At 34.2% G+C, this 288,358-nt stretch overlaps 1 protein-coding gene and 1 pseudogene across 1 annotated transcript; both read left to right on the top strand.

Annotated features, from left to right (window-relative positions):
* Window positions 1–88,020: 88,020 nt before the first annotated feature.
* Window positions 88,021–277,358, top strand: HMGA2 (high mobility group AT-hook 2). The gene is made up of 5 exons (XM_074269719.1): window positions 88,021–88,516; window positions 91,543–91,629; window positions 103,581–103,631; window positions 254,388–254,420; window positions 274,326–277,358. Exons 1-5 carry the CDS (start codon window positions 88,406–88,408, stop codon window positions 274,371–274,373), a joined length of 330 nt encoding a protein of 109 aa, XP_074125820.1. The 5' UTR covers window positions 88,021–88,405; the 3' UTR covers window positions 274,374–277,358.
* Window positions 142,443–158,961, top strand: LOC141542709 (peroxisomal trans-2-enoyl-CoA reductase pseudogene; annotated as a pseudogene).
* Window positions 277,359–288,358: the final 11,000 nt, after the last annotated feature.

Here is a 288,358-nt window from a genome sequence, read left to right as displayed (position 1 = left end):
GACCTGGAGAGACTTACAAGACCTGATACTAAGTGAAATGAGCAGAATCAGGAGATCATTCTACACAGCAACAACAACATTATATGACAATCAACTCTGATGAATGTGGCTCTTTCCAACAATGAGATGATTGAAGGCAGTTTCGATAATCTCCTGATGAAGAGAGCCATCAACACTCAGAGAGAAGACTGTGGGTACTGAGTGTGGATCACAAGATAACATTCCCACTCTTTTTGTTGTTTGTTTGCATTTTGCTTTCTTATTCATTTTCTTTCCTTTTTGATCTGATCTTTCTTGTACAGCAAGATCATTGTACAAATATGTTTACATATATAGCATTTACCATATATTTTAACATGCATAACATATTGGATTACTTGCCACCCAGAGGAGAGGGTGGAGGGAAGGAGGGGAAAATTTGGAATACAAGACTATGTAAGGATCAATATTAAAAAAAAATTATCAATCCATATGTTTTGAAAATAAAAAGCTTTAATAATTTTTTTTTAAAAAGAACTGTGGTTGATATTTCAGAAGACCCTTTGCTATCAGATGATAACGTGGGGATGAGTATATGTGCTTTTCATTAATATGGACCATCTTTTTCTTCTTTTTAATTTAGCATTGTGCCTTGCACATGTTGTTTGGGGGCAGCGAGGTGGGACAGTGGATAGAGTTCCGAGCCTGGAGTCAGGAGGACCCAAGTTCAAATCTGAACATATATTAGCCAGTTGTATGACCCTGGGCAAAACACTTAATCCTGTTTATTTCACTTTCTTCATCTGTAAAATGCACTGGAGAAAGAAATGACAAATCATTTCAATGTCTTTGTCAAGAAAACTCCAAATAGGGTTACAAGGAGTTGGACATACTGAAATGACTGAACGTTTTCAAACCTCTAAAGTTCAGTACGGTGCCTACCATGTAGTAGCAGTTAAAAGTGTTTATTGCCCAACTAATTGATTTGTTATTCAGATAACTGAATACTTCTAGGTATTGCTCCATAGCACCCCCTGGCTTTAATGTAACACTTTGCTTTATCTTCTCCTTTCTCCAACACTTAAGTTGCCATATATGATTGCAATGAAATACTATTGTATTATAAGAATGATAAGTAGGTTGATTTCAGAAAAACCTGGGAAGACTTGCATGAACTAATGCAGGGTGAAAGTGAGCAGAACTAGGAGAACATTATGTACAGTAATGGCAATTTTGTATAATGATCAACAACGATTGACATACCTATTTGCAGATATACAATGATTCTAGACAATTCCAAAGCACTTATGATTAAAAATGTTACCCACCTCTGGAGAAAGAACTGATAGAGGTTGAATATAGATTGAAGCATATTATTTTTCATTTTATTTTTTCATGTTTTTGTTGGGGGGGGTTGGTTAATGTTTTCATTCACAATGGGATTAATATGGAAACATGTTTATATTTGTGTTTAATAAATAAATACAATATAATATATATATTATTTTTATACATCAAATTGCTTATCATCTCAGGAAGGGGGAAGGGGAGAGAACGGGGAGAAAATATAGAACTCAAAATTTTTAAAAACAAATTTTAAAAATTATTTTTATAGGCAATTAGGAAAAATAAAATACTATTTTAAAAAAAGAATATGAGTTCTTGAGAACAGACACTATATTATATCTATTTCTTTATTCCAAGTGCCTCACATAGTACCTATATATAGTAGATCCTTTAAAAAAGTTTGTTCAATCAAACTAAGGATTATATCAAATATGAAAATGATAATTTGCCCAATATTTACGTTATATGAGAAGCAGTACGTATAATGGATATAGAGTTGGCTTTAGAGGTAGAGAGATTTGGTATCTCTTCAAGTTTGGTATCTGATACACACTAGTTATGTAACCATACACAAATCACTTAATCTCTTAATCTCCCATTGCTCTAGATAGTTCTCTTAAGTTTCAAGAAGGTGCCATCCCTGTATTATAACTAAATGGAAATGTAGTTTTTTCACTTGAGAGATATAACAATGAAAATACAGGTCAAGTCCTTGTCTCACTCAGGTGTCTCTTCTCTCTGATCTATCTTCTACTCACCTGTCACACTGATTTTCCTAAATTATGATCAGGTATGACCATATCACACCTCTATTCAATACACACTGATGGTTCTCCATTACCTTTAGGATCAAATATCTAATCCTCTAGGCTTTTAGGCTTTTAAACGTTTTATAATTTAGCCCTCTATGACTTTCTAATTCTATACCTTTTTCCCTTGTACACACTCTACAAGCTAAGGACACTGACCTTGCTTTCCTTCACACAAGGTATATAACTCCATTTTCACTGATTGTTCTCCATGTCTGGGATTTTCTTCCTCCTCATTTCTTTTTCCTTGGCTACCTTCAAATTTTAGCTAAGATTTTAGCTAAGATCCCGTCTCTCTCTCTCTCTCTCTCTCTCTCTCTCTCTCTCTCTCTCTCTCTCTCTGTCTGTTTCTCTTTGTCTCTCTCTCTCTCTCTGAGTCCCTTTTTTGTTGGCCTTTTTTCAGTATCCTCAGCATTGAATATGTAGTAGACAAAATAAATGCTTGTTGATTTAATTTTACTTGAGTCTTTTTCCATCATGTAAAACATCCAGAACTGATTAATAAAGGTGGCAGTGTTGGTCACATGGCACTAAATATCAGGTCCAGCTATTACCAGTTTTCCTGTTTTGTTCATTTATTCCTCTCATGTTTTTAATCTATGTTTTCTTAACAGGAACTCTCCCCTTTCCTGGTATGTTGATGTACATGTTGAAATGATTGATGATATTGCCTAACATTTTACCAAAATTGCCAGGTAGCCAAATCTTTATCAACTCATCATCACTGCAATGTTATCTTGAAGATAATCTAGTGAACCTCTTACTCTTCAATAAATATATGAAACATTGTCTGAGATAAGAGAGAAATGAAGGCTAGGTTCACTTATAGTCTTTGAATCAAGCTAAAATTTTCAGTTAGCCACATTCCTACTTCATATAGAGTTTTCCTTATCACAAATAATTCCAGATTAGTTTTTGGTTTGTGTTGGTGTTACAGCTATGAAGATATTAGTTTGTGTTGATTGAGACTTAGACAAGATCACATGGCTTACCAATTTAAAGTATTCTCAAATCTAAGTATGGATAGACTCAGATGTTTTTTATTATTCAGTCATTTTAGTTATATCAGATTCTTCATGACCTTGTTTGATTTTTTTCTTAGCAAAAACTATTGGACTAGCTTTCCATTCCCTTCTTCAGTTCATTTGACAGATAAGGAAAAGAGGAAAACAGGGTTAAATGACTTGACTGGGTTCACACAGCTAGTACCTGGGGTCAGATTTGAATTCAGGTCTTGCTAATCCTAGACATAACTGCTATATCTACAACTTAGTTATCCTGACTCAGATGTAGAAAAAGCAAATACCCTATAGTAGTAGGACCCAACCTGTTGGAAATAAAAATAAGGAGAAATAAGAAATGGAATGTTTTAAAATTTAAAATGAGAAAGATGAGGTGTAATAAGAAATGGTAAATTTCCTTATGAATGTTAGACTCATTACATTACGTACTAAGATTTTTCCTATTGAAAAAGAAAAAGAATCATTTAATTCTACTTCCAGAGCTACCATTTCATCTCCTTCATCTTTCATGTTTATATTCTTAGAAACAATGACCTACAGTTCCTACTTTCTTTTCATCATCACTATTAAAATTAATCTTTCAAAGATTTCTAATGACCTATTAATTAATAGTATTATTAATAAATTAATCAAATTAATTAATAGTAATATCTAACATTTACATACTGCTTTAAATTTTACAAACTGATTTACATATCTTATCAACAAATCTAATAGCATTTTCTTAGTCCTTATCTTCCTCCAACTCTTGGCAGCATTTGACATTATCCTGCTTCTTGATAATATCTTCTCTGTTGTATCTTCAAACTAATGTCTCTAACAGATTACTGGACTGCTGCCCTGTTTCTCAATCTGTGAACATATATTGTCTCCCTCAATTAGAATATAAGCTCCTTTAGAAAATGTCTCTCCCACACACATTTACAAGCATATTAATATTCTCTATACATCACACAGTACTTGCATTATAAGAATTTAATAAATGATTTTTCATTCACGAATTACATATGCCAGTCTTGTAAATATTCTGTTTTCCAGTTTTCTTCTTTTTTGGCTTTCTAGATACTACCTAATAAATATAGATATATGGACAGCCAGGTTAAGAATTGACTTTATATTGCCCAGAAATGATTTATTGTTTTGGGCATCAAATTACAACCTTATAGGCTAGACTTGACATGTTATTTTCTTCCCAGAAGTTAATTAGTAATATTGAAGACTATAGACCCCCAAGTGCTTCATGTGCTCTGGGCATTTCTTAAGTCTTAACTAAATGTCCAACCCTTTGTTTCAATTATGCAAACTCTTGGATAATTTCAAGTCTACCATCAAAGGAAACAAGTTAGACTTTTTTTTTCTGAGACTTAGTCATTTGGAAGCCTACTTTGCATATAGAAATTTCCATATTGTATAATATTGGCACCCCAAATCATGAATTATATGAATATCCATCAACATTCCCTAAGCAATTTGAACTTCTCTATCCCTCCCATGACTATTCTCTCATGACAATTCACTTAAGCTACAGGTATCTATTTTTACATCTTTCTTTTTCCCCACCATAACTCAACTTCTTTTGTTTAAAAAAAAAAGAAAGAAAGAAAGAGAAAGGAAGGAAGGAAGGAAAAAGGAATAGATTTGATCATTCTCCCCCTTCACTCAAATATGTTTATGGCTCTTCTTTGACTACTGAGTGAATTTCAAACTTTTAAACATGATATTTAAAGTCCTCCACCACCTAGTACCAATTTTAACTTATGTTATTGTTCTTTGTTTGCTGCTATCAGACTATAATGGATGCTTTCCAAATCCAAATACTACATTCCTATAATACTATAATATATTTTCTACACATTCCTCCAACCTATTATATTTTTTCATCCTGTAAACTGAACATTAATAGCACTTCCTCCATAAAGCCTTTCCTAATCAGTTGTAGTCCTTCTGTGCTCCATAGTGATCTTCTTACTAGACACCAAGATATCATGTCCTCAATACATAACTCTTTTAGCCTTGGAATTTCTACTCTGAGAACCTTGATATGCTGATTAGTGAATACCTCAGATAGCCCACCATATTTGGATACTTTGACTACTTCTTTCTGACTACTTTGTTGCCCTGACAAGAAATTTTGTTTTGATTTAGTATGGCTGAATGAATAAATAAACAAGTGAACAAATGAACAAATAAACAAATGAATGAATGAAATTACTTAGTGCTAGTTTGTGCTAGCACTTATTAAATACACTTTCATTCATTCATGCTAACCTATGATCCCTCTTTATATATACTATTGTTCATCATGGCTATCTAGAAAAATAAAAACAACTAAACCATATTAGGAAGACTTTTTTCATGACGTTTAGTTTTTTGTTTCATGGGTTTTTAAAACGAAATTTCATTGAACATTTTCTAAAAAGCTATCATTATGCTGAATTTAAAATAAATGATACTCAGAAGTATACTAACCTTATGTTCTTAAATTAGCCTTACAAGTGCTTTTTTATCTGGCATTTAACTACTTTGTCTTAAATGAGGTCTGGACATTCCATTGCCCTGATACTTCTTCCAGTCACTTCTTTGTACTATAATGTGGAGGAACAGTACTAACCAATCAGCAAGCATATATTGAGTACGAAAGTTGAGAGGAGGCATGTTCTTGCTTGTTCCCATTGTCAGAATCCAAACATACAGGGCAGCTAAGTGATGTGAATTCAAATCTGGCCTCAGACACTTACTAGCTTTGTGATCCTGGGGAATCTTTTTGCCTCAATTTCCTTATCTGTATAATGAACTGGAGAAGAACATGACAAAGTACTACAGCATGTCTGCCAAGAAAACCCCAAATGAGGTCACAGAGAGAGAGAAATGACTGAAATATTTTCCAAATAACAGTGAACATATTAAATTATTTTATATATATGATTCTTTAGGCACCTTCTCTCTTCTCTTTACTTCAGTTACATGGAAGTTATCTTAAGATGAAAATACAAAATAAAAATGATTAGAAATTAGAAAAGCTTTTTTTCCCCTTTTCCTCCATCTTTTTAAATTTTCATATCACATTCTCCTATACACTAAAATATAATAAAAAGAAAAACTGTTGAGAAAAGTCAATCAAAACAGTGCCCAGAGTATATATAATATTTTGTGCCCATAGTTGTTGTTCATCCTTTGTTCTAAAAGGGAATGTGACAACCCGAGAGTGATATCTGGATTTGCAAGTGAATTGAATTTAAGTGAAGCAGAGCTGTGCAAAATCAGCAACCTCACTCTTCTACCTAGAATCATCTGAATCCAGTGGCAAGATGTAAGTTCCTATAATTATCTCACCAAGGAAAGGAGGGAGGCATATTTTCTCTTTTTTTTTTTTTTTTTTTTTTTTTTTTTGCTCTAGAACTAATATTGATCAAAATAATTAAATGGTATCTAATTTTGCTTTAGCTGTCTTTTCATTTATATTCTTCCAGTTGTTGTCTACATTCCGATTACTTCACTCTGCATCAGTTTTTGCTGATGCAGAGAAATATCTCCCCATGTTTCTCTGAATTCATCCTATCTGTAATTACTGCAATAATATTCAAATATACAAAGTGTCCCAAAATTCTTACTGTAGTTTTAAGCTTAAGTTGTGCTAAGAAGTTTGGAATAACCTCTAGTCATATAATTCAGTTTTATCAGTCATTCCCCAATTAATAATCACATATTTTGAAAAATGAGTTTGGCTTTAATCAAAAGTTTTTGTTATCTGAATTTAAAAGTCAATACTGTATGACTGTTTAACATGATAATTGTAGTTACTAAATATATTATGAATACATATAATAATTAATGTATTTTATTTTTCAAAAGCAAAATATGCTTGGTAGGTAAACTATATGGAGATATGTTTTGGGGACTGTAATGATTATGTTAAAAACAGACTTTTCTTTCTTTTCTCTGATGAGTATTGTTGGTGAATTCTTATAGTAACAATTCTCAAATCTAGGAAATGGTATACAGACTAGTTAAAACACAGATTATTTCTAAAGAGAAATAAGGTTGGATTCATGGAAGTAGGCCATGTCTGATTAATTACCATCAATTTAGAGTTGAGAGGAATCTATATACATAATTATACCCTTTCACTTGTCAAAGTTCATAAAATCTTATTCCCATATTATCTGAAAAGTCCCTCTAGTCATGGATACTGGTAATAAACAGAACCTTTCATTAATTATTTATCAATCAGTAATATACTCCATACTATTTGAGAAAATAGAGGAAACTTGGCCACCAATCTAGAGAACTGTTCAATATTTTTTTTCCCAGGGACCTCTTCTCATACTTTGGATTCCATGTCTTGGTTTCTTTTATTTCCCTAAGTACTACTAAATAATTAAGATGTTCTTTAAAAAATAAGGCATGGTAGAATAGAGAAAGCACTCAGTTGAGCTTTCTCAACATTCCTCTTCATAAAATTTTTAAAATAACATCTTAGATCAAATTCTGGAGTGGCAGAGCCAACAAAAAGTTAGAGTGAGATATATTTCCAGCTTAAGAGAACTTAGGAGTTTGGAAGAGGGATGGAAGATAGAAGGTGGCTTGAAGCTCGCATGAATGAAACACCAATGGAAGCACAAAGTTGCGGTGACAGAAGCAGCAGCAGTTTTAGGAGCTTTCTTGACAGAGACAATAAGGTAACCTGACAATTGGTTAGAAAAAGACTATAGCAGATACATATGCTAGCATCCACCAGCAACTCCATTTCCTATACCCACTTCTGAGTCATAGTTCAGGACCAGGAGGACTACTTTTGGTCAAGTGAGAATAGGAGCCCTAAGTGGAAACTGTTTGACAACTCCATTGTCTATACCCATCTCTGAGTAATAGTTCAAGGGCAGAGAGAACTTTTTATCAAGAGGGAATAGAAGTGGAGCAGCTAGGTAGCACAGTGGCTAAATCATCAGTCTTGGAATCAAGAGAGCCTGAGCTCAAATCCAGCCTCCAACACTTAAAACTTACTAGCTGTGTGAACTTGGGCAAGTCACTTGAGCCCAACTGCTTCACATACACATACAAAAAAAAAAAAAGAAAAAAGAAAAATAGAGATAATAGAAGCTCTGAGGCACAGTATTAGTTCCAATTTTAAAGGATCAGGAACCCTGAGGAACAATATTGATTGCAATCCCAAACCCTTCCTGGATATGGACCAGAATGCAGACCAAAATGCAGAATGCAAGATCAGTGACCATAACTAATCTCACATCACATCACCTTAGAAGCACCAAAAACTTCTAGCTCCCAAAACTAGCTCTGAAAAGAGCCACGAAAAAAAGCCTGAAGCTTGAAACAGAGTCCCTCCATTCCTCATTCAAAGAATAGATATTAAGATAAAGTTCCAAATCAAGAAATAAGGTGGAAAATGAACAAACAACAAAAGGAAACCTCATTCACATCTAAATTGATCCAAATTATACTACACAATTGATTCAGCTTATATATACATATATATGTTTATATATGTAGTCTATTGTTCATAGAAATCTACTATAATCAACAGAAGAGTAGGAGGGAAAGAGGAAAGAAAAGGCACATAAAAGAAATCATTGGTCAGAAGCAAAACTGACTTTAGAGAAATGAAAAGATAAAAATAAAGTGAGAAGGATAAACAGAAGAAAACAGAATGAAGGAAATGGACAGTTAATTATCATCACTGTGAATGTAAATGGTATAAACTCACCCAAACAACAGAAGCAGATAGGGGAACAGATTAGAAATCAGAATCCAACAAAATATTTATTCCTTTCATATCACAAGGGTTAAGGGGATAGTGGAAATCTGGAAAATCCAAATAAAATGTCTAGCTTTGTATCAGAGAAGCCAATTTTTTTTCTTTTTTCTTTTTTAGGATATTTACAATATTAAAAGATAAAATTCATTGATATTATATAATACTGTACATATATTTTGTGCATTCCTATCTAAACTTTTTATGTGTCTTCCGCTGATTTTCATGCGTTGTCTATGACTTACACAAAACTCCCCCCAATTTTCCATTTAATTTCTTATGCCAATATGCAATGTATAAAAACTGCAATGGAGAGAGTCATGCAAGTGATTACTATAGATTGTTTACAAGAAATGTACTTGAAACAGACACACTTAAAATTAAAATAAGGGGCTGGAACAGAAACTATTATGCTTCAGCAGAAGTTAAAAAAACCTTTTAGATAACATATATAATCTCAGAAATAGACTTATTGTGTGAAACCTAAATCAAATAGGGCCAAAACTGAGAAATAAAATTATAGACCAATATCCCTAATGAATACTGATGCAAAAATCTTAAATAAAATAATAGCAAAGAGATTACAGCAAATTATCATCCGGATAATACACCATAAACAAGTAGGATTTATATCAGGAATGCAGGATTAGTTCTATATTAGGAAAATTATTAGCATATCAATAACCAAATTAAAATAAATCATGTGATTATATCAATAAATGCAGAAAAGGCATTTAACAAAAATACAACACCCATTCCTATTAAAAACACTAGAGAGCATAGAAATAAATGGAGTTTTCCTTAAAATAATCAGTAGTATCTATCTAAAACCATCAGCAATCATCTTATGTAATGGGGATAAATTAGAAGTATTTTCAATAGGATCAAGGGTGAAACAACGTTGCCCATGATGACCATTGCTATTCAATATTGTATTAGAAATGTTAGCTTTTAGCACTAAGGAAAGAAAAAGAAATTAAAAGAATTAGAATAGGTAATGAGGAAACAAAATTATCACTTCACTCTTCACTATATGAACACAATTATAAAACACTTTCCATACAAATAAAGTCAGATCTAAACAATTGAAAGAATATCAGGTTCTCATGCTGAAGCCAAGCTAATATAACAAAAATGACAATTCTACCTAAATTAATCTACTTATTCAATTTATGGCTCAAACTGTCAAGAAATTATAGAGCTAGAAAAAATAACAAAATTCATCCGGAAGAACACAATTCCAAAGGAATTAATGAAAAAATGCAAATGAAGATAGCCTAGTTGTACAAGATCTAAAACTATATTATTAAACAGAGGTCATCAAAACCATTTGGTACTGAGTAGGAAATAGAGTAGTTGATCAATGGAATAGGATAGGTTCACAAGTCACAATAATCAGTGACTATAGTAATCTAGTTCTTGATAAACTCAAAGATTCCAGCTTCTGGGATAAGAACTCATTATTTGACAAAAATTGCTGGGAAAATTAGAAAATAGTATGGCAGAAACTAGGCATTGACCAACACCTAATATTCTATACCAAGATAAGATTGAAATGGGTTTAAGATTTAAGCATAGTGATACTATAAGCAAATTAGAACAAGGGATATTCCATCTCTTAGATTTGTGGAGAAGGAAGGAATTTATGGCCAAAGAAGAACTAGAGAATATTTATGAAATGTAAAAAGAATAATTTTGATTATATTTAATTTAAAAAGTTTTATATAAACAAAACCAATGCAGCCAATATTAGAAACAAAGCAGAAAACTGGGGTGGGGGTGGATTTACATCCAAGAGTTCTGATAAAGGCCTAATTTCTAAAATATGTAGAGAATTGATTCAAATTTATAATAATTCAAGCCATTCTACAATTGATAAATGGTCAAAGTATGTGAATTGACAATTTTTAGATGAAGAAATTAAAGCCATTTCTAGTCATATGAAAAAACATGGTCTAAATCACTATTGATTAGAGAAATAAAAATTAAGACAAGTTTGAGGTACTACTATATACCTCTCAGATAAGTTAAGATGACAGGAAAAGATAGTGATTAATGTTGGAGCGGATGTGGAAAAATTGGGACATTAATACATTGTTGGTGGAGTGGTGAACTGATCTGACCATTCTGGAGAGCAATTTGGAACTATATAATTAGCAAATAGTGCATACACTTTGATCCATCAGTATCTCCATTGGGTCTGTATCCCAAAGAGATCATAAAAAAAGAGAAAAGTACACATTTGCAAAAATCTTTATAGCAGACCTTTTTCTTGTGGCAAGGAACTGGAAACTTAGTAGATGCCATCAGTTGTGGAATGGCTGAATAAATTATGGTATATGTATGTTATGCAATATTATTGTTCTATTAGAAATGATAACCAGGATGATCTCAGAAAAGCCTGAAGAGATTTACATGAATTGATGCTAAGTGAAGTGAAGTAGAATGAAAAGAATATTGTACAAAGCAGCAACAAGATGATCAAATTTGCCAAATGCAACTCTTTTCAACAATGAGGTGATTCAGGGCAATTTTAATAGCCTTTTGATGGAGAGAGACATATGCATCCAGGAAGAAGACTATGGGAACTGAATGTGGATCACAAAATAATATTTTCATTTTTTGTTTTTTTGCTTGATTTTTTCTTTCTCATTTTTTTCCTTTTTGATCTGATTTTTCTTGTGCAATATGATAAATGTGGAAATACATATAGAAAAATTGCATATGTTTAATATATATTGGATTGTTGCTTCTAGGGGAAGGGAATGGGGGGGGGAAGGGAGAAGTGAAGAATTTATGAGATATAAATTGTTGATTTCCATTACAGAATATTTAAAAGCTTTTACACAAAATTAATGCAGCCAAAATTAGAAAGAAAACAAGAAAATGGTGGGTGGGGATTTTACAGCAAATTTCTCTGGTAAAAATCTCATTTCTCAAATATACAAGCAACTGAGCCAATTTGATAGAACCATTTTCCCTCCACTGATAAATTACCAAAACATGAACTGGCAGTTTTCAGAAGAAAAAAATTAAAGATATTTATAGTCACATGAAAAAATGTTCTAAATCACTACTAATTAAAGAATTGCAAATTAAAACAGCTTTGAGATACCACCTCAGATTGTCTAACAAGACTCAAATGGAAAAAAATGACACATACTTGGGATGAAGTAGAAATATTAGGACACTAATCCACTGCTGATAGAACTGTAAATTAGCCCATCATTTCAAAGAACAATTTGATACTATGCCCAAAGAACTACAAAACTCTGTATAACCTTTGATCTAGCAATACCACTCGTAGGTCTATATCAACAAGAGATAAATGAAAAGGGGGGGAAAGACCTATTTGTACAAAAATACTTTATAGCAGCTCTTTTTGTGATGGCAAATAATTGAACATTGAAGGGATGGCCATTAATTGAGAAATGGTTGAATACATTGTGTTATTTGATTGTGATGGATAACTACTATTGTGCTGTAAGAAATGATAAGCGCATTTCAGAAAAACTTTGGGAAGCCTATATTAACTTATGTAAAGTAAAGTGAGCAAAGTCAAGAAAACATCATATACAGTAATAGCAATATTACAAGGCTGCTCAACTGTGAAAGACTTAGCTATTCTGATCAAGACAATTATGTAAATCAATTCCAAAGAATTCTTCCTCTAGAAAGTGAACTGATGAACTCTGAAAACAGAGTAAAACCTATTTTTTCATTTTCTTTACTTTATTGTTTTATTTTGTTTGTGTGCTCTTTTGTAATATGATTAAGACTGAAACATGTTTTGCATGGCTTTACATATAAAACTGATATAAAAATATTTGCCTTCTCAAAAGGTGGGGGGAGAAGGGAGGAAAAAGATTTGAAAATCAAGTTTTCAAAAATCTTGTTAATATTCTTTACACATAATTGAGAAACATAAACAAAACAAAAATAAATTATTAAAATAAATGTTTTATGTTAAAGGCCCAAATAGGAATTATGTGTGGATCACAACATAGCATTTTCACTTTTTTTGTTGTTGTTTGTTTAAATTTTATTTTCTTTCTCATTTTTCCTTTTTGATTTGATTTTACTTGTGCAGCAAGATAATTGTATAAATATGTATGCATATATTGAATTTAACATATATTTCTACTATGTTTAACATATATTGGATTACTTGCCTTCTAGAGGGAGAAAATTAGAACACAAGATTTTCAAGGGTTAATGTTGAAAAATTATCCATGCATATGTTTTGAAATTTTAAAAGCTTTAATTTAAAAAAAAGAAAATAAAAAGTAATTTTTAAAAAAAGTATCATCAACAATTATGGTGTCCTGGGCAAGAATTTGACAACCATAGGGGCACAAGTTATGTTTTCCTTATAGTTACTTAATGAAGATCAGATATTCAGATGAGCAAAATTAACTCAAGGAGCAAAAGGCTGACTAATAAGGTGTTGGCTGAGAATACAGTTTGGACTTATGGATAACAGCTTCCAATGAAGAGATGACAGATTCTGGAGCAGAGATAGAATGCATCTAATAGTGACTGGTAAGAATATATTTGCCACATGTCTTATAAATTTAATTCAAAGGGCTTCAAACAAAACTAAGGGTCAGAAGGAGAGAACTTTTTATGTATGTCTTCCATTCAATATGGTAAAACCATATTTTTTTTTCATGGAGCTCATGGACTCCATCTCTATCATTTTGCTCAAAGTTACTCAAAGCCTTGAAAATAAATAAGATGAATAAGAAGTCCTAACACAAAAAACAAATCACATCTCATAGTTTTCTCTCTAACTTGGTGTGGAAAAAAAATCCATGCCTGAATTATGATTCTGGAGGAAGAAAGAGAAATAATTTTGTCATTGGAATATACTATAGATTGCTGGCACAGAAAAAGAAAATAGATGGGCAGTTTGGGGAATAGAATTCAGGCCTGACCCAGAGAAATGATGTAGTAATGATGGGGGACTTCAATTATCTAGATATCTCCTGGAGATGCTCAAAAATTACATTCTAAAGACAATGAAAAAAACAATTCCAATGAGGAGGAAAAATGGAATTTGCATGAAGAGGCCAATGTAAATATGTAGAGAATTCAACAACAAACATAAATTTTAAAAAATAAATGTTCAGAATATTGAAGCAAGACCAGATAACAGAAGATGACCATAAGAGCGTAGCATGTTCCTATCATGTCAAGAATGATAAAGCTCAAAAATATATTAAAGCAGGTAAGGGGAGCTAAAAATACTAAAAGTAGTTGGGATTTTTTTTTTGTTTATTTTATAGCAATGCCACTATTAGGTCTGTATCCCAAAAGAGATTTTAAAAAAGAAAAAGGACCTTTATGTACCAAAAAAAACGCTATAGAAACTTTTTTGGGAGAGCAAAGAATTGAAAATTGAGGGGATACCCATCAACTGGGGAGTGACTGACATAGTTATCCACTTTAGCATGGTGCTTAATAGTTCTCTAAATTCAATATGATTGATTTAATTTTACAACAATGGTTTCCTAGTGATATAATGATTGGTTTATACTCAGTTAGAGCATGTAAGCTGGGACAAATTCAGCCAGGGGCAGAGCCAGATTCATTCCTCTTCATCTCACACCACCCTTGTGGCTGGCCTCCTGAACTTCCCCCACTGAGACCAAGGCCGGTCTGGAAGGCTCTCCAGAAAGCTGCCCAGACCCAGGCAAGGAAACTAGATTGTGAAGGAGATAATAAAGGATTTGGACTTTAACATCTGGCTATTCTTGTGGTAATTACTCAATTGAAAAGAAGGCTGCTCCCAAGACCTCCAGAAAATCAACCAGAACACTAAAATTATTCTCTATGAAAAATGATGACCAAGATGCTGTCACCAAAACCTAGAAAAACTTCCACAAACTGATGCAAAGTGAAATATACTGTGTACAAAGCATCAGCAATATTTTAAGATGATCATTTATGAATAGCATAACTATTCTCAGCAACACAATGATCCAAGAAAAGTCTGAAGACCTTATGATGAATATATGTATATGTATATACACACCCAGAGAAAGAACTGATGGGCTCTAAATGCAGATTGATGCATACTTTATTTTATTTTATTTTTTTTTTTATGCACAGTTGATGAAATCCTTTATTAGAGCTTGAGCCAGTAAGGATGATTGTATACCATTGATCAGGCTTCTTCTTATCGGATTCCAATGAGGTTTTCATTTCTTTTTTTTTTTTTTTTTTAATTTTTTATTTTATTTTATAATTATAACATTTTTTGACAGTACATATGCATGGGTAATTTTTTACAACATTATCCCTTGCACTTACTTCTATTCAGATTTTTTCCCTTCCTCCCCCAACCCCCTCCCCCAGATGGCAAGCAGTCTTATATATGTTAAATATATTACAGTATAATTTAGATACAATATATGTGTGTAGAACCGAATTTTTTGTTGCACAGGAAGAATTGGATTCAGAAGGTAAAAATAGCAGTTTACATTCATTTCCCAGTGTTCCTTTTCTGGATGTAGCTGGTTCTGTCCATCATTAATCAATTGGAATTGGATTAGTTCTTCTCTATGTTGAAGAAATCCACTTCCATCAGCATACATCCTCGTACAGTATCATTGTTGAAGTGTATAATGATCTTCTGGTTCTGCTCGTTTCACTCAGCATCAATTGATGTAAGTCTCTCCAAGCCTCTCTGTATTTCTCCTGTTGGTCATTTCTTATAGAACAATAATATTCCATAACATTCATATACCATAGTTTACCCAACCATTCTCCAATTGATGGACATCCATTCATCTTCCAGCTTCTAGCCACTATGAAAAGGGCTGCCACAAACATTTTGGCACATACAGGACCCTTTCCCTTCTCTAGTAGTTCCTTGGGGTATAAGCCCAGTAGTAGTATGGCTGGGTCAAAGGGTATGCACATTTTGATAACTTTTTGGGCATAATTCCAGATTGCTCTCCAGAATGGTTGGATTCTTTCACAACTCCACCAACAATGCATCAGTGTCCCAGTTTTCCCACAGCCCCTCCAACATTCATCGTTATTTGTTCCTGTCATCTTAGCCAATCTGACAGGTGTGTAATGATACCTCAGAGTTGTCTTAATTTGCATTTCTCTGATCAATAGTGATTTGGAACACTCTTTCATATGAGTGGAAATAGTTTTAATTTCATCATCTGAAAATTGTCTGTTCATATCCTTTGACCATTTATCAATTGGAGAATGGCTTGATTTCTTATAAATTAAAGTCAATTCTCTGTATATTTTGGAGATGAGGCCTTTATCAGAACCTTTAACTGTAAAAATTTTTTCCCAATTTGTTACTTCCCTTCTAATCTTGTTTGCATTAGTTTTGTTTGTGCAGAAACTTTTTAATTTGGTGTAATCAAAATGTTCTATTTTGTGATCAATAATGGTCTCTAGTTCTCCCTTGGACACAAACTCCTTCCTCCTCCACAAGTCTGAGAGGTAAACCATCCCATGTTCCTCCAATTTATTTATGATTTCGTTCTTTATGCCTAAATCTTGGACCCATTTTGATCTTATCTTAGTATGTGGTGTTAAATCTGGGTCCATGCCTAGTTTCTGCCATACTAATTTCCAGTTTTCCCAGCAGTTTTTGTCAAATAATGAATTCTTATCCCAAAATTTGGGATCTTTGGGTTTGTCAAAGATTAGATTGCTATTTTTATTCACTATCTTGTCCTGTGAACCTAACCTATGCCACTGATCAACTAGTCTATTTCTTAGCCAATACCAAATGGTTTTGGTGACTGTTGCTTTATAATATAGCTTTAAATCAGGTACACTTAGACCACCTTCCTCTGAGTTTTTTTTCATTAGTTCCCTTGCAATTCTTGACCTTTTATTCTTCCATATGAATTTTGTTGTTATTTTTTCTAGGTCATTAAAATAGTTTCTTGGGAGTCTGATTGGTATAGCACTAAATAAATAGATTAGTTTGGGGAGTATTGTCATCTTTATTATATTCGCTCGGCCTATCCAAGAACACTGAATGTCTTTCCAATTATATAAATCTGACTTTATTTTTGTGGCAAGTGTTTTGTAATTTTGCTCATATAATTCCTGACTCTCCTTTGGTAGATATATTCCCAAATATTTGATACTATCGACTGTTATTTTGAATGGAATTTCTCTTTGTATCTCTTGCTGTTGGATTGTGTTGGTAATGTATAAAAATCCTGAGGATTTATGTGGATTTATTTTGTATCCTGCGACTTTGCTAAAATTCTGAATTATTTCTAATAGCTTTTTAGCAGAGTCTTTGGGGTTCTCTAAGTATACCATCATGTCATCTGCGAAAAGTGACAATTTGATTTCTTCATTTCCTACTCTAATTCCTTGGATCTCTTTCTCGGCTCTTATTGCCAAGGCTAGAGTTTCTAGTACTATATTGAATAGTAATGGTGATAGTGGGCAACCTTGTTTCACTCCTGATCTTACAGGGAAAGGTTCTAGTTTATCACCATTACATATGATGTTTACTGAAGGTTTTAAATATATGCTCCTTATTATTTTAAGGAATAGTCCATTTATTCCTATACTCTCAAGCGTTTTTAGTAGGAATGGATGTTGGATTTTATCAAATGCCTTTTCTGCATCTATTGAGATGATCATATGGTTTTTATTAATTTGATTATTAATATGGTCAATTATACTAATAGTTTTCCTAATATTAAACCAGCCCTGCATTCCTGGTATAAATCCCACTTGGTCATAGTGTATTATCCTGGGGATGATTTTCTGAAGTCTATTTGCTAATATCTTATTTAAGATTTTAGCATCAATATTCATTAAGGAAATTGGTCTATAGTTTTCTTTCTCAGTTTTCGATCTACCTGGTTTAGGTATCAGTACCATGTCTGTGTCATAGAAGGAATTTGGTAGGACTCCATCAATCCCTACTTTTTCAAATAGTTTATATAGCATTGGAGTTAGTTGTTCTTTAAATGTTTGGTAGAATTCACCTGTAAATCCATCTGGTCCTGGGGACTTTTTCTTAGGAAGTTGGTTAATAGCTTGGTCTATTTCTTTTTCTGAGATGGGACTATTTAGACTACTTACTTCTTCCTCTGTTAATCTGGGCAAGCTATATTTTTGAAGGTATTCTTCCATTTCATTTAAGTTATCGAATTTATCGGCATAAAGTTGAGCAAAGTAGCTCCTAACTATTGTTCTAATTTCCTCTTCATTAGTGGTGAGTTCACCCTTTTCATTTTCAAGACTATCAATTTGCTTTTTCTCTTTCCTTTTTTTAATCAGGTTTACTAAGGGTTTGTCTATTTTGTTGGTTTTTTCATAAAACCAACTCTTAGTTTTATTAATTAATTCAATAGTTTTTTTACTTTCAATTTTATTAATCTCACCTTTTATTTTTTGAATTTCAAGTTTTGTGTTTGTCTGGGGGTTTTTAATTTGTTCCTTTTCTAGCAATTTTAGTTGTAAACCCAATTCGTTGGCCCTCTCTTTCTCTATTTTATGCAGGTAGGCCTGTAGAGATATAAAACTTCCCCTAATTACTGCTTTGGCTGTATCCCACACATTTTGGTATGATGTCTCATTATTGTCATTTTCTTGGGTGAAGTTATTAATTATGTCTGTGATTTGCTGTTTTACCCAATCATTCTTTAGTATAAGATTATTTAGTTTCCAATTATTTTTTGGTCTATTTTCCCCTGGCTTTTTATTAAATGTTATTTTGATTGCATTATGGTCTGAAAAGGATGCATTTACTATTTCTGCCTTACTGCATTTGATTTTGAGGTTTTTATGCCCTAGTATATGATCATTTTTTGTATAGGTTCCATGAACTGCTGAGAAGAAAGTATATTCCTTTCTGTCTCCATTTAGCTTTCGCCAAAGATCTATCATATCAAACTTTTCTAGTATTCTATTTACCTCTTTGACTTCTTTCTTATTTATTTTGTGGTTTGATTTATCTAATTCTGAGAGTGCAAGGTTGAGATCTCCCGCTATTATAGTTTTGCTATCTATTTCCTCTTGCAGCTCTCTTAATTTCTCTTTTAAGAATTTAGATGCTGCACCACTTGGTGCATACATGTTTAATATTGATACTGCTTCACTATTGATGCTTCCCTTTAGCAGGATATAATGCCCTTCCTTATCTCTTTTAATTAGATCAATTTTTGTTTTTGCTTGATCTGAGATGAGGATGGCTACTCCTGCTTTTTTGGTTTTGCCTGAAGCATAATAGATTCTGCTCCACCCTTTTACTTTTAGTTTGAATGTCTCATCCTGTTTCAGGTGTGTTTCCTGTAAACAACATATAGTAGGATTCTGACTTTTAATCCAGTCTGCTAACTGCTTCCTCTTTATGAGGCAGTTTGCCCCATTCACATTTATGGTTAGAAGGACTAATTCTATATTGCTTGCCATCCTATTAATCCCTGCTTATGCTTTTCCCCTTTCCTTCCCTTTTACCCTCCTATCCAGTATTAAACTGGTAAACACCACTTGCTTTTCACAGCCCTCCCTTTTTAGGATCCCTCCCCCACCTTAAAGATCCTCCCCTTATTTTACCCCTTTTCCTCGAAATTACTGTATTCCCTTCCCCTTAGCTTACTCCTTCCCTTTCACTTTTCAATGAAGTGGAAGAAGTTTCACCATAAATCGAATATGTCTATTGATACACGCTATATGTTCATCTCCCTCCTTTCTTTCTCTCAGATATAATAGGTTACCTTTGCCTCTTCATGAGATGTAGTACCACCACTTTACACTTTTTTATGATATAATCTCCTTTCCACCTCTAGTTTCTAAGACAAATTGTACATATGTTCTTTACATATTTTTTTGACAGAAGTATAGTTCTCAAGATTTCTTTTTACCTTTTTTAGAAGTCTCTTGAGTTCTGTATTTGAAGATCAAACCTCTTATGTAGGTCTGGTTTTTTCATCAAAAATAGATGGAATTCATTTATTTCGTTAAATGTCCATCTTCTTCCCTGGAAAACGATGCTCATTCTTGCTGGGTAAGTTATTCTTGGCTGCATACCAAGTTCCTTAGCCTTTCGGAATATCATGTTCCAGGCCCTGCGTTCTTTTAATGTGGATGCTGCTAGATCCTGTGTTATCCTTATCGTGGATCCTCCATATCTGAATTGTTTTTTTCTAGCAGCTTCCAATATCTTTTCCTTTGTCTGATGGTTCTTGAACTTGGCCACTATATTTCTTGGCGTTTTGATTTTAGGGTCCCTTTCAGTAGGTGATTGATGAATTTTCTCAATGTCTATTTTACCCTCTGTTTCCAAAACGTCTGGGCAGTTCTCTTTGATAATTTCCTCGAAAATGGTGTCCAAGCTCTTTTTTTCCTCCCATTTTTCAGGGAGTCCGATTATTCTCAAATTGTCTCTCCTGGATCTGTTTTCCAGGTCTGTTGTCTTTCTGGTAAGGTACTTGACAGTCTTTTCAATTGTTTCATTTCTCTGGTTTTGCTTGACTCCCTCTTGGTTTCTCCTTGAGTCATTCATTTCTACTTGTTCCAGTCTAATTTTCAATGATGTATTTTCTTCACTCACTTTTTTTATATCTCTTTGTAATTGTCCAATTGAGTTTTTATCCTCTATGGAATTTTTTTCCATTTTATCCATTTTATTTTTTAGAGAGCTGATTTCTTTTTCCAGCTCTCTAATCCTGTTTTCCTTGGAGTTGTTTATCTTTTCCAGCTCACTAATCCTGTTTTCCTTGGAGTTGTTTACTTTTTCCAGCTCACTAATCTTGTTTCTCAATGATTTGATTTCTTTATCCATTCTGTCTTTGAATGCATGGGATGACTTCTCCAGGCTCTCTTGCCAAGCTTCCCTTTCCTTTTCCCATTTCTCTTCCAGCTCTCTTGTGAGAGCCTTTTTGATTTCCTCTATGAGGTTCTTTTGTATTGAGGAGCAGCTTATATCCCTCCCAGGGGATACATCTGGGGACATTCTGTTCCTAGTCTCCTCAGCATTTGAAGTCTGCTCCCTCTCCACACAGAAGCTGTCAATGGTTAGAGCCCTTTTGAATTTTTTGTTCATTTTGTCAGAGTAGGAATCAAAGAAAACAAACTGACAAGAGAAACAATTGGTCTGTTTTGCGGGGGATAGGGCTGGATGGTATTAATGGGCTTCCTCTACAGACTGGGGGTAGGGCAGCAGAGAGCCACTAACAGAACAGCAATGACTGTACTGAGTCTGCACTCTGAGGCTCTGAGAATGCACTGAGTCAGTCCAGGTGGGGGTTGGGGGTGGCCGGGCTCTGAGAGACGGTGGCTTTCTGGGGTTTTAATCTTCACCTCCGGTGTTTACACCCTCTCCACCGCTCCTGGCTTGCTGCCAAGACGGAGTATCCACACTGGGGCAAAAGCCCTTTCACAGAAACGGCAGAGATCACACCCCTCCCCCTCCGGTCTGAGCTGTGTGAGCTGCCTGTCTTGCTCTGGCTGTCTGCCCTCAGTCTGCGCCCAGTCTGATTGACCCTCCCCCGAGCAAACACAGACCTTTTCTGGTGACTTTCAAGGATGTCTTCTCTTGGTGATAATTTGTGGATTTCTTTCTGGGTCAAGCATTAAGTCAGAGGCTTGTCATGAAGTAAGTTCTGAGAGAAAACGAGGAGCTCAAGCAGCTGTCTGCCTCCATGCCGCCATCTTGGCCGGAAGTCTCAGATTGATGCATACTTTAAAAAAAAGAACAAAAAACACTTTATTTTTCTTGAGGAGTTTTTTGAACTATGCTTTTTTTTTTCCCCCCACAACATGATTACACATGTATAACCTATATTGAATAGTTTGCATTCTCAATGAGTGGGGTGGAGAGGGAGAAAGGAACAGAATGTAGACTTAAAATTTTTAAAATGAATGATAAGAATTGTTTTTATATATAATTGAGGGAATAAAATATTAAGAGTATATCCTAATTTTAAAAGGTATTTTTTTTTATTCTAGTAATCATAGTAACCCAAGTGAGAAGTAAGAAAAGTCTGGAATAAGTGAGTGAGTTGAGAAAATGGAATGTTTGCAAAATATGTCTTGAAGATAGAAATGACAAGATTTGGCAATTGATTTAATGTTCTGAGTGACTAATTAAGGATGACACTGAGATTTGGAGTCAGTAAATGATAGTACTTTTTTTTTCCTTTTTTTTTTTTTTTTTCTGAGGCTGGGGTTAAGTGATTTGCCCAGGGTCACACAGCTAGGAAGTGTTAAGTGTCTGAGACCAGATTTGAACTCGGGTCCTCCTGAATTCAAGGCTGGTGCTGTATCCACTGCGCCAACTAGCTGCCCTAATGATGGTACTTTTAGCAGTTACAGGAAAGTTTAAAAGAGGGGAATTTGGAAGGAAAGATAAAAGAGCTCTGTTTTGGGCATATTGAATTTGAAATGCTTAGGCATCATGTAGTCAAAATGTCTATTAGGTTACTGATTATGTGGTGAAAAGACAAGAGCCTAAATATATAAATCTGAAAATTATCTATATAAATATGGTCATTGAACACAGTAGAGCAGATGAGATACAAGTGAAAGAATATAGAGGGAAAATTTAAGGGGGTTCAAAGTCTTTAAAAACCTTTATAATTAGTGAGCATTGTCTGGATGGAAAAAGAAAACAAACAAACAAACAAACAAACAAAAGCATGGGATGATCGGTGGGAGGAGTGCAAGAGTGTGTAGTATGTGATCAATATTGAATGCTGTTGAGAGGTCAAGAATGAGGATTAAATAAGGGTCATTAGGATTTGATGATTTAAAAATAACTTTGGAGAAAGTAGTTTCAGATGAATAAAAATGTTAGACTTCAGATTTCAAGAGATTAAGGAGAATAGTTAAGAAAAGAGAAAGCATCTAATTTAGATAGCTTTTTTTTTTTTTTTTTTTTTTTTTTTTTTTTTTTTTTAACTCCCAGAAAGGGAGGAAAGATATAGAACAATAGTTAGTGGGGCTAATTGGATAAGTAAGGATTTTTTTAAGAATAGGGGACACATGGGCATGATTTATGTAGCAGGGAGTTATTAGATAGGGAAAACACAAAGATTATAAAGAGAGTGGGCGTGATGAAGAAGGCAAACTTCTGGGGAAAAGTGAGATGGGATGGAATAAAGGGTACATGTAGAGGAGTTGGCCTTGGCAAGAATAACATCCTTTTTATCCTATATTAGAGTGAGGGAGGAAATAGTGGAGTAAGATATCTGAATGATGTGAGATGAAGAGGAAAAAAAGAAAGAACTTTTGGCTAATGGCCTCATATTTTTCAGTGAACTATGCAGTTAGGTCTCTGCAGAGAAGATAAGAAGAGGGTGTTTGAGAAGAGATAAGAAAGTTTGGAACAGCCACTGTGGAGGATAGGATAGCAAATCAATTAGGGAGGAATAAAATTATTATCTTGCTGTACTGTGAGCTCATTTCCATTAGAGAACATAAATTTTTAGTGGACATAATCAGTACAGTTTTGTGTTTTTTTCCAACTCTGTTCAACAGCATGTGGATAGAAGTAAAGGAAGTAGGTGGTAGGAGTAATCCAGGGTTAAAATTTGAGAATATGTGATCAACAATTAAAAAGAGGGTAAAGGATTTGAGAATAGATGACAGTGTGGAGTTGAAGTGATTCAGCAGAAACAATGTAAGACAATGAAAAGAGTGTATAACCAGTGCAGAAATGATAGCCAAGGGGAAAAAATGAATGAAAAAATAATGAGGGCTCTTAAGAAATGTGAAAAGTTGGAAGGACACAGAATTATAATCAGACAAAGGAATTTTGTGGTTCATGAACTCCAAGTGGAAAATTTGTAAAGATTCGATTAAAAATATGGCCATCTCTATGTATATTTGTGACTGAATGTAAAGGTAGATCATGGAAATTGAATAGCCTGGGTACCTGGGAAGTTATGGCATTTTTAGGGATTTGGGTACTTAAGTCTCCGTGTCCGCCTAGAAGTTGAGAGAAATAAGTAATTAGGCTGTTCAAGATCCTCCCATATGGTCCAACTCCATGGTAGGTAGAGATTGTGTCTTCTGTAAGGACTTAGGAGTCCAGGAGCTGTGTCAAGAATCGGGAGTGGAAATACAAGATAGACTGGATTGGATAAGTGTTCACAGGTTTAAACTCAAACTAAAAGGTAGGTGATAAAACCTTGTCCTATCTTAAGGTATGAACCTGGCTGGAAAAATCTCTGAGAGCTTACAGGAAACCTAGAGCTGATCCATAAAATAGGCCAGTTGGATTGGCTGGAGGAGTTCCTGAGGATGAAGATTGAAATAGTGGGATATGGCAGGTGTGGGATATAGTTTTTCCCTAAAACAGTCTTCTGAGGGCTAAGGACTCAGAAATAGCTACCTTGACACTCCTAAACAAAAAATCATTTTTCTCCATCTAATTGTTATTGGATATCTGATCAATTGATAGCTTCTAGAGTTTTTATTCTATCAATCTTTGGAAGACAAATAGCTTCTTCAATAGTGAGTTGCTTATGAAACTGCTGAGTTACTTTTGAATAGATCACTTAGTTCCATAATGACAGTTTTGGGTCATTTTTGTCACTTGGTTTGCAAAATATGATTATTCAGAGATGAAAGGCAATTGGTCCTAAGGACAGAGTCCTGCCCTAGACAATTCCTTCAACTTGCATACTACATTTACATATATATACACAAACACATATGAATAAAAATTGATCTCCAATTATTTGTGCACTATGTTCTTCTCCTTTAATAGAATTTTAACTGTATTTTATTTTTCCTAATTACATGCAAAGAAAAGTTTTACTATTCATTTCCTAAAAATTCTGAGTTTCAAATTTTCATACTTATTTCATCTCCTCCATTCCTAAAACAGTAAACAATTTGATATAGATTATATATGTGAAATCATGTAAAACATTTCCATATTAGTTAACATTGTGAAAGAAATAGACCAAATAATTTTAAAATACACACAGAAAGTGACAAATAATATTCTTTGATCTTCATTCAGATTCCATCAGTTTTTTCTCTGGAAGTGGATAGCATTTTTCATCAGGAGTCCATTGTAATTGTCTTGAATCACTGTATTGGTGAGAATAGCTAAATCATTCATAGATCATTGCACAAGGCTGAAGTGCAATGTACTCCCGGTTTTACTCACTTCACTTTGCATCATCTCATATAAGTCTTTCCAAGTTTTTTTTGAAATTCATCTGCATATCATTTCTTGTAGCACGATAGTAACCTATAACATTCATATACCATCATTTAACCATTCCCCAATTGATGGCTATCTCCTAAATTTCTAATTCTTTGCCACCACAAAAAAAAAAAAAAAAAGAGCTGCTATAAATATTTTTTGTACACATAATCCTTTTCTTTTATTGTTTTTTTTTTAAATCTCTTTGGGATACAGATTTTGGAGGATAGATATTTTGGGATACAAATTGCAGTATCAAAAGGGATACACAGTTTAATTGCCCTTTGGGCACAGTTTCAAATTGCTCTCCAGAATATTGGATCAGTTCTCAACTCCATCAACAGTGCCTCAGTGTCCAATTTTTTTCACATTGCCTCCAACATTTATCATTTTTTTTCTGTCATATTAGCTAATGTTATCTCAGAGTTGTTTCATTATGCATTTCTCAAATCAGTAATTATTTAGAACATTTTTCATGTGATTACAAATAGCTTTGATTACTTTATCTGAAAACTGCTTTTTCATATTCTTTGCTTAACAATTGGAAAATGATTAATGTTCTTATGACTTAATTGTGTATCTATTTGAGAAATGATGCCTTTATCAGAAAAGCTTGATGTAAAAATTGTTTCCAGCATTCTCCTTTTATTCTGATTTTGGTTACGTTGGTTTTCTTTACACAAAATCTTTTCAATTTAGCATAATCAAAATTATCCATTTTAAATCTCATAATATTCTCTTTCTCTTGTTTGGAAATAAATTCTTTCCTTCTCCATGGATTTGATAGGTAAACTATTCCTCACCCTCCTGATTTGCTTATGGTTGTCATCTTTTATGTCTAAATCACATACCCATTTGACCTATTTGGTATAGGGTGTAAGGTATTGGTCTAGATCTAGATTCTGCCATATTGTTTTCCAGTTTTCCCAGAAGTTTTTGTCAAATAGTGAGTCCTTGTCCCAGAAACTGGGGTCATTGGGTTTATTAAACATTTAATTAATATGGTGATTTACCACAGTGTCTCTTGTACATAATCTATTCCATTGATCTACCACTCTATTTCTTAGCCAGTACCAGGTAGTTCTGATCATTAGTGGCTTGTAATATAGTTTCAAATCTTACGTATCTAGATTGCTGTCTTTTGCATTTTTATTGAATCCTGTGATATTCTTGATCTTTTATTCTTCCAGATGAATTTTGTTAATGTTTTCCCTAGTTCTATAAGATGATTTTTTTGTAGTTTGATTGCTATTGCCCTGAATAAATAGATTAATTTAGCCTATCCATGAGCAAAATTTTCTTTCAAACTTTTAGATTTGACTTTATTTATGTGAAAAGTATTTTGTCATGGTGTTTATATAGTCCCTGGATTTATCTTGGCAGGTAGACTCACAAATATTTTATATTATCTCATTATATCAATTGAAATTTCTCTTTTTAACTTTTGCTGGTGGGCTTTGTTAGCAATATATAGAAATACTAATATATGTTTATTTTATATCCTGCAACTTTACTAAACTTGTTAATTATTGCATTTAGTTTTTTAATTACCTGTAATTTTCTAAATTTATCATCATCATATGCATTTATTTCCTCATTGTCTATTCTAATTCCTTCAAATTTTTTTCTTTGCCTTTTGCTATGGCTAACATTTCTAGTACAATATTCAGTAATATTAGTGATAATGGGTCTTCTTGTTTCAGCCCTGTTTTGGTTTTTTTTGGAAAGGCTTCCAACTTATTCCTATTACATATAAAGCTACTAGTTAACATTTTAAGGAAAGCTCCATTTATTCCTATGCTCTCTAATACTTTAAGTAGGAATAGGTATTTTATTTTGTCCAAAACTTTCTCTGCACCTCTTGAGATGATCATATGATTTCTACTAGCTTTGTTATTGATTCTGATCCATTATACTGATAGTTGTCCTAATACTGAAGCAGCCTTACATTTCTGGTATAAATCACACCTAGTCATAATATATGATCCTGGTGATATATTGCTTTAATCTCCTTGCTAGTATTCTATTCAAAATTTTTACATCAATATTCATTAGGGAAATTGGCATGTAGTTTTCTTTCTCTGTTTTAGTTCTTTCTGGTTCAAATGTCAGCGTTATATCTATGTCATAAAAGGAATTTGGTAGGATTCTTTCTTTGCCTGTTTATCTGAATAGGTTATATAGTATTATCCTTTAAATGTTTAGTGGATTCTACTAAATCCCATGATTTAGTGATGTGAACCCTTGTGGCCCTCAGGATTTTTTTTCCTTAGGAAGTTTATACATGGCTTGTTCAATTTCTTTTTCCCTACAGGGTTACTTAAGTATTCTATTTCCTCTTTCATTAATTTGGAATATTTATACTTTTGCAAAAATTCATCAATTTTACTTGTCAGAATTATTGGCATATAATTGGGGAAAACATCTCCCAAAATTCCTTTTATTTCCTCTTCATTAGTAGCAATTTCACTCTCTTCACTTTTGATACTGGTAATTTTGTTTTTCTTCTCTCTTTTTAAAATGAAATTAACAAATAGCTTATCTATTTTATTGGGGCTTTTCCATAAAAAACTAGCTCTTGGTTTTATGTTAGTTCAATAGTTTTCTTGCTTTTAATTTTATTAATATCCTCCTTTGGTTTTTAGAATATCCAATTTGGTGTTTAATTGGGAATCTTTAATTTGTTCTTTTCCTAGTTTTTGTATTTTTTTTAATTGCATGCCCCATTCAATAATATACTCTTTTTCTATTTTATTGCTTTAAGAATTTAGAGACATAAAATTTCTCGTAAGTATAGTTTGTAGCACTCAGGATTTTAATCCATTCTGTTATCTGCTTCCATTTTATGGAGGAGTTTATCCCATTCACATTCACAGTTATGATTTATGCATTTTTCCCATCCTATTTTTCCACATGTTTATTCTTCTCTCTCTGTTTCTGTCTCTCTTTGTGTCTCTATCTCTCTGTCTGTCTCTTCCTCTCTCCTTTAACCCTGTCACCCTTCACCAGTTTTTTGCTTCTGACCACTATTTCTTATCTAGTAATAGGACTTTTTTTGACTTTCCCTATTTCTCTATATAATAATATAGCTTTTGATCCTCAACTGATTGTGCATTTTTTTCCTATTTGAACCAATTTAATGAGAATCAGGTTCAAATGATGCCTCCTACTCACCATATTTCCCATCATTGTAATGTCTTTTGCATTTTTTCATATAGGATAATATAATCCATTCTACCACTCCCTTTGGTCTGTTCCAGTATAATTCTCCCTCACTATTTTTTCATATTATCCCAAACAAGTCACTTTATACCATGTTCTCTATGCATCCAACTGCCCTAATAGTGATACAGTTCACAGGAGTTACAAGTATCATCTTCCCATGTAAAAATATAAAGTTTGCCCTAATTGAATTTCTTGTTTTCTCTTTGCTGTTAGCCTTTTTTAATGCTTCTCTTGAGGCTTATATTTAAAAATAAATTTTTGTTTATCTCTGGCCTTTGTATTAGGAATGCTTAAAAGTTCCCTATTTCATTAAGCAACTATTTTCCACACTTAAAAGTTTTACTGGTAGGTGATTCTTGGTTGTAATACTAAATCTTTTGTCTTCTGGAATATCATATTCCAAGTCCTCCTGTTATTTAAGGGTTTGGAGGTCTTTAGAAGCTGTCAAATTCTGTGCAATCTTGACTATGACTCCATGATACTTGAATTGAATTCTTTCTGACTGCTCACGGTATTTTCCCCTTGACCTGGGAGTGTAGAATTGAGTTTTAATATTTCTGAAGTTTCATTTGGGGAACCTTATCCTTGTTTTTTTCAGTATCTATTTTACCCTCTGATTCTAATTTATCAAGGAAATTTTCCTTAATAATTTAAAAGTGTGATTACCTGGTTCTTTTTATTTTCATAGTTTTCAGGTAATCAAATAAATTTTAAGTTATCTCCTCTGGATCTATTTGTCAGTGGTTTTGCTAATGCAAAATTTCACATTTTCTTCTTTTTTTCATTATTTTGATTTTGTTTGATTTATTCTTGATTTTTCATGGAGTCATTAGCTTCCACTTGTCTAATTCTACTTTTTTTTTTTTTTTTTTTTTTTTTTTTTTTGCTAAGGCAATTGGGGTTAAGTGACTTGTCCAGGGTCACACAGCTAGGAAGTGTTAAGTGTCTGAGACCACATTTGAACTCGGGTCCTCCTGAGTTCTATCCACTGCGCCACCTAGCTGCCCCAATGCATTCTATTTTTAAAGGAGTTCATTTTTTCAGTGAATTTTTATATCTTTTTCCATTTTTTGAGCTTTTGTTTCCTAAATATTGATCTTTTTTTTTTCATGATTCTCTTGCATTATTCTAATTTCTCTCCCCAATATTTCTTTTCTCTCTCTTATTTAGCTTTTAAAATCATTTTTGTACTCTTCCAAGAGTTTTAAATGGGGGTTTGGCCTGAGACCCCTTCACATTTTTCTCTGAGGTGTTGCATGTAGGTGTTTTGACATTGTTGTTCTCTTCTGAGTTTGTCTTTTATTTTCCTTGTCACAATAATGACTTTCTATGATTAGGTTCTTTTGTTGTTGTTGTTTGCTCATTTTCCAGCTTATTCTATAACTTTTTTAAAATTGAGCTCTGTTGTGGAGGGATGGAGGGGCAGTGTTCCAAGCTTCTTGTATCAGGGACTATAGGTTCTGGCCTCTTTCCTGTCTTCTATGCCAGGATTATAGGGGACCTGATTATTTGCCTGGTGCAAGAGTTGTGGGAGTCCTGGCCTCTCACTGTTGTTGCACCAGTGCCACAGGAGTGCTAATGCTATGCAGAAGTATAGGAAGGAAGTGTGGTTGCTCACTTACTTCTGCACCAAGTTGTGAGGCTTCAGTCTCTGTTGTTTTCTCGGGCTCAAAACATCCTGCTAGTTTGCTGGGTCATAGTCTGCTGCTAGCTTCTCTGGATACAACCTACCGTGGACTATACTCCTCTTTTACTTGAGTGAGACAGATCTTTACTTCTGATCTTCTAAAACGTCTTAGGCTGGAAACTTGCTTCATCCTATTTTTATGTTGGTTTTGCCATTCCAGAATTTATTTTATATCTTTTACAGGTGAATTTGGGAGAGTTCAAACAATTTCCTGCCTTCTCCCACCATCTTGGCTCCCAGAATGGAACTTTATATTTTTAAAAGTGTATTTGCTCTCCCACCCTTCATGCCAGATGAGAGTCTTAATACCATTACAATAATAAAGAGCAAAACCTGAGTTTTTCTGAAATACTACTAGCTATAATCCTTGGTCTTCTCATTAATTTTTTTTCCTTTTGTCTTCTCATTTCACTAAATTCAGCCTCAGGTCTGTTTTCACTAAGAAAGGAACTTAGACCAAGTACAGAGAATTATAGAGAAGTTTTTTAAGATCCTTGGATGAGGCAGCAGCAAAGACATCTGGCAGCAAGAAGTATAGCAAATCCTTTCTTCATTCTTTTCTTTCACTCTTTCTTTTTTCTGTATTTTTTTCTTTCTTTCTTTTTTCTTTCTTCCTTTCATTCTTTCTTTCTTCCTTCCTTTGTTCTTTCACTCTCTCTTCCCTTTCCTTCTTTTCTTCCTTCTTTCTTTTTTTTATTCCTTCCTTTTCCCCATCCTTTTTTCTCTTTCTTCCTCTTTCTCCTCTTTAGTTTCTTTTTTTATCTCTGCTTTTCTCGATCTTTCTCTCTCCCTTTCTAAGAGTGTCGTTATTTCAGGTAGACATTCCTGTGGGCATTAGAATCTTTTGAGACCTCCATTGGTGATCAAGCCAGATATTTAAAAAGACATGCCTATAAACAAATGCATAGTCTGCATTCACAAACTATTTTCAATAAGGTCTCTTTTCAGCCATAGCTCCAACCATCTGCTTGCCATCTTATATTTTTTAATATTCTTGTGTCAAATATACACTCTGTCAAAGCAGGTCAAGGAATACTCCCAGAATCTGAACATACACAAATCAGTGAGTCCAGATGATATGCATGCTAAGGTCTGGAGGGAATTAGCTAATGTAGTCTTACAATAAAGTAGTGCAAACAGAGCAGCTCACAACAGTATTGTACTAACCTGTCCTCCTTCCAGGAACTATACAGATAATAAAGTCAATAAAATCAGCTTTTTTTTTTTCAACTCTCTTGATATAAACTGTTATTACAAAGAAGTTATCAATGATAAGATTTAGCTTGGGAACTTCACCACTTTCTTTTTCTTTCTTAAATAACTCTCTATAAGGAATTTTTAAAAAATTAAAGAGAAAAGACCACATTTAAGAACTGAAGGAGAGGGAATCTGTAAATCATTGTCTGTTCAAGCAAGCATCTAAAAGGCAAGAGGCTCTTGGTTCAACAGAAGTACACTAAATTTCAAATTTGGGTGGCCTGAATTCATGTAACTCAAGTTCCCAGTAGTAGGAAGAAAAGATGATGGTGTACAATGTATCAAGGGTGTTAGAAAAGTAGTTTTTGATAAGGAAGGCACTAAACTCCTCGAAAAGGGAAAAAGACCATATAAGAAGGTTAGTAAAGACTAACTTTACCTACTGTCTAATTTGCCTAGGGTTGATCTTACATACTCCTAACTTCACTGTTTTTCACTTTCTTTGCAAGTAAAATGTAAATGCATTTATCATTTTCATAACACCTGGGAATTCTCCACTAAATTCTGCCCTTGAGCTAGAAGGAAAGATGAGAAACTTTTTTTTTCTATCATGGGTCATTGAACCACAGGTGGGGAAAGTTTTTTTTTTTTTTTTTTAAGCTAGAAACAAAGCTAAAACAACATACTTTAGTTTTTGTCGTTTTTATTTTTCTTTAGTGAGAAGACAAATTCCAGCCAATTTTTAAAATTAAAAATGGGGTCAAATTTTAATTTAATTAAAATGTATAGCTCAGTCCCACATAATGGATAGATAAGGAAGAGTTCTATATATTGAATAAATGAAGAGGGGAAAGCAAGAAGAGGAGCATAGGAAGAGAAAAAAGAAAGGAAAAAAAAAAAGGTAAATAAGGCAGGAGGAAAGAAGAGTCATGCAAATTTACTGGGAAGTCTGAAAAAGAATGAACAAGAATATAATTTCCATGAAGTTCCCTATGAACTTAACAGGTTCAATCTCAATTACTGCTTCCTTCTTCATATCACTCCCCTCCAAGTTTCTATTCTTTTAAACTTTTACAGCCAAGATTTTCTCTATCTCACTGCCTATACTATATCTTCTTGCTTATATTAATTCCAGTTGTCTCCTAGTCTTTCTCCATTGACCTTATCTTTTTTTAATATAATAGCTGTTTATTTTTCAAAATACAGACTAAGATAGTTTTCAATATCCACCCTTGCAAAACCATGTATTCCAAATTTTTCTCCCTCCCTCCCCCATCCCCTAGACAGCAAGTAATCCAATAAAAGTAAGACGTTCAATTCTTCTAAATATCTTTCCTCATGTATCATGCTGCCCAAGAAAAATCAGATCCAAAAGGGAAAAATTAGAAGAAGAAAAAAAGAAAAACAAGCAAGCAAACAACAATAGCAGAAAAAGTTAAAATACTATGCTGTGATTAACATTTAGTCTCGATAGTCCTCTCTCTGGAACTGGATGGCTCTTTGCATCACAAATCTATTGAAGTGCCTTAAATCATTTCGTTGTTGAAAAGAGCAAAGTCCATCACAGTTAATTATCAAATAATTTGTTGCCATGTGCAATATTCTCTTGATTCTACTCACTCCACTTAGCATCAGTATGTGTAAGTCTTTTCTGAAATCAACCTGGCTCCCTTTGATAATGAGATGATTCAAACCAGTTCTAATTGTTCAGTGATGAAGAGAGCCATCTACACCTAGAGAGAGGACTGTGGAAACTGAGTGTGGATCACCACATAACATTTTCACTTTTTCTATTGTTGTTTGCTTGCATTTTGTTTTCTTTTTCAGTTTTTTTTCCTTCTTGATCCAGTTTTTCTTGTGCAGTAAGGTAACTGAATAATATGTATCCATATATTAGATTTAACATATATTTTAACATATTTAACATGTATTGGACTACTTGCTATCTAGAGAAGGGAGTGGAGGGAAGGAGGGAAAAATTTTGGAGCAGAAGGTTTTGTAAGGGCCAATATTGAAAAATTTTCCCATGCATATGTTTTGTAAGTAAAAAGCTATAATAATAATAATAATAATATAATGACTACAACTTGGGCTACAAACTCAAAAAATAAATAAATAAAATTCAGAACCACATACCAACTAGTCATGTAATCCTGAGAAAGTCAGTTCATCACTGCTTCAATTTTTTCATTTGCATTAGGAAGGTAACGATAGTGCCTGCCTCTCAAGATTGTTGTGAGGATAAAACAATATTTGTAAAGAACTTTGCAAATTTTAAAGCACTATATATTTTAATAACATTTTATTTTTCCAAATCTGTGAAAGATAGTTTCCAACACTAATTTTTATAAAACTTTGTTCTCCATAAAAGGTTATGCAAAGATGAATGTTGAAAACTATCTTCACATATATTTAAAAAAATAAAGGATAACCCCCTCCCAAAAAAATGAAAAATAGAAAAGAATACTACCAGAAGCTGTAATGCTTATGTTTTTAAATGCTTTATGTTTTATGTTTCTACAGAAAATGTGCTCAGTAGCTTTTTACATCCATCTAAAATAAAGACCAACATAAAAAAAGACTGTGTTCCAAATTTTTCCTCCTCCTTCCCTTTCATCCCTCCTCCCCAAGACAATGACCAATCTAAGTTAAATATGTGTGATCCTTTTCAAAGCACTGTATTAATGCCATCTATTAGAGGAGGGGTAACTAATTTGGGATATTCATGTTTGCAGATAGGTTTGAGGAGTCCATGAACTTGGATGAAAAAAAATCATACTTATTTCAACATAATTTATTTTCTCCCTAAGTCTATATTTTATTTTATGTAATAATAATATAAGTTCCACTAGATTATCCATGGGGTCCATAACCAAAAAATTCATTAAGAAATCCTATTCTAAAGCAACAATACAGAGAACATCATCCTTCAGCAGCTCCTGAAGCAAAAGAAATTATTGTTCTGTCAAGTTCTCATAAAGGTTTGAATCTGGGATAAGATATATTGCTAATTAACTGTGTCACCTTAGGTACATCAATTAAACCTTCTGAGTATCAATTACCTCACCTGTAAAATGAGTAGGTTGAGCACAGCACTTGGATAGACTTCTGGGTCTAAAGACAGGAAGAGTCACTTTTCAGAATTCAAATCTGGTCTCAGACACTTAATAGCTATGTGACCCTACTGGGTCACCTAACTGTCTCAATTTTCTCTTCAATAAAGAAAACTGAAAAAGAAATGGCAAAGAACTCTAGTATGTCTGCCAAAAAAACAAAAACAAAAACAAACAAACAAAAACTCAAATGAAGTCATAGTCAAACATTATCGAACAGCAATGACAAAAATTCCTTCTAATTCCTTCTAACTCTATTCTTTAATATCTAGAAACTAGTGAAGAATATCTTTTTTGCAGATTTGTATAGCCAAAATTCTTAACTTCAGATCAGATTTCAAAAAATCAATCTGATTTTCTCATGGGCTATAAAGAATGGTCATTCTCCTATGAGCAAACAAACAACAACAGTAAAAAAACAAAACAAAACAAACAAACAAACAAAAGCTACAACTCTCTCCCTCAAAAAACAAACAAAAAAAATATTTTCTTTTATTGTCCTAGATTCTGTCTTGAAGTTAAGAAGACTCTAAAAATGTTGATATCAATTAAAATTTAAGAACAAATTTATATAACCATAAACAATAATGGGATGAACTCACATATAAAACAGAAGAAGGTAGCAAAGTGAATTAAAAAGCAGAATCCAGTTTTTCTATTTATAAGATACATTATTAGAAGTAAAAAAATATCACTTATGTTATTCAGAAAGGATTATGATATTGATAGCAAGAATGTGACTCTTACCAATCTTTGAGGAAAGTAGTCAAGAAAAAAAAAGAATAAGTCAAATTAAAGAGTGAGTGATTATTATTTAGTAATAATTCAGGATTCCTAGAAATATTTCCTTAAATCATCTTGGGGTATAAAAACATATCCAAGAGTATACCAGGGGTGGGATGAAGTGGAATAGCAAGACAGGAGCTATGCCACTTACTTCCTTTTTTTTTTTTTTTTTTTTAAACCCCCAGGCTGGGGTTAAGTGACTTGCCCAAGGTCACACAACTAGGAAGTGTTAAGTGTCTGAGACCAAATTTGAACTCTGGTCCTCCTGAATTCAAGGCTGGTACTCTATCCACTGCACCACCTAGCTGCCCCTATGCCACTTACTTCCTCCCTCCTTCTTATTTCTCTCTCTCTCTCTCTCTCTCTCTCTCTCTCTCTCTCTCTCTCTCTCTCTCTCTCTCCTCTCTCTCTCTCTCTCTCTCTCTCTCTCTCTCTCTCTCTCTCTCTCTCTCTCTTCTCTCTCTCTCTCTCTCTCTCTCTTTTCTCTCTCTCTCTCTCTCTCTCTCTCTCTCTCTCTCTCTCTCTCTCTCTCTCTCTCTCTCTTCTCTCAGAAATACTTAGATATTTAGAATAATGTTTGATTAAATGAAATTATTTCTGGCAAATTTATGCCTGAAATGCAGAGTGCACTATTAGTATAGTTTCTTTAACACTTAAATAGTGCAGTTTCAATTCAGAATCTGATGCTTAAGAGGAAGCTAGAATGACCCCAGGATGCATTTCTCAAAAAAAAAAAGTTATCTGGACAACTAATAGAGATAAGACACTTTTTTGACTGATATAAGAAGTTTGATAGATTAAACTTGCCTAGCCTTGATGAATCCTTATTAGTCACAGAATTTGACCCTTTTTGAGAAAGAGTTTGTTATATTCACAATTAATGGTGTATCTATGTTTGCAATGCTGTTGTATTAGCAACTGAGTGACATGATGGATAAAGTTCTATTCCTGGAATCAGAAAGACTTGAGTTCAAATCTAGTATTAGACACATACTAGTTGTGTCATCTTGGGCAAATCACTTTTGCTTCAGTTTTCTCAACCACAAAATGGGGATAATAATACCATCCACTTCCCTGGGTTGTTGTAAAGGTCAAATGAAATAATATTTGTAAAGTACTTAGCATAGTTCCTGGCATGTAGTGGCCTCTGTGTCAATACTAGCTATTATTATTTTGTAGGCTTGAATTATGCCAGTGTATAAAATACAGCAGCAATAAGTTACCTACCACTTTTGGGATTAAGGCAATTTCAGCCAAAAGGATTGCTTGCAACCCCTTGATAAAAATGCTTTCCTTACCTTCTTAATATCAGACAGCAAATTTACATCTAACTAGCAGCTCAGTTTGTGAGCAGGAGCATGATTGCTTCCAGATGAGCTGGGAATTCCATAGACTTGTGGCTTTCTAGATAAAAGTGATAAGTGTGGTTCTTTCTTTACTACTTGTTGGTGGCTTGTTTAGGGTCTGAATCTGTTCTGTATTTAGATATGTAAAGGTCTAAGGAGTGACTAATCTTAAAATAAGCAGATCCTGTATAATAAAGGGGTGAGTGACCACAAGAACACAAGCATACTACCAAGAAGTGCTTTCCTGATCACCCAACAGAAATGTCTGATCATTTTGTTGATCAATGGACCTTCCCTTTCTGAAAATAGCTAATCTCAAGATATATCCTTATATCCTTAGCAATGGCAAATGAAACAAGTGCCTCTAGATCCAGGAAAAAAAAAAAGATCAGGTTTCTTGTTAAAGGGATGGAACTGCATTGCTTTGGGTCAATGGACATTGATGACAGATACCTTGTGCAGTTGAAGTCAATACTGAGTTTCCAACTTGGAAAAAGTAGAGAAAACTTCAAGATGAAGAGCAGACGACATTAAAATGCTTCTGTCCCTAGGAAAAAAATTTTTTATCTTATTCACTATATAAATGAGCAGATTATTTTCAAAAAGCTGTTTTATCTTAATTAGGCATGTACTCGATGAGTTTGTGACAATAAATTGATTGCTAACAATAGGAATGTTTATTTCTCTTTTCCGTATATCTGTTTTGATATTTCTTCAGTGAAAAGATAAGTCCTTAACATAACTGAAAAGTTTAAATTTTTTTCTGTTTCTCTAGAGACTCTGAAAAACAAAGAAAAAAGTTTTCAATATTGTTTTTAATTTATCTAATATTTAAAAACCCAACTTAGAAAGAAGGAGGTTTGTTTTAGCTTTGAGGTGGGAAATTGCCTCAGAAAATATCAAATTGAAATACCCTTGAGAAAATAAAAAGTTAAATTTCATTTTATGTGCAGTTTACCTTCTATGAACTTCTATGAATGATTTGATAAAATATGATTCACTGTTATATTAGAGACAAAGTTATCCAAAAGGGAATTGAAATAAATTGTATATTTTGTGATCTTAAGAAACCAAATTGAAAACATTATAAGTGACAAAATGAAAAACTGCCTATAAAGCCGGAAGTTTCATCCCTAATCAACTAAAAATCTAGCAGATAAAATTTAAAAAAAAGAAAAAATGTTCTGAAAACAATTTCAAAGTGGAGAAATAGAAATTTAAGAAATGAACAATATTAGAAAATGAAATACCAAATTGTTGTAAAGAGAAATGCAAATGCTATTATTTATCAGGATCAGGCTGGTTTAATCAGTTAGTAACTATAAATTTTTTTTCAAAATTTGTATAGTATAAGACTTGAAACTCAATTAAATACCAAGTAATATGTAGAGATAGATGTTCATGAAAGTAGAAATTTTTTTTAAATGTGAGGTATTAATTAATCTAAAGCTCAAACAATTAGCTACAATTTCTCTTTTCCCAACAGCTAGTGTTTTGGGGTTTTTTCCCCACTTAAACAAGGACCATACAAGATCTACATTTTCTCTGAATTTGTAACATGGAACAATTCTTTAAAAATACAGAAAACAAAATCCTAGGATTGTAGGGGGGGAAAAAACATAGTTTTAAGGATTTTTAAAGATCTCATTGAGGTGAGGTGACTATAAACAAAGGTTGTACTTAAAATCTAGGAACACCACTTGAATGGATACTTATTTGTTTCTTTGAGATTTAAAGTTATAATTTCTAATTATTTCTATTTTTTTCTTTTTTCCAATTTTAAAATTTTTATTTAAAGTTTGAATTTCAAATTTTATTCTTCCCTCCTGCATTTCCCCCTCTTCCTGAGACAGTATCAATCAGATATGTTATTTAAGTGCAATTATGTAAAACACATCCATATTAGTACTTTTGTACAACAAAAGAAAAAAAATGGAAAAAAAAAAGTGAAACAGTATGCTTCAGTCTATATTCAATCAATATAAGTTCTTTCTCTGGATGCAGATAGTATGCTTTATCATTAGTCATTAGTTCTCTGGGATTCCCTTAGATAAATGTATTGCTGAGAAAAGCTAAGTTATTCCCAATTCTTCACTAAAGAATATTACTTTTACTATGGGCCATGTTCACCTTGCTCTGTTCACTTCATGGTGCATCAGTTTATATAAATCTTTCCAGATTTTTCTGAAATCTTCCTGTTTGTCATTTCTAATAGTACAATAATATTTCATTACAATCATATATCAATGCTTGCTTAGCCATTCTCTCAAATGATCATTCCTTTGATTTTCAGTTTTTAGATAGGTCCTTTTTCCTTTTCTGGAAGTTTTTGAGATGCAGATCTAGAAGTAGTATTGCTGAAGCAAAGGATATGCATAGTTTCATAGACCTTTGCACATGGTTCCAAATTGTTCTCCAGAATTACTGAATCAGATCATAACTCCACCAACAGAACATTTGTGTCTCAATTTTCCCAAATCCTCTCTAACATTTATCATTTTCTTTTCTTTTCTTTTCTTTTTCTTTTTTCTTTCTTTCTTTCTTTCTTTTTTTTTTTTTTTTTTTTTTTTTTTTTTTTTTTTTTTTGTCATATTAGCCAATCTGATAGATGTGGGGTGATACCTCAGAATTGTTTTAACTTGCATTTCTCATTCAACAGTGATCAGTGCCATTATAGATAGCTTTGATTACTTTATCTGAAAACTTCCTGTTCACATCCTTTGACCATTTATCAGTTGTGGAACAATTTGCATTCTTATAAATTTGACCCAGTTCTCTCTATATTTAAGAAATGAGGCTTTTATCAGAGAAATTTGCTATAATTTTTTTAGTTATTATTACTGTGCATTTCCCTCAATCTTATCTCCTTCCCCTTATTTATCCTAGTCTCTTTCTCTCTGTCCATCCTCAAAAATGTTTTGCCCTCTCTACTGCATCTCCTAATCTACCTTCCATTCTCTTCTTTTATATCTCTCTTCTCTTATACATTCTCTCTTGGGATGCAGATCTAGAAGTAGTATTGCTGAAGCAAAGGATATGCATAGTTTCATAGACCTTTGCACATGGTTCCAAATTGTTCTCCAGAATTACTGAATCAGATCATAACTCCACCAACAGAACATTTGTGTCTCAATTTTCCCAAATCCTCTCTAACATTTATCATTTTCTTTTCTTTTCTTTTCTTTTTCTTTTTTCTTTCTTTCTTTCTTTCTTTTTTTTTTTTTTTTTTTTTTTTTTTTTTTTTGTCATATTAGCCAATCTGATAGATGTGGGGTGATACCTCAGAATTGTTTTAACTTGCATTTCTCATTCAACAGTGATCAGTGCCATTATAGATAGCTTTGATTACTTTATCTGAAAACTTCCTGTTCACATCCTTTGACCATTTATCAGTTGTGGAACAATTTGCATTCTTATAAATTTGACCCAGTTCTCTCTATATTTAAGAAATGAGGCTTTTATCAGAGAAATTTGCTATAATTTTTTTAGTTATTATTACTGTGCATTTCCCTCAATCTTATCTCCTTCCCCTTATTTATCCTAGTCTCTTTCTCTCTGTCCATCCTCAAAAATGTTTTGCCCTCTCTACTGCATCTCCTAATCTACCTTCCATTCTCTTCTTTTATATCTCTCTTCTCTTATACATTCTCTCTTGGGATGCAGATCTAGAAGTGGTATTGCTGAAGCAAAGAATATGCATAGTTTCATAGCCCTTTGGACATGCTTCCAAAATTGGGTTAAGATAGATTTCTATATCCATTTGACTGTGTATTTTATTCCCTCTGTGAACTAATTCCATTAGTGTAAGGTTCAAGTGCTCTTTCCATCTTTTCTTCAACTGTTAAAGCTCTTCTTTGTGTGCCTCTTTTGTGTGGAATAATTTACATCATTCTATCTCTCCCTTTCCCCTTCTTCCAGTGCATTTCTCTTTTTCATCCAGTAAATTTGTTTTTTAAGATATCATCCCATTGTATTCAACTCGAGCCTCCTATGTATATCATTTTTAACTGACCTAATAATAAAAAAGTTCTTAGGAGTTACAAGTATTATCTTCCCAAATAAAAATATAAACAGTTTAACCTTGTTGAATTCCTTAAGATTTCTCTTTACAATTTATTTCTTTATTATTCTCTTGAGTTTTGAAAGTATTTGAGAGTATTTGAAAGTCAAATTTTCTATTCAGTTCTGGTCTTTTCATCAGGAATATTTGAAAGGCCTCTATTTCACAGAATATACATTTTCCCCCCTGAAGGATTATAATCCTTTTTGTTGGGCAGGTAATTCTTAATTCTCATCCTAGCTTATTTGCCCTCTGGAAAATCATATTCAGAATCCTCCAGTTCTTTAATGTAGAAGCTCTATAATATATGCATGGTTTCTTTCTGGCTGTTAGCAATATTTTCTGCTAGATCTGGGAACTCTGGAATTTGGCTATAATATTCTGGAACTTTCATTTTTAAGATCTTTTCCAAGCAGTGATTAGTGGATTTTTTTTCAATTTCTGTTTTACTATTTGGATTTAACATTTCAAGGTAACTTTCCTTAGTATTTCTTGAAAGATGATCTTTAGGCTCTTTTTTTTTTTTTTTTTTTTTGGTCATGGCTTTAAAGTAGTCCAATAAATTTTAAGTTATCTCATTTGCATCTATTTGGCAGTTAGTTGTTTTTGGCTTTTTTTTTTCAATGAGATATTTCACATTTTCTTCTATTTTTTCTTTCTTGATTTTATTTTTATTACTTCTTGATGTTTCCTGTAGTCTTTAGCTTCTTACTTGCCCAGATCTAATTTTTGAGAATTATTTTCTTCAGTGAATTTTTTACCTTTTTTCCCATTTAATTAAGTCTGCTTTTTAAGGAGTTATTTTTTGTGAATTTTTGTACAATTTTTTCACATGACTCTTTGCTTTTTAAGGAGCTCTTCTCTTCCAAGGATTTTTGTGTCTCTTTTACCATTTGGCCTATTCTGTGTTTTTTAAGTGCTATTTTCTCTAGCATTTTTGGCACCTTTTATATCAGGCTATTTATTCTTTCATGATTTTCTTGTCTCACTATCATTTCTTTCTTTAATTTTTCTTTTACCTCTCTTATTTTATTTTAAAAATCTTTTTTGGACTCTTTCAGGAATTCTTTTGGGATCTGAAAACAACTTACCTTTTTTTTTTTTTTTTTTTTTTTTTTTTTTTTGAGACTAGATATAGTAGTTTAGACTTTGCTGTTTTCTTCTTAGTGTGTGTTTTGATTTTCCACATTACCACATTACTCTGTCAATGGTCAGGTCCTTTTTGTTGTTGTTGTTGTTGCTTGCTTGTTGTTATACATATTTCTTGACTTTTAACTTTAAAGTTGGGCTCTGCTTCCGGAGTGGAGGAGGCACTGTCCCAAGCTTCAGGTTTTTGTGCAGGTGTTTTGAAAATTAGTTTGTGCAGTGCAGGGGAATCGAGTCTGTAAGTTTTCCATGCTTTCAAGGTGGCAAGATCTAAGAAGAGATATGTTTACTGCTCTCCGGGCCTATGCTCTGGCTAATGAGCAACAATAGATACTCTTTTCCTCCATGGAACTATGACCAGAATTCCTATTTTTTTGTGTCTGCAAGATTTGATATGCTCCTCCTCACTGTAGGACTACAACTCAGTACTGAAACTTGGTTCTGAGTATGGGCAATTCAGAGAGTCCTGAACCCAGTGCCAGTAAAGGGATCCCTGTAATCTCCTTCTGAGAAGTTGTTTCACCTTTTACCATAATGTGAATAAAGTTGCAGCAGGCTCTGCTGCCAATTCAGTGCCCCCAAGACTTGCTCTTGGCTTGCCAAGGCAGAGCCTTCTGTTGGCTTGTTGGGACATTGTCTTAGACTGTGCTCCACTCTTACCTTGGCAGGACAGATATTTCTTGCAATCCTTTTAGGTTGTCTTGACATGAAAAATTGCTTTCTTCCATCTTTTTCTGAATTCCACATCTTCAGAACTCATTTTGAGGCATTATTTTATATTTATTTGATGAGAAATTTAGGAGAGCCCAGGTGAATCTCCACCTTTTCTCTGCCATCTTGGCTCCACCTCTCCTCAGTTGCATATTGTACCAAATGGCTTCTCAGAGCCCTTTCAAATGTTAAAATTAGTGACTGACTCCAGAGAGTTTCATAATCTAAACAAAGAAAGTTCAAACTCTGTATTGATAAAGTCTTCCCACACCCACCCCCCTTTGAGGCAGAAATGTAACTATAGCAAGATAAGATGAGTGACTCCAGGTACCAAATCCATCTGCTTATACCCATATTATTCTCTCATGATTTTGGAAAGTGACTAAACAGAAATGAATGTCATTTCCCTAAGTCAACAGAAGCAAAGAAAAACAAAGTAAAAGCAATCAACCAGATAATTGAAATTTGTATGAAGAAAGAGCGGAGGAGTATTTGGGGATATTAAATTATATAAATCATCTATTTTCCCAGGTATTTGTCCACTTTGCTTATTGGAGACAGCTTTTGAAGTCCTGATAATTCATCTTTTCCTATTGCTTGGCTTTTCTCTGGAATGCAATATTCCTTGGAATCCTGCTTTTGAAAGTATTTCAGCAATGGTAGTGGTCTAGGAGTGCAAGTGGCATATTTAAAAGTCATTATTTCAACCCACTATTAAAATAGCCCCATTCAATAGAACTGCATGAGACATTTTTGCAAAAATGTTTAATAGCATAGCATAGACTGCCAGAGAATGTATAGTGAACAGATGGATGAACTCCTTCCACTTAATCTCAGACTTTTACTTGAAAAATTATTAGAGTTTTATAAACATAAAAGTGAATGAATTTTATCTAATCAAGAGCTTTGAATGTTTGGGTGTGAACAACATTTTATAGAGACCTCTTGTTTTAAATATTTTGATCTGAAAAAAATTTTGTATTAATCAATTCACTTTTTTAACATTAAAGGATCTATCTTGATCCTATTACATTTGCTATAACTGAAAGTGCTTAGTGATTTCTGAATTTATGAGCCTTCTAAAACCTAAAGCAAATGTCCTTGCAATGAGAGAAGTTGCATTAGTTAACATGTAACTTGAGGACAGAACCTCATTAACAATGATAAGATGATAGATGTAGAGCTAGAAAGACATTAGAGATCTTCTTATCCAATAATTTAATTTTATATAAAAGGAAACTGAGGCACAGAGTGTCCCAAGGTCTTAAGTGACAGAAACACATTTCAACGCAGATCATCTTTGACTACTTATTTGGAACTTGGTCCATTATAACACTGTATCCCATTGAGTTAGAGGAAAGGGTTTTTATGTTTTATTTTGTTTTGTTTTGTTGTTTTTTGAGAAAGATATGATTGAAGATTTATATACCCATCAAATGGAAAACAAGTCAAATTTATAATTCTTGAAATGATCAAAAGAATAATAATAGATACATATCTCCCTTCTCTTTGTAGACAAGTAGGAGACTAAGGTTGCAGAATGTTTCCTTTGCTCTGTTTTAAGTTCTTTGTTGGCTGATATTGTTTAACTTTTTTCTATTATGAAGCGAGTTCAGGGAGGAAGGCCTATCAGGGAATGGTGGTGGTATAAACAACAGGCATAAATAAAATAAACCTCAAACCTTCTAACTGCTAAATTATAAACCCATGAAAATAATAACTGGTTTATAAAACCAGAATTTAAAATAATTTCTCTTATAAATGGCTTAAAACATCATCACAATTATAATTGAAAAGTGGAAAATTCAGACAATTATTTTTAATTACACAGCACCACATAGTAATAACCCACATTTCCATAAAGTTGAATTTAGGACAGGCAGCATTAGAGAACAAATAGAGGACAACCTCAAAGCCAGGAAGACCTTGGGTTCAAGTCTCATTATTGATTGATTGACCCTGAGCAAGTTCTTATACTTTCAATGTTCTAGTCAACTCTCTAATTATACAATTTTTAAAGAAGGTGGCAATATGAATTTATATAGATATTTCCCCACCTGGGAATTCCTTTATACCAATGAAATCACAGATCCACTCCCTATCCTTATCTTGCATTTACAGAATACTTTCCTCTCAACAACCCATGGGGAAAATATATGTTATTATCTCCAATTTAAAGATGAGGAAATTGGAGCTCAAAGAGATGTCAAGAGTCACACAACTAGAAAGGATAGAAATCAGAATATTAGCAAACCCTTAGACCACTGTTCTGTCTGCCATAGCAGGGCTTCTTAAACTTTTTCCTCTTGTGACTTGTTTTCATCCATGAAATTTTTACACAACTCCAGGTATATAGGAATATAAAATAAGTATACAAATCAAACATCTGTTGGTAATAAATCATAAAGAAATTTATTTTAAAACAATTCTTTGGTAAAATTTTAATTGTACTATTTATCAAAAATGAAAGAAAATTTGCATAGTAAGGAGATGGATGTGTTTATTTTTACACAAATAATTAAATACTGCTGAAATATTTGATATTTTTTACTACTGCCTAATTTGTCACCACTCCCACATTCAGTTATATGGCCCCTTATGGGGTCACAATCCACAATATAAGTTCTATGTTATAGCATAGATTACACCAAACCACTTCTCTTTTTTTGTTTATGAATTTATTTTAAACTTAAACACAAAATAAAAAAAGAAAAAAAGTTGCCACATACACAGCAGAACATGAGAGGATTCAATATAAAGCAATGAATTTTTACTTCAAGAAAACCTCCATAAAATCTATATATAATTACACAATGTTTTCAAATATATCTAGCTTTTCTTTTTTCCTTATAGGTTTTCTTTTGTTCTCTGCTGTGCACATTTTACTTAATTTTTACAATTAAGCATGGATATATCTATATATATACATACATACACATATACATATATGTGAATATAGATATATACATTGGTATCTATAAACATACATATATATATATGCTAATACACTTATATACTTATACACATATATCTAAGATTTATTATGTTTATTTCCACTTGTCATCTATTTCTCTGAAGGTAGCTAGCATCTTTTTTCATATGTCCAAGTCTTTCCTAATCATAATTATCCATTTATACTTCAACAATGCTTTTACCTTATAATATGGTTTAAGGTCTAATATTATTGAATGTGCTTCCTTTACATCTTTTTTCCCCTCACCAAGCAACTTTTTGACCATCAAGCTAATTGATTTTCCCCACTGAGTTAATGAAATAATTTGGTTATTTTGATATTGGATATAGCACATTGTCATATAATCTTCCCCAAAGGGACTTCAAATTGTCACTCCTTACCTCTCAGCTATCCATCAGCTTGGCTCAGCTACCCCAGGCTAGGGAGTCAGGTTAAAGAGAGCGACTTGCTGTCTGCAGTGGGCTTATAAAGGGCCTGTGAGGTCACACACACAGCCAGCCAGCGAGAGAGCCGTCACCCATTACAAAGCTATCTCAATATGGCCAGGATCCCACACACAGGGCAGTCCTATATCCACAGAGATTACTTCTGGGCCATTCAATCTCCTGTTGCGCTGTGGTGCCGCCCATTTAAAAGATCCTTACAATTACCTTCTCCTGTTTTGTTTTGTTTTTTCTCTTTGTTTATTTTAGAAGAAATTGTGGGTTGCCAAAATTGGTTATGTGAAATGCTGGTATCTCACAACATCAAGAAATCAGAAGGAAAGCTCATTCTGACTGGATCATCTATGTCAAATCTATGGGAGGACATAGAAAAGAAAGAGTCACAACACTTAGAAAAACATATCCAGGATGTGAGTTGTCTTACTGGAGGAAATAATCACCAAAGATCTATTAGAGTACTGGGGTATTGGAGATAAGATCTTAGAAGCTAATTAATCCAAATTCCTCAAAAAAGGATTTTTGTTTCATTTTTAATAGACGCTTCCCTAGATTTAATCAAAAGGGTCTTTAACATGGGTCTTGTGTTTTGTCCATATAATCTCATAATCTATTTACCTAAAAATCAGATTGGAAGTAATTTATAACATCTTTGAACTCAAAATGAAGGAAAGAACAATATTGCATTTATAAAATACTTTAAGTTTTATAAGAACCAAGAGTCCAGTTTATGTCTCCATTGACTTTTGAACCAGGGCTCTTCCTACTATCCTATAATACTTCCAGGCAAGACCTCTGTGTAGCTCACAAAAGAACTTTCACAAAGACCCAGTCATAACAAGTAAGCACTTTGAACATGCAACAAAGAAAGGCACATTCATCAAGTTTTCAAGATACATTCAGTTGAATAAGACCTGGAACACAGATCCCAAAACCTCAGTAACAATAGTTAAAGACATTAGGACACCATGTGGCTATAGCTGGGAAGGCAAAAGAAGTTGGAGAAAGGAAGCACTGGCTCAAGATGTGACTCTAGAAGAAGAAAGTATTATATAGCAATCTCCTATTTAAGTTATTCTTCTTGTTATGTAATAGCTAAAATTGTGTATGTCTATATTTTGAAAGCAATACCCTTATTTGTGGGAACTGATTCAGAACAAAACAAGCAAGATCAGAAGAGCAATATACATGATAACAAAATTGTAAAGATAAAAATCTTTAAAAGATTTAAGAACTCTATTCAACACAAAGACCCAACCACAATTTCAGAGGAACTATTGTTCTTCTGATAAAGCATGTTTGATGGAGGATTGGAAAGGAGTGAAATGATATACTTCATTATCCCACGAGGCTGCTTTCTAAGCTTCTCCATAGTACCTTCCAAACCTCTTCATCCTGGAACATCATTTCAGCCCTAGAATTTTAATCTCAGAATTGTCTCTGTCTGTCTCTGTCCATCTCTCTCTCCTCTCCCACCCTCTCTCTCTCTCTCTCTCTCTCTCTCTCTCTCTCTCTCTCTCTCTCTCTCTCTCTCTCTCTCCCACTCTTGAAAGGAGCTGCATCGGAGGAATACAGAGAGGCTTGGAGAGACTTACATCAACTGATGCTGAGTGAAATGAACAGAACCAGAAGATCTCTGTACACTTCAATGCTATATGAAGATATATTCTGATGGAAGTGGATATCTTCAACATAAAGAAGATCCAACTCACTTCCAGTTGATCAATGATGGACAGAAATAACTATACCCAGAGAAGGAACACTGGGAAGTGAATGTAAATTGTTAGCACTACTGTCTATCTACCCAGGTTACTTATACCTTCGGAATCTAATACTTAAGGTGCAACAAGAAAATGGTATTTACACACATATATTGTATCTAGGTTTTATTGTAACACATGTAAAATGTATGGGATTGCCTGTCATTGGGGTGAGGGAATAGAGGGAGGGGGGGATAATTTGGAAAAATGAATACAAGGGATAATATTATAAAAAAAAAAAAAGGTTACTCATGCATATATACTGTGAAAAAAATTCTAAATAAAAAAAAAAGAAAGTATCTGCATCACTAGAGGAAATAATCATCAAAGATACTAGAATACTGGATATAAGATCTTAAAAACTAATTAGTCAAAATTCCTCTCTATAGAATCCTCTGATTATATAAACATTCTCCCAAGATCTCCATTTAAGAAGGATCCCTAGTTCCACCATCTCTTTAGTTCTAACCAGACAGCAATCCCAGACTTTTCCATTATGTTATGTATACTTCCTTTCTCTCTTCCTTTAGTTTCTAGCTTCCTTTTGTGTACTTTTTCCCCATTAGAATGTTAATTACTAACATTAGTTACTAGTTAGTAACTAAGGCAGAGACTCTTTCTTTTGGCTTGTGTTTATATTCTTTGCACTTAGCATAAAACCCAATACATGGTTATTACTTAATAAATGCTTTTTTAAAATGACAAATGTCTCAGTTAAAAATACATATTAATGGTGAAAAATTAAAAGAAAGTGTACTGAACTTTTATTTATAGGAATTTATTTTGAATCCCAATTCTTCCCCTTTTCACTACCTATGTAATCTGAAACAACTGACTTAATCTTCTCTGGCTTTAAGTTTTCTCATTTTTAAAGGAAGTCTAGACCAAATGATCTTCCAAGACATAAGCACCTGCTAAATTCTAGTGCCCTGGAACAAAGTCCTGGTTCTCTCGTTCTAATTATGGCACTGCAAAAACACTTTTCTCCATGAGACAGTTGTGGAGTCATCTTTGGCCCTTCAGTCAGAAACTTATGTTGTAAAATAGCACAGAAGAAAAGAAATAGAAAGGACATAAAATATCCAGGAGTACATAGAATTTATATAAATACAACTATGAAACACTCTTTGCAGAAATAAAAGAAGATAATTATATAGACATAAATTGCTTATGTTTGGGTTATACTAGCAGAATAAAACTAATGGTATTATCTAAATTAATTTATACTTCTAGTTCAAAGTCATTCAAATGACCAAAGAATTACTTTATAAAACTATGAAGCAATGTGGTACAATGGAAAGAATACTCAATTTTGGAGTCAGAGAATTCAGATTTCAAATTTCACCTCTGTCACTAATTATTTGGGCAATGCTAGGAGAGTCATATAAATTGAACTAGAAGTAAAATCTCATCCTTGTCACTAAAGTAATGCATGATCTGGGGCAAACCCCAAGATTTCATTTTCCTCATTTGCAAAATGAGAAATTAGGATTAGATCTAAAATCCTTTACATCTTTGAATCTCCTATACTATAATTGTATGAATTGGGCAAAATAATGACAAAATTAATCTGGAGAAATGACAGGGCATGGACCTTAAGCTGAATGACAGAAAATAGAATAAAGTGGGGGGCTAGTAGCATAGATTTCAGACTCATTATGATGCAGTAATGATTATTCAAGAAAAACAGATCAGTGGGAAAGATTAGGTACCCCAAATTCAAAAGTAATGAAATAGCATAAAGTTTGACAATCTCAAGGACAAACTATTAGGACAAGGATTTCCTATCCAAGAATAAAAAATTTGTGGGAAAATAATAAAACAGTCTAGATGAAAGTTGATTTAGATCACTGTTCCAAGCTGTATGACACAATAAGCTATATCACTCAAACATGAAAGGTCATATTGTAAACAATTAAAGAGGCAGGGCAGAAGATAATTTTCATAATTATGGACACAAGAAAATTCTTGATCCAACAAGGGGAGAGGTTATAGGACACAAAATAGAAAACATTGATCACATGTATTTAAGATATATAGAAAATTTATACAAATATGTAGAACTAAGAGTCATTCTCTAATAGAACAAAAAAAGTGAAATTAGTCCTCAAAAGAGAGATATCAATAATTGTGTGGGGGAAATGCTCCAAATAATCAGTAATAAAAGAAGTACATATTAAGATAATTTGAGGTTTCATTTTCACTGATCAGATTCCCAAAGATGAAAAAAATGTTGGAGATATATAGTTTATATTTTAAACAATTTAGAGAAGCAAAGAAAAAGATGGCTTTTACAATTATGGACAGAGGAAACATTGTTGACCAAACAAGACATACTTTATGCACTATTGGTATTCTTTTAATTGTTCTAATTGGTTGGTTTTTTTTTTTAAATTAATTTAGAATCATACCCCAAGTTACTAAATTGCACATTTCCTTTGACCCAGAAATATGTTTACTAAATATTTTGCCTAAAGAAGTATAAAAACAAACAAAGGGGAAATATATAGAAATAAATATATTTATAGGAGTGCTTTTGTTGTAGCAAAAAAGTGGAGTCATCATTTGGAAAATGATTTTAATGACTGTAATACAGTATTTTTGTAATATACAAAATGAGTCAGAGAATTCTAACAAGTCTCCATTGACTGATACCTACTTAAATAAGTAGAAGTAGATCAATTTACAATGATCACAATAATATGAAAGAAATCATCTCTGAAAGACTTTAGAGCTGGTGTCTAATCAAAACAATGACCTTTAGTAATTTCAGAAGAGTAATGATGAAATAAAGTTCCCTCATCTTAGTAGAGGGTTGATGGGTGATTAAAAAACTAATTTTTTATGGAAACAATGTAGGTTTTTTTGTTTCTTTAATTATATTTTAATTATAAAGAGAAGTACTGACAGAGTAATTGGGTTATGAGTGGGATGCAGAAAAAATGAAAAAAAGAAACAAACAAAAAAAAAAACCATGGATACATTTTTGAAAATACCTGGAATCAAACAGAAGGCAATTTAGCAGGGGATAAACAGGGCATTTGGAGGATTATTTTTATGCGAAATTTAAGATAGATAAAAACAAATGGTATATAACAAGGTTACAATTTCTTATACAATTACCTTTTCTATTCTTTGTTTATTGAAATATTCTTATTTGTTAAGTTAGAAATGAAAAGAAAATAAATTTTAAAACATTAAGGACACTCTGAGAGCAATATTAAGTAACAACTGAGAGTAGAGAAAGGAAATAGCTCTAAAAACTCAGAAATCTGGGACCATTTAGTATAGTTACAAAGAACTTTAACATCCCAGTGGCCCCTGAGAGTCCTGTATACACACAGGTTTACAACTAATGTTTATATGACAAATCAAAGAATATTAGTCTCATAGCTCTAACTTCCTATTGGTCATTTCCATTTAGATGTCTCTCTCCTCCCTCAAACATAATAGATCTAAAACCAAGAAAAAAGCCATCAAATCTATTACTCAATAGCTCACTATAGAGTTTGTATCCTAAGAAGTTCAAAGACAGAAAAAAGGCTTCATATATGTTTTAATATTTATAGCAACATTCTTTGTGATAACAAACAAAAACTAGAAACAAAAATTGGAGGAATGAATCATTTGTAATTTATGAATGTAATTTAATATTACTGTGCTGTAAAGACACAACAACTGTGAATAATTCAAAGAACGATGGCTTACTTTTATCTCTATAACTTCATTCAGCTTGTCACTTTGTTGCCTGGAATACTCTGTGCCTATTCAAATCCTACTATGCTTTGAAATCCAAGTGAAATTCTCTCTCTTCCATAAAGTCATCCTTAAGTATCCACTCTAGCTTTCTCTTCTTCAAACTACTATGGACAAAAAAAAAATGTACAATATTATTTAGAATTTATTTGTATTTGTGGTATATCATAAGAAAAATGTATGAATAGAAAAGAATGTGAATTGGTTATGTGGCCAGATGTAGAGATGACTAATTAGTAGCCCATATGCTCCATTGGTCAAGAAATCTAGAAAAAGCCAATTGACATTTTGGTTAGGAGGATATGGACAAGACATGCAGAAGAACGCATTGGTCTGAAATCTGCTTTGTAGAAAAAAAAAAAAACTCAATATATTGATGAGAGTACAGATTCATTGAATATTCATGTGCATTGAGTTACCATAACTATATTTCTCACTCTTGGAGAAGGGGACCACATCACAAAATTATGTGTTCTCCATGTGCTTCATAAAATCAGGACCACATAGTAGGTACTCAGTATATATTGTTGGATATAGAATTGAACTCTGTTTAATAAGTCAAGGAAATTCTGAACATATTTTTAAAAGATCTCTATTTAATGTCATTAAAATAAAAAAAAATTGGGCATTTGAAACATTTCAGACATCTGCTATTCACTGATGACACACATTATTCTTGGATGTGCCCCCCTCCCAAAAAAAAAAAAAAAAAAAAAACAAAAAACCATGAACTGTTGCTCTGATTGGATGGTAGTTCCTATCATAATGACTACTAAAAGTAAGCTTTAATTTTTAATGTCTTTGTTTTTTTATTGGTTCATTGTGTACTTGTCCCTAATTGGCAAATATATGCATTTTGTAGGTATTCATCAAAACAGTCTATTTTCCTATGATGAGAAAGCAATTAAAATAAATACCCACCTTCATAGTGCATCCACCAGGTGGCGTTATCTGGCAAAGTTAAAATGGTTATGTGAGGGAATAATACCCCACCCTTTAGAAAAATTTAGGTTTGCTTCTGGGGCATAATCACTCATGGTATACCACACCTTTCTCTTTCCACTGAGAGTTGGGAAAGAACATGACCTTTCCTTGGTCCATGTTTCTATTCTACCCTCTCCTTTTCCAGAGGTTAGAAACTTTAAACTACCTGATTCCTATTTTTATGCGTGACTCTAAAGTAAATGGTTCCATGTTACATGGTTTGTCTAATATTTGAGAGCATGTAAATTTATTGATCAAATCAAAACCATAAGATTTTCCTTCATTCTGTTCCATCCCTAATCAGGATGGGAGAGGGAGGACAGAGAAATTACTCCTTTCCCTATTCTTTACTGTCTTGTTCTACATACCATATTTTCTTCACCAGCTTTCACCATTGCAATCCCTTCCTACACAATTAATGTATAGACACATATGCATTACAGTTCAGTTATGATCTATCATAGTTTTACTTGAAAACAAATCAGGCATTATGAGTAACTTAAATAAAGGAATCAAATCAATAATATCAATAATTGCAGACAAGGGAAAATCAAGAGAGGAGATAAACTTCATTCTCATTTTGCTGATTTCACAGGACTGAAAACAATTAGCTCCTATAGATTTTAGCAATGCCCAGAAGTTGTTTTGTTTTGTTGTTTTTTCCTAATAACCAAAGTGAAGGCCACTGGAGGAAAGCCTGCAGAAACTCTGATCTCTGAACTCACATTTTAAAAACTTCAGAAATTTTTCTGTCTTCTTGACTGCTATTTCTTTACCACCAACAATGCTCACTCTCCTCCATACAGAATGCAGTCAGCTTCTTTGACTCTGTCTCTTTCCAACCTTGTGCAGAAATTCCAGTGAGATCTTCCTTACTGGGGAGAAATAATAATGTCTGTCTTGGACTACCACTCCTAGAATTCACACAATTAAGTTTCAGAAACTTTTCTTCACTGTAAATAAAGTCCGAGTATAGAATTATAATATAAATCTCAGAGAGTTGCTAACAACTCTCTGATGATTTTTTGGCACTTTATATGTATTATAAATATTCAAAATGAGCAATTGTTAAATTGTTTTAAATCCATATTTTGTTGCTTGTCTTTAAAGATCACACTGATGGGGACTTCCGGCCAAGATGGCGGCGTGGAGGCAGACAGCTGCTTGAGCTCCTCGTTTTCTCTCAGAACTTACTTCATGACAAGCCTCAGACTTAATGCTTGACCCAGAAAGAAAACCACAAATAATCACCAAGAGAAGACATCCCTGAAAGTCGCCAGAAAAGGTCTGTGTTTGCTCGGGGGAGGGTCAATCAGACTGGGCGCAGACTGAGGGCAGGCAGCCAGAGCAAGACAGGCAGCTCACACAGCTCAGACCTGGGGGGGGGGAGGGGTGTGATCTCTGCCGATTCTGTGGAGGGGCTTTTGCCCCAGTGTGGATGCTCCGTCTTGGCAGCAAGCCAGGAGCAGTGGAGAGGGTGTAAACACCGGAGGTGAAGATTGGAGCCCCAGAAAGCCAGCGTCTCTCAGAGCCCGGCCACCCCCAACCCCCACCTGGACTGACTCGGTGCTTTCTCGGAGCCTCAGAGCGCAGACTCAGTACAGTCGTTGCTGTTCTGTTGGTGGCTCTCTGCTGCCCTACCCCCAGTCTGTAGAGGTAGCCCATTAATACCATCCAGCCCCATCCCCCCGCAAAACAGACCAATTGTTTCTCTTCTCAGTTTGTTTTCTTTGATTCCTACTCTGACAAAATGAACAAAAAATTCAAAAGGGCTCTAACCATTGACAGCTTCTGTGTGGAGAGGGAGCAGACTTCAAATGCTGAGGAGACTAGGAACAGACTGTCCCCAGATGTATCCCCTGGGAGGGAGATAAGCTGCTCCTCAATACAAAAGAACCTCATAGAGGAAATCAAAAAGGCTCTCACAAGAGAGCTGGAAGAGAAATGGGAAAAGGAAAGGGAAGCTTGGCAAGAGAGCCTGGAGAAGTCATCCCATGCATTCAAAGACAGAGTGGATAAAGAAATCAAATCATTGAGAAACAAGATTAGTGAGCTGGAAAAGGTAAACAACTCCAAGGAAAACAGGATTAGTGAGCTGGAAAAGGTAAACAACTCCAAGGAAAACAGGATTAGTGAGCTGGAAAAAGAAATCAGCTCTCTAAAAAATAAAATGGATAAAATGGAAAAAAATTCCATAGAAGATAAAAACTCAATTGGACAATTACAAAGAGATATAAAAAAGTAAGTGAAGAAAATACATCATTGAAAATTAGACTGGAACAAGTAGAAATGAATGACTCAAGGAGAAACCAAGAGGTAGTCAAGCAAAACCAGAGAAATGAAACAATTGAAAAGAATGTCAAGTACCTTACCAGAAAGACAACAGACCTGGAAAACAGATCCAGGAGAGACAATTTGAGAATAATCGGACTCCCTGAAAAATGCGAGGAAAAAAAGAGCTTGGACACCATTTTCGAGGAAATTATCAAAGAGAACTGCCCAGACATTCTGGAAACAGAGGGTAAAATAGACATTGAAAAAATTCATCAATCACCTACTGAAAGGGACCCTAAAATCAAAACGCCAAGAAATATAGTGGCCAAGTTCAAGAACCAGCAAACAAAGGAAAAGATATTGGAAGCTGCTAGAAAAAAGCAATTCAGATATGGAGGATCCACAATAAGGATAACCCAGGATCTAGCAGCATCCACATTAAAAGAACGCAGGGCCTGGAACATGATATTCCGAAAGGCTAAGGAACTTGGTATGCAGCCAAGAATAACTTACCCAGCAAGAATGAGCATCGTTTTCCAGGGAAGAAGATGGACATTTAACGAAATAAATGAATTCCATCTATTTTTGATGAAAAAACCAGACCTACATAAAAGGTTTGATCTTCAAATACAGAACTCAAGAGATTTCTAAAAAGGTAAAAAGAAATCTTGAGAACTATACTTCTGTCAAAAAATATGTAAAGAACATATGTACAATTTGTCTTAGAAACTAGAGGTGGAAAGGAGATTATATCATAAAAAAGTGTAAAGTGGTGGTACTACAACTCATGAAGAGGCAAAGGTAACCTATTATATCTGAGAGAAAGAAAGGAGGGAGATGAACATAGCGTGTATCAATAGACATATTCGATTTATAGTGAAACTTCTTCCACTTCATTGAAAAGTGAAAGGGAAGGAGTAAGCTAAGGGGAAGGGAATACAGTAATTTCGAGGAAAAGGGGTAAAATAAGGGGAGGATCTTTAAGGTGGGGGAGGGATCCTAAAAAGGGAGGGCTGTGAAAAGCAAGTGGTGTTCACCAGTTTAATACTGGATAGGAGGGTAAAAGGGAAGGAAAGGGGAAAAGCATAAGTAGGGGTTAATAGGATGGCAAGCAATATAGAATTAGTCCTTCTAACCATAAATGTAAATGGGGCAAACTGCCTCATAAAGAGGAAGCAGTTAGCAGACTGGATTAAAAGTCAGAATCCTACTATATGTTGTTTACAGGAAACACACCTGAAACAGGGTGAGACATTCAAACTAAAAGTAAAAGGGTGGAGCAGAATCTATTATGCTTCAGGCAAAACCAAAAAAGCAGGAGTAGCCATCCTCATCTCAGATCAAGCAAAAACAAAATTTGATCTAATTAAAAGAGATAAGGAAGGGCATTATATCCTGCTAAAGGGCAGCATCAATAATGAAGCAGTATCAATATTAAACATATATGCACCAAGTGGTGCAGCATCTAAATTCTTAAAAGAGAAATTAAGAGAGCTGCAAGAGGAAATAGATAGCAAAACTATAATAGCGGGAGATCTCAACCTTGCACTCTCAGAATTAGATAAATCAAACCACAAAATAAATAAAAAAGAAGTCAAAGAGGTAAATAGAATACTAGAAAAGTTTGATATGATAGATCTTTGGCGAAAGCTAAATGGAGACAGAAAGGAATATACTTTCTTCTCAGCAGTTCATGGAACCTATACAAAAATTGATCATATACTAGGGCATAAAAACCTCAAAATCAAATGCAGTAAGGCAGAAATAGTAAATGCATCCTTTTCAGACCATAATGCAATCAAAATAACATTTAATAAAAAGCCAGGGGAAAATAGACCAAAAAATAATTGGAAACCAAATAATCTTATACTAAAGAATGATTGGGTAAAACAGCAAATCATAGACATAATTAATAACTTCACCCAAGAAAATGACAATAATGAGACATCATACCAAAATGTGTGGGATACAGCCAAAGCAGTAATTAGGGGAAGTTTTATATCTCTACAGGCCTACTTGCATAAAATAGAGAAAGAGAGGGCCAACGAATTGGGCTTACAACTCAACTTGCTAGAAAAGGAATAAATTAAAAACCCCCAGACAAACACAAAACTTGAAATTCAAAAAATAAAAGGTGAGATTAATAAAATTGAAAGTAAAAAAACTATTGAATTAATTAATAAAACTAAGAGTTGGTTTTATGAAAAAACCAACAAAATAGACAAACCCTTAGTAAACCTGATTAAAAAAAGGAAAGAGAAAAAGCAAATTGATAGTCTTGAAAATGAAAAGGGTGAACTCACCACTAATGAAGAGGAAATTAGAACAATAGTTAGGAGCTACTTTGCTCGACTTTATGCCGATAAATTCGATAACTTAAATGAAATGGAAGAATACCTTCAAAAATATAGCTTGCCCAGATTAACAGAGGAAGAAGTAAGTAGTCTAAATAGTCCCATCTCAGAAAAAGAAATAGACCAAGCTATTAACCAACTTCCTAAGAAAAAGTCCCCAGGACCAGATGGATTTACAGGTGAATTCTACCAAACATTTAAAGAACAACTAACTCCAATGCTATGTAAACTATTTGAAAAAATAGGGATTGAAGGAGTCCTACCAAATTCCTTCTATGACACAGACATGGTACTGATACCTAAACCAGGTAGATCGAAAACTGAGAAAGAAAACTATAGACCAATTTCCTTAATGAATATTGATGCTAAAATCTTAAATAAGATATTAGCAAATATACTTCAGAAAATCATCCCCAGGATAATACACTATGACCAAGTGGGATTTATACCAGGAATGCAGGGCTGGTTTAATATTAGGAAAACTATTAGTATACTTGACCATATTAATAATCAAATTAATAAAAACCATATGATCATCTCAATAGATGCAGAAAAACCATTTGATAAAATCCAACATCCATTCCTACTAAAAACGCTTGAGAGTATAGGAATAAATGGACTATTCCTTAAAATAATAAGGAGCATATATTTAAAACCTTCAGTAAACATCATATGTAATAGTGATAAACTAGAACCTTTCCCTGTAAGATCAGGAGTGAAACAACGTTGCCCACTATCACCATTACTATTCAGTATAGTACTAGAAACTCTAGCCTCGGCAATAAGAGCCGAGAAAGAGATTCAAGGAATTAGAGTAGGAAATGAAGAAATCAAATTATCACTTTTCGCAGATGACATGATGGTATACTTAGAGAACCCCAAAGACTCTGCTAAAAAGCTATTAGAAATAATTCAGAATTTTAGCAAAGTCGCAGGATACAAAATAAATCCACATAAATCCTCAGGATTTTTATACATTACCAACACAATCCAACAGCAAGAGATACAAAGAGAAATTCCATTCAAAATAACAGTCGATAGTATAAAATATTTGGGAATATATCTACCAAAGGAGAGTCAGGAATTATATGAGCAAAATTACAAAACACTTGCCACAAAAATAAAGTCAGATTTAAATAATTGGAAAGACATTCAGTGTTCTTGGATAGGCCGAGCGAATATAATAAAGATGACAATACTCCCCAAACTAATCTATTTATTTAGTGCTATACCAATCAGACTCCCAAGAAACTATTTTAATGACCTAGAAAAAATAACAACAAAATTCATATGGAAGAATAAAAGGTCGAGAATTGCAAGGGAACTAATGAAAAAAAGTCAGAGGAAGGTGGTCTAAGTGTACCTGATTTAAAGGTATATTATAAAGCAACAGTCACCAAAACCATTTGGTATTGGCTAAGAAATAGACTAGTTGATCAGTGGCATAGGTTAGGTTCACAGGGCAAGATAGTGAATAAAAATAGCAATCTAATCTTTGACAAACCCAAAGATCCCAAATTTTGAGATAAGAATTCATTATTTGACAAAAACTGCTGGGAAAACTGGAAATTAGTATGGCAGAAACTAGGCATGGACCCACATTTAACACCACATACTAAGATTAGATCAAAATGGGTCCAAGATTTAGGCATAAAGAACGAAATCATAAATAAATTGGAGGAACATGGGATGGTTTACCTCTCAGACTTGTGGAGGAGGAAGGAGTTTGTGTCCAAGGGAGAACTAGAGACCATTATTGATCACAAAATAGAACATTTTGATTACACCAAATTAAAAAGTTTCTGCACAAACAAAACTAATGCAAACAAGATTAGAAGGGAAGTAACAAATTGGGAAAAAATTTTTACAGTTAAAGGTTCTGATAAAGGCCTCATCTCCAAAATATACAGAGAATTGACTTTAATTTATAAGAAATCAAGGCATTCTCCAATTGATAAATGGTCAAAGGATATGAACAGATAATTTTCAGATGATGAAATTAAAACTATTTCCACTCATATGAAAGTGTTCCAAATCACTATTGATCAGAGAAATGCAAATTAAGACAACTCTGAGGTATCATTACACAGCTGTCAGATTGGCTAAGATGACAGGAACAAATAACGATGAATGTTGGAGGGGCTGTGGGAAAACTGGGACACTGATGCATTGTTGGTGGAGTTGTGAAAGAATCCAACCATTCTGGAGAGCAATCTGGAATTAAGCCCAAAAAGTTATCAAAATGTGCATACCCTTTGACCCAGCCATACTACTACTGGGCTTATACCCCAAGGAACTACTAAAGAAGGGAAAGGGACCTGTATGTGCCAAAATGTTTGTGGCAGCCCTTTTCATAGTGGCTAGAAGCTGGAAGATGAATGGATGTCCATCAATTGGAGAATGGTTGGGTAAACTATGGTATATGAATGTTATGGAATATTATTGTTCTATAAGAAATGACCAACAGGAGAAATACAGAGAGGCCTGGAGAGACTTACATCAACTGATGCTGAGTGAAACAAGCAGAACCAGAAGATCATTATACACTTCAACAATGATACTGTACGAGGATGTATGCTGATGGAAGTGGATTTCTTCAACATAGAGAAGAGCTAATCCAATTCCAATTGATTAATGATGGACAGAACCAGCTACATCCAGAAAAGGAACACTGGGAAATGAATGTAAACTGTTATTTTTACCTTCTGAATCCAATTCTTCCTGTGCAACAAAAAATTCGGTTCTACACACATATATTGTATCTAGAATATACTGTAATATATTTAACATATATAAGACTGCTTGCCATCTGGGGGAGGGGGTTGGGGGAGGAAGGGAAAAAATCTGAATAGAAGTAAGTGCAAGGGATAATGTTGTAAAAAATTACCCATGCATATGTACTGTCAAAAAAAATGTTATAATTATAAAATAAAATAAAAATTAAAAAAAAAAGATCACACTGATGATATTTAAAAATTCATAGCTCATTATAGAAGGAAGATAGCAGAAGAGATCAATGTGGTCTGACTATTTTTTATTCATTGAATGCACTTTTGATTAATGTGGGCAGATAATAGAATAATATTCTGTGTATTTTAGTTTACAAAGTGCTTACCTGTCCACTATCTCATTTGAACTTCACAACAGTTATGTTGTAAGCATGTATTATCTCCAGGAAGCTAACAAAGAAGATTAAGTGACTTTCCAAACATCACATGGTTAGCAAAGGATGGACTTGGGATTAGAATCCCCACATGTACTCCTTATCTAATGGTTTTTGCTTTATATCAGTTGGATAAATTTTGTCCAAACATCTAAATTTTGCATATGATATATATTTAATATATAAAAATAATTTTATATATTAATATGCAATATAAAGAATTTTCTATATCAGTGTATGGTATACATTTAATATGTAAAATAATTTTATATATTAATAAACAGTATACATAAGATCATAGCAAGTAGATCATGTTCATATAATTGTCGTGCTATAACAAGGTATAAGGGAAAGTGGTATCTTCTGTCAATATAGGTTATGTATGAACACATAAGTCTGTCTAAATGTGGTTCAAAGAGAGGTATAAATAGGTAATCTCTATAGTCTCCTCCACCCAACCTTCTCTATGTGAGACTTTTATTCCTCCCAGGAGAGAAATATCCTATCTACTACTCTATTCTCCTTGGAGAGAGGCGATCCCAAGCTAAAATTTTATTCACACATTTATATGTACATATTCTCCTCCTTCCCTAATATTGGGAAATAATTTTTAGATACAAACTGAGCTCCTATTAGTACTTCTTAATGAGAAAAAAATTTCCCAAGCTATATACAAGGTTTGACTCTCTTAATGTTAGTTGTGCAGTGAACACATGTAGAAAATAGCAGATAAATCCATTTATCCAACCCATTATCAAGCAGAAATCAGAAAAGGTATAGAGATAAGAATATTTAAATATAAATAACCAGAATAAATGAGCACAACCACTTGGGAACTTAATTCGATTCAACCAAGAGAGTCCCAGATCTTACCCAAGATTAAATTCCCTGTCTCTTCAAGAAGTAAATTAGTGATAGAGGTATATGAATGTTTATGTATATATGTATATTATGCATATATGTGTGTCTATATACATACATGCATATATATATGTATACATATTAACACATAAAGATATTTTAATTAGATTAATATTAAGAAATTTACTCATAACTAATTAATGAATCTTTATCTGAATATACTTTATCAATTCTTAGTTTTTAGAAAAATGAACTCATCAGAGACTACTGGAAGTTTAATATCTGAGACTTGAAAGTCAGGAAATATCATTGCAACAAACAATATAACAGAATATTAGAAAAAAAAGAATTAGTTATTAGATCTCCTCTTATAAAGCTACTGTGGATGGGAATTCATACTTTAAATAGATGTTGGGCTTGTTAACCTCTGAGGTACTCTAGATCCAAGTTAGGGAAGCCTACAATCAGATTGTAATAGCATCCTATAATAGTCTGCTATACAGGGAAGAGTTGAACTGGAAGGCAGAAAAACTGGACAATTTTCCCATCTCCTCCTAAGCTGAGTTTCCACAATATGGTTTCATCATTTTATTAGAAGTGAATTTTCCAGAACTTCAGCCACACCCATTTTCAAATCTAAGTACCAAACACATTTTAAAGCCAAATGGAAATGATTTGGAGATTATTAGCTGTTTTACATTATCTGTAACTCTAGTTTTCTCAAAAATTGGGAATAATTGATTTGACTGTCAGTCTCATTAAGTGAATAATATAACCTTATGTTGATTGTATAAATGTAGTTTTTTTTTAATTTTTCACAACTTTACAAAGTTAAAATAAAACAGTACAATAACATGCAATAGTTCTATTATGTATTATTGCACCTACATTTTAAAATTAAAGGGGATTCTAAAGTATAACTGGAAATAATCTCTATTGAATTCTACTTAGCAGTTTGTCTTTATTTTACCATATAACACCTTATATCATTTTTCACATAATATCTTATAACTTCATTTGTGTAATTGCATCTCATTCCTCAGTAGATTATAAACTTCTTGAGGTCTAAGCATATGGCTTATTCAATTCATACACCTTACAACATTTTCCACAGTATCTTACAGAATATCAGATGATCAAATGACAGCTGTTCATCTTTCTGCCCAGAATTTCTTGTTGTTCAAACATCAAACCTCCCAATTGTCAAGAATGTACTTTAAACCTCCTAATTTGAATTTAGGTGCATTCATAGCCATATATTTAGAGAAATATCAAAGAGATTTTTGTGCATTTGGCACACCTTCTAATCCTGTAGATACTGTAACTACCACAACAGCTAAAGTCCTATACATTTTCCAATGCTTAAATCACAAATTCATAATAACATCTTCATAAGCTCAGAAGGAAAGAATCTTTATAAGTAACGTTGTTCAGGTTAGTAATTTTTTAAAGGAATTATATAGGATGATTATTCAGCCTATTAGAAGAAAGTTGTGTATCAATTCTATTACAATTATCTTTTTTAGTCACTTGGAAATTTTCAAAAACTCTCCTTGCAAGTGAAATTGCCCTTGATAGCCTCTCCCAAATATGAGAGATTTGTTTTTTTCCTTAAACTATAAGGAAAAACTCCCTTTCAAGCATGACTCAATTTTCTTGAAGAAGAGAAACCTTTAAAAATGTAAATATTAAAAGCCCTTTTAAGATTTCACATTTAAAGTAAAATTAGATAATCTTTTGTTAGGGAAAGAAAATATTCTAGATCTAAGAATTTATCATCAATTAGGAATGTCATTTGGGGACAAGGTGTTTCAAAATGTTTAAATGATTGTACATTTCTTTATCTGTAAAATTAGGATAATATCTGCCTCTGTTGTTTAACATCACAGAGTGGTCATCATGATCTCAGTCAAAGAAAAAGCAAAAATAGATTAGGGAAAATATTTTTTGCTTAAAGATACTATAGACAAAACATTTTAAATTTAATTTAATCAAACCTCCCCATTTTATTTCTCATCATCATCTCTATCTCGTTTAGTCATAAATTCTTCCCTTCTTCATAGATCTGACAGGTTAAAATTATCCATATTTTCCTAATTTTCCTATGCTATTACCTTTTATATCTAAATCATGTGCCCTTTTTGACCTTATTTTGGTACATGGTGTGAAATATTAGTCTATATTTAGTTTTTGCCAAAGAGGCAAAAGTCAGTTCCTATCCTTAAGGAGCTTACAATTGAGGAGAAAATATGCAAACAAAAAGATTTCTGCAAATGTTTGCAAAAAAATAAAATGAAACCCATTTTTGATGTGGGTTTCTATTAAGCTGATTGATTTCTTTTTTATGTTGAACATATGAGATAAATTGAAATAATATTATGTTTATAATTTTTTGTGGTTGATCAGTGATTTTCAGTTCTATCTGGCCATTACGACCCCATTTGGGATTTTCTTGGCAAAGATACTGGAGTGATTTGCCATTTCCTTCTCCAGATCATCTTACGGATGAGTAAACTGGACCAAATGAACTCAGGTAGATGATGAGTCTTTCCAACTCCAGAGCAGATAACTCTGTGCACTATGGCGCCACCTACTTGCTCAAATTTTATGGTGTTATATAAATTCTCATTAGTAGGACTATTTAGTATTTTTAAATCACTACAATTGATTCTATTCATAAAACCCTCAACCTGCTCAAGACATGGCTCTTGCTAGAGTCTTGGCTGATATACATAACCCTACATATGTGTTTTAATATTAATTGTAATAATACTTCTAAAAATTTCCATTTATTCCACATTTGATTCTCACAATAGCAGTATGAAGTCAATAGTTTAAGTATCATTATATTCATTTTGGAGATGAGGAAACTAAAGTTCAGATAGATTCATAAAAGCTAGAGTTACAAGACATTAGAAATCATCAGATCAAACTATGTGCTTTTAATAGTTGAGGAAACTGAAAACTTTTCTTCTTCCTTACTATTTTTGGAACAGAAACTTACCATTAGACAAAAATTGCTAGAAAACAATTTGCAGAAACTAGGAATAAACCAACATTTCGCACCATACACTAAAATAAGGTCAAAATGGCTACATGATTTAAACATAAAAGGTGATAGCATAATCAAATTTAAAAAGCATGGAAAATTTTGCCTGTCAGATCTATGAGTAAGGAAAGAATTTATGACTAAACAAGTGATAGAGAGGATCATGGGAAGTGAAATGGATAAGTTTGAGTAAATTTAATTTAAAATATCTTATCTCTGGTACCTTTAAGCAAAATACAATTTTCCTGTTTCTCTTTTAATTAGATCTATTTTTGTTTTTGCTTTCACTAAGATCACGATTGCAACCTGATTCCTGTAAATCAAATCAAGTGTTCTTTCTACTAAACCATAAAAAAGTCATTTGCCTAAGACTGCATATCTAATAAGTGGTGGAGACACAAGTAACATGATTTAATGGAAAAACCACTGTCAATAAGGCTAGATTTGGATTCTACCTATAATATTTATATAGCAATCCCTCTGGGCCACTCCTTTAAGTAATAGTACCTGTATAGGCTAGGTTCGCAAAAGATATATTATACCTAGGACAAACCTGATGGGTTATAACTTCTAATAATAATAGTGAGTGCTTCTAACCCCTCATCTTTTGTGCTACCCCCATCAGTAATTATTTAACCAAATGACAGTTGGATCCTCTCATTGGATCATCTGATTGGAGGACAGACATATAAGCTCTAAAATCTCATTTTAAGGAGGGGAACTAGGACAGTTAATGTCTCATTTCCTACCAGTTGCATTGTTTTGGGAATATTTTGGATTTCTTGATTATACCCTCAATTCATGTACCTTCTTTCTCTCTATCTTCCCCCTTATAGCTTTCTTTTATGTGTTGTCTTCCCTCATTAGATTGTTTTGGGGGATTTTGTTTGTTTTTGCAAGGCAATTAGAGTTGTAACTTACCCAGAGTTCCACAGCTAGAAAGTGTTAATTATCTATGGTCACATTTGAACTCAGGTCCTCCTGACTTCAGGGCCAGTATTCTGTCTTCTGCACCATCTCTCTGGCCCCCTTCATTAGACTATAAGCTCCTTGAGGGCAGGGTTTTTCTTTCTTTTTATTTGTGTTTCTTCAACAATTAACACAGTGCCTGGGACATGATAAGGGTTTAATAAGTGACATAAAATTAGGGCAGCTAGATAGTACAATGGATTGAGTGCTGAGCCTAGTACCAGGAAGACTCAACCTCATGAATTCACATCTGACTTTGGATACTCACTAGCTGCATGCCTGGGAAAGTCATTTAACCCTCTTTTGTCTCAGTTTCCTCATCTGTAAAATGAACTGGAGAAGGAAATGGCAAACTGTTCCAATATCTTTGTTAAGAAAATCCCAAATGGAGGTACGAAGAGTTGGACATGGCTGAACAACAATAGTGATATTGTTAATTCATGGAAAAGAACTTTCCTATTTGGCATAGCAACATTCCCCCTATCCAAAAACATACTCTCCTCTTACAAACACAAGCTTCCCAGGAGAAATGTTCCAAAACTTAAGATACTGCTATAAGGAGGCACTTTTGGTCAAGGGGTAACTCCTGATTTAGCTCCGGAGTGTTTTCTCCATTTTTAGCATCTTCCTGAGGTTTCCAATAGATGTGGCTCTTTACTCCGTTCTGAGAATGGGTGGTTTCTAGAGTTCATAGCTAGCATTTCTCTCTGTCACAAAGAATGTTGGTTCTAGAAGCTACTACTGTCCTCAGGGGACTATTTTTCTCTTCCATCTGAAGGTGTTTTCTCTTTTATTTGTCACTACCATTCTGGCATATTCCACTATGTTAGTTTCTGCAGGACCTCCAATGGCTTTAGAGCTCTCTCAAACTCATCCAGCAGTCACTAAAGCATCACCTCTCTCAGAGAATTCTCATTCCCATAAGGTCAGGAGAAAAAAAAAAAAAAAACAAAGGTACCTTTGCCAGGAGTGGGAGGGGATTTGCCAAATACCAAATATCAGATAAGTCAGAGCCTTCAAAAACCTCCAGGGAAATCATAAAAAAGTATTTATTGAATGCCTACTCTGTGTCAAGCAATACATTAGGCATTATGAATCTAAAGAAAGTCTAAAACAGGGAAGAGAGAAAAAGAACAGCTACTCACATCATTTGGATGCACATTCAATTCTGGCTCAGAGTGTGCCCTATCATTAAAACTCAGTTCCTCAACCAATCAGAAATTTCTTCATCTTCACTCATTACTAGAAACTGGCTCCCCAATGTTCATTTAACAACAGGAAAGAAAAATGTATGTGTGTTCTGTATAACCCACCAGGAAGGGGAAATTGGAGCAAGCTCTGAAGATAATATCCTTGCCAGTTTCCCCATAATGTCCTACCTGTGTGATCTTGTGCTAGTCATATAACCTCCCTAGACTTCAGTTCCCACATCTGTGAAATGAGAGAGTTGGACTAGACAATCCCTGACATTTCTTCCAACTCTAAGTCTAGTTGCTATGATCTTAACTCCTAGGAATGTGCTCTTTTCACCACATCACCTGGCTTTTCCCTTAAAGTCTCTCTCTCTCTGTTTCTCTCTGTGACTCTCTCTCTGCCTGTCTCTCTGTCTCTCTGTCTCTCTCTCTCTCTCTCTCTCTCTCTCTCTCTCTCTCTCTCTGTATCTCTCTCTCTCTCTCTCTCTCTTCTACCTTATTTTTCTTCTTTCTCTCTCCCTCTCTCCCTCTTTCTCTCTGTCTTCTTCCCTCTCCCTCTTTTTATCTTTCTCTTTTGTGTCTCTCGTCTCTTGTTTTTTGTTTCTTCTCCCCTCCACTGCTCCCTGCTTCTTCCTTTCCCCCCTCTTCTTTTTCTCTCCTCTCTCTTTTCTTGTCTCTCTGTGTGTTTTCTCTCTCTCTCTCTCTCTCTCTCTCTCTCTCTCTCTCTCTCTCTCTCTCTCTCTCTCTCTCTCTCTGACTCTCTCTGTGTGTCTCTCTGCCTCTCTCCTTGAACATAGCTTATTCCTTTTAAATAAAAGAAAAGGTGGCATCAGGACTGGATGACAAGCTCCCTGTACACTTGGCAGGCAACAGCCCACCAAGAAGCACTGTTGCCAGCCTAGGTCTGCATTCATTAGGCAGGAAGTCCCAGACCACCCCCTGTGCCCCTGAGGTTACTTTTCCCCTGGCTTAAAACTTGGTTTTCTTTTGAAACAGTCCTGGAAAATGTATCAACTCTGAGGCTTGGTTTTGTTTTTTAAAGACAGGACAGGAGCAAGCATTCACTGGTTCAGGAATGGGCAAAGATGCTTTTGTCCCAGATTCAGTTTGCTTGGTGAATGGATTGAAGTTTGGGCCCCAAAAGGCAGTGTTGCCCAAACTTCTGAGCATCAACAGGTCGCAGCATGCAGAGAGAGCCACCCACACCGTGCTTTATTCACACTGAGGGTGGCTATGTAGAAGGAAGATTTAAAAAAAAAAAAAAAGTAGCAACAGAAATGTATGTTTCTCTTGCCAACAGTTGTATCCTAGATAAACAGCTCAGGTCCAGGTCCTAGTGAAGGCCAGATTCCTTTAAATTCCTGTCAAAGAAAATCCTTAACAACTGTTATTGATGTTGCTACAAGCCACTGATACATTGTGTATTGACTTCTCAATGATTATAATTTTTTCAAACCAGGATATTTTTGAGAACAATACAGGGCAATGGCTCACATAGTTAAGACTTAGGTAGATCTAGTCCCACTAACCCCATTTTTCAGATGAGAAAATGAGTCTCAGAGAGGTCACAAAGGTTATTCAATACCAGATCCTGTGATTTCAAAACCAGAGCTCTTTCTACTTTCCACTAACTATACCATGCTGCCTTTAGTTTACAAGGGCTTATATATCGATATAAATTCCTTTCCAAATAGAGACAAACTCACTTCCAATAGTTTTATTTATATACATATATACATACATATATATGTATATATATACATATATATATGTATATATGTATGTATGTATGTATTCTTGCTTGTATCTCCTATTGGATTGTAAATTCCTTGAGGACAGAGATTATTTTTTGCCTTTTTGTATATCCATGGTGCTTAATACAGTGCCTGATACATAGTAGGCACTTAACAAATTGATTGAATAAACATTTATTAAGCATTGCTCTATGTACAGGAGAGATAAAATTAAAACATAGAAACAAAAATATGTGTAAATTATTTTTATTCTTATTCATATCATTATTTATTGATTGTGGAATTGATTGACTCTCCCTCAGCTCATAAAAGTCCTTTCAAATTTCTCTGAAATTATCTCTCACTGTATTGATGTACTATAATTTTTTTTAGTAATTTCCCACCTGTTGAACAGTATCTTGATTTCCAATTCTTTATTGCCACAATTCCTTTCGCTGCAATTATGTTTGCATACATGATTATTTTTTCTCTTTCTTTGAATTCTTTGGACTAGAGGCCCAGTAATGAATGGTATTGCTGTGTTAAAGTAAATCCAAAATTTCTAATGAGCAAATTTATCAGCCTTATTAGGGACAAGAAATTATGATTCAGTACTTTAGTTCTTTTTTTTTTTTTTGGACTTTATTGTGGTATGTTTCAGACACTGTGGATCAGTTTTTAGAGATTGAGACATATCCTTTGAAAGAGCTTGCCATCTCCCTTCATTTTCATGGACAATATCTGTGCATCGAGTCTTGGTCTTAATTGTGACCAAAACTGTGTTAGCTCCTTGAGCATTCTACCAACCTGCCTGCTAGGAATTACTTGTATTATAAGTAAATAGTATCCCAAGAAGAAGAAATTTGGGAACAGCACACAATGAACATTCCCTCAAATGGGAAGAAGATCTCTGCCAATGCCATCATACCTACCTTTGGATTTAAGGTCAGGGCAGGATGATAACTGAGGCCTTGGACTTAACTACTGGGAAGTGCTGTGATGGGTAGAGTCACTTCACCATGTCACTGAATGGTAGAAAAAGAAAGATACATACACACACACACACACACACACACACACACACACACACACACACTACACATACCATCACTATAAGAGGCCAAAACTTTTGAGGGGAAGTTGAATCAACTCCAATATTCTCTTTACTTTTAAAATTATTTTTAATTATTGACATTTATTTTCTCTCCTTTCCACCTTCTCCCTTACTGAAAAAAAGAAAAGAAAAGAAAAGAAAATTCTTATAAGAAATATGGATACTCAAGTAAAAGATATTCCATACTGGCCAGGCCCAAAAGTATGTCTCATTCTATATATTTAGTCCATCAGTAAACCTCTGTCAGGAGGCAGATATTGTCCTTCATCATTGGTCCTCTGGAATCATGGTTGATCATGTGGAGATTATATCTTTGCTCCCAAGGCTATGATTAACTTCTCTATTTCAACTTTCTATTCCTGCATCTAAGTTTCTCTTATCTTAGATCCTTGGATTTTGGAAATCAAGAAAATCTAAGGATCTCAACTCAATTTTTGGTTTATGCTCACTTTGATCATATTGTGCTTCCCTTTCCTAAGAGCAGATTATTTTCCTCATGTCTCTTAAACATTGCACAATCAATGAAAAATATCAGTTTGTTCATCCAATAGATATTTATAGAGCATTTAGTATATACGGATCATGTACCAAACACTAAGGTGATGCTAGCTTTAGATAATGGTTATTCCTTGACCTCAAGAAGCTTCTAGACTAGTAAAAAGAGAAAACAAATACTGTAACATTTAGTAGATTGAGAACTGTATTTCGAATTCAAAAAGCAAAAATGTGGAGGGAAGGGATTAAAGGAGTCTGGAATTAGTAAAGGCACAAAAGCCAGAGAGCATATATCAAGTTTGGGTGACAGAGTGGACTGTTTTTCCTAGAGTATAGACTAATTTATTGGATAGCTGAATGATGTCACTCCCATCTTGGGCAGAGGTAAAATGACACTTCTGTTCTCTATCTATGAGCAAAGAAGGGACTTTATGAGCTCCCTCCCCAGGTATCTCACATCTTTGTATATCTTTTATTCCCTTAGATTCTGTTTTGTATTTTAGTTATTACTTTTCCTGCCTTATCTTTTCAGCTACATTATAAGTTCCTTGAGAGTGAAGATCATGTATTCTTCTTTATTTCTTCATTAACACTTGAGAAATAGATTTGATTATATTAGACACTGGCTATTGACAGTCACTTGTATATCAGGATTCAACTTATAAATCCACTATGGGACAAATACTTTAAAATGGAAAACAAAATGCTGTCTATTGACAGTTTTAATGTCAAACAAAATCAGATTAGTGTACAGACTGTCATATTAGTGTAAAAAAGGCAGTCTGCCACATGACATGGAATGTTATTTATGGTTCACAGAGAAGTCTCTCTAATGTCTCTCCACCCCCATCTTTTTTCAAGTTCCTGCCAGGAAGGGAAGCAGGAGAATGGGACCAGAGGCTACTCTCCTCTCCTCTCCTTATATATAGAGAAGGTGCCAGGCTAGTTTATATTTATCTGCTCTCTTAAATATTATTAGTCTCAGGGAGATAGTTTTCAGGTTCAGGCTAAATTTATGATCATTGTTCCCTAATGAGGAAAGGACTCCAAGTTTTATATCCAAGACTTAACTCCCCACCAAATATTAGTTCCACAATAAACACACACATAGCAAATAGTAAATAACTCATTTGTCTAAGTCAATAACAAAATAGAAATCAGAGAAATTTATAGAAGAATATATATTATGTGACTTAGAGTAAATTCACTTATAAAATGAAAATGGATAGCAGAATAGATCAGAAACCCAAAAATATGCTATAAGAGACATACTTGAAACAGAAAGACACATAGACTTAAAATAAATGGCTGGATTAGAATTTCTTATGGTTCAGGGGAAGTAAAAAAAAAAAAGCCTCAGATAGCAATCCTGATATCAGTCAAAGGAAAAGCAAAAGTAGAACTAATTAAAAGAGATAATCAGGGAAACCATATTTTGGTAAAGATACCATAAATAATGAAGTAGCATAAACAATTTTTAGAGTAAGGTTCTATGATAAAGATCTCATTTCTCACATATTTAGGGAGCTGAATCAATTCGTAAAAATAGAACCATTCCCCAATTATTAAATGATAACATTTATTTTTCATTTTTATTTTAGTTTTCAGAAAAAGAAATCAAAGATACTTACAATCACATAAAAAGTGCTCCAGGTCTAAATTATAGAAATGCAAAATAAAACAACTTTGAGGTACCACTCACATGCTCAGAAATGACAAATGCTGGAGGACAGGAAGGAAAATAGGAACACCAACAAAATGCTGGTAGAATAGTGAAATAGTCCAACCATTCTGTAGAACAATTTGGAATTATGCCCAAAGGGCTATAAAACTATGAGTAACCTTTGACCCACTATTAAGTCTATATCCCAAAGAGATAAAAAAAAAAGAAAAAGAAAAAAAACTTTATATATATATATATATATATATATATATATATATATATATATATCTTTGCAGCAGCTCTTTTTGTGATGGCAAAGAACTGGAAATTGAGAAAACTCTCATCAATTGGAGAATGGCTTATAAATTGTGGCATATGAATGTGAGGGACACTTTTATGCTGGAAGAATTAATGAGGCAGTGGTTTCAGGGGGAAAAAAACACATGCTAAGATCATTGTGCACATTAATAATGATGGTATAACAATGATCAAATGTGAAGGAACTACTATTCTGATCAATTCAGTGATTTAAGACAATTTCAAAAGATTCATGAAGAAAGAATATTCTCCACCCTCAAAGAGAGACCTGATGAACTCTGAGTGTAAATTGAAGCATACTTTTCTTGCTGTATTTTGTGGGGTTGTGTGTGAGTGTGAGTGTGACAATATGGCTAAAATGGAAATATGTTTTGCATGATTTCATATGTATGATTGATATCATTTTCCTTGCTTTCACAATATGTGGAGAACAGGTAGGAAGAAGGGAAATTGTAACTCAAACTTTAAAAAGAAAAAAATGTTAAAAATAAAAAGATTGCAAAAAATTTCATATTCTGCTGAATATTATATATTTTATGCAATATTCTCCATTTCTTAGGAATTCTCAAATTTGTTTACAGACAATTGTGTAAAACCAGTTCTGGGCATTGTTTTTATTTCTTCTAATCTGTTATTTCAACTTGTTCATTTTTAAATTTTAATAGTTTGATTTTCCTCTGTCTTTCTTGATCAGATTCATTAAAAGTTTGCTTATTTTCTTTTCAAAGAAGCAGCATTGTGCTTTATGATTTCAATAGTATTTTGCTTTTTATTTTGTACATTTTCCTAATTTTTAAGGTTTTTGTGCTTCTTTTTAATTGGCTTATTTTATTTTTAATTCTATGTAATTAATTCTTTCTTTTTATCATTTTGTTAATTTTCATTGTTCATTGATCATTGCTTTACTGACATTTTAGATATTCTGGCATGCCTTATCATCACAACCATTCTTTTCTTCATTGTTATTAGCTCTTTCTATGATTTAAACTTCTACCTACTTATTTTTCAAGATGTCATTATTATTAATTTTCCATTTAGGTCTGAATTTTTACTTCTGTTCTCTGTATCACTTGCCATTTAATTGCATTATATACTATAAATGTTGTGTTCAGTATTTATGTCTTTTTACATTTATTTATAATTTTAATAAGCTCTAGCATAGTAAATAAAAGCAATTACTTTCAAGGTGCCTAGTAATGTTGAAGGATATGTATATATACTTTTAATGTTCATATTCAGAAGATATCATGAGTCGTTCAGATCTAACTTCTCCAACAGTAGTTTCAATTCTAGATATTCTTTTAAAAAAAATCTTTCAGTTGGATATTTCTAAATTTGATAGAGCTATATGAAAGTCCTCTATAATTTTTAATGTGATTATTTTCAGCTTTTTGCAATTCAGTCAACTTTTTTTCATAAACTTATGTTTTGCAATTTAGTATGTGTGTGTGTGTGTGTGTATATATATATATATATATAAAATTTTCTGTGTTATCTTTTACTATACTTTGGTTTCTGTGTCCTCTCTCAATAATTAAAAAAAAAATTTATCTGATAGCATGATTTCACCTCCCTTTTTTTTCAAATTAACTGATATATTATAGATTTTTTCAAGTTTCTCATTTTTATTTCTTATGTTATAAGTGTATTTTTTGCACATAGTAAATCAAGATCCTCCTTTATCATTTCATTTATTGGAATGTTTAATTCACTCACATTTGCACTTCTGACAATTATTCTTGTAATTGCTTCCATGTACTATGTTAGTAATAATTTTTAGGAGCAAAGGGAAAAAATTCCCCATCTTTTTTAAAACAGCATTTTGCCTATGATTAGTTTTGTTGCTAATCTATCCTACAACCTCTTCATTCCAACTCTTTAGCTGCTCTTTTTTATCTAACCTATCCTAAGTTCCCTGCTTTTATTTAAAATGTTTACACATCTTTCCCCCTTTCATTTATTTGTTTATTCACTCACTCATTTTTCTTCTTCAGACTTTTTTAAAAATTTCCTTAACCAGTTAAATGTGTAACATTAAGAGAAAACTAACTGTAGTTCAAAAATCTTCTCCCTCCTGCTTCAAAATCTTGAATTACATTTCTTTGCTATACCCTCTTCAAAAAAAGATTTTTATTTCTTTGTCCTCTGTATTTCCTTCTAGTCTATTCTAAATTCTACTCTCCAATTTGTAGGCTATATCCTTGCTTGTCTATTTTATTTTATCTGTTTCTCATGATCATAGAGTTTCTGGAATATCATATTTGTTGATTACTATCTTTTTCCCCTTTGTACTTCACTCTAAAAATATTAATTCATAATGGAAGCAGTGGGAAATGGAAGTAATGCTTTGTGGTAGGACTCAGTTTCTATTCCAAGCGATGAAGTCCAACACTAAAACCTGGCTTTACCATCATCACTAACCACTTCTAAGTTTAGGTTATCTTATCTCTGGATCTGTCTCCTGTACCACACAGTCCTGGCTTACCTTGGAGACTCATATATTACTTCTCCCAAATAGAATGCAATATGGTGAAATTGAACCCTTTTTTTGTAAAAGGTGGTGTAAAAATTGGAAAATTCCTTAAAATTAAATCTATTATAAGTCAAGCCCAGTCTTTTACCACATACACAGGACTCCCCCTCTTCGCACCCCCCCCCCATGGAAATGTTAATTAGCATAAACCTTTCCTTTCTCATCTGTAGAGGACATTTCTACCTTCTCATCTCTTTCCCAGTTCCTCCCCTCCACTGGTTTTATCTTTTCTCCCACAGTCTCCACTCTTGTTGAGAGAATGGAAAAATTGTTATGAATTCCATATTTACCCATGGATTATGATAAGAGTGAATTTTCATTCTTTTATATCCTTTTATATCCTCCCTTCACATTTGTGCATCTTCCCCCGATTCTTCCCACAAAGCTATTGATTTACTTATAGGTATCACAGAATTTACTCCAGGAAGCAGGCATCTCTTTCCTTTTCTCTTCTAATTCTTTAAGATGTTCTTCAATCTTTGAGCTTATAAGTCTTTTTTATCCCTAGTCCATCCTTCTTTACTTTATCTTTTAATCCTAAAATTAAGCCTTTAAAAATCATCTTTAAACATGTGAGTGTATTTCATTAATCTTCCCTTGATAATCATGTTTATTTGCATATCCTATGCTTCTTCTATTTAAAATATTTGCAAGTCAAATAATTTTGCTTTCCTCTGCTTGGTTTTTTCAAAGGGATGCTTCAAATGCCTCTTTATTGATGAACATCTATATTTTTCATTGATGATTAGTTTCACTCTTTCTATGTTATTTTAAGTTGGGGCTAAAACTTCTTTGCTTTTTGGAAAATTCCATTCTCTTCTTTAAATTTGCATAATTACAAACTTGAAAAATTTGAGCACTTCCTATTTGAATTCCTTTCTTTTATTTTTGAAGATCTTTTGATTGTTTGAAAAACGTATTGTTTGTTATTGAAATTATGAAATTTAACCATAATATGTTTTGAATTTTCATACTCCCCAAGGGTTGTCTCTGGTGATGATCTATAGATTGGATCAATAAGTGTTTTGTTATACGTATTCAAAAGCTCTGGACAGTTTTCTTTTTAATACTTGTTGCCTGCAGTATGTTAGTCAAATTTGCTTATTTGTCATGTTATTCTTGGAAAACCATAATCTTCCATTATAACTAAATTAACATGTGTGTTTCCTGTCTTCAGGATAGGTTTCATCTACTTCTATGAAATTCATGTGTTATTTTTAAAGTTGTGTCTTCTTAATCAGGAACATCAGAGTTTGAGAACTGTAATGTTCTGTTGTCTCCAGAAACTGCCCATCACTCTCTAGGAGGAGATCTGCAGTCTCAACTCAATCTCCCGGCCAGACTCTTCTTCCTGTAAAGAGCCATCCCAACCCTGACCTAGAGCAGACTCACTTCTCCTGGTCCAATGTTGTCTCTTATCCTTCCAGAGAAGGGGTTTGTGAGAACTCACGGGCTTATGGGAAAATTACTTCAACCAATGAACTTGCTCCTTTTAAAGGTTGTATAAACTCCTTTTCATATGTAAACTCCTCCTCAGAAGTTCAAAAGGGTAAACTCCCCTAAAAGGCCGGAACCAAAGGTGTGAATTAGAGAATTGTTAAGTACTGACTTAGCACTTAGTAAGAACTTAACAGAGAACATCTTTTGGCATATACTAGCTATCTGATTTTGAATGAGTCAACTTCTTTGTGACCCTAATTACCTCTAGACTCTTAAGTTGAAAAACTTACAGATCTTTGTGAATAAAGGGAAGTTTCCTCACCAGTTGATTGAAAAGCATTCATTAAAAGCTTATTATCTGCAAAATGCTAAGAATACAAAGAAAGATAAAAATAGCATTTGCCTTCAAGGAATTCATATTTGAATTGGGGATTTAATGATTAGCATGTACAAATCACTTTAAGATTTACAAAATATCTGACAGATATCAACTTGTCTTATAAACTGATTTGCATAGCTTCAAGTCACTTTCCCCTGCTTGCCTCAGTTTCCTCATCTGTAAAAATGAACTGGAAAAGGAAATGGCTAGCCACCCTAGTACTTTTGTCAAGAAAACCCCCCAAAAGGCAGTTATAAAGAGTTAGAAAAAACTGGAAAATGTCTAAACAACACAGAATAAATGGAAAACAATTTCAGAGAGGAAAGCACAAATGTAATGCCAGAGAAACTGAGGTAAGACAGAGATTAGAGCATATTTGATAATTCATTTGAAAGGGAGAGACCAAATGGATCCATGGTTTGGTCCCAGGGCTGAATGAGGCTATCATCTCCAAGAATCCAGCCAACAATATGAGTTCTCAGTGTCATATATACTGGAAGCTCAGACTCAAAGGATAGATCGAGGCAGGGACAGAGTCAGAGTGCTGAGATTGGGAATGGAACTCTGACAGGGTGGGGGAGCCTCCAGAGATGGAAGGAAGCATCTTGGTAAGACAGTATCTGATATTCTAATAGCTTGGGATGGGGAGAGGCATTCTGATATTATAAAATAAAAGATCTTTTATCCTTATCTAATATGATTTAAGGAAACTGAGTGTATGGACAGGCTGAATGCAAGACCCCCTTCCCAATTAACAAATCAGAGACATCATCAGGTACAAAGAGAAAGCATTTATTTAATCCCTGCAGGGAGAGGCCCAGACACACACCTGGGAGCCATCCCAACTTCAGCCATGTGCCCCTGAAACCTGGCCAGCTTCTGGTTTGTCCAGGGTTTAAAAGAAAAAGACTTGAACCTTCTCATTGGATAGACATCCTTGACCAATGGTCACCAATGCTGGCTGCTTCCCACAGGTCACTTCTCTTCCTACAACTTCCTGTATCTCCAGGTTCAAAGTTCATCCCTCCAAAGATCAAATGACCTACCAAGGTCCCAGTTCTGAAAACAGGGATCATGTAACTCAATATTGAGAAATACTTCATCCAATCAGTCCCATTCATGAGTCAGGATAATTAGGGAAACTTAGTTAGGACAATAAAAATTTACACTTGGAACAATGTAGTGCCACAGTTCCCTTTTAATGTACTGATCTACTTTCCCTAATTGTCCTATTCAGTTACTCTGCCTCAGGTTATAACTATTCCCTCTTAATGTTAATTTAAAGATATAAAGTCTTATATCTCAGACCTTAGGTTATACTTATTCCCTCTTAATGTTTGATGGGAGGGATAAAGTTCTTTATTCATTTTAGACTTCATTGGAATATCAGGAGCCTTTCCAGTACCTCCCTCCATTATGCCTGCCTCCAATATGTCATCCTCATTTTAGGTTCCTTCCCCATTAGGTCATCCCCATCCAGGTACCTCCCCCATTATGTCATAGTTCTTGTTAACCTATAAAAGAATCTTGAATTGGATATTCATGGCTGGATTCTTGGAGATGATAGTCTCATTCAACCCTGAGACCAAACCATGGATCCATTTAATCCCAGTAAATCTCTCCCATTTAATAAATTATTAAATACTCTCTAATCTCTATCTTGCTCAGTTTCTCCAGCATTACAACAGAACTCATAGCTATACACAGAAGAAAATATTAGGAATATTTGATCATAATTTATTCAAACAACACATTCAAATTAATGAAGTTTGCAAGTGAACAGAATACAAAAGACTGTACTTAACTACTAGCATCCAATAGGCTTAGTAAAATCATAGTATGAGTATTTAATACTCAGAGGGAAAATTCTGATGAAGAACCAGAAAGAACCTTCAAAAATGAACTAAATTTATTTTAGGATGGTGGGGTTGTAGGAGGAGAATAAAGGAAGGGGATCTAGAATTTCATTGAGAGATAGGAAAACTTTCTCTTTATCTTCTCTAATGCTTAAAAAAAAATTTCCCTGGATTCCTTCAGTTCAAATCAATTAATCAATAAACATTAATTTGATCATCAATTATATTCCAGGTACTGTGTAAGTACTAAGTCTCACCTTCTGATATAATTTCCCTACCCTCAAGAAGCTTCCATTCTATTAACAGGAAAAACAACAAACATGTATTTATAATAACCTATACACTTAGAGAGTTGTGTGGAATGCTAATAGGTTTTAATTTGCCTAGGTCATACAATCCTTGTGTCAGAAATCAGACTTGACATTGTCCTACTTCGAAGTCTAGCTCTCTTAATTCCACTGTCCCCATCCTACTGTATGCTTTCTAATTTCATAGTTCATGGATCTTAGAATTAAAAGTGACCTCAGGAGATCATCATATAATTGAAAGCAGCTACCCAGTTTCAAATGTAATTTAGCATAAGGTCTGTGGGTGAATACTGGATTTTTTCATAAGCATGAAAAAAATATATACATGTAAAGTCAAAAACATATATATATATATATATATATATATTTTTGTATTCTTAAAGCTTTCTTTTGTGTGTTGTTTTCCCCAAATAAGATGTGAGCTCTTTGGAGGTAGGGACTGTTCCTTTTTGCTTCTGTGTGTATCTTTAGTATAATGAGTGGCACATATTAATTGCTTAATAAATGCTTATTTCCTTCCTTCCTTATAGATAATAAATATATAGTTGTAGATTTCAGATTATTTTGATATGTAATAATCCATTTGTGGAGAAATAAGAAATTCACATTTCTTGACTAGATTGACTATAGAGTCCCATCCAAAGACAAAAGGAAAATTACATAATGTTTGATGTCAAGATTGTCTTTGTCACTACCTTTATAATAATTAAATTTTCCTTTCATAAGACTAGGCATACCTCACTATATACAACATAAATCTTTCAAGGACATTGAGTGTGAATTGAGTCACATTTAGGAATTGGATAGTCACACAGCCAAGCCTTTTGTAAAGCAAAGCTTTCTTTAGTAATGAAAAAAATCATCTCTTATTCCTGAATCTTTTGTGTGTGTTGCCATGAGGTGTAGGGAGAATGTCTTTATTTATTCTAAGGGGAAGTTTTTACAAAATAATAAATACTTTTAAACTTTGTATTATATTTTTAATTTATGGTATAAAACAGGCATTTCCATGACATACTATAATTTTTTTTAAGAAGTGATTGCACATGAAACTACAGAGCAATTATGTGAAAATTGCTATTCTTAAAAATAAATTGTGAAGTTATAATGGAAATTTCTTTTTTTTTACTTTTCCTTTTTTTCTTCTCTTTGCTCTAAAGATGACTACATTAGACACAAATATGTGTCTGTGTATATTATGCATATATGTATATGTGTAAAATCATTCTATATATACTACTATTTATCAGTTCTTTTTCTGGAGCAGATGATTTCCTCCTTTATATGTCCTTTGTAGTTAATTTGTGTGTTTAGTAATAGCTAAAATAACTTATTCATTCAAAGTTGTTCATTGGGGCAGCTAGGTGGCCCAGTGAATAGAGCACCAGCCCTGAATTCAGGAGGACCAGAGTTCAAATCTGGTCTCAGACACTTAACACTTCCTAGCTGTGTGACCCTGGGCAAGTCACTTAACCCCAGCCTCAGAAAATAAATAAATAAATAAGTAAACAAACAAACAAAGTTGTTCATTGAATCAGAATTAAAACATACCATAGGAATTTTACAGTTAGAGTAAGGGAATATAAGGCAGAGTAAGGAAGGTAGAACATAGTGCAAAACCAAGCAAATGATCTTTATTCATTTAGTGAACATTCCTCACCTTTTATTTATTTTTAAATTAATTTATTTTAATACACATTGCTTTATGTTGGGAGAAAAAAATCAGATGTCATTTTCTGTCCAAAGTCTATTGGCATTGCTCTGAATCTCTGAATCACTGTGAAGAACCAAGTCTTTCATAGTTCATCATCACACATTCTTATTGTTATTGTATACAGTGTATTCTTGGTTCTGCTTGTTTCACTCAGCATCAATTCATGTAACTCTTTCCAGGCTTTTCTAAAATCGGCTTATTTATCATTTTTATTGAACAATAATATTCCATTACTTTAATATACCATATTCGGTCATTCCCCAATTGATGAACATCTACTCATGTTCCAATCCTCTGCCACCACAAAAAGAGCTGCTACAAACATTTTTGCACATGTAGATGCTTTTCCCTCCTTTATGATTTCCTTGGGATATAGATCCAGTAATTGGCACTACTGGGTCAAAGGGTATGCACAGTTTGATAGCCCTTTGGGCATAGCTCCAGATTATTGCTCTGCACAATGGTTGGATAAGTTCACAACTCCACCAACAATACATTAGTGTCCCAGTCTTCCTATATCCCCTTCAACATTTATCATTATCTTTTCCTGTCACCTTAGCCAATCTGAGAGATATGAGGTGATACCTCAGAGTTGTCTTAATTTACATTCCTCTAATCAATAATAATTTAGAACATTTTTCATATGACTATAGATGGCTTTAATTTCATAGAACATAGAGTCAGATATAAAGTCTTGATATTAACTATAACAGTTATGGCTATTAATTCAAACTGAAGTAGAATCAGATGAATCTGAGAGTTAGCAACAGCCCCAACATGTGATCTATTTGGCTTGAAGATTTTCTCAAAGTCAGAACCTAATAACTCCTTGGGCAGATCATTACACTTTAGGACTTATATTCCTAAGAGATTTTTTTCTCCTGACATCAAGTCTAAATCTGCTTATTTTTGGCCTCCACTCATTACTCTTAGATTTATCCTATGGGGCTAAGGAGAACATATTTAGTTCTTCTTTAACATGCTAGCTCTTCAAATACTTGAAGACCCCTACCTTATCTCTCTCAATTCTTCTTTTCTCCAGGATAAATATTCCACATTACTTCAACTTATCTTCTCTAGTCATCACACTAATCAATCAATAAGCATTTATTAAATACCTACTATGTGGCAGGCACTTGTTGGCACTTCTAAACATAGTTCAGTCTTTTCCATCTTTTTTTCTTAAACTGTAGTAGCCAGAGCTAAAAGCAGGATGCTAGATATGGTCTGACCATGGTAGAGTAGAAGAGAATGTTTATTTCCCTTTTTTTGATGCTATTTCTCTAAATGCAACTCAGGATAGTCTTTTTTTTTTGTCTGTTATATAATACTTATATTGAATTTGTGATATGCTAAAAAAAACTCCAAGTCATTTTCAAAGCAGCCACCATTTAATCTCATTTCATCCATTCTGTACTTGTAAAGGTTTGAATTTCAGTATAGAATTTTACATTTGTCTCTATTAAATAATATCTTATTAATGCAGTCATTTTTTCTAGTTTATCAACATTGTTTTGTATCCTATTATAAAATGTTAGTTATCCCTCCAAGATTAATGTTATATGCAATTTTATTGGAGAAATATGCAGCTATAACTTTACTTAAGCTGTGGATATAAAACATTTCACCACACTGAGCTAATGATTTTTCCTTAAGTTACTTCACTATAACTTTTCCTCAAAGTTGACACTGATTCATTGATGACGATGTATTGGGTCTGGCAATTCAACTAGTTTTCAATACATCTAACTGTGCTGTTATTTATCCTCTACCTCAAATTTATCCTCTACCTCAAATTATCAACAAAGATAGCATGAGAGGCTTTAGTGAATGCCTTGTGGAAACTGAAACATCAGGGAGTACATTGGAGTTGAATTAAAGAGAGAACTTGGTTTTAAATACTATCTCAAATCTTTATACTTGTGAAATCATGACAAGGTACTTAATTGTTCAGCAGTTTCCTCACCTATTTCTTCATCTGTAAAATTAAAAGTATTTCTCAGGGTTGTTGGGAAGATCAAATGAGATAACATTTGTGAAACTTAAAATCCTGTGTAGTTTTGAATAATTTTGATTTATTGTTATTGCTGTTATCTCCTCAAAAATTTATTGTGAAGAAGAATTTATATAAATGTGATCTCTTAGGAATCTAACTACATTGTCTTTGGTATGCCTTTGTGTGTTACCAAATTTTGCTAGGGGTAGAAATAGAGTACAAGATTCCAGAGTCTGCATATCCTATATTCTTTCCTTTTTAGGAAATTAGGACAAAAATTGCCTTTCTCCAGTCCTATAGTACCTCTTCTATCATCCAAGGTCTTTCAAGGCTGACCAAAGCAATCTCACTTGCCAGTTCTTTCAAAATCATGGAACATAGTTCTTAAGTGTCTGATTGCTTGAATCAATTGAGGAACATAAGAAATTTTCTGGTTGAGTATTTCAGTCTTCTTAATGAAACTGTTGTCAAAGGATGCCACAAATGTATCTGTTGCTCTCTTGATATTATCTTTTAAAGTGATGATTCAATTAAATTTAGTATTATTTATTAAATTGACATCATCTATCATTTCATTATTACATTATTGTTACAGGTTATGATCTATTTCTTAAATCCACCTTCTAAATATTTTTTTTCTTTGCATGTAATGTATAGTATGTCTACAAAAGAATATTATTCTCTTTTTCCTTTCATTAAGAAGGCAACTAGGTAAAACAGTGGATAGGGGGCTGGACCTAAAATCAAGACTTAATGTGTGACTTTGATCAATTTACTATTAGTCCATCTGTAAAATGGGGATAAGAATAGCACCTCCCTCTCACAGTTGCTAATAATAATGTGAAATGATATTTATAAAACACTTTGCAAGCCTCAATCTTGAATATGTACTAGCTTTATTAATCCTTACCACCTTATTACTATGCTCCTCCATACTCTGTGTTGCTAGATTTCGTAACCTGAGGATATCTTCTTAACTTGAAGAGTAGCTACAACTCTGCAATGGTAGAGGAGGTTTTCTCAATGGAATTTCCCTATTCCAATAAAATCAGAGGTCCAGTCCAAATATGCTTAATTTATAATGCTTTTCTTCCTCATCTATCATCTAGCCTAGTTCTTTTGATTAAATTATATTCTTTTACAGCTACATACCATGCAAAAGCCCTACCCTACTGTATATTGAACTGTAATCCAGAAATAAAAATTCTATTAAAAATACCATCTTTTTAGACACTCTTCAGTTTTGAAGGCTTTCTCTTCTGAACCCCCTGTTTTCAATTGGAACTAATGTTGACCCCAAATGTCTTCAGTTTTTTTTTACCCAGGTCTTCATAATTCTTAGGTTTCTAGTTTCTGTAGCATCATTAACCCCCACATAAGTAATAATGGTCACTGGGTTTAAAAATTCTTCATAAGTTGTCTGTCTCAATTCATGAAAAAGCAAAAACAGTCCCTTCCCTCAACGCTCATATTCTAATGGGGAGGGAGGATATGTAAATAAATAGATACATGTATGATACTTACAAAGTAGATGGAAAGTTCTTATTGTTGTTGATCATTCTGGAAGAGGACAAATGACATCACAAGGGTAATGACTTGACTTTTGCTTGTGAATTGGATTAAGTGAGGTAGATATGAATGTTTGTATGCTTCCCTCTCTCCTTCAGGGTCACTGAAGTCCAGAGTCAAGATTACTGGCAATGAGGGATTGGAAAAATCATACTGCAAAGAGTGGAATTTGAAGGACCAGACATTCTGGGTAGTAGGGATAGCCAGTATAAAGACACAGAGACAAGAAATAGAGTGTTAAGTTTGAGTAGAAGCACATAGTCTAGCATAGCTGGATAATAGAACATGTGGAGCAAAGTGTGGGAAGAGTAGAAAAAATAGGAAGGGATCAGGTTGTGAAGAGATTTAAATGCCAAAAAAAGGGCTTAGCCTTCAATCATGGGTATAATAAATGAGCTACTGATATCATTAATGGGAAAGGGAAAGACCAGAGAAAGATCAGAACTAAATGGCAGGGACTATGTGGACAACTATGTGGATAACAGATGGAAATAGATGAAAGGAGGCAGGGATTCCAATTAGGAGTCTCTTGGAAATAGTTAAGGTGAGAATTTATATGTGCCTGAACTAGGCTGATGGTTTTTATGAGTGGAAAGAAAGGAATGTATAGAAGAAATGTTCTAGAGAGATAGAAAGGGTATGATCCTTCATCTGCAGAGCTGTCTAGTTTCAACTCCACAGAATAAGATGTCTGTCTCAGGATAAAGTGATCACTTGGTAGCATCACCGTGTTGCTACCTTAAGTCTCAGATGCTGCTTCCTTCAGTCTCCTTTCTCATCCTATTGAAGATCTGGTGAATCCTCCCAAATCCCTCTATTTACCTGTATGGGATTTTGACCTGATTCATTTCCAACCTGTAATAATTTGCCCTTTGTAGGCAACCTGGTAGCCACCCCTCCCCCCACTCCCCATGGGCTCACAATATTAATGGCAAACTTACTTAAGATATATGATTGTCTTAGCTCTCTACAGCTCAGATGATACAACAAATTCAGCTTCTTTGATAGCTGAGCTTATAGATGTAAGCTATCAGACCCAGCTGTGACTTGTTTTAGAAATTCTTAGAAGGAAGTCCCCTTTGGCTTTGAGATACTATAGTCCTGAGATTTTTGGATCAGGAATCAGGAGTAACCCCTCACTAGGCTCAGTGAGGTATTAAAAAAAGTATGAGACATATAGCTCATGCTTTAAATTTACCTACAAAAAGGGGACTGCATGTGCTGGTCTCAGATTCAGGAAAGTCCTGGGTTTCTGCCTGTGACATTTATTAGCTTTATGACTATGGACAATTATTTAACCTTTTAAAGATCTTCACTTTCTAATTCTGTAAAATGGGAACAGTGACTGGTAGCACATACATCACAGGGCTATTGTAAAGATTAAATGAGAAAGTATATTTACCAAACAACTTTGAAAGGTTTCAAACTCCATGTCAGCCATCACTAAGAAATATACATGTGTATTAGTGAACAGGACAGCATTACAACTTGATAGAATTAAATGGCTCTAATTAACTAAATATTCAATTAAATTCAGCTAAATAGTTCAGCTAGGATAATTGTGGAATAGGATAATATATTATATAGTGTTAACTGAACAGTTCAACATGAACAAAAAGTTAAAGGGATCATCAGGAAGAGATTCATGTGCTCTTAAGCTAGTGCCTTAAAAGACATATAGGATATGGACAAACACAATTTATGGAAGGTATTCCTGGCAAGGTTAAGAGTAGGAAAATGTAGGGATTTTTTAAAAAAGCTTAAACTAAAAGTCTGACAGAAATGTATCAAAGTATTTCTTAAATTCACTTCAGCAATTTTACTTTAATAAAAATATACACGTGTATCAGTTTTATAGGGGGGGGGAGTGATTCATGTAATTTCAGACCTTGAAAAAATACATTTATTTACATATTGAATGTATATATGAACTTCAAATAATTTTTAGGAATTATTTCCAAATAATCAAAAACACACTGCCAAATGATTTAGATCAAATCTGATGCGATGAAATTTGTTTTGTATCTCTGTTGAAGTAAATTTTGGAAGAGAGAAAAGTTTGACAGCAAAATGACAATATCCTAAAAATAAACTGCTGGGCATTTTTCTCAGGTTTTGCTTTACTTTTCTCAATCTCAGGTCATTGCAGGGACTTAATGGCAGAAAGAAAGCATTTGAATCCCCTTCTTATCTTCCACCTTAATAATAAGCAGAGTGTGAATTTCTCTCACTTGCTTTTCCCTTTTTAAAAAAGAAAATATCCCTCAAATTAAACACTAAGCCTTCAAGATGCTTCCTGACTGGAATCCATGTTAACCTTCTTCCTTACTCATCCATCTGTACTACAGACAAAAACAAAACAAAAACACAATTGTGGATATGAGTACAAATGTACACAACACAGTACAAATATATGTCCATATACAAATTTGGCATTGAAAAATATTATTGGAATAATTATAGTTGCAGCCCCAGTAGTGTAAATTTGCAGAAAATGGCATAATTCTATTAGAGGAATCCCTTAGATAAAACTTCCAACTTTCCAGCCAAGTTCTGAGCCTTTGGTTCCTATCAAATCTTTTCTCAGTCAGCTGTTGGACTCACAATTGAGTGATGTGAGGCACTCCCTCCCAATCAGGGCTAAGTGTTCCCAGACCTATGCAGAAAATCCTGGGTTCTTTTTCGAAGAGCTGAATACAGCTGAATTCTCAACTCAAGCAATGGGCAACTAAAAAAAAAAAAAAAAAAGATTTCAAAATTAAAATACTAGCCAATCAATACTGAAATCTATTTTAAAGACATTTTGATACACCTACAGTGTTTATATAACATAACATTCTATGGTAATATAGTTATGGCTAGAAATTGTTTTTTATTCCAGTATGGTTTGGGACTTTGAAAAATAGCCATATCTTTTTTGGATTAAATCTTTACATTTGGTATTAACCCAAAGGTAATTTGGGGTGGGGGATGATATGAGAAAAGCTGAACCTAATGGTTTCTGAAGGTTTTCTGTTATTTAAGGATGAAAAATGGTGAGTTCTTCCCCTTTAAAAAGGAACTTTGACCTTTGGGGTGTTCGTATAATTCAAAAACTGTCTAAGCTACGAACTTAAGGCTTGGCAGCATTGAAGTTTTCTCTGAGAAACGAGAATCAAGACACACTGAAGGAAGTGCTTAAGTATTTTAAGTCTTCCAAAAGCTTGGCTGACCATTCTTTCCTGGTTCTTGGTAGAGTTCTCCAATCACAGCACCCAAGCTGGGTGTGCACTGAGGAGCCTCAGGAAGACAAATATACTACTCCGTTCCATTCTTTCTTGGAGAAAAGTTTAAAAAAAAAAAAAAAGCCCTCTCAATCATTAAAGATCATCACTCTTCTCTTAGTCTCGAATCGTTATCAATATGATGCATTTCTTCATTCCCTTTTTTCTTCTCCCATCGACTCGAACCTGACACTCCCAAGCCTCAAGGGTTGTCCTAAAATTGTTCTTTTTACTTAACTGAGAGCCAGGCAACTCTTCTTTCCCTCTCTACTAGCAACCTGAACACCGAAGTACGGTAATGTGGAACCGGGTTTAATTTCTCTCTTTTCTTTTACATGCCAATCTTGGGTTCCGTTCCTGGGACACTGGGATTCCCTGTTCTACTCCCTTTAAACCACGATCTGGACTGGGACATGAACGGTCCAGAACACGTGAGCGTGTCTCATTATGGAACATGTGCTGTGCCTCCCCACTGCTGCTGTATTTCTAATGTTTTCTCTGGCCTCGGTCCAACTCCCAATCTCTAGTTGTGTGTGTGTGTGTGTGTGTGTGTGTGTGTGTGTGTGTGTGTGTGTGTGTGTGTGTGTGTTTTCCGCCCGGCCTCCTCTTTACGTCCCTCTCTTCCTTCTAGGTCCAGCGAGACCCCCGGCCAATGCACAGCCCCTTTCTATTTTATCGATCCGTGGGCGGGCACTCTCCACTCCCTCCCTTTGGCTCTTCATTCCAGTTGAGTCCCTGGGTAAGGCTCCGCCGAAAATTCGCAGCCTGGGCATCGCAGCCGGCACACGGACCGAGGGAGACTCTGGGGCTCTCAGTCTCCGGCTTCTCCGCCCCCTACCCCATTCCGCTCCTATTTGTTTTCAATGAGAGCTCTTGTGCCTCAGCAGCCGCTCCCGCCGCCAGAGACACCCGCAGTCTCGCAGCTTGCCTGAAACACTCGCTCCTTTTCCATGCCTTATTTGACTTGGTTCTGACCCGATCTGAGAGCGACAGCACTCTAAGCCCCCACGCCCCCACCCTAGCCTGCTTTCCATAGGCAAAAGGTTTTTTTCTAACTCTTAAAAAAAAAAAAAAAAAAAAAAAACAACTTTATTATTATTATATAAAGGAAGAGAGTTAGGGGAGAGAAGGGGTATAAAGAAAGGGACGTTCGCGTTTAACACGGCAAAGGACACAATTAGTGAAAGGCTGCAACTTCCTCAGAGTGGCTTCTGAATTGCTCCTCTTAGCCAGGATCCCCAGCTTTTAAACTGCCACTAGAGGATTTTCTCCCCCCACCCCTTCAATCTTCCTCCTCCTCCTCCTCCTCCTCCTCCTCCTCCTCCTCCTCCTCCTCCTCCTCCTCCTCCTCCTCCTCCTCCTCCTCCTCTTCCTCCTCCTCCTCCTCCTCCTCCTCCTCCTCCTCCTCCTCCTCCTCCTCCTCCTCCTCCTCCTCCTCCTCCTCCTCTTCTTCTTCCTCCTCCTCCTTTAGCACCATCACTCTCTCTTCTCTTCTCCTCTCTTCTTTTTGGCAGCACCAGGACGTCCGGTGCGAATGGTGGCAGCAACAGCCTCAGCAGCACTAGCAGCAGCAGCAACAGATCTTGTCTAAACCTGCCCCCCTTCCCTCACGCCCCTATCCCCCACCTCCTCCTAAAAGGTGCTGGGAGGATTTTTCGGTGCTGAGGAGGAGCGGCTGCAGCAGCAACAGGCAGAGGCGGCAGCGGCGGCGGCGGCGGCGGCGGCGGCGGCGGCGGCGACGGCGGCAAACAGCAGCAACAGCAGCAGCAGCAGCAGCAGCAGCAGCAGCCGCAACAAACAGCAGCAGCGGCGGCCGCGGCGGGAGCAGCAGCAGCAGCAGGAGCAGCAGCAGCAGCAGCAGCAACAGCAGAAGTCAGAATGAGTGCACGAGGTGAAGGAGCCGGTCAGCCCTCCACTTCCACCCAGGGACAACCTGCAGCCCCGGCGCCTCAGAAAAGAGGACGAGGTCGACCCAGGAAGCAGCAACAAGTCAGTAGTAGCGGAGGGGAGGGGAGGCAATAAACCCAAACCCACCATTTCTTATCCAATACACCTCTTGTGTTTGACCGAAATCCAGACAGACTGAGAGACTGGAAAACAGAAAGGTGACCGGTGCAGAGCTCCTAAGTTACGCTCGCTACTCTGTCCTGGAAGCTGGGGGAATCGAGGGGGCGCCCGGGTCTGGGAGGGGGTGTAAGGGACAAAATAGCCCTCCGGGTGACGGGTGGCCCCTCTGCGCATGGAAGAGGCGCGCGGGGGGCTCTGGGGGATGAGAAGTTGGAGAGGGAGTAGGAGAAAGGGAGCCTCTGGGAAGCGGAGCTGGGGCTGGAGACTAGCGGAGGTGAACACTGGGAAGAGGGAATAAAAAAGGAGGTGAGAGGTGTTTTTAAGGAAAACATCTTCCTTGAACTTTCGCTATTGTGCCAGGCTTTGCTGCGTCTGGGGCTTCCCCAATGTAAATCTGTAACCCAGAGCCTGCGGCAGCCGACCAACCAGAGCTCGGGCGTTCGTTTCGAGCTGATTTTGAAATTGCAGGAAGAGAAGGAGGTGGCAGTGCTGGTGGCGGAGAAGGAAATTGAGGGGCTTCCCTGAGCTGTCTCTCATTGCTCTGGGCGGGCTGCTCTTGAGTCCGAGCGCTTGGAGAAAGAGGGAGAAAGCTCCATGCTCTCCATCTCAGAGACCTGGAGAGGAGATGGAAAGGAAAAGCAGCTCCGTTGCACCCCCTCCTTCCTCCTGCCCCAGCTCAAGTCACCTCTGGCTCCCACTCCCTACCCCCGGTGGCTCGGTTCCATTCACCTCCCTCCTTACAAAGATGCGCGGGGACCGAAGTGGCACTGGGGGATCTGCAATCTCCTCTCCGTTACCAAGAGGAGAGGCCAGACTCCTCAGGTTTTAGGGGCCTGTAAGGGTTAAGGTGACCCTAGGAAGTTCCTACAGGAGAACTCCCCCACACCCCAGCAAGGTCACAGGACCAAGATCCGATAGAACTGAAAAGGGCCTTTTTATAAATTTAAGAAGGTTGAAAGTTATTAGGTTGATTCCCTTGTCTTCCATCACCACCGCCGCCCCACCCTGCCATTACCCCCACCCCAGTTCCTTACCCACTTTGCGCAGAAATGCATAAATTAGACCTTGCTTTTCCAGAGTAAATCGGTGGGGGGTGGGGAAGGGGCGAGAGAGTGGTGACTGGGAATCTAAGCACAGTTGATGGGTTTTGTCTGCGGATGCAACCAATTAAGCGTGCAGCTTTGCTGGGCGTCGTGGAGGGGAGAAGGCTAGAGGTTTTGTTTGCTGTAATTTCCATGCTTTGCTAGTAACTATTGGAAAGGAAGATGCCCAAGGCATCCTAAGATTCTGAACTTTAAAACGTTTACATTGGTAAATTCACTCGAACCCCATTCAAATGGCAAATAGAACGAAGAGAAAATCCTCTGTGGTTTGAGACTAACAGCAGCCCGAAGACCCCTTCTCAAGGTGGGGAAAGTAAACGGTTTTTGCCCTCAATCTGTTCTACTTCCGAAAAATTCATAGTATGCCGTTAGGAAATCGAAAAAGCAGAAGCAAAAATGAAACTGCGCAACCCCCTCCTCACCATCAGGTTCCCCCATCCTCGTCCCGTCCTTAGAGAACTTTAAGGGTTTGTTTTACCTTTCATGATTTTTTTTCTGTGCCCCCAAATTTCAATCCTATTCTTTCCCATACACCCACTCACACTATTCTCTACTTATAATTTCCTAGGAGAAAAAAAAAATCCGAAAGTTGAACGAACTCTGGGAATGTGGAGATTTTAACTTTGCATTAAGCTAAATTCAAAAAAAGAGGGAGAAAAGAAAGAAAAAAAGAAAAGAAAAAAAGTATGTCTCAAAATCTAGATGTGGCTACTATCGCTTCAGTACTCTACAGAATTTTGGAAGTATCCCTTCCCAGTTTTCTTAAATATACATATGCAATTTTTAAAAGACTTTTAGTCAGATTTAATTTAACCACGGGCTATCCTTAATCAGTCATGCCACCTAATCTGAATGAAATGTTCACTATTCAGGACCAGAAGGGTTTCCTAGACTTGATGATTCACCGTTTAAATATTTATGATCTGTACTATTCAGAATTCATATACCATTAATGAGTTGATTAGTTACTATAAAACTAGGAACCTTTAACAATTTTCTTTTTTTTAATGTAGAGGTTTTTTTGGTTGTTGTTTTTTTACCCCATAGTCTCTCAGGCCTTTTTCTTTCTCACAATCCTACTCTTCAAGCTATCTCCATAAAGAATTTCCTAGGAGGAAAGTTTCCTAAAGAAAATGTGTTGTTTACTTTCTAACAAAAGACAGATTTTCAAAAGACTATGCCAGCTATCCGAAGGAAATGAATTGAAACAACTATCCCGATATTTCAAACACCCACCCACCCCACCCCCACACAAACTGCCTTAATTATCTGGACATTTCAGGAAAAAGGATTATTTTGACCTGAAAAAATCTAGCTAATTGCTCCAATCCTTCCCAGTGAATGTGCACATTGGATTGTAGTGGAAATAGTATGAATGTAAGTTATAAGTATGGAAACAACCAATTTGTAGTCTTTAAGAAAAATCTGACTACAAATTGTTTTTCAATTTTCCAGAATGGGATTATATGAGCTGCATATTACTGTTGATAAGTGTGTGTAAAAATGGATAAATTGTATTCATGATAAATGATTTCATTTTCCAGGGTTCCCAGTTCAGAATTATAAGAAATCATCATCTTAAAACACTTAGGATTGCTACCATGTCATTCCTTTGTTAACTTTTAGAGTTGAAATGACGTCTTGTTTTCATATGCAAAGCAGAATTTTCTCTTTGAACACTTAGGTTCTACTATAGTTATTTCCTCTTTCTGTAAACTCATCATTCATTTACACATAAATTGCATGTGGTCTAAAAGTTCAGTTGAGGAATTCTGACTGATAATAGAATTGGAGGGAAATTTTGCTTTAGACTTTCTTGCCACAATAGTGTTTTTCTGTATTTAGGAACCAACAGGTGAGCCTTCTCCTAAAAGGCCCAGAGGAAGACCTAAAGGAAGCAAAAACAAGAGTCCCTCAAAAGCTGCCCAAAAGGTGAGATTTCTAGGGAAAGATCTCCCAACACTATCATTTTCTCAGTAGTAAGTTTCCTTGTCATTTCAATCTCTGAAAGTTCAAACCTGAGGATTTGTTCTATTTGGATAAACCAAGATACATTTCTGAGGTCTTAAGATGTAAAATGGGATTTAACCTCTTTTTTTCTTCCTAGGAAGACTCTAAGGACAAAATATATGAAGACAATTTGGTTATTATGGTTATATCTTTTCTTATCCTCCTATCTATCTATCTCTCTGTCTCATTTGCCTGTCTACCCACCTATCTCTATGAAAAAAGGGGGGAAAAAACAGGGATAATATCAAAAGGGAGGAGAAAAGATTTCAATGTAAGTATTGAGTTCTATACTAATTAAGGAAGTTTAAAAAAAACCAAATCAAACATTTTGCCTAGTTATAGAATTTAATTTTTTTCTTAGAAAGAAATGAAGATTCATTTCCTGTATCCTTCTTTACAATACCACTTCAAACCAAATCCCTCTATTAAAGCTAAGTACTATGTCAAACATGTGGTAATTCAAAGTAAATCCAATTATGTGTTGATGGAAATAAGTGCATTTCTTGAAATTTACAGCTTTAAAATGTGATGGTAATGTAAACTGATTGGGAATTATAACCACAGTGACTTACAATGGATGTTGTTGGATAATCTATTTATTTCAAAGAGCTTCCTTATTTTATTTTATTTTATTTTGGGGGGAAGGGTATTAAGTAATCATTAGGTCACTTTATCAGTTTCAACAAATTTTAACAAATACAGTGCTGGATTTCCAAAGTCTATTTAATAATTTGTGATATAGTACAATGCAGAACCCAGTCAAGTCTAAGATTCAGGGTCTCTCAATAAACTCTAAATGACAAGTTCAAAAAACAGTTTCTTTCCATTGGCTAAATTTGTTTTGCAAAGTTTTGTATCAGAATCCATGCTATTACATTGATGTTGGAGAATTTTTGGTGAACAGAATGAGTTGTGTGTAGCCTTGAAAATAAATATAGGAGTCAGGTTTCTCAGCATGCAACACTAAAAGGTCAGGACTAGTCTTCTAATTTGAAGGTATGCAGAATGGTTGACAATAAAACCTCAATGTATTTAGGAATAAATTATGATACTTGGTGTAGATAGTTATCTGTCTCCAGTAGATCTCTGAAGAGTTGTGTATGTGTGTTGGAAAAGAACTAGGGGCTCATGTAAATGTGGTTAATTTTTCTATGTGGTTTACTTTGTGCCTGTGGGCACTGGCCATGTCATATGTGATAGTTTCAATGTTATACATTTCCATAGCAACTTGTGATAAATATTAAGTTATTGAGGGGGCGAATATGGTTTCATGTCTGTTTTATTTTTAACTGTTTTGAATAGCTAGTTGAATGATTATATTTATAGTATGTGTGTTTAAATTCACATTTATTTCCCAGAATCTAGACAAGGACTGAGCCATATTTTAATCAATGCATCTAGAAGTGACTGATGATACAAATTAAGAAGGAATAGCTTGACTATTTGAAAGAGTTAATTTTCTGTTAGTTTTTTTTTTTTGACATAGAATTAATGAAAGGTAATTTTAGTAAAAAAAACAAACTTTTCTTTTAAACAAAAAGGCACTCTAATTTTATAAATAAGCCCAATGAAATGGGATGTTATATCATGTTAAGTTTGTGACAAAAGATTCAATTTTGAAGTAACTGGAGTTTAAAAAAAATCTTTACATTTTTCCTACATTAGTGATTTTAAATTTCAATGGAGGGAAGGACAATATTTTTTTTTTTAACCTGATGGAATCAAAAAGGAATTTTTAAAAGGTGAATTAGAAATATTCATTTGATAACTATGAAAACTCAAAGCCTTGCTTAAAAAGAAAACCAAGAGACATGTGCCTCATTTGCCTTTTTAAAAAACACACTAACAAAACAGTATTGTCTGTGCTCCTGAGTTATGTCTGACTTACTTTTAGTTTCTTTCATGACAGCCCTTTTAAAATAGGCATGCATCCTATACTCTATTCACCAGACTTTGGTCAATTTACAGATGTCTAGAAGAGTGGTTGAAATTTTCAGAATTGAAACATGTGTCCAAATGCACATTTTCTCCCTAGTTTTTTTTTTTTTTTTTAAAGAAACTGTCCTTTCCCTTAAATCTCATAATCTTGCACTGTCAATCCAAATTATACTATTATTTCACACAGTTCTCCTATGAAAATTCTAGTTATAAAAGCAAACCAGAAAACTTGCCCACAAATTGTCTTATTTTCCCTTGATCTCACAAATTAAGCTTTTCTTTGGAAGAAATATTTCCTTGTAATTTGTAAAATAATGAATTCTTGATGCTGAAAAGTAAGGTTCTAACTGAATTTTAACTAGTATTCATAAATTTTGTCAGATCCTTTACAAAGGAACTTAGTTGCTAAATGTATGGAGCCAGACTTTCTTGAAGGATAGTTATGTTTTTTCAAGTAAATCCATTGGCATATTCAAAAGAGTTCATATCATGTAAGGTACAGAAAGATCAGTAGACTTTAGAGAAGATAATAGAAGGCATGGTTAGCTATTTTGGTGTTCTTTTGTAAACTCTTGCACATCATCATGAAAAATATATCACAAAAACTAGTAGAATACCTTAACAACCACATGAACATTAAAAATTATTATTATTATGTTGTCATCAATAAATAACCTTTAAAATGGTAGAAGAAAATCTTACACTGGAGTTGGGTTTGTGCTGAGTGTTTAAAATTTCTTGAGGCATGATATTTCTATACTTATGGAGTTTGTGTTTGGTTGGACTTAGTAAACTGGCCTTGGGGCACTTGAAAACAAACTGTTCTTGTTAGGAAATTAGCTATGTGAAACTTGACAATGCATGCAGAATGTTGCAAGACCAATTGGACACCCATAAAGTAGCAATTACTATGATTTCAGGTCAGGCATATATAAAAATTGACTTAAGCATAACATAAAACCTATTTAGAAATAAACAAATACAACTTATAATTTTTGATTCCTGGGGAGAGGGAGGGAGAAAAAAGAACAACTGATATCCTGTTTTTAAAATAAAGGAAAATAAAATGACTATATGTGTCTAGTTTAGATGTGTGCCAGTTTGTAGTATGCTGATATCCTTCAAATGAGGGTTCAGAATTTTCTCCTGAGCAAATTTCATGTTGGTGCTGTTTCAAGTTAATCAGATGAAAAAATAATTAAAATGATTATTTTCCTTTTTTTTAAACAAATAATAAATAAAAAACAAAAATATACTTTTAACTTTTTTATTTGGTTTTCCATTTCTTACAATGAGAGAATTGCTTTTCATTAGTTGTTCTCACAGTTCTTCATAACTCTTAGTACCTCTCAGATTTGCATCTTTAAAGAAATGTAGACATAATGTTTCCCTTGTTGAGCAAGAAGAAAGCAATGTTCTTCAGCCATTTTTTTTGTTTGATTTTTACATTTTATCATAGTAAAGAACATCACGTAGGTCACTTGTAAGTATTTAGTATATAAATTAATATTTTTTAGATCAAAAGCTGATGATCACTTCAGCTCTCTTGAAAACCTTTCTCTAAGATTGAATTAAATTTTGATTGCAGGAAGTTAAATGATAAGGAGGCTTCAAGGTGAGAGAAACCAATTGGACTTTGATAGTAGGGCCAGTTCTATTCTTGAAAGCACAATGGAGAATGTTTATTGATAAATTCAAGGAAAATGATTTGGGGGTTATAATAATTCTGCTCCTCCCCCAAATATGTGTACTGTGCTATTAAGAGTTTTAGTTTTATTCTTCCAGAAAATAAAGTTAATCTTACAGTGAGGAAGGCAGGGAGTTGTCTCCATATCTCTTGTCTAAATTTTCAAGGAAAAGGCCAGAATTTAGCCAGTTGAAGGTCTTGAAAGTCTCCAAAGGGAATTTCTTGTTTTCAAATTTTGGCATGAATTATTTGCACAATTACTTCATAATGATTCTTCTTTGGCAATGTAGGTATATATTCAATCTACCACAGTTGACATCATTTTTTTCCCCATACCTATTTCTATTTCTAGAGATTATATTCAAAGTAAAGGGAGAAAAACAAATGCATTATCATTGTTTTGGAAAGTTGGAGTTAGTTGGAGAAAACCCTGTTGTTCTATTTCTCTTCACTAGAGTTGACAGCAGCCTCTTTTCAGAAAGCTATCAATTACTCTGACTGACCTATACTGCTGATACATTTTTATCTTGAGGTTTCAGCAGATCATTTTGCGAAGGAGATAGGATATACAAGATTGCGATTATGTTGCATTTGGGTTCTTACTTGACAAGAGATGGATGCCAAAGAGCATTTTGTGTCAGTTAAATTATTCATACCTGTGGTCTTGTCTTTGTTAATTGACTTAATGCTTTTTCAGAGCCCTCTTGGAACTGCATGGGTGGTAATGGGCCATACAAATTCCACTGGACTGTCTGTTCTTGGTTCCATGTTATCAGCCATGGATCTCTTTCCTGTGAGAAAGGAGCTAATGGTGAACAATGACTCATTAAATGGAGCATTAACTGTATTTTTGACTGTTTTTTTGTTTAAATGCACCCCCTTTAGGTTTTTGAATGATACTTTCTATTTGGTTTATCCAAATACAGTGTGAACATTCTACTAGTTAGTTACTTGCTAATCTCAAGGGCTCTGTTTAGAAATTGCCTTTGAGAAATGCCATTGTTATACATTATTTTGGTTTTAAAAGAAAAAGGTAGAGGGTAGAGGAGGTGGGTAAATTTTTAGTTCTGATCCACCTTTTTCATTTCTGATCATTCTCAGTTCTGATTATCCTTTTTTTTTAAACTATATTGACATTTATATTATGAAGTCTCTGTGTACCATGTTAGATATTGAAATATAAGCTTTTTTCATGTTGAAAGCTGACAACATTTAAAAAAATATTAACTACAAAATAAAAGGAATGGTAAGATGTTCTCAAATTTTACATCACAAAAAATGTGCTGGCTAACTTATTTGTGACATAATGACTTATGTAACATTTAAATTATTTTGAGATAGTGAGTTTATATAGGGGTAGGGAGTGCGAAAGAAGACTAGGAAGGAAACTAGTTAACAAAAGCAATAAAATTGTGTCTAACTAGTTTATGGCAAACATTCTATATTTATTTTCTGGTTATGGTAATATTTTGTTTTTATAAACAAATTAGGTTCTTTATATTTTGAAATTATTACCTGAGGAAGAAAGAAAATACCCTTTATAAACTTTTCTACTGAAAATGCCTTTAAATAAAATATTTGTTGTCATTACAGAAAAGCTTTTATTTTGACTATTATGTTTCTGCAGTGGAAATTCTTTTTTTCCTCCTATTACTTTATTCTAACAGTAAGATATGAGAGTATAGTGCAAACTTTAACTTGAGAAAATGAATTTCAGGTTAGAGTTTGAGATGTAGTCCACTATCAATTTATAGGAGTGGAAAGTGGGTTATCTACACTTTCTAGTTTCTTTCCTTCCTTTTTAAGAATAAAAAATATGTGGGTTGTTTTTAAGAGGGTTTTTTTTTTCAATTAATGAGAATTTATTTTCTCTTTTTCTCCTCCCCTCCTTGAAGAAAAGAAAATGAAAACCCTTGTAATGAATTTGCATAATCATGTATTACAGGTCTCACAATGGCCATGTTCTAAAATGTAAGTTTCATTTTGAATCTTGAGTACACTCTTTTCTGTCTAGAGAGGGATACCATGCTTCATCACAATTCCCAGAAACTATGGTTGGTTAGTGCATTGATGAGAGTACTTAAGGCTTTCAGTGTTTGCCTTTTCAAACTTGTCAATGCATTGTTTTTTTCCTGAAGTTACAAGTTTCCTAATCTATAAAACTAAAAGGTTTGACCAAATAATCTCAAAGTTATCTTTCTACTTTAAAATTTTCTCTCATTCCAAGGGGAGAATAAGATTGGAAAATCTAAATCTATAATAATCAAAGATATTGTTAACATGGTTTCAAATATACATTAAAAACAAATTTGCCAGAATCTCTTGTTTCTTAAACAACTTTTTATGCACAATATATCATTACTTCAATTTCAAAAACTTATTATACCATGATGCATTATCATTTCATTGATTGGTAAGTCCCTTTCCCCTAGACTTGCTTCCAAAAGCATCAAATTTTGAAGCGTAAAGCAAAAAGAAAAAAAAAATGAAGAAAGAGATGAATAAAGGGAAAAGACTTGCAAAGTCTGTGGGCACTTGCAGAAGAGTTCTAAAACTGTCCTAAAATTTTTGATTTTTTAAAAGGCAAAATTCCTATTTCCCTTTAAAATGAAAAATCTGTATCATAGAGATAAGAATAAATGAGCGGTTAGAGATAATGAATTTAGTTGCTAGCAAAGAACATCATTTACCTACTCTTTTTTGAAAAGTAATATTTTTGGGAAGAATTCAATATAGCAGTGAATGAAAGAGCTAGTGTTATGATCAGTTAAATTTCCAAGCATGTCTGTTTGTAAATGCTACTATTTTGTTGGCCCTTGTGCAGTTTAAATTAGAATGACTGCAAGATAAAGGTTTCAAGCCTCTAAAGAGTTAGCCATAGAAGACAGCTAAATAGTATTTCTTTAAGAAGCAGTCTCAGAAGGGGGTTTCAATTTTCATGTAACATTGATCTGAACTATTAAAGAACACGTTTGCTTTTTCTTTTTTTTTTTTTTTTAAACAATCTGAATGATAATCACGATTTTTCCCTTTAGTTAGTGGTATGAATTTTATTTTTGAGCAGGTTCATTGTCAATAAGATTCTCACTTAAAAATCATAATATTTGTTCTGTTAAAGAAAGGCTGGCCTCTGAACTTCCCAGATCAGATCTTTTCTTTGTGGGGTTTGCTTTCTCTAACTCTAAAATACATTGAAACCCCTTTATAGTATATAGATCAATTATTACATGGGTTCAGTTATACCAAGATTAAACATAGGAACATGCTTGTGAACAGCCAAAAGTACTGTCACCAAAACAACTTCACACAGTAGATCCCACTTTCAAAATTTGAGAACAAAATGGAAGGTAAAAGGCTATTATTTGCTTGTCCTCTTGTTCCAGCAAGGTGGTCAAGCTAATTCATATTAAGAAATTGTCAAATAATTACTTGTGGTAGAAATTAGATATTTAGATGTATAAATGTGTAGATCATCATTTTGCTTGCCTCAATGACAACTATAATAGGAATTCAGTGATTATTTTTAAAATTACATAAAATTTTTAAAAAGCATTAGAAAATTGAAAGAAAAAAATTTTATGTAGTTTCATGAAGAGCTCAACCAAGAGATTGTAATACCCATGGGTCCAGAAATTTTAAAACCATTGTCACTAGACTATATATAATGTGATATATATATAGTTTTTAATTTGTGGAGTAAAACAAGCATTTTCACAACATAATATTACAAAAAAAGATGATTAAGAATAAAGAAATCCTCCCTGAAGTTCTATTCTAATGCATCATGGTATTGAGAAATAAGACTGGGCAATAGAAACAGAGTATCAATAGTCTGATTCATGATGCCTGATATTCCTACATGAATTCAAATGTTTAACATGATTTACATGATTTTCTTTATTTTTATTTTGGCAGTCAAGGAGCCCTGATTTCCTCAATGAGGGCTGATTCTCCTCATGAATTTTTCTGGTTTAAAAAAAAAAATCATCATCTAGTGTTCCACCTTCTAGGGCTAGCTAGGTGGAGCACTAGATAGAGCTCTAGGCCTGGGAGATCTAAATTCAAATCTGGCCTCAATACTTAACTAGGTGTGTGACCGTGGGCAAATCACTTACTTAACCTGTTTACCTCAGTTTCCTCATCTGTAAAATGAGCTGGAGAAGGAAAGGGTGAAAAACTACTTTTGCTGAGAAAATCCAAATGGGATCACCAAGAGCTGGATATGATTGAAATGAGTCAATAACAATAAAGTCAAGCCTTACTTCATCTGGTCCATCAATAACAGATGGGAAGGCATGCCTTCTATTACTAGGTCTTGGTTGCTTGGTAGAACATATATGACTCTCTTCTACTTGGTAAAGGCTTTGCCATTCTGGGGGCATCTTTCTACCAATCTTAGACATGAAAACCAGATGTTAGGGCAAGTTTCTTTATCTAGAGGTGCAGCAATGTGGTACAGTGAATAGAGCATCAGGCCTGGAGTCAGGAAGATTTGAATTCAAATGTGACTGCAGATATTTACTACCTGGGTGACCCTGGGTAAGTCACTTAGCCTTGTTTACTTCACTTTCCTCATCTGTAAAATTAGCCACAGAAGGAAATGGCAAACCCCTCCAATATTTTTGCCAAAAAAGTTCTTAGAGTCATAAGACATCGGACACAAATAAAAACAGCTAAAGAACAACTTTCTCTAGTAAAATATATATGTACATGTAGGGGAATCTGTTAGAAATTAGTAATTGCTCAGCACCATAAAGTACATTAAAAACATTGTTTTCTTACTATAAATACAGAATGCCTCATTTATGAAGGAAAAACCATCTCAATCACAGCTTAAAAAAAATATGTTCACATTGAATTCAAAGAATTGATTGAGATATAGACCAAAGGGGCAATAGAAAAAGTCTAAGGCATATTGCAAAGAATAGAGGAACAACAAAAAAAGAATTTGCCATGAGAAATAGATTTTACAAAAGATTCCTGGGACCAAAGTCTGTCTTTAAAGGCAATTCCTCCCCAGGGAGTTGGAGTAAGATTTGAGATTTCTTTTTGTTTCAATGATATTTTATTTTTCCAAATACATGTAAAGATAGTTTTCAACATTCTTTTTTTTTTTTTTTTTTTTTTTTTTTTTTGCTGAGGCAATTGGGATTAAGTGACTTGCCCAGGGTCATACAGCCAGTCAGCATTAATTTTTATAAAACTTTATGTTTCAATTTTTTTTTCTCTCCCTTCTTTACCTCCCTTCTCTCCAAGACAGTAAGCAATCTGATATAGGTTCCATATTGTTATGTTGTATAAGAAAAATCAAACCAAAAAAGAAAAAAAAATGAGAAAGAAAAAAAGCAAACAAACAATAGCAACAACAAAAGGTAAAAATACTATTCTTCAATCCACATGTTCAGTCTTCATAGTTCTCTCTGGATGCAGATGGCACTTTCCATCACAAGTCGATTGGAATTGCTTTGAATTACCCCATAGTTGAAAAGAGTCAAGTCCATCAAAATAAATCATTATATGTAGATTTGAGATTTCTAATGATTTTCTAGCTATATTTATAGATGCTGACATTCTTGTGGGTTTGGGGAAGTATCTAAAAACATAGAATAATTTTAAATAATTGAAAATTCAGATTCATATTAGGTTTGGTAAAATAAGTAGGGATATTTTTCATGGCATAATTGATCTGTTATAGTAATTGGCAAAATTACCTAACAACTGTGAAATTAAAAGTGGTAGCACAGATTCTTTTTCCATGTACATAATTTGGAAGCACATTCAACTAGATTAATGTTAATCAGTTTAAATTGATGGCAGTAAAATGTAAATCATTACATTTTGGCTCATAAGTTTGTTTCATATTAGTGCTATTTCTTGCATAATAATTTTGGGGAAATATTCTAGGCATATGGAAAGGCTGTTAGTATTTGAAAGTGATACCAGGAATGTGATGCAGATGTAACATAGGAAGTTAGATCCCCTTTGATCTGATTGCTATGATTGATTTAGAAATTAGAGGTACTAAGTAGAAGAAAAAATTGTTTAGGAGACAATACCCTTCCTTTGGTTAATAATTTGTCTTTTAAGTATTTGAATGTATGTATTACTGTGTATCTCAAGTTAATTTGCTTTTTATAAATAGTACAGTAGACATTGGAAAATTTGGAAATGTTATCAGAGAGCATGGTTTGAAAATATTATAGTTGCCAAGGACTAAGAATATTGAATGAGCATGAAAAATTTGGTGACACTTAGATATCTGAACTCTACATGAGTATCTCATCCAAGTAACTTCCATCTTATTTCTAAGTTTATTAATTTATAGTAATGTTTTTTTTAAGATCCTCATATACCCCTAGGCAGTTGCCTCCAGACATCTTCACAAACATTCCATATCCATGTATGTAAATTCCTGAAAAGGCCTTGAGTAATAATAATGATGATGATGATAATGACAACTAATATTTTTATAGCACCTACTATGTGCTAAAGTGTTTAGCAAATATTATCTTATTTGATCCTTACATAAGTCTGGGAGGTAAGTACTGTTATAGATGAGGAAAGTTAAAGATGAGTTGAAGTTCAAAGTCACACAACTAGTCAGAGCAAGTAGATGGTACAGTGGATAGAGCACTGGGTCTAGAGTCAGGAAAACCGGAGTTCAAATTTGGCCTCAGACACTGGGCAAATTACTCAGTTTCTTCATCTGGAAAATGAGCTGGAAAAGGAAATGGTCAACCATTCCATTATCTTTGCCAAGAAAACTCCCCAAAGAGTCACAAAGAGTTGGGCATGACTGAAAAACAAGAAAGACTGATGATATTACAATAATTGCTTTTGTAAGTAAACATTTACAAGGGTCCTGTTGCATTGTGTTCCTATCTTAGGGAATAGCAATTTTCTTGTCAAAGAAACTAAGTGATCATTTGAAGCTCTTTTCTTTATCCTTGGATCCTTAAATACCCTGTTGGGTAGATTACATTGGCAAGAATACAAAACATATTCTTATATGGTTTCAAGAACATTTATCTTTTTTTTTTTTTCCTGAGGCAATTGGGGGTTAAGGGACTTGCCCACGGTTACACAGCTAGGAAGTGTTAAGTGTCTGTGATCAAATTTGAACTCAAGTCCTCCCTGACTTCAGGGCTGATGCTCTATCCACTGTGCCATCTAGCTGCCCCAACATTTATCTTTTGAAAGAAATGCTTATGTTTTTAATAAAATAGCAAGCATTTATAAAGTTCTTTATAAAATACACTATATACATTATGTCATCTGAGCCTTAAAATAACCCAGTGAAACATGCTAGAGGTATCATCCCCATTTTTCAGATGAAGAAACTGAAACTCAAAGTGTAAATTTGTCCATGGTCATACATTTAGTCAGCACTGAAGTATAAATTTCAACATGTCTTCCTGACTCCTAATCGAATACCTCATCTACTATTATGCCATCCTGTGTGTTCTCTCTGTCTCTATTTATTTATCTATCTGCCTATCTCTCCCCCCTCTGTCTCTATCTCCGTCTCAGCTCTGTCTGTCTTTCTTCTCTCTTTATGTTTCTCTTTCCTCTCTCTTTCTCTGTCATCTCTCTCCCTTCTCTCTGTGTGTCTTTGTTTCTCCTTTCCCCATGTGGATAAATATGCACACATATACATATATATATATATATATATATACATATAAGCATGTATATATACATACATATGCATTGCATATGTATCTATGGGTTGCATGTCTGCTTATATAGTCATATGCTTAAATTATTACACATATGTGTATATATAATATATGTAAACTATCTTTTTAATATCTTTTCAGTATCTATATTTTGTTCAGTCAAGATTCTGGAGGAAAAAATGTTAAGAACTTAAGGAACATTTGATTTTTATGAATAATGTAATAAAAGATTTGAAAGAAAAATCTTTTCATTATAGATTGAGAAATGAAAGCCAAATAGTGTATGCTCAATTACTTTTTACTTCTTTTCATTCACTTTGAGGAAGATCATAGTCTTTATATTTCATAATAGAGGTTAAAGTCTCTCTTGAACACTTTTTTTTGAAATGAGGGTAGTTGGAATTTATTCAAAGATAAGTATTGGGGCAGAAAACAAAGAGCTTTTGAACCAGCCATTCAGCTCATCAATGAACATAGAATAACACTGGACAATATTTCACATGTCCAAATATTACTAAACTGTGCCAGGATGTTAACCATTTATTTGGATTTCATCCTTTCCCCCCCAGAAAGCAGAAGCCACTGGAGAAAAACGACCAAGAGGCAGACCCAGGAAATGGGTAAGTAATAAAATTCCAGTTCTATTTTCTTATCTTTTGACTTCTCAGAAAGAACTCTTGGTATGTTGAGCAATTGGCAGTGGGAGGAGATATACAATTCTTTATGTGGATTTTTTTTTTGGATCTCTTTTTTATTATGATATTTTATTTATTATCAATTGTATAAGGATGACTAATTCCAAAAAATATACGTTCCTGTACATTTGTTTCATTTTACCATTTTCCTCTTCTGAGCATCTATATAATTGTTCTTCCTTCTTCCCATTCCTGGTAAGGACTCAGGCTGTATCTCAGAGTCATTGCCTTAACTGAATACATGTGGCAATATAATCAACACAGAAAGATTATTTTCATTCTAAGAGGCTCTGTTTATACACTCTTTTGCCCTCCCTCACTTAATAGTGTTGATTTATGTGGATTTCTATCTTTCATTTTCTTCTGATTTTGTGAATCTGAGTAGTAGGCAATAAAGTATCACAAACAAACTTCTTAGTTTTAGATCTAGTAGCTCTAAGGACATTTATTTTCTGAGAGTGATGACTTTATATCTCAACAACATGAAAGGGACCTCTACTCTTTATTCAAAGCAGGATAACAATGAGATAGATCACTTGGTCTGTCAATGAACCACAAAAGTTAAAAGGATAATAGGAAATGCAGGAATTTGATTTTAATGGTGCTAAAAGTCAAATAGTATGGTTATAATTTTGAGACTTTTTTGATATGTAAAGCTTTATTATAAATGCAACTCATTTCCAATAAGGTATGTTTTTTTCAAATTTGTCTTGAAATAAGACATTAATTTTTAATGTTATTTCCCTGAGAGAGAGTTGCTGCACATTTAATTTAAGTACCTTTGTGTTATGACTATATGCAGATTTCTGATCTGTGAGACTCAAAATTCATTCAGTTCACAAAAGATTGTAGTAAATATAGGAATTTCTCCTACAGATCTTTTTACTCCTTTTCAGTTGCTATTTCCCATATTTCCCCTTTCTATCTTTCCAATGGAATTAAGAAGAACCTCACCAAAAAGTATCTAAAGTCCATTACTTAATAAAGAAGATATCATCTATGATACGTTTTTCAGTGATTTTTTTCAAGATGTTCTTCCTCCATCCTGTTTTTTTTTCTTCCTCCTGGCTATTTCTGCCTATATTTTACTTATGTTATACATTTTAATCTCTTTGTAATTGCAATCTTCTTTTTGCCATCCTTCTAAGAAGTAAAACATGGAGTAATTTGTCTTAAAATTTTTTTCTGTTATTTTAGACATAAAGATTCTATGCTTCTGAAATCTTGGCTTTTTCTTATCTTCATGCTGGGTTAAGATATCAAAAACTTTATGTATCATTGAAATGCTTGTACTACAAGATTTTGTGAGAACATCTGAGCTATTCTTGTTATTAACTTCAGTAAGATGTGACTCCTCACTGTTGGCTAAGAATGGAAAGAATCGTGTTATAGATTATTGAAAATCTCACTTAGTCTCCTTGAAGATTTTTTTTTACATAAAAAAGAAAATAAAAGGAAATTGTGCATTTGTTTATAGATGAATACTTTGGGTTTACACTTCTTAAATTAGCAGGAATGTGGTGCCAGTAAATGAGAGATTAAATTTAGTGAAATCCTTTGGTGAACAACTTTCTCTGAAGTAAATTATTGACTTTTCCATAGAAAACAAACTTGTATTTTGTAGCAAATTTAATTGTTTCCAATAGTGCCATTCACTTATTTCCTTATATTAGAGGTATATGTTTTAAAGTCAATGGTTTTACATGACTCAATACTTTGGAAACCAACGTTTTTTCCTTTTTATTCCTCTAATGCTTACTAAAATCCATTTGCTTTTAAAAATACATCTTACAAATCATTTGTATTAATGGCTTAATGTAATAGGATGGGTATGAAATGTATGGGATTTCTTCTAATATGTCTTTTTACTGCTTTTGGGTTTCAAGTCTAGTCTTTTGTTGCCCTAAATGCAACTCACATTACTTTTATTGGTAAAGAAAATATTATTATTATTGTGAACTATTTGAGGTTAGAATATTTTTGATTGATTGGTTGATTGGTTCTTGTCTATTGTTCTTGAAGAAGACCAAAATGACATCACTATGTTAGAGTCAAGTTAGTGTATAAAGAAAGCAGGGCATGATTGTTCAGTTGCCTTTTTTCACATATATTTATATTGTGAAAAAATAAGTTGGACTACCTTCAATCCTTCCTTCAGTATGCAGTGAATGAGACTGCATTCAAGTCATTAACATGTCTACCTAAGTGGGATATAAAAGGTAAGCCACAAATTTTAAGTTCTATCTGTTCCCAGCTTGTACCATAAATTATCTAGGTATTCTGTCATGCCTTCAGTAAATCATTACTGAGTATCCTTGAACCAAAAAATTATCAATTACTACTGTGTAGCTTATTTTCGCTTGGAAATAAAGAATAGAACCATTTACATCTGACCATTATTTTCTGAAGTTTGCAACCCTTCCTAGTAAGTATGGAGTTTTTGTGTCATATGTTGTTCATCAAACTGAAAAGTAGTGGTTTTGTTGTTTCCTTCAATACGGACATGCAAAAATGGACTGGTTAGCAGACCACTGTCGAATTCCAGTAGCTAGAACTTCTGCCGGTTCAAATTAGGCATTTAACCTTGATAATTCTCAGTTTTTGCCTAGAAAAAATTCTATCTTGTGTTTTTGTTAGTGATGCACTATGTTTAGAAATACTTATTGAGTAAAGCCAAAGGGGAAAAATGAGTGGAATTAAGAAAATGGTTTAACTAGCAGAATGCTATCACCAGAATGCTATCACCACTTTGCCAAAACAACTCACATTTTAAACTGAAAAACAAGGTAATATACAGTGAATTCATGGAAATAAGAGATGCTTTTCAATGCTTTATATGGAGTGTTTTTGTTTTTGTTTATTGTTGGATTTATGGTGGTGTTGTTTTTGTTTTTGTTTTTGTTTTTTGAGGGGAAAGAAAATTAACAATAGAGGGGAAATGCTCTTAAGTTAGAATTTAGTGGTTTTAATAGAAAACAAATAGCATCATAGAAGATACTATGGTTGACCCAGAAACTGATCCAAAAGACTATAGTCTGAAGCTTAACTTCAGTCATTACAAAGTTACTAACAAACATCAGTTGCTTCCACAAGTTACTACTTTTCCCTTTAATTTGGCAAATGGGTGTATACTGTATATTGATTGAAAAGTAGGCATTTCCATTACATTTATTAGCAACCATCTCTTTTTGGGGGGTTAGTTGTTCTTTCATTTGAGAATTGTGATACAGGAAAGTGATGTAATTTTATTTGGTAGTTAAACTTGTGAAGTTTCTGATAATACAATAAGGACTTTTTGTTTTTCCCATTTTGCAGAAATCCAGATATTTGGATGACATATTGGAAGAGGGGATGGATAGAGGACTAAATAAAGAATTATAATGAAATCTATTATAAATCAGTTAGATTGAAAACTCCTTCAAATGTCACCAACATGATATTTCTCCTAAAAAACACAAGCTTCCACTTATTGGAGAAAATTAAAACTTGATTTTTGAGGTTGAAGCATTAAAAGTGTATTTAGATTACTATTTCTATCTATTCCAGATATTTGTAACTTTTTCTTCCTTTTCTAGCATTTTTGATGTAATATCCACATTATTTAAACTCACATATGACTGGAGCCTTCAGAAAGGACTATCCAATGGTACTTGCAGATACATTGGTATTGTAATAGATTTGCAAGTAAAAAAACAATTTTTGATATAAAAAAAGCAGTTATGGTAGCAGAGTATAGAAAGGTGAAACCATTTTTCTTCACCATTGGAAACTTAAGAAAATCATATTTGAAAAAGTAGAGTTCTCTTTAAAGCATAAGACTTTCTAAGTGAATCACACAATTATTAAAATACCAATCTCCTAATGCATTCAATCTGTACATAATAGTAAAAATTTTATTTTATAGTCACCCTTACTCTTTACAAAGCTTAATAATAAAACAATACTTTGAAAACCCAACTCTAATCCTATAGAAAGGGGGGGGGGAGGAGAAAAAAGGGAGGAGGAAAAGGAGAAGGAGGAAGAGAGGCAGAGACAGAGAGAGTTTTAAAAAATGATTTGTACCATGTACTAAACATGTACTAAATGTTAATATATTTAAGATAAAATTAGGATTTTAGAATTAGGATAAAAAGAAAATTAATTCTACTTAGGATGTAATAATTTAATTTGCCTTTCATTGTGCCCATATAAAAGTTTATTTAAAAATTTTAATATTGAGGTGCTTATATTTCATGTTTTGAAAAAAACTTTTTAAAAAATGAACAATTTCCTGGGTTGTTAAGCTACCCATTCTTTGTATTCCAATTCATTTCTTAATGGCTGAGTGCTATCCAGCAGTTGAGTTTCATGAAGGAAAGAGCACATCAAGGACTGCTCTGGAAAGGATACTATATTGCCATAATAATTATATGGTCTTTAAAAACCACAATTTTATTACAATATATTGTGGCTTATAAATGTTATTTTGTTTTGTTTTTGCCAGTGATGACTAGATAGTTGATTGTTTTTGGAAAAGTGCTTCAGATAAATGTCCCGGTTTGTTTTACAACATCATCATAGCAATACAAATCTGACAACAAGATTTATTTGTCTTTTTTTCTCTTTCCTGACAATTACCAGCATCTTGAAATTCCTTAACAATTTTTGGGTAAATAGTATTCAAAATTTGCTCTATGGAATTTGAGTGTTTGAAAGGTAGCATTTAATGTCTCTTACAATAGTGAGGAGAGGGGGCAGCTAGGTGGCGCAGTGGATAGAGCACAAGCCTTGAATTCAGGAGGACCTGAGTTCAAATCTGGTCTCAGACACTTAACACTTCCTAGCTGTGTGACCCTGGGCAAGTCACTTAACCCTAGCCTCCCCCAAAAAAAAATAGTGAGAACTATTGTGCTATATTTAAGAATGGTATAAATTTTAAAACTATTTTATCTTCATTCACTGCTCTATTTTAAATCTCTATGACTGGATGTTGAATAATGAATTGAGAAATTAAAATTTCTTATTAAAATGAATTAAAATTTGACAGTGGCCATTTTGTCTACCAAGTAACATTTCATAAAGTTTAAATGTTCATATTCAGAATTTAAGTAAACTCTAAAGGGCAGCTAGGTGGCGCAGTGGATAGAGCACCACCCCTGAATTCAGGAGGACCAGAGTTCAAATTTGGTCTCAGACACTTAACACTTCCTAGCTGTGTGACCCTGGGCAAGTCACTTAACCCCAGCCTCAGGAGGGGGGAAAAAAAAGAAAAATCTAAGTAGTCAAATGCTTTTGAATAAAGTTATTGATTTTACCCATCTTTTCCTTTCCTCATATTTAAATAAGGAAAAGTGATGCTGCTTTGTTGAACATGAACATCCTGTAGATAACTAATGGTTGTAAAGCACTTTATGGTTAAGACATTTTTAAAAGCTTTATTGCTTTAACTCTATTATCCGGGGACTGATTATTCAGTTTGTAGATTATCCAGTTCCTTCCACTCTTTTTCTCATCTCTCCTGTTGCCTGCCCTTTGGCCATTTCCCTGCTTGTTAGTGCTTCCACCAGATGGTTGGCAAGGTCAGGAATAGGAGATGAGAAAAACGAAAAATAATTTTACTACTTGTTAGCGTTCTGGTAAAAGATTTGGTAGGGAAATAGATCAACATTAATGGTATACAGGAGCTTTTCATATTATTTGTACATTTAATTAACCCATACTATTTCAATTCTATCTTATTTCTAGATTTTAGGCTATTTAATGACAAGGATTTAAAGTATCAATGTATGTCTGTGTATGTGTGTAACTATCTATGTATGTTATTGCTTTTTTCTAGGATGTTTTACTTAGTTTTCTGCTAAATATCTTTTTTTTTTTTTTTTTTTTTTTTTTTTTTTTGGAGGCTGGGGTTAAGTGACTTGCCCAGGGTCACACAGCTAGGAAGTGTTAAGTGTCTGAGATCACATTTGAACTCGGGTCCTCCTGAATTCAGGGCTGGTGCTCTATCCACTGCACCACCTAGCTGCCCCCTCTGCTAAATATCTTCAATGTTATTCAGATCTAAGTAGGAGAATCCCAGTGGCATTGTTGAGTAAAGAAGAAAAAGACAAGATCTATTTAATATTGCCTGTGTTCAAATTCCAAACAGTTTTACTAATTCTATTTTTGTTTGTAGTGATATATTAGTGAAATATTAGTTATCAATAATTTATCAAATATCTTAATAAAATTATTAACTAAACATTAAAATTGATAATTATATATAGTGCCTTAAGATTCACATATACTCCCACTATCAGCCTAGTGAAGGAGGTTGGTTTAATGGAAAGAGTAGCATCTTGGGATTCATGAAGAAAGAAAGACTTAATCTTCTATAATAATCTTGGGTAAATCATTTCATCTCTTTCAACTCTAATTTCAATCAATTAAATAAAAAGCAATAATCAAGAACCTGCCACTTAATAACAATAGTAATAGTAATTGGCATTTATATCACACTAAAATTTGAAAAGAAAGTAGCTTGTGCTTGTTATCTTGTCCAATCTGAAGTCTCTGGTGCTATGTAAAATACTGTATAAATGGAATTAAGGAAATATCTTTTTCCTTATAAATAAGGAAGGTCATAGATACAAAAGATGTATTAAACAAACATCAGGCAATGAGCAACTACCTAAAATAAAACTGTCAATAAAGCCAAAAAGGCATATTTTCTGTGACTTTTGTAGCTATTCTACTTAGCCATTTAAGTTCGGTGCTAAGACTTTAAAGCTGAAGTGGAAATTGTATGTAAGTACATCATGTTGTGAAGTCTTTAAGATCCTTATAGCATTCAATATTTATTCAGCAAACATATCGAATGATCCTTCTATGTGGAGAGTACTATGTGATGGGAGGTAAATATTCCCTATTGAATTTTTATTAACAGTAGAGATTTTCAGGAATATCTTCTGTGATTTTTTTTTAAGTCCTGCCAGTGTGCTCAGGCCCTTTCCTTTGTAGTTTCTAAGGCCAGATTCTAATGTGCCCCCCATGCCAACATAGCATTTGTATATATCAGCAGCTTCAGTCAAGTCTCCTAAAGGACTTGGGATCAAGGAACTCCTACATAGCTAAATTTTGAAGGTGTAGATAAGAAATTCAGGCTCACTGAGCTATAGTTCTACTAATTTTATTCAATCAAGGATAATCAGCCAAAATAAAGAGGGTCCTTTATAGATGAAACATAAAATAGGAAATCCTGAGGCTCTCAAATTTATGAGCCAATGAGTGTATCTTTATCTATTGTTTGAATTTTTTCCTCCACAACTTATTTGATTATGTAATGTTATACTTCTTTTAAATCTTTAATGGATTAAATCTTTAATAGATCTATTAAACAGGTCAACTCATCTATTCAGCCTATTTGATTTTTATTCACATACACCTTTAAATCTTGTACAGAGGATCTACCAATGTATTGGAGAGCCTCTGGGTCTTTGAACATTGAGTGATTATCGGTGCCCAAGATGGGCTTTTATTCCTTTATTCCTTTCTCACTCTTTTAAGGAGGATTGTGAATAGGTTTCCTTACATTAAAGCTTTTTTACTTGAATCCTGGAGATAGTATTCAACTTTCCAAAATAGCTGCATCCTTCATCTTAAAGCATTTCAGTGACAGATTTGGCTTATTTAGGGGTAGGGAGAAATGATAGCTTGACTTCTTTGTTTTTCATGTGGAAAAGAGTTAGGAGTTTTGGTCGACTGCAAGTTAAATAAAGTTAATAGTGTGACGTGGGTCTAAAAAAAGTACCTTAATAAAAATAAGCATAGAGTAGAGAACAAAGAGGAATTATAGTTCCACTCCACATTGGTTAGATAACCTGTGTACCATATTTTATGAGAAACAACAAAGAAGTTGAGAGGAATTGATACCATATCATTTGAAGTATACTTGAAAGAACTAGGAATGTTTGGATGAGAGATTTACAATGTACATGATTGTTGTCTTCAGACATTTCAAAGGCTAACCAATAGAAGAAGGATTAGACTTATTCCATATTCCTTCAGACTAAATATCTAGGAACATCAGGTAGAAATTCTGAGGAGGCAGATATTAGCTCAATATGAGAAAGATTAAAAAATAAAGTGATTTGAAAATGCAATCAATGAACTTTTTGAGGATGTGAGTTCTCTATCACTGAGGTGTTTGAACAGAGATTGATTGGATAGCCAGTTATCAGAAATGTCGTTGAGGGAATTCCTGCTTTGAAGTGGGTGGAAGTGTAAATTACCACTAACATTCCTTCCAACTCTAAGATTTCATTATTCTCTTTCTCACACCCCCAGAAAATGATTTTTACTAGTTTTATCCCATATGTGTAGAACGCCTGTGGGTCAGTTTGATAGAAACAAATATTTGCCTTTGTTTCAAAGATGCTTCTTTTTTAATATAAAGAATCTACTGGTGGGATAAAATGAATATGCATCAGGGAACACAACATTTTTTAAGGAATTAAAAAGCAAAATCACACAAAGAGAGAGCAATAAGAAGGCACATCCTGAATATGAGTAGTCTACAAAATGTAACAACAAAAGGAAATCTGAAGAACTTTAGTAAAGAATACTCTCAGAGAAATGTATGATTAAACAGATGGGTGAAGGGGTCATGCAGAAAAAGTGAGGGGTAATAGTAGTGCAATCAGCTTGTTCCACTGGTATCCTTGCATGTCAGCAGAAAGGAAGATCCAGATCATCTTAGGTGGCCTCTATGGTAAACTAATGGTAAGAAAGATGAAGTGCATAGGATAGGCAGGCATGGACAGGTTGTCCACATTGATGAGATCACTGATTCCTGTGAGAATTACACTGTGGCCTGCTTTGCATTGTTCTAGTTGTATATCTGTACAAAGTTTTCCTTTAATCCTCATCATTTAAAAAAATTAACAAATAAAAGACAAATATCTGCTAGAGATGGAACAAAGAATTTTCTTTACAAGATTCCTTTTGAGAACTTTGTGTAGAACTTAAAAGACAGTTAACTAAAGGGACATGACTTGCTAATTTCACTTGAAAAATCTAGCACTTCCTGTTTATTTCACAGAATGAATACATATTCCACAATCTGAATAACAGAGCTCATGGGCTAGATCTCATAATTTAGAAGTTTAAGTATTAACATTACCAATAAAGGAAGAGAAGATCTGCCAAGTTCCTGGACAATCCAAATATTTTCAGTCTTTAGGGAGTACCCTATTATAGGAATCACAAAGGCTCAGTGAAGAGGTAAATGACTAAAAGAACAGCCATATGTGGAGGAGCATGTAATCATACGGTTATAGCTCACAATGTTTGTCAGCTTTCAAGCATTATACAAATGTTAGCTAATGCTTTTTTTTATACTATTATTAATCTTTTGTTTTTCACTCTTCAAAATGATTCTAAATTTTATGAAGATTCTTATCTCCTTGGTTTGTGGATCTCAAGTATGGGGGTACTTAAAGAAATATAATTTCCTTAATTATAATGAGGAGGAACTGTCAATCTTCTCTTTTTCATCTTTGTTATTATTCACTCAGTTTGTCCAGTTCTAATGTGTCCTTGATTTCTTGATGGAAAAGTGATCTTTTTATTGTGCTTTTGAAGTGCTGGGGCCACTTCTTGATAAATTTGAGTTTATGACATGGCCATCTGGGTGTTTCCTGGTTTTATCCCTGGAGGCTGACATTTCTGTAAGTGGCACTGTTCACAATGCTGAACGTAAATTCATTTGCCTTATGGTCCAACAATCTTATTATGTACTTATGGTTTTATTTTTCTTTTAAGAGCAGAAACAGTCATGTTTTCTCTTATTCTCTAGCTCTCCTCAATCCCTTATTCTTCCCTTCTACCTTTAGACTTGTGAAGTTGGATATATACTTCTCACATATATGGATGAAACCATCTCTTTCCCAACCCTAACTCCCCACCCCTTATAATTCCTTTCATAGCAATGGTATAGAGCTTAATGGTGTTTATTGGACATTTTTGACATTCTGTTTGGATTTTCCATTTTAAGTGTATTCATTTCCAGACCGTCAAACTAGAGGAATGGTTGAGATCTGTGTATTTTGTTTAATAACAGTCTTTCTGTGGTGATAGCCTACTTTTGTGGCCATTAAAATTTATCAATGAATCAGCCAGGTTTAGGATTTTATGCTTTACATCCTGTCTGTTGAGAATAATTGCTGAGATACTCAAACTTATTAAAATCTGTAGTTTCTTATACACAATAAAATGGTGACTTTTTCCTATGTGAAATCTTAATCTGCTTTGACTGTTAGATCCATTATTCCAATAGAGATCAACAGAGCCTTTTTCAACTTATAATACAAAGATATATGTGAACTTCACTATTATGATCTTATCATACTTGTCTGAACATTCTGGGGGTTTTCTTGGTATTCCCAGGGATCTAATTCATCCTTTTGACACACAGTGTTTCCTGCTAATGATAGTTAAGTACCTTGAGAAAGATGATGTGAGCGGCTTTCCATAGTTGACTTTATTGGGACCTTTCAAGTCCTCATAGTATTATATAATTATGAGTGATAAATGTCTGTATTAACATAGTGCAAAAACATTTTTTGTTTGGTTGTTTTTTTCCTGATTGGGTTGGATATTGTGCACCAAAAAAATGTTAAAGCTTCAGCATTTTATTTTAGCTAATTATGTTATTATGAAAATATTTAATCTAATGAAAGTAACTTAACCTTTACATTGCCAAGACACTTTCTTTTAAGCATTTGAACATATTTGAATAGATGCTTATAAATATATAAAATTTGATGGTATATAGAACCTTAAAACTAGAAAGAATGCAAATTTTATGTAATATAGAAACATTGCTCATTTTGACAGAGACAAACTATGTGTGTATATGCTTACAGATAATATGTATAATGTATATATACATATGCATGCACACATGTATATATACACATATATATCATATGTGTGCATAGAGTATATACAATTGATATATTTATATGCATGTATTTCTATCTATCTATATGTACATGTATTTCTCCTAATTCTCTGGACTAGTTTCCATACCTATTAACTAATAAGTTTTGAATAAATGATCTCTAAAATTTTTTCCAGCTTGATTTAACCATCATTTTTTAAAAATTATTTTTATAATAGTTTTTATTTATCAAAATATATACAAAGATAATTTTCAGCATTCACTTGTGATTAACCATCATGCTTTAAAACATCTCTTTGGAGGGTGATTTTACAAACACTCTTAATAATCAGTTCAGAGTTTAACAACTCTTACGGTGAGATAGTTCTTTATGTCTAAGCAAAATCCCTCCTAATATAGCTTTGAGTCTATTTCCTCTTGTTCTGTTCTTACAGAGATAGAGAACAGCTGGTTGCTAACCTCTGTAAAATAAATCATGCTATTTATGAAAATTTAGTAAGGCGCTCCCTCAGCCTTCTCTTCTTCATGTTAACGTTCCCAGTTTTTAAACCTTTTTTTTTTTTCTTATACGCTCTATTTTCCAAATTGTTAATCATCATTCCAAATATAGTCAACATTCTAAAACATAATGGAAAAATCTTCAGCATGTTAGAAACCCAGTTGAATTAAAGGATGGTCAACTGTAGATCCTATATAACATGGATGATCATTTTATATGTCCCTTCTCCAAGAGATCCATCCCTTCTAAGTAGAAAAAAAGGGGGAGGGGGGAAGATTCAGGAAAACTAAACAATATATTTTGGGACTTAAGGTGCTGTTCCACAACCATGTCCTCCACTTTAGCAAAGGAAAAAAAGGTAGAGGGCAGCAAGGTGAATTCTCATTACTCTTATTTGGGGACCAAACTTAGTCATTATAATATCACAGCATTCTTTGTGGATTTTTGTTGTTTTTCTTATTTGTTGCATTTAAATCACCATAATCATTATGTATATTGTTCTGCTTCTGCTAACTCGATTTTGAATCAATTCATATATGTTTCTCCATGTTTCTCTGCATAATGTGCTACAGTCTGTTTAGTCCCTTCCCAATTGATGGTCCTCTACTTCGTTTTCAATTCTTTTCTCCTGTAAAACACTGCTGTTCAGAAACTCTGTCAAAGCATGGCAAAAGACCTCTTTGATACAGGTAGTGAGAATTAATTAGAACAGGGCTGATCTTAGAGAAAAGACAATTTTACAATAGCTCTGAGAAAACAATAACATACTGACACTATTGTAGAAAGTTTAAAAAGCAGATTTTTATAATTTTCTACATGTTGTGTATAGGAAGAGAGGAAATTATGGTGGAATGTGTTATAGGGGGAAACTGAGAAGAGGAAACAGAGTTTCCTATTTGAAATCAGTTATCTGCTGTAGGCAAATGAGGGGGTAAGCAAGCCAAACAAGAAATAGCAATGCTCTCAAGCTTTTTTTAAAATGTGCTATAGTTTTTATGAAGTGTTGCATGTGTTGGTATAAAGAATTCATAGTCATTCAGATCAATAATGTATTGATCTTTTGGTTTTCATGATCCCATTTTCAGTATTAATTGTAGAGCTCAAAGCATGCCAGTTTCAATAGGGGAAAGTGATTTTTTCCTAAGCACTGAACAAAAGTTATTTGGCCAGATTGATCATTTTATTGAAACTCTTATGGTAATATTAAATCTGATAGGAGAAAACTTGAAAAACAGTGTTGTCTTGTTTTGGTTTTGGTTTTGTTTTAATCAAGGTGGGTTATTACTAGTATGTATTGTGGAATTGTGGAAATTGTGGAAAGGAATTATGGAAAGCTGCACTGAAGTGAGGGATATAGCCTATTGCATTGTCTCCTGTCTCTCTCTCTCAATATATTATTCATCTCTTTTACTGTCTTTCTATTCCCCAGTCCTGTTTTAATGTTTTTCTTTCTACTTCTTTCAACTCTACTCAATATTTCCCTAAGCTACTTCATTTTAAAATATCATTTTTAAAAGTAAGAATCATCTTTTTTTTTATTTCTCAGGCATGGATCTCTGGGGTCTCTGTTAAAAATAAAGACGTGTACATTCTTTACCTTCTCCATACAGTTCCTTTTTTGCTTTAAGATGTAAGTGAGGCACCATTATCTGTATGAAACTTTTCTTGACCATCTCTTCCTATCCTAACTACTAGTGCCCTCCTTCCAAAACTGCCTTGCATTTAACTACTTTGTATATATATTTGTATTTTTCACTTTGTATGTTTGCTGTATTTGGACTATTTCACCAATTAGAATATAAATTCTTTAAGAATAGGGATTATTAGGGATTATTTCATTCTTAGTAATTAAACTCAGCATCTGGCATATAGTAGATACTTAATAAATACTTGTTGACTGATTGATAGTAACTTCACAATATCACCCTTTGGTGTGTGTAGGTGCTTTCATGTAAGGCGTTTTTACCATGGAGGAACTGCAAAACAAATATTTGAGGGTCAATGACCTGGATGATAGAATGAATGAACATTATCTTTAGTCATCTAAAAGAATATATTTTTTCTTATGCTGTTAGATTTCACAATTCAGGACTCTCCCAGAGAGCCTATAGATGTTCTTGGAAATCTCAGTGCCTGTTTCCATTTGCCATAAAGAAGTGAAACCTCTTTTTACAGATGTAGAAATATTTTCAGGGTTCTCTGTTGTTTTAATCCTCCAGGTTGGATTATCCCAGCTTCAGGATATAGCCCAAGTTCTGTCATTTGACCTTAGTCTACCTTGAGGAAATATTAAACAATGGGTGTTATTTTTAAATTCTTAAGTTATTTTCTGATTTTTTTTTTTTGGATATTGACAGTGCTTTCTAAATGTGCCTTCAGTATATTAATTGTATCTGTATTTATGTAATTTAATTACATCATTGATATCATGTTGCAAAGTATGATAGTTCAAAAATGGAACCAGCAAACAAAGGAATGCCCTCTAGCCAGCATGATACCTTGTACATAGTAGGTTCTTAATAAATGCTAAATGGGAGCAGCTAGGTGGTGCAGTGGATAGAGCACCAGCCTTGAAGTTAGGAGGACCTGAGTTCAAATCTAGCCTCAAACACTCAGCACTTCCTAGCTGTGTGACTTTGAGCAAGTCACTTAACCCCAATTGCCTCAGCAAAAAAAAAAAAAATGCTGAATGGATATTATTTTATTAAGAAAAGTGAAGTGTAATCTAGTATTGTTGGATCAACTCCATTAATATGAATTTATAGCTTGTAATATGGTCTGTCCAGTAACTCTTTAAAAGTTTGATTGTTTTTAACTTATGTCTACAAAATTATAGGAGGCACTAGCAATTGTTTTACTTTAAATCATTAAGGAAGCTTGCATTATATCTTGTCAATGCAGTGGTCATTTGACCTGGCTAACTAATATGTCCCAAGGCAACTACCTGCCTTGGAAGATGAACTTTTTGACAATTCATTTACATTAAAGTAATTGAACCATTAACATAACTGGAATGTGAAAATATATAAAGGATCCAGAGAATTGTGTTGAATTCAGCAAACAATTTTTAGTGTCTACTATTGCACAGAGCATGGGATAGAGAAGGAGGGGAGAGGCAAGGGAAGGAAAAGAGAGGAGACAGAAAGAGAGAGGGCAAGGAGGAAGAGAGAGAAGAGGTTACAGAAGAGAGAAAGAATATAGGAGGGATAGAGGGAGAGGGGGGAGGGAGGGAGGGAAGGAAAAGAAGAGAGAAAAGGAGAGAGAGAGAGAGAGTGGGAAGGAGAAAGAGTGCTAGAGAGAGAGCATTATGATGAAGTGGACAGCAATCTAATCTCAAAGATAAGGAGGCCCTGAATTCAAGTCTGCCTCTGATTAATGCTGTTATGTGATCCTGTGCAAGTCATTGTAGTGCTGTAGATAGTTCTAAAGAAACTCTTTAAATTGTAGAGAAGGAACCAACATGCACTAGTCCTCTGCCAGTTCCTCACCCAGGTGCTGTCTATATCAGTGAAATCATGGTCAAGCCTTTATTCCTATGTTTAAGGCACCCTGTTAAACACAACAAAGATGAAGACAAAAACAAACCAACAAAAAATAGTCCCTACCTTAAAGGAACTAACATGCTCCTGGGGGGATACAACAGATACAGAAATGTCTGTGCAACACAATTTGAGAAGTGTGATAGAGCATAAATACTCGAAGATCAAGGAAAGTTATATGGAAGAGGTGGTAACTTAGAAACTCTTTAGAGGTATCCTTTCATTTTAAAGAAATTATTTTATCTAAATTTAATAAAATAATTGAATTCACTAAGCATTTTTAAAAGCCCTACAGATTGTTGTGCTGTATGCTAAGCACTGCAGCTGTTGAATATAGTTAAGACTGCAAATAAGTCTACCTTCATGGGACTTACTGTCTAGAGATTGGCAATGATTAGTCACAAACCAAAATAAATATTTATAGCAACCTCCTTTCTCTAGATTTAACAAATTCCTTTAAATCTCAATTCAAATAGCACTTCATCTATGAAGACTCTCTTAGATTTATCAGTTAGTCAAGATCATTCCCTCCCACCCCAAAAACTTTTGCACCTAAAAGTCTCTGGGATGGCAGAGTGGAATGGATTAAGTTGGAAGAATTGACTGATCAAATGAGACAAATTATTTGTAAAATGCTTAGCACAGTGTCTGGCATACAAAAGGCACTTTATGAGTATTTGATGATTATTCCCCTTTGGAGTTGCAATTTCATTGGTATAGAGAATCTCAGTGAGCAAACTCTCTGAACCAGTGCAGATCAGAGTCTGTTCTGCATCTTACAGAGCTGTCTACGATACTGAGAGATGCCCAGGTTCATACATCCAGTATGTGACAGACAGAATGTTCCTGACTCAGCTCTGTTCTCTATGTATCATGTCATTCTACACCTATTGATGTTGCGGATATAAAGACAAAAAAATCATTCCTGCCATCAAGAAGAGGGAAAAGAATGGGCGTGTTAATAATTAGCTTTGATAGGGAGTCAGAGTCAAGTTATCTACCATTTATTTGGCTATGGCATGGAATGGATAATCAGCCACAGCACTGCTTCAGGTAGGTAAATGCAGTACTCCTTGTCTCTATAAAGAAACTTTTTAGTTAGTAGAAAAATATTGTGTGAGTCAAAGGACAATGGCAAATCTACCCAGTCTGAAAGATAATTGATTTCTTACTGGGCTGGTCTTTTATGCTTTAGATGACAGTAAAGTCATATCAACAGCTTCAGCTTAAATCCTCCAGACCTATGAAGTCTTAGAGACAGCTTCTCTATCTTTTGGGGTAGAGAATATAGTTTTTACCACATAAGGAAAAATTCTTAATGTTTTAAAACTGAACTGTGGGATCTGTATTCTCTGAGAACAATAGGTGTGGGAGAGCGGCCATCTTAAACTATGGCACAACAAATCTTTAGTAGTTAAAGTTGACCCATTTTATGGTATTAGCATTAATGTCTAACAGAGTCTTTCATATCAATAAGATCATGGCAATGTACAAAACTTGCTGATAACTCATAAGCTAACTTGCCTTTATAAAACTACCCTCCTGTAGCAACACACAATCAGTTCTTGAAGGAGCTTATAATCTAATGCAAAATCAAAAAACATACATACATAAGAAATTACAGTTAAATAGACACATGAAATAATAGTGTGTGTCACTGAAATCTTTTTAGGTTGAGGAGCTATTTTATTCTTTATATGCAAAGTAGACATTTGAGAAATATTAATGGAACTAATGAATGCAAAAGTCACATATAATTTAAGTGTTAAGGGTGATACAGAGGGTGGTATGCAGAGGGAAGAGGTCACTGCAGGCTGGAGAGGTCAGGAAAGTTTTTAATAGAGGAGGTAGGGATTGAGCTGGACTTCAAAGGCAGAAATAAGTAAGATTTATAGAGGCAGAGAGGAAAGGGAAGGAAGGATTATGGGATCATTGATTTAGAACAGGGATGTGTGTGTGTGTGTGTGTGTGTGTGTGTGTGTGTGTGTGTGTGTGTGTGTGAGAGAGAGAGAGAGAGAGAGAGAGAGAGAGATGAACCCTTTTAGCAGTTTGGTGAAATCTACAGTATCCTTCTCTCAAAATATTTATTGCCCACATTTATAATTGAAAGACATATAAATTTCATTTAGAAGTTAGTGGAAAAATGTAATTTTTTCCCCCTTTCCATATTTATAGACCCCATGAACTCTATCTCTAGACTCTTCCAGGGATCTTTTTGTTTATCTAGACTAGTGGTGTCAAGCTCACATAGCGGAAGGGACCATTAATTCATACATAAAGATCCTTGTAAGTGGCAATTTAATTTAACAAAATTTATCTTTAAAACGTAATATTCTTTAAGTATTATTGTGGTTTTGTTTATTTTGTTAAATATTTCCCAATTACGTTTTGCTGTAATTCAGGTAGCAATTAAAGGCTGTATGCTTGATATCTCACCTGGACAAATCTTATTTATAAATGAGGTAACTGAAGCCTAGAAAGTTTAAATGACGTGTCTATCATTATATTGAAAATAAAAGGTAGGATTTGACCTCCTGTTGTCTGATTTCAGATACAGTGGGATTTCAGATACAATGTTCTTTCCACTGGAACAATTTTTATTGTTCAGTCATTTTCAGTTGTTTCCAACTCTGGAATGATTTTCAATTTCCTTTTTCAGCTGATTTTGAGGAAACTGAGGCAAGTGACTTGTCCAGAGTCACATACCTACTAAATATCTGAGACTGGATTTGAATTCAGGTCTTCCTGACCACTTCTTTGCCCCTTGTTCCACTTTTAGATAGTTAAAATTAAGCTTAAATTTGGCTCTTTGAAGGTTTGACACCTTGTACTTATTCCCCCATACAACTAAAGCAGACTAAATCCAACCTCTGTTCTACTACCTGAAGACAGCTACTATAACTCTCCCTTCATCTCTGTCTTTCTCAAGTCTGAACTTCTCTAGGCTAACTATTCTCTCAGTTCCTTCAATTGATCCTCATATATCATGAACTCAAGATGAGTACTTCAGTACTCATGTTATCTTCTCTGGATATTCTAGCTTATTAGTGTACATAATCAAATTTATGGAATTTTATATCCCATCAAATAAGAGATTTATAAAGTTATTTATCACTGTACCTGGCATACAACAGATGTTATATAGTGCCCATAATTAAAAAGGATAGTCCAGATGTGGTCTGCCCAGGACCAAGATTCTAAATACTCCCAGATAATCTGCATTGAATACAGAATTGAGATCTAACTTGTATAAATTTTTGGTGTCTATGTCATGCTGTTGATTCATTATTGAGATTATATCTCATAGCCATGCTTTTCCTATCTTGTGCTTCTAAAGTAGGATTTTAAAAATTATATGTAACATTTTATTTTCCCTATTCAATTTGATCTTATTTGAATTGATTCAGGGTTCTAACCTGTAAAGATTTTTTTAAAATCTTAATTCTGTTCTAAAGTATTGTTAGTAATCTCTCCCAGCTTTGTGCCATCTTTAGGTTCAACACACATATCATCCAGCCTTTATTCAAATAACTGATTAAAATGTCGGACAACTCAGGGCCATGTACAGATATCTGGTGCCACCATTGAAGAACATTATCTTGGACATCAATTCTCTATTAGCAATTTTCATTCTTTCTTTCCCAGTCTATTGATAATTTTCCTTGCTGATGAAAACAAAAGGAAAATCAGAATTGAGCATCTTTGCCTTTTCTAACTCTTTTTTTCATTATCCATTTTGTCTTATTATTACTAAACATTTTTACAGCCCCTTTTTGTTATCCTTAGTTTTACTGTTCATGTTAGCCCACAAGATCATAATTCAAAGGATCAGAAAATTAGAGTGGGAAGAGGGACAAGGAGGCCAATGGAGCCTAATTCTTTCTTTTTAGAGATTAGATACCTGAGAACCAGGGAAGCTGAATGTTTTACTCAGGGAGGCACAGGTACTAAATATCAGAGGCAAGATTTGAACTCAAATCTTGCTGACTTCAAGTCCAGCATTTTGTCTATATGCTACATCACTTAGCTTGTAAAGAACTTTAGCATTCCTGATGTTAATTTTTTTTCAGGATTGCTGTGCTATTATATTCATGCTCCATTATCTATTCTTGCTTCCATATGCTGTGAATATGTTTTTTAAAATCTAAGGTGTTTGGTGAGTTCTCTGTATATCTGTATTGCTCTTTTTGGATAGCTCCCTCTTTTCGTCTTCATCAGAATTATTTCCTTTTGGTGTCTTCAGATTTTCTTCCTTGAGAATTTCCTGTCATTCTGTGGCTGACTTCTCCTATGGGATTTTTGGCCATGGAGTCTCACCTATCTTTACTCTGAAATCTTTAAAAATCTGTTCTCTAAAAATCAGGGGTGAATATCTAACTATTCCCAGGTTTCCTCTCCTCCATCACAAATTCTAAGATGGAACAGTCACTTCCTCCCCAGGTTCCCATCATTTCTATCCTAGCAATCAGTTGCTTCTTGTTGTTGAAAATTAGATCCAGAAGAGAATTTTCCCTTGGTTCTTCCACCTTTAGAAGGATGAAATTACATCAAGGCAAGTCAATATATTATTAACTGCTCTGCTTTTGGCAGAGAGAGCTTCAACAGGTGTCCAAATAATTGAAGTCCCCCATCACTTTGTATTGTGACTTTGTGCCAGACCTGTGATCCATATTCCAACATCTATTTCCTCTTTCTGTCCAGGTGGTCTGTAGTATATTCCAATGACAATATCACTTGGGGGGGTGTGTGTGTGAGAGAGAGAGAGGAGAGAGAGAGAGAGAGAGAGAGAGAGAGAGAGAGAGAGAGAGAGAGAGAGAGACAGAGAGAGAGACAGAGAGAGAGACAGAGAGACAGAGAGAGAGAGAGACAGAGACAGAGACAGAGACACAGAGAGAGAAACAGAGTTAGAGAGAGAGATAGACAGAGAGAGATAAAGATAGATACACAGATAGACAGATAGAGAGAGAGAGACAGAGACACAGAGAGAGAAGAAAGTGAGATAAGAGATAGAGAGAATATTGAAGAACAGTAGAATGCTTCCTAGGAGTCAAACAGACTAAAATGTAATTGAGAAATATTTAACAAAATAAACAAAATATAATAAAATATCAAAAATAGTTATTTGTGATTTTCTAAATCAATATCTGATCCCTAAATATTATTATGTGTGACTTAGTAATCTTGGCTTTGATTTGCATTGGACACTACCAGAAGAGATGACACCTTGAAGGATCTTTCCAACTCTGTTTATTATCTTATGAATTGAACCACCAAAATAGATTTTTTTTCTATGAATAAAAGAAAAGTAAGACCCCTCAGGAACAAGCAAGAGCTTCCCCCTCTTTTTTTTCCTTTTAAAGATAGAGATGTGGATATTTAAAAGCAGAAAAGAAATGATAAGACTTAAGAGTTTTAGTCATGGAGTCATGAGTAGAAAGTCTTCACAAGAAATGGGAAGAGTTAGGATCAAGGCACAGATGGTTGATTTTCCTTGAGAAATTGGAATAATATCTCTTCCACAAACAGAAGAGAAGATTGGGTCAATAGGTAAATATATCTTGTGATGGAGAACAGAGAGAAGTGAAGAAAGTGATCTATTCTCAAAACTTTCAATGGGTGATATCAGTTTTCTCCACAAAGTAGAAGGACCACCTCATGTTGTTGCAAGGGGAATTTGCTGATAATGTCATGAAACTTTCTGCCACAGAGTTCAATGGAGGAAACTAGTTAAAAGGCCTGCTGGATTTCAGCAAGCATTTATTGAGCTCTATGTGTAAGACTTTGGGATAAAGGCATAAATAGCATGCTTGTTGGTTTTACAGATAATATGAGACTCTGAGAAATTAGATTAGACTGATGGGCCAATAAGAAAAAATTTAATAAGAATAAATGGCAAGTTCGCTGACGGCATCCAGAAAAATCAGGTTCTTAAGTACAACATGTATTTGGTGCAGCTAGTTTTATCTAGTAGTTCATGTGAAATCTTGGGGGTGGGGGGGTTAGTAGATTAACAACTCAAAATCAATAAATTGTGTCACATGGCTACCAAAAATCCTCCAGTTAATCAATTAATGCCATATTAGTTTACATTTCTTGAAAGCATTTTGTTTAGGATTAGAGAGGTTATTGACCTGTGCTTCAGTCTTATGCTCCAGTCACTTCAAATTTGGACTATTGTGTTGGTGCATTTTAGAAGAGGTGTTAATAAACTGTAGAGTCCAAATCTCTTGAACGAGGAAAGGACTAGAAACCAAATCATGTTAATGATTGACTACAAGAATTGTGGTTGTTTTGAATAGAAAAAGAAAAGGCTTAATGGGAATGATATAATAATTGCCTTCAAGAATTTTTATAGTTGTTTCTTGAAAGAGGGATTAGCCAACAATAATTTAAATCAACAGGCATTTATTAAGTACCTGCTGTGTGCAGGCATTGTGCTAAGTGCTGGATAAGATTTCTTTCAGTTTGGCAACTTAGAGCAAGCGACCAATCAATCAATAAGCATTGATTAAGTGCTTTACTACATGCTAATCACTGGAAATAGAAAGACAAAAACATAACCTGATTTCAAGGAATTCACGGACTAGTCAGGAAGACCATATGAGAAACATAGCACAAGATAAATACAGAACAGATGCAAGTGAGTCCTAAAGAGAAAGGTACTAATAGCTGGGGCACTGGGAAAGCTCTTCCCTCCTTAGATATTAGGATGGGACACTTGCCTTAAAGGAGATGAGGAGTTTAACAGTTGCAGTTGAGGAGGGGAGCTTTCCAGTTATTAGGGTTAACGTTGGAATCAGGAGATGTAAGGCCATATGTGAGAAAAGCAAGTAAGCATAGACCACAGAGTTTGTGGAGGGAAGTTATATGTGAAAAGACATTTTTTTTAAAGTAAGGGATCACAACTCACTTCCAGTTGATCAATGATGGACAGAAACAACTACACCCAGAGAAGGAACACTGAGAAGTGAATGTAAATTGTTAGCACTATTGCCTATCTACCCAGGTTACTTATACCTTTGGAATCTAATACTTAATGTGCAACAAGAAAATTGGATTTACACACATATATTATATCTAAGTTATATTGTAACACATATAAAATGTATGGGATTGCCTGTCATCAAGGGGAGGGAGTAGAGGGAAGGAGGGGATAATTTGGAAAAATGAATACAAGGGATAATGTTATAAAAAAATTACTCATGCATATATACTGTCAAAAAATTATAAATAAAATTTAAAAAATAAAGTAAGGGATCAGATTGTGAAGAGTTTTCAATGCCAAACAAAGGGAGTCCTAGGAATTTATTGAGTATGAAGTAAAATGTTTAAACTTGGGCTTCAGAAGAATCACCTTGGTAGCATAAGGATGTATTGGAGTGGGGAGAGAGTTGAGGGAGGAAGTGCAAAGACTATGATATCCTTAGCATCTTTACAAAGTTTGGGAGAGGGGCAGATGGAAATTTCTTCAGCTAGTTGTAAGTAAAATCTCCTTTGCAACTGTAACTGGGCAGAAGTAGATTGGACAAGTTGGGGAGGGGAGCACAGATTAGGGAATTCTTTGGAAAGAGTTCTTGGTCTGGTCTAGGTTGAAACGGATGACACAGAAGTCTTTTCCAATTCTTATTGTTCTTATGAGAACAGAGAAGTTGGGAGAGTTTGAATTTCACTCGAGAGAGAACTCAGAATGGATAGCAGGATTTTTTTCATGTCTATTCTTTGCTAAATTAACCAATTAATTTAAAAAAAAAAACATTTCTCATAAGCCAGTTTAAGAACATTCTCCAGAGGTCTTCAGATCAGATCAAACTATATCTATATATCCTACAAGAAATAAGCAAAACTATCTTAATAATACAACATGGGGTTCATAGTTTAAAGTGCATGTAGACTCCAACTTATTCAAGTAACCTTATTCTTTTCATTTTTGTAACTCACCTCTGTGACTTTGCTAATAATCTCTATGCTTCAATGGAGAGCTTACTTCAGGCCATAAACAAATGACTTATTTCTATTAACTAAGGTTCTTAAATTGTAGAAAGGATATTTCTGAAAAATATCTTGATACTTCATTTTATGCCAAATACATCATGTACTAAATGTGTAATGATAAAATTAGTTTGCTTGCCCAGAACCTGGAAAAAATACCTAAGAGAACTTAAGTATAGAAAATCCTGTCCCCTAGATATTTGAGCTTACTTAAAATATTTGTTTGGGAGTGTTGGGGGATGGGGGGTGGTGGTTAGTGTGGGGGAGATAGAGAGAGATCATTAATTATTTATTTAATAAGCATTTGTTTAAAAAAAAAATGAGTTCCAGATTCTCTCCCTTCCCTTCCCTCTTGTTTGAGAAAGCAAGTAATTTAATATAAATTGTACATATAAAATTATCTTTCCATATTAGCCATGTTGTAAAAAAGACAAAAAAAATAAAATGAAAAAAATTATATTTCAGTTTGTACTTAGAGTTCATTAATTCTCTCTCTGAAGGTAGATAGCATTTTTTCACAGTTCAGAATGATTATAATATTGTTATTACTATGTACAATGATGTACTAATCCTGCTCATTTCACCCAGCATCAGTTTGTATAGGTTTTCTGAGGTTTTCTTAGAACTATCTCCCTTGTTTAAGCTTTATTTTTACTTGCAGATGCTATGTGTTGGTGGAGGAAACAGTTTATTCGGTTGAGTATAGGCTCTCTGGTAACTGGCTAATTAAATAATCACATTTCCCTTTAATACATCAGATACAGTTTCTAAGTGGTAAGAAACTGATCAGGTTCTTCAAATGTGGTTTTCACTTTTGTGCCTGCAAGTTCTGATCACATACAATTTTCATGTCACTTTGACTAACAAAATGAAATGCCTCTCACATACACACATTGTTGCAGAGAGGAAAACTTCAAGAAAATTGAATGAATTCAATGTAACAAACATTTGTTAACTGCCTACTGTCAAGATACTATGCTAAGTGCTAGGCAAAAATCAAATCACCCCTGCCATCAGAAAGGTTATATTCTATTGTATGTATACATCGTGGACATGAAGTAAATGCAAAATGTATACAAATTAATTTCAAGGAAAGTGCTAATAATTAGAGTTATCAGGAGAGATATCCCAGTGGACCTGAACTTTGAAGGAAATGGTTCAGTTGCTCAGTCTTACTTACAATTATCTTTTTAAAAACATATCAATGTCATTTCCTTTCTCTACAAAATATTTCTTTTCTTTCCCTAATTATAGTGCAAACTCCCAGACAAACTCCTGACTTTAGTTTTTGTATGGTATTTTCCTTTAAAAAAATTGACTTATTTGAGTATCTAAAGTATGATTTCTTATTAAACAGTAATTGAATTATCTCTTCCATTTCACCCCTTGCATCCTTGGAGACCCCTTAGTCTGACCTCCATCACCACTACTACATCCCACCTAGATTTATTTATGTGGTGGAAGGAGCAACGAGAGGTAGGAAATATGTCCAATGATTTCTTTCTGTGCCAGTGCAGTTAGTTGCTGGTTTCACATTCCCACATTTTTAAGGGCTGGCTGACCCAAGTAAAATCATAGGTGGGCTTGGCACACATCTTGCTCCCTGACTGGAGTAGTTTAATTTGTGGTACAAAACAGTTCTGCCCTGTGAGAAGCCAGAATGTAGGGAACTGACGTGTGTGTGTGTGTGTGTGTGTGTGTGTGTGTTACACACCTGCTTTTCCCGAGGCTACACACAATGGGCAGATTGGGATAAGTGCTGCTTTCCAGGCACATGCCTCCCAAGGCTTGTAGTTGTACACACATGACGTTAGTTCTAAAAGAGCTTTGTCCTGTTATGGATTTTTAGATGTCCGTAACTGAGGAAACCATTCCATTAACTGCCTCTATACTGCCTGACTCATTCTTTAGGAAGTGCTGTTCCAGAAAAAGGGAATATTAGAATCTGAGCAGAATGATGAGATAACAAATGAAGCTTTTATTATTTAAAAAAAAATTAAAATGATCATCTTCCATGATTCAAAAGATTATAAAAAACCCCATTAAGTTAAAGGTATGTGTCTGCCACTTTGGTGGGAGAATTTTAGTATTTTATTATTCAAAAGTCTGCACAGCTGTCCTCACCATCATGCTGCTCTGTCTTAAATTCTGACTATGTCTTGGTGAGTGAGAGATTCTTTTTTTCCCATAGGACAAATATAACCCATGGTGGCTCATTAAAATCCTTGAAATATGAATGGCATTTACTTTTGGCAACAGAAACGGCACTGTTTTACTAAAACAAAACAGCTAACCTAAGAAAATTTAAGCACCTTAGAGATATCCAGAGAAAAAATGTATTTTAAAGAAAAAGGAAAATAAAAGAATCTTCCCTTCTCCTCAGAATATAAAAACATGGGCCCTATAGTTGTGAGACTTTTGTTTCAGGTTTTTGTGAGCTGAGCTCATGGTTGTTACTAGAGATAGGTAATCTAGATGTAAGCCTAATGATCTACTTTCTGCATCCTGCTATATTTCCAAGGTTAAATCTAAAATGGCAGAACAATTGATTGAAAAGAGAAAATCCAGTCAGTCAATTAAGTGATTATTTTGTAAAACATCAAATTGACATTTTTTACTTGAATTCTGGCCTTGTTTGGACAAAATCACCTAGGAAACTCACAAAAAGAAAATAGACTCATAGAATTTTAGAACTAGAAATGGAAACTTAGTAAATATTTATTTTAACCCTCTGACTTTATTGATGAAATCAAGATAAAAAAAATTTAAGTGATCTGTCCATGGTAACAAAGCTAGTTTCAGTGAATTTTTGTGCCTCTCTTTCTATTTGGCCAATTCTGCTTTTGAAGGAATTCCTCTCCTCACTGGCTTTTTGTACTTTCTTTCCATTTGGCCTATTCTGTTTTTGTGTGTGTTTCCTTTACTAGCCTTTTGATTGTTTTTCGTGATTTTCTTGCATCACTCTTCTCTTTCCAATTTTTTCTCTACCTCTCACATGATTTTCAACATTTTTTTTGAGTTTTTCCATGGCCCAAGACTAATTCATATTTTTCTTTGAGGCTTTGGATGTGGAGCTTTGATTTTGTTATTTTCTTCTTAGTGTTTTAGTCTTCCTTGTCACCATAGTAGCTTTCTATAGTCAGATTTTTTTTTGCTTGTTTGCTCACTTTTTTTCAGTCTATTTGTTAACTTTTAACTTTTTGTTAAAATAGGGTTCTGATTCCAAAGTGGAGAGCTCATTGTTCCAAGCTTCAGAGGTTTTATATAGTTGTTTCCAGAATTACTTCTAGGAACCTATAAGTTTTTACTTCTTCTAAAGTGGTATGATCTAAGGAGGGGTGTTTACTATTCCCCTGGCCTATGCTCTGGTCTGTGAGTGACCACAAGAATTCTTTTCTGCCCTGTCAGTGTGACAAGGGTCCCTGATATCATTGCAGCCCTAAGTTCTTGTGTTTTAGTGCTCCTTCATGATCTAGGATTAATTCCCAGGACTATGACCTAGATCAGAGAATAGTCAAAGTCAGCGGTAATCTCCTTTTGATCAGTTGTTCAACCCTATTACCATGTGTGAGTTAAAAGCTCTGGAAGCATTTAATTCAAAGTCTGCTCCTGGTTTGCTGAGACCAGAGTGTCAGCTCGCCTGTGCTGGACTGTGCTCCATATTCACCCAGGAGTGATAGACTTTTCCTGCTTATCAGGAAAATATGTTGTCTTTGGCTGAAAATAAGCACACTCTATCCTTTTGGAGCATTCTACTACTCTAGGAATTGTTTTATGGGATTATTTTAAGGTGTTGGGAGTGTTTTGGGGAGAGGTCAGGAAAGATTACTGCCTTTTGTCTACCATTTTGGAGCCATTTCTTTCAGTATGGCTAGTTTCTAATATAAGCTGGAGGTAGAACTGAGATCCCAGTATGCTATTATTTCTGTTACCCCCCATGCTGCTTTTTTAAAAAAAATCTGTTTTCCTGCCTGTAATAGACTACAGTTCCACTGACTCTCCATCTCTCAGCTTTTAGAACATTTTAGGAATGAATGAGGTTTTTGTAATACAAAATCAGAGTTTAATGTAATGGAACTGAGAGGTCCTCTAATCCAAACCCTTTGCTTTATAAAGAGAAAACCAAAGCCCAAGGGGAGTAATTGGCATAGAAGTAGACAGGAAAGATTTTGTAACATAGAAAGGCCTTGAGTTGGGGTTTAAAGGATGCTTAAAACTCAGATAGACAAGAGGCAGGTGGGGTGTTCAGTGAAGGAGAAAAATGAGAGCTTTGGAGATTTTAGATTATTTTGGAAATAATGAGAAGTAGAATTGAGCTTGTACCTGAGTCTTTTGATTTCCTATCCAAGGCTATTTTTGAAGATCTACAGTAGATTTCACTGATGTCAAAATTGTATTCTGTCACCATGAAACATTGAAAAAAATATGTTGGTCTTTTAAGTGGAACTCTTTTTTTGTCATCTACAGACTTATGATAATTCTAATATTATAAGAAAGAATGAAATAGATAAGCAACTTGGGAAAGCACCAGATCTTTGTATCATATTTTAGAGGCAAGACTTCAGTGAAAGAATTAATTTCAACAAATATTTTTTCAATGTCTTTAATAAGAAAGGTATCCTATTTTTAGGAACTTGTAACTTATAGACAGTATGGGTATTTATGCATATATATATGTGTATATATATATATATATATATATACATATATATAGCCACCATATAATATATTACATACACATTATATATTATGTATGTAATTATATAATGTGTGACAATATAATTTATATATGAATAAAATTTACTGGAGGTTTTCAATTTGAAAAAATATTGATGCAATACTTATACAATATTATATGTATATATTGTATTAAATGTATTATGTATTATGTATGTATTTAAAAATAGAAAATATACCTTAAAACTTTTGTACTGATTTTTTTAAGATGATGATTTTTAGTTTGGTCAGGTTTTTTTTTTTCTTCATTATTATTACTCTAAGAAACATCGAAAGAAGTGGGGGGGAAAGTTATGAATTGATTTTTAAGTTTTGAAAAATATTTGATGGTAAGTACCTTCAATCCCTGCTACCTGGAAAGGCTATTGCTCGTAGATTTCTAGAGTTCAGAAATTCTGAGTGCCATTATAGCTGAAGGCCAATGGGTGTCTATAATAAGATGGGGAAAGAAGGAATTTGGAAAGAGAATGGTAAGAGGCTGCCTCAGGAAAACAGCAAACAGAGCAAATCAAAGATTCTTTATAGATTAGCAGATTATAGATTAGCAGACCAGATCCCCCATTAGGGACCTCGGCAATTCTCTCCTGGTAAGATAGGGAGAGTGAGATGAGAGAGATAGAGACAGAGAGACAGAGATAGAGACCTAAGAAACAGAAAGAGGAAATTATATATATATACATATATATATATATACATATATATATCTGCAATATATAATAATAAAGGTATTGACAAAAAATATTCTTCCCTTCAATTTGTACTCTTTAATTCCTTTCTAAGAAGATGCCCAAGTCTCATAACATTGGCTGTCTTTTTACACTGGTATTTATAATCTCAATCACCAGAGTTTCATGTATTTGGACTGAAATGCCAATGAGATCATAGTTATGTCTATTTGTGTTTTTTCCCTCTTTTATCAAGTCATGGGAGAATGGGTGAAAGTCTTTTCTTAATTCATATGTGGCCCATACATCCCTTTCCATTTATTTTTCTGCTCATATAGCTGCTTATAAAGTTCTTCCCATAGGACTTGTCCTCATTTCCTATAATTTTAGAGAGCTAGGAGAGCAACCCTTTCCCTCTGTTGTTTTGATAATTACATCCCCTATGCTCAATGGTGGCCCATTAACTAACATGAATACCATGGGTTTGCAAAGTAGCCTCAAATTTCTATATATTAGAACTGTGAGAAATTTCGATAATGGTGCTTAAGCAATAATGATGGAGGTACAGGCATTTCCTGGGGATTAATGACCAGCTGGGAGGAACTGGTGGCCATTGGCTGTGCCTCCCAGCCAGTCATTAATTTCAAATGTCTTTTGCTGAGGTCGTTATTGTTATTATACGCTTAAAATGGAAAAAAATAATAGGCATATGAGTTATTTTTATGAGTTGATGCAGTTTCCAATATTTCTAAAAAGAAAGTCTGTATAATAGAAAGTCAGATTGTTTGAATCATCCCTCATTATTCCATTCATTATATGACTGGTTTTTAAACTAGTATTTCTTTCCAACTTACTCAGAGAATTTATTTAAATACTTCTAACATCAATTCAGGGCTCTGAAAGCACTAGGCAATGGCATACTTTAGAAGACTAGATTAAAGTTTTTGATCATAAATAAAATAAAAAACAGTGAAGAATTCTCAAGTTTTGCCTAAGATGGGTTAGAGTTATTTTATTTTTATGGTAGATCCTAGATTTAAAGTTAGAATACAGTGGTACAAGTGAAAAAAATATGGTAGTATGATAGAAAAGCTTTTGGACTTTGAGTCAAAAACCTGGCTTTAAAGTCTAGCTAATATTTATTAATTTTTATTTATTAGTATTTATTAACTTTGGGGTCACACCTCTTAGCTTTAGTTTATTCATTTGTTAGATAGGAATAATACTTTTAATACCTCATAAGATTTATATCTAGAAAGAACTTTAGAGACCAATTAATTTAGCCACCTCATTTTACAGATAAATAAAGTAACATATAAAGAAATTATGTAACTTATCCAAAGCTAGGATTTGAATCTTTGTCTTCTCAACTCTCTGTTAGTTTCCACTACATTGCATACCATACTCATTAGAAGTAAAGTACTTTGTAAAAAGCATAACATAAATGTGAATTATTATTAAAATTTCACTGGTGTTCTTCCTTTAATTTTATATTTATGTGTTTGTGTCATTCATCCACCAAGAAAATACATGGAGTATTTACTGGATGCACAGCTTTATGTGACTACAGTCACAAGTTATTTGATTATCACATCTTTAAAAAAAAAAAAAAAAACATCTATTTTGCTTTCACAGCACATTCATTTCCAAATATATGTTTCTTCTCTTCCCCACTCAGCAGGACAATTTATTTTAAAGGTCAGTTGAATAAAACATGACACTTGGCAAAATGTTGTCCCTATAAGATAAAAAGAAATAAGGAATAAAGACTTCATTGCATGTTCAAGAACAGGAATGCCTAATAATGACTATGGAAAGCTTCATCATCAATGAGTAACCATCCAGTGAGTATTTGCTAAATGTAAGGAATGGTTTCAGGCATTTAAAGGAGTAAAGAAAGAAAAAAAATACTGTCTTTAGTCTCAAGTAACATAATTTATTTGGGGGTCAGAGAAATGTGCATAGGGAAAAGATGACACCAAATGATTTGTTTGAACAATAAATAGAATTCAAGAAAAGATGGAGTAGTCAAGGTGAGTTGAAGTTTTCATGGAGCATATGGGTTGTGGGCTGTCATTTGAAAGATGCCTAAAATTTTAGAGAGATATAAACAAAAGATGGAAGTGAAATGCTAAATATATTTTGGGAGGGTTCTAAATAGACACTAGTTTGTAGAATACAAGATTTTTGTAAAGATGGAATGGTAGATAACTTGGAAAATGTTGGCTGGGGCATCAATGCTAAAAGACAAAAGCCTTTGAAAGACAAAAGATAAAATATTTCAGAAAATGTTAAAACCAGGGATAAAAATTAGAAATTAAGGGGATGCTCATTAATTGGGGAATGGATGAAAAAATGATAGACAAATTGGATGTAATACTGTTGTGAAATGAAGGAACAGATAATTTTTAAAAACATGAAAAGATGAACTAACTGATTCAGAGAGAAATAGCAGAATTAGAAGAACAGTTTATATTATAATATTAGTATTATAAAAATGAATAGTTTTAGAGACTTTTATAAACTGATAATGAAATGAATAGAAACAGAAGAAACATCTTAACCAATGACAGCAACACTAAGAAAGCCATAAAAACAACTATCTTTGATTCCAGAGAACAGGAGAAGCAAGTTATCCCCATTCTGACAGAATTATTTGATTTGGGGACAGATTGGGACATATTTTTTTGGAATATGGAGGAAACATATGAAGAAAGATATTATCTGCATCCAGAGAAAGAACTGATAATAGAAGTATGTATATAATAATTTTACACATTATATGCTTATTTGTGTCTAATGGTAGGTATCTCTAGGGTAGAGGGAAAGGAACAAAAGGGGAAAAATAATTTACATGATATCTGTTGTATATTTAAAAGATAGCAAGCTGTGCATAGTAGATTTGCAGTTCCATGTGCATTTTTCTCATACTATGATATAGAAATATTTGCTTTATTTCATAAATTTAAAATTGTGTATATATGTAATATAATACTATTTTTCAATTTTATTATTTCCTCAGTCTCAATGTTAGGCTAAAGTCATTGGACTAGAGATAATAAAACAGAAAAGTACTAGTAAGAAAAAAGTTTATTTCTTTAAAGTTTTCTCTCCAAATTAGAAAAAAAAAAGAATGATGAGTTTTTATTTCCAATGACTATATTTTTATGGTATGTAGCTAATAAAAATCATTTCCAAAAAAAATCTTCAATAGAGAGGACTTTCCCTGCCCTATAGAACTGTCTGTAGTAAGAGATCCATTCAATTCTCACACATTAAGACATTCTTGAAGCTGCAAATGGCTTTACTCCCAAATTAAAAGTCTAAGTATGGCATTATCAATACTATTTAACTGAGGTGTAAAATAAATCACACATCAAGGAATCGATGTCAAGAAAGCAACTTCAAAAATTATAAAATAAAAGTTGCTTCATTAATATCTCTTTAAGATTTATTTTCTTCACAACTATCCTATGAGATGTCATATAAGTGTCCTTATACTTATTCTTGAAGATGATGAAACTAACCTTAGAGGTTCAAGATCACATGGATAGAAATTGTCAGAGCCAGTGTACAAGCCTAGGTATCTCCTAACTCTAAGTCCAGCTGTCTTTTTATATCCCATGCTGCTTCTAATCTTGAGATATCCTAGTGTGGTCTAGAATTCTGCCATATATTCCCTGTCACTTTGAACATGGGGAGAATATATTTTTTTTTTTATTGGTTTTATTGGCCCATAATCAGGGAGGTAAAGAGAATGATGTTAGAGCTGATCTTAAAAAAAAACACAAAAAACAAAAAACAAATAAATGTCAAGTAGACCAAGGCAGCAAAGTCTTTATATGATGAAATAGTGGATATTTCTAAAGAAACAGAGCTGACCTTGCTGTTAGAAACCACTAAAATCATGAAATATAAGATGAACAATTCCTTGTAATAATTGAGATATAGAGCTGGGGTGAAGGGTTGTGAGCTCAACTGTTTAAGTAATTGTGGCATTCAGTACTCAGCAGCACTTGGTCACAGCTCACTTTCTGTAATATAAATTGAACAACTGTGAAGAAGGATGAGATGCTTCTGCCGTTGTTTAAAGCCGATTGCCACATTCCTAAGGGCAGTTTGAATTTCAAAGGAAAGAAAAATAGAAAGAAAATGATCTCTATTGAATGTATCAGATGGTGGGAAGTCAAGCTGTAATTTGGGACTCATTCAAAAGGAAATATTTGGTCCATGTTTGAGAGGTTCTCACATGGAGAGGGCACCAGGGGTCAGAGAACCTGGGCTGCTTGCCCAGCTTTGTGTCTCTGACATGCCGTAGTGTTTTGTCACCTGACTGACTCCTCAGTCCCTCAGACCATGTTTGTATTGACCAAACACTACAAGGCATACAAATCCTGTTGAAGGCTTGTCCCATCTACATCACACTAAAGACACTCTTGGGGACTCGTATTCTTGTCCTATTTTTGGTTCATTCTATCATCATTAGAACAAAGTGGTATTTTAAAGCCACTTCAGCAACCTAAAAAAATGTCCTGTTCAGAGGTAAAAAAAAACAAAAAAAAAAAAAAAAAAAAAAACTCAGCCTCTCCAGCTGGAAAAGTAGGATGAATGGATGCTATTAAAGTCCCTTGAAATAAGGACCAGGTTTCCCCCCCCCCCTTACTTTGTAATTCTGGAGGTCATAGCATAGTTCCACTAATATTGTGTTTATGTAATAAATGTCAATGGTTGTCCAAGTAACAAACAGAGGAGAGAACTTTTTATTGGATAAAGAAGTAAACCTTTATTTTATTCTTGTAGAAATGCAGAAGACACAAAGGGCTAATAGGAAACCAGAAAGGAAGTACAAAAAAAAATCAAATAAGTACTTAATTACCCTACCACCTTCCCCTTACATTGGAACTAAATTTGGAATATGGAGATTCCAGTGAATCTCTCTCGTTTTCATAGGGCCATAAACAATTCCTTTTAGACATACAGTGTCATTCTTTGCTTTTGACTCCCCTAGGAAATGAACCTACTTTGAGAGTTGCTAAACAAGCCACACTCTTCCCATTGGACTTGTACTATCTGAGCAACTCATTGATGAGCACAATCTTTTCATATGTTTCTAACTCTTCATGACCCTATTTGGGTTTTCTTGGCAAAGATATTGGAGTAATTTACCATTTCCTTCCTAAGTTCATTTTACAGATGAAGAAACTGAGGCGAGCAGGATTAAATGGCATACCCAGGGTTGTTCAACTAGTAAGTAAAGCCAGATTTGATCTCAGAAAAAATGTCTTCCTGAGCTGGGCCTGACACCACCCAATTTTTCCCTTAGGTACTGACCCTATTTTTTCCTTAGGTACCGAATAAAGGGTTGGTTGTATAATAAATCGCAAAGACTATTCAAATTAAGAAGTTCAAAATTGCCATTTTCATTTTTAACCTAGCTTGTAAGCTATTTTTATACAATAAGCACTTTAGTTCTATACTAGATTTGAATGTAACTATTTTTGGTCATTTGTACAGCAAAGTAAGTTTTTATCAGTGGAAGACATTAGAGTGATAATTTATAATTTCTTATCAATATCTGTTCACATTAACTATTTCATTTGATTCTTAAAATAAGGTACCATGAGGTAAGCTCTATAGGTATCAAATTCTCTGTTTTATAGGAAGAAAACCTGCCTGTGGCCATAACCAGTAAGTGTTAGATTTAGACTTTAAATCTTTGGCTTTCCCTGCTTCCAGGTCCAGGATTCTTTCAACTCAGCTATTCTCATTAATCATTTGGATAAAGATTATTTTTTGCTTAGTTTACTGACTTAATGTATTGATTTTATTGGTGAGGGTAGGGAGCTAAAAGATCAGTCTTAAGCAGGGAAACAAATAAACAAGAACAAAGAAAAAAGCAATCGAAAATAAAGACTGAAAAATAAACACAAAACCAACAACTCTTGAATTGGTAGGTGACATTTTGAAACCAATGGTCTATTTTTATGATGGGCCAAGTTTTCCATATTTAATTCAGATGAGAGTTGCTAGTAAGAATATACAATCTCCCTCAAACTACACTTTGCTCCGAATTAAAGAGTTCATGCATAATTGTACAGAAGTTTGAAGTCAGCAACTAGTGTACATAGTGAAATATCCCTTTATTTTGATAGTCAATGTTAAAATGCGTTTAGAAGGATTCAGCTACAAGGTGATATGTTTATGTCTGCAGGGGACATTAACTTATTTATTTCCTCTGTAGTTGCGCCTTGAGCGTTTCTTTTTAATAACTGTCATCTGGACAGAGAAAACACAGTAGGCAAAACTCTAGGAAGTTACAATTCTCTTGTTAGAACTCTATCATTCATCAGCTATGTCATTTTGGGTAGTTACTCTAATTCCCTCCTCTTCCCTCCAGAAGCATTTGCTCTCTTTATTTTGGTCATTGAAGAAAGAACTTTGTGATCTTCAGATAAAGAAACACCAAGTCGTATTTTTATTACAAAAAAGGAAAGACTAGTGGTGGTCCTAGTAGCTTTCTAATGGAGTCGTATCCATTAAATTAGAGTGCTGATATTAGGTGATAAGAATAGTATTCACATTTATAGGCGTTTTAGTGTAATGGAAGATCTGGCCTTCGATTCTACAAATCAGTACTTACGGGAATGGTAATATGACCTAACATAGAACTGAAACTAATGAGACCCTTTTGAAAATAACAGATTTGTTAGGTAGGTAACATTTTGTCTTTTGGGGCAGAAACAGAGATCAAAGTCCAGTGAAACACTTTTGTGCTCATGTACAGGAAACTGCTTGATCTTCTAATTCTGATTAAACTTTGTTATCAAACTTGGGTCAGAGCTAGTCTTGCATCAATATGCATTCAAATATTCTGTTGTTCTCAAATTCTACTTGTTTTGAAGGAGAATATCAGCGTTGTCCTTGAATGACTTCTCTTTCCAATCCCCCATGGAAGCAACACATAATGGAACTCTTCTACTTTCTTAATTGTCTTGGTTCTTGGTTCAAATGGTATAATCATACCAGAAATTAGGAATAACAATAATGTATCAAATATAAAATTGAAAGCCAAATTGTAATTTATTCAAAAATTAAGGCACAAACATGGAAAGAGAAATGGGAGCAGAAAAATGACTGAGTCAAATAAAGGACATATGAAGAAAAATGCTATCTGCCTGCCCTATACTCAATCCACTGTGTCACCCAGTTGCTCCTATTTTTCCTTATGTATGAAATAGAGTATTTTGTAATAAGCCACAAAAAACCTAGTCAAGAAGTCCAAAATTGGTATTTTCATTTTTAGGTTGACTTGTAGGTTATTTTTAGATAACCTCACTATCTACTGAGTTTGGATGTAAACTTTTTTTGGTCATTTGTGCAGAATAGAGAAAAATCCAATAAACAGAAATATATATATGTATTAATTTTACACAAATACATTTATATATATATATATACATATATATATATATACTTATACATATATGTGTATATATATATATATATATATATATATATATATATATATATATATATATATATATATATACACACACACACACACTTATATGTGTCTTATGATAGCCATCCCTAGGATGGGGGAGAAAAGAAAAATTATTTATAACTTTTTTATAAATTTAAAAGAAACAGCAAATTGTGCTTAATAAATTTTCAGTGTCATGTGCAATCATCTTTTTTATTATACCATGTTATAGAAATGCTAATTTTATTCCAAAAAAAAAAAGATAAGTGGCTCTGTGTCTATGAATTTTTAGCACAATGGAATAGAGTACTTGGCACTCTTTGAGGAAGCAGGGAAAAAGTTCCTATCCTTTTGAGTCATGGGAAACAAAAATGAGATTGGGTGAAGCATTCCAGTATATCTATAGTTCTGTTTTCTTCTCTGGCAGGTGGAGGTAAGATGATTTACTTATTCTTTGCTTTGTTGATACCTTTGAATCTTCAGGACCTTCAAGGTGATATAATAATTCTTTTTCCCTTCTTAATGTTCCACTCCCTCTGGATGGGAAGAAAGGATTTCAAAAAGCAATCTTGAATAAAAAAGCCATCTTAATTTTCTTTATAGTAGTATTTATATAATAGGATCATGTCATCTGCAAAAAGTTCATATTGAGCTGGCATATACCAGCAGCACAACATACCAATACATCTTGGCACTTTGCCCTCATAATCCCTTCTAGTTACTATTGTTTTTCCAGCTGCTAATAGAAGCAATGGCGAGTACAGTGACAGGAAGGGTTATCTGAACACAGGAAGATGAGACTGAAGGGAAAATTGGGAAAGACTTGGGAAACCAATTGTATGACATTTGGAGCAACATCTTAATTCCTTTCTCCTCTCATTTAACAAAGTTCCAAGCAACTGATTGCTCTAGAGTTCTCTTTCTATGTAATTTAATGGTAGTAGAGGTTTTACTTTTTGGGGGGGAGAGTGGGGAATGGAAGACTAAAGATAAAGCAGAATTGAGTTGCTAATATTTATTGTTTTGTGCTTAAAACAATGAATAACCAACTATTAAGAAGTTATAAGAGGAAAAAAAAAGAAATTTGATTTTTTTTTTCTTTCAAATAATCTACAACCTATTTGAGGAGATATGTATATTGTTAGTTTTCTTTCCTACCTCAAATTATCTCATATTATTTATGTATTATGAATATTATGTATTCAAATTGCAGTCCCCCCTAAGTTAGAAGTTTTCAAAGCATGCTCTAGGGACCCCTGAAGGTTTTGAAGACCCTTTTGGGAGATTTAGGAGAACAAAATTCTTTGCATAATAATACTAAGTTTTTTAAAAAAATTTTAATATGATAAATATCAATAGCTGTAACCTACAAAAACAAGAGCATTTTGGCAGGTCCTCACTAATTTAAGAATGTAAATAAGTCCTGGCACCCAAAAGTTTGAGAACCACAACCCTAACAGAATATATATTCTTTGTAAGAAAAGATTAATGTAAACTTGTCTTTGTATCCCTAGGAAATAGCACACATGTAAAGACACAGAATGTAAGCATTTTATAAAATTTTTATTGTGTTGACTTGGATAAAATGTGAAGCATTGGTTGGGGTGGGGGGAGAAAAAAATGTGAAACAACAAGAAAACACACTTTAGGAAAAAATTACCTTCTAATATAAAGGAATAGAGTATAAACTGAATATATAAGTGTATATACCTTTGGAGTGATTAGTCAGTCATGGCAAAATTCTCAAAGAAGTTAAATTTGTTTACTGATTTTTTCAGAGAAAATTCAACAAACATTTATTAAGCTCATATGGTTTGAAGGATACAAAGAAAAACATGAAATTATTTCTCATCTCATGGAAATTACATTCTACCGAGGGTGGAAAAGGAATGTATCTTGTATAAGATAAAGACAGGATAGTTTTAGGAGTAATAAAATTAATAACTGGAGCCAGATGAGTTTGGACTCATTTTACCTCCTCCCCACTAATTCATGTGTACTACTTCAAGACCACATTCCTGATTCATAATATTGTAATCTGTATGTTTCACTATCTCTCCTTTCCTTTGCATCTTTTCAGTACTCAGAAAATATAAGCAATAGTTAGCATATTCTAAAATCTTTTGATTTCATGCCATATAATCATCTAACTCAATAAGTGTCTCACCTCTATAAATATTGTCATTCCAACTAGGCTGCAAGGCACTCAATTAATCCAAAAACACTTTAAGTGATTCCTATTTACCAGAGTTGTTCTAGCTCCTAGAGATAAAACAATAAAAAGGTGAACAGTATCTGCCCTCAAGGGACATATAGTCTGTCTTGGAAAGATGATATGTACATATGAAGGTACATACATGATATATAAAAAGGATCAGCTAGATGGCCCAGTTGATAGAGTGAAGGTTCTGGAGTCAGGAAGACTCATCTTCCTGAGTTCAAATCTGACCTCAGACCACACTAGGAGGTCACATAGCTATGTGTCCTTAGACAAGTTATTTCACCCCATTTGCCTCAAGTTTCTTCACCTATAAAATGAGCTATAGAAGGAAATGGCAAACCACTCCTGTATCTTTGTGAAGAAAACTCCATGTGGAGTCATGAAAAGTCAGACGTGGTTCAACAGCAAGATGATTTGGAAGAAAGACAGTGGTTCAGAGGAACAAGGAAAGATCTGAAGATCTTATCTAATAGGTAGTCTGTGAGCTGATCTCTGAAGAAAACTAGAGATTTTCAAATACAAAAAGTGAGGTAGTACATTCCAGGAATGAAAGACTAAGCAAAGGCACAAAAGGGAGTGCTGTGTATTGGGAACAAAAGTTCAGATTTGGCTAGAACACAGTGTCTATATGGGGGTTAAAGGGGAAGGACAATTGAAAAATTAATTTGGGGGCAAGTTGTGAAAGTTTTTAAATGCCAGAAGGAGGATTCTTGTTCTAGCCATTGTTACTCCCATCCAGAGTAATATTCAAAAAGAAGAGGTCCACAGTTTGGTCAAATCTACATTAGCTGTCCATGGTAAGATCAATTTCTTGATAAACAGTGGAGAAGGCCAATTCTTATCTCCTACTGAATTGATTATTTCAAAGGGATGGAATGCTGTCATTAAAGCTAACCTGACTGCACCATCAACCTTTGCAAAGCAGTTTATAAGTCCTAGATAAAGGAACATGGATGGTCTATTATGAACATCATTACCAAGTTAGATAGTAGATTTCCTAATTCCACACAAAGTGGAGCAGCAAGAGCTGGTGTTGAAAATATGAGCAAAACCTTGCCCATAGAATGGCACTGCCATGAAATAAGAATCAATTGTATCAGTCCTGATGTAATTTATTTCTGCAACAGCCTTCAAGCAACAGTGAAAACTTTGAAAAGCGCATAATTAAGGGATTCTTTCAATATTGTGTAACTAAGAGATTTGGTATTCCTAAGGCAATTTCTTCCATCATGTTTCCTGTTATCTCCTATATCTTCATATATAGGGCAAACAGTGGAGATAGGTTGTATTCTCAAAGTTGGTACATATCAGACCTTGACAACTGGCCTTTCTATAGTCAAAAGAACGAAAGTTTCCTTTAAGAAGAAATCCAAATTTTAAACTGAGGAAAGTAGGAAAATGGGGTCTTTTCTACTTCCAGCTGAAGAATGAATTTTAGAATTTTCAAATTTGGCCTTTTTATGGAAAAATTGTTTATTTTTTTAAATTCCAAATTATATCTTGGCACAAAGTATCCCTTGAAAGAATTTTAAAACAGTGCTTTGGTCTGCATAGTTTTAAAATATTGGTACAAATGACTAAGAAATTAGAAAAACATAAATCTCAAGTGATCACCTCTTCTGCCCAGATCTTTACCTGTTAAAATTAGAAGCCTATAGAGGGATTAAATGCAATTGTTTACCCTTTTAAGGGGTTGAGAAGAAAAAAATAATAGTGGTATTCTGTCTTCCTTCTTGATTCTATTGTATAATCCCAAAGTGAAAGAGCAAGTCTAAATCATGATGGGATTGTGGCTTTTGCAAGCACTATTACATTACTAAGTCAATTGGAGGTGAAGGTGTCTGCATTTTTTTAGATCAATAAACATATGTAGTTTTTTTTTTAACTATGATTTATACAGATTAGTGATCTGTATCCATTTCTGTAAACAAATCTGCATCAGTTGGCCATTTGTTGAACACTTCCTTGTTGACATAATGTGTGCTGAATTCATATGGATGTTATCCAGGTGGGCTTTTCGATTCCATTTTTGAATCTTAGCTCTCCGAAGGCTCTATTCTGAAGCAAGTCCCTTTGGATTATAGTAGATAAATCTTAAGGCAGTTGCCTGTTTTTACATTTTGCCATAGTTCAATCTGCTTATTAAGTTGTGGGGGTTTTGGTTTTATTATTACTTATTACTACTGCTACCAACACCACCACCACCACCATGACTATGTCTACTCTGTTGCTACAACTACTACAGCTACTGCTGGTGTTGCTGATGCTGCTATTACCTTACACAATTACTATAAAGCTCTGATGAGATGATAAATGTTAAGAGCTTTGTGGAAAACACCTGATGTGAATGTAGGTTATTACTATTGACATGTCCTTTTTCCATTCCCATATTCCATTTCCTTCTGTTTCCATCGATTTCTGCAGCAGGATATTAGAAAATGAAAGGAGGACTATAGTGACTCCTTGTTCACAGACTTTTTTTTGTGCTCTCTTACTCATCCTCTTTCTGAGTCTTCTCCCCATTCCTTGCTGATGACAAAAAAAAAAAAAAAAAAAATGGCAGGAGAAAGCTATACTAAGAAGAATTTTGTGCCAATGAGTAATTGTTTCTTACTGGAGAGACCTGGGGATTCTGCTGAATGCCACTGGAAATATAAGCCTCTTGTGTGACAACAAGAACTTAGGGGAAAACTTGTAGTTAAATTGCTAAGTGCTCTGAGCATGAATGGCATTTTTCACATGTAATGTAGATAAGTGCCTGATCTTGTGATATCATGTTTCTGGCTTTTTCGTTTGGACTGTCACATGTATGCTTTTTCCCCCTCCAAAATGCCATTTTCATTTGTTCTGAGAGTTTAGAACATATCAAAGAGTTTCTTTGCACTTTAGTCTCTTACCAAAATGAACACATTCAAAATGAACTAGTGGGTAGAATGTCATATGGAATAAATCCAGTATGATGGAAGCAGCTGAGATTACTTTCTAAACTTGCAGCCTGTGTTCAGACATGTTAAGTTGATTGGAAAATAAAGGCAGTCCTTTGAATAATTCTGGCTGAGAAAAATCTCCTTTTTAATTGAAATGTTCATAAAAGACAAAAACAGGGAGATTTTTCACTTAAATTATTTATATAGTTGATTCTCTCCATAGGTCAGTAATTTTTATTAATATAGAGGAGGACATCAGTGGGAAGAGCAGTGAGGGTAAGAAGATTGAATTCTAGTCCCTCTACTTCTAATTCATTATGTTACTTTTGACAGTTCACTTGATCTTTCTTGCTTTGTCTCCTCATCTGTAAAGTGAGCATGTTAATTAACTTAGGAGTTTTCATTTTTAAATTTCATGATTTTAAAAAACTTCCAGCAGTCTAGCACTACATACAACATCTGAAAACTTTTTTTGATTTATTGAACCCAAAATCTATTTGTAAATATGATCAATAATAACACAAATAATTATTTATGGAAAGGAGTTCTTAAGGTATTTTTCTACCTCTTTTTATAAATTATAAACCACTTTCAGATTGATTTAGGAGAGAATAAGTTGATTTGATAAACAAACAATTAGGATCTGTAAACAGCCAAATCCTGATGCCTACAAGAAGAGAAAAACAGGATTCCTTTCCCCCCTCCCCAGACACACACACACACTTGATCATAGTATATTCATGGGCATAGAACACAGTGATAGAGGTTCACATATATTGAACACGTGGCAAAGGCAACTCACAACTCACAACTAGTACTGCAAGGCCTGAAGGTCCTTTTCAACTTTGTAGAGTTCTCATACAGCTCTCAGCTTGTAAACCATGGAAGGTCTCTTCTGGACTCTTCTGGAAGCTGAACTAGGGTCTGCTTCTCTCTAGACCTCAACTCCTGTTTGTCAGTGCTGGCTTTTTCAGGACTATGGTAAATACTCTTCTCTGCTGCCAAGGATCCCATTCATTGAAGCTAATTTTTCTCTAAAGTAACTGCATTTCTACATTGACACCTGTCCAAGAATGTGTGTCATATTCCTCGACTATACTGCAAATTTTTTTTTTTAACCAAGAAATTCTCAGATTGATAGATGTCTGCTTCTGGGAAAGTCATTGCTAGATTTGGTTTTATCTGGGAGATGGTATTTTATAACTATAGTTTTAATTTTGTCATCTTAATAAGTACCTTTCTCTTAAGAGCTAATTGTGTCTACAGGCTGATTGTTCATGGAGAACATACCCATGGGGGCTTAAATTAGGAGTACAGTTCCCAACAGGGTTATCTCAGAAGCCGAATAGTAGTATCCACATTCTGGCTAAGTAGATCTGTAAACATTATTATAATTGCAGATTATTTCTGACAATAGAGTCCTATCACTCAGTTCACTCCAGACAGTAAAACATTCTTATAAACAATTCTCTTTAATTTTTTCTTTCACAAGATAAAGATTAAAACAATTCCAACTGGAAAAGAATTATCTTCATCTTGTACTTCATTTTCTCCAGTTGATTTCAAACCATTACTCTTAAAAATCGCTCTCCAGGTTCACTGCTCATACAATACCATAGAATGCCCTCAAGGTAATTTATTCTCTTTATACTATTTCATTACAATATGAGCTCAAAAATTTTCCCTAGAAAAAGATTTTTCCTATCCCTTTCTCACATTTGAAGTTTCTTTCAAATCATCTCCATAAATTCTCTCTTCTCCCTCTTTTGAAAAACTACCAATTTGACAGTCACATCTTTTCATTTCAGAGCTACAGCAACAATAACTATAACTTCCCTAAGAGGAGCTTTTGTTGTGTTAAATGTTACATATTAATATTACTTATCCCTATAGAGATATTATGTGATCCAGGTTACTTGTAGTCATATAGTGCAATATGTAGCATAGAATAAACCCTTAATATATGCTTATTAACTGACTCAGCTGATAAATGTCAAAGCTGTGTGTGAAACTAGCACTTCAAATACCAGCTTCAAATGAAGACTTCAAACTTGGGTACACTGATAGCCAAACTAATGCTTATTCCGATATACCATTTTGACTCATCACAGTTTTACAGATAAGGTACCTGAAATTAAGCAAGATTAACCATTTTGCTTTATTCTGAGGACTTTCCCTAATTTATCTGTATCTTTTATCAGCGCTAAAATCTTAGGAGGCAAATTGCTGGATAGACTCAGCCAGCAGGTGGAGCAATAGAACTACCCAGTCTTGGGATGAAACAGACTTATCAGCTAATCAATTTAATTCAACAAATATTTGCTATCTGTCCACTCTGTGCAAAGCATTGGGGTAGATGCTAAAGATACAAAATTGAAATAAAGCATAATCTCAAAAGTAAAAAAGCTGGCAATCTGAAGGTTGGTTAAGATAGATTTCAACAATAACAAAAACCCTGTGATAGGAAACAACATAATCAGTAGAAATGAAAGAACCAAACAAAATCATATCCAAAAATTGAAGAAAAAAGCTGAAAGAATTAGGGAAGGATGAATGGAATAGCATTTGTTTTAGGTCTTAAAAGAAGGGAGAGGTTTCAATAAATATAAATGAGGTGAGTGAATTCTAAAGAAGAGGTAACACTTCAAAAAAAAGGTGGAGGGGACAGGTTCAAGAAAGAACAAGAGTGTTAAAGAATTATTAATCATTTTTTCTGTTATCATATACTATGGAGAGGAGTAAAATGAGATAAACCTAGAAAGGTAGGTTAGAGTCTAGAAATTCTTCAATGTTAGAATATGAAATTCTTATTTTTATTAGATAAAGTTTTTGAATAAATGAATAATAAACATTAGAGCAATGGGTTGGAAATATTGTGCTGAAAATACTTTGTGAAGATGGAATGTAGAGAAAAAGAAATTGAAAGTAGAAAGACTTAAAATAGCTCCGGCAAGGTTCGAACTAAACAGGTTATAGTCTTATAGGAAGGACATATTGCAGAGATATCTTAAAATTTTGAACAGCTGATTAAATGTGGAAGATAAGATTAATAAATTAAAGGTGACTGGTATTTTAAGCCCAGGTAACTAGAAGAATTATAGAGGAAAAGCATTTTGTTTTTGTTTTTGAGACATGGGGATTAAGCTGGTAAGTATATCTTTGAATATGTGGAGTTTGAAATGTATCCAATGTATAGAGATTCTGAGCCAATTAGGTAGAAATATTCTCCTTGGAGGATATAACCAGGTACACAGGTAAGTAAATAGCAAGTATATACCAAATAATAAATAGTAATTTCAAGAAGGAGAGAGTCTTAGCCATCTATATGGACAAGGGACTTCATATAGGAGATGGAATCTTAGCTGTACTCAGAAGTAAACTAGAAATTTCATGGAGTGAAGCTGTGGAGAGAGTGCATTCCAGACATAAGGAACCACTTGTATAAACGTACTGAGACACATGACAGGAAGCCATGTCTAGGAATAGCAAGCATACCAATTTGGCTGGAGTGGAGGGTCCCTGAAGGGAAATAATATTAAATAAATCTAGAAAGGTAAGCTGGAATCAGACTTGAGGGGAAGGGAGGCTTTTAATGCTATGGTGAGGATTTTGTATTTTGTCTTAAAGACAAAGATTTTTGAGGTTGAGAAGTGAAATGGTCAGTTGCATGTTAGGATATATGTATTTGACAGTTATGTGGAAGATGAATTAGAAAAGAAGAGAAATACAAATGAGGAAGTTACTCAGGAGTCTAGACACAGGGTAAGAAAAGCCAGGAACCTAAAGGTTGTGTTAGTGAAGAGAAGGGGCTGTCTATAAATATGTTGTAGAAGTAGATTAGATAAAAGTAGGAAATTGATTGGATAATGCAAAGGAGGGGAAGGACAGTGAGGTAGAGAGGAAACCAGGATAAATTCAAGGTTGAAAACTTAGTTATCAACAGAAGGAGGGAGTTCTTCTGAAAGAGGGATAAGGTTTAGAGAAAAATAAAAAATCCCATTAGTTCCCTCACAAGATCTTATTTGAACGGATTAGAGTAAATAGGAACAAGATTCAAAAGGAAGAGATATTCAGGAGCTGCCTAAAAGAGCCACTGCCTGAGTTCCCAGCCAAGTTCAGGTTTTCCTTATCACACTCAATCAGTTGGAAAAAACCATCTTACACCTTATCAAACTAGTTATAGGCATATCATAATGTAGTTATTATTTCTGAACACTGGCTCTTCATGATCACTTCATTCAAATGAGTTATGTCATCTAGTTTATGTTCAGATTAATAAGAATTTAGTCATGAAGACACTGGATTAAGGGAATCATTCTAAACCTAAAAGGTACCATCTGGCTAACTTATTTTACCCATGAAGAGCATTACAATGACCAGCCATGATATCCAAGGACCAGTGATGATAGATGCTATCCATTTCCTGACACAGAGTTGTTAATGGACTTAATTATTTAGAATGAGATGCACATTTTTAGAGAATAGTCAGTGTAGGAATTTGTTTTGCTTGATTAGATTTCTTTGTTGCAAGGGAGAGGAGAGCGTATGAGAGAGAAAATGAATAATTATTAATTGGGAAAATATTGTGATTTTTTTTTTAATTGAGGGAGGGTAGGTTGAGGACTTGTCCAGCATCATAAAGGTAATAAGTGATCCCAGATTTTTGAAGATCATGCATAAATTCTGGTAAGTTCCAGCAAACTGCAAAGACTATTTTCTAAGGACTATGCACATGCCAAGCCAATAGTGTTAGTAAAACAGTAGATCTAATGGGGGAAAAAGAGAAACACTAGTAGGATCTTTCCAAAGCAAAAATCAATAAGCATACATCAAAGAAAGTCAAAGGATTTGAATTAATGGGCAAAGAGCATGATTTGTCATGTTACCATGATTTATTTTATTGCCTAGTTACCTAGAGTTATAATATTAATTGATAACATTAAAGATAAAAAATTATCAATATAATTATTATATAGGATATAATCATATATCAATATGATTATTAATATCATGTTGAAATATAGCAGATAAATATTAATAATCTAATAAATAAATATTTTGATTATTTACCATTACTACAATTTATTTCATGGTCTAGAGTTATCCTTACCAAACTGATTTCTTTAGTTGGTCTCTGCCTCAAGTTCACCACCACAACCTGAGTAGGAGGTAACTATGTCAGAAATTAGAGCAGATGAAATTCCTTCTTTACATTACTTTATCACATAATTATTTCAATTTACTTTCTTCACACAAACCAGTCCAACTATTGCACATTATTTGTATAAGACTTCTCATGCATCTTGCTTTGCATTTATTTGTGTGGACTCTCTTTGTTGCCATTAGACTAGAGGTTCTCAAACTACGGCCTGCGGACCAGATGCCCCCGCTGAGGACAGTTATGCCTCCCGCCAGGTTATGGCAAATGGGCTGAGAGCGGAGACAGAGTGAGGTTTTGTTTATACTATAGTCCGGCCCTCCCACAATCTGAGGGACAGTGAACTGGCCCCTATTTAAAAAGTTTGAGGACCACTGATTAGACTAAAAACTCATTGAAGGTAGGTACTGTATCACCATACTTTTATCTATTTTAGTACCTTGTATAGTGCCTTGAGCAAGATTTGGCTTTTATTTTTTTTTTCAATAAGATTGAATTATTCGAAAATATTCTTTTCATTCTACTTAAGAATCCAGGTTCATTCTCTTTTAACTATCCTTCAGATTTACATCCCTCAACCTTACATTTATGCAGAAGTGCATTGAAGCCAGCTTGAAGCAAGTGGGAGAGCCAATTTTTAATTTTCATTGTGTGTCTACCTTCAGAAATCAGCAAACACTACAAGTTTGGTTTATTATTTGATTTATTGCTTAGGTTTTAAAAAGTATATAGAAAATGTTACTAATGTAATTTAAAGTATGTCATGTGTACATTTCTTTCCCAAGAGCTGGTTGTTAAACATTTACCAGAATACCCCTTTATTCATGGTTATCTCCTGTATGACTATCTATCATTGTCACCTATCATTATATCCAGGAATGTATGTGAACTTCAAGGAGAAAGCTTGAACCAGGGAATCGTATCATGTAATTTTGCTAGTAACATTCCAGTGTATTTCACTATTGAGGAAAATTTCCCCAAATGTTTACCATATATCAGTTTAGAATTAAATTGAAATTATTTTTCTGTAGTGTTTACCTACTATCTACTTTATGTCCTCTGGACTTCAGGTCCTCCCCAGTGGTATTGTAAAGAGAAATTATTCTTCATATTAAACTTCTTTTTCTCATGATCCTTTCATATTCTTGCAATTAATTTACCATAAGCATTTATAAAGTGTTTACTATTTGTCAGGCAAGGTGCTAAATCCTGTGGATACAGAAAGAGGAAGAAAAATATAAAACTTGATCTCAAGGAGATTATATTCTAATGGAGAAGATAACATAAATAGATACATACAAGACAGAGAATAGGCAAGATCTTCTACAGAAGGTCACGTTTGAGTTGTGTCTTGCAAGAAGGCAGGGATGTCAGCATAATATTATAAGAAATAACCAGAGTAAAGACAAAGAGATAAGATTTGAAATGTCATCTATGAGAAACAGCCAGTTAATAATAATCACTGAAGTCCCCTTTAAATTTAAATTCTGTGAATATCTGAAGATTTAAAAAATAATCATGCTATACAAATGAAAAATCCTTAATCCATTTAAATGTTCTTAAATCAGATTTTCTTACTGAGGATTATTTTGATAATCAACTCCTTATTATTAGAACTATCCACATTAGAAATCTTCTATGTCCCAGTTTCTATGCCTTAATGCCTGCTATTAATGATTTTATTATCACCAGGAAAAGGCAACAGAGTTTATCTCTGCTCATCAAGATATTTTTAGAATCTTCAGTAATCTAAAGTATCTAAAGTAAAATGATAGAAATAGAAACAAATCACTTACCTAAACTCTTAAAGTTATTAGCATTCTTTTTTCTTCAACATAGATTCTTCACTTACCTACTGTCTGACATGTCTATTGTCTGTCTCCTTTCTGACCTTGAATCTACCACACCCACACATGACTATGTTTTACATGGTATATTTAATATACCATACACACACACACACACACACACACACACACACACACACACACACACACACAATCTTCCTACACAGTGTTTTAAATGTATACGACAGTTATCCATCACATATTCTTTGATACTCCGATTCTGCCCCAGTGAATTTGTTCCCAAATGCCTTTCCTAACTGCTTATAAGACTTCAAACAAAATGTCCCCACTACTCTTTAATAAAGTAGATTTCCAGGAAGTTTTTTTTTTTTTTTAAGTATAATACAAAAATTGCAAACAAATTATTTTGATCTTTTATTTAAATAAATGCATATAAACTATTTACTTGTATGTTCTTGTGTGAATGATAAAATAATGTATTTAGGGAAGATACTGTGTGTGTTTTATTTTAAATTACACAATTATGTATCTTGGGCTTCATGGAATAGGGCAGCTTCAATGGTTCTATTCAGTCCTAAGTCTTATATTTAAACACCTAAAATTATATTTTTAAAGAATCTTGTAGGCTCTTTTCTAAATAATAATAAAATTGGGTATTATATCATAAAAACTATCAAAACTGTAATTTATCTTAATTTGCCGATGCCAATTAACTGTTCACAAGATTAAATTATCCCTCTTCTTATTAAATTTTAGCAATGACAGAAATATACTTTCAATTTTCCTTTCTGTAACCGAATACTGGAAACCCAGAAAAATATTTCTGATAAGTAACTTCCTCAGTGCATAATTCTTTTTTTTTTTTAATTTTTATTTTATTTTATAATTATAACATTTTTTTCACAGTACATATGCATGGGTAATTTCAGTGCATAATTCTTGAAACAGTAAAAATAATTATTTTCTGAGATCTGAATTTTACTACTAATAAAATCATTTCATAACTAAGCATGAATTCTGTATACCAAGTTTTAACCTATAAACACATTTCTGTGGCTCGTTACAGACCCTGGAAAACTTTAAAATTATAGAGTGTAACCATATTTGCCAATTGCTTACCATGTATTGGAAATGACCAGTGTTCCAGTTTCCCTTAGCACTCTCAGGCAAGCTTAAGGGATATACTGGCAGGTTAAAATCACTAAAGACATGCTGGGAGGTAGTTGGGAATGGAAGGTCCTCAAAATAAGAGCTAAGGCTAGTTGGATTTGTTCTGCTAGCTAATTTTTTGAAGTGATTAATTTGAGCTCCAGCCTATGGGCCATACATCACCTTCCTGGTTGGCTTTGTTGGCACCTTGTCACATTCTTGTGAGCCTGAGGAATTCATTGTTCTTGTTTGAACTGATAAGAACAAAAAAGGATTTTCTGCCTGAGACCTTGGGAAAGGCAGAGAGGGGTGGAATGTTGACACGGAACAGCAGGGCTGCACTTTCCCAAGCTATTTAGACTTTGCATCAGCCTACATTCTTAAATCATAAGGAAGCAAATGGCTTTAGGTGCGCTCATTAAAGTTTTAGTTGTAGGTTCCTGGTGATTATTTTTTTTAATTATTATTTTTTAAGTTTGGGGGGAATGGATGTTGAAGGAAGCATGTGAAGGGAGCGGTATAAAGGAAAAGAGTTGTGTGTTGTTATTTTTCCTTAGAAATTGAACTAAAATGTCAGCGAGAAGATTCTAAAGAAAGGTTGAATGACCCCAGTCACTGGAGGAATGTAAAACAAAATAACTCGATATGATGTCTTAGAACTTTAAAAAGTGTATCCAGGAGCAGGAGGCGCATTTTCAGCTAGGTGTTATATTGCCCTTTTCCCTTCTGTGGGTAATATTTACCCTGCTTCTTCTGTAACCTCTGTAGTGAAAGTCATTGAGTCTAGCTTGTTTCTCCAAAATTCAGTACTATTCACATGTTGAATTCTTTCCTATTCCAATAGATCAAAGGAAAGTGTGTGTGCGTGCGTGTGTGTATGTGTGTGTGTGTGTGTGTGTGTGTGTGTGTGTGTGTGTGTGTGTGTGTATTCAATATATTGCCTCTAGTAGATTTATTTGGGAAAAAGCAATAATTTGCAACTTTTCAACCAAAAAAAGTCTCAGGTTAACAACCTGGGTGCATCTCATAAACATAAATCTCTGTTTTCCTTTTGTTCCAAGTGCTTTCTTATTTAAGCAATAGTAAAAACAAATAGGAAAATTCATCACCACTATTTTCAGAAAATATCATGCAGTTAATTGGAATAATTGAAACAACACCTAGAATTTATTTAACTTTAAGATTTGCACAATGCTTTATATTAATAATATTTTATTTTATTCTCACAATTGCCCCAGGAGGTAGATGCTATTTCATTTTACAAATGAGGAAACTGAGGCAGGAAGTAAATCACTCAGCATCACATGGTTGGGAAGTATCTCAGGAAGATTGTTTTCTTGATTGTAGGCTCTTCACTCTAGCCACTATACCACCTGGCCACCTAAGAAAAACCAAATCAACAACTATTAGGTAATCTTATTTTCACCACAATCAAATGCTAAACATCATTGGATGAGGGAACTTCTATGAAAGTATACAAATTGATTTATCTGGAAATGTCACTTATTGACATGGCTCCTCTGGAGATTCCTTTGTGGATTTCAGCCATTAAAGGTTATTGGCTCTAGATAAAGTCTATAACAGCAACTGTTTTGCAGGAAGTTAAGGTTGATAACAATAATTATTAATCCTTTAAGGCAAGGGAAAACCAGTGGGACAGACTATAGTTGAGGATTCTGAATCTGACCTTATAATATAAATGACTCATGTCTATATGGCACTTGAAAATTTTCAAAGTGCTTTTCTCACAATAATCATGTTTAGGAAGGTAGAACAAATATTCTTATCTCCTTTTCATGGAAACCAAGGCTCAAAAAAGGATTTGCTAATGGTAGTCAGTAAATGTTGAAGTCAGGATTCATGCCCAAATTTCTGGGTGCTAAGCCTCATATTCTTTCCATTATTTCAAGTTCTCATTACTACTGCTACTATTGAGGTTGAAAAATGTCTGTATTATTCTAAGTCTTTACAAAGGATCTCATAAACATTCTCTCTTTTAATCCTCTTGACCGTCCTTAGAAGGCAAATAGGGTGGTTTATTATCTCCTAGATAACTCAGAGAGGTTAATTAATGTGAGTTACCCAAGGTTGTATAGCTAGTGAGTGGGAGAGTTGAAATTTGAACCTAGATGTTCTGACCACAAGTCAAGGGCTATTTTCACCTCATCTTATTGCCTCTTGACACTTGCATGTAAATTTAAATAGTGTCATCTATAACATACATTTGGTACTAACATAAATGGGGGAAAACAAAACAAAAATGATGCTGGCCAAAGTCCCTCCCAACTCTGAACTAGCTTTTAAAAGCCAGAAATGTCAGCACCTTTATTTTTGCTGCTCAAAGGTCTCAGTGTAGAAAGAACGTTGAATATGGAATCAGAGGACCTGTGAGTTCAAATCTGGTGTGAGATGCTTGCCATGTAGACAATCTCTTAACACCATTAGGTTATTATTAGGCCAGTCTCCCACATAACTAGCTATGCAACCTTGGCAAATCAGTTTCCTCCATCATAAAATGAAGGTGGGTGGGTGCCAGATGGACTCATAGGACCCCCTCCTTCCTTCTGTATATTTCCATAGTCCTCTGAAATAACCACAAATATCTACAAAACTTCTTGAATATATGATATTTGAGACTGGACTTTTAAGATACAAATGAACAAATCATATCCTGCCTTCCAGTCTTTTTTAAATAAAATGTGGTTAGGAATATAGCTACATTGTTTTTTATATATAGTAAGCTATAACCCTTTCTTAGTTGCATCTATTTTCTTCAAATACAGCTCCTTCAGTCTCTGCAATAATGATGAAGCTGCCAGGTCTGCTCTGCCTTTTTTTCTTAGAGTAGGAAGCTGTACTTGTTTCCAGGATTCTGTTTACTGGTGGAGTTTCACTGCTCTCTGCTGGAGAAGCTCAAAGTGGGGCCAGCCAGGCTTCTCGGGCCCCAACCATTCAGAAATGCAGGTGTGATGGCTTAGCTGATAACCTCTGAAATAGCTTCATCACAAGACTTGCTCATTTGTCATATACCATAACTGAAGAGCTATGTTGTACAGGATAGAGACAGATCCTTAGAGAAGAGAATGAGAAAGGGAAAGGGAATAACTACTGTCAAATCTCTAATTTCTTTCCTCACATGAAGTCCTATGAGGAGAGATCAATCACAGCTATGAGATACAGAGATTTTTGCTTAGATTCACGTCAGCTTTCGTACTTCTGTTACTAATATTGAGAGGAAAAATTAGATTTCCCCCTACTTTTGGAATGGTAACACATAAAAACTTATACATGCATCTTGACAGTTTGATTTTTTATTTGGGGAAAGGTAATTTTCTTCTATTTTGATTCTATTTTCTTTCTATTTTGATTCTATTTCTATTTTGATGCAAGTTATAATAATAATAATAATAATAATAGCAGCAAGGTCCCAGGACCATTTCTATTTAAATTTTTTTTGAATTAGATGAAAGTGACATTTCAGACATCATCACAGTAATGCCTTAAAAAAAAAAAAAACATGATAAAATAATAATAGTAGTAGTAAAAATAATAATATTAATAGGAAATCAACTTGTCCCAAGACTTTTTTCTATCTAGATGCCATTGAATTATATTGAGATTGACAAGAAAATCATAACAATAGGACTAGCATGGCAATTTGTCTCAGAACCATTTCTATGTGTCTTTCAAATATAAAGATGAGAATAAGAAATAAGTACTCACATTTGTAAAGTCTTTTGAAGGTTTACAAAGAACTTCCTATATCTGATTCTATTCAGCGTGTCCTACCTTTAAAGACATAAATGGAGATGTGAATTGTTAAATGTTATTCATGTACATATATGTACATTCATAAATATACACATATATGTGTTTATAGCTCAACATACATATGTGACTATATTCATATCGTGGGAGTAAAGATATTATAACCATAACAAATCCTGAAGATGTTTTATATTTCTTTAGGTCTGCAATCTTTCAAACTTAAAAACAACTTGATGAATATAAATCATAAAAAAACCACTTTTATAACAGCATTCAAGTGCTATTATATTCTATGGCATTCCAAGTGAATTATTGCTGTGCTGTCAAAGAAAACAAAAACATTTGGGAAGGACTGTTTATTTTACAGTGGTTGACCAAAAATATGCAAGTAGTTATAAAAAAAATAGTTGATGGCTCACAATGGGCGGTACCATTTGCACATTTTGAAATCCATTCACAAACCTTCAACACTGACTTTCCATCACTGGAGAGAATAGGCGAGGTAGGGGAACAAACATTTCTTGTGGGGAAATCAGTTATTCTCTCATCACTGAAGTTCAAAACAATCATACACAAAATATGTTTTCTTCTTGCCTCCCACTCAAAGAGATTTGAAACATGACATTTTTTTTCCCAAGAAGAGATTGTTAACAAAAATAGTGGTTATCTTGTAAGGTATTAGTTTGCATTTGTTACCATTGGTGTTTAAAAAAAAAAAGAAAAAGAAAAAGAAAATGCAGCATCCAAAATATCCCATTTTCAGTGTTAGTAGAAAACTATCATAGATTTTAGAAATCATTTAGTCCAATTGTTCTGAATTTTTCTTGTGTGTGTATGTATGGGAGACAGACAGATGGACAGACAAGATAGAGAAACAGAGAGAGTGAGATGGAGACAGAGAGAGAAAGATAGGCACACATACAGAAAGAGAGTTCCCTTGGGAGTCTTATGGACCCCTTCTCAGAATGATGTTTGTTGCCCATATTCACAATTAAAGAAAATTATAAATTTCAGTAAAAAGTTAATAAAAATAAAGATATGATTTTTGTTTTCCCCATCCAAGTTCATGGCCCACTTGAAGTCTACTAGGATATAAGGTCTCCAGGTTAGGAACCTTTGACGTTATTCAGACCTTTCATGTTATAGATAATGAAACTGAGACCCAGAAGAATTAAGGGACTTGCTAAGGGTTCCATGGTTAATAGATATCTGAGGCTAGATCTGAACTCAGATCTCCCCAATTCCAAGTTCAGTGCTCTATTTACTGGAATATCTAGCTATCTCGTCCTATAAGCAGGAAATCCTTAATCCAACATATTCTAAACTGTATTTTATGGATTCTAGGTCTCATAAAATATGTGACTATAAGCTCCATGAGAGAGTTTACGTGCTAGCTATGCTTTCTTTCCTTTGAAAAATATCAAAAATGACATTATAAATGTATCAGAAATACATAGCATGTGGGGCAATTTTCAGCATGAAAAAACTTTTCCACTGAAGAACATCCATGTACCAAGAACTTTTGGTCAGCACTATTCTATCAATCTATCAATTCTATCAATATTTTACAGATTCCGGAATGCCTTTTGTCAAAATTAGATCAAGAGGTAAAGCTTAAATAGGTCAAGGAGCAAGCATTTATTGAGCTTCTAATTGTATGCTCAGTGCTCTGCTAGGTATTTTGAGCAGCGTAAAATAAGACATGACTTCTAAATTAATACATGAAATGATTTGATCAGTATTAAGTATTAAACTATGGGGTACTATCGATGAGTGCAATAACAGTTTACAGAAAAAAAATTAGTTTGAGAAATAGTTTGTTTTCTTATTTATAGAGAATACAAAGACTTCTTACAGACTTACCTATAAAATAAGGATAATTATATCACAATCTCATTATGTAATGTGCTAAATCTTAAAGTACTATATACATTCTAGTTATTATCAGATACAGAATCGTTCCAAGAGTTTACAATTTTATTTTCCATTTAACTGATGACTCAGTGGTCTTGGACAAGACATTTAACCTCTTAAAGCCTCATTCTATCCATCTGGAGAACGCAGGGATAATTCCTGGCTCTGATTGTCCTCAACAGGATAGAGGGGGATGGTATTCTCAAGTAATCCTCAAGTAATGTGCTTGAAATGTCCTTCAAATGAGAGGTTTTCATTTGAAGAGATACCATTATTACTTTCTCAGATATACACAAATGAGAATAAATATTGAACATGTTGGAGCCTCAGTATTGGTAAACTGCTCCAGGCACTCATGGGTCCAAGCTTGGATTTCTTGGTTGATGAAGAATAGGAGATGCTTGAACCCTTGATCCCTCCTCAACAAGGCCTTATTCCCCAGACAACATTACCATCTCCCCAGTCTTCAAGACTTCAAGAGCTGGGAGTTGGACTGATGTGTTGTACTTGAGAGGCATTCGTATCCTAAATTGTTGTCCTTTTGCTGCCTCAGCTGTTTGTGTGTTGAGGGAAGCAACATAATATCTTTCTGCCATAGCATCTGCCTTTCCTCTGCATAATCTCTGAATTAATAATATTTTGGCCAGCTAGGACATAAAAGTTGGCTAAAACATACTTACAGGATTATGAAGCAATCTTTTGGTTAGTAGTAAAGAAACAAAGCAAAACAATAGAAAAAAAACATTCCAGCAAGTCTTCAAGTCTGCTACTAAGTAGTGGAAATATGGAAGTTATGACTGATTTAGTCCTGGCATGAACACTGTTCTGCAGAAAGAGAGACACATACAAACACATAGAACTGTATAAAAGGAGAATTTGACTCACCCACTTCTCTGTCTCTCTAGAGACAGAACTGCACACACACTCTGAGCAGTTGCTAATGAAGATCTGTGAAGAAAGCATGCTAATCCTGGTGAACTTGCCTTTCAAAAATGAGCTGAGACCACTGAGTCATTGCTGTTTACACATTTCCAGTCCCTTTAACTTCACCCTCTTTCCTATATACTGCCTTCAGAACTGATCTAAAGGGAACTCCTGGGAAGTTCCCAAGTCCCACAAGGCAAAAATTCAATTAGAGTTGGGGGCTAGAATTGCTGGGAAGCTATTTGCCAATTCCTCATTATGATCTTCTTTCATTTATGTCTTGATCCATCTGCTGGCCTGAAACAACAATATAATTAAAGATATCTGGGAAGTAGGGGGGGTTCCCCTTCAGAACCAGAATAAAAAAGTCTTGTGCTCACATGTGCCAAAAACAACCTTAGTCAATGAAAGTAAGCGGGAAAGGGAAGAGATACACTGTGTGCCTGACTTTTCTGCTGCTTATATGAGAATCATGCTCCACTCCTTCTGCCAGCTGGCCTCCATCCATTCTGGCTGCTTCAACTTGAACAGAGGGGATACTACTGAGAGAGGAAGCCTCTTCTCGTGTACTTGCTGGCGGGGTTGTCAATGGCCCAAGTCTTGTAGTAGATCCAGCAACACAAAAACAAAACAAAGATACAAAGGAACCTAGCTTATTCAGCGGTGGGTATTAACAGCTAAATCTACTCAGGGCAGCCACAGATCACCAAATATTAAAGCAAAGGGGAGTTTAGACACCCTTATGTCCAACCTTCTTATTTTACAGAGGAGGAGACTAAGTCCCAGAGAGGTGAAGTGGTTAAGCAACCCAAAAAGGCAGTGCCGGAGGTCATTAAGCTTCTTCTTTGTGTCCAGAATTGTTCTAGGTGAGGGGTGGGAGACTTCTGGCCCATGGGTCATATTACACCCTCAAAATCATTAGCTAAGGCAACTGCATGTGATGATGAGCTGAAATTTAGCACACCAACCTCTCACTAATTTCTTATGGCCCAAATATGATGTTATAAACATCCAAATGACCCTTGGCAGAAAAAAGACTCACCACCTCTATTCTAAGTACTAGTGATACAAAGATGAAAAATCCCTGTGATCACAGAATCATATCTCTAGAGCCAGAAAAGATCTAGGAGACCACGTAGTCCAATTCTATCCTATTCCATTTTCACCTCCATCTTGCAAATTGAGAAACTCAGACCCAATGAAGGTAAGTTACATAATAGTAACCAGGATTTGAATATAGATTTTCTAACTCCAGTCCATGACCTAAACATACAATGAAATTGGGGATAAGGGAGACAGGCAGGCAGGAACGGATAAGAAATGTACACCAGTAAGCATGATACAAAATTGGGCAAAGGAAAGATAAAATATAACAGTAAGATGCAACATGCATCAAAACTCACGCACTGCATCCATTCTGAAGACACAATGAGACAAAGGGGAACACCTTCATCATGTGGGGTGGTTCTTTTGTGACAGATTCATGGGTTTAAATGAACATGACCTGTACAGCACAAGAAGGCAAAGGTGGGCTGCCATGTTGTATATAACGTGCAATTTTATATATATATATATATATATATATATATATATATATATATATATATATATATATATATATATATATATATATATATATATATAATATGTATAAATAATTGCACATTATATATATTTATCTGTATGTAAATAATATATATACAAATAATTGCACATTATATACAATATGGCATATATAATACATATAAGGAATTTCTACTTTGCAGAGTTTGGTTATCCATTAAAATACTGAGGAAGTGTGCAGCCACTGAGCTAGACACTGGTAGAGATTGAAGGTTTAGGTAAGACACAAAAATTCTTCCCTCAAAGTTTCTGCTTTAGAAATCTATACATATCAAAACTTCTAGAAAGTTGGAGAAAGGAGATAATTTGCAATGAAGGAAATTCAAGGGAATTCAAAAGCAGGAAAACAAATAGATGAAAGAATTAAGTAACTGTCTTCTAAATATTCTTAATATTTTCTCTGTTTTGAAAAAGCTTTGTCTCAGAGTTTTCAACCTGATTTATAACAGATGATTACAATATGACTAAAGAGAAGGAGGGAAAACATTGTTCACTTATTTGTTTATCTTAGTAAATAACATCATGTAGACAGGATGAATGCCTCATTTCACTGATTCTTAAAAAACGTGTGTGTGTATGTATGTTTTTGTTTTTTTTTAAACAACATGTGTTGTTACCTTGGTGCAATATGAGCATCATCCTGTAGAATCTTTAATGCTTCAAGGATATTTGGTGGGATAAGTGTTTAATTCTGCCAAGCCACTGATAACATTAATCTAGAATTAGGTACATTGGAACCTAAAAGTGCTATAATAGCTTTCATTCCTAATGGAATGAGCAGAGATTGGACAAGATGATACCTCAGTTCTAATCTCAGTTCTGCTATTAGTGCTAGCTTCTTGATCTTGGCCATGTCTTCTTACCCTTCTTACCTTGGATTCCTTATCTGTGAGGAAATGAGTAGGTTAGAACAGATGATTGCTAAAAACAGTTGTTATTAATGTGGGTCCTGTGAACTGCATTTAAAAAAATTTTTTTTTATAACTATTTCAATGTGATTGATTTCCTTGGTAATTTCATAGGTTTTAAAAAATGCATCTTGATATATTATTCTGGGAAGGGCATCCATATGATCACCAGAGTGCTAAAGAGGTCTAGGACCCAAAAAGCTATTTTCCATCTTTAAGGTTTTGAATGCTCCTGAGTAGAATGTATGGATGCTGGCAAAAATAAGTTTTCTCCCAGAATAGAATCATCCCTTGTTAAAACCAGGTATTTTAATTATACTGTCCCTCCATGTTCCTAAATATAGAAATAAAATATAAATATAAAATAAATTTAGCCCCAATGCATTTACTATAGCTTATATATTTGTATCATGTAGGAATATGTTTGTGTGTCCCATTTCATTAATTCATTCATTCACATTCATTCAAACATTCATATGTGTTTGCCAGAAGAAAATTAGAAAAAAGAGTAACTCCTAGGAAGAATAAATTTCAAGTATTCTTTTAATCACAGTGTTAAACCACTCTCTGGAAATTTAATGTCTTTACCATTTTATATACAGTTCATTGACAATAACTTAACAACTTTGAACATATATATATATATATATATATATATATATATATATATGTATATCTTTTGCTCTATTTGATTTCAAGGACAGAATATTTATTATATTTGTTTCTAAGGGCTGGTCTACAGAGGCAAAATGGAATGGAATTATCTGCCAGTTTAGACAGAGAAGAAAATTTTAGTGATAATGGAATGAAACTGTTCCACTCTCAGAATTTGTTAATGTCCTTAAAATGTTGTGCATCATACCCATTTTAATGGTGTATTCTAAAAAAAAAAATCAATGATTTTTGTTTCTCAAGAAATAATATTTTAGTGAAATTTACTTAGATTTTGAATCAAAATGAACATTGTCATAAATCTGTCTTCATATGTCTTCCTTTCCCAACTTTATTATCTCCTTTTCACAACTACTGGTTGGTATTTCACCTATGTGAAATACTTAGGACATACGAAAACTTAGGACATAAAGGACCGGACTAGGACTCAGGATGATCTAGATTCAAGTTGACAAGCCTCTATGTTACTATAGGCAAGATACTTATCTCCTCAGTACTCCAGATAACTGTCTAGGACTATTAATTTCAGAAAGATTCCCAATTTGCTGGGGTGGAAGAATTTCCATACTACTATTTGCACAAAAATAAACAGACAAGAAGTGTTTATTACAAATAAGAATAAAGACTGGATCTTCATTTTTCATTGCTTGAAGGAAGTCCTGGATTAAGAACCTCTTTCTACTAATTCAGATCAGTACTTTCTCTGCAATTTATAATCCTAGAAACTTACCTGGGGCACTGAGAGGTTATGACATATCTAAAAGTCACAAAAAGTCTTGTTTTGGAGGAAGGTCTGTCATGGCTCACAGGTCAGCTCTCTCCCCGCTACCCCAAAGTAGGTAGTAAGTAGATGCACAATAAATGTTTATTGAACAATAACCTTGCCCTAAAGACAACTGGGGTTGTGCAGGTTTGTTTTGTTTTAAATTTCTTCTTAGGGAGACTTTTTTTCTTTATTGTGATTTTCATTAACCAAAAAATTGAAATGACTGTTATAGGTATAGAAGTAAGGTCAATAATGTTTAAATAAAAACTGGGCCCCTGCCCTCAAGCTACTTACAACCTGATATTTGATATAAGTAAAAAACACTTTCTTGCTCATTCTAACTCAGTGGGTTAGAGGTCTTTTAAAAAGTTTTTCCCTTTTAGTAGCAATTATTAGAACTCACATTCTGTTATGCTCTATATATCCTTCTAGGTTAAATAACTCGTTGCAAGGGATTCAGCATTCAAAATCATGTCTGCAGAAGCTTTTATTTTCAAATAAGGTTATATTCTCAGCTGAACTAGATTAGTCTTATCAGAATGACAATAGATGATGTAAAAATAGATTATGTCTTATATTGATGTTCTATTACCTTGATCGCAAGTAGAATATCTGGAAATATATGTGAACATTGAGTTGATTGTGATTGAATACAGTTTGAAACACACTTTTTTTTTTTCCTTGAGGATTTTCTGGGAGAGGGGAAAAAAATTTTAAAATAATAATAAGTAAATGTCATGTAATGTATCTTCCTAAAAGTTTGTTAGCAATTCATCAAACCAGAATGTGCATTAAGGAAAAGGCAAGACTTTTTCTTTCACATTTTTTCCAGGACTCGTTTAGTAGTTTTTAATATTTTATGTATTACATATGCATCTATCTCTAATGTATTTATATATTACATACATTTAATGTCATACATGTGTATTTACATTCATACCATATATTTATATAAACATGTATCTATTTACATGGACATATATTTGTATTTCCCAGACTCTCAGAACAGAAGGGTTTTTTTTTTGTTTTGTTTTGTTTTTGGTCTTGTAAGGGCAGAAAAGCTTCTCTACTTACTGACTCATGTTGCCAAATAATTCTGGTTTTATGTTTTAACATTTCCATAGATTGAAAACAAAATGTTTTCCCTCCCATTTTGTGTTTTTCCTCATTTGGCATCCCTGGTGATTTGTCACATGAGTCAGTCAGTGTGTGTCTCATTTGCTCATTTTTTTGTGTACTAGTTACATTGATGATAGCATCTGGAATGGGGAAATCTCTGGAAATAATAAAATGTTAGAAAAGTATTTGTTTTGTGCCAATAAGGGTATTATGCACCTTACCCCTCCCTCTAAAGAGTTCTCTACTTTCCTATTTTCTAATAATTAGAAAACAAACTACTTTCCCTTTCTTTCTTTTGCCTTCTCCAAATTATACCAAAAACTACATTTGAAAAGCTTAAAGTGGTATTTTAAGTTTTTTTTTAACTTTAACTTTAAAATTTAAGTTCTTGAGTCAGATTGCTTTAAGCACATATGAAACTATGAGCACATAAAAACTTACTCACAGAACCCCAAAATCATGGAAAAATTGTATTTTTAATATATAGATCCAGAGTTGAATGGGACATCGAATACCATATGGTCCAACTCCCTCATTTTCCAAATAAGGAAACTGAGGCCTTGGGAAATTGAGTGATTTGGTCAGTTACTCAAATTAGAAGCATCAGATTTGGGATTTGAACCTAAGTCTAACTCTAGACCCCACTAGACTTCCACTGTGCCTTGCTGCCTCAAAAAAAAAAAAGTTTGTGCTACATTTATTTTGTGTCTGTTTATTTTGTCATGATCATCGTTAATTAAAAGTTGAACTGACCGCTATAGGGTTTATAAGAAGCAGGTTGGTGATATTTAAATGAAGAATGCATTTTCTGGGGCCTTACCTCAAACTACTTATAATCTGATAATTAACATAAGTTAAAATACTTTCTTGCTCAGATTTGGTGATGTAGAAATCTCCAAAAGTTTTTCCCATTTGGTTATTGTTATTTGTCCTTTTTTCTGGAAGAGGACCATGACATCAGGGAGGTGTTGCCATGACATGCAAGTTAATTGGATTGAACTGAGGACGGGCTGTGCAGGGTCATCTGCCTCACTTTCCCCTCCAGAACCAATTGGGTCCAATGGCCAGACAGAGATCAGGATGGCTGGAGATGGCCCTGGACACTTTGGTCTTTTAAAGCTAAGGTTTTTAACAGGTCTCAGTTTGACTGAAACCACACCTATTTAGTGATTAAGGTTAGGTAAGATAGGAATAATCAGAGCTCTTATGCTGATGATTGATTGATGTAAATTGCTAAGTAAATAACATTCTCTTTATGATGAGATGTTAATCCAACTCAATCCAACAACTTTAAATAGCCTCCTATGTGCCAAGTACTCTGTGAGCTGCTGGAGCGAAAAAGGAAAACTGAGAAGAAACAGCAATATTTAGGAGTGATGAGAGAGAGAGAGAGAGAGAGAGAGAGAGAGAGAGAGAGAGAGAGAGAGAGAGAGAGAGAGAGAGAGAGAGAGAGAGAGTAAATATATATATATAAATATATAAAAAATGAATACCAGGTAACTGGAGAAGGGAATGCAATCGCAGCCAGGAGCATCAGAACAGGTGTCAGGGACAAAGTAGGAGTTGAGCTAAGTTTTGAAGGAAATGAGGGATTCTTAGAAGAGTAGGTAAGGATGAAGGTACATTCTAAATATGAGAGACAGCCACTGCCGGGTAGGAGATGGGAGATAGATTTTTATGTGTGTATGGAGCTCATACCTTTTTATAAAGAACTCCTCACCCAAATGACAAGAATCCTGATTTGGAGAGTATGCAGAAGAATCTAAGTTCAAGAGCTTTCAACTCCTCATTAGCTCTTATGACAGACCAAATCCCCTAAACTCTTAGAGCTCCAGCTGCCTCGTCTATAAAATGGGGACACTTCCAATTTATACAGAAGTTATATATAGAAATTATTATGTATATTAATGTTTTAATTAAAATTTCAAATTTCAAAAATTTTTATTAGGAATTTGAAATTTCACAATCTCAAAAATGATTTAACTTTCCGTTGTAGGTTAGTTAAGGTGCTTTAGATAGATATTTTATTCATTTTGTCTTGGTAGAAACTTAAGTTCTAGAAAAGTCTGAATGAGAAAGTCTTGCTTGAAATTTCCTTAATGTATATTTAGGTGTGGTGAATTGCTAACAAATTTTTAGGAAGTGACATTACATAATGCTCACTTCTTACATGTTTCTTAAATGATAAAAGATTTTAAGATCCTCTTTAAGATCCTTAAGGCCTCCACGTCAATAAAGAGATAATTTGTCATTTTGGAGTCAGGCAAGCATTGCTTAACTTTGAATTTAATGAGTAGTTTATTTAGTGTACTTTAACAAGTTTAACTTAATGAACTGGAAATGAGCCAGTTAAATCTGGCTCAGTAGGACAAATAGCTTTGTTTACTTCCTTGACACTGCATGCATCAATGGACTTAGTTGATTTTTTAAAGCAGGGTGCCTGCCCAATCTGTCTTTATGTGTATGAGTGTTTCTCTCTCTCTCTCTCTCTCTCTCTCTCTCTCTCTCTCTCTCTCTCTCTCTCTCTCTCTCTCTCTCTCTCTCTTTCTGTGAGTCTCTGAATGTTTCTCTCTGTGTGTATGTCTCTCTCTCTCTCTCCTGTCTGTCTGTCTCTGTTTCTGTGTGTGTGTATGTGTCTGTCTGTCCATCTCTCTGTTTCTTTCTCTGTGTGCCTCTGTCTCTGTCTCTGTCTCCCTCTCTCTCTTTCTCTCTCTCTCTCTCTCTCTCTCTCTCTCTCTCTCTCTCTCTCTCTCTCTCTCTCTCTCTCTCTCTCTCTCTCTCTCTCTCTCTCTCTCTCTCTCTCTCTCTCTCTCTCTGTCTCTCTCTCTCTCTCTCTGTCTCTGTCTCTCTCTCTGTCTCTCTCTCTGTCTCTCTCTCTCTCTCTCTCACACACACACACACACACACACACACACACACACACACAAAACTATAAAAAGTTTAAGAAATGATGGTGGAGCTGTCTGAAATGATGAATTGAAACAACTCCCAATATCTGGAGGCTTTAGGAGCTGATTTTGAATGGGAATAGTATATATCACTTTTCATAGGAAAACGTGAATGTTTATCCTTTTGATGCAATTAGTGATAGAAGCTAGAAGAGTAGCAGAATATAATGGGAAGAGTCCCACTTTGGAGTCAGAACAACCTGGCCATGCATCCTGACCCAAGACATTTACTAGCTGAGTCATAATAGATAAGGTGTCACTTTATATTTTTCTTTGTTTCATGAGTCAGCCTAGTCAGTGAGTTTGCCATTTAATGTCTGATGTACTAGATACGAACCCTTCCAGTATGTAGCTGGCTGGTCCTTTAAAAAAATCACATGTAGTTCATTCATTTAGGGAAAGCTGAGTGGCACAGTTGATTCAGGGATAACAGAGTTCAAATTCAATCTCAGACACTTTCTAGCTGTTTGGCTCTAAGTAAGTCACTTAACCTCTGCCTGCCAAAGTCTCCTCCTCTGTAAATTGGGATAATAATAGTACCCACCTTCCAGGGTTCTTGTGATGATCAAATGAGCTAATATTTGTAAAGCACCTGGTGGATTGTAAGCATTATGTAAATGTTAGCTATCATGATTATTACAACTGTTATAATTTCCCAAAACTTCAGGAATTTCCCAAGTTTGCATTCATCTGGTACATCTGGTACTTCTATTACCCAAGATCATCTCTTCCATAACACAATGAAGTACTAGAATATGGAATTTGGTGTATGTGTCAAAGAAGAAGCCATGGGCAGAATCACTTGATCTCTGTAAAATGGGGCCAATAGTGTCATCACCTCATGGGGTTATTATAAGAGAAGCACTTTGGAACCTTTACATTATTTAAAAGAATTGTTATTTTAAAGAAATTCTTCCTATCTCTCTTGCTTACAGAAAGAAATCTTATTTTCCTCAGGAAGTCTTTGTGACATTTTCTCACTCATTAACAAGCTTCTTTTATTAGGATCATGGCCTTCAAAATTTACAAGCTTATAGATTGAAAACTGAAGAGGACTTAGAGATCATCAAATCCAGGACCCTTACTCTACAGATAAGGAAACTGAGGTCCATAGAATTTAAGTGACTTACCAGGATAGTGTAAATGCTAGAATTTGAACCCAGATCATCTTGATTCCAAACTATCCTTAATACCATGTTTCTTTAGAATAAACAGAATGTAGTTCCTGATAATGTTCTTCTTCAAAAATGAAAAGAATATGCATCTTTTTGAATTTGTATCCCCTGTTTTTTCTAGAAGTTCAATAAATTTATTATCTTAATCCAAAAATCTTCCCAGAAAATGGTGGTTAGATTGCTCTTTATATGTACTATGAGAATTACTTTTATTCTAAGGATTATCATCTTCTTTCATCAGTTAGCATTTGTAATCTTTGATATTCTGGCCCATGATATGATTATGCTATATTTCAGCAATGAATTTTTTATTTTTTGAATCATGACCAAGGATGTCTTTGGGATTGTGAGGAATATAGGTAAAGCACCATTAACAACTTCTTCAAGGGCTTCATAAACCTTGTTTCTAATGGTAGTTTCTGTCAAAATCGATACTGAGGTAGCATGTAAAAGCACCAGACTGACCACCCATGTTTTCCACATAGTTTTTACATACCCAAGTTCTAAAGAATTTTATGAGAACTCTATAATTTCTCCATAAGCACTTCAATCCTTAGGTTCCCATTCTATTTAATGACAGGATTACTACTCTAATTACTAAAGTATACTTTTTAGATATCCCCTTAAATTCCTCTTTGAAAAAAATTAAAGTCTACATTTCTCTGATTTGCATAGACTGGGATGGCATAGACCACATTGCATAAACCATGAGCTTGCTTGATCCCACTAATGATTTGAATTTCAACCTGTTTCAATTTGGATCAGTTTTCCCTTCTTTAGGCAATCTAATTTCCCCTTATCCTTCTAACCTTTCTCTCATCCTCTCTCTGTCTCTCTTTCTCTCTCTCTCTGTATGTGTCTCTCTTTGTCTTTTTCTTGGTCTCTCTTTCTTTATGTCTCCATCTGTCTCTGTCTCCTCGCTCCCTTCCCCCCTCCCCAAACTTAATACAGATATTTGACTGGCTTAATCTACTGTAGTTCAGAGTGCCATAGGTAAAGCCCTTCAAAAGTAACAGAGATTCATGGTACGGACATATTCCCAGCTACTCTTTTTAATAAATAAGAATAGAAAAACCAAACCAAAAACACTCTGGATCACACTAATCACTTCCAACATCATCTGGCCTTTGTTAGTTCTTTGAGGAGCCAACTGACCTCAGCACTATCATGGCTGTTTATTATTTCTATAATACCGTAGTTGTTATCCATAGACAATTCTTCACAGAGCATAAATTCCAAATAAAAACAATTAAGAAACCCAAAGTTCTCTTTCCAGAACAAAGCCAGCAGGGAGAGGCACGGGATATTTTGATCTAAAAGAACAATTGGTATTGAGAATAAAATAAAAGAAATAAGTAGAAAAGCTTCACATGTGGTAAATGCAAAAATCTTAGGATCATGGAATTTTGCCTGGGGGTAAGGCTCCCCTAGTATCTAGCAAAGTGGTCTGCCCCTCTCTAACACTGGTCAATCAGTCAGAAAGAACACATTGAGTTCCATATCAGAAATTTTGTACTAAGATTACATTGACGTCAGTATTCCTACAAGTCACACCTCATCTATTCAGCTTTATCCTACATGAATGACTTTTGTCTGTACCTTCCATAAATTCTCTCTAAAGGATCTATCAAAGATTCTGGAGATCTTCCTTGAGCTCCTTCAACATTTGAAGCTGATACCACTGCATTACTTATGTTATTCCTCACCATTCATTATGTGACTAGACTACTTCCTTTTCCAAATTGACATTTTTTGGATGAAAACTTTTTATGCCACATCTTACACACAAGGTATTACAGGTATCATGTGGTAGCCTATTAATATCCACCATATATTTTTCCATTGTTTTTGGAGATTTTTGAAGTTGACGCTAGTTAGTGCTACAGAAACCAGATTTCTTGATTCTTAATGTTGTACTTTTTTTGTTTTTTAGAATTTTAAAAAATAAAACTGCTTCAGGGTCAAATGTAATAAATGAGAATGGGTAGAAGGTAAAAGGTGATTAGTTCTTTATGCAATAAGCCATGACAATATAATAAAAGTGACCGTACTAGTCAGATTATTTTACAAATTTAGTGCTATGACGCGCAAATTAATTAGGGAGTACCTTCTAAAAGTTAGACAAAATAATAATGAAATTAATTTGAAGGAATAAAAGATTTAGAAGTTCATGAGAAACAAATTTTTAAGAGGAGAAATAACACTTCTAGACTTCAGATTCTACTATAAAGCATAACCTATTTGTTATTATTTTTTATAAAATTGAAAAGGCAATGAGTGGAAAAAATCTAAAAGTAGATATGCAAGAATTAGAAATAACTCACTTAACTCAACAATCCATTTAATGCCGTAATTATAACAGCACTCCAATAACACAAGAACACAAATTATTTTAGAAAGAATTCCTTATTTTATAAGACCTGTCCAAAAAATAGAATATAATTTGGCAAAAAAGGATAGTTTTAGCAATTTATATCATATATGGTATAAATGTGTGAGCATACAATATATACATGTGTGTTTATACATAAAATGGGCGAGAAAATTACAAAAGAAAATAGATAGTTTGGGTTTATGAAATAAAAAAGCTTTTAATAAAAATATTAATGTAAAAGATTATTTCCTGTCTCTATTAACAAGTAACATGCAAATCAGAACAACTATAAGATTTCACCTCCCACTCATCAAATTGGTAAACATGATAAAAGATGGAAATAGTGTTTTAGGGGCTGGGGGAATATAGTCACACCATACATTATTAATGGGGCTTTGAAGTGATCCATTCATTCTGGGAAAAAAATTTAGAGCTATATCCAAAAAAGTAAATAAAATATCTTGAGATCCTATAACTATCTATATATTCCAATAAGATAAAAGACAGAAAAGAAGGTCCCATATTAACCAGTGTATTGAGAGCAGTGGTATTGGGTTTTTTGGGGTTTTTCCCCCCTCTTAAATAGCTAAGAACAGGAGAGAAATGTGTTCATTATTTGGCAAATGATTAAAAACTATGGCGCACAAGTTTAATGAATATCACTATGTTATAACATGTAAGAAATGGTGATATGAAGAATTCAGAGACACATGGGAAGATTTACACAAAGTAAATTAAGCAGAAACAGGAAAATAAAACATGTAATGATGACTATAATATTGCTATCTAATTATATTTATCAAGTGTGGTCCCAGAGAGAGTTAAGAAAAGGCAGTTTGGAAATTCACTGTAGAAGTGGAGGCCTACGGGCATGAAAAAAATCTTCTCTCAGACATTTTTTGAATTAGTTGTTTTTATTGAATTGCTTTTATTTTTCTCTTTCTTTTTTAACCTTTGCTCCAAAGTATAGCTCAAGTGGTAAGGACATGGAGTGTGAGGGAGAGATGTATTTGAAAATGAATGTAAAAATTCATGTATATTCATGTAAAAACAAGGCACTTCAATTAAAACAAAATTCTTTAAGTAATATGTACCTAACTCCAGGGAACTCGCCAGTTTTATAACTTATTTCTGTTTCCTGTGGGGAGGACTAAGCAGGGGTAGTTATCCCAAGTGACTTAGCCAAAGGCCTGGCAAGTAAATTAGGGAATAGGTAGAATATATGGATAAATGAATACAGTAATACTACTGAGTGACTAGGAGTAGGGGCATGAACTCTGAGCTGTTTTTCCAGTAATAAAGGGTTTGTGAGCCATTTTAACTCTGTCACCTCGATCCCCCTTTGACAAACAGCAACCACCATTACTATAACTAAATTTAGGAGTGCAGTATGTGGGTGTGGAAATGAATTTTTCATACTTAGGCAGTCTTTTTTTGGTTGTAGAAAGGTTCATTTATGATTAAAGTTAAATGTGAATTTGTCCCATACTCCTCTACTACGACTGTAAAAAGTTGCTTATGTTACATGAATACAACTCCTCTCTACTTGAGGAATATATTTTAAGGTTGGAGTTTTCTTTTTAAAATGTCTTTTGTTTTTAATATCTCATCTATTTCCTGATCTCTCCCTACCCACTAAATTTTCCTTGGTAACAAAGAAAAACAGTTAAGCAGAACTAAATAACAAAACCATTATGCTAGACAATATATACAGCATTCTGTTGCTATAGTTTTCCATCTATATATTGAGAAGAAATATATTTCATCATTTATTCACTGGAACCCATATTGGTCATTGGAAAGTGCTGAGTTGGCTATCTCAGTTTAGTTTAGTTTAGATTTTGTTATTGTGGGGGTTTGTTTGTTTGTGTGTTTTCTGATGTTGTAATCCTGCAAGTTATTCCCTTGATTCTGCTTGTTTCACTCTGCATCAGTCCATGGAAGTCTTTCAAAGTAACATGTATTGTTTAAAGTGGCATTATGTACATAAAATGGCATTATGTATAAGTGAGCTTAGTGAACAAATGAACTTAAGAATATGGCAAAAACTGAAGTCCTGAAGGGGAGGAGATAGAAAAATAGTTTCTTTGGTTCACTAAATGTGAATTTTAAAGTTAATATGGTACAGTGGAGAGAGCATTTGAGAGGAGGCCAGCACTTACGAATTTTGTGACTCATGTAACATAGTTTCACCTAGCCCCTGCTTCCTCATTTGTAAAATTTGGACCAGATCAGTAGGTCACAAAATTCTTGGCATTGTAGAATCTTTGTAGCAAAAATATTTCAATATGATTTTTTAAAATGCTCAATAATAAAAACACCAAATAACATAAAACTGGTTAAAATGCCTATTAAATTTTCATTTTTTTTCTAAGTAATAATATTACTGATTACTGATTTAGTGAGAAGAATATATTTGCTTTCTGTCAACAAGTATTGTGAAAGGAATAAATTGATGGGTTCAATAGTTTTCTTTATGTTTCTCAACAGTTTTCATTTTTTCACTGATTTATAAAAGCAAGTTTTATTTCACCCAGAAGCATTTCTATTTCCAAAAATCTAAGAATTTTATTTTAAAGTTTTTTGTGTCATTTGCACCTGTCTTTTTAATTATGTGAGTGGCAACCTTTCACTTCCTATTACATGTAACATTTTTAGAACCATAAAGCCTTTGTCATGCTAGACTCTTTACAGTTACCTGTCATAGTTACATGTGCTTTTTACATGTTATAGTCATAGTTACCTGTGCTTTTTATATCAAAACATACTTTTAGACTGTAGTCTCCATGTAGCTAGGAACCATTTACATCACCTGTACAGAGCCCTGAACTCTTAGCCCAATGTCTATACATTTTGCTTTTGTTTACTCATTTTTCAGTCTTGTTTGACGTGACCCCATTTGGGTTTTTTCTTTGAAAAATACTGAAATAATTTGCCATTTCCTTCTCCAAATTATTTTACAGATGAGGAAAATGAGGCAAACAGGGTTAATTGACTAGTAAGTGCTTGAGGTCAGATTTCAGTTCAGGTGGATGAATCTTTCTGACTCTAGTTACAGTGCTCCCCTCACTTAAATGCCCATTCTATATATAATGGATCATATATAATGTGTTTTGAATGAATGAATACATTATTTCTAAAAATGTTGTTAACATACTGTGTCAAGAAAACCATATATAAGTCTAAATTGAAGTTGCTTGAGTTTTTTGGGTTTTGTCTTTTTTGTATTTCTTCTGTATTTGGAATGGAATTAGGTTGTATATAGGACAATTAAAAAATACAAATGAATGCTATTTTAAAAAAAAATATATGGAGAAATAAACTGACAAGTAAACTATTATACTACATTGAGTATTTTAAGGGATTGATTCTGTCCCAATGAGAAACAAAGTTCTTGATTGCACGAACTAGTTGGGCCATTTCCAGTGGTTCTCATCAACCACACATTGTGTATGATCAGTGTAGCAGATGAGTTTGCTCTGTGTGCTTATCTGCCATGACATTTTTAAAAAATAATTTGTGGAATCCTTTGGACTGTTTCATAGACCTGCAGGGCTCCATGAATTACAGTTTAGGGAACTCTTGGACTAAAGGATTTCTGAGGTCTCTTCCAATTCAAATATTCTGCAAATCTATTCATACATATCTCTGCTCTCCCTTCTGATTTTCTATTTCTCTTTTGCATCTTTGCTTTCTTTGCCCCAGATTTACCCTTTTCCCCTTTACCTTCCTAGTCAAACCAGTGATTAGAGCTTTATAATAATATGCTTACTTGTTTCCTTGTTGATGTAGAAGGAGGAAAGTGCTTGGTCTCCCCTTATGGGGGGGGGGGGAGGAGGCAGGGGACAGGACAGTTGCCAGTGGCAGAAATCGAAGGAGAATTCATAGCAGTAATGGGAGAAAAGAATTTGGCAAGAAGAAGAACCACATGATTGTGATTCATACCGTACTCTTGAAATGTGGCAAGAGGGCTAGGAAAAGCTTGAGTGCCAGCACAGAGAGCAGAGACACTCACATTCAAACATCACATTCTTTTTATAGCACAGGCATGCCTCATAGGGAAAATATTGAACTTGGCCTTTTAGCTCGACTAGAGTAGTCCCAACTGTGATTTTACTGCTTGAGTCACTCAGTCAGATACTGGTTGCATGTAGGAAGTCTTCTATTACAGAAGACTTTGAAGTTTTTTTTCTAAGTAATTAAAACTTACAATGTGCTGATTTGTAATTTGCTTGCAATTGCTTATTTCTCACCCACCTGCAATTCAGAACTTCTCCAAATATAATAATATATAACATCATTTCAAACAAAAAGAAAATGGACTGAGGTTAAATAGTTTATTCCTAGCACATTTAGGTTCATCATTGTTTGGTGAACAAAATAAAGAAACTTTTGAAAATAGAAATGATCACATCTTATTTTCCTTTAATTATCGCTATCTTTTAAACTATCACCTTCGTTTTTGAATTTGTCCTTTCCAGCCACTATCCAGGAAGCTATCTCTCGTAACAAAAAATAAGGAGATGAATAAAAAGTTAAGTTTAGCAAAATCAATCAATACATCATTGAAATCTGACCCTATATTCTTCCATAAGAACAACATCTTCAATCACACCTGATTGAATGGGATCTCTGAGTCACTGGAGAAAGATTTCCTATAAAACTTGGTTTAATTTTTTTTTTTTTAAATTGAAGCTCTGTATCCATTCATCCTGTTTTTTTAAAACTTAAAACTAGACAAGGCCACCTGTTAGGAAAAAATATCAATTTTAGTTGAAACAAATGGTATATTCCCCTGGGAACTTAAAATTTAAATGGCCTGTCCCCAAGTACAATTACAAAAGTCTAGATCTAGCTGCAGAAACCTTTAAAACAGGCTAGATTCACTAGTGCTCTGTTGACTCAAAGGCTCCTTGCTTCCATGTGCCATAAATCGGCTTCTCTCCAAAGCTGTAAGGGCCAGAGTATATGGAAGTTCTTCTTCCTCACTGAGTATGTCTATGACAGATTTATATTGACGGCTGAACCTCTCAACCAGCAGTCACAAACCTTTATTATATTCGAGCTTTGCTAACTCAGTCCCTATTTCCTGTTTAAGGTGAGACAAGGTGCTGTATGAAGGAGGAGTGAAATTACAGCTGATCTTTCTAATTGCTTTGACTCCAAGAGAACCTTTACGGAACATAGCAAGACATTTTATTTTCATGGCTACCTTTGCTTTCTCTTTATAACAAAGGTTTCTACTCAGGTAGTCCTCCTAGTTATAGTCTCTGGAAAAGTAATATTCAAAAAAAGAAAGTGGGGGAAGAAAGTCATTTTTCCCTATGCAATTCTGGGAAGGTATCTTTCATGACGTGATATTACCAATACCAGCATGGATAAAGACTTGGGAGCATATTTCTACCATATTTAGTCAGATGTAAAAATATCTTTTAATAAATTTCATTTGGATGTCTCAGAAAAAGAAAGAAAAGTAATATCCACCAGAGCACCCCAGGAATTCGTGGTAGAGCCCAACCCCCAAAACATTTGCAAATAATCTTAACTCTTCTAGTTGTCCAATGGAGACCAGTGTGTGTGTGTGTGTGTGTGTGTGTGTGTGTGTGTGTGTGTGTGTGTCCTGCCAGCCTCCCCCACCTCCCACCTCAAGAATGCACAAATGTAGAATGCAACACCAGATGCATTTTTGAGGGCTTTGTGTATTCGTGATATCAATGGACGGCAGCCCTGGGCTTATTTGTGAAATACCCTTCTTCTCAAGGCATTTTCATTCCTCATGAACATTGCAGGGTTCAAAAGCAATGATCAACAATCCTCTTCTGTTTGACCTCCACCTTAACTGTTTCCATCTGGCTTGGGGACGTTGTTAAGTGAATCCCCATTGATGGACATAGTTAAGTCATAGCTGCAATTTCAAGAGTTAACCAGCTAAATCACATGGAGTTTAATTGATGTGTCTAATTTTGCTGGGGGCGGAGACAGGCAAGAGGGGAAGAAGGATAGCCTTTGTATCTTCTAAGAGCGGAAAAAAGAAAAAAAAAAAAAAAGCAAATCTGATCCTCGAGCTTCCCATGCATATTAGATTCTGTCATTAAACTTAGTTAAGTCTCTTTGGGATAGCAGTTTCTTATGATTTGGGGAGGGGGTTGGGAGAGATAGTAGTATTTCTTGTTGCTGTGACAAAATCAAGCTTTTTTTTTTTAAACCAATTAAATTAAAGTGAATTCAGTAAGCTGTTTGTTCATCATTTTTTTTATTACTATAATGAAGTTGTAGTAGTAGTAGTGAGTCAACCAAAAACTATTTCACTGAAGTGTTTGAACAAGTAATTTAAGATTACAGCTTTATTATGAATTTCCTTTCTTCCATTTGAGATTGTTAATGTGCTTCAATTACTTGGATGTCACATACCATCTTATCATCTACATTTAAAAAAAAACACTCAGGGCTCTCTGGTTTAAATAGGAAATCAGAGTACAATTTGTAGATAAGAAAAGACACCTCTCCCTGAATCTTTGTAGAAGTGGAGAATGATGGGTGTGGAATGCTGTATATAATATTAAACTTTTTGCAGAACTTTCTTTTCTTTCTTCCATCATATTTTTGTTCTACATTTAGAAATACAAGTGATGTTAAAAATTTATATCCATAAATTTATTTTTTTAATTCCATTTATAAATAATATAAATAATAATTTTTAAATTTGCATTTATCAACAATAATTTTAAAGCAATTGTTTTGTGAGAGAAATCAATCAACAATCAATCTACAAACATTTCTTAAGCATTTACTATATAAAATATGTATGCATATATATATACACATACGCATACATATTTATATAGTATATGTATATATATATATATATACACACACACATATGTATATATGTATGTATGTATATATATATATATATATATATATGTATATGTATATAGCACTTTTCTAGGACCTCGGGATATAAACAGGAAAAAAGGAAACAATTCCTCTATGTATATGTTTTTTTTGTTTTTTGTTTTTTTTGGTTGGGATTGCATAGTTCTTTGATGAATACCATTTTCTGAGGCCATGCTTATTTTTCAGAAGATGTTTCCAGAATTTATGCATCTGGTAGAAATTCTAAAGATCTCAGTGGTGGAGGAAGGGTGCACCTCATTTCTTGAGTTGGGGTCTCCCTGAACATTTCTTTCACACTATACTTTTGCCATGAAAATTTCTTTCATGTGCATTCTTTCTATAGTGGCAAAACTAAATGTATTTTTGCAAGAACTCTGGGGTCTTGTGCTTTCAATCTAGATTGGTTAGATCATCTACAAAACCTGGAAAAGTTGAAAAGTATGCTAATGATTTTGTAAGCCACCATGTCTGTGTAGAAAGTATTGCATTTATTAGTATTTAGTTTTTGCAAGTAGTATGCTTTATGATGTAAAAGTTAAAATGACCTTACCCCTTTGATACACAGATGTATAGACTTGATGGGAGCATATTCCATGGACAAAGCTTCCCTGCCTCTACAATGCAGCATTTGAACAGCTATTAGAAAGTGAAAAGTAGGTCTTAAATAGTGATCCCATCACCTCACAATTATTTGTTTTAGATTATTTAGAAGGGGAGTCTGGGGGAAAATGTTTTATATGGAGGGTCTCCTGGACTGCCAAGTGGTGAATAGTAAGTAGCATTCTGAAAAGCCCACAATTGTTGTATATTATACCCCCAAACTGCATCCCCCTAGGCCTACCTAATGCAACTTTTTAAACATAAATCCACGGGGACCAGTAAAATGACATTTAAAACAAATAGTAAAATGAACAACATTTGCAGAGCAATAAAGACACCACCTTTGCAATCACTTTACAGCTATTTTGAAAAATGTTAGAGAATCGCTTTCCAAAGATGAAATAAATAATATTTTATTGGGCTTCAGTCAAGAAGGAGTGAGAGGGAAGAGAGACACTCTCAAACTAGAACTATATCATTATGGCCTTGCTCCTCCCTCATTCCGGTAAACTTTAAAATGGAACATAAAATAAGTCTATAATAAGATTTATGAGGAAGCATATTGCACTTAGGGGCACATTGTGAATAAAAGTCATTAAGAATATTTGGATTTAAAAAAGAGAGAAAAACATGGTTGGGGAGTGGGGCAGGATACAGGGAATGAAAAATCCAAGTTTACCAAATGCTTTGCTAAGGATTACACATAATTCCAGGTTTTTAAAGGGTCTATATAATATACTGTTTCAATTTAGCTACCCAAGGTTGTATCAAGTTTTTCTCACCAAACCAAAAAAAAAAAAAAAAAAAAAAAAGAGAGAGAGAGAGAAAGAGAGAGAGGTTTTGTTTTCCCTAGGTAAACTGGTTCATATAGCAAACACCACAGTTTCCTTTGCAGGTTAATATATCCCCAGGCTGTTTTTATGTAAAAGTAATGTGCACTGGGCACTGTTCATTTTGCTGCCTTGTTGCTAGAGAATACTAGTCAAGAAATATGGCTCTTTCATCTAACAGCAGTTTAAACAAAAATTTAACTCATATCTGAGAGTTTTGTGACTTAACTTGCACTTTGTGTCTGGTTTTGTCTGGTTACCAAATTTTGTTTGTGGTTGACCATGTCCTTGTTTTGATAATGATGGGGGAGCTACACATTTTCCCCCAGCTTTGTTCTGGTGCTAGGATGATTAATAAATTGTGCTTACTATTGTTGCCAGGATAATTTACTTGCCGATTGTTTTTCTTCTAAATCTAAGTTTACTCTATCCATAAAGTTTTAACTTTGGCCTTCAGTTTAATGAGGAAATCTAGTAGGACAAAGAAACTGTCAATAAATTCTCTCACAATTGAGAATCTCTTAGATTATGTAATACTGGGCTATAAACCGATGCTTTGGGTAGGAGGTCTCTAGTTCCTCCTTAATGGAGGAGTACAGTTGGGTTTTATTTTGTAAGGAATATTTCAAGGAGGTCTTTGAACAACATTTTCTTCAAATGTTCATCGCAACTAAGATCTCATTTTTATGCCTTTATTTGCTCCAGAATACCGCCAGACTGCCAACAAAGGAGGGCCTGTGCTCCCAGGAATTTTCTGCATTCCTCTCTGGAGTAGGCATTTTTCTCAGCTACAAAGGCCCTTTGGCAAATTCCCTCTAATCACTGGATTTACCCTGGGTTCTGATAGGTGCCATTCAAGGACATGGTCTGCTGTTTGATGGGGCTGAGGCATTAATGGGATCTTTTCATGATAAACAAAACTGGGTAACATTACTGGAGAGATCACAAAGCTGCTGCTGTCGGGAAATGTAGTGCTTTCTCTTTTTCTCCCTTTCTGTTTTTTCCTATTTCCCCTTTGTGGGTTTTCCCCCCTCCCCTTCCCCTTTCTTTTTATGAATGTACATTCTTTTGGTTCAGCATGGACATTTCTAGAAGTAGAACTTCTGACCTTTGTCCATTCCCATAAGTCAATGCACCAATTCAATTCAAGGTCTTTGTTGGAACTAAGAAAATTCTATCAACTGAGGTACAGTAATTGCATAGACTTACAGGAGGTTTGTGTTTTTCTAATTGGTTGGTCATTGGAAAAAATATAGAATAAGGAATCTGAATCAGAGATTTCTTTCTCATGAAGTGATTGTTCAATGTTATAAATAGCTAACAGTCACAGAGAAAGGGCGTTTAGAAATGCATGCTTGATATAACACAGAATATGACTTCAAATTTGGGGGGGGGGGAGTGGCTTGTTTTTATAGTACCTGTTAGTATTATTTTATAAAAAATTAAATTTCATTAAAAGTTAAACATTAAAAGAAAACAACAGCAAACACAAAATCCTTGTAACAAATATGCGGTCTGAATAAACAATTTCCTATAATGACTATATTCACTGTGTGTCTCATTCTGTATGTTTGATACATTACCCCTCTGTCTGGATATAAAGTAGCTGTTTATCATTGGTCTTCTAGAGTCATGATTGGTCATTGCCTTCTTTTAAGTCTTTAAGTTCCAAGTGCTTAAGTCTTTCAAAGTTATTTTACTTTATCTTAGAGAATAAATTGTTCTGGTTCTACTCACTTCACTCTGCAACTGTTCACACAAGTCTTTCCAGATTTCTCTGAAACTACCCACTTTATTATTGTTTATTATATAAGAGAATTTTGTTAAACTAATTGTCCCTTTTCTTCATCTGATTACTAATTGTTGGTCCAGATCTATGATTTCTCAGTGTGAGGAAATCTCTGAGATAGGGCTACAAAACTGGCAATGTCCTGAACTTAAGAGTCCAGAAACCCTGGGTTAAAATCTTGCCATAGATAGTTGCTGTTGTGGTTGTTGTTATCATTGTTGTTCATCCATTTCAGTCGTGTCTGATTTTTTTATGACACCATTTTGAAGTTTTCTTGGCAAAGATACTGGAATGGTTTGCCATCTCCTTCACTAACTTATCTTACATATGAGGAACCTGAAGCAAACAGAATTAAGTGACTTCCCCAGAGTCACTCTAGTTAAATCATTAATTTCCCTGGGCCTTAGTTTCCTCGTCTCTAGAATGTAGTGATAAACTCAATGATCCCTAAGGTTCCTTCTGCCTCTAAATCTATGATTTTTGTGAATTTTGTATGGGAATATTAACAGGCAGCTCAAACATGCATATGTCTGAGTTGCACGTGGCAACAAGGGCTTAAATGACTTACCTATGATCACATAGGTAGTATGGGAATGAGGCAAGATTTGAAACAGGCATTTGCTAACTTCCAATGGGCAGAACTGATCTATTATATCCTGTTGCCTCTCTAGATTAATATTTATACAATGTTTAAAGCTTTCCTTACAACAGTCCTTCGAGTTAAGCAGGAAAGCTTAATTGTCCCAGCTTTACAGATGCAGAGACTGAGACCTAGAGAAGAGAAAAAAAAATTGCTTACAAGTAACTAAGCCAAAATTCAAATACCCAAGTTTCCTGACTCAACCCAGCTCTTTCTATTCTCTCACACTGAAAACTATGTTAGTGTTAGTCCAAACCATACTACTGGGAGAAGCCAGGTACTGAAAAGCAGAGCTATTTTTGTTCAAATTGACATCTGGAACTGCAGAAGATAAATCACGATACCAATTTTGTTTAAAAATCTGAGAAAAAAACTAAGGAAGTTTCTTTACTCCACCAGAGAAAACTGAGCCCTGTAACTTGGGGAGGGCCAGTCGCTGTGTGGGCTTGTTGCTACTAGAGTGACTTCCCCCACCCCCACTCCCTAAACATTTAGGCCATGGAGAAAGACAAATAAAATGCTTTGGCGGTGCCTGGCCCATAGGGCATAAGGATGATTATTTTAACATCCAGACAGCCTTGAAGTGAGTAGGATGATCTGTTCGGTTTTTTCTGCTGGAGAAATAAGGAAGTAGGATAGTTCATCCATAGGAAAAAGGCAGGAATGTTATGTTCCAGTGTTCCCACAGCTACTGATATTGAATCATTTCATAATGTGGTTAGGCTTCCCTCAGACAGTTAGCTGGCTGTGTGATCATGGACAATCACTTAACCTTTTTGATCCTTCCTTAGAAAATGAGGATAAAGGTTGTATGGAAACCATTTTCAAACACTGCATAATTGTGAGTTGTAGTTATTGAAAATCATTGCCTCTTCAACCCTAGTCTTTTTATTAATCTTTTTTGCAGCTATTTTTCATAATTATTGCTATCTAAAATGTTTCATTCTTGTCTATAATAAATTAGATAGATAGATAGATATAGATATAGATATAAAAAGTCAGTGAGTTTTAAACTCAGTTCTTCAACCTACCAAAAAAAATTTTTTTTAGTTGTTTTATTGGTGATTTTTGTTTGGCTATATTCATTCCATCCCTATACCTCATAGAATATTGTCTTAGAACAATACCTAATAGCTGTTTTCTTTTTAAACATTTTTAATTTTAATTTTATTAGTTTTCAACATTTACTTTTATAAGATTTTGATTTCCATTTTTTTTCTCCCTTCCTCTCTGCTCCTCTTCCCAAGATGGCAAGGAATCTGATGTAGGTTATACATTAAACATATTTCCACATTAGTCATATTGTGAAAGAAAAAAAATATATATAACAAGAGGGAAAAACCATGAGAAAGAAAAAAAAAAACAAAAAAAGTGAAAATAGTATGTTTTGATCTGTGTTCAGACTCCATAGTCCTTCCTTTGAATGAACAGCACTCAATAGTTAATCAAAAGCAGTTAACACAGTGACAAAGTATGCAGCCTTCCTCACTAATACCCCACTACCCTCTCAACAGAGAGGTGAAATATATTCTCATCATCTATACTCTGGAACTAAGTCTGGTTATAATATAGGTATTTAAGTGGGATTTTGATATCTTTATGCATTGTTTTCATGCACATATGGTCCTGCTCTTTATTTTTACCTTTTATTTTATTTTATTATTATATACAGACTCCTGAAAGAACCTTTCCTTTTTAACGAAGAAAAATAGGTAGGCAAAATCAACTAACTCCATTTTCTTTATATGTGAAATGAGGTTAGGCCCTATGACCTCCAAGCTGCCTTCCAAATCAAGACCAATGAGCCTTTGAGCCTATGAACCCTGTCTGACCGTGTACGCATCATTACATAGCCTTCATTTCCTGTTTTTATCCCTCTACTCGAAGGAGGGGAGTAGGTTTCAGCAACTGTTCCCTGGAACTAAGATTTAGAACCTTTCACTTCAAATAAAATTTCAATGGAATGCTTGTGGGAAATCTTTTAAAAGAATTTTGTAACTACTTAGTACGAATAGTAAAAAAATAACCATGAGACAGAGAGGGAAATTATAATCAGTTTTACTCCAGGTCTAACCATAATACATATAACTTCCCTCAGTGAGAAGGATGTAATTGCCCCCAATGAGTGTTTTACAATTAGGACAAGTAATGGTTAGAACAGTAAAAGGTTATACTATGCTTCACCAAAAAAAAAAAAAATCCCTTTTACCTATATAAGTCAGTTTTTTAAAGCTTTATTCTAGTTGATCATATTTTATACTTTTTAAATTCAATGATTTTATTTGAAAACTGCTATGTTATAATTGTGAAATGAGATAATAATTATAAAGCATTTAGTTCAGTACCTGGAAACATAATAAACACTATCTTAAAATTAGCTATTTATTATTATTATTATTATTATTATTATTATTATTATTATTATTATCATCAATAGTTTTGTAATTTTGTCAAAACACTGCTTTAAAAAACCATACACATTTGAGTATGAAGTTACCTAAATCCATATTTATATATAATTATATAATTAAGTTATATAAATAACTTTAAAATCTATATAATTGCTATTGTGCTTCAGTTATGTCCAACTCTTTGTGACTGCATGTGGAATTTTCTTTGGCAAAGATATTGGAGTGCTTTGCCATTTTCTTCTCCAGTTCATTTTACAGATGAAGAAACTGAGATTAATAGGGTTAAATGATTCACTCAGTGTCACATAGCTAGTAAGTGTCTGAGACCAAATTTTAACTGAGGAAAATGAGTCTTTCTAACTCCAGGGACAGACTCCAGTTTTCAAAGCACTGTATCATCTATCTGGATTACATTTCTTGTTATTTTGTAGTTTCTATTCAGTATGGACAACATGTATCTCATGGCTACATTCTTGGTTATTAATTCATTTGCTTCCCTGTCTCTTCAAAGTTTCCTAATTTTATTCATTAATTAATTTATTACTTAAAAGCTTCTGATTTAATTCATTAATTATTCAATTAAAGTAGTGATTTTGGTGTCTTTGTACAATATATGTTTGTGTATTCTAGTAGCACTGGGATCATTAGTTCCAAAGTTGTCTCCAAAGATGCAGGTTGTAGCTCATCCTTGTCTCCCCCTTTCTTTGGGACTCTTATTCACATTACAAATTTTCCAAGGAGGTTGACCCAGTGTGTTGGACACCTTCCTTGCGCGCTTGCACACACACACACACACACACACACACACACACACACACACACACAAATGAATAATAGGAAAAAAATCAGAATTTATAAATTGATAGCAGTAACTTTCCATACATTCTTTTGAGATAACTCATAACCAATTAAGTATACAATTTGACACAATAGAACATACCCAATGACTGATTCTAGTCAAATCAAAAGCCAACTTTAAGGTCACAAAATCAATTTCTACCACTCATCATTTTGTTTGACCCACAAATTCTATGGCAACTCAGATGTAGATTAGACATTTCATTGTTTTGGGGTTTTTGTTTGTATGTGTGTATATACGCTTGGACATGTGTGTTTAATTCTTTAAATGGTGTCACAGAAGCCCAGTATTTCAAGGAGCATAAGTTGATGAAGGTTTTCATAAGTATTCAGGACCCTGAACATTGTATTTTGTTTCTCATGCAAATTGAAGCAAATCATCTGCACACATATGGTCACACATGTACAAATACACACATTTATACAAAAGGGGGAGAATACCTCTGCCTAGAAGAGGCATTTTATAGATGCCTAACATTATTTCTGATCTAATTTTTTACTTGAAAAACTTTTTTTTCCTTAATAGATCTAATTTAGATCTAGAAGAGACTTTGCCCCAAGGTTCAGAGAGGGGAAGGCAGTTGTCCACCATTACACAGGTAGGATGTGGATGGCTTTAAATCCAGATCTTCTGACTTCAGATCTAGAGCTTTTCCCCTGACCTATTAATATTTTAATATTTAGGTTTAAGTTTAGTTTTTAGGTAGTTTGGATATTTATGAAAATTTCATATATTTAGGTTGTATCTTGAGACTTTGACATTTCTATTTGTGTTAATAATAATGATAACAATGATGATGATCATGATAGATGCCCTTTAAAGAGGGCTTTAAGATTTTTCAAGTGTATTTCCTTATTCTCATCCCCATTTTACCAGTGAATAAACTGAGGCAAGGTTAAATGATATGCCCAAGGATAAATTAACTAATAAATCACTTAGGGCAAGAGCCACATTTAAGTCTTCATGATTCCAAAGAGAAGTCAGTATTTTGTCCAAATACCTCCTATTTCATACTGTCTCTCAATTTTTTTATCTAACAAAGTTCCCATATGGGTCAGCCCTGTGAAAAGGCCTTATACTTCTAGCCATGGCATGATAGGAGAACTCAGTCTCTCTTTTTTTTTAAATTGTTTTCAATGACATTCATACCATCGAGTTGAAAAAGAATATCAAGAAGAAAATAGTATTTTTGTACACTTAGCCTTCCCCTTTAGAATATATATATATATATATATATATATATATGTATATATATATATATATATATATATATATATATATATAATCCTCATATCATTCAAGAGTCATAGAATATTAAGGTATAAAAGATTAGGGTATACCTATCATTCATTTAACTCACCTACACCACTACTACCCCCAATTTTTCAAATAAGAGATTGAAACTCAGAGGAGTTAAATGGCTTAGTGTACAAGCTTTCTGTCTTCCACTTATTTTAAAGACTTTTCTTTTATATGAGGTTATTTCTGTCATTTAGAAATATCATATCTAATTCTTAGAAAGCTCATATTACTGAAATATCCCACATTTGACACTTTTGCCCATGTTGATTTGGCCTTGGGGAGAGTTGGGCTGTCATTAAGCACAAACAATAAAATGGGAAATTGTAACAAATATTTAGGGAATTTAAGAAGAAACAAAATAAAACCAAAACATTCCTTCAATTATCTCAATATTTGGACAGTTTGCCAGATGTAAAATCATTTTGATTCCCTAATTATACAGACTTTGAAACCCCCATTAACAAACAAAAATTAATCAAATATCGTCAAAATGCTGTGAGCTAGTCTAAACATGTTACTTCTTTGCTCCCAAATCCTCATTGTCTTTAGGTTAAAACGTGTTCCCCTCTTTGACTCTAATATCCTTTACAATTAAAGTTCTATCTCTCTTTTCAAGGTAGTTAATACTTATTCACTTTCATATAGGCAAAATTGACCATTATGCCATTTCTCTTATCTTATGTCCCACCTCCTCTTGCCTTTGCATATGCTGTCCCCATGTTGATGAGCTTTTCTCTCTTCAGAAAGATCTTTTGGAACACCTCACTCTTTTCATGACTTGACTCAGTTGTTACCTACTTTAAGAAGCCTGACTTGATTCCCTCAATATAATTAGTGCACTTCCCCCCATCCTATTTAATGTCTTACATTTCCTTATCTGTAAATCTGTATCTCCAAATTGCTTCATTTTTGAATTCATATCCTCAGAACCTCATATAATACACATTATCATGACCCATAATAGCTGTTCTAAAAATGTCTTTTATTTGAATGATTAATAGTCAAAAATTAACAATCTTTACCTCTTCTCTGTTTTCTGAACTGATGGAAATCAATTTAGTTTATTATAGCAATTGTTGTTTAAAATGGGGGAGGATATTGTTTGTTTGTTTTTAAACGAGGCCCATATTCCTCTCATCCCTCACCCATGACATTTCTTTATCATAAAAAAATACAAATGGGACCCTAATAAATTTTTTGTTCATTATTTTGTTTCTGATACAAAGTACTGAACAAATTACTTAACCTAAAAAGTTTTCTCATCCTTAGAATAGAGTGCTATAATAACTGACCTCAAAGAATTACCCAGCCTTAAAATTCTGTAATTCTCTGATATTCAAAAAATTGACCACCTAAATTGTTCACATTCAGAGATAGATGATAGAATTGAGAAAAAAACTTCACTTTCCACTCCACACTAAAAATATGTATGTTTGTGTGAAAATTGACATCATCATACTGAGTCCCTGCTGTAGACTGATGAAACATTAGTGCCTGGGAGGCCCCTCAAAACCATTCTTTCTTTGAATTCCATTACTGAACACACACTTGCCGTCAGTGACTTGCTGGTCAACAGCTTTGAGCAAAGCCAAGCTAAGCCTAGATGATTAGATAGTTTCATTCCAGAGATAGTAAAGTGTGAGAAAAAAAGATTGTAGAAAAATGACCAAATAAATCAAGCAGAGATTGGTGAAAATAAGATAAGTGTAGGAATAAGATCAAAGATTAAGAAGGTACCTGTATTCAGAGGGGGGGAAATGGAGGAGAAAGTACATCATAATATCAAAATTAGGAGTAAACATTATATGCTGCTGAATTGCCATTCAGGATTACAATGCCAGATTGAGAGTCAGGAAGACCTGAGTTCAGATCTCACCTTTGAAACTTCCTGGCTATGGAACTAACTTATGGACAAATCATACAACCTCCTGGAGCCTCAGTTTTCCTCCCTTTCAAATGAAAATGATAATAACTATAGTAGCTATTTCATAGGTTCATTGTGAGTTTCATTCAAAAAATAAAGTATGTCAAATGTTTTGCAAACTTTAATGAATATCAGTTGTTAGTATTATCATTATCACTTTAAAATAGTATGAGCAAATCCTGCTAGAAATTGCCACATGAATTTGATTAGTTTCATTATTACTCATTATATATTTTTGACTTATTCATGATTTTTATATGAAATTTTTAAAAATATCAACTCATCATTTGGCTAAATATATCAAAATAGTCATACTAAAGTTGTCACTTAATAAATATTGGTCATAGATTTAGATTGAGAGCTGAAACTTTAGAAGCCATTTAGTACAATTCTCTAATTTTGAAGATAATGAATTTTTAGAGCATTGTTGATGTTAAATAGGTTGCAAGTGGCAAAACTTGTTTAATCATTTTCAATCATGTCTGACTATTCATTATCTCATTTGGAGTTTTCTTGGCAAAGGTGCTAGAGTGGTTTACCATTCTCCTTCTCCAGCTCATTTTACAGATGAGGAAACTGAGGCAAACAAAATTAAATGACTAACGTGCTCTGTGTACTGTGGCACTATCCAGCTGTCCAAGTGGCAGAACTGGGGTTTGGTATTTGAATCCAGGTGTTCCAGTTCCAAATTAAGCATTCTTTCCACTTTCCTCTGCTACTTCCTTAATGTGGTGCTAAGTTTATAAATATTTTGGCTTTAGTCAATTTTTTTCCCTAGCATAGTTTGTGGAAAATGAAGTAAGAGGTAAAGGGCAGGGAAATGGAAGTTTCATCTGTTTGAAGCAACATACTTTGAGGAAGATTAGTTTATCTTGGAGACAATGCAAAGAACAGCAGCTCACACAAAAGGAGTCATGATTCTCAGTTAGCTGTGGTCACTATGAAAAGAGCAGAGAAAGTAAAGTGCTGAGGTGTCATTGGAGCAGCTTTGGGTTAAATGCTAGGAAAATGTTTCTGATGGCCCTGTCAATCATAGCATAGCTTTACCTTCAAGAGCTAAATTTCTCCATCTCTAAAATGGATATGCAATCAATAAATTTGGTTTGGATTGATTTCAATAATTTCATCAAACACTGAGGTTGATAGTTCTTAAGGGAAAGATCTAGTGGTTGGATTGGATTTACTAGATAATTCAAAACCAGTAAATCTACGTACATAGATAAAGATCATTAACTCTTGATAAGGCACAAAAATGAAAGGGAGCCATCCCACTGGTAATTAAATACAAGTTAGCCAAAAACCACTTGTATTAGGATTTGTGCCTTATTCATTGTGAATCTGGGAATTACTTTTCAACCTCAGTTATGTTTAAAATGGGAATCATAATAGCTCAGGATTATCATGAGATTCAGATCATTCATACATATATATATTTGGACAATCGTCTTCCTAATTGACTGTTATTACTGGCATATCTTGTTGTGCTGTAGAATCTATCAAGAATATAATGCATAAGAATCAAGTCTTGATAGACTGTGCATCTTATGTCATAAAGCTGCAAACTCAATAAAACTCCTCTATGTAAAAAGCCCTCAATAGTGAATATTCTAGCATCTGAGACTTTTCAGTTTCTCACCCCTATTGTATAGATGAGATTTATTATGCTTCTACATCTCTAAAGATTATCTTCTCTGACCAAGACTGTAGTTTGCTTTAAAGAGCAGCAAATAAGAGCTGATGTTATGAATACCAATCATAGCTTAGCTGCTGTTCCATATGTTAATTTCATTTGAGTCAGTCTTTGAAGTCTAATTCTCTGATCATCCAATAAACCCATTTTTATAGTGCCTGAACTTTCAGACATTAGCCTGCAGCTAACCTGGACTAGGGAAGATGCCATGAGGTCACTTCCATCAACAGTTGAAGGTCAAATTCTCTTGAAAGTCCTGTGGGAGAGTCGACTGAATCTGTCAGAAAAGTCACTCAGAAAGCAATGGATAGATAGAAGTCATTCATTTACCGGGAGTCTCATCTCCTTCCACAAGATCACATCTATTTAACATAGACAAGAGATTTAGGTTTAAATCCTAGCACAACCTACAATCTGAGTGAGTCAATTCACTTCATGTCTTTAACATCCTAGTTGTTTCCTAAGTGAAAAGTATAGGTTTAAAGCAGGTTTTCTTAACATGAGGTCTATGAAATATTTTTATATAGTAGTTTGATAATTCTATTTCAGTATAATTTGGTTTCCTTGAAAAATATATAGGATTTCAAAAATTGAAAAATTCAAAAATCAAAAAATTTTTTGAAATCATTTTCAAAGAAAACCAATTGTATTAAAATATAATTGTCAAAACACTGTATAAAATATCTCACAGAATTTTACTTTATGCACTTAAAAGCATTTTTCTGAGAAGGGGTTTGTAAATTTCAGCATCTAAGAACAGGATTGAATTGAACTGAACTATCCTGCCAAAAAGATCTAAGGAATGAAAATAGTTGAGAATCTGTGTTTTTAATGACCTGTAAGGGTCTTTCCAAATCCTATTTCTAAAATAGCTATAATCCTACAAATTCTTTGAATCCTGCCTGCAAACATCTTTGTAGCTTATAAAGTCTTCCTTGGTATATTCCTTTGAATTAGTAAGAGTTATGTTTTACTTGAATGAAGAGATTAAAAAATCATAACTTATTGAAAAGACTGGTACATATACAGAATGATTTTTTCTATTTTTCTATTATGTCTTTTTGATTGAAAGTTTCTTGACAGAAACAGTGTCATATTTAGGCAGATGCCTTCAAGAAGTCCTATCTAAAGAAATTTATAGGGAGACAGACAGCTCTTAGTACTTGTCTTGAATTTTTCCATGAATGATGATGAGTCTTTGATTTAAATATGTTAAAGCCATTAACATCAAGTCAAACCCTAACCCTGGGTTACTCCCACCATCCACTTCCTCTGCTCTTAGCAAGTATTACTGAATGGAACTGAAGATATCCATGCAACTGAGTTATTTGGGCCCACTACAAATTTATATTAAGCATTTCAACTGGCAGCAGCATTTTGCAAGGAGACAGAGAATTTAATTGATTCTTTATCCAATACCTATGGCAGTTAATCTAAACCCGCTCTTCTTTCCTGAAACCTTCCCATACCATTTCCTTCTTTTCATTCTTACAACTGAAGACCTATCTACAGAAGACATTTTTCCTCTCCTCCAGTTATCTTAATTTCACAACTTCTTGACAGAATCTCCCATTGTCTTTTCCTCTATTCCAGTCATTGAACTGATGCTATATTCTCTTGACCGCTTCCATAACTAGGCAATCATCTATGTGTTTATGTGTATATGTAAATTATACATATATATGTATGTATGCACACATATAAATACACATAAATAAGATGTGTGTACATACCTATACAAGCACACATTAATATATATGTACATATTGTACACACATAATGTTCATTGTTCATATATGCACATAATATCATATATGTGTGTGAGAGACATACACATATGTTGTCTCCCCCGCTAGACTCTACACTCCTTTAGGGTAAAGATTGTTTTCACTTCAGCTTTTATATTTTAGTGTCTAGCAGAGTGCCTGATATATAATCAGTACTTAATTGATGCTTTATCACTTCATTGATGCAACAATTATTCGTCACCTTCATATGCCTTATTTGGACTTTCAATGAATATTAAGAAAAAAATGGAAGGGTTGGATGGAGAAGGACAGATTGCCCTCCATAGTTCTCTTGGAAAGCATCTGAAGCTGTTATTCTTTTAGGATCTCTTCATTAATTGAATGAGGTAAGAATAATTACCAATATAATTATTTTTCTATTTTGTTTAATTGAAACTATTATAACATTTGTTTGTTTTTGGTAATTATTCCTCTTCTCTTCAAGTGCACAATGTCTACAATATTGTTAATGAGTTATTGTTATAAGACTTTTGTGGAAAACGGGAAATGTCCAAGAATATGATTGAAAATATAATTTGAAAATGAATTTTTAGAGATTTTACACATAATAGGTGCTCAATAAATGTTTGAATTTAATTGGAGACTTCCTGAAGTTTGGTTAGTCCACAACAATAAGCTCTTTGTTCCAGGATTATCAACTTGTCATACTCTAGCCCCACCTGAATTCCATTGTGATTACTTTTATAGTATAAAAACTGCACTCATGTTAAGAAAATTGAGACTTGGATAAGCTTAATTTAGAGCCTTCTCCTCACCCTTATTATGTGACAATTATTAATGTTTGTTTATTTTGGCTAATGATGTTAATAACAGAAAGTCAATATGAATCTTATACTATCTTTCTATTAACTCCTGTCCTTAGGAGTCCTAATACTTTCCAGATATTACATATCAAAGAGATTGATGTGCCTTGCATCAGTGCAAATGTGTGCAGAGACCTTCTCTGTTTAATTAAAATTAAAATAATTACACATTAAATTCAAGAAGCTATAAAATATAATTTGTTTTTTGTTTGTTTGTTTTTTGGTACAGGAAATCCAAGCTGTGGATTGCTTGTATTATGATTTATTACACAATAGTTAACATCAGTAATTTCTGTTTAACCATTTTTCTTATTTTTCTCGATTACATGTAAAAACAATTTTTAACATTCATTTAAAAAATTTAATTCTAAATTCTTTCTTCCTCTCCATCTCATTTTTGAGAAGACAAGCAATTTGATATAGATTATACATGTGCAGTCATGCAAAGCATATTTCCATATTAGCTATGTTGCAAAGGAAAATACTCTGTTTAACCTTTTAAACTGACACAACTTATAGTTTCAATTCAGAAAACAGAAGGCAAGTCCAGAGATTTTGCCCCTGAGAAATAAAAAGGTCTTTGATTGGACATTATTGATTGTTCCAAAATAATCAAAACTAGAGTTTATTATTCAAGAAAATGTCCAACTCATTTGTCAGAATACCTGATACCAAAGGTGGCCCTTGTTTTGCAAACTTTAAAATTTCCAAAAACAAACGTGCTAAACCATATACAAGGTACCCAACATTCATTCACATTCATCAGGTACATAAGTCATTTAGTCTCAGAAACCAGATGTTTATTCTGGATTATTTCCTTTGAGAAAACAATCAACTGAATTTAAGTCATCAGTGGCTTAATCAATTTCTAAATCATTATCTCAAATGTACTTCTCCTATCCACTCCCACTCCCTCCAAAAGGCAAAGTGATATCACAGCAGTCTCTGCCTTTGGCTGAGCTCAGCAGAAAGGAAGTTTCAGTATTCTGGATAGCTAGCAATAGTTTGTAAAGATCAATTTTGTTTTCTTGATATAAATACTTCAATGAAAGACATGTTTTATAGAGTTTTTCAAGATCTAGCACTAGCTCATTAATTTCCAGCCTTAGTTCTTCATCTGGTCAAACTAGTCTTTTTCTCTGCTCTTCCTTAGAGGATATTTCATGCCTCATCTTGTGCATTCTCTATGCAATCTGTTTTTATTTCTACCTTTTTAGAATCCCTAATTTCCTCTTTCTTTTTGTCTCTGTTTCTGTCTCTGATTCTCTCTTTTCTCTCTCCCTTTATCTCTGTCACTTTCTCTGCACTTCCTCCCTCCCTCCTTCTCTCCCCTGATCATCCTTTCATTTCCTCTTTCTCTCACTTTCTTCCCTTCTCTCTCCTATCTCTTCCCTTCTGTCTCCCACACATTTTGCCTTTTATCCTTTTTCAAAGAGGCTGCTTGGATAGGAGTCTGTCTAGCCAATATTATCAGCAGATGCCTGGCCAAGAGACACAGAAAGTTCCGTCACTCCAGCAGCAGAATAAAGGGATGGTTGGAAAGAGGAGGATAGTAAACATATGTTCCTTCCTCTTTTCCAACCCCTGAACTTTAAAAAATGCAGATGCATCTTAATAGGGTCATATCTTCAGCTCAGCTGCAATTACCAGTTAGCATTTTAACATAAATTAGGAAAATGGCTAGCTGAGATCAAGAGTCATCTAGAAGAAGAGAATTACCCATATTAAAAAACAAATCCATAATAATAGAAATACAACTCAAAACAACTTGAGGCTTCACCTCATATTAATGGGATTTGCAAAATTGATACAATATGAGAATGATAAATGTTGGAAGTACTATGGAAGGATGAGGACACTAATGAATTGTTGGTAGTTATACAAATTTGGCCAACCATTCTGGAAAGGAATCTTGACATATGCAAACAAAATGATTTAAATGTCCCTATTCTTTGATCCAGAGATTCCATTACCATGTATATACTCTAACATGGTTAAATGACAAAAAGAAAGGACCCATTTACACCAAAATATTTATATCAGTACTTCCAGCAGTTTTCTTGAATAAATGAAGTTCCTCATCACTTCTATATTATATCTTTGTGACAGGTTTGTGGTCTGTTTCCTGAACTCACCATCAATTTCCTCTTCATGACCAGGCAGTCTATAATATACTCTTGCCTGTTTCTTTTTCCATTGACCCTCATCCAAATGGCATTCATCATGCATATCTCTCTCTGCTCATATTCTTATTACAATTCCAATTACATACAGTCTTATCTGAGTTAGCATCTATTAAGTACATGGGCAGTTTTCTCCTGTGGCAGGATGGAACATTGTGTCAAGGCAAAAAAGTATTGGACTGGGAATTGAGACTCGGGTTTGAATCTTACCCTCAGTAACAATTAGCTGTGTGACATGGACAAGTCGTGGATTAGTCAAGTGATCATGGACAAGTGATTTAACTCTTGAATTTCTGTTTCTTCATCTGTCAAAGGAAAGTTAAAATACATTCTCCTATAGGATTATTTTAGGGAATTTTTTTTTGAAAATTTTGAAATGATGCATATGTGAACAAGTATTATCAAGTCTACAAGTTTCCAGACAAATACAATCTTTTTGGCCCTCATTAGATAAACTCCATCTCTGGCCAAGAGTCTACTGTATCTATCTCCAAAGTCCTGTTTCAAAAATGTAAATCCATTCTCCATGACAATAATTAATCAACTGTTTGGGTCACACGATACCAGCTATTTAAAGACAGTACATCTCATTTTTTAGTTAGTTTGTTTGTTTCTCCTTAGCACCTAACATAATGGACAGAATGGTTACTTAAAAAAATATTTATTGAATAAAGGATGCCTTTTCAGTCTGGATCCTTCCCATGAAATCCCTTCAGTTTCTTGACAAGATTACAATCAGCAATTAGCTTTTTGTAGGGGAGCCCAGTCTTTGCTGACTAGACCTTATTGGTGAATTTGCTTAGCTTAATGCAAACTATAAGCTGCCAAATCCTTTTCTAGATGAACAATAAGGAAGGAGGAGACAGAGGAATATTTTCATTCCTAACAACACAGCATTGTTGGACACCCCTCTGCTTTACACGCTGTGGTACACACTGTGTTCAGTAGAATTGTTCAATTGATATGTATACCAGCCTTATTCCAATCCAGCTGCTGAGACGGACTTGCAGTCACAATGATGAGGTATCTTTCCAAGATGTTAAAGAACTTGTTAAGCAAATTGTAGCCATCTGAATAGAATTTGTTTTAATTGCTAGTATTTATATAATGCTTTAAAATTTGGAAATACCATATCACATTATCCTTGCCATAATCTTGAGAGAAATACTATTATTGTCTTCATTTTACTAATGAGGAAACTGGGACTTTTTCAGAGATTAAATGGCTTACCTACAGTCAAACAACTACTAAATATCTCTAGCTAGATTTGAACTCAGGTCTCCCTACTTGCAAATGCAGAGTTCTACCTACTTTACTACCAAGCAGTCTTCAAGTCATGTTTCTTTATTAATACCCTATAATCCAAATCACTATTGCTAAACACAACAACAACAAAAAGTTGTGACCTACCAAATTAACTAAGGCATTACCAAAAGTAAGATAAAAAAAAAAAAATCCTCTTCTCTCCTATACCTGTGTCTAGGTCAGTGATTAGTGTTTTCCTTCCTCATATCACAGATCAGATTTATTAAAACATTAGGAAACTGCTAGTCCAAACTGTATTTTATAGATCAGAAATCTGGGATATAAAGAAATGTCAATATTCTCATAACTAGTATAACTAGAGGGGGTACTAAAGCCTAGGTTCCTCAAGTCAGCCTTTCTTATCTATCAATATGCATAGATATTTACATATATATCTCACTATATGACATTTAAATAATCCTTTAAAAATTTAAAAACTGGAGATGGATGATATTCTAGTAAAATCAAATACATTTATACAGATTCTTTTATTCTTAACTATATAAAGACCTACTTTTTTCTTAAAATTTTTAAAAATTTGCTTTAATACTGTTTTCTTTTACTGTATAGTCAAATATGTCAAATAAGTTGCATTAATAGAGGAAAGTGTCCAGAACCAAAGATGACCCTTCCACTATTGTTTCAGGGTCCACATTTTAGGAAGGATACTCACAAAGTAAAGCATCTATGGAGAACAATAACCAGAATTCTGGTGAAAACCTTTCCATTTGAGGATCTCTTCTAGAAACTAGAAATGTTTTGTTTAGAGATGAGAAAACTTGTTTGATTTGGCCTGAAAGTCAGGTCAATTGTTCCAAAACCAGAATTCAGAATAGTGAGTATAGAAGACTTGAAATCAAGAAGTAAAAGGTTCAAATCTTGCCCTAGACATTAGTCAATCTAGGCAATTGTTTCACATATGTAGGCCTCAGTTTCCTCATCTGCAAAATGAATGTTAGACTAGATTACCTCCAAAGTTCCTTCTGCCTCTAAATTCTGTGATTAGAAATGGCCCCCCCGAAAGATAAACTTCAGCTCCTCACAAGTAAAAACTTGCTAACAACTGGGTTATTTGGTTACTAAATATTAGGTTATTTGGGTTACCAAAGGAAGTAATGAACTTGCATGGTCCCTGGTTTCCTGTGAATATTTTCAGGTGGGACCATTGTGAAATGGAGCTTGTATTACAGCTAAATTTGCTGTTTTATCTTTAGCTCTTTTTTCTCATCAGTTAAACACCATTAGGCGTGGGAACTCCCAATCTGTACAAATGAAATCCAAATGCACACCTCTCTTGAGTTCACTGGTGCTTTCTTACATTTCTGCAGCTTTTATAAATGTTCTTTGTTCCAAGGCTTCCTGAGGGTAAATACTTAGGTAAATGATCAAATAAATCAACTGTTTATTCTTAGAACTATTATTGAAATAGGAAATAGCAATCAGTCACCATTGAATGCTAATAGCTAACTCATAGATGGTCTGATCCTTTCCTCTTCCTACTCGATTCCCAACCAAATTTATTCCTTCTGACTCATGAAACCATTACTGTCACTGAAGTTAACTTAGCTCATATACAAGACCTCCGCAAATAATAAAGGCATCAAGAAATAAATGGGAAACTTTCAAGGCTTAAGAAATTTGACATTTAATTTCAAAAACTGGGGTGGGGGGTGACAACTCACATCTAAATTGCAGTAAAAAATAACGACAATGTACCTTACAAATATTATTTTATTTGATCTTCACCAATGCTAATAAAGTAGGTTATATTATTAGTCCCATTTTACAGAAAAGGAAACCAAGTCTGAAAGTGGTTGAGTGTTTTACACAAGGTGTCGCAGTTAGTAAGCATATCAGGCAAGAGTTGAACTCAAATCTTCCAAGTCCAATACTAACTATTATGCCTTCCAGCTTCCTTAAACCTTCCCTGTGCAAATTAATTGGAGTAGCTTGACAAAAAGTCACTGAAAAAATTCAAGTGCTCCAATGGACTTAAATGATTTTTCATCAGCAAAGCTAAAATACTAAGTATTTGAAAATAACAAAACCATTCAGATCCTTTTTACTTTATTGAGGATTATATTTATGAAATTTTCAAAATGGGATCTGTTCCTAGGAAGAGTAGGATTTTAAAAATCCTAATGCTGTCAGAATTCCCAGGAAGCAAGTGACCAGGGCAGTTAAAATCCACATCCTCTTATATGCAAGATAGCCTTTCTGTTGGAACATTGTTTGGCTAGTCCCCAAGAAAAAGACCATACATATGATGACAGTGAGATTTGACAATCTAATAGCATTTTGCTTCTACTGTTCCATGGTATTGGGTGCAGGACATAAATCTGGGTCACATCCATTGAGACAGATCTTCTCCCACATTCTACACCAGAGGGAGAGCAGCAGCAAAGCACCAATGATTGTAGGGAGCTATTGTAGCTAGATTTCTGCCTAAGCTTATTATCTCTGAAATTTTCATTATTAAACTGGAATTTAAGTTTATTATCCCACTTTTGATGTTTCTCACAATACTTGTACAGATAGAATTCTGAAGCATGGCTTTATTATTTCTAGTAATTTACATTCTACATGAAGGGAGTAGAACTGAAGATATTGACACAAGCACTAGCAGTATTTTCCACTTTTGAAGATTCACTATTATTTAATCTCAGTGAAAGGGAAATAATCAAGTAGAATTGCAATAGTAATAATACTAATATTTATAAAGCACTTACCATGTGCCAGGCACTGTGCTAAGTGATTTACAGTTATTACTTCATTTAATGATCACAAGAAGCCTGGAAGATAGATACTATCAATTTCTCCCATTTTACAGATGAGGAAATTGATGCAAATATGGGGTTAATTGATTTGCTCAAGGTCACATAGTAAGTGTCTGAGTAAGGCTGGATTTGTACTATCTTGACTAGGTCAGCAATTATGGGCTATAATTAGTGCAGTATAACAGAGGTGAGAGTTTAATTATTCCATCTCTTCCTCATCACTCAGGTCCTCCTGACTTCATGAACATCAATTTTTTTTTTACCTTATGCTGTCTTAAATTGTCATTGCCAATTTCCCATGAACCGTTTTTAAAATTCTTTTGGTGTTTGCACATTTTCTTGGTAAATTTATTCTGCTTAAGCTATAGGTTGCTGCTGCATGTCTGTTTATGTCTTTTTGAGGGCTTCCAAAACTATATAAATTAACACATATGTCCTTTTTAAGTGGGTACCCTAATAGATGCCAAATTATTTACACAGATATATTTTATATGTTTAAATAGGATTCTAAAACATGATAAAATATATCATAAAATACAATATACTTTTAGGTGCAACCTGTAACTTTTTATTTGTTTGTTTCCCATTTATTTGCATTTTAAGCATAAAAAAGAAACGGTATAGGGACTGCCAGGTCCTAATTGAGAGAGCCTTTAAAGTCAGAGTGACTAAGAAATCCTGTCAGCTTTAAAGTGAGCCAAAGGATATAATCCAGCCCACAATAGGAAAGATCATTGCACTAATTTAGATCAGACTGATTTAGATTTACTGGTTTAGATTGAAACCAAACTCTCCTATTGGGACTGAAATCACCTCATCTCTTAGGACCTCTCCAGAGTTGAAAAAGGAGCAAACCTTTTTCATTATGCCCTCCAGTTCAACCCCACATTCTAAATATTAGACAAAAACAGATTGGCCTTTTGGGAGAAAAAAGAAGAATGGAGTTCATGGTGCCCCTAGGAACATTTTTCACTAGGTGGGCTTCACCAGGAAAGGCATGTCTTAAAAACTCTTGAGAGGGGAAAAAGGATACCAGAGTTGTGTTTTCTTCCCCCCAGAGTTTATTAGATATGCTTCCCTTGCCTACGATCTATCAATTAACTAGTATATATTAAGCACCTACAGGGAGCCTTTCTCAATCCTTCATAATCCTAATGCTTTCTCTGCTCATTATTTCCTATTTATCTTGTATATAGCTTTTTGTACATCTGTTACTTCTATGCTTAAGTAAGAGTAGTCTTTTGCCTTTCTTTGTATCCTCAGCATTTAGCACAGTGCTGGGCAAATAGGAGGTGCTTAATAAATGTTTACTGACTACCGAATACTAATGTTAGGGGCTGAGGATACAAATACAAAAATAAGGCATTGCCTTCAAGCAGTTTATAGTCCCCTGTTTGCCAAGAAGACACTAGAACAGTTGCTTCTCCAGCACATTTTACAGACCAGGAGACTGAGGCAAATAGGATTAAGTGACTTGCCCAGGGTCACACATCTACTAAGTGGCTGAAGCTGGATTTGAACTGAGGAAGAAGTCTTCCAGATTCCAGGCTGCACACTCTATCCACTGCATCACTTAGTGCTCTATGTTAAACTTAACATAAATTGTCCATATAGCAGTGCATTTAGAATGATTGCTACTTTGCTGTTTCTTTAATATATCCCTGTCTGTTATGAATTGTAATCCAAACACTCCGACGCCTGTTCTCCTGACCTTCATGCAAACAGAGTCCAGGTAGCAGATAGCATTAAGAATTAGAAATTTCACTTATTTCATATCGGTATTAAAGAAACTAAGGAGATGAATTTCACCTATAATGTGTGACTAAGTTACCCCAAAAGACATAGAGGAATAACATACAATTATTAAACAAATACTTGAATTTTCCAGAAAATATGGGACAGGCATAATGACCTATAAATTGATGGAATTAAAAGAGACCTTGAGAACATGAAGTCCTTCCACTGACCTTGAGGCATGGGACCACTCAAGATGCTCCCGTTCAGATAAAAATCTATTGCAGTTTAAAAGACTTCCAGAGGAAAAGATTCTATAGCTTTTTATTATACAAGCACAGTTACAGGAAGTCCGTATTTACACAAAGGAATTGCAGTTGTAGTCAGTGCCCTGTTTTGCTGCATTTTTTTCCATCTTATTTCCCCAACACTATTCTTCCCTGTTAGTCCTTCAAAAGTCCAGTGGGTATTAATCCTGCCCTCCTTTCTGTGCATCCCCTGAAGGTTTTCCCTTCTGCTATTCCCCTTCCTCACTAAAGTCAATCAATTTTGTTTCTCAAAAATAAATGAACATATGAATGAAATAAAAAAAAAGAAAAAGCTAAATATGAATTAATAAAAAGCTGAATGTAAGTGGTCAAATTAATTAGCTAATTAATTAGTGAAGGAGAAACACAACTTGGGGTGGTGGCTCATACCTTATCCTTCTCCTTGGGGAGGCTGAGGCTGCTTAATTGTTTGAATTTGGGAGCTCTGAGCTGCAGTGGCCTTAGCTTAGCAAGCAGTCACCCTGAATCTAGAACTTAGAGAAGGACAAGCTGGTCCACATCAGAAATGGGAAAAGTCAGAATTTCTGTGATCATCAGCAGCCATTTCAGGATATGAGGTGTCTCTATTCTTTTACTATGGTTAAGACAGAGACTGAGTCTCAAAGGGAAAAAAAAAAAAGGAACTTCATAGCCTCCCTCAGGAACTAATTTCAATACTTTCAACCCTTATGGTATGGAATTTTTCCTTTATACTACAGTAAACCCATTTCCTATTCTTTTTTCCTCACAACAGCTGGTCACCATCCTTTTACGCTAATTTCTCCTATATATTATTCTTTCATTTTGGTCTTTTCTTCTCTAGGGATGAATCATCTACTTCCTTTAACTTTTCCTCACAGGTCTTATTATCCAACATTTAGTTGCTTTGAGGTTTTTTTCTAAACTATACTCTTCATATCCCTGTCCTTATGGAAGCTGAAATTAGACATAAAATATAATTTATCAATATCAAGAATTTTAGAGATGCTATGTACTTATACAGTACATACAGGTTTGTAAACTTTTAAACTAATGAATGAAATAAATTAGTTAAATTTTAATAAACTTTTTGGGCTAATTTTGATTATTAATTTAATCATGTCATTAGTCAATTATTTTAAATATCAATTTAATAATTTTTAAAATAATTCTATATCTGACACATTTCCTAGGATCCCTACATCTTTGTTATACTTGTCTTTCCCCAAATTTTCTTCACTTCTCACCAGTTCACCATCGTGCTGTTGCCCCCAAACCACCTCTGAGGAAAGAATCACCAGATCTTACAGGTTCAATGAGAAAAAGATTGCTGAAACCATGTTTCCAGGCAAAACCTAATCTTAGAGACAATAGCTTTAACATTAAAATGGAATATCTGTGGGGTCTCTTTATTAATCCAGAGATTAATAAAGAAGTACTTAATTTTTTTTTTTTTTGATATCTTGGATCTTTTTGGCAGTCTGGTGAAATTTATGGACCCTTCTTCATTAGAAAAATAAAAAAGGGGGCAGCTAGGTGGCGCAGTGGATAGAGCACCAGCCCTGAATTCAGGAGGACTCGTGGTCTTATCACTTCCTAGCTGTGTGACCCTGGGCAAGTCACTTAACCCCAGTCTCAGGAAAAATAAAAAAATTTAAAAAAAAAAAAGCATAATGCCAAATGTATAAAATTAAATATAGAGGATTACCTAGAGAAAGTACTCATTTTAAAATATAATTATCAAAATTATATAGGTATAAATACCTATATACATACATATATATAATGAAATACATACATAAACACACATAAGCATATATGCATGTATGTGTATGTGTGTAATATTCCGAATTAAGTTCATGGATCCCAGATTAAGAGTCCCCAGATTGGAAGTTTGTCTTTTTCGACCCTTTCTCACAGTTCATGAATAGGCTGAATATGATTCATTTTTGTGTTTCTGTTTCTTCTCTTTTGTGAACCTCATTGTTGGCTCAGGTGTGTTTTCTCCTCCCAATTGCTTTCTTCATAAAAATGGAGGCTAAAAGAAACGTTAAATGCTTCTGCCTCTTTGGTGTTATCTATTATCAGCTTTCCTTCCTGAGTCCATTAGCCTTCTCTTATTTCTAATGTGTTTCTGTTTCCTTTTTGGTCTTTTACAAGTTGCATCTCATTTCCTGCTTTAACTGTTCAAAACTTGTAGCCCATAAGCCTTTGGTAAATTTTTTTTTTATGTATGCTCACTCAAAGAAGTGTTCTGTACTTATTAGGTGCTTAGCAAATATTTGTTGAATTTACTCTATCTTTCCCTTTGTAGTATTCTGATTTTGCTTTTATGCCCTGTTCAAATTTAAGTTTATCCAACTAAAATGTTGGTGTCAGTTTTAGCTTTATTTTACTAAAATAAAAGGTTCATTTCTAAGACAGTTCTTTGCAATCCCCTGTCTATTTTCAGATGGTGAGGTCAAATAAAAATTAACTGGTCTAAATCCAAATAATAAGAGAGATATATAAGAAAAAATTGAATGAGTTGTACATTGATTTCTTGGGAAAGAGGGACAATGTGGATAAATGAGAATTTGGTGTAATTGAATAAATCTCAAGGTGATAGAAGAATGATTTCATTTAAATAGATAAAAACAATGGAAATCAAGGTCAACCAAAAGTTAGGACTCCTTGACATAAGGCTTATTAGTCCATGGACTAGTGGTGGAGGTAGTGGGAATTTGGTTGTTAAATTTGTTTTTCACTTTTCTCCATCTATTTCTAATGTGCTTATTAGTCCAATTCCTCCCTGGGCACATTAAAATAAAATAACTATTTAGTTAAGTAAATAGAAAAACCTAATAAACATTCCTAAAATCCCAGCTTGAAGCATTTAGTTCCATACCATATAAAAGACTAGAAAGCTTGCTATAAGAATCATTCCTATCCTGACTATATATGTGTAGAATGTCTTAAGCTTTTCCAAGATCTTTGATTTCTGAGTTAAAAATATGCAATTAAATTATGTAGTTTATCAAAGAAATCACTAGGTACTTCTCACATAATATTGTTAACCTGAAAGAACTGTGCCCAAAAGGAGAATTTCTTCCCATCTTTAATTCTTTTACATCTTTGGATTCCACAATTTTATTCACCTGAATAAACACTTGTTTATTACCTACTATGAATGTATACATGTAGAACTACAAAAAAAATTTTTAATATGGTATATGCCCTAAAGGGTACATTTTACTTAGGGAGAGAAGACTTACCTAATGAAATAAGTACAGAATATTTCCTAGATCACAAATAAGCAAAACATCACATTGTGGTATAAAATGTATCTATACTAGAGAAATTATTTTTTTTTTTCTCTTTCGAGGCTGGGGTTAAGTGACTTGCCCAGGGTCACACAGCTAGGAAGTGTTAAGTGTCTGATTTCAGATTTGAACTTGGGTCCTCCTGAATTCAAGATTGGTGCTCTATCCACTGCGTCACCTAGCTGCCCCTATACAAGAGAAATTCAAAGTAGCATAGGGACACCATGAAGTGAGGATCATCAAGGAAAATTTCTTCAAACAAAAGATTATAGATTGTTAAAGAACAATATAATAAACATACATAATGCAATTAATTCCCAGGCAATAAAAAGTTATTAAAGACTTACTAGGTAGTCATATAGCATATTATTTGGATATTGACAGATTTTCTTTAATCTCATTGTTTTTGTAAAACAAAAAAAAACCTTTTTAAATATTTATAATAGTAAATATAATATTTAAATATTTATAATAAAATTATAAATATAATTTATAATAGTAAATATTTATAATAGTAATTTTAAAATATGAAAATATTTATAATAATCCATAATTAATTAGTTGTCAAAGGATATAAAAAGATAATTTTCAAAAGAAGAAATGAGAATTAATAATGACTCTCTTAAATGCTCATTATCAAAGAGTTACACATTGAAACAGCTTTGAGACACTCCTCCCCTAACAGTTTGGCAAAAATAAATTAAAAAACCAACAGATACTTTTGGAGAAACAATCACTTTCATTTATTAATGGTTAAATTGGATCTAGTTGAATTTTTTTGAAGAGCAACATGGTAATACAAAATAAACAGTACAAAAATAATCACAACCTCTGACCCAATAATTACATTGTTGGGAATATACCCTGCAAGTCTTATAAAAAATAGAGACAAAAAAAAATTCTTTCTTCAAAGGTTTTCATAGAAATATGTCACAAGCAGAATTTAACAAAGGGTAAACTGAAGCAATTCTCCAAGGAAGATATCATTTATTAATATGGCGTCAAACCTATTAGTATAGGGATCTTATGGTCGGCCCCCATTTGTGCCAAAAGACCTCAAAGTAAGGGCCAACAGTGTCTTTTAAACCTAGGGGTATCTTCTTTCTGATTGGCCTGATATCATTTGGAGCTCCCCTGGCAAACATAAGACAACTCTGATTGGCAGATGGTTTTGGCCTTTAGGTATGTCTGATTATACCCTTTTCTGAGACTTGAGGAATGCTAGCAGCTTTATAAGACCTAGCTGCCTCTGGTAATGGTGGCTAGAAAAACATAAGCCATCTCAATCAGGTTCTCTTTGGTTTTGGCCTCCCCATTGGAGGCCAGGTCACCCCCAACTTTGATTAGAAAAGCAAAGACACAAGATTCTTATTGTGGGACTTGGGAATCTTGAGGGTATACCTACAGTTAGATAGTATAATATGGACAATGAACCACAAACGAGTCTGAGAAGGAACAATGAGATAGGTTGGAAGAAATCCAAGAGAAAAGAATGTCATGACTATTCTTGTTCCCTACCAATACTTTATTAAAGATGCCCTCAAATTTGTGTATTGATAATCTTTATAAAACTTTTATTTACATGGAATTGCTTATATGGTTTATAGATTGATAGTTACTAATGTTCTTTCAATCAACCTTTTTTTCAGGGGAAGAGAGTATATTGGTAGGGTTGGAAAAGAAGTCGATGAGAATCTATGGTTCAAGAAAAAGAAATTAGATAGGTCACAGTGTGCAGAATACAGAGAAATCTCATGCCTCATATGATAAATGGTATCTTTAAAAAATAATAGTAAATTGATAGATACTATAAGTGGTGAGCACCAAATAACCATGCAATAAATGAAAGTGACTACATTTTAACCAACAGGAAAAGGCCAATTATGAAAGTGGCAGTAATCTTTGAGTTATTTGTCTGCAAAGCTGGGTCATTGATTTGTCAGTTAAGATCAGCATTTATAATAAAGAAAGAAAGGAAAGGAAAGAAACAAATATTTAAGTGCCTAGTATGTACCAGACACTGTGCTGAATTCTTTTAAAAGTATTATCTCATTTGATACTCATAGTAACTTAGGAGATAGGTGATATTATTATCCCAATTTTATAGTTGAGAAAATTGAGACAGAGATTGAGCAATTTTTCCAGGGAAAAGATATTATATATGACAACAGTTTGATTCCAAATTATTTAAACAAGATATTGGAAATAAATTAGAAATGAATAGCAGAAAAGATATCAATATTGATTATAATGTTTTTATCTTGAAGTTAAAATAATATAAATGAATTGCTACAACAAGGAACTCAAAGAACTAATAAACACCTAATAAACAATAAATAAGTTAGCATTTGACTTATTTGTCAAGGATAAATGACTACAAAAGCCAACGTATAAGAATAGAAACTCATCTGTAAAATCTTACAAAGGAAAAAAGCTTATGAATTTTCTTATAAATCAGAGAGAAGCAGTGGAAGATAAAATCATTTTAAAGAAAGCTAAACAAAACTATACCAAGAGCAACCATGATGAAACTGGAAAGAGGACTAAAAAAGAGAAGAAATATGGGGGAAAAAATTCATTAAAATCTACTTCAAAAAAGTGTTTTCCCCCATAAGAAAATTCCAAAGTGCTTATAGAGGAGATAGAAATGACATTAAAGAGGGAAAAAATGATCAAATTTAGACCTGAAAACAGAGAAAAGATTCATTTTGATTTGTAAAGTTACTGAAGGATCAATATATAAGGTATCTAAAGGAGAGAAAGATGTCAAAGGCATGGGGGTAATTTTTAATAAAATATTTAATTTTCAAAAAATAAAAAAAAATTATCTTAACATCTCCTAAGGAAAATCTATCCTTCCTTACTATGTACATTTTCACTAAATAATCTTAAATGCTATAAAAAGTCTTTAACAGCCTCTTGCATGTCTCCTGTATAGGACTTTAGTCAGTCACCATTGTTTAGTTCCAAGAAATCCATAGCATGTGAAACCTCCATGGAGTAATAAAGCACTAAACTCAGATTAAACTATTTTACATAAATGGAAACTCCCTTTTTATTCTAATATAGTTTACCAAACTAATTCATAGGTTAATTCTCTTATCTTAGGATTTTATATGAGGGGAGATAGTGAAGACATGAATTGACATTCTGATCATAGAGATCATAGTGAAGGACTAGATGGGGAAAGATGAGAGAGGAAAGATGTCAAAAATAATGGTGTTTCTGTTGACGATGTAGAAGTTGGGATTCAGGAAAAACTTTATGGAGAAAATGATGAGGACTATTTTAGATTTATTTGTTTTAAATGTATGTGAGATAATCATTCTATATGAATTGAAAGATGAGAAATAATGGATTACAAAGAAGAGTGAAAGGTTAGGGCTAAAGGTGTAAATCTCAGGTGCTAACTGAATCCATTTGATCTAGTTACCTCCCTGAATGAGTGAATATAGAATAAGAAGAGTAGATACCCCAAGACTGAGCTTTGGAGGGCAGACTAATTGGAAGTTGGGGTTGGGGGAGAGAGATGAAGGGAAGTCTATCAGAAGTGAACAAGAAGAATGTATATCTTGGAGGGCCAGGTAACATAAACTACCAGGAGTTTTAAGTTGAATAAGATGAGCAGTATCAGAAGGAACAAAAGATATATGGAAGTAGGAAGAAGCCAATACAGTCAGAAAGAGATTTTTTATTTTTTTAAATATAGCAACAATTTTCTATGGAATCTAAGAATGGAAGAAAGAATTACATGAGTTAAGGAGAAAATTAATGGAGAGGAAATTGATGCCGCAATTGTAGATTAAATGTAGGAGTTCATAATGTGAGGCAATTTTTTGGAACAAAGACTACACAATTCCTATTGGTTCTACAGTAAAGCCTAAAGCAGGAACAAAGAAGGAAGAAAACAAGATAAGTAGGAAAAAAGGAGAGAAAGAAAAAAAAATAGCTTTATGAGAGAAGAAAGGAATTATATTACTTTGTAGAGTTGGAAAATGCTATATATTTGTCTACCTCTAAAACAGCAAATTATTACCATGCTTTGTAGTCACAGAATTGTCAAAACCAAAACTCTTGGTCAAAAATCCTTTGGTCAAGAGTTTACAGTCTAATAGGGGAGAGAATTTGAGACTAACTGAATAAATAAGATATAGATAAGATGAATGGGAAATGACCTCAGAAAGAAGAGGTTTTAGACTTGTCCCAGATAGTTAGAATGAAGAACAACAAGAAGTAGCAAACAGACAAACGTAGGTTTCAGATAAGGAAATATTTTTAAAATGAGAATAGGTTTTCATAGGTGGTAGTGAGCGGATTCCACTTTACTAGAAGTCTTTAAACAAAGTTTGGATGGTTGGGTATGTTTCGAAACCAATTATTTTTAGATGTGGTTTGAACATCATGACCATTGAGATCCCTTCCAGTTCGAAAGTTCTATGAAAAGATCACTCCCACTTCCTTGTCCATTACTTCTTCCCAGGTTCTTCACAATAAACAAACAAACTATTTCTATCTATTCTATCCAATTTGGATTGGCATAGACAAATAAATCTTTTTGAAATTAACTTCTTCCAAAGCTACAATTTCTTTTACTTCTAACCTTAGCAAAATCAAAGAATATTCAAATAAATATAATAATTCTCTCTTCTTCCTCTCATTTGTCATATAAGGAATTTTAAGAGGAGATGATCTTGGGTGAAGAAAAAAACAGAAGAGATATTGAGAAATGTGGATAGATTTATATGTATTAACTTGGAGTAAAGATAATCCTAAGGATGGGAAGAGGAATCAGACCTGAAATAATATTGGTCAAATAAAGGAGCCAATGACCAATATAGCTCAGCATCTCCTCTGCCACTTGTCCTATTAGAGAGTCCCTACGCTACTGGCAGTGAATTCAGATAGAAAAGGGGATTACTAAACATGCATAAGGTCTATATTGATTTTGAAAACTAAAAAACATATTAAGATTATATTTTATTATATTTTGTTCAATATTTCCTAATTACATTTTAATCTAATTCAGGAGGCACCAGAGTCATTCTGGGTGGATGTCTGATACTTCAATCCTAGAGTACTAAGAGATTAAGTGACTTTCCTAGGCCAGCTCTACATTTATATAATATATTCAAAATGCTTTATCTGTTTTATGCATTTAAGAACATTATTTGGAGAATAACTCCTAAATGATCAATAATCAGAATAAGATTCATTATTTATAACAACCCTTTTTTTAAATAATAGGAAACAAAATAGATGCCCATCATTTGAGTAATAGCTTTAAAAATGATTGTATGAATCAATGAATCAAATGAGATAACATTTGTTTAAAAAAAAAAGGTGGATATATAGTAGGTATTAAATAAGTGTTTACTCACCTCTCCCGTTTACTCTATAATAGAGGATACATATTATGAATAAATACACACACACACATACACACACACACACACACACACACACACATATATATATATATATATATATGAAGGCTTATTTGAACTGATGCAAAGTGAAGTAAACACAACCAGAAAACAGTAATATGTTGTGACTACAACAATGTAAATGGAAAGGATTATAACAACAAAATGATAGAAACTGAATGCTGTGAAATTATAGTGACCATATTCAACCCACAAAAGAGATATGAGATTATATTTCCCTTTTTCTTTGAAGAAGTAGAAGACAATCAGTATGAAAATCTATATATTATGGTGGATCCATTTTGATATGTTGATTAGTTTGCTGAAGTGCTTTTTTCCCCTTTTCTCTTTGTAATAAATGTGGTTCTCTTCAGGAAAAGAGAGGTGAAATATATTGCAAATGTAGATGATATAAAAATTGTTTTTTAAAGAATACATGATGATATATGTTAATACTTGCTGTCCAGGATAGGGAGGAAGGAAGGAAGGAGGAAGAAAAAATTAAAACACAAGATTTTGTAAGGGTGAATGTTGAAAGCTATCTTTGCATGAATTTTGAAAAAACAAAGAAAAAAATTATATTTTTAAAAAGAATACATGATGAACTCAGAAACTTCAACCATGGATAAGATATTAAAATATTATAGAAAGCATATTTACTCATTTTTATGGCCAACAATTGGTGTGGACTATCTTGTTTGCACTCTTGGGTCTTTCTTTTGTATTTTTATATGTGCTAATAAGACTCTGAGGGCTTTTACCATTGATCCAGAACATGGCATGACTCTGGATCCCTTTTGAGATGTCAGTAATCAAAGCTGTCTTATGCCAAGAGATACAAATGATACTGATACTTTCTTCTGATGGATTTTGCATACTATCACATTCTTCTAGACCCCATCTTCCAAATCCTTGATCATCTTAAAAGAGTCTTCAACCTCAGCAGAGGAATATATTGAAGAACAACAAGGCTAGAATAGGATTATATTTCCAGTCTTCTGCTAAATTACTGGGTTGACAAAAGCTCACATTCTGTGTATTATGGACAACACTGATTAAAAGGGCTGCTCATTTCATTTTGAATATAAGTAGTTTTCTATTTTCACCTATTTAGGGTCATTAAATGTCAAATTGGACTCAGTCAGAAGGCACCAGTGGAAAACTTTCTTGCAAACTCCACATGTAACACAATCAATCTTACAATGAAATATCTAAGAAACCCCTAAAATTATAGTGTTAAGACAGATGAAACAGGTCTGCAAACTGCAACAATGCCTGTATTAGACTAGGATTCCATATGTGAAATTTAAATCTATAAACAGTGACTGACAACACTAGTGAGACATATGCTTTCAATATTCCTACAAGTAATCAGAGTTCTCAGGTGAAGAATGAGCATAAAGATGTGACTATGGCATATGTCAGGGTTTTATGGATTGTCAGGAATGTAGCACACTCTTACCTACATCTTTCTGTTTGGCTTTCTTCATGATAGGGAAGAATTAATTCTATTTAAGAATAATAGAAAACAAGCATTCGAACATCATCTTCCTCCCAATTCAGGAGAACAGCTGTTTCAAGGTTGTAATTCCAAGTTGGAGAGTGAATTCTGTTGCTCCCTAAAACACCTAAGAGTGGTCTTATATCTTTTGTTGCTCAGCTTTAATACTGTTCCATTTTCATTGCCAGAATAAGAATCATTTTGGATATAAGAAAACAGGTCCAGGACAAGAAGGTTTTAATGTGATTGAAACTTTTTCTTTAAAAATTGCTGTTAAAATTACATCTTAGAAAAAACTACTGTGTACAATTATGAGAGCATCAATTAAACAAAACATATAAAAGTCAATTGGGAATAAGAATACTACAGCTCAGCATAGCACCTATAGCCTACATGCATGCTGGTGAACATTTTGGGTGTGTTTATTTTATTTTGAAACTGGGCAAAGCTGGGTTTAAGAATGACTTTTTTTTTTCTCCCTCTCAAGTAATTAGTTTATAGGTTCTTCTTCAAAGAGTTCTGGACACATGGAAAGTTTCAACTTTTAAATCTGTACTGATTTTGAGTTGTCGGTATGCATCGATAAAAAAAAAAAGTAAATTGCTTTGAAAGCATAAAAAATGTCATTTTTCACCCTCCTCTAATTTAAAAACATCTGAACACATTTTTCTCCAACTCTTAGAAGGGAAAAAAGTCACCTTTGGGTGGAGATCAACCATGAAAAATTTGGGGGCACTTAAAAGGATAATTTTTTTAAAAGCTATGAGTCTGGAAGTAGAGGATTTAAAATGGAAATCAGCATGTATCTATAGTTTTCACTACCACAAACAGTATAATAAGGTACCTTTTTTAATACCTTTAAAAAAAATAGAAAGATAGCTTTGTTATTTTTAAATTAAATATATAAGTACAAGTTGTCATTTCCTGGCAATAATTCCTTTTGGAATGATACTGATGAAGTAAGTATATACAACACTTTGCAAAAAAAAAAAAAAAAGAAAAAAAAGAAAAGAAAAAAAAAAAAACGTGATAATATAACAAAATATATCCTCCAGGTTAGAACTCATGATCAGAATTTCCCTTAATGAAGTAAAAAAAAAAAATTCCTAGGGGAAGAAAGAAGTGTCCCTTTGGTAATTCTCTTGGAAGGATAAGTAAATGGAAAAACTATAAAATCTAGTTTTATCTATAGATAGTTTTTTCCCCTAGTAGCAATTGATAGATAGCCTGACACAATGGATAGAGAGCTTGAAAGACAGAAAAAGTTGAGTTTGAATTCTACCTGAAACACTTACTGATTGTGAGACCCTAGGAAAATCATTTGAACTTTCTCAGCGTCAGTTTCCTTAATGGTAAAAGGGGGATAATGCAAGCATCAACCTATCTCACAATACTGTTATGGGGTTTAAGTGATAAAATACGTAAATGAATCTTAAAATACTATATAATGTTAGCTCTTAATTGAACTTTCCCCAAGAATATAGATGAAAATCAGCTTTGCAAGTTTTTTTTTTTTTTTCCCAAATTCTTTACATTATTTATTGAGGGAGAAAAATCTGATTTAAACTTTACAAAGGCTCTAAGCATCACCACATTGAGTTTAAATTATGTCAGTCTAGTATAACACTGAGAGTCTTTAAAGTTTAAATTACCCTAATTTGAGTCCAGACATCTCTGGCTTACCATGGAAAATTAATTATAACTCCTTCTGCTCCCTAAAACAGAGGTGACCCACAACAATGTATTGGAGAAACATCAATGCAACTTCAGGGCTTCAAGTACATACAGATTCAGACTTTTCTGTATTAGGTCAGAGGTACCAACTTCAGGAAGTGTTTCTTCCCAAATTCTCTGTGTTCTACAAGAGATTTGTGTCTTTTCTTTTGTTCTCTCCTACCCAAGTTTCAGACTTCAGGCTAACTTCTTCTGCAGTTAGTAAAAGATAGATGTTAGAAAGCGAGTGGAACAGGAAAATGTGTGGCTGCTTTACTTTTATGTATTTCTTGTAATGAAAGCATTCTTAACAATAACTGACATTGATATAGTGCTTAAAGATCAAAATTATATTCCAAACATTATCTCATTTGAATCTGACAATAACTCTTCTTACCATAAACAGGTACTATATTATCATCACATCTTAGAGCTGAAGAAACAAACATTCAAAGAAGTTGATCTGTCCATAACATAGGGGCTAGTTTTTATGAATCTTCTTGATTTCAAGTTCATCACTCTAGCCTGCTGCTACAATTTATACCCTTTCTGTGATATTTTAACCAACACAGAAATGGAAATGAGTTAAATCACTCATACTTCACACATGGAAAAAATTTCCACATTGATATTGTAGTTTACAGGTTTGCAAAGAATTTTCCCCCTAACAACTCTGTGAAATAGGCAACAGAGCCTGTTCATAATGCCATCTTATAGATAAAAATTAAGATTTAGAAAGGCTAAGAGATTTGCTCATGGATAATAAGTATCAGAGCTTAGTCTCCTTACTTGGGTTCTATATTCTTTTCATTCTACCATGATGCTTTTCATACTTCTTAGTATAGTGAAAAAGTTGTCCTTTCATCAAATTAAAGAATTCAAATTTCTTTAGTGTTCCCTTAAATTATTTCTGATAAGTTTGTGAATTATCTCCAAGTGCAGTATCTTTTAGGTTATTGGGCTCCAAATTAGACATATATAGCAAAGTCACTTTCAAGATATGAGTATCCAAATTGCAAAATTCTCAAATTTACAAATGGATTATTGTTCTCTGTCTCACCAAATCACTTCTCAGAGCAACTAAGCAGCTCAGAGTTGATAACACCACCTGGTGACTAGTATGGGAAATGACTAACCCATTAGTTCTTCATCTCCTCTTTTCTTTTTTTCATTTTACCTATTTAAGATTCCTTATCTGCCTTCCCTTTTATCCTCTATCACTCAGTTGATTCCATATTAGGCCATCTTATACATATATACCACTTATCATTTTAAACATCTTCCTAATTTTCTTCTACCTTGACTTTTATTCATTTATCTCAAGGACCCAGCCTTCAGCTACATAAGGGAGAGTAAAGAAAGGAAAGAGAATAGTAAAAGAGAAGTATCCTGCTACTATATTATTGCTTAAGCTGATTCTTAGAATAGAATATCACGATTTAATGCATAGTTCCCCCATCTCTCTTTTTGTTCTCTTGAATTCATCATATAAGCATTCTCTCTATCTCTGAAATTGTTCCTTTAAATACTGTTGATATTTCCTTAGCAAATTAAATCTTTTATCTATTAGCTTTCTGTCAATGATTATCACTAAAATCCTTTTATCCTTGAAATAGGATATTATGCTCAGAAAGAATTTATCCTATTTCTTGTTAAATATATGCTAGACCATAAAAACTTCATAAACAATTTTAAAGCTGTGATATTGAACTCATCTTTTATAAACCATAATGCAATAAAAAGTTATCAATAAAGGACATTAAAAAAAAGAATTCAAACATAAAACTAAATAATTCAAATAATTAAATTTAATATAATTTAAAATTCAATTTAAAGAATTATGGGTCAAAGACCAAATCATAGAAACAATAGATAGTTTCATCAAAGTAAATTACAACAGTGGGACAACATGCCATAACTTTTGAGATGCAGCCAAAACAGTCTTTAGAGGATAATTTCTGTCACTAAACACTTTTGTCAACAATAGAAAAGAAAAAAAAAAAAAAAACTAAATAACTGAATTTGGCATGCAATGAAAAATAAATTAGAAAAGCTAAAAATTAAGCAATACAACTCATTTTTAAATTGAGATATTTTTATAATCTGTAAAAGGCCTGACTAGTGAGGGAGAAAAGGAATATTTTGTTGGATTCTGAATTCTATGAAAAGAACTGAAATGTCTTAAATATACTTTCTCTACTTTACCTATTTAAGATTCCTTATCTTCCCTTTAGGCTCAGTTTGGATATGATATCTTCCCCGACATACAATTTTTTCATACATATCCCTCCTAATCTGCATTGTACTATTCTAATCTGTGTATATGTTGCATCCCCATCGATGGACTCATTGGGGGGGGGGGGGATAATATGTTTCATGTCTTTGTATCCCTGATACAAAGTACCAGGCTACAGATCAAATTGGCATTTAGTAGTCATTTGCTGGATAGAATTAAATTGAAGTAGAAATGAATGATAATAAGAAAGTGTCATCTTGTAATTTACATCTAGATATCTGAGACTACATGAAAGATAATTGATATTAGGGGAAATTTTGAAAGGCAGATTCATTTTTGTCCAACACTTGAATTTAACCAACTCAGCATCCAATTTTTGATAGAGTTAACGTACAATGTACAAAAAAGGTATTTTGAATTCTATCTTTTCCCTACCTACCATTTTACAGACATGCTGAAAAGTAGTGAATAAACAATGTAATGAAGAAAAAAATGGAGTCCTAAATAATCCATAAAATCTAGTATCAATCCTTAATTGGAATTTGAGTTTCAGTCTTAGGGAAAAGATTAGGATAGGTAGCCACAATTTTAAATTCTTTTATTGAATATCTCAGTTCCTTTTGGAACCACAAAATAAAATATACATCTCTTAGTCTAACATTCAAGGCCTCTCACAATTTGGTAAAACCCAACCTTTCTAGTCTCAGCCCATTACTCCCCACCATACACAATATATACTCACACCAAACCCACTTAGACACTCATTATGCACGTATGCCTCCATTAATTTGCTAACCCTTTTCCCTGTGGCCAGAATGCTTATCCTCCTAACTTTGTCCATGGTTGAATTCCTTTATAGTTGAATTCTGACACCCCAGGAAGACTTCCCTGTTTCCTCTTTCTCCATTAATAGTGCACTTCTCCAGGGCAGTTAGGTGGTGCAGTGGATAGAGCACTAGCCCTGAATTCAGGAGGACCCAAGTTCAAATCTGGTCTCAGACACAACACTTCCTACCTGTGTGACCCTGGGCAAGTCACTTAACCCCAGCCTCAAGTGGGGGGGGGGGGGAGATAATGTACTTCTCCTTATTCCCTCAATTCTTAGAACTCACTATATTTTGCTTTGCTTTGATGTAATTATGTTGTAAAATTGCTTGTTTTTATTCTCTTTGTTGACATCTTATTCCCTTATGGAACAGTAAGTCTTTTGAGGGCTAAAGTCTGCCTGAGCTAAGTGTTCTCCTAGGAATGTGCAAACAGCAGTTGCTTATCAAATGTGTTCTGGTAAAAGTCACTCTGCTTGAATTTTAGACTTAATGAGAGTTTTACACTTTTTGCCTTCTAGTGGTGGTTATAACTATTCAAAAGAGCATTTCAGTAGTGGTACTGCTAAAGAAAGTAAAAAACAGCAAGTATATATTTTAAATGGATGAGAAAATCTTTGGATGCATTTTTGGTTGCATGTTCCAAGGTTTGCATTATATGCTTATTGGAAGGAAGTTACTAAAAGAGGGAGGAAAAGAGAACAGAGAGTGCTAAAGCTGTTTCTGGAATGGTTGCTTGTCCTGGATTGGAGAATGGATCCTTTGGGGAAAGAATAGGCTGTACATCCTCTAGCTATTAGGGCTATTTTTGGGAAGAAGTTATATAGGAGGCATTTTACCAACTTCATTGGAACTCTCAACATTTACTGTCTCTACCTCATGGACAAATTTCACATGCATATGGTATTCTCATGAATGCAAAATGGACATTTTGTTTATGGATATTAAAGATCAGAACAAATCTCCTCATCTTTAATAGATAATAATTAAAACTATTCCATTTCCCTGGTTTGACTTAGCATTTATTTATTTGTTCATTTAGTAATTATTTATGGGGGGGGGAGGGTCAGCGGGAGGCAATAATCCCACTACTGATCCTGTTTTGACTTCTTTGACTTTGACTTCTTCAAATTTTCTTCTCATAAATGGGGTTAAAAAGGAACCTGTGAATTCCTTGATTTAAACCTAGCAAGGACGGAATACAGAATTGGGGCTTAAAGGACTTGACCTTAAATCCTTACTCTGTCACTTCCTAGCTATATGACCTTGAGTAAATCATTAGGGTGCCCCATCTGCAAAACAAAGTGTTCGATAACATAGTTCCTCCCAACACTAAATCTGTTTTTCCAGTGATCATGATGGGTTATGACGAGTTGTAAGGAAATTCAAAGTCTGTCTAAGCTAACTCCTTCACTGAAGAGGGACCCATTACTCATTATATGACTCATTACTTGAGGAATTCCCTTATTGATGAGGAACCTAAGATTGAGGAAAATTAAATTATTTGTCTAACATCACCCAAATATTAAATTGCAGAACTGGGATATTAAATGAATCAGGTCATCTATATCCTCCCAACCAACTCCCTCCCTCACTCCAAGTCTAGTCAAAAATATTATAAAATCCCAGTGATTTGAATATTTAGCTTTTTTTTCTATAGCTCTAAAGAAAATGTATTCTACTTAGATCTAATGGAAATCCACATTTTGACAACTACCTGTCTACTCTAAGACAATTCTTATGGATTTTACAAATAATTTATTCCACTCAGTCACTGTAAAAACACCTCACCCTCAAGAAATGCTTTTCTACCAGTAGTACCGTAAGCTGTGTATTTTTAAATGATGTTTATTTTCTTTTCTTTGGTATTCCCAGGGTAATGGTTTATTCACTAGACATATGCTACACTTACCACCTCTGGCAGTGTGGTGAAGTCCTAGTTAAACATGGCATGCAGCATGGGGTGTACGTTTCACATTCGCATTGATTTAAGTATCAAAAACTAAAAGAACGCGGACCTCTAGCAATAAAAAGTTGTTTAATCATTAAACGACAACCGTTTTCTTCTGCCCTTTAAACCTGCATTCAATCAGCTTGGATGCTGGTTTACAATCTCGTTAACTGCCAAGATCACAAATGAAAGGTTAGCGAGCTCACCACCACCAGCAGGAAGCTGAGAAAGGCTCCCAATGTAACTTGAAACTCGGGGCCAGATTCTCCCGCAGCCACATTTCCCAACAAGCTCTTAGCTCCGAGGGAGGTCTGTGGCTAGGAAAATGTGACCTCTCTATTGCTAAAAAGGCCTCACTGTCCATTCATAGGAAGAAGAGAAGTTGCTTGCATTTAAACTTCAAGATAGCCATGCTGAATTTGTGGCAACTTGTCTGGCAAGAAATCTAGTTTGTTCTATTTAGCCAAGGACATTGTTTATAAAGAGTGATATTCTACTCTCTTAGGTGAAAATAACTTAATTTTGTGGTAGGGAAGAGGAGGAATGGCATTGTTTTATGAGAGGCTTGCAATATAAGACCTACTTTTACCAGACACATTTTACCAGTTTGTATTGCAAGAGCTAGTTTTACCAGACACATTTTAATGGCACAACTTAACACTGTTTTTAAACTTGCCTAAGTCCCCAAACTATGAATGAGTGCAAGAAGGAGGCTTTTTCTTCCCAGGCCATGATGGTCCACAGGTGTCTGCAAATCACTGTACTTGTGTGGCCAGCAGCACCAACCTTCAAGGGATGGAATTTATTTCTTCATGGCATGCAAACTATCGTCCTCCAGAGCAAAAAGCTTTCTAAAATTTCATTCGGAGATTCTAAATCTGTGTCCACTTTCCAAGACAACCTCAGACTCCGGATCGCATAGGTCAATTTGCCTTTTATCTCCCTGCTCCACCTCTCATGGGTGTTCCTATCTGAGGCCTCTAATCAATTTTGTCTCTACAATGACCACAACCACTTAAAGGAAAATAATCCTTTTTCATGGTGTATCTCCTACATGGAGGAGGGAACCTATCTGGCTCTTAAAAACAAAAAGGAGAGGGAGCATGTGGGTGCTTTGGAATTAATTACCAGAAAGTATGTGGTATAACTTTCTAATAATAACACAACTAAAAAAGACTTCCAGAAACCATTAAGTTCATCTTGTTTTTCTTTTCCGATGGATTGTAGCTAATATCCTAACAGATTAAAAGAGAGAGAGACAGAGAGAATATTTTACTCATTCCTAGGATATACATTCTGTTCTTGGGTAGTGTGTTTTAGCACTGAAAAACAATGTCATCAGATGTGATCATACAATATTTGCACTGCAATAACTTAGGGGATCTTCTAATTTAAGGGTTCTTTACTTGGAGTCAGTAGATAGATTTCAGAGGGTCCCTGAACTTCGATGGAAAAAAATTACATTTTAATTTTTCCCCACCTCTAATTGAAATTGAAATTTCCAATTTTGAATGTAGGCCATAAAATGTTATTCTGAGAAAGAGTCTATACAATAGAATGAATGCACATGCATGGGTACACACACACACACACACACACACACACACACACACACACACCCCTTCTATTGCAATGTTTTTTACCCGTCAGGACTAGTTCAAATGCCACTTTCTCCACAATGCTTTCCCCTATTCCCTCAGCCAGAAGAGATCCCTCCCTTTAAGAATTCCTTATGGCATGTTAATTATTCACTTTTATGCCACCAATTATTTTCTAACTTGTGGTACAGCTCTTTTTATGCATCTCTCATCTCCCCTACTAGACAATAAACTTATTAATGATTTCCACGTCTCTGAAAAATCTTCATTAGGAAATTGGATGACCAATTGTCAGGAATGTTGTGAACAGAATTCCTGCTTCTGGTATGAATTGGATGAGGTGACCTTCAGAAGGTATAGTTTCCTTCTACTTCCTAGTTCCAATTTAACTATGGAGACCATGTCTTTGGTCATCTTTGTATTCCCAAATGCTTAAAAGTGCTTTACTCAAACCAGATGGTTCAAAAATGTGCCAATAAAATCGCAGAAGGGACCCCAGAAATCATCTAGCCCATTCCATATTGAAAAGGAATTCCCACTAGAATATACCTGATAAGTAGACATGCAGTCTCTGCTTGAAGGCCCCTGGTGAGGGGGGGCCCACCATTCCCAAGGCAGCCAAGTCTTCTTTGAGATAGCTCCAATTGTTAGGAAGTTTTTCTGGACTCAAATAACAAATGGATCAATGATTTAATTCATGCAAATATTCCTTCCACTGTTCCTGAGTACAACATAGTCCTGCCTACCCTTCCTACTGGCTAATCCAACTCCATTTCCCCATTAGTTTGCTATGTAAGGGAGAAAAACCCAAAATTTGAAGGCTGCCTTGCTCTTGATATTCTGAGGATATTAATGAAGCACATAGAAATAAATTGAACATCAGTATGCTATTTTAAGTAAAGTGTTGGAGATAGAGTCAATAAGACACATCCCAATCTTACCTTATATAGTTATTAGCTGTGTGACCTTACATAAGTCACTTAACCTACTGTGAATCTCAGTTTCCTCATTTGTAAAATGTAATGGAAATATAATGCCCTCTAATATCTCAGTCAATTTGAAACCTTTGATCTTATGAATTGAATTAAATTGAAAGCTCCCTTCTGGATTATAGAGTTCAAAATGAGCAGTTTAAAATCTAATAAAGGTCTGACCATGTCTACTTGCTTCATGATTTTTTCTTACCTGGCATCTTATGTTAACAAAATTAACATTGCTGACTTATCAAGCTCATGGCTCCCTGAGCACAACATTTTAGATTTTTTTTTTTTTTTTTTTTGCTAAGGCAATTAGGGTTAAGTGATTTGTCAGGGTCACATGGTTAAGAAGTGTTAAGTGTCTGAGATCAGATTTGAACTCAGGTCCTCCTGACTTCAGGGCTGGTGGGTGCTCTGTCCACTGTGCCACCTAGCTGCCCCCATTTTAGATCATTTTCATCTAGAAGAAAAGATTAAATTGTTAAAAGATTTGCCACAAAACATCCTACCCTTAACTACTTTGTTTTTCTTTTTAAAAAAGAAAAAAGGAAGACAAAAAATATATGTATTTTAACTTTCTTCATGGAAATACAGGTACAGGTAAATGAATGAATGAAAATAGCAGGTGTTTTTTTTTTCTTCTATTTGCTTGACATCATCTTGAACTCTGTAAGTAAATGCCACAACTGCTGTCTCCAAACCCCTCTCTTGTTATAGGCCAAAGGACACAATCATGATCACCACCTAATCCCTTATAGATTATTCCAAGGACTGGAGAAAGTATGCAGGGAATACCTTCCTCTCTGTGGAACGGTTACCCAACTGTAATTGATTGGTGGTCAAAAATTGATTAATGATCAAAACTCATTTTAGTAATACTGAAGAACAATGAACTCTGAATAATGAACCTGCATTTTTTCATGCAAACTACTTGGCCTTCTACTAAACGTCCAGGAAATGCCAGAAGGTAAGAAGATTAGAGAGTTCACATCTTTTTTTGTCTGCTGCTACTTACTTATAGAAGATCCTAGTGCTTTAGAATTATGAAATAGAACTACATTTTCCCGGCTTTTATAGTCCCACCCCTCCCCAAGAAACTTTTTTAAAGTGGAAATGCAAATTTCCTGTGAAAGCCCCAAGTAGCAGGTGGTATTTCCTAATATATTGTTTCTGACCTTTGGGGAAATTGATATTATGAGTTGACTTTGGAAAATTAGTACAGCATCAAGGTTTGACATTTTAAATAAAACAATGAAGAATTTTTTTTTAGACTAAAGAACTATACCACCAAATGACATATATATATTTAGCTTTTATGTGTTTTTTTTAAGCTCATAATTCATAAAGAACAATGGAAAGGATGTGGAAGCTGATTTTTGAAAAATCATTATTAGGGTAAATATTTAAAAAAAAAAAAAAAAAACTTTGCTGCCTTTTTTTTTTTAACCCCTGGAGTATTAAATAATGCTTTTGTAGATTCACACACACAAAGTCTCAAGCATGAGGCTGTTTGAACAAGAATTCTGAGTTGAGTCAGAGGTACAAAAACATCTGTATGTTCATTCATTTGTTGAATGGTACTAAATTTCATGCTTGTTTTAGTCCAGCATCAAAGAAGTTGTTATTTTATGGTTACTGGATTTTTTTAAATCACAGATTTTTTATACAGGGATTTAGAAACACAGAGCCTTTTTATTTTTTATTTTTTTTATTCAATAGCCACCCTTCATACCATCTTGTTGAATGTTGGAAACATAATTTTATGCTTTTTTTTCCAGTCTTCACAAGGAAAAAAAGTTTTAAATATCATTTAGATTTTGCAACTGATCTCTTTGCTCTCACTCTAGAAATTTTATTACACAATTGTATAACACAAAAAATTGTGGGAAAATTGTAAAGGAAAAAAAAAACTTTTGGAAGACAAAGATTATTAGAGATCCTCATCCATAAAAAGCTGTTGCGTTTTTCAGAGCTAAATGCTTAGCTCTCCATGACAAGAGAATCCAGTGGCTTGAAAAAACTAAAGAGGAAGGGATATAAAGGAGGAGAAGGTGGTTGACAGAATCATATACTGGTCAAGAAGAGGATTTAGAAAAAGTTATTAGCTATAGTAATTAAGAAATCATTGGTAGCTTTCAAAAAAGCAGTTTCAGTTCAGTGGTGCATTACAAAGGATTTAGAGAAAGTGAGAGTATGGGAAATAGAAGTGTGGAGGGCAGAAGCCTTTTTCAAGGAGTTTGGCTGAGAAAGGGGGGAGAGAAATAAGATTATAGCCAACAAGGATGGTGGGATCTGATGAGAATTTTTTTTTTTTAAGAATGAAAGAGACTAGAATGACCTGAAATATCTTCTGTAATAAACAGTTATATTTTCATACTCTGATCCACAATTGGAATTAATGGATCAGAGAGATATAAAAAGATAACAGTCAATATGCTGCAGTGTTAAAGCTAAGGAAACTGAGGCAAACAGTGTTAAGTTATTTGCCCAGGGTAACAGAGGACTAGTTAAAGTCTGAGGCTGGATTTCCAATCAGATTTTCCTGAATCCAGTTCCAATACTCTATCCAATGCCCCACCTAGCTGTCCACTTAATTCTAAGATCTAAATTTGAATCCAGACTCTGCCTCTTGCTAGACATGTGACTTTAAACAAAGGTTTTAATCTTAATCTTAACAGTTATCTGGTATTCCCCTGTAAAATGAGGAGGATTGAAAGAGATGATTTTGAAGGTTCTGCCTATTTAAATCTGATTTTTTGTTCCTAGTTGTTTATCCTGCTTCTTCCTATAACTATTTAACTTTGTTGTTCTTAAAGTAAGCCTATGGTTCTGAAGCAATCTTTTGTGATTATTCTTGGCAGACTTTTTTTTTTTTTTTTTTTACTAAGCATATGTACCTCCTAATGCTTTCTTATATTAAGATGCCCAAACTATCCTCACCAAAATACATATGATTCAGTAAAAAAATTTATTTACTCTGTTTTTGTTTGGTTTAGTTTTTTCCTTCTTGATAAACAATAGGTCAGATACAGATGAGATCTAGACTAATTGAAAAGGTCTTTACAGACTATTGAATCCAAGCCATAACCGAACAAGAATCCATTCTTCAAAATACTTGATAAATAAATATGTCAGCCTTTGCTAGAAGATTTCCAATGAAGGAAACCCATTACCACCTGAAGCAGCTCATTCTAATTTGGATTGCTCTAATCTGTAGAATATTTTTCTCTTTTCAAGTCTACGTTAGCATTTTTTTTTAACAATTTCTACCTGTTATTCATAATTCAACCCAATAGAGCTAAACAAAACAGTTCTAAGCAATCTTTCATTTGGCAACCTTTCGAATAGTTAAAACAATTATGTTCCCCTTAAATATTTAAAGATCTCTAATTCTTTCAATAGATCCTGATATTATTGTTTTCTAGGCCCATTATTATCATACTGGTTACTTTCTTGGTTTTACTGTAGCTTATCATCATACCTCCTAAAATGGAGTACCAGAATGAGATATATATTCCAGATGTGGTCTTAGCAGATCAGAATACAGCAAGGATATCATTTCTCTGTTATTGTACACTTTGCTCAGAGTAGTATTGGTAAATATTTAACAACCTGTTCTAGGGCTGGGGGGAGCTGGGAGAAAAGGGAGCAATATGCATAGAGTATACTTTTAAATTTAATATGAATTTTTAAGATTTTCTCCGTCACTTTCTTAATTCTAGACAGTCAGCTAATAATACATCAAGCCCTAATTTGTAGCATTCACTCATTATGAAGGTAGAAAGGCTCACATTGAAAAAAATAACAATCAGTTCTCACAAGTCCATAGGAATTGGCTTTAGCCCAGCTTTGATTTTGCGAACTTCTACCAACTTTTTCTTTTGGTTGTTTCTAAGTGTAAAATAATTCTGAAAGCCCCCTAGTTTTACTGAAGTTTTATTAAGATGGCTAAGATTTGACTATAAGTTTATCCCCCCTTGGGAAAAAGCAGGCAAGATACTGGATGCTTACACCTACAGATGAAAGGATGGCCTTCCCTAGTCCATGTTCAAGTCTTAGCAGGGTTAGAGTTAGAGTCCGGAGGCATTTGAACAAGAATTCTGAGTTGAGTCAGAGGTACAAAAACATCTGTGTGTTCATTCATTTGTTGAATGGTACTAAATTTCATGCTTGTTTTAGTCCGGCATCAAAGAAGTTGTTATTTTGTGGTTACTAGGTTAGAGTCAGGAGGCATTTGGGTAGGGCTAGAGTCGGGAGGCATTTGGGTAGGGTTAGAGTCAGGCATTTAGGGTTAGGGTTAGAATCCAGCATCCAGTTACGTTTGGGAGGTGGGAGATGCATTTTTAGGATTAGATTGCCAGAAAGATCAAGTAAGGTGAGATCACTGGACCTTTATAAACAAATGGACCACAAGTAATTTTTCAGGTAAAGAGAGACTTATAAAATAAGAATAAGAGCCTCTGCTTAGGCAGTGACTGCACAGATAGGGATTTAGAAATGAAGAGACAGCTTTGATTCCCATTCTCAAGCAGCCAAGTTTTGTTTAGGTCAGATGTTCTCAGAGTGTAGGATGTGGCATGCTGGTCTGCCATAAGTTTTAATGGGTCAGCCCTGAAATTTGGGGTGTTATGTTAATGTGTATAAAAGAAAATTTATAAATAATTTTATTTAATAGAAATTTTGCTTTGCCAGTGTGGTAAATTATATTATTCACAAAATAAACAGGATGTTCCTTTTACATGTACACACTATCCTCAAAGTACATTATACTATGAACTTAAAAAACTCAATAAAACAATTTCTCTTTTTAAAGGGAAAATGCACATGTGCTAGCATCCTGACTCTCCTGTGATGTTGCCAACTTAAATTTTCAGTTCTTTTCTCCCTTTTAAAATTAAATTTTATTGTCTTAATTAACAGAAACCTATTTTTTTTCTCCTTCCCCTTTGGGGGTAAAAAAGAGGAAAAACTAATTCCTTCTAATAAATATTCAAACAAAACACATTCTCTATCACCTCTCTGTCATATGGTAGAGAGCATAAAGTATCAACATCAGTTCTCTGGGAATTATGAAAGTTTATTGAGTTAATCAGAGTTCTTTCAGCTTTCAGAGTTATTACTGTGTCAGTTGTTCTCCTGGTTATTATTTCATTCTTCAGTCTTTAAAATTGTTCATTTTTATAATATTTATAACATAATATAATAGTTGTAATATTTAATATGCTGCTAGGTAAAACAATAGATAGAATGCTGGCCTAGAGTCAGGAAGACAACCTCCTCAGTTCAGATTCAGTCTCCGACACTCAATAGTTGTGTGACCCTCGGCACATCATTTAACTCCATTAAGCCTCAGTTTCCTTATCTGTAAAATGAGCTAAAGAAGAAAATGGCATACCTACCACTCCAATATCTTTTGTCAAAAAAAAATACCAAATGGAGTCAAAGAATCAGATGGGGCTGAAACGACATTACAAATGATAAATAATAATTCTTCCAATTCTATTGATGCTATTCTCCTGATTCTACTCACTTCTCTCTGCATCATCATACAAATCTTTCTATATCTCTTTAATATTTCTTTTTTAAAACTTTCCAAATTGTCTCCCTCTCTGCAATTTGACATAGATTGCCCATGTTTAGTCATGTAAAACATACTTTTTATATGTTTTTGAAAAATATATTTCCTCTTTTCTTATGGTCCAATAGTATTGTCACATCCATATACCACAGGTGTTTAGCCATTCCCTAATCTGATGAACATACCATAAGTTTTCAGTTTTTTTGCCACCACTAAAGAAGTATTATAAATATTTTTTGTATACTTGGGAACATTTCCTCTTTTTAAAAAAATTTCTTTTGGTTTAGCTCTGGCCTTAGGCAGGTCAAAGAACATGCACTGTTTAATGATGTTTTGTGTATAATTCTTTCCAGAATAGTTGTACCTATTCACAGGTTCACTAACTATTAGTGCATCAGTATACTTGTTTTTCCACAGCCCCTCCAGCATTTATCATATTCCTTTTTTTGTCACTTTTGCCAATCTTATCGGTGTTGCCCCCATTAAAATGTAAACTGCTTGAAGGCAGGGATTGTTTTTTACCATTGTTTCCCTGGTGATTATTTTCTGGCACATGATAAGCACTTAATATCTGTTCATTAATTGATTGATTGATCAGTGTGTCTCAATCCATTTCAGCAAAGAATACTGTACTAAAACCAATCCAAAACAAAAAATGAACACTGGTCTAGAACATTTAGCTATATTGAATACATGTGTGAAGTTGGAGTTAGAAAGTATAGAATTTCATGCTTCATTAAACATTTATCATTCATCAAACATTACATGTACTTATTACTTATTCATATTCAATTCCATTTCACTCTTCAAACTCAGCAGGCACATGACAACACACCTCCTAGAAAAGAAACCGTCCATTGCTCTGGGATTATTAAGTGAGAGGAGGAGCCAAATACTTCCACCACAGCGTTAACTTTTGGAGGGCTTCCAATTGGAGAATAGAGACATTTGTTTCTTTAGTGTTATATAGCATTGGAATAATAATATCATATGAATAGCACCTTTCTTCCAAGTTGCTCAGAGCACTTCACACATATTTAGACAAAGATATAGCAACTCATCTTCTAAAGTTTTACAAGGGAGAAATTTCTCCACCTGCTACTCTTAGAAAAGAGAGCCAAATTCTCTCACTTCTGTACAAACCCATAGGGCCTTTTCTTATGTGAGCTGATGTACTCCCACCTGCCATCTGTAGGAAAGAGAATTTAATTGATTATGTATTACTTTTCAGATTTTATTCTCACTTAAAATATTTGTCGTGGAAATACACATGTAAGAAATTCAAAAATTATTATATATGAAGGACCTTTTTCAAGTGAGAAAAACAAGACAAAACAAGAATGGTTATCATATTCTATTTTCTCATACTTCCAAACCAACTTCCCATCCTCCTGTAGCAAAAGATGCCAAATAAGCTCACGTAAGCCCCCACTATCTGGATGCAGGTTAGCAGGTAAATGTTAAAAACAGAATACAAAAGCAGATGATGAAGGATTTAGGCATACGCCAGAAACTGAAAGAAATTTTTTCACCTTCTATAAACAAAATATAACTCCCTTTGAAAGGCTAAATTCCTCTCCCATAGCTGGCTCTCTTCTCTGCTGCCAGGGGTCATATTTCTGCAACATGCCTCTTATATCAACTGCTTTCTTAGAGACTTTTTCATATATTTTTTAAAAGGTCAGCCTCAATATTAGTATAGTACATAATTTAAATGTATCGATAGATATATTAAAATTATTGGAGATGAGCGCTTCAAGGAAGGAAAGAGGTTGAATACAAAATCTCTGAAAATGACCACAATAATGGCAAATATTGAAGAGAAGTTGTGTCCAACTCTACAAGACCTCATTTGGGCTTTTCTGGGCAAAGATACTAGAATGGTTTGAGATTTTCTTCTCCAATTCATTTTACAGATGAGGAAACAGAGACGAACAGGATAAAGTGACTTTTCCAAAGTCCCATAGCTAGTAAGTCTCTGAAGCTAGATTTGAACTCAGGAACTAACTTGAGGGTCAGTGCATCTGAAACAAATTTGAAGGAAAAACATGTGAGGAAATTATTAAAATGTTCATGCTTTCTGATGTTGAAACTGCTACTTGATATATATCCCCAAGAAGGCCAAAAGACAAAAGGAAAGGTCCTAAATGTATCAGGATCCTTTATCATCATCATCATTATCATCATCATCACTATTATTGCCACCCTCACCATCAGCGTCATTATCATTTTATTATTGTCATCATTATTATTATTATTTATGTACCATAGATTTCTTATTTCATTTGATCCTCATAACAATCCTGTGAGGTATTATGCCTCTTTTACAGATGAGGAAACTAAAGCTGAGAGGTGAAGTGACTTGTACAACTAGTAATTGTTCAAAACATTCTTCTTATTAAATACCTAAAAGTACATGGTTATCCATTGTGGTAACAAGCACTGAACTCAAGCTGAGAAGGCTATATGGCTAAGAGGAAAAAAACAAGGGCTGGGAATCAGGCCACCTGAAATGTATTTTGCTTCTGCTCTCTGACCCTGAACAAGTCATTTAAGCTCCTGGGATCTCATTTCCTCACTTATAAAACGAAGGGGTTAAAGTAGGGCTCTATCCTGTGCCCCCTTCATTTTTCTCTCAGTGCTCTTTCACTGCTCTTTCACTTGTTGACTTCATCAACTCTGATGGATTTAATTATCATCTCTAACACAGATGACGCCCAGATCTACAACCTCTCCCCTGAGTTTAATCCTGACTCACACACTAATGGACTTATCCAATTGAATTTCTGGAGACATCTGTTATTCAGCATGTCCAATATCATCTTTCTGTCCCAAACCTACCTGGCTTTGGAAATTCCTTTTTTCTTTTTGCTAAAGGCACCAACCAATCCTTCCACTCAACCATGTTCATAATTCAATGTCATTCTCAGTTCTTGACTTTTTTCTCTGGCTACCTGTTAAGTCAGTTGTCAGATGTTGTTTCTACCTCCCCAACATCTTTTCTATGTGTTCCCTCTTCTCCATTCAACATGAATATGATTCTAGGGCTTTATCACCTTCCACCTGGACTATTGTAATAGCCTTCTAATTGGTCCCCCTGCCTCAAGTCTCTCCCCACTTCCATCCATCCTTCCACACAGCTGCCAAAGTGATTTCCTAAAACACCGATCTAATCACATCACTTCCCTATGTAATAAACACCAGTGGCTGACTCCCTATTACCTTGAACAGGAGTCCACAAACTAAGGCCTTGGGATCACTTGTTCCTACATGACCTGAGAGCTGAGTGATTTTTTTTTTTTTACATTTTAGATGAAATTTTACTGTATTTAAGAACATAGAAACCACTCTTAGCTTGTAGGCCATACTTTGTCCTTAATCTATGGTATCAAATGTAAATTCTTCTGATGACATTTAAAAAATTTTTACAAATTGAGCCCAAATTATCTTGCCATTCCTATTACACATTATTTCCCAGTCATTCTTGTCTTTTTCCTTTTTCTCATATATAACATTCCTTTCCCCAGTCTTTACAGTAGCTTCCACAAAACTAGAATATATATACCCATTTTGCCTTTGATATATTTCCCCATGACACATTTTTTGAATTGCAGAAACTCTCTATTGATATAAAATATAATATTCATCTTCCTTCTGTCTTCCTCCAGAGATATATTAAATGATAAATAATAAATTAGAGAAAAAATAAAGGTAACTTTATTAATGTTATCTTCTAGTGAGCCTTGAATATGAATACTGGATTTCTCCATTTAAATGATATGTAGAAAGAGTACTAAATTTGGAGACGGAGTTCAAATCTGGACTCTGCCATTGGACACTAATGTAAATAGATGATTAAATAGATTAATTAAAAAGTGATTATTAAGCATTTTTATGTAACAGACACTGTGATATGTAGTAAGTATGTAAATATATCAGAAAGGCAATGCCTGCCTTTGAAAAAAAATGTACAAACTAATGGGGGAAGTAAATACATATAGAGGAGGTAAAGAGGGCATCATCTACATGTACATACATGGCAGCATATTGAGAAATAGCCACAAATTAACATGAAGGACTGGTTCTGTAAAGTGAAGGCTTTCCTAATGGAGCTAATGATCCAGGGGCAGAACGTAAGTTTGGCAGAGACACGGATAAGGAATGTGACTGGAGTGCATAGCTAGATTTGGCAAATCAGTTTATTTCTCTGGCTCGGTTTCTTCATCTGTAAAAATGAGGTTAAACTAAATGGATTCTGAAGTCTTTTATATCCCTAAATCTAAGTGGTAAGAGAACAGAGAAGGGCTCCCCCCATGTGGTTAACTGTCCAAGGCACAATTAGAACTTCAGATCATTAAGGGTTGAAACCTTCCATCAAGTTTTGCCAGTGATCCTTAACCTTGATCAGTGCTTATCTCTGTTGAATAAGTCATCATTCATTTCATCGGAATATAGGACATAAATTTTATTTCTAGTCTTACCATGAAGCATCAAGAAAATGGGTAAAATTTTAAAGCTTGTCTCTAATGAAATAGTTCAGTGCTACCACTTTAGATTAATTATTTCTTCCTCTTGGTATAATAGCTAATTTTTAAAGCTATCAATCTTAGATTTCCAAAGTGTATTTACCAAAACATTTTTGAAACAGTATTCTGTTTCGTGTCAAAGAATGAATGAATAAAAAAGCATTTAAGGGTTAACACAATGAGCCAGGTACTGTGCTATGTTCTAGGGATACAAATACAGAAATGATACAGACCTGTCTTCAAAGAATATGTTCTCATAGGAGGAGACAACACATATAGGAAGATGCAGCTGCAAGGTAGATATTAAAACACATAAGTTTTTGTAGTGAAGCTTTAAGGAAATGGCACAGGTCAGTTAGGTGGCACAGTAGATAGAGGACCAGACCTGGACTTCAATTCCAGCCTCAGTCATGAACTAGCTAGTGTGAGCCTGGATAAGTCACTTAATTTTGCCTCTAAGAGAGAGAGAGACAGAGATAGAGACACAGAGAGAAAAAAGAGTGCAAAACTAAGTTTTGCAGTGAAGATAGTTGCATAAAGACAGAGCATCCAAAAGATTTCCATCATGAACAAGTTCATTGTGCATCAAGTCAGTTCATTATGGCCTTGGAGCAATTCCGTTGAGCTGTGAACAAACCTACCCCACTGCCAGATAGTTGGAGAGCCCAGACCCACAACTGTTAAAATGAGGGAAGGAGCCCAAGGGATGGAGTTGAACAGACATTCCTGGAAGAAATGAGAATGGAAGAAAAAAGAGTGTCCAGAAGGAAAAAGAAAAGGGAAAAAAGTTTTTCCAGGCAGTTATAATGAAGGAGAAAAGGAAGGAAGAATAATGTCTTGTTCATTCTAATGATTCGTATCAGCTCTTTTCATACATCAGAGCACCCTCATACTTTAGAGCCTTGCCTAAAGCCCTGAGACATTAATTGATTTTGTTCAGGGCCACAGAGCCCACGTGTGTGAGAAATGGAATAAAGGTGCTCACTATTTCATAAATGAAGATCAAAATCTTGGCCTTCCTCAGGAAAAAGAAATATTAGTGTATAACTTCAGTGAGAATGACACTGCGGTGTTAGAACAGCATCAATAACACAGAGAAGAGAAAGACCCTTTGTGAGCAGACTGAGCAGATAGTTTTCTATTCACTTTGACCTCCACTCTCCAAACCATTCCTGAGATCCAGATCTAGAGAGTTAGGGCATGGCTTTCTTAAATCTTTTACCTTTAGGGTTTTTTTACTGTCAGTTTTCTTCTCAGAGAAATGTTCTTGTGGAGAGTCATTATTATATGTTTCTGGAACTCTCAGGATTAGCCATAAGATAATCCCAAGGCTGTGAAGTTCATTTCTCTAATAGCACTGGTCAGTAATCAGTGTTCAGAGAAGGAAATAGAAAGGCAGAAGATTTGACAGTCTTAGGAAATTCCTGTTTCAAGCTGCATGTAAGTACATGTCTCCCATGGTTATGTGCTACTGCTGTAAGGTATCACTAAATGCTAGGATGTAGGAGAGAGGAGGAATCCTTCCTCCTTTTTTGCATTCAATTTGGAAAGAAAAGGGAGACCAAATGCTTGAGACACATGGAAAAACTGACTTTTATGCATTTAAATACATTCTAAGGAAAAGAGTCATAGATTTTACCAGAGAGCCAAAGGTGTTCTTAACACACAGAAGAGGTTCAAAAACTAGATCATCTAGGAAGGTGCTATATCTGTGATCCAGCCTAATCCAATTATTGGAGTTACTATGGACACATAGTTTTGTCTACATTCCTATAACAGAAAAATTTCACAAACGCACAGATTGTCAGGACCTAAAGGGACCATAGGGAATACTTAGTCCAATATCTTTATTCTGTCCATGAATGAAGTCAGTGCTAGAGCTGGGTCTCAAACCTGAGCCTTCTCAATCCAATTCCAAACTTTTGTGTCCAAAGATATTTTCACGACTCTATATTTAATCATTTGAATCTTTTGCAGTCTTAGTGAAAAAGGAAGAAAAAGGAGAAAGAAAGAAAGAAAGAAAGAAAGAAAGAAAGAAAGAAAGAAAGAAAGAAAGAAAGAAAGAAAGAAAGAAAGAAAGAAAGAAAGAGAGAAAGAGAGAAAGAGAGAAAGAGAGAAAGAAAGAGAGAAAGAAAGAAAGAAAGAAAGAAAGAAAGAAAGAAAGAAAGAAAGAAAGAAAGAAAAAAAAAGGAGAAAGGAAGGAAGAAAAACTTCAATACTGTTGTCCTAACACAAATACACTTAAGTCACAAACAATTAACTTTTATGTAAATGCTTATTTTATGATTTTTGAAATGGGATCTTTGTAAAAGAAGACAATTTTTTCAGGAAACTGGAGTTTTATGTGTCTTAACCCAGAAATCTTATTGATATGACTCAATTACATTTAGTTAAACAAATATTTTGTGAAAATGAGCCCGGATAATAATATACTTTATTTTCCAGCAATACAGGGTGTTTTGTGATAGGGAAGAACAAGGAAATGATTTTAAGTTGTAAAGTCTAGCAGAGTTGTAGTTAAGTGCTTTAGGCTCTACATTCTTGATGCAATATCATATTACAATAATCTTACGGGAGAAAAAAAAAAGCTATAAGGGATTCTCAGACATACCTAACATGTATATCTTTAGCATTACTATTATTAACTATGTTTAAGAAATGGAAATCTCTGGGTCATATGCAACTTGCAAGCCACTACTAAGCAGTTTTACTTTTACAACCAAGTAATGGTTCCCTGCTAATATTTTAAATGTGTGTGTCCTTTTCTCCCTCTGTTAATCATTTGTTCCATTCATTTTTCCCCTCGCTTTTTGCTAGGATGTGGGGGAGGGCATTCCTTGATTCCACAAATCAAGTCCTTTAAATAGCTGGGCTTGACCTGAATGAAGGAAATCAGCTTGGATAACATCTTTGTGAAATGTGTGCCTGCAAAATCTGCATTACACACAATGCAAAGGAAATTGCCATTGTCCCTCATGAGTTAGACGGACAAAACAAATCACAAATCGTGTTCTGGTTGCCTGCCCCTATGTGATCTTATAATTGCCTCGACCACATACACTGTGGGCCACAGAGATGGCCTGGCTTGTAAGTAAATGTCAGATCTGTTGGTCAGGTATTGCTAGCTCCAGATTGTCAGCTTGAAACCCCAAGAACAGTGCTTAGGCTTATACTCCTTCTTCTCTAATTTTCTTATGAAATGTGAATGGGGGAATGATAAATTTGTCAAAATGTCTGATTTCAATGGTTTATGCATTACCTAAAACAGATAATTGTTCTTACATTTCTTATATTCTTCTGGGCCTTTAGCTCAGTTTTTTGGGTATTTTATTGATTTCGGGTTTAGCATCTGATTTTTCTTAAAATACTACATCCAAATTCTCATTTACTAGAGTTCTTTCTAAGAGAGAAAACTATCAGCTCCTGAATGAATGGGAAAACTTCAGGGGCCTCTTTAAAAGTCACCTCACAACCATGATTTTGACAAAAGAGATTAGATTTCTTAGATATAATTCCCTCAGAATTCCAATAGCCCACAAAAAACAAAATACTATAGCAACAGTCCCTATGTTCTAGATTAAACTAGCAAAAATAAATAAATAAATAAAGGTAGTGCCTTACTAATGTTCTTTTACACCTCCATCCCACCAAAAATAAATTAATTAAAATTTTAGAAATCCTACACAACAACAATCAGGGAGGGGAAAAAACAGCCCAGATCACAGATACCTCCAAAATCTGGCAACTAGCCCAGACATACCAAAGCATCTATTATCTTGAGCCAAGCACTTGGATACCACTGCATCTGCAGAGATAAAGGCATTCTAGCTAGACCAACATCTCCTTTCACTATACAACCCATTCACTGAGCAAAGGCACTACCCACAAAGGACTGAAATGACAGAGTAGAAAGAGAGACATGAGACAAACAGAAGAGGTATTTGAAGACTAAGCCCCAGAACATACTTGGGTTCTGATCTCCCTCAAGTTACCCAAATAGAATTCTAGTTGACTCCCATTAAATTAGTTAGAGTTTAGTCTGCTTCCAGAATATGGGATAGAGGCTGATTAGTCACTTACTACCCATCCCTGGGAATCTCTTTGAATGTGATCAGAAAGTTAGTATTTAGGAAAGACTTATACCATAGGACAATTGGTCATTTTTTTAATTACATGGCCTCAAATATCACTTTTCTAGGGGAAAACTGCAAGCTAACCAGGGTGGTATCAACTGTTCACAAGGTAGAGTTAACTTCATATCAGAACCATCAAACTATAAAAACAAACCAAAAAAAAATTGTCCCTTAACTAAACATCCCATTTTTTCTCTATTCCCCCATTACCATCACCAAATAGTGTGACACATGCAAATGTCATCCCTTCTTCCCTATTCCCCCTCTTTCCCACCACTAGCTCAATATTACCTACTATGCCACTGAGGACAAAAATAAAGTATGCAATAGCTAGAACTACAACTATGTGGAAGGTATTTTAAGACAAAATGAGGAAACATGCATTCCTGGATTATGTAGTCTGAAAAAGACAGCCTTCCCCCCCCCTTCTTCCTTGAGGGGACTTTTACAAAGAATGGTACTTGGAGACAAAACAGGGATTTTTGAAATGAATGCTCTAGAATGGAAATTAAAGAAGGAGCTGACTGGCTGCTGAGGTAGTTGAAGCTTTAGTGGTGGTCTATAATGAGAAAGGAACTGCAGGAGAAAGGAGACAGAGGTGGCTGATACCTTTGTATTCTATCCACTGTGACAGATAAGATAACCATGGCTAGAGCATGAAGAATATCTTTATCATCCTGATACTTTCCCCTACCTGAGAATACAAGCATACAATGAAGCCATTTTCTCCTAACTTCTCACTTCTGTCCAACAACATAGATGTATAATCCAGAATTTTCAGTTTTTTAAAGTTGTTAGTTTGCTGTTTTAAGTAGTACTTTAAAAATCTGGCCCATTGTAGGTAAAAATCTGACCTACTTTAAATGCTTTTGATTAGTGTATGTTCTAAATTAACAGATGTTTCAGGGATGAAGGAGAGAAAGTGACACTCTTTTTGTTATACAGAGATATAGAAAGGACTAAAATTTGAACACTGATCCAAAAATGCCAGGCTTTCTCCTGTTTGGGGATGGAGACAAATTGAGAGAGAATCGATAATTTTGATATATTGCTTTTAAATGAACTTCTACCAAAAAAAAAAAATAGAACTACACTGGGAGCTGTCATTTTTATTTTGTTAAAATAAAAATACCATTTTGCCTATGGACGAGGCTGAGTTGTTTGGTCATGTAATACCACTCACTGATTCTTCCTCTCTTCCTTTGTACATATGCAAATAAATCTCTGCAGAGGTAGAGTCTACATAGTGATTACAGAATAGGATTTAATAAAGGGTGGAAGTGTGAGTCCTTTTTGTTAATACTCATATTCTAAAGGTAGAAGCCATAGAATAAAGTATATTTTCCCCTTTTGACTTCACCCTTAATCTCACATCTAGACTGATACAAAGGGAGGATAACTAGTTTATGTTCTTCTTCCCAGGTTTGTGACAATTGTTATGTATTTAGGAAAATTTGGGATTTGGGATAAGATAGTATAGTGGTAGCTAGTTATAGGTTGATAAGTCACTATGTGACCTGCAAGAATCCTTCTATATGAATTAATGGCTCCATTTATGTTTGAGTTTGACACAACTAGTTTAATCCAATTTCTTGGATTTGCAGATAAGAAAACTGAGGTCTGAGAGATTTAAAAAATAAAAAATTTCCAAGGCCACACAGGTAGTAAGTAGTACAAGCAAAATTAAAGCTCAAGGTCTTTGATTCTCTTATACCATGCTGCCTTGCCTGAAATTTCATAAAATGACTGGATCTTCTTCCATAATCCAATTGAGTTTACCATTACTTTAGGTATTGATAAAAATCATTTCTTTGTTTTGCTTTATTTTATTTAAAAATGGAAAAATAACACGGGTAAATTATCAAATTCTTCTAAACTTTGGTTTTCCCTAAGATTGGTTCTAAAAATTAACTGCTACAATCCCAAACCTAAGATGCAGCAGCATTTTGGAGGCACTAATGTTTATATGAACTGTTCCTCTTGAGGATTTAATACAACTGAGTAACTATATAATTCCCTTATAGTCTGATCAATGATTGAGTATTAAATTTTGTAAGAAATCACAGTCATTTCTTTGTGTGTTGGTTAGGGGAGAACAGGGAAAGAATTTATCCTGGTCCATAATTTAGTCAAAAGTATTTGCTGAATGCTCACTCTGTGCTTGGTACTCTCTACCAAGTATTTTTCTAAGAGAAAAATGAATGAGGAATTTTCCTGTTTGAAGAATATCTCAATACAAATTCTCCATTGGTGGCAAAGTTCTATTCTTCCTAAAAGGATGAAGCTAGAGCAAATGTACGTACTTTGAAGTTGTGAGATAAAGAGATCAATATGCTAGCTTTGATGAGTAAGTGTTTCTAATGTAAATATATATAAATATTAACATATATGCATGGCTTTGAACAGAAGATTTTAAAAAGCTCACTTACTCTAAGTGGAAATGTATAGGTTTGTACAATAACAAGTGACATGGTGCATGGGTGGTCACATTCCAAGAAAATGAACATGTGCAGAAAATACTAACCCACTAAACTCTATGAACCAACAAACAGAGCACTTAGAAAACCAGGAATGAAAGAAGAAGGTAGCCTCTGGATACCATCCTCCTCACACATGCATAATTTTTAAAACCCTGAAATCCTGCACAGAATTTTTCCAGGACATCTCTTATGATATCTCACCCACCTCTTAACACAATATCCCAGCCTAGAATATCTGTTATGAAATTCTTTCCTAAACAATCCCTACAATTAATAGGGTGAAAATTCTCTTATTAGTATATATATCTAAATTAGTATGTAATGGAATTAATAGAATATTCGATGATCCTTTCATATCATCCCTAAACTAGCCCCATTGAACATGCAGACAATTAAAATAGAGACCTTTAAATGTATTCAAGTCTCTTAAAAAATTTCATCACCTTTATTCTAGGATATTAAGTTCCTAAGGACATTGCTTCCCTGGAAAAACTTTCCCAGGGTAGAATTCCTTATAGTCTCCCTTTCCAGCAGAATATCTCATATCCACCAGAACATATTTCTTCTTGATACTTCTTTTGAGTTTCCCTTCTCCCAAACACTATTGTCTTTTTTGTTGTACTTCTCTTGAATTTTGCCAAATTGTGTAACAGTTTTGTATACTTGGAGTACAAGTACAAATACACACCCACATATACACACAGAATAACAAACCAAATAGTCAACTTTTCAATCAAATATGTTATAAGTCATGAACTAAAAAAAATGCTCATTTCTTGATCCTACTACTCAGCAGGTAATTTAGCTATCTTGGAATATAGGTATGATTTTTCAAGTGTATTTCTCTTGTTTAAATACATTTAATCCTACTGTGTCTTTAACATTTTTTGCTTTGAAAAATAGGTGCAAAAATATTTTTCTGCCAACACACATAATTTATAAACCAGAGAGCATATATTCTTTATTTTCCTTTTAGAGACAATTGGAGTTAAGTGACTTGGCCAGGGGTTACTCATCTAGTTAATGAGACCAGATTTGAATTCAGGTGGACTCCTAAGCTGGTGCTCTTATCTACTGCACCACATAGCTATCCTGGGAGCATGTAGTCTTGAAGACCAAAAGGAAGGAAAGCTTGTAAGGACTCAAGAATTCATTTAAGTAATGAATAGAAAAGATATCTTTTGAGTCATCATCACTAAAGTTTTATCTCAGCATTTGTCAAATTTTTAAAATGTAAGAGACATATGGTTATCTACTCAGCTATCAAAGTGATCTGTCTAAAGTGCAAATCTGATCTTGTTACTCATCAATTCAGTCAATTCCAGTGGCTCTTCATCACCTTCAGGATCAAAGATAAAAATCTCTATTTGGCTTTTAAAGCCTTTCATAAGCAGTACCTTTTCTCTTTTTCCAATCTTCTTATACTTTATTCTTCTATATATTCATCACTGTACTCCTTGCTTTTCTTCAAAGAAGACTGTCCATCTCCTGACTCATGAATTTTCACAGGCTATGCCCATGTTTGAAATCTTCTTCTTCTTTGGCTTCCTTCAGTATCAACTGAAATTCCACTTGATGATTCCACTTAATGCTATTGCTCTCCCCATGAGATGGTTTCTGATTTTTCTTATACATTTCTTGTTTGTACATAGATGCTTGCGTGTTACCTCCCCCATTAGAATGTGAAGTCCTTGAGGGAAGGGCCTATTTTTGCCTTTCTGTGGATCTCCAGTGCTTAGTATAATTCCTATCACATAGTAAACATTTAATAAATGCTTATTCCCTTACCGACTTATGATAAAGGGATAGAAATGATCCTATTGACAGCACGAGAGGTAAGTGACAAATTCAACTTCATAAGACCCCTCTGTTTGTCAGCTCTCTGTGTGTGGAGTATAAATATACTTGCTCCTTTAATACAATGACAAGGTAGTTGCCTCTCCATGGAAGTCATAGGAATTGGCAATGTGCATCAATCTTATCTGCCATCATGTTTGCCCAGAGTTTGGCTCTTGAGAGAAACCTGACTTCTCAATAGGAGAAATAGCCTCCTCAATTCTCACATTCATACTCTAGAAGCAATTCTATTTTTGACATCTAATCTAGAGTTTCCCCAATAAAGGAATGGAAAAGGAAATAAAAGAGATACTCAACATACACTATGAATCAAACATAGAACCGGTCATTTAACGATAAGAGAATCATAGAGTGTATTAACAGGATACAGATATTATACAGGATGCAGAGACTCTATCCTTAAACAATTTAAAATCTTCTAGGAAGCTATCAGTAAACTTCATCAAGGCATAATATTATGAGTTGTGTTAATTAGCTAGTTCACACTGTGTGTTTACTGAACACGGACTGATCAAATGCCAGACACAAGCTCTTACCAGTGGTGCTCCCCCACCCTATCATTAGGTGTTAGTAACTAGCTCCCAAGTTAACTACTTCACAGCAATTAGCTTTTATAAGGGGATATTTACTTTGAAGATATAGCAAGAACAAATACAAACATTTACTCCCAAAACCCAGGGGCATAATCTCTCCTAGAATACCTCAGTCTCTGAAGGTGGGATAAGAACAGCAGAAACACTATTCTTATTTCACTTCCTACTCTACCAATCAGAAATGGAGTATTAATTTACTCCAGCCAAAAAGCCCCTTATACATCATGTAGTCAACAGACTGGAACCAGTTACAGAAGTCTATCCTCCACATGTCTTTCCAAGATGCATCCCTTACAAGTCATCATAGCTCTTTTGAAAGCAGGCTTCCAACCACTCTGATGAATAGGTACCATCCAAGGCACTCTGCACATGAGCGAGACCCCCATTTATAGGAATATACACCAGTTTTGGATTCAGCAACCAAGCAAAAGGGCTAATCCTAGTGACAAACTATATATAGGCAGAACAGGTAGGGAGGGAAAGAAGAAAGGAAGGAAGGAGGGAAAGAAAAAAAGGAAGGAAGAGAAGGAGGAAGAAAAAGAGGGAAGGGAAAAGAGGAAGGAAAGAAGGGAGGGAGCAAGGAAGAGTGGGAGGTAGGGAAGAAGGAAGGGAGGTAGGGAGGGAGACAGAAGTAGGAAGGGAACGAAGTGATTTCCTAATTTATAAGAATGACAACAACTGTATAACCTATTTCACTGACTCTTTATGAGGAAATCACATTGTAAATCAAGGGTCATTATCATTAAATATTTCATGTTTAATTCTGTTTAATTGATTTTTGTTGCTGTGAATGCCATCACAAACTGTTAGTCTTGAAGAAAGACATTTTGGAATATTGTGAATGATGACACTGCATAGTTATTTGGATCGTATAGTTCTATTATGTTGTGTACTCTTTCATTCTTAGAGAGATCAAAGTGGGAAAATATTTGTCTCAGAGTATAACTCGTAAAGATTTGGGCTAAAACACAGGCACTGGAAGCTTACAGAAGTTCAATCAAAATGGAAAACAATCAGAATTTCAGCTTTTGAAGCCAGATGATTCAAACTTTTGATTTTCAGAAAGAGGAATGAAAAACTTTCAGTCTATGAATTCTGGAGGAAAAAAAAAAAACATTAATCCAGGAGGAAAAAGAAGTCCTTGGGGGAAAATCTAGAAAGAAGTTATCTCTTGAGTGAGATAAACTTGAAATTGATTTAATTGTGAAGACAGAAAAAAGAGAACTCATTTTCTTTAACAGTTGCTTAGAGAGTCAGAAGGTTTAAGTTGATGTCATGCCATATTTAATATCTCATGGACTGAAAATGATACTGCCCCAAGGTAAAAAGCTAGACTTCTCTTTTCAGGTTTAAGCCAGTGCCAAAGAGTGCTGTGAAGTCAAAATATCAAAGTTTATCTAACATAGTTCAGTATCGTAGAACTTTCCAAAAAGTTACCTATTTCTAGCCCCTTTAGGCAATAAGAAATTGTAGCATTAAGTGTCATATCCACAAAATGTAATCATCTTACTTATCCATTTCAAGCAATGTGAGCTTGGCAACTCTTTCTTAAGATTAACTCTGTCAAAAAGCAACATTTGAAATGTTGAGTTCTCTTTCTTAGATTTGTTTTTCATATGAAGAGAAATGGAAACAGTTACTGATTAGAATAAAGCAAATGTACAATTTTAGATTAATGTGATTTATTGTTTAGTAATCAAGTATACACAGCATATGTTTTTCTTCTAAAAATCTGGGAAATTATAACTGCTGAAATTTCATCTTAGGAAAAGTTGTTGATGTTACTCTTATTGTTTAAGTTTAATAAAAGGACCAGAACAAATATTATCAAAACCAAAACAATTCATTAAATGCTGTTATTAGACAAATATGATCAAGAAATAGAATCATAGGATGTGAACAGCTGGAAGAAAAATAGTTCTTTTTTTTTTTTTTTTTTTGAGTTCCATGCTTTCTATTATCATAAAAATATGTGAGAATGAGTGTGTATATCTTACATCCAAACTCCAATTTATATTTATATTAGATGGTTTTATATTAAAATCCTAGAAAGAATAAGCATTATTTGTTATTTGGGATTATAAAAGCATTACATATATGTTTGAAGTACTAATAATTGCTCATCTTTAATGATCTTAATTTCATGTTAACTGTATTTATAGTCTACTTGTTAGATCAAGATTGAACATTAGCCAAAACTCCTGACTAAAGTTGATATTAGCCTGAGTTTGGATTTTGGCTACAGCCTAATGTCTATACATAAAATATTTTATTTCCCCTAAGGGTGCTGGAGTACTTAAATTTTTTACTATTTTTCCTTTGATGGTGTTATGATGTGCAAAGACAGAGTTAACCAATTGAATTGTTGCATAGAGTTTTAAAGAAATTTATGAAGAAAACAAGTAACTAAACTTGATCAACTGTGGAAATGGACTGTTTCAATAAACAGGAGGATTGGGGCAGGAACAAATTAACCCTTTCTTTTACTCTAAGCCAGCAATAATTTTTTTGATTCCCAATTGGCCTTTGTCTAAGGGTAAACATAAAAAATATAATGGAGAATCATAAAAAAATTGAGATGAAAAAAGACACTTGAGATCATATCCTTTGCCTCACCTGTGTATGACTATTCCCTTCAGAATGCTTTATATCTATGTTCCCTAAACCACAGTCTTCTACTTTGAATAAAAATATCTGTTTCATTGCTGTAAATCAGCAGTAAGTTGAAAAACAACTTTGATGCTATGAATTTAATAACATTGAACCCTAAACTGTTTTCCATGTTTAATTTTTATTTGAAACTTAATTAGAATCTTTAAGGAAATGAAGATATATAAGTTATTTTTAGACTTCTCTTTGGTAAGAAAAAAATTGTTTTCCTTTTTTGTACTAATTTTTTCTTTCAAATCTCTGTTCATCTATTTTCCCATGAACTTTCATTTCTTCCTTTTGTGAAATTCTCTACAGGCTTTTCCTACTTTCTTATTTCCTCCATAATGGAAAATCTTTTTATATTCTTTTCTACAATATTTTTCTCATTGGTAATTTGCTGTTTTTTTAGTCTATATATACTTGATTACTCAATAGTAAATCACAATAAACTAAGCGTGTACCTTTGTTTTAGTCTAATCAATAACTTTAAAGTTCTCCTGGAGATGTTTGCATATTAGGGACAGAATTTTTTTAAATTGTAACTTCATCTTTCTCTTAATTTGAATATAGTGTTTTCTCTCTTTTTTTTTTTCCTTCCTTGGTGTCCTCAATATAAACTGTCATGAATTACATTTATACATAAGCTAACCACATTTATAAATAGAAAACTTAGTTTTTCAGAATTACAGTTAATTTCAACAGTGCTATTTTAGTTGATATGTTGTTCATACTCCAAGTCAAAATCCTGGGTCAGTCATACTGGATGACCCAATACCTCCCTCCTTCTTAAGGTTTCTGAACAAAAGAGATGCAAAACTATAGTCACCCCAAATTTGTCCACAATGATAACTCTGATGGTCATAGGCCTAAATCTGATAGGTAGTAGCAAACAAATTGTGCCCCCCTCACATTTTCATATTATAAATGTTTGCTATCTAAAAGAGCGAGAGAGAGAGAGAGAGAGAGAGAGAGAGAGAGAGAGAGAGAGAGAGAGAGAGAGAGAGAGAGAGAATGAGGCAGAGAGGGAGAGAGAGAGAGAGAGAGAGATTCAACAATGGCAAAGAAAGTTTGGCATAATGATCCAATAAATACTTTTAGAGTAATCCAATTTCTGTTTAAAAGTAAGACTGAGTAAAATAGAAAATAAAGAACACTTCCCTTTGCCCCCAACCCCCCACACCAAACAGAAATTCCACAGGTTTTGCCAAAACTCCCCATAGATTTATCACTTTGTATGAGACTTTGTACAGAACACTACAAAATCTCCTTTGCACTATAAGGGCCAGATGTTACTGTCAAATTGCAACCATCCGTGGCTACATGTATACACACACAGTACAGTCATCATCTAACTGCACACATGAGGCACAGGGGAAAGAACTTATGACCCAACACAGATTTTTACTTGTGTAAATGGAGAATTGCCACTAACTGAATGTTACAGCTTGGTTTATGATCCATATTCAGACCTCCCACCACAAGAGGGCAGGGTAATTCTCAAATCAGGGATGTCCCCCCAAAAAAAGGTAGTTTGTCTCCAATAAGTAACAGTGCCAGTGATATTAGAGCCTTGTTTTAAAAGCTCTGGTATAAATTCACCAGAAATATCTTGTAGCATCATCATCTCCTTAGAGAGTCCCATCTGACCATGATAGACATTGATTATAGAGAGTTCTGACTCTACATGTCCAAATATATCCCTTTTATTTATATATATATTAAAATATGATAAAACTTGGAGTCCTAGAGTGTCATTGAATTCATTAAAATAGAAGCTCCTTGAAAGTAGGGGTTTTTTCATTCTTTTTTATTTGTATCCCTAAGTACCTACCTAGCACAGTGACTGGCAGGTGGTAGAGACTTAATGAATGCTTGTTGACTTACTGAGAGACTGGTTGACTGGTTATAGCCTAAGAATCACTAGCCCTTTGTGCCTGTACTTAATCTCATCCTACAGCTAGCCTCTCCTGCAAAGAGAGTAGGCATTCCCTGAGAACCATGAATAAGAATTCTTGAGACAAGGGAGGCCATTTCTCACTTTTCTTTTTACATTTTCTATGCTTCACAAATGTGTTTCCATTCCATCTCAGAAAAGAGGGTTCTCATTGTTATTTATTGCTGGAAAATCCTTGCTTTCAAGTTTCAAATGACTCCGTGCATTCACTCTGAACAACTCCCATGTCTGCAATGTACGCCTCCTTTCATTCTACTTTTCCAAATCCTTATCCTTTAAGGCTCACCTCAGATGTTACTTCCTCATACAGTTTTTAGTGCACTCTTACTTTTCAAATTACTTTGCTTCTTGTGATTCATGTACATAATGTGTCCTTCCCTTAGTTAAAATACTTTGAAAGCAGTAGCTGTTGGTTTTGTCCTTGAATCTCCAGGCTAGCCTTATCCACATATTAAAGGCCACAGGACTAACCTTGCCCATATATTTATTTATATGCATGGGTAATTTTTCAGCATTGACAATTGCAAAACCTTTTGTTCCACTTTCCCCCTTCCTTCCCCCACCCCCTCTCCCAGAAGGAAGTACATGTTAAATATGTCAAAGTATAAGTTAAATACAATATATGTATACATGTCCAAATAGTTGTTTTGCTGTACAAAAAGAATCAGACTTTGAAATAACGTACAATTAGCCTGTGAAGAAAATCAAAAATCTTGCCCATATATTTAAACAGAATTGCATTGAATTGAATTAAACATAGAGAATCATTTTGAAAACCAGGTATTTAAACTCATCACCAGCCCTGGAGAAGGTCTCTAACAGTAACTTGAATACCATTCTAAGAGAAAGTAATCCATCCTCAGCAAGGAAAATTTCTAAGAAGAACGGAGAACTCTGAATTGTTTTCAGTTTGGCTCCATAATTTTGTCTAAAAAATTCCCTAAATGTCAGACACAGCAAATTCAAATTCAAGTATTAAAACACACCCCAAAGCCAAATACAAATCATTTTTTAATTATTTGCTATTTTAGTTTTCCCAGACCTCTTCCCCCTCCATTAATGCTAATAATTGCATGCTGACTGTACCCTGAAATTAAATTAGCTGTTAGATCTTTCATTCTTGAGGTTTCCTGAATATACGAACAAAAGGGATTTGTCTTGCTGCAAATGATTTCAGACATCCAATACCCCAGAAAGGGTGGATGGCAGGAGGGCCTGGGGCTAGAACAAGAGAAGGTCAGACAGAGTGTCATGAAGACAACCATGATGTATAGGAAGAGAAAGCATGAGATGAGGCAGAACACTGGAGATAGTCGTATATCCCTCTCTACCATCGTCTCATGGGTGGCTCTTGGTTATTATTTTTTAAAATTGTATCTGGAATGGAGAAAAGAATAAACTTGGAAAGAGACTGCAAGTTCAAGAGGCATTAAGAATCATAGTACAAACCTTCTTGGTAAGACAGTGCTTTGGAAGCTAGAGTAAATTAAATTTCAACTAGTGGAGAGACCACAAGGAATTACAGTGACAGCTATTGATTTATGTGTCTAGTGGGTGAGGTCATGAAATGATTCATCAATACTCTACTGCCATATCACTAAAATAGAAGAGGAAGCCTTTCTATTTAAACTTAAAAGACTCTTAATTACAAGTGAAAAAAAATCCATCCTGCTCTCACCTGTCTTTGAGCTCTGTTATTTATAAATGAAAGACTTAAATCTCAACATTTTCCAGCCTAACACCTTTTATATTGATTAATTGATTATTGGTTTTCAAAAGTTACTTATCACAGAGATAGAACAGCATCTGTATATCTCACCTGGAAACCTTGACTAAGCTTTTTAGACTTTTTTTCATACCACTCTCCCCTCACAAACGCTTATGTGCAAAACTGTCTTACTTTTTTCCCCACATATGACTTTTTATCTTCCACATCCATTCCTCTGCCTAGAATGAGGATAGTGATGACAATGGTGCTGGTGATGATGATCATGATGATGAAGGTGATGTGATAATAATAATTATGGCATTTCTATATTGCTTTGAGGTTTTAAAAGTGCTTTATAGATATCCCTTTTTAAGGCAGTTAGGATTAAGTGACTTGGCCAGGGTCACACAGCTAATAAATGTCTAAGGCTAATAAGTTCAGATTTGAGCTCAGGTCCTACTGACTCCGTCCAGGCTATCCACTCTATCCAATGCATCACCTAGCTGTCCCCTTAAAACTATTGTCTCATTTCATTCTCACGACGATCTTGGAAGAAATACTGTTATTATTTTTATTTAACAGATGAGAAAACTGAGGCAGATCAAAGATAAGTGACTTGCCGGGGAAAATACTCCCTTTCCACTTTTAGCTTTTAGAATCTTCTCTTTAAGGCTAAATTCAAGAGGCTTGAATGGGGCTTTTGATGACAACTTCCACAAATTACCTTGAGTCTATGTTTTTATGTCTGTATCTTGTGCCCTATCCCCAAGAAATTCTTTGAGAGTGGTGACCACTTTAATTTCTGTCTGAATTTCACCAGCGCCTTGAACAATATCTTGCAGTAATTAGTACTTTATAATAGGTATCTTGTAAAGAAACTTTTCCCAACCCCTCTTAATTCTATTCTTAATTATTTAATTTTTTTATTATTTCTCTTAATTATTTCTTATTTGTTCTGTATGGTGTGTATATATCTGTTTGCTTATTGTCTGTTCCACTAAATTGTATGCTCTTTAAGGGGAGGAACTGTCTTTTGCCTCTTTTAGTTTTTCCAGTGCTTAACTCAGTACTTGGCATACAGTAGGCACTTAATAAATGTTTATTGACTGACAGGTGCTTGCTAAACGGTTATCGAATGAATTGAGTTTGACCAAACTAACTGTTCAATTCGTAGATAGTAATTCAAGGGATAGGAACAAAGTATTAACAATAGAAAAGATTGCTTCAAATCATGATCACAAGAGATATAAATTAAAACTGCAAGGTTTCACCTCACATTTAAAAAAAATAGCAAAAATGACAAAAGACTAAAATAAATAATGTTGGAGGAGCTGTGGAAAAGACTGGCACACAAATGGGAGAACCATTTGGGAAAGTAAATTGAAACTATGCCTTTTTTTAAGTGACTTTAATGAACATGGGCAGCTAATGGTTCAGTACATGAAGTGCCAGACCTGGAGTCAGGAAGACCTGATTTCAAATCCAGCCACTTACTAGTTTTGTGATCTTGTGCAGGTCATTTGATCCTATTTGCCTCAGTTTCCTCCTCTGTAAAATGAGATGAAGATAGAAATTATAAAGCATAGCAGTGTCTTTGTGAAGAAACCTCCAAAAGGGATCATGAAGAGCTGGACATGACTGAAAAATGACTAAACAACAAAATATCTATAACCTTTGACTCAGGGAGACCGTTACTTGGCATCTTCCCTAAGGATGTCAAAGAAAGAAAGATTCCATATATACTAAAGAATTCCTAGTAGCATTTTTTTGTGGTAGCAAAAATATGGAAACAAAATAAGTGTCTATCAATTGGTTAATAATTTTTAAAATTTGTTATATCACTAATTTCTGTGCAATAAGAAACATTGATAAAGATGAATTTAGAGAAACAGAGGAGAACTTGTATAAACTGATATACAGAGTGAAGTAAACAGAAAAGAAAACAATATACACAATGACTTTAACTCCAGTGACTAGAACTTCTTATAATGTCAAAAATAGATTCCAAGTGCCAACTGTTTTGTGAGGCTTTTTGTTTGTTTGTTTTCATTTTAAAACACTTTCTAAGATTATTTGGGACTATGCACTGGAAAAGGAAATGTTTCCTCCTTCCCCAATGTAGCATTCACTTAAAAATATCATTTGTTTCTTTTTATATTTTTTAATATTTTTAAAGGGTTTTTTTTTAATATTTTTAATGGTCCAGAGCAAAAAGATAGTGTAGGGAAAACATGTCCTGAGCATTATTACAAGTTCAATATGAAGCAAGCAGCTCAAAAAAAAAAAAAAAAAGGTATTTACTCAACGCAAAGTCATATATGATTCTGAATACAACATCTACCAGTATTACAATAATGACTGCCCCCCAAAAAGGAAATAATTAGATTAAAACCTTGCTGCTTTCAAATAGCCCAGAGAGCTACTAACTTTAGTTTAAAAGGCTGATTTCTTCTAGAGGGTCAGAGTATGATGTTTAGTCTTATTTTGTTATGTATATATTGTACTTTATTTAATAAAAAGCTTTAAAGGTGGTAAAGGTCACTTCAAACTCCTTTTTATTCAAGGTTTAAATTTTTATTAAAATTAATTGCTTATGTCTCAAGCCTTTGTCATAAGGGATTTTCTTACAGTTCCTGCTAGAAGAGGATGGCTTAGTGATCTAAATATCAGCTTTATACTACCTAGACTCCCTGGAATCATGGGTTTGATTCCCAAAAGGCCTGAGGAAGCCTAGCTCTTTATTATTCTGTAGGAGATAAATGGAGTAGCCGGCAACTTCCCACATGAGGGTCTTTCCATTAAACTTAAAAGCCAAATTCCTCCGTGGGCCATGGAAATTCCATAATATCTTTTCCCCTGTAGAAATAGGAGTTTGTGTATTATCTTGGAAATCTATATGATTCCCTTAACCTTTTTCTCAGCTGTTTCACTGTTTCTCAGTGAACTCTTTCAGGAGGTGTCTGGCTGTGAAGAACCTTTCTACAGTTGTAACATGTCTTGGGATGAAGAATGTTTTATAAATGTAAACTAGGCTCATTATCCATTCTTCTCTCTGTAATTTGCTAATTTTGGAAATGGTACCTAAAGAGATAGGCAACTTTACTTTTCAGCCTAATAAGTTTTATCATAATTACCTTATTATTGATAATCCAAAAGGTTACTTTGTATTTTCCACAAAAAAAGATAAGGCATATATACATGTTTGTGTCTAATTAACATTACATAATGTGGAAGCTAACAAAAAAAATTATGCATTGAAGAACATATCTTTAGAAAACATTTGCTCCTGCTATAGAGAAATCCTTATTAAAAAAAAATTCACTTGATTGAGGTCTTTTACTTCTGGTCAATGCTATTTCCCCCCCAAGTATTCCTTTAAAATCCTCTGGCCTTTTACATTTTCTTTGATATATAAATCTATGTTCCAAGGGAATTTTCATTCATACTTACTCTCCCCAAGCTAAAAATGGAAACAAGGCAAATATTTGTATAAGAAAGTATTCCATTTCAAACATTTTGAAGTTTGCTGAGATCGTTTAACACAACTAATCATACTTATTGAGGTCAGAGTTTTAATTTGTTGCCATCACTGTCTAATCATATCTGACTCCTCACTTGGGGGTTTCCTTGGAGTGATGTGCCATTTCCTTCTCCAACTCATTTTACATATAAAGAAACTGAGGCAAACAGCTAGAGTAATAATACTCTATTTGGCTAGAGTAATAATAGATAATAAATGTCTGAGGACAGATTTGAACACAAGAAGATGGGTCTTTTTGACTCCAGTCCCTTCACTCTATGCACTATGGCACCACCTAGCTGCCCCAAGGACTTAAAAAGTAAAACAAAAAAATGTATTGACAGAGGATCTAGAAGATAAAAATTAACCCCCTTTAATAGTTGTTCATCAGACCTGCCTTTTTAAGGGGACTTAGGAAGATAAGAGCAAAAGAATGGGAGGTGGGACATGTGATTTTTAGGCCCGGTGTACTCTATAACTCTCTATTTGACCTTGAACATCATATACTCTTTCTATACCTCAATTTCATTTTCCAAAAAAAAAAAAAAATATATATATATATAGGGTCAATATTAAGGGCCCATATCCTCCCAGTCAAGAAGAGATGAACCCAACAATAAATGTAAATGACTGTTCTCTGCAGGAAATGTGTATACAAGATAGTTTTACTCATTAGGTTGCATGAAAAAAAAGTTCATTTGTTTGTTTTTCGTTTGGAACATTTAAATGATAAAATCTATATCTAATGTAATATAATTCTTCCCTAAAAAGAATCCAAAAAAAGATGATCCATATATATTTTTTCTGATGACAAGAACCCTAAATGGCAACTAGCATATCAGTATATATATAGTTAGGACTAAGATAGGAAGTAACCCAGGAAAGATAGAGAGACTTGCAATTTGGTTGGTATCAGAAAAGATTTCCAGACAGTGGAAGTGCCCTTTTTTTCTTTCCCTTTTTATGAATGGCCGCAGTTTCCAGTCTGCAGTTCTCTACCAAAGCCATTCATAAAAATAAAAACAAAACAAAAAAATCAACCAACTTTCTGGATACAGTCTGGAGCCATTGGGTGCCAGAGGCTGGGAAAACATACTGGCAGCCGTCATCCCAACCCGCATTGAAAGGATTCAAAGGTCTGTTTGTTTGGTGGTCTGAAAAGTATGAAGTGATCTGTGGAAGTGCAGCTGGTAGGAGGACTGGAGCAGACTAGGCAGAGAGCCAGAGCTGGCCTAGTTTCAGACATTGTCTTTCCCCTCATTGAAGTGTCAGGACCTAATTCATGGAAAATTGGGTGAGTTGGCAGCTCTTTCAGAGGATTTCATTGAGCTACAGAGTATGCAGGAGTCACATGAATGCAGAGTCCACAGCCAAAAAAATGTGGGGATTTCTGAGCAGTTGGAACTAGTCAGCCTGCAAGAATGTCTGTGGATTTGATGTGGTTTGAGAGTAAACATGTGTACAGGTGTAATCACCAAGAGGAGAAAGAGGGAGGAGAGTGTCGGAGATGGAGGTTACTAAAAGGCTCACTGTAGCCTATTCTTACAAATGACTCTTTTGAGATGAATAATCTCTTGGCAAGAACATTTGAGCCCTAAGGGGTAGAAAAGTTCTAATGAGTCCTGGGCAAACCATCCACCTGGAGAAGACATCATCACAAACTGTGTGGTTTCAAGATATCTTTTCCACTCTGATTTAAAGCAAAGAAAAGGGCATACCAGAAGAATGGCTTTTTTTATGACCTGAATACAACTTTCTTGCCACTTCTCTTTGTAATCATGTTCACTGAGCCTAGATACTTTGCATTTGAATTTTTTTTTAAAGATACTGGTAAAGAGCAGCTAGATGGCACAGTTATGTACCAGCCCTGAAGTCAGGAGGACCTGGGTTCAAATTTGGCCTCAGGAACTTAACACTTTCTACCTGTGTGACTCTGGACAAGTCATTTAACCCCAATTATGAGAGAGAGGAGAGAGAGAGAGAGAGAGAGAGAGAGAGAGAGAGAGAGAGAGAGAGAGAGAGAGAGAGAGAGAGAGAGAGAGAGAGAGGAAAAAAGGAAGGGAGGGAGGGAAGGAGGAAGAAAAGACAAGACATTGGTGATGCTGCTATATGGTACAAGGGATGGAATATTAGACTTAGAATCAGAAACATCTAAATTAGAACTCTGCCCACAGTTTGCCATATGATTTACTGTCATACTTACTAGTAGTATGACCCTGGAGAAATTATTTCATCTGCTTGCCTCAGTTTCTCCCTCTGTAAAATGGCAATGATAACACCTGTCTCCTAGGGTTGTTGTAAAGTTAAAATGAGATAGAATTTGTAAAATGCTTTGCAAACTCAAAATGAACTATTAAGATCATTTAATACCTACTTAAGGGAAGACAACTGAATAGGGGAATCACACCCCTCCAAAGAGAGGTATGTTTCCCATTGTATGGGAAAACTGTAGCCATTTTATTTCCAACAATGTCATCATAAAACGATTTTACCTTTCCAACATTCAAGGGGCTGGTAGAGGATTTGTCCCATATTTGAAGCCAAAAGATTCACGTTCTTCTAATAAAAACTTGATCAAGTCATTTACAGAATGATTTGGTAGAGAACTGGGGGAACCTCAAAGGCCATCTAGTCTAATCCCTTTTTATAAATTAGGAAACTGAATCCCAAAGAAGTTAAGTGACTTGCTCAAAATTGAATAGGTACTAAGTATCATAACCAGAATTCAAATCACAAGTCTTTGGCCCCTAGAATCAATATTCTTTCTTCCATATCACTGTTCTATAATAAATAAATCTATATAATAAAATAATCTATAAAACCTGATCTATAAAATAAAGGAATAATAACCTTGTTCAAAACAGCCACATCCATCATAGTTGATCATCACATAATCTTGTTGTTCCTGTGTACTATGTTCTCTTGGTTCTACTCACTTCACTGAGTATCAATTCATGTAAGTCTCTCCAGGTTCCAGAAATCAGCCTGCTTGTCACTTTTTTTTTTTCCCCCTCTGAGGCTGGGGTTAAGTGACTTGCCCAGGGTCACACAGCTTGGACGTGTTAAGTGTCTGAGACCAGATTTGAACTCGCGTCCTCCTGAATACAGGGCTAGTGCTCTATCCACTGCGCCACCTAGCTGCCCCTGCTTGTCACTTTTTATAGAACAATAATATTCCATTATATTCATATACCATCACTTATTCAACCATTCCTCAACTAAGAATAATCCACTCAATTTTCAGTTTCTTGCCACTACAAAAAGGACTGCTACAAACATTTTTGCACATGCGGGTTCTTTTGCCTTTTTTATGATCTCCTTGGGATGTGGAGTCAGTAAACACACTGCTGAATCAAAAGGTATGCACAGTTTGATAGCCCTTTGGGCAAAGTTCCAGATTGTTCTCCAGAATGATTGGATCAGTTCATAGCTTCACCAATGTGTATTAGTGTCCTAGTTTTCCCACATTTCCCTCCAGTATTTATCATTGTCTTTTTCTGTCATTTTAGTCACTCTGAGAGGTATATAATGGTACCTCAAAGTTGTCTTAGTTTGCATTTCTATAATCAATAGTGATTTAGAGCATTTTTTCATATGACTAGAAATTTCTTCATTTGAAAATTGTCTGTTCATATCCTTTGACTATTTTTCAGTTGGGGAATGACTTAGATTCTTATAAATTTGAATCAATTCTTTTGTCAATATTTTTAAAACACCTAATATAAAATTTATCAGAAACACTGAATGTAAAATTTTTTTCACAGATTTCTGCTTCCCTTCTAATCTTGACTGCATCAGTTTTGTTTGTACAAAAATCTTTAATTTACTATAATCAAAATTTTCCCTTTTGCATTTCATAATATTCTCTAGTTCTTTTTGGCTATAAATTTCTTCTTTCTCCAAAGATCTAAGAGGTAGACTATCCTCCTAATTTGCTTGTAGTATGACCCTTTTTTGACTGTCTAAATCATGAACCTATTTCAACTTTATCTTGATATTTTAGGTGTTGGTCAATGCCTAGTTTCTGCCTTAATATATGTCTTATTCTCTACTTCTAATCTATCACTTGTCTGTCCAGATGTTCATGAATCATTATCCTTTTATAAAATCATAATTTATCATTAAATTAATGTGTTTCCATACTTGTTTTCTTTAAATTGCTATTATTGTTATAAAAAATTGTTCCCTTTATCCTGTTCATCTCATTTTGCATCAGTTTTATAAATACCTCCATTCTTTTATTTTTTTATTGTATATTACCTTTATGCAACATAATTTTTTCATCCAGTTGAGGATACTTTGTTTCCAATTCTGTGCTACAACAAAAAATAATGCTCTAAGTATTTTTGTATATATGAGTCCTTTATTTCTTTGATCTCTTTGGGATATAAATGCAGTGGTGGTACTGTCAAGGGTATGCAACAGGTTCCTAACTTTTGGATTATGACTTCAAACTGCATTTCAGAATAGTTGGATTATTTTACAATTCTATCAGTGCATTTGTACCTATCTTCATGGATCCTTTCAAGTGGTTGCTATTTTCCATTTTTACCATCTTGGTCAATTTAATGCATGTAAGATAGAACCACAACATTTTGCATTTCTCTTATTATTAGTGATTCTTCTCACATTTTTTTTATCATTTCTCTCAAGGTTCTTGATCTTTTCTTCTTTTGGCTGAATATTGTTATGGTTGAGCTAGTTATGTTAAATAGACAAACTTTGGTAATTTAATTTATATGGCAATATGTCTATAAATAACTTACATTTTTCTTATGCTGGCACATTCCAACCATGGCCAATTAATACCTCTCTATTTGCTTATCTTTAATTAATGTTTCCCAATTATATTCATACGATTTTTGTGTATGTTTTGGTAACTAGACTCTTTAAATGTTTTATAAAGAATCATTTTAATCTTGAACTATCCTCTTAACTTTATAAATAAATAAATAAATTTATCCAAAATAATTCTTACCTTTGTCACTTAAATGAATTTAACACTGCCTTTTTTTTTTCTTTCTCCTAGCCACAGCAAGTGATTCAAAAGAAGCCTGCTCAGGTAAGATATAAATTATCCTGAATTCATTCCTGATTACTATTAAGAATGAAATGTAAGCAATTTCTTCCTATGTTTGTCCCTTCCACTTCACTCCCACAGTTATGTATGGACATACAATCCTTTCTATCAGTGTTCTTCTATTTAGTTTCTTAGAACAAAAAAAAAAATATTACTGTTACTAAAGATCTCTCTTGTAATAGAATTGGTATGCCTCAGATTTAAAGAGATATTGTGTGAAGAGAATGTAAAGCCTGTATAAATTAATTTAATCTTCTGATCTGTAAATTTGGAATAATGGAATACAAGTTTGATGTGTAAAGTTCTTGAATTCTAGGATGCGTGCAATAACAACTTGAGTCTTTGTAACACCTCCTACACCAAATATATTCATGACAGATTTTACTCTTTTCCATATAATCATCTATTGACTTCATAAGAACTCAATATCTGTATATTTTTTACAAGTAAAACTATTTCAGGATGCTTGTTAAATTTTTTCCTTACAATAATAATATTATATAACATCTTCTGAAGTTCTTAAGGCATGTTCAAATAATTATTTAATATATATAGCCCTAAAAAGGAGTTAATTGACAGGAAAAGTTAACTTGGTTTCATAATTTGGGAAATCAGACCACTTTGGCCATATAATCTCAACCACAATGGCTGCAAGCCTTTGGCAGTGTCAAAAATCCTCCTTCTGGAGTTTCTTTTACTAAGTCCAGTTCATATAAAAAAAAAAAAATTATTCCTTAAGAATACAATTGGAGAGGCAGCCTGGACACAGACTGACTATGTGACCCTGAGCAAGGCTCTCAAACTCTCAAAGCCTCTAAGACTACATTGATAAAGAGTTACTAATCTGTATTGGTAGAAGAATTTTCCTCCCTGGGATTTCCCTATATCATTGAAGTCCATGATGTAATGAATAAGGCTTTGGACATGAAATCAGGAAGACCTGGGTTTAAATCTTGCCCCACAGACTTACAAGCTATGTGACTCTGGGCAAGTCACTGCTCCATTTTTCATATGTCAAATGAAAAGTTTGGATTCAATGACCTTCTAAGGTCTCTTTCATCTCTGAATTTTTGAAGTGAGGTATCATGAATAAATGAATTGTCATTGTCAAATTAGTAGTTATGTCTAGATGTTCCTCGTTTTATTAAGGTTAAATGGAAGCTTCACAGATCTAGGTTAGGTATAAAGAAGACTTTCAGCAAATGAATTATTAAATTATGAAATGAGAGTCCCTTATAAAAATGTCCTATATGTCATGGAAATTTTTAAAGTTATATCAACAGAGGCAACTTCTATTATTCCCACCAAGCTGAAAAGTCTTTAGATAACTACTTAGGTTGACTTATGTTATCCAAAGATTAATATAGCTAAGTTCAAGGTACATCATCAGAAAGATAGTTAGCAGATGAAGAGTTTTTTAAAGTCTTAACTTCTATTGGAGAATGCTACTAAAGAATGGAGAAAGATGTCATTTTGTGACTATGGAGTAAATGCCCATGGTGATGAAATCACAGCTCTTTGAAAATATAGAAATAATTTTTACAACTAAAAAAATTTAGGGTATGAGGCGAGATGGTGGAGTAGAGGCATGAATTCACTTGAACTTTCTCAAATTCTGATCCAAACAACTTTAAACTAATGCCTCAAATCAACTTTGGGACTGGCAGAACTAATAAAGTATTAGAGAAAAACATTTTTTCAAGCCCAAGAAACTAAAGAGCTTGGCAGGAAAAGTTTGTCTCAAGAGGATGGTAGTCAAACCTGGAGTGTATTGCAAGCCAATCCAGTAATACAATCAATAGTTTGGCAACTGTGTCAGTGGAAATAGTAGTATTGGGAACTCTCAGCTAACAGACACTAAGGAGATAAGAAATCTGATCACAGTCCCAGGGCTAAGTAAAGACCAGGGCACAGGCCAAGAGAACAGTGATTACACTTCCCATTAGATCATACCACCTTGGAAGCATTGAAAACATTATTACAGAACTCAAGAACTAGCTCTGAAAACAGTAGCACAGAAAATATGAAGCTTGGAACAACATCTCTGTAACTCCAGGAGCAGAGCTCAACTTTAAGATAAAGTTCAAAAGCAAGAAATAGGCTGGGAAAATAAGCAAACAACAACAACAAAGGACCCAACCCATAAAGAAAACCTAACATGGAAGATCAAGACATACAGTCAAAATACAATATAATCAAAACAACCACAAGCAGTGCCTCAAAGGAAAAAAAATGCAAGTTAAACATAAGCCCAATAAGTTTCCTAGAAGAGCTCAAAAAAAAGATTTTCAAAATCAAATAAGAGAGGTAATATTAGTACAGCCAAAATTTGTAGGAAAAAGAGTGGAGGAAAAATTTCTAGAGCAAATTTCTCTGATAAAGACCTTATTTCTCAATTATATAAAGAATTGAGGCCCAGTTATAAAAATACAAGCCATTTTCCAATTTATAAATAGTCAAGGTATATGAACCAGGCAGTTTTCAAAAAAAAAAAAAAGAAATCAAAACTAACTATAAATATATGAAAAAATGTTCTAGATTAATATTGATTAAGGAAATTCACATTAATACAACTTTAATATACCACCTCATACCTATAAGATTGATTAATATGACAGAAAATTAAATGACAAATATTGGCGGGAATATGAAAAAATCAATACACCAATACAATAATTGGCAAATTTGTAAACTAATCCTACCATTTATGGAGAGCAATTTGGACCAATGATCAAAATGTTATAAAACTGTGCAGACCCGCTGACCTAGAAATTGCATTACTAGTCTGTATTCCAAAGAGATCAAAGAAAAAGGAAAAGGGCATACATACATACAAAAATATTATTGTTGTTCCTTTTTATGATGGTAAAGAATTAGACATTGAGGAGATGTCCATCAATTGGGAAATGGTCCAACAAATTGCAGTAAATTATTGTGATGAAATACTATACTAATATACTATTAACAGCACAATATTAGAAATAACAAGCAGGAAGTCTTCAAAAAATCTAGGAAAGATCTCAAACTGCATTATAAAGCAGTAACTACTGAAACAATCAGGTACTGGCTAAGAAATAATGTATCAGTGGAATAGACTAGGTACAAATTACATCATAGTAAATGACCATTGTAACCTAATATATGAAATATCCAAAGATCCAAACTTTTGGAACAAAAACTGCTGAGGAAATCATAAAACATCAAGGCACAAATTAGACAAAGACCAACATCTCACACTATATACCAAGATAAGGTCAAAATGGATATGTGCTTTACACATAAAAAGTGATACCATGAGCAAATTAAGAGAACATAGAATAGTTCATCTGTCAGATTTATGGAGAGGGAAGAATTTAGTGCCAAAGAAAACCTAGAGAGCATGACAAAATGTAAAGTGTATCATTTTGATTATAGAAAATTTAAAAGGCTTTGCATAAACAAAACCAGTGCAATTAGAATTATAAATAAAGCAGAAAACTGGAAGGGGGAATGAAGATTTTGCAACTAGTATCTCAAATATGTAGAAAACAATTTATTTTTTAAAATAAATAAATAAAATTCAATTAAAATAAATAAAATAAAATAAATAAAAATACAAGTCAAATCTCAAGTGCTAAAGCATATGAAATCACCATTGATCAGAAATATGCAAATTAAAACAATTTCAAGGTGGTACCTTACACCTATTAGATTGACTAATATGACAGAAAAAGAAAATGTATGTTAAAGAGAATATGAGAAAAGTGGGACACTAATACATTGTTGGTAGAGTTGTGAACTGATACAAACATTCTGGAACTATGCCCAAATGGCTATAAAACAAAGCATACTCTTTGATCCAGATATATCACTGCTACATCTACATTCCAAAGACATCCAAAAAAGGGGAAAGAACCTATTTGTACAAAAATATTTATTGCAGTTGTTTTTATGATGACTAAAATTTGGAAATCAAAGGGATAACCATCAATTAGAGAATGCTTAAACAAGCTGTAGTATATGATTGTAATGCATGTTGTTGTGCTATAAGAAATGACAAGCATGATGATTTCAGAACAGCAACACTATGATATGGATGAGACAAGAATTAAGTGACCTGCCTAAGGACTCATCAAAACAAGGTATTCTGGTGCTGAGTTAAGAGTCTTCCCCCAAGCGTACTCTACCCAGCCTCTCTCTTTGTAAATGGAAGTCTAACTGAAAGGGGTGACTTGGGATGGAAAATGAGCAATAAAATCTGAGGTAGTAAGTGAGAGAAGGCATTCCAGGAAAATTAAATGTCATATATAAGGCACTGAGATGGGCAGGAATGATATGTGGTAGAGGGCAAACAGATTAGCCTGGCTGGAACAAATATTCTCAATCAGAAAATAAAGAAAAATGAAATCAGTGAATACTGGGAAGTGAATTAAACTTTCAAACAAACTGATAAGTTATCCCAGGAGCAAAAGATGAAGATCTTTTCTTCACTGATCAGTTTGCTTCTTTTACACTTTTCTTATACCACCAAATTGACCTTTAAAGGAGAATTTAAATTTAGAATTAGCAGCAAGAACACACGTTCATGTGGGTTTCTTAATCTATGCTGTCGAAGGAAATAGTGATAAATTAGATAAACATGGGGACTACATGGAAGTTCATGGAGGATCATGTAAATCTTACATGACATTCAGAAGAATCTCTTCCTTTTCCATCTGTTTCCTTCAAAATATCCTCACAGATGGCTTTTCCATGTGGCAGTCTGGATTAAGTTAGAATCATATCCTTTCTTCATCAGCAAGGCTTTGAGGTTTTATGTTTAAGTAATGCTATGTGAAAATTTTACTACAGTGAAAGAAGTGTAGCTTAAAGAAAGGAATCCAGGGCAAGAAGAGTCCCAGGTTTTTAATTGATCATGCTGGACCAATTCTATAATCTTGCCTCTATTCTATAGTTCACTTTTCCTATCTGTAAAATGGGGCTAATGGAACCTTTTCCTTTCTTCCTTCACAAAGATGTTAAAAGAACTATTGAGTTTGAATAAATATTTGTTAGATTTAATATATTTGGGTTTCATAGTTTCTAATTTGCAAAGATAAATCTCAGGGATTCTGAAAGATACTAGTTAGCATCCAGTTACTATCCATTGCCTCTCAAACACATACATCAACATTTTCATTGATTTTGTGATGAAAATTACTTTTAAATTATTAGAGGAAAATAGCAAAAATTTCACTCTTGCATTCTATGAGACCAAGGCAGTATAAATTGCATGCCGTGTAAATGTCACATGTACACAGGCTGACAAAGACACTATTGTAAGAGAGCATAATGTCATCAAATGCTTTGACGTCCTCTGATCTCCAAGGATGGGAGTTCTTACCAACAGAAAATGCCATAGTAACATCCATTGTGAAGCGATAAATTCAGGATTTGTGTGAGTCACAAAAACTTGCGTATGTGAGTGTTTATGTGCTCATCATAAAAAACAAGAGATGAATCTGAAATGAGGGAACCTCCTCTGCACAAACTTGCATTTACAAAATAAACCAGCAATTCACTCTAAATCATTAGTGAGTTTTATTCTTAAAACTCTAAAATGGAAAGTCTCAGCATAATTATTGTCTTTTTAAACTATGATTTCACAATCTACTAGGGGAAAAAAATCCTATGTGCCCATACTATATTCTTATTTAAATTGATAAAATCAGCAAAAAAAATACAAAGGAGACATTTCCTAACTTTCTGATGATTTAAAGCAGCTGTATCCTTAGAATTTAAGGTTTACAGCCTTAACTTTAAGAAAAAGGAAATATGGGCGTTTTGGTTAAGTAACACCATGAAAGTTATCAGAGTGGGGTGTGTGTGTGTGTGTGTGTTTTGGAAAGCTCATTGTACTAACAAAAGAATCTCTGTGATTTTCAAGAAGACAGAGTAAGCTTTTCTGTTTTTATCAGTCCCCTCAAATTATTGTTCATTCATTTCTTCCTCTTGGGCTTAGAGCTCAGCTCAGAAGAGACTGCCTATGATAGTTAAAACATTACCTTCCTTCCATTCTCTTGAAAGTTTTGTTTTTACACCTTTAAACAGAAGCCTCTTCTCACCTCATTTCTCTCATTTGCTTTATATTCCTGGAAAGTAGTACTCCTTGAATGAGTGCAGTGAGGACTGGTGTTGATCTATCTCTCATTTCGCAGTGCCTAGAATGCAAAGGCACACAGTTTTTCAGAGACAAGGGAACAGAGGTATCTGTTTAGATATAAATTATTTTAACCTGTAAGAAATACATCCTGGGAATAGTGAAGGCATTGTGGTAAAGGCACCTCAATGAGACTTGGTTTATCATGCTTTCCTCCCACTCCCATTAAAAGGGAGGGAAAAAAAAAACCTTATAGAGCAAATGTTGGATGTTTTTGCAGAGACTTCAAGGGCAGTTGTGGGGATGTTTATATTTCAGACAACCTAAACATTGTTTGGAACAAAATTAGAGATTTCATTTAGGGTAACAGCAAGTTGATGAATTGCAGCCCGCATCTTGTTCAAAAAAAAAAAAAGAGAGAGAGAGAGAGAAAGAGAGAGAGAGAGGCAGTTTTACTGTGGGCTTTTAGTCTAGACACACAAAGAGTAGAGAAGAGAAAGCATTCTCCTTCTAACACTCATCTTTTACATCGTACTTCAGCCATGGAGCAAATAGTTCATAATAAATCAGATTTACAAATAGCCACTCGTCTGCTCTTTCTCAGGGAGAGTAATGATTTACACTGGGCCAGTAATAATGAATTCTTTCAGGCTGGTGAAACATTTCTGTGGGTTGATAAACTTTTGGTGCCAACTTGTCGTTCTGTAAGAGGAACTAAGGGCACTCTTATGTTGTATGAGAAACCAAGATTTTGATTCTATCATCCCTTCCCCTCACAGCTCCTAGATCACAGAAAACTGGGAGAGTAAGGTAGAAACAATTCTGTAATGGGAAGAGAAGTTAAATCTAACGCAGAATATAAGGGAATGGAAGCAGAGCATTATAGTAAGAAATAAAAATGAAAGAAGGAGGGAATATCAGAAATAGAAATCCTTAAAAGAACCTAAGATGAAGAGGAGCAGAAACAAGAGAAGAATGAAGCAAATCTAAATAATTATTAGCTGTTAATACCAGCCCTATAAACAGATGAAGTAATTAACTAACAGTTGTAATAAAGGAACATTGGCAAGAATAGGAAGTCAACTGGTTCTTGGCAGAGAATGTCTTGTTATTCCAATGACATAATTTCTAAACAGAAGTGAAAACACATTGCTCAGTTTGGGGCTGTTTATAGACCCCCAAGTAGGTCAAAGAGCTGGGTGTCTGGGGTTGACCTTGTTTGTGCTAGAGTGTGGAGAGTTTTTGTTGTGTTGGTCATGATTTTTAAAATTCCAAAATGATATTTCCACTTCTGCTTTTTTTCTCATGACTTTATTGTAAGATGAATGGGGAAGGGATTAACTTGGGGGAAAGAAAACATTCAAATTTAACAGAGACTAACTTCCAATTTATGAGTGATAACTTCTTAAGCGTGGAGGAAAGGCCCCATGTTAAGCTAAAAAATAAACAAGTAGTGACCTCTCCCTACCTCTCACATCCATGTTTTGGATGTTTGGCACCTCCATTTGGATGAAGCTTGAATGCCAACCACCTGTCACATGCAATCAGTTAGTAAATTTACCAGAAGCTTTGACTTGCCAAATTTTTTGGCCAGGATTGAATAGGGAATAAACAGTAACCAATTTTCAAAGTCTAACCTCACTACAAAACTCTAGAAGTCTGAATAAAAATATAGGTTCCTCTACCTAAAAACACTCATTGTATATTAATTAGGAGCATTTGCAAAAGTCAGTGATACTTATTTATGGCCCTATACAAAAGTTGCTCAAAATGGTTTTTTTAATGGAAAAGAATGTGAAATATTCCAAATCATTAATAAGAGAAATGCACATTAGAACAACTGTTAAGTTTACATTGTACATAAGATTGGAAAGATGCCACAAAAAGAAAAATGACAAGATGTTCATTACAGATGATTCACTGGTGTTATAAATGTGAATAACTTTAAAAATCCTAAAGATTTTTACTCCAAAAAGTCACTAAACTGTGTATACTTTTAGATGCAGCAATACCACTACTAAATATATTCCTCAAAGAGATCAAAGAAAGAAGGAAAGAATCTAGGTGGACAAAAATATTCATAGCATTCCTTTTATTTTACTGGAAACTAGGAGAGTGAGTGCCATCAATTAGTGAATGGCTAACAAATTCTAGTAAAATGCAATGGCCTGTGTTGCACCATAAGAAATGAAGAATGGGACTAATTCAGAGAAATCTCAGAGGACTTACATGAAGTGATAGAGTGAATTGAAAAGAACCAAGAGAAAAAGATAAATGATAGCTATAGTAACCTAAAGAAAAGCAAGTTTGAACAATTTAGTGACTCATCAATGACAATTTCAGAGATTTTTTTTGAGGGGGTGAGGGAAGTGTAGGAGTTTGAAATTTAAAAGAAAAAGGATCTTACTGATGCCAGAAGGGGAAAAAAAAGAGCACCAATGAAGAGTTTTTGAAATGTGTCAAACAAAAAAGAAGGAAGTTTAGAGGGCAACATAAACAAGCAGGACAGTTTTGTAACTATTATGTTGAATTATTACATACTTTTAAAAATCACAAGCTGCATGTGGTAAAGATTTGCAGTTCTATATACAATCCTCATTTTTGGTGTTTTGTTTTGTTTCATTTTTTACTAAAACTGTTCCTGCTTATTGGTGTTTATCAAATTCAGATTAATAAAAATTCTTTGTTAATTTTAAAAATGAAAAAATAAAGGACTGAAGAAGATAGATTTTTCCTTAAACATCAGAAAAGATAATGGAAATAAATATCTTGCTGCAATTTGATATTTATTGAAAATTGATAGAAAGAAATAATTTGTTTTTCATTGTTTCCCTAAAGATATGAGGAATTTATTCAATCACTAAGTCACCTTTGCCTTTTTAAAAAATATTGAAAAATATTTTAAAAAAAATTTTTTTAAATATTTTTAAAAATCACAAATAGCCTTTCAGAAGAGTAAGACCTTTGGATAACATTTTTCCTACTGTTTGAGACAAGACATTGAAGGATTTGCCTTCCAAATGATTACTTATAATTGTTGTTGTTGTTGTTATTGCTCAGTCATTTCAGTTGTGTCTCATTCTTTGTGAGCCCATTCGGAGTTTTCTTGGCAGAAATATTAGAGTGGTTGGCTGTTTCCTTCTCCAGATCATTTTACAGATGAAGAAATTGAGACAAATAGTTGAGTGACTTGCCCAGGGTGACACAGCAAATAAGTATCTGAGATCAGCTTGGAACTCAGTTCTTCTGACTCCCTCCTTGGCACTATATCACTGTACCCTTTTTAATTAATGTGCCATTTATCCATTGTGTCTGACCCTTCTCTATGATATTACTAGCTTTCTAAGTATGTGATTCATTACTATCAGCCACCATTGTTTATTACACCAAGATTAGAACTAGCATGAAATCTTAAACAAAGGCAATTGCCATGGTCATTTTGCCCTAGAGAAGAGCTGACATTTGTATTGTTGACCCAGTATCAATCAGGAACCCTGAAAGAAAGATTGTCTGCTTTCATTCTTTCAAAGGAATTTTAATAATTACTAGGAAGTATCAGTAATTTAGGTGAATTTTTAAAATAAGTTCAAGTTATCTAAGAGGCAGCATGGTTTAGTGGAGAGAAACTGAGCTTGAAATCAGAAAAACAGGGGTCACATTCTACCTCTGGTGATACTGGCAAATCATTTAATCTCTCAATTTTCTAGGGAACAAAGATTATAAATTTCAAAATTACCAACCTTCTGCCAAAAGGTAGAATGAGTTTCCTTATCTATGAGTTCCCTCTATTAATACATTCATAGGACTTGTTCCTATCAAATTATTTCTAAAGCATGATCATAATGGCTGCCTAGTTTTTTTATTGCAAACCCTCTATATTTCTATATTTCTTTCTGTGTTTTAGGGAAAGTTATCTAAAATGTTTTTGGACCACAATTGTGATTTCATTGATACACAGAATCATCAGGGAAGACATTCTATCCAACCAGGACAATTCAAGATCAGCTCTTTCTTTTAAAGTCTTCTGCCACAAAGGTAGACTGGAATCCAGGTTTTCCTAATTCCAACACCAGCTTGCTCTTTCTCTCCATTGAGCCAAGCTATTTTCCTTAATTAACATCCTTGGAAAACAAGACACTTTATTTATTTATTTACTTACTTACTTACTTACTTACTTATTTACTTATTTACTTACTTATTTATTTATTTATTTATTTTGAGGCTGGGGTTAAGTGACTTGCCCAGGGTCACACAGCTAGGAAGTGTTAAATGTCTGAGACCAGATTTGAACTCGGGTCCTCCTGAATTCAAGGCTGGTGCTCTATCCACTGCGCCACCTAGCTGCCCCGACACTTAATTTAAAGACAAAAAAGATATTCAATGTAGTAAGCCACTGTTCCACTTTCACCATCACTTCTAATGGTGACATCCAATGTTCCTAAATCACTATCACCAGATGTATCTTAAATGTAATTAATAAGTTTTTTAACTATTGAAAATTGTCTAACCTCCTTCTTCATAATACCCCAGTGAAGAACAAATATCCTTGTCCAGGATTGGTTAAAAGAGGGGAGGGTCAGAAATAACTATTTTTATAATGCCTACTATGTGCCAAGCACTGTGCTAAATGCTTTACAAATATCTAATTGAATCTTTACAACATTCGTAGGAGATAGGGTGCTGCTGTTATACCCATTTTATAGTTGAGTAAACAGACACAGATAACTGATTTCCTCAAGTTCACCCAGTAATTGACTAAATCCAGATTTGAACTCAGTTCTTTCTAAGTCCAAGTCCAGTGCTTTATCCACTACACCACCAGCTGCCTCATATTTTGATAGCATCAGAGTTCATATTAAAACCCAGGTCTCCTGACTCCTAATCCAATATTTTCTATTCTATATTACTGAAGAAAGGAAAACCACCAACAGTGGTGAATTTCCAGAGCTTCCATAGGGTATGTTATTGTACTTTAAACTAAGGGGATTCTGCTTCTCCCCCCAAATGTTGTATAAACTAAAACTTAGAGAAGTAAAGACAATAAATTCATAACCACAGTAATAAAAATGCTATAGTGCAATTTGGTGGCACTTCTTACTCTTCTAAAGATCTCCACCTGTATTCTCTTGTTTGCTCCTTATATTTATTCCTTGAAGCATTAACTACATGAGATCACATTTTCTTCATTTGACCGGTAAAGGAGATTCAGTGATTTGCCTAAGCTTACCCAATTAGTTAATGAAAGATAGGGCTAGCACCATTTCTGCTGATCTCCAAACTTAATACTCCTTCCAAGCCCAAGGGGAGACAACATAATATAGTCAGCAAGAGTTCTTAACCTGGGGTCCATGAAATTTTACATATATATATATATATATATATATATATAGAGAGAGAGAGAGAGAGAGAGAGAGAGAGAGAGAGACATACACACATACATATATACTTATACATATTGTATATGAATCTATAATATATGTATACATATACATATATGTATAATTGTTTCTCTTGTAATCTTTTGTGTTTCATCTTATACCTTTAAATGCATTCTGGAAAAGATCCACACATTTCACTAGACTGCTGATGGTATCATGTCTGTGACTCATAAAACGTTAAAATCCTTTGGTGTATTGGAAAGTGCACTGGACTTAGAGTCTTATGTTCAAATTTATACTCTCCTCCTTACTCCTTATGTGGTGTCTTCAGTCACCTAACTATTCTGAGATTCATTTTCCTCATGCATAATGGAAAAAAGTTGAGTTAACATGATATCTCAGGTCCCCTTGCTCTAAATCAATGATCCTGTGACATGCTTTCATTTCATTTTGCAAATTATTTTTTTTAAATGTAGTTCCTATTTCCAAATTGGGGATGTACTCCCCAAAAGAACCTTGAGATTTATGCAATTTTTTGTTTAGGTCACCAAATATAAAATAAAAATGAGATATAAAAATGAACAAAAAATTTAATCTTCTTCTTAAAACTATCAAAAATTTGTTTTATCCCTAGAATTTCTACCATGAACTCTTGTGCCTGTCAAATTACATAATTTATGTATATTTTTTTCAAAACGGAGGGAAGTGTCATAAAGTTTTTCTAGTTGGAGGAAATAATCACTTTCCATTAAGTTAAACAGCCCCAATCCATTTTAAATTAAAATATCTGACAGAAAAGCAAGAAAGCTCGGCTTTGTGGTCACTTGAATCTTTTAGCAAAGAAACCTGAAAAATTAGTTCCTGGTCAGTATGGCTAACAGGAGGGTCCTTGATTCCCATTTTGGTGGCATTGCTTGGAGATATTGAAGAAGTTGAAAAACTCTTAAGTGCGTCATCCTAAATCCTTAAGGAGTTGAACATATTAGGATGACAAAAAGAGTATGTCATTAAACCACAACTACCCTTTCTGGATTACCAGGTATTTGTAAATTTATTGGCAAGATGGCTTAAATTATGGATGTATTTTTAGCCTGCAGCATTACATAATAAAAGTGCAGTGGAATTCTTTGCAGTTAAAAAAAAAAAATAGAGCCTTATTAAAGCCGACACGGACTTCTGTGATTTTGCATTCCTCAATCTGCCCAAAGAGGTACTCCATGGTTACACAATCAATAAAGTTTGAAGGGGTGAGCATTTCCATTTCCCCATTCAATTTAAGAATTGGGACGGCCTCCCTCTCACTACAGACCCGCTGTTTAGTCTGAATCTGAAAATTAAACCCAGAACTTGAGCTCTCAAACATTAAATACTACATTTCTTGCCAGCTCACAACCTCACCAGTGTCTGTGTGGTAAGGTCTATGACTAAACTCTTCAGACATTTTAAAAAGCATTTTAGAACTCCATCAAGCATTAGTGTGTGTGTGTGTGTGTGTGTGTGTGTGTGTGTGTGTGTGTGTGTGTGTGTGTGTGTTAATCACTTAGCTGAATTGTACTATAAGGTATACCACATCCATTCTGCTGGACCAAATCAAAAGGACAATGATATTTCCAAAATATGTTTCTGATTCTTTTTGGAATTTTCCAAGCTCAGTTGAGAGCCAGGGTATTCTGAATGAGTGATGGTAGAGCTGTATTTGGGAAATGTCTTCCTTTCTTGAGCAAAAGAAAACATGGGGCAAAGATGGGTGCAGTTTACCAATAATCCTGAAAAATAAAGCTGTCCCATTTGGCTTCTCTCTCTCCTTCCCCTTCCTCTGCTCCCTGCCAGAAAACATGCTTGTTAGACTGCTCAGAGGGCAGCCTCCGTTTTCTTTGTGAGGTAGCTATGTGAATGACTGTGGGCTGTTCAGTGTTCAGAGAGACCTTAGTGACTGGTGCTCGTAAAAATGTCACTGTGCACTTCCACTTTGAAAGACCCTTTTATCTTACCTTCCCAAAGCCCCTTTCCAATGGCTTAGCACGCTTGGCCAGGAAGCTGTAGCTATGCCTTCCCACATAGCGAGGCCGTAATGAGGTGTGTTCAGCTCTTGGCTACATGTTTCAATCTCTTTCTTATTACTTCAAAGCTTTTGTTGGAGGTCTGAACAATTTTGCGATCTCATTGGTGATAGGTTTTTAATTTAGACTTAAAAACAAGTTTTTAAATTATACCAGTGCCCAGAAAAGTCTGTGTACTTCTTAGTGGCAGAATTCATAAAGAGGTGTAAATAAAGAGAACATGATCCTAGGTGGCCTGTACATCAAAAAATTATGCCATTTTTGGAAATCATTCTTAGCATTTTCTTCACTTTGGCTAGTCCCGACCCTTGTAATTTCCCATAATTTCTGCTTTGATGAATTTATTTTGCCTTAAGAGGGATCCTAGTAGATTCATGCTGCTGAGAACAGTAATGAACACTGTCTTGGGACTAAGCAGTCATACACAGGAAAGGTAAATAGAACTTCTTCATCCCCTGTTTTACTTTGTAAAGTCTTTGAGAATAGGGATTGGCTTTTTGCCTCTTTTTGTATCCTTTGCACTTAGCACTATGCTTAATAAGCACTTAACAAATGTTTATTGAATTGAATTGAGAATGAAGTCACTTGGATTTTGAAAGCTCATCTTCAAATTGGCTTAGAGACCTCTTCCCTTTCTTTTCATTACCTCCATATTTCCCCTTTTTGACAGCTCTAGGACTTAAGGAGTCCTAAATGAATGGAAAGTTCAAAAACCTGTTTTGTTTTATAGATAGACTGTTTAAAAGGTTTGTGGAGGTATCATGGTGTGGTCTATCTTCATGTGACAGAAATGTCTATCCTGAGAGTATACCCAATTCTGAGATGGTAGGACATATATATATATAAGGGGCTGAGACAGAACAGAACCACATTTTTGTTCAATTGGGAGCCATATTTGTTCTGAAAGTCATATAGGATAACAATTTCATCAAGTGGCACCCAGCATTAAGCACAAAAAGTGAAAGCCTATCAAAATTGGCAAAAAAGAGACATTTTTAAAAATCCTATATTCCCATATCCATTTATAACTATCCAAACATAGCCCCAGAGTGCTGAAATTTAGAGGGAATAGTTGAGTTGACAGTTACACACTTCTTTCAAAAAACAGAAACAACTGAACTTAGTACATTTAATTAGCAAGAATAATTAGTTTGAAAAAGAAGCTACTAGAGAGAACTTTTCTCTCCCTACACAAAAGCTTTGTGGTACCCCATGCATGGTTATTTTCTCTTACTAAACTTCCCCCAACACATTCATACCTTCCTACTGAATCTATCTTAAAAGGTTGGTTTTTGAGGGTCTATTTCCTGCTTCTTGCCTCGGGCATGAAAAATGCTAGTTATGGCTCTACCTAGCTGTGTTATGTTAAGAACTATTCAGCAACAACAAAGAATACTGTAAATCATCATTTTCTTTGAGTCACAATGGACTTTGAAGAAACTACTGACATTTCATGATGTTGGTGATCAGTTTCTAACAGTTTTGAATAACATTATAGTTCAGCATAGATTATTTTCAAATTTGTGAGTTTTTATTTCCAGATTTGAAAATTAATTTTTTTACTTTAAAAATTATTTTTTAAATTATCCTAACATCCATGAGCAGGAAAATTTCAACATGCAAAGAAAAATGGTTATGAAACTGAACGTGTGATAAGTATGATTTTTCTTCTGTGTACATTAAATTTAATATAGTAGTAACAATATTACCCTGTTTCTGACACCTTTATGTTCTCCTTCTTCTATTTTTTGCATCATTATCATTACTACTCCATGTTCCTCCCTCATCAACAGAAACCCTCCTTTAGAAAAAATCAACCATCAGTAAACATATATTAAGTACCTACTATGTGTTAGGCATTGTGCTAGATAGATAACTATAGTTAAGCAAAAGCAAAGTGTACAGTAGATGGAGTGTCAGACATCAAGTCAGAAAGACCTAGGCAACTCATTGAAGCCTGTTTACCTCAATTTCCTCATTTGCAAAATGAGCTAGAGAAAAAAAATGGCAAACCATTCCACTATCTCTGCCAAGAAAAACCCAAAGAGGATCAAAAAAAGTCTGACTAAACAGAAAGATGACTGAACAACAACAAAGCAAAACAAATCAACAGATTAGTCATGTCTGAAAATGTTATGTCTCAATTCACCTCTTCTCCGTCATCTTTCTACCAAGAAATGGGAATCATGAATTGTCATCAGTCTTCTGTAGAGATAGAGCTCAGAGGTTCATGACTTTAGAGTTTATTGAATCAAAATTGAGTTATCATTTAATTGATAAGAAAAGAAGCTTATTCAAGGCCACATTAAGGAAAGAGTCAAACTCAGGCTTTCCTAATTCCACATCCAGCACTCCATCCATTCTAATCACTAGAGTCCCATGTAATTGGTGATGGAGTTAATCATAATTTGGGGGGTTTTCAAAGTTGTTTTTCTTTATGTAATAGTAGGCATTATGTAAATTTCTCCTGGCTCTGCTCATTAGTTTCCCTTAATCTCTCTTTTTTATTTCTAATGTCAATAGTATTTTATCTCATTTATATATTATAATTTATTGAGTCAATCAAACTTATAAAATTCCTACTGTGTTCCACATATGGCACTTTAGTATAGTCTAGGAATACAAAGAGAGGCAAACAGCAGTCCCTACCCTCAGGGAGCTTACAGTCCAGTAAGGAAAACAACAAGCAAATTATGTGCAGACAAGCTATAGACTGTAAAAATTGGAAATAAACAATCATGAAAAGGCACTGGAATTAAAAAGTAAGGTGAAAATATCCTGGAGAATGGGGAAATTTAAGCTGAAACTTGAAAGAAGCCAATAAAGAGGCATTTACCTTATTTCTGGTTCTTTGCCACAACAAAAAGTGCTGCTATAACTACTTTGGTACATATGGATCCCTTCACCCTTTGGACTAGATTTTTGGTTATTGGGATTGCTGAGTCAAAGGTATGCACGATTTGTAACTTCAAAGATATGGTTCACAGTTCAACCAAAAGTGCTTTCATATTCTTGTCCTCCTATATCCTCTCCAACAATTTCAATTTTCCTCTTTTGTCATCTTCACCAATACAAGAATGGAATTTTAATACTAGCTAGAATATTTATATAGTGCTTTCATGTTTGCAAAGCACTTGTTGAAGTTGTTCAATCATTTCTAACTCTTTATGATCCCATTTGAGGCTTTCTTGGCAAAAATACTGGAATGATTTGCCATTTTCTTCTACAGCTCATTTTCCAGATGAAAAAACTAAGACAAAAAGGGTGAAGTGATTTGCCCAGCATACAGCTAGCAAATATTTGAAGCCAGATTTGAATTCAGGAATATAAGTCTTCCTGACTCCAGTCTCAGTATTCTATTCACTACTCTCTCTGGCTGCACATTTGTAAAGCAACACATGCTATTTCATTTTATCTTAACAACTATGTAAAGTAGATGCTATTAGCTGTACATTTACAAAGCACTACATGTATGTTATTTCATTTTATCCTAATAACAACTGTTTAAAGTAGACGTTATTAATATCCATGTTTTATAGATGAAGAAAAAGTAGATGCTAAGAAAAGTTAAATGACTTGCCCAGAATCATCCAGCAAATGGCTTGTCTAGGAGGAAGCCAATCCTGAGTCCAAGTCTAGATCTCAATACACTATGTCTCTCTGCTGCATTTTAGAGGGATTTTTTTCCTGATTATTAATGGATTAAAGCATTTTATGGCTGTTGATTGCTCACATTTTTTGTCTTCACTTATTAGGGAATGTTTCTCATTATTATCAGATTCTATAATAATACAATAAAACCAAACAAATTATCTAACCTCTTTGAATCGTATTAATGCATCAAGATCTGGCATCTGAGACAGTGAAGTGGTACAGTGAATATAACGTATCCAGGGATGAGCCACATATACTAGACAAGTCATTACCCTCTGTTTCTTCATTTGCAAAATATATGTCTCACAGAGTAGTTTGTGAGATAAAATGTAAAATATTTTATGAGTCAAAAGCACAAAATTAAATGCTAGTTATTAGGAGTCAGATGGTCTGAATTCAAACCCAGCTCAAATGCTTACTAGCAATAAACTCGGTCCCACTTTGAAAACAAAACAAAACAAAAAACAGCCATTATAGTGGTGAGTTTCAAAGTAGTTATTTAAATCTGCATCCCTTGGTCCCAAGGAGAAGTGAATCATTACCAAAATGAAGCCAGTTTCTGTCTGACAGGTTAGCAACTTCCTGGAATTTAAATATTAAGTGAAAAGACAAGGTCAGGAGGCAACTGACCCTTGGCTTTTTTTGCTTTCGTCTCTCCATGGCTTTGATCACGCTACATCTCCCTTTGTGGCTAGTCCTCTGGAGAGTAGAGTCCCAGGGTCATGGCCTGTTGCCTCGTCAAGAGGTCTAAACCTACCGGCTTAAATATTGGAGGCCCACAGTTTAGCAGGAAGGTCTTTTATTTCATGCTTTCCATATTTCCCACCTAACCCACAGCAGACTAAACAAAACCAGTGTTAAATCTCATGGCTAGATGCTGCTATGGTTATATTTTTTAAGCTGTCATCCATTCATTTGTGTGTGTATGTTTATTCCCTGGATTAACAGCTTTTTTTTTTTTTCAGTCTTTTTGGGGGGAGATGTTTGAAACCTTTTGAAAAGGATTGCAATAAGCAGTGGCTCATGATTAAAGGCAAGGGAGAGGAGTTGGGGGAAGAGACAGAGAAACAGACTAACAGAAACAGAGATGGAAAAACAGAGATAGAGACAGAGAAGGAAACATAGAGGAGAAAGACAGAGAAAGAGAGAAACATAGAGAAAGAAAGAAACAGATGGAGAGAGAGACACAGAGAGAGAATTGGAAAGACAGAAAGAAGGAAACAGATAAAGAAAGGAGAAAGGGAGAAACACAGAAAGAGAAAGAGAGGGGGGATGAAGAGACAGATATATAGAGAAAGAGACAAAGACAAAGATGTGGGAAGAAAGAGAGAGAGGAGTGCATGTGTGTGTATGTTTTTTTTCTTTCCATGTGGCCACTCTTATGCAGCGGTGTCACACATGGTAGCATTTAGGAGCCCCTTCACAGCTGAAGTGTTTCAAACACTAATGAATGGAGGTTTGGTCATATAATGCAGACAAGCTTTAAGGCATGCTTTACTGAATGGTGTACTGTAGTGGCCTGGGAAAGGAAGAGAGTTATAAATTGTGTCAGTTAGCCACCCAGACAAAATGAAGCCATGTGGAAAATCAAATCTATTAAAGTATGAAGACTGTTATAAGCTGTTTTAAGCCAACCATTCTTAAAGGGTCTCAGTTAGCTGTAGGGGTAAATGTTTACCTAGTCTTCCTAGGTCTTGTTCACATGCCATCTTACGAGATGATGAGCCGCATTTGATAAAAATCAACTTCTCACTAACAACCCTTTTTATCAGAAATGTTTATTGTCTCCCATTTACCACCCATGTCCTGAAAGGTATTGCAAACTTATTAAATAAGCAAAGGAAAGAGGGTTGCCTGGTGAGGGAGTTGGAGGGTGTGGGGAACAGGGAGGTCTGCCGAAGGCCCCTACCAACGCCAAAGACATAGACAGCAGGAGGAACACTTAGACTCAACATTAAAAATATTCCCAGCAATCCATAATCAAGACAGAATAAATTTGTGCTGCCGGGGTGATCCAGCATTTCACTATGCATTTCTATGTATAGCCTAAATGTTTGGAAGCCAGAGAAGTCATGTGAACCTTTGGTTATCATTTTTTTTTTAAGTTACAGAAAATTATCTACTCTCTTTGGCTCTTTAACAAAAATTAATTCACACACTCAATTTTTTTTTCCTTTCTCCCTTTAATAAACAAAAGGACAAGAATAAATTTTAAAGGGATCAGTGGGTGATTATTAACACTAATAATGATGGAAGGATAAAAAGCTCTCCCTCTGCCTCCTTCATTTTTTTCCTTTTCTTTTTTGACCCTTAATGCCAAATTTGAACAATCTTGATAGAAATGCATTTGTTTCTTTTTCTGAACTCACCGGTGAAGAAACAGACATCACACTGACATTCTTTGGCCTGAAAACAATTACGTTTTCTGCCTGTCACTATGTCAAATGTTAAATCAACAATGGTTAATGACTACTATGGGAAAAAACAACACCTTGATTCCTCAACTACTTGTTTAAGAAACGGTGAAAGTGGGAGGTACTTCCCAAATAGTCTCATCCTTCTTGGAAGCCAGCAGAAATTCAAGTCATGATTTCCATTCTAAGAAAGTCCCCTCTCACTTTACTTACAAGGCCCATAATCACAGGGAGTAATGATTGTCCTTTTTCATGTGTTCCAGGAAGAGACTGAAGAGACCTCCTCACAAGAATCTGCAGAGGATGATTAGGAGACCACACGATTCCATTTCTACCTCATCAGCAGTTGGGTCTTTCGAAGGGAGAAGACACTGCCGCGACCACTTTGTTTTCTTTTGCCATGGTCTTTTCCACTTTTGCCTGGGGGAAAAAAATCACATAACCTTAAAAAGGACTTTATTAATCACCTTCTTTGTAATCCCTTCACAGTCCCAGGTTTAGTGAAAAACTGCTGTAACACAGGGGGACACAGATTAACGATGCAACTTTTAATTACTGTTTTCTATTTTCTTAACCTACTAATAGTTTGTTGAGCTGCTAAGAAAGGGTGAATGGGTCAGAAAAATCTTTGAATCAGGTTTAGTCATTCACTGCACTGCGTGTAAACAAGAAACTTGTAATATTAATTATAATGGGCATTCATACAGGAAAGGCTTGGTGTGAAACACGTTTTAGGCCTCAGACACCACCAACAACCCACTCTCTATCTTAGTCAACTCCCTGTTTAGAACACCAAAGATAAGGGATAGATGCTACTCTTTTTTTTTTAATTATCTTGTAGACTTTTACTTGATTTTTTTTCACTTACTGTTATTTCAAGAAAGATTTAAGGCTGATTTGTCATTTCTCTCAACTCATAAGCCAGAAGAGGTTATACTCATTTTGCAGAAGGGAAGTAAGGCAAATCTATGTTGCCAAATTGCATATTTATGGATATACTGAGCATATTGGCAGAAGCAATGAACACCACTCAATAGTACTCATCTTCAGGAAAACACTCATCTGGGTAGAACTGACTTTCTCCATAGGTAAACTCCATTTAGAAATCAGTAACAATTGTCCTGAAAGCATCTGTAGATGGTTATCAAGTAAAATGATCATCTTTTTTAAAAAAATTTAAATAAAGGTACTTCTGGATTAATGACATCAATTAATGTGAAGCATAGGAAAAGGGATAAATTAAAAATTTATGGGAGGGATGCCACAGTCACCCTACTAGTGATGAAAAATTGAAAGGATTCATATCTTTTTTTTCATTATATATCGATTTAAATGTAAAAACAAAAAAAGAATACTATGTACCTCAAAGTGGGGTTTTGTATTAATTCCAATGATGCCTTTTGACATAGGATGGTTGGCTGGTATTTTACCTCAATTTCAGTACTCCCATCTTTTCATTCAAACTGCACTTTTAGCAACAGATGCAATATGTTCCCCACTATTCAATGCTACCTCTGATTTTTACAATTACTTTTACAGCCTGATAAATACTTGCTGCTATACACATAAAATGCAGGAAAAAAATCCTTTGGGTAAATGATTTTGGATCTCTTCATTTTCTCTTCATTTCTGCCTCACCACTTAATTACAGTTAAAGAAGCAATGTCTTTAGTGTTTCAGCATGACATGTATTTTTCTTTTCATTTTTCCCCAATTTTAAATGTACTTATTTCTATTCTCTGCTAGATTTCTATGTAATGTACTGTTAACTTGAATATATTTTTGTACTGAATTGCTCCTAGGTTTTGTAAGGATAATTTTCTTCAATGACACTACATGACAAAAACACAACACAAAACAAAATTTTAACTGTACTGTTTGAACATTACTGTCCAAGTTTGTACCTCAAATGAATTGTTTAAAGAAATGGACTAATGGATTGACAAAGACCTACCTCCAGACATTAAATGGAATGAATATGTTAACTTTCAGCATTAGTTCTGCCATGTTTAAAACAGTTAGGACTGCAACTAATCCCTAATCAAAATTATTTTTGTAAACGAATTTTGATAGAAAAGAACACATTTTAAATTACTTTTTCACTAAAAACAAAAAAAACCTTCAAAGAAACTTGAAGCTTTGTAGGTAGGAAGCAGTGAGCTTGGCTTTTGCATTATGCAATCATAAAAACATGTTTTAAAATTAGTAGATTGTAAGAAAATGCTTGACAAGTATTTTCATATATTTTACACAAATGTGATTTTTTAAAAATATGTTTCAACCAGATTTATTTTAAATGCTTCCTATGTAGAGTTTTTTAATGCCTCTTTCTCTTAGTCAGTATGTCTTATTTTTTTTTAACATTGTATTATGAACTGGGCCAGGAGGTAGTTTTTCATGAAGGCATATGTCAGTATGGCTTTTTTAGTGTTCAAGCCAAACTAAAGAAGAAAAAAAAAACCACTCCTTTCTAGCTTCTTCACTGAGCTTATTTGAAGGCTCACATGCTTTTTGAAGCTGGCAAAGAGCTCATTGTTATAAAACATGCCCTCCCCCCCAAAAAAAGTCAATGGGAGAATTAAACCTAGGCATGTTAATGTTAACTGAGCATTAGACAAATGGAAATAACTAGTGGCTCTTTTAGAAGAAATTAAAAAGTCATTTTCCATAGAAGCCTTCAGTATAATACATTTTTAGAAACCTCAGTGGTCAATGCATGTTGGTCAGACTCTGAGCACCGAGGTATTTACAGCTCTGATGAAGTTTGTCTTTTATTTTCTATATATTGTACAATCAAAACACATTACTACCTCTTAGGGCCTACTATACCTCATTTTTTCAGACTGAAAAAAATGCTTGTGGCCATTGGAACAGTGAGAACATCATAAAATTTTTTATATATATAGTTTATTTTTGTGGGAGATAAATTTTATAGGACTGTTCTTCATTGTCATTGGTCACAGCTAGGTAAGACTGGACATTTAGCTTTTCGACCATTTCTGCAACATAGGTATGTGTGCAGGAGAAAAGTATCAAGACGTTTAACTGCAGTTTACTTTTTCTCTATTTCTTGAGTGTCTCCTAACTTTTTTTTGCTTTGTTCTTCATATAGAGTTGCTGTCTATGATTGTACCTTGAACTGCTTGCTTGTTGAAAATGTTCCTTTAATGGATTATCACATTCTGTTCAGCACAATAAACATCATAGCCTCTGTGATTCCCCAGGCTGTTTGGTTCCGACGTTTTGTCAGAGCTCCATTAAATGGGTAATAAAGTTGAACCAGGCTAAAGAGACAAGCGGTGACATTCAAGTCATTTTGCATTCTGGAATTGGGAGAATCCACCATTGTAATCTGGTAGCCCATGGTGCAGAGGGAACAACCCCTGCTTTGGGGGAATTGGATGAGGAAGTAAAAATGCTCAGGGAGGTGGGCACCAGGAAATGGGATGCTGGCTTTGGATTGGGTGAAGAAGCAGGGTTGTATTGAGATGCTTGAGCCAGCAAGTCCTGTAAATCTTGAGATAATGTAGCTTCTAGACACCTATGGGGAGAAAATGTAACCCACTGGGTATATCCTTCCTGAACCAAAGCCTTGACACCTTAACCATGATATTCTCTATTTTCCTCCCTCCTCACCCCCCCACTCCATCCACCTCACTTTCCACTTTGACCTGTGAAACAATCACACTTACACAACTTTTCCTTTTTATAAGCATATTTTCATATTAGTCATTTTATAAAAAAAAAATCAGAAAAAAGGGAAAAACCATGAGAAAAAAAAAGTGAAAATAATATGCTTCAATCTACATTGTCTCCATAATTTTTTCTCTGAATATAGATTTTCCATCTTAAGTCTTTTGGAATTGTCTTGTATCACCCTGAATTGCTAAGAAGATCTAAGTCTTTTAGAGTTGATCATTACATAATCCTGTGGTTACTTATATTACTATTCCTGAAAAGGTGACATTATTTGATAGTTTTCTGATCCTTCTTAATACCTGAGTGATTTACTAGATCAAAACATCTCTCTCAGTCTATTTATTACCCTCCTACTTCTTCCATTCCCCTATTAAAACCTGTTGATCAAGGGCTTGCTATTTGAATTTTTATCCCTAATACTTATAGCAACCCTGGCCACTATAAGTACTCAATATGTGGGGGGGGTTCATTCATTTAGTTTTAACATGAATCTGGGATACCCACTTTTACAAGAAGGAAGGGAAATGTTCTCAAAAAACCATAGTTGTTAAACTGACCTATTTTTTCATGCAAAATAGAATCCTAAGTATGGAGTCAAGAACAGTTGAGTTCAAATGCAATTTCAGACATTGCTAGATGTGTGACCCTGAGCAAGTCACTTAACTCCTATTTACCTCAATTTCCTCTTCTATGAAAGAGGAATAATAATAGCATCTCCCTCCCAGAGTCGTTGTAAGGCATGGCATCTGGAACAAAATAAATGCTATATGAATGTTAGCTATTTAGAATTTTACTATTATCAATACTATTTACTATTTAGTATTCAATTCAACGAGCACTAATTAAGCACCTGCTACATCTAGGTTCTGGGAATACATATGGAAAAGTCTACCCTGCTGGAGTTTACATTTGATTTTTAGAAGTATGTTGCTCTTCATTCATTTCAGTCGTGTCCACCCCTCTATGACCCTATTTGGGTGTTTCTTGGCAAAAATAACAGTAGTTTGCCATTTCCCTCTCCAGCCTCAACTGAGGCTAACAGGGTAATGTGACTTGCCCAGCAAATAAGTGTCTGAGATCAGATTTGAACTCAGGAAAATTAGTTCCAAATCTAGAACCCAAACACAAATAAATACAAAATATCAACTTAGTAAATACAAAGTAATTATTGTATAGTACTAACAAGTACCAAGAGAGAATTGTTGAGGGAACATTACATTAGAGGAGTGGAGGGTGGAAGCTAGAGATTCCATCAGATGCAAGTGAGAAGCAAACACTTTCCAGCCACAAGGGACAAACTGGGCAAAGGAGGAAGGTGGGAAGTGTAATGTCATGTACTTCAAAAGAACACTTCAACAGCATAGGGTTGTAACCCATCCATAATAATTATAACATATAGACTATAATAGACAATATTTAAAAGTTGTGCCATAAAAAATCCTTTGAGAAGAAACCTGGTCAAAAAAGAACCAAAATTCTTAGCTTTAGCTGGGCAGATGCTGGCACATAATAAGCAAATATTTCATATCCGAGCCTGTTCTTAAAATCTTCCCAGCTTGGTAGGTCCTTCCAATCAGTGAGTTATCAAGAGAGATTTACTAAGCAGATGTTATACTAGATGGTGCAATGGATAGAGCATCAGGAAGTCACTTACCTGAGTTCAAATCCAACCTCAGACTCTTACTAGCTGTATGACTGCCAAGTCACTTCACCCATTTTGCTTTAATTTCTTCCTCTGGAAATGAGCTGGAGGAGAAAATGTCAGGCCACTCCAGTATCTTTACCAAAAAAAAAACCCAAATGGAGTCATTGAGAGTTGTACACAATTAATAAATTATTGAACTAAACTGTGCTAAGCACTGAAGTTAGGAATATAAGCTGTCACCATCATTCGCCTTGATGTTTCTCTTGCCACTGGACCCAGATAGCCCAGGAGAGAGTGAGACTGATGATTTTGCACAACCCTCTCTCACTTAAATCTAATTTACATGCAAATCAAAACATCACCCTCGTGATGTCATTGGTCCTCTAGGAACAAAGGACATACCCAAGAGTACAAAGACTAAAACTTTTATTCTCAAAAAGCTTACATTCCAAGCTATAAGACAGAAATAAAGCAAGTGTTAATAAAGTGGCTCAGGAGGGGAAAGTGACTTTGCCCTCACTTAAATCCAATTCACTTGCATGTAACAACATCACCTCCCTGATGTTGTGGCCCTCTTCAAGAGCAAAGAACAACAACAATTCCAAGCTAGAATTCACCTTTCACTGAAATACCTTTGAAGATCCAAAGATTAACTGCCTGGTGCAAGGCAGTGGAATTTTAGTGGAGAATTAATCCGTCATTTCTACATATACAGTGATTTAAAGTTGACAGATCTCCTTTGCTCAAAACAATACTGGGAGGTATTATGTTATTTTCATTTACAAATGAGCAAACCGAGACTGAAAAAAGTCCAGTACCTGAGATCACATAGTAAATGAGAGAGCTGAAATTCAAATCTCAGTTATCTGACTTCAAATCCAGTGCTTTTCCCACCATTTTCCTCTAAATGAGGTATTTATTATTAAACTTTTTTTTTGTCATGGATTCCTTTGGCAATCTATCAAAGCCTATGATTCCCTTCTTAGAATCATGTTTTTAACCAATTGAAGGAAATTCTAAATTCCAACTAGAGGTTAGTGAAAATATGTAATTTTTCTACATCCAATTTCATTTAACCTCCTGAAATCTACTAAAAGTGAGGACAATGCTAAATGTGCAATATTCGGGTACCAGATATATCTATTAAGCATATAAAAGAAATGGTTGCTATATAATTGGGTACCATTAAAAACATGTTTTTATCTTAATGACTTGGAAAGAGGTAAAAATACAAATATAGAGAGGGTCAGCATTTCATCAAACTTCATTAATAAGAATTAATAATGACTAATTTTCTATTTGAAAAGAATATTATCTCCAAAGAGTAAAAGATTCAAAAATTTACCATCATATTTAGAGGCAGCATCCTTGAGAAAAAGGTGATACTTCTTGCAAAGGCACTCCCATTTACCCCAACAATTATGTTTTCCTCCACTTCAAAGTATCTCTGTCCATTTTTGACTTATCTTCCATACCTACAGACATGTTCCAGGTTCATTCCCTATTACTTACACTCACACACACACATGCACACATTTTATTCATCTCTGTATATATCATTTGACTTTTGCATGGGTGAAATCATTGAAATAATGAAGAGAAACAGAGAGACAGACAGAATATAGGCAGACAGAGAGACAGAAAAATGGATGGCAAGATATAGAAAGATGATGTGCCAATATTTACCCTGGCCTAACTATCATTTCTCCCTTCTGCAGAGTTCTTTAGTACCCATATGAGGGTTGAATGGTGTGTAGGTTCTCTGCCATTATTTCTAACACTCCTTTATGATATTCCCACTAATTTTAGGAAATCTCCTGTATCTGTTCTATTTAACTATTTAATAGATTAACTTTTTTAAAAATTAATTTTATAATTATAACATTTTTTGACAGTACATATGCATAGGTAACTTTTTTTTTACAACATTATCCCTTGTACTCCCTTCTGTTCCAAATTTTTCCCCTCCTTTCCTCCACCCCTCCCCTAGATGGCAGGCATTCCCATACATATTAAATATCTTATAGTATATCCTAGGTACAATATATATGTGCAGAACCAAATTTTGTTGTTGTTGTTGTTGTTGCAAAGGAAGAATTGTATTCGGAAGGTAAAAATAATCTGGGAAGAAAAACAAACAAAAAAAAATGCTCACAGTTTACACTCATTTCCCAGTGTTCCTTTTCTGGGTGTAGCTGATTCTGTCCATCATTGATCAATTGGAATTGGATTAGCTCTTCTCTATGTTGAAGATATCCACTTCCTAGATTAACTTTTTAAAAATGATATTGATTCCAAAGTTATAGCAAGAATAAACATATAAATATCCCTCTCCAACATCTGGGCACATAATCTACCCTCACTAACTCCCACAATACTTCATGCTCTTGGGAAGAAAAGAAGATTAAGTCCACAATTAGCTAGTTCCTATATAGCAGTGGTTCTCAAAGTGATGTCAAGGAGTACTGGAGGTCTCTGACACCTTTTTAGAGGACCTACAAATTCAAAATTAGCTTTTAAATCTAATATAAGTATCTATAAATAGAACCCACATAATAAGGAGATGCTAAGAACAAAAATTTAAGAATCACTGCTATCAATCCAAAGCCTGCCTTCAGCTTAAGTCCCAAGCACCCCTAATTCTCAGGGCCTTTCTACTGGACTGGTTGGCTGCAATATTCAGCCTGGGATCTTGCTTCCACAGTTGCCAAAGATGAACTGCCTGAATCCAACAGGGATTTTACCACCTGTACTTAGAACAAAATGGGAGAAACAGAACAAATGAAAATAAAACTCAGCCCCAAGCCTATTTCTTGGGGCCATAGAATAAATGGGAGAAGAAGGTAATATCCAATCAGTTCATGAAGCCTATGTTATGGATGAATTTAGGTCTTCACTTTTACCTTACTTAGAATCTGAGGGAAAGAGACTGAAAACGTTCCAGACTGATTATTTGGAAGACACTGCCTATTCCAGGTAGGAGAAAATCCAAAGAGGCTATTCCTACCCAAGTAATAGGTGGAACAATGCAAGATATTTTGTATCAGAAGCAAGAAGCCTCCATGTTAGGTGAACTGAAAAAGTACAAGAAAAACCTCCATTTTATACACATGTACACACACACACATACTAAATATTGGGTATTATAATTATTTCTTATTTGGTAATAAAAGGAAGGAGTGTAGCTTAACAGAATGGCAAAGCTACCTGTAATAAATATATATGAAATATGTATATATCATATCAGTTATATATATAGAATGGATTGTATATATGCACATATGTGTATATATATATATATATATATGTACATTATATCAGTTAACCTTGACATTCCCCCTAAACAATGCATTGCCTCCCTTTTATTGCCATATAATAAATACAATAACAAAGATTTATATTGTACTTTAGGGTTTGAAAATTGCTTTGTGTATATTGGTTCATTTAAATCTCACAATCTTGTCATGGATGTACATGTTATTATTATCCCCATTAAAAGATTAAAAAAAAAAAAACGGAGGTCTAGCTAAGTTAAGTGATTTTTCCCAGAGTAAAATAGCTATTAACTGTCTGAGACAAGATTTTAACTCACATGTTCCTGACTACAAATCCAGAATACTATTCATTAAGTCACTTAGCTATTCAAGAAAGAATCATTGCCTCAACTACACATCATCTGACTTCTGAATCCATCACTCTACAAAAACTCCTTTCTCAAAAGTTATTCAGGCTCACTTAATTATTCTCATCCGATAGCCTTTGACACAATTGAAAACTCATCCTCCTGAATAATATCTACTCCTTTGGCTTCCATAATAATGTGTTTTCAGATCAGAAATGTATTCTAAGCAACTGAGGGTTTAGCAAAGTCATAATTTCCTGGAGCTTCTTGTTATGTCTTTCTCCATCTAGCTAAGAGGTGATCCTTTTGGCAAAGGAAAAATTTTGGGGGGGTTAACCAAAACTTTATTTTGGAATCCAGGAACTCTAGAACTCAAGATTATCCATAATGTAGTTAGAAATGGTGGAAAGGTGCATTTCCCAGGATGACTAGTCACATTGAACTATGATCAGAAAAGGAAACATAAAGGGCAAAATTATTAAGTCCCTGACTTAGGAAGTCTCTTGACACCAGTCTCAGGCTTGCCTTGTTTATCTTCCCAACAATATTCTTCTGGTGATTCTATATGACTAAAATGCATAAGATACAATAGTTCTTGAAGAATTAAAGATGGGTACCCAAAAGTAAATAGAGTGATTCTTGGTAGACATGAATGTGCAATAAATAATACTTTATCAATCAAGAACTGCACAAGAACTGCACATCATAAAGGATACCTTCAGAGAGGGAGCTCATTCAATGACAAATGATGGGCAACTTGCATATTACATTGGTATCCCTCTTCAAGAGAACTATTCCCCCACACAGAACTTTTGGGAGGATTTTTAGAAGCACTTAGACCACAGATATCCAGGATGAAAAGGTGTATATGAGTTGAAATCTGAACCATTGAGAAGTGTAGCCACATTGATCACAAATACATCTGAAGGAGGCAGTTAGATGGCCCTAGAATTAGGAAGTTCAATCTGGCCTCAAAAACTTAATAGTTGTGTGACTCTTGGCGAATTACTTAATCTCATTGCCTCCCTTCCCTCTGCCCCCCACAAAAGACGAATCCATCTGAAGTATTAAGTTGAATACTTTCCTCAAGAAAATGGAATTGACTCTATCATCTGAAGCATTTCGAAGGACACCAGGCTAAGAATTCAGATATGTCATAGGAAGCCACCCTCCTTTAATTGCAGGGTAAATGAAGTAATCCTTTTTGTCCTTGATTTTAATGATTTCATATTCCTTGGCTTATCCAGACACCTATAAATTATAACCATAAAACTATTATCGACAATTCTTTTATTATTTCAAAACACCCCCGTTTGATGACAAATTCATTGTATGGAAGTCATTAATAACACATTAAACACTCCCTTTTCTCACTGTAAATTGTACCGTATTTGTATTTGAGTTTGGTTATATAAGGGAGTCCTAATCCCAAAAATTAATTAAAATATAAATCAAATGTAGGACAAATAAAGCTGATCTTCAAGAAGTTTCATTTTGTTTTCTTTCTGATGAGGATTATTCCTTACTACTCCAAATCTCCATCCTATTTCCTCTTGACTCTGGCCTTGGTTGAAAGTGTTACTATGTTGGAGTTCTGGTCTTCTTGGTGGTCTTCCTCCTTTTGGCTGATTTCACTCAACCCTTCCTGTTTTGTTTTTTTTTTTTTCATCTAATTCTGGCACCAGCTGTAGCCCGCCCACCTAATGAAGTTTAGTAAACTCAATGTACTTCTATACCCATTATTTTTGACTTAGTAGTCACTCAGGTCCCTTCAAGTTCTTAGATTTTATTCTCTTTTAATCTTTTTCTTAGACTGCCTAAATCTGCAATTCTCTTCCACTGAAATTAGGAAGATTTTGTTACAAACTTGTACATTATCATCAATTCTCACTTGGGAAACCTACTAATATAATTCAGAAAAACTACAAAATCCTATCCCTGGACCTATTTATAAAGAGATAAAAAGAATCACTCTCTATATTTATTTTGCTTATGATATGTACATTACCTTATATGATCATTTCTCAACTATCCCTCCCTGGTGATCACTCCCATAAATGTATTGTCTCCTTAATTAGAATGCAAAATTCCTTGAGAGTAGATTTCAAAGGTATTAAAGTCCTTTTGTATTAGTTTTAGCAATACTGAGCAGTGCTGGTACATAGTAAGTTCTTACTAAATGATTTCCCAGGCACAAAAGTGTTAAATAGATGTTTTTCACTCCATTCTTTCAATAGATTCACAGGATTCAATAGGACCCTTGCAATTTGACTTTTTAAAGATTTAGATGACTTTTCTTAGTTTTAACCATCTTCACAAATCTCAAAAATTTACACTGCAAACTTTTTATTTGATTTTGCAAAATGTTTTGGTTTTTTAAGCAACAAATTCAAAAGCCTGTTTGGGAAGAAAATAAGAAGTGGAAACTTAGAATTCAACGTTTTGGGCTTTAAGATAGTGCATCATAGCATTCCCTATGAGAACTCAAAGAAAATTACTTTATGTGTTGCTGTGGTTTTTAAACACTGTTGTATACTGGTTTCCACAGTTTAATTGGATAACCTAAGGTAATATGTATTCTGTATTCTGTGATAAACTAATTTAATATTCAGGAAATAAAATAATTGTGGAAGTATGCATGGAGGAATTGTACTTGTTTAATATATATTGAATTACTTGCTGTCCAAGGGGGGGAAGGAGGAAAAAAAACTTGGAACACAAGGCTTTGCAACAATGAATGTTGGAAGCTATGCATATATTTTAAAAATAAAAAGTTAAAATTTTTGAAAAAGAAAGTAAAAAATGAAAAATAAAAATAAAACAATATCAACACGTAGAATGATGGTCCCTTCATCCTCATAAAGAGTGCTGTGATACATTGTCCTAATGCACAAGACTTTGAATCCTAAGTTATGTTATGTGTCAAGCACTATGATAAGAACTTTACAAATACTATCTCATTTGATCCTTATAGCCCTATGAGGTAAGTGCTATTATTATCCCCATTTTACAGTTGAGGAAACTGAGGCTGTCAGTGATTAAGTGGCATAATTAGTGACTAAGGCTGGATTTGAATTTAGGTCATCCTGAAATCAGGCCAAATCATTCCAAAAAAGTTAATTTTAGGACTTTGTCCTCTCTGCTTTTGAAAAAATGCTGCTAGTCTCACTGCACTTGTCTTCCCTGATTATGATTTTCAGTGGAAATTAGTATAGGAAAAGGAAGTCTATTGCCACCCTCAAACTGGGGTTTTGTATACTTCTGTAGTCTATTTTTGCCTATTTAAAGAAATTGATATTTCAAAGAGCCTTTTTACATTGTAGTTTATTGTGCTAACCTGGAAATAAGATTGGACTCAGAAGAACCTCTAACTGAGCAATTCACGCTTAGATTCTTTGCACCTGAGTTTCCACCTGTAAAGCATTCACTTGAGACAAAAATAGAGAATTAAATTATAGGATTTCTAAAATCCCTCCCAGCTCTAAACCCCCTATAATTTGTATTAAAATGTCTTCTTCATTCTCCAAATGGAGGGAGAATTGAGGAGAGAATGTTGTCAGTAGAGCTAGAATCAATATTACAGGTAGGAAAACTGAGGTTAAATAAGGCAGCATGGAGAAAATAAAAAATAATACTGAATTAGAAACCAGGAAGCCTCAAACTCTGCAATTATTCTGTCTCAGATATGTGGTGGGTCCATTTGTTTACCCTGAAAATAACCACTTTACACAGGAAAAGCCTGGAATAACATGCTTAACCTCTAAATTGGAATTAGTATTATTCATTTGAAGACACTTTTGTCATAAAACTTTTTCATTCCTTGCAAACAAGTCTCCACTTGTATACTATTCAACCCACCTACACTGTTATATCTCCACCCTAATATGGTCTTCATCACTTTCCACCATTTATCTTTTTAACCTGTCTTCACATAGCCTCCATTCATTCTCCTTCTCCTTTCTAACTCGGGTTTACTCATTGTACTGACATTGCTCTTCCTGCTGATTCAGCTTAGGTTGAGCCATAGATTATTGAGGTCAATCTCCTTCCTGTTTTCAGATTCCACACTCTTTCCAAGATCTCTTACTTTCACATTCCCACCTCATCTCCATTTCTACTCTCCTCATTCCATTTAAGCCCACTACCTATTTCCTTCTTGGGTTGCTTTTCATTGTTCAGTTCTTCTGTAGTTATATTGTTGCTCAAATTTTTCTGTCACTCAGTGCTTATTATGTGCAGAGACAGTCTAAGTACTTGGAATATAAAGAAAGGTTAAAAGCAAAAGACAGTCCCTGACTTCATGGAGCTCACAAGGGGAAGATCTTAGTGACTGTTTAATATTGAGAAGAAATCTCTTATACAAATGTTTTGTACTAAAAAATACCTTAAATCAAGAGTTTCCCATCATTTTTATTATAAGAAACCTTCTCTAATATCATATTCATATGATGAAACTTTTGCTATATAACTCTTTTTCATTCTTTGCAAACAAGTCTCCACTTGTATACTATTCAACCCACGTACATTGTTATATCTCCATCCAATAAGGTCTTCATCACTTTCCATCATTTATCTTTTTAACCTGTCTTCACATAGCCGCATGATTACATGATTTTAGTTATCTCTGTCAGTTGAGGAAAATATACAATAGAATGAAAATAGATGGCATAAACATTTTTAGAGTGTGTTTAGTGTTTCACATGTGTATATATAACATATGTATACATATAAACAATATATGTACATTGTATTTATATGTACATATATACAACTTTATTTGCTTTTCAAAACAACTTGACAGATTTCTGTCATCATCCCATTTTGCAGAAAAGGAAACTGAGGCTTAAGAGAGAGAAAATGACTGATTTGTCCATGGTTACACAACTGAAAAATATAGGAGATATGATTTTTAGATATGGAACAATATTCTTTCAACTATATACACTAAAACTTTAAATAATATCAAATTTCTAAAACAAAAAAAAGCACCTAAATAATTTGGAAAATGATAAGACATATATTGCTATTCACTAGTTTAGTGTGCTTATTTATCATATTGAGCTTGATATATTTAATATATCTATATATTCCTTTTATGTATTACATTTATAACATATGTATTATTAAATTTATTATATTTATTGAGTTGGACATGTTGGAATAACCATGGTTATTAAGTTGAAAACTTTGATTCTGATGGTTTGTTATATTATCATTGACACAAAGGTTGTTAAATAGGTACATACCTGCCTCTTTATCACTAAAATTCCTGGATCTTTCTATCTTTCCTGCAACTAAACATCCTTTTATGTGTTGTCTCCCCAAAGTGT

This window comes from Sminthopsis crassicaudata, chromosome 5, assembly GCF_048593235.1.
Source record: "Sminthopsis crassicaudata isolate SCR6 chromosome 5, ASM4859323v1, whole genome shotgun sequence".
NCBI classification, from domain to species: Eukaryota; Metazoa; Chordata; class Mammalia; order Dasyuromorphia; family Dasyuridae; genus Sminthopsis; species Sminthopsis crassicaudata.
Note: the sequence above shows the minus strand (reverse complement) of the source record. Positions and strands in the feature narration are given on the sequence as shown.

Bases quoted from the DNA above. Each gene is read 5' to 3' on its own strand.
- HMGA2 (XM_074269719.1), top strand. From the start codon at position 88,406: ATGAGTGCACGAGGTGAAGGAGCCGGTCAGCCCTCCACTTCCACCCAG. The intron at 88,517-91,542 runs GTCAGTAGTAGC...TTCTGTATTTAG, and splicing joins GACCCAGGAAGCAGCAACAA to GAACCAACAGGTGAGCCTTC. The intron at 254,421-274,325 runs GTAAGATATAAA...CATGTGTTCCAG, and splicing joins TTCAAAAGAAGCCTGCTCAG to GAAGAGACTGAAGAGACCTC.